The 211,570-nt window shown below is 43.8% G+C and overlaps 6 protein-coding genes across 19 annotated transcripts; 2 read left to right on the forward strand and 4 right to left on the reverse strand.

The window, feature by feature from the left end:
• Positions 1-52,677: 52,677 nt before the first annotated feature.
• Positions 52,678-72,843, reverse strand: ACADSB (acyl-CoA dehydrogenase short/branched chain). Of its 3 annotated transcripts, none has more exons than XM_084845973.1 (11): positions 72,764-72,843; positions 70,359-70,518; positions 69,766-69,866; positions 69,020-69,226; positions 65,983-66,153; positions 64,945-65,070; positions 63,599-63,691; positions 62,415-62,504; positions 61,653-61,790; positions 58,795-58,894; positions 52,678-57,875 (listed from the first exon to the last, which is right to left on the reverse strand). In XM_084845973.1, exons 1-11 carry the CDS (start codon positions 72,806-72,808, stop codon positions 57,805-57,807), a joined length of 1,302 nt encoding a protein of 433 aa, XP_084702099.1. In that variant the 5' UTR covers positions 72,809-72,843; the 3' UTR covers positions 52,678-57,804. The 3 variants fall into 3 exon arrangements, with proteins under 3 accessions (XP_084702099.1, XP_084702102.1, XP_084702101.1); XM_084845975.1 differs by having other exon boundaries at positions 54,669-57,875; positions 58,876-58,894; XM_084845976.1 differs by lacking the exon at positions 63,599-63,691 and having other exon boundaries at positions 53,286-57,875.
• Positions 72,844-76,595: 3,752 nt separating this feature from the next.
• Positions 76,596-91,634, forward strand: IKZF5 (IKAROS family zinc finger 5). Of its 3 annotated transcripts, none has more exons than XM_084845992.1 (7): positions 76,596-77,301; positions 79,072-79,137; positions 80,893-80,990; positions 82,738-82,823; positions 84,334-84,497; positions 84,663-84,845; positions 85,453-91,634. In XM_084845992.1, exons 5-7 carry the CDS (start codon positions 84,365-84,367, stop codon positions 86,394-86,396), a joined length of 1,260 nt encoding a protein of 419 aa, XP_084702118.1. In that variant the 5' UTR covers positions 76,596-77,301; positions 79,072-79,137; positions 80,893-80,990; positions 82,738-82,823; positions 84,334-84,364; the 3' UTR covers positions 86,397-91,634. The 3 variants fall into 3 exon arrangements, with proteins under 3 accessions (XP_084702118.1, XP_084702117.1, XP_084702116.1); XM_084845991.1 differs by having other exon boundaries at positions 76,596-76,665; XM_084845990.1 differs by lacking the exon at positions 79,072-79,137 and having other exon boundaries at positions 76,596-76,665.
• On the reverse strand, positions 88,353-102,708 carry PSTK (phosphoseryl-tRNA kinase). 7 transcript variants are annotated; one of them, XM_084845993.1, is made up of 7 exons: positions 102,511-102,708; positions 99,861-100,079; positions 98,220-98,511; positions 96,186-96,384; positions 94,511-94,586; positions 92,414-92,507; positions 88,353-92,146 (listed from the first exon to the last, which is right to left on the reverse strand). In XM_084845993.1, the coding sequence occupies exons 1-7, from the start codon at positions 102,610-102,612 to the stop codon at positions 91,950-91,952; spliced, it is 1,179 nt and encodes a 392-aa protein (XP_084702119.1). In that variant the 5' UTR covers positions 102,613-102,708; the 3' UTR covers positions 88,353-91,949. The 7 variants fall into 7 exon arrangements, with proteins under 7 accessions (XP_084702119.1, XP_084702122.1, XP_084702121.1 ...); XM_084845996.1 differs by having other exon boundaries at positions 99,861-100,324; positions 102,511-102,599; XM_084845995.1 differs by lacking the exon at positions 102,511-102,708 and adding an exon at positions 102,345-102,421.
• Positions 102,709-108,503: 5,795 nt separating this feature from the next.
• LOC146350935 (disintegrin and metalloproteinase domain-containing protein 9-like) lies at positions 108,504-170,310 on the reverse strand. 3 transcript variants are annotated; one of them, XM_084845983.1, is made up of 25 exons: positions 169,984-170,310; positions 161,781-161,909; positions 152,860-152,947; positions 146,933-147,094; positions 138,909-139,006; positions 138,110-138,186; positions 136,509-136,587; positions 135,424-135,500; positions 134,763-134,976; positions 134,092-134,157; positions 133,938-134,009; positions 130,266-130,438; positions 129,360-129,444; positions 128,029-128,150; positions 125,871-126,042; positions 124,200-124,289; positions 122,520-122,715; positions 121,966-122,071; positions 120,828-121,002; positions 117,021-117,101; positions 115,108-115,213; positions 113,381-113,513; positions 110,344-110,422; positions 109,416-109,468; positions 108,504-108,717 (listed from the first exon to the last, which is right to left on the reverse strand). In XM_084845983.1, the coding sequence occupies exons 4-25, from the start codon at positions 147,000-147,002 to the stop codon at positions 108,615-108,617; spliced, it is 2,427 nt and encodes an 808-aa protein (XP_084702109.1). In that variant the 5' UTR covers positions 147,003-147,094; positions 152,860-152,947; positions 161,781-161,909; positions 169,984-170,310; the 3' UTR covers positions 108,504-108,614. The 3 variants fall into 3 exon arrangements, with proteins under 3 accessions (XP_084702109.1, XP_084702110.1, XP_084702111.1); XM_084845984.1 differs by lacking the exon at positions 169,984-170,310 and having other exon boundaries at positions 161,781-162,054; XM_084845985.1 differs by lacking the exons at positions 152,860-152,947; positions 161,781-161,909; positions 169,984-170,310 and adding an exon at positions 148,572-148,727.
• On the forward strand, positions 170,290-185,130 carry C3H10orf88 (chromosome 3 C10orf88 homolog). Of its 2 annotated transcripts, none has more exons than XM_084845989.1 (6): positions 170,290-170,614; positions 175,371-175,574; positions 177,346-177,418; positions 179,397-179,603; positions 181,388-181,863; positions 182,896-185,130. In XM_084845989.1, exons 1-6 carry the CDS (start codon positions 170,433-170,435, stop codon positions 183,116-183,118), a joined length of 1,365 nt encoding a protein of 454 aa, XP_084702115.1. In that variant the 5' UTR covers positions 170,290-170,432; the 3' UTR covers positions 183,119-185,130. The 2 variants fall into 2 exon arrangements, with proteins under 2 accessions (XP_084702115.1, XP_084702114.1); XM_084845988.1 differs by lacking the exon at positions 170,290-170,614 and adding an exon at positions 170,635-170,858.
• CUZD1 (CUB and zona pellucida like domains 1) lies at positions 183,165-206,908 on the reverse strand. The gene is made up of 9 exons (XM_084845986.1): positions 206,822-206,908; positions 205,689-205,845; positions 198,467-198,681; positions 192,198-192,351; positions 190,906-191,126; positions 188,843-189,015; positions 187,476-187,861; positions 185,992-186,260; positions 183,165-185,389 (listed from the first exon to the last, which is right to left on the reverse strand). Exons 1-9 carry the CDS (start codon positions 206,901-206,903, stop codon positions 185,226-185,228), a joined length of 1,821 nt encoding a protein of 606 aa, XP_084702112.1. The 5' UTR covers positions 206,904-206,908; the 3' UTR covers positions 183,165-185,225.
• Positions 206,909-211,570: the final 4,662 nt, after the last annotated feature.

Consider the following 211,570-nt stretch of genomic DNA (forward strand, 5'->3'; position numbering starts at 1 on the left):
CATCATTCTGGGATCCAAGGTTGGAACCAGTGCTCCGACCTTGGAGCCCATAAACTGCACTCCTCACCCTGCCCTGCCCCCTCATGGTCGGCACTGTTCCCTCCGTGCCAGTTACATCTCCGTGCTCAGAAACAGAGCATGGGGATGGTGAACACAGGGCGGCCCCGGGGGTGGGGAGGGGAGGAGACCACGGAAGCTGCTTTACACAGCTTCCTATTCGCTTCCCGGGCTCTTTCCCGCCCCCTCCCTGAAGCCATGCCTAGACAGGCAAAATTGCCCATCTAGGGAAAATGGAGGGTGGCTGGAGCAGGGAGGTGTGGATCGCCTCAAGTTGTCCTCCAACTTCAGAGGCTGCCAACTATCAAGATAGGATTGTGCCCTTAATCTCAAATGCAATTAACCTCTTAAGTCCTATTAAGTTTTAGATTATGGAACTGGGTGCAAAAATTAAGATCTGATAGTTGATAACAACAGTTCTAACACCAACACTACCAGAATTAACCCGTTAAGTTCCAGAAACGTCTTTATTTAGACTACTGAATTTTCACTTTTAGACTTTGGGGGTTTTTTGCTTTTGCTTTCTCTTTTAACTATATAGGTGTCATGTATAATTCTTCACATGCCTAGAGGAACTTAGCAATGCTTTAGCTTAGCTTTTTACATTCAAGCAGTATGCAGGAGGAAGTCAAGGGGAAGTTGGAAGTTTTTGCATGTTTTAGTTCAGCTTCGAAACACAAATAGAGTGCCAGAGGGTGCTGAGGAGGAGTTGTGTTATCCAAACAACAATGCTAGAAACGCAATTTGCTGTCTTGCTTGCTACATTTGTAGTGCTAGCTTTTCAGCTGCAATTCTTTTAGTTAATCTTAAATTTATGTTACACTCTCTTTCACTGATGATAATGTAATCACAAAGAAGCTTCCAAATTATAACCACACTAATTTTCTTAATTGTTTGTAATCTTCTTAAATAAAGTGCTTCATGTGTCTTAAGTTACTTTTGAGTCTGTGGTGATGTTTGCCTGCTTGGACATGGCTTGGATGCCCACCGGGGTGTCTCGAACCCAATTGCTATAGGTTCTGAAGCTAAATGAGACCAAATTACCAACCTGGTCACAGTCTTCCACACTATGGGGAAATGTACTGTATTATTGTTTAAACTAGAATAATTGTTTCCAGATTTGCACTTATACATATATATTAGCATATGCAAATGTTATGCAAAACACTGCATTCTTTTGTCCTCTTTTGGGGAGATTCATAACAGACCACCCTATGTGTGGCTCTCCAGATGTTGTTGGACTGCAGCCCCCATCAGCTCCAGCCAGGATAGCCAATGGTAAGGGATGATGGGAGATGCAGTCCAATAATATCTGGAGGGCCACACATCACCCATCCCTGATCAGTGGGTGTACAATCAGAGGTTGGAGCCTGTAAGTCTAGCTCCAGCCTAGTTTAGTTCCTATATTATGTCACTTGCTCCTCCCACAGATTTTCTGATGAATCATTTATCATTTATAATTATATCATAAAGGGCATTACCTTTATTGGGACCAATCAAAATATAACAAATTACTGAGCAAGATTTCATAACTTATAAATATAAAGTTCTAAGAAATTCAAAGGAGAAGATAACTATATGACCATCCCAGACCCTTGTGCCTGTACCAGGTGGCAGACCTTGAGATCTAGCCAAGGACTAAGGGTAAATAATAACCTCTCAAGTCATACCATCTTGGACAGATAGCTGACTCTGGGAAATAGTAAACAAAAGAAGCATAGCTGAGTAATGAAAGGAAGTCTAGGCACAAAAGAAGCCACTGCTGTTCACCACTGACTCCTTGAGATGACAATGATCTTTTGCCTTTCCACTACAAGTGACTAACACACAAGATGGAGGAGTCTATGGCAATGGTGGTCCTTGAACCCAAGTCTCCCAGTTCCAGTTCAAATGTTGTCCAATGGACAACACTGTCTGTTAGCAAAGGATGAATATCTAATGAATACACAAGTTCATTGCAATCCAACTGACTGTCTGCCAGCAGAATGGAAACCACTGATGGAATGGTTTCCCTGTGTCCCTACCCCCCGCTGCAGTCCCCCATGTGGCCCCCAAATCTGTGCCAGAGAGTTGGAACAGATTTGAAAGGTGTACAGTGGGGAGGAGAACATGAGGAAGTCTCATCACACAAAGTTGCATTTAAGCCAAAGACTCACCAAACTGTAGAGTTGGAAGGGACCTTGGAAGTCAACTAGTCCAATATCCTGCTCAATGCAGGATCTACAATGAGGGATGCAACTAAGGCATCCTTGACAGATGGCCATCCAGCCTCTGCTTAAATAGCTCCAGCAAAGGAGGGCCTGCCACTGCCAAGGCTCTTACCGTTGGGAAGTTTTCCTAATGTTGAGCCAAAATCTGCTTCCCTCAATGGGAGGGAATTTCCACTCAGTGGTCCTAATCCTGCCCTCAGGAGCAAATCTACTCCATTTTCTGTGTGGCAGCTCTTCATATATTTGAGGACAGCTATCATGTCTCCCCTTACTCTTCTCTTCTCCCACCCACAAAATATTCCCATTGACTTCAGTGGAAGGAGCTGATCCTCAAACCCATTTCTTTGTGTGCACAGATTATTACCTACTATTGAAATGAATGCTTCAGTGAGCAGAACTGTGTGTACATTGCAGTGCACTCAGTGATCTGAATTCAGGAAGCTGTGATTTCGATTACCGAGAATGAATAAAGGAATTGGAAATCCAGCGCATGTCCCCATTTAAAATGACCACTGATCCCAGTTTTATTATATTGTAATTGCACATTGTCCATTTGCAGTTAAAATCATAAAATTTGTAAAATGTCACCTCTAGAAGCGCTGTGGTTCTGTCGTGTTGGTTGTTTCACACTCCTTGATCCATTCTTTGTAGACAGCATTATATTCCCTGTATTACCTTAACTGGAATGTCCATAGAGCAGGCAGCCTTGCTCTCTCTCCTTCCTGTACATTTCCATGATTTATACAAATACTTTTGTAGCTATATTGTATTTTATTTTTATCTTTCACATTTTATTGGCACCAAACTACTCGTGCATTTACAGTGCTCCCATGCGTATTTACCTATTTATTCCATGATTATTTATTGAAAGCTATCTCATGCTCAGTTACTTTCCCACTTTCTTTTGCTTTAAACATTAAACAGATGCTGTATATTTTCAAATCATTTCAACGCAATACCTGATGAGTGAATTCTCTCTCTTTTTGCTGTGTCAGTGGTTTCTTTTTCTAAAGCATTTCTTTCTTTCTTTGCAGTCATTGTAAACAAATTATACACAGTCACAGACATGAACATTAAAAAAAAAAGTCAGTGACTTGTAATAAGCAAACAAAAGCCAGTGGTGTGTTTTTTTCTTTATCAGATAAATGTATTATTTGGGGGTTTCCTAATAGTTTCATTTTTTTCACAGGCCCACATGACTTCTCTAAATAGATTGTTAGATACTGTCCAATGTCATGTTTGCACCATCCCAGTCCTCACTGGTACCTGAGCCTCCCAGGACAGCCATTACGGTATGCTGCATTGATTTACTCTGAAGTAGGCTGTCCTCTGCTGATTTGAAAGCCAAGAGGGTGATTAAGCAAGAGAACATCCTTGAAAAATAGTAACATAGACCCCCTTTGTACATTCTCCATGTGTAAAAGGGGGAAGTGGGACCATGCCACTAACCCCACCCCCTTGATGTACATGCATTGAGTGGAAAGTTTGTGAAAGGGCACCTACATGCATACAGCTGTATGTGAGTAGCATCTGGCGAGTGGCACTTGTGACATTGGGTGTGTGTGCCAGTGGTGTTGTCCTGCTGCCCCCTTCTCCAAATGTGCCCTCCATGTGCAGAGAACATATGAAGAGGGCTATAGTTTAGCGGGGCATATTTTGAACTGTTGACAAACTGTTGTAAGACAGCTATAGCTCTTAGGGTGGCCAGGTGTCCTGCTTTACTGAGGAGAGTCCTTTACTTGAAGGTGTCCTCAGATGGAAGGGCTGTCCAGTCCAAGTAAGGTTTAAGGATAAAGAACCAGAAGGAACCACAAGAAGGGAGAGCAGCAGGGGCCTTGAAGTTGCCCATCAACAGTTAGCACCTGTACAGTAGATTGAGCAAGGCACATAGGCCACTTCCCCACTCTGGTGAGATGTGTTGTATTTCTATTTAAATTATAGTAATTATTTCTAAATTTTCATTTAGACATATACATGGGCATATGCAATTTTGGTGCAACCCTGTGTCTTCTTTTGTCCTCTTTCTTCTCAATGTGTAACTGGCCACCCTATTCTCCACACATAGAAGATGCACCAAGAGCAGGGGGAGAGGATGGCACCACTGGCACAACCCCAAATTTATGAGTGCCACTGTCCTGCCCCCTCAATGTACACTTGAAGCAAAGAAGCCCCTATCTGTGTATAGCTGTACGTAGCGATGTCCGGGTTTTGTGAAATCCGTCCCGTGTGTGTTTCCTGGATGGTGCAGTGTCGTTTGTTCCAGTGTCCGTTCACAGACAGATTTGATCCCCCGCCCCCAGTTATGAGGAAAAATATGAAAATAATTCTGTAGGAGTGTCTACAACCATTTAGTGTATTGTCTCCCATTCTACCCAACTTTTTCCTGTGCATATTTTCCAGAGTGGCATATGTCTCAGCAGCAACCTGTGTATTTTTCTAAGAATAAATTTGTGTACATTTCAAGAAAGTAAAAGAAAAAGAAAAAGAAAAAGAAAGAAAGATCTGAGAGTCGATGGACTCCACGCAGCCAGAGGAGGCCTGTCTGCAGCAGATTCCGCAGGTCAGATTCTTAGAAAGCCGAATTCATTTTAGTCCGTCTCGAATTTCTCCAGCATCCCTAGCTGTACATGAGCAGGTGCTCATTTGCCAAAGTTGCATGAAAACGTGTACATTAAGGAGGTGGGGCTATGGCATGCATGATGGCAGGGGCAGCACAGTGGTCTCACTTCCCTCTTCTCCACATGAACCTTCTGTGCCTTGAGAACATCTGCAGAGGGCTATCGTTATCCTACCGTAGTTTGTCAAATATCACTCACTAGCTGTAGCATGTGAAACAGTCTCATATACATGGTATGGATATGCCTTGGGGGGGGGGGGCGGAGGGAGGGAGCTGAAGCTTAAAAGAATGATAATGCTAGAAAAGCACACTAACAAGGGATCCCCAAAAGGTGAAGTGTGGGATAGTGACTTAGCAGGGACCAGTATCAGAAATATGGACCGTCTTTGGTAAATAGGGACAGGCAGAGTGCATGGAAGCTTGATAGCCATCTCAGAAGAGAAATATGACTCAGCTAAGGTCACCCAGTGAGTGTGCTTATGACTCAGCATGGGCTATGATACCTACATGGCTCTAAGGGAGACATTTGGTCCTCTGCAAAATGTGGAGGGAAGGTTTGACCCAACAGTAATTTTTTCTGCATATCCTCAAGGTATTGCCAAGTTCCTTCAATTCTGGGCCAAGACTGTGTTAAAGTAATCAGTACCTTAACATCACGCACTCACACAACCTGAAAAATTCAGATTATAGAACAGGCAAGAGACTTTAAATGGGATAGTCAATGGATTATCTAGTCCCACACACTCTCACACCACCCAAATACTGAGTCTTATATCTTCCAAGGTATCCCTGGCAGGGGAAGAAAAGAAAAAAAAACCTTGGAGCTATTTACAAAAGGAGACTTATGAGTCAAACACAGCTAATCCTCAGCAGGCTCCTGTCAGCAAAAATACTTTGGGGATTGGACCCTAAATCTCATTGAAATTCACGTTGGCACTTTCAACAATGCTCCCCTTAATATTTTTGAAGGGTTCTTTTGGGAAATATAGCTGTTTGAAACTAAAACTAAAGGTTTCATCTTACTTTATGATACCAATATTTCCCATCAGCAGTCAGGGCAGACTGACAATATTTTATTGTTCACAGGGCACTGTTCCTGAAATGTGACTTTCTCAGTACAAGTCTCCAAAGATCCAAATGTTCTAAAACTGTATTTTTGTTGGGTGGGTGGGTGGAAAGAAGGAAGGCCTTTCTTGAATTTATGTATACACTGTTCTTCCCAAGCACAACACACACATCCTTAAATGATCATCTGAGGAGTAATCCTCAACACAGGTGCAGATACCACTTGCTATAAAAGGACTTAGAAGTATGCCTGAGACTGCACAAATGTACACAATTCAAAAGCGCAACCCTCCCGCTTGCCCACTGCCTCAGACGTGCACTGTAGTCCCACCCAGTGATTCTCATGCCGTGCTGTCAGGCATCGCACAAACTGGGAGAAAAGAGGAAGTGGGATGTTTTTTGCGAATGAAGTGGGATAGTTTCAAAATGGGAGGGGAAAAAGGAAATGAGGTGGTTATAGGTCCACCTGGAAAGAAGTGGGATGGTATCCCCAACTGACTTGAGCGCAACCATCAGAATGCTGAAGAGCTCTCTTATGATTGCACCCTTGATTATTGGAAACTCCCAAACTTGGAGGCTTCTTATCATCCAATGCAGGACAGGAGGAGCAGTGGAGGCGATCTTCACCTCCCTATCCTCCCACCCACCCTGCATATTTTGCTGGACGGGCTTTTTAGTGCTTTGGAGAGAGGGGGAAAGAGGCTGGCAGAGGCTCAAGCTAGCTCATATCCTGCGGAATCCCTGCCTTTGGAGGTTAGGCTGACACCAACATTGTGTTGCTTCCGGCACCTCCTAAAGACTTTGTTATTTTGGGAAGCCTTCCTTGAAAGAACAGTCACTGTTTATTAAATTCGGTCTTATCCGGTATACCAACTACGCCCTTATCTGGACAGAGATAGCCCAGCTACAGTTATCCATGCTCTGATAACTTCTTGGCTGGATTACTGCAATGCGTTATACATGGAGCTGCCTTTGAAAACAGTCCGGAAACTTCAGCGGGTCCAAAATAGGGCAGCAAGATTGTTAACAGGGACTGGCCAGTGAGCTCATATTACACCAGTACTTTTTCAGCTGCACTGGCTGCCAGTCCATTTCTGGGCCCAATTCAAAGTGCTGGTGTTAACAATCAAAGCCCTTAACGGCTTGGGGCCAGGTTACCTGAAGGATCGCCTCCTCCCATATGTGCCTGCCCGGACCTTAAGGTCATCGCCAGTGGCCCTTCTCTGCGAGCCCCTGCCAAAGGAAGTGAGGCGGGTGGCTACTAGAAGGAGGGCTTTTTCTGCTGTGGCACCCCGGCTCTGGAATGAGCTCCCTAGTGAAGTTCGCCTGGCACCTACATTGTATTCCTTTCGGTGCCAGGTGAAGACCTTTTTATTTTCCCAGGCATGTTAGCATTTTAGCTTTCTAGACTTTTAGCTTTGCTGTTTTAAATCTGTATTTTAAACTCCTGCACCGCTGCTAGGTTTTATTGTGGTTGTATTGTTTCCTCCCAGATTGTACTACTGCAGCATGGGGGCAGCCATTTTTTGTGGCATTTCCCTCATAAACATGCCCCCACAAATATGACGTATTGAGACATTCTGCTGCCGCCACCACAGGCAGCACACACTAGGGATGTACGAAAGTCACTTACCTGTTCACGGATTATGTTCATGGTGGGGGGGAGGCGCTCCATCCCTCCCCCGGAATCCTTGCTGGGGGGGGAGGTGCTCCGACATCTGGCCGCTGGCTAGCAGGGACGCAAATGGCAGCGGCCATAGCCGCCACTGTTTGCGTCCCTGCAGTCAGCCGTGATAGGCTACGTAAATGTTTACATAGCCTATCACATCTGACTTAAAAAAAACAACAACAACGCGCATACGCAAATTTGCGTTCCTTATTTTGGCACGTCTTAGTCTACGTCAAGATTTACGTAGACTAAGACAGCGAAAATAAGGGGAACGCAAATAGTGTAGCGGACAGAAAGTGTCCATGGTGGGCCTAGTTCAAAATGGTGCAGGGGAGGGACTTGCAACATCTTGCATCACATGTCACTGGTGCCAATCAATAGGTGATACTAGTGTGATCCCCTTCCCTACATGCTAGAGCCTCAGTTGCCAGAGCCAATGACTTGTTGGAATCCTGGCCTGGCCAATTGTGATTCTGCCCCAAGGGGAGTGCTTGCTGGGGTGACATCATCTGGCTGTTTCAGCCACTGCCCCACAGTTCTCTCCATATTTACATCTGCAAGACCACCCCTAAGCCTTTTTTTTGAAGTCGATGGGATTTAAGCACTTTAGCCCCATTTAACCACAGTGGTACTTAAGCATGCAAAACATCCTCTGGATTGTACATTTCACCTATAAGTCTATTGCTAAGCATGACTCTGTGGTATAAACTTGCTGCAATGTTTCCCCCCTGTACAGCTACGTTTCCCCCCCTGTAAACTGATGTAAACAAGTCCACTAACCATGTTTCAACAAAGAGCAGCCATTGCGCTAAACAGGAGCAGCAGTAAGAAGGAATGCTTAAAAAAGAAACCCTGAACTGAAAACAGTGTTCTGCTCTATACTCTGTCAAATGAGCCAATACATTGTCAAACATTTGTCTAGGGTGAAAAAGGGTTCACCTTTTCAACTCTGTTTTAACACTAGAGCAGGAGAAGGCAACCTTTTGGGGCTCCTGGGCACATTTGGCACTTTGAGAAAATGTCCTGGGTGCCACCACAAAATGGCTGCCATGGAAGGCATAACTAGTCACAAAGTACCCTGCGCAATAGATTGAGTACAAACCAGAGGTGGTGTATGAGACCCAATACATTTTAAAAAGCCCTTTGAACCCACAGAAACCTATTTCATAGAAGGCAAACCCATCTTCCCCCACCCCCAGCCAACCCATTTCCCCTGATCTCTTTTTCTCTCACACTCTGGATCACGCCAGCTAACCACCCACAGACACATGCACACACACACTCTCCCTCTCACACATAAACCCATCCATCCTTCATCCAGAATTTTCATTATGTGAGTTTATCATTTTTGAAGATAGGACCTCATAACATACCAAACGTATCCACAAAGCAGCAAGCATCCCTCATAACACTGAAAAGAAAAGTAAAACTCTCCACAAAACAAGTGTGCCAAGGGCATGACACTAAAGGCTATGCCTTTGTGGCTCTGTCAAACCACTTATTGTCCTAAGTCACACTTGAGGAAAGCCAGAACTAGTATAGAAAGTAGGGGTGTGCATGGGCCCCCTGATCCTACTCGGAGGCTGCTTTGGGGCTTCTGAGGCAGGCCCGATTCGGCTAGGGCTGATTCATTGCCCCCACGCCCAACTCACGTTGGCCTATGAAGCTGAAGTGGGATTCAGACATCTGAATCCCGCTTGGGGGGGTTCCCAACACGCCACTTCGCCTTGGAGGTGGCCTGAAGCGCCCTGCTTCGACTCAGAGCTTTTGGCCAAAGCACTGCCCTGCTGAAATAGAAAGATAACAATAACAGGCCATAATGTTGCTGCTATTGTGGGTTATTCCAGGAGTGCAGTCCAAATCCAGCCCTCTGAGGGTACCAATCATACCCCAAAAGGCCATGTCCCCTTCCCTTGGCCATACGACCTTGGCCAACTACCCAGCCACTGATGGTTGAGTGGTTTCCTCAATTCTGTGCAGTTTTTCCCCCATTCTAAAATGTTGAAAGGCCTCTCCTCAGGTGTAGTTACTGGCAGCAAGAACTTTATGCTAAAATATGCTGGTATTTTTGGCCCCTCACCTTTGCCTCCAACCTACCACTGAAATGCAGCCCCCAAGAGCTTCTTTGAAGTGGAATTTGGCCCTTGGCTGAAAGAGGTCCCTGGTCTGTTTTGTCCACCACTTCCATCATGCAACCAAACCTGCTCATGTTGGTCCCCAGTCACTTGAATCAGGGTAAGCCGGTTGTGAACATTTCCTGACAAACACCATTTTAAGGTTTGGGTATGTCACTGGAAATATAGCTTTTTGAGTGTGTTCTGTAATGTGCCAAAATCCAAATCCTGCACATGTCGGCCAATTCACACATTTGACTCACCACCAGCTGAAGAGAATGGCAGCCGAGCCATGAAAAGTATTTTCCGCAGCTGCAGCATGCTGACAGGACTGGATCTGGAGGCTTGGAGTCTGGATACAATCTTGGGGAGGTTAATCCTGTTGAGTTCTACCAGACTTACATGATTTACTGTGTGCTAAAGCATCATTGATTTCTTTAAGACAAGTCAAGCACACCTCTCATTTCCTCTCAACTGCATTTCCTCTGAAACTCTTTACCCAAACTCTGGGCACATTCACATGGCTTTCGACGAGAATGTTGTGCTTGCTTGTGTTTTGGCGTGCCTAATCTGCCTAGTATGTGCAATGGGACTGCTGAGCCTAAGGACTCCATTTCCCAACAGCCTCTGCTGTGACCTGTGTCTCTGATCTGTGACCTGCGTCTCTGATCAGTTGCCATTCCTGAGGTGAAACAAGGAAAGAGAGGCTGGGAAAAGAAGGGAAAACAAAGACATAGGGCAGTATTCAAGTGAGTCATTGCGCAAGCAGGGACCACCACCAATTCCATCCCACAAGCAGCAATGGGGATTTAGTACTTCCTCTAGGAACCAGAAATGAGCATAAACATTCGTTTCTAGCACAGGGCAGGTCAGCAGAGGTCGCATAAAGGAGTACTGTCGACCTGTCCAGAACCAGAAATGAGTGTTTCCGCTCGTTTCGGTGGCTTCCTAAAGGAAGCGCTAAATCCCTGTTGCAGAAGTGGTGGCCTCTGCTTGCGGAATGGAAGCGGTGGTGGCTCCCTGCTTGCGGAGCAGCCTGCTCAGATCCTGCCCAGAAACTCAGAAAAGCCTGGGAGCAGATAGATGAAGGCTAGTGAAGCAACAGTGAGGAGTGTGAGGGATGGAGCAGAAGTGGAAGATCCTTATTAGCAACCTGAAAACCAGGGCAGCTCTGAGGTTTTTGCCACATAAACGGATTTCACAACTTTGAAGCTTCGAAGATCATGCCTGAATTAGGAAAAAAAAACATCGCGGAGAAGCCCCGATTCTGCGAGGATAACGCCTGAATTTTTTTTAAAAAACATCCAGAGTAGGTAGGGGATGGGGGGGGTAAAACTTAACCTCATTTGAAGGGATAGAACAACCCCCTGCTCAGTGCAGGAAGCCTGATTCCCGGGCGGTCTCCCACCCAAGCACTGACCAGGACCGACCCCACTTGGCTTCCAGGATCAGACAAGCGCACACACATCCAGCCCTTTGCTTGTTGCTGAGGAAATGGGGGCTGCTGAGGAAGCTATGTGATCAGTAGCTGGAAGAAGACATGGGGCCATCAAGAGCTGTGACTGGACAGGAGGGAAATACAAACGCCGCCACATATGGACAGGCGGGGGAGGGGACTATGACAGGATACGGTAGCGAAGGCGGAAAATCAGAGCACATTAAGGGGAAACACCGGGATATCAGGATATTGAAAGCGGGAGCACAGAAGTGGGAAATTCCAGTTCCAATTTGAGGCAGCTACTGCGTAGTATGAAAGGTGGGCGGTGAAACCTCATTGGAAGCGAAAAAAGGCGGTAAGTGTAGATCCAGCCTAAATGCCTGAGAATACAGGCAGGTCTTAACCTGGTGCTGAAAAGGTAATAGTGTTGGTGCCAGGTGGGCCTCGTGGGGGAGATTGTTCCATATTTGGGGGGGGGGACAGCACTGCGAAGGCCCTTTCCCTTGTTGCCACCTTCCGAGCCTCCCTCACAATAAGCCCCACTGAACATAGTATCTAATTTCTGAGCAAACATGCTCAGAAATAAAATAAATAAAACTTATTTTGGATGTTAAGGGCATAGTTGAGCTCTTTGTTTCCAGTGATTTCAGCAACATTTACTGAACTGTCTAACTTCCTCTGAATTGCACCCACTGTCTTCAGCTGTTTCTGCAGACTTCTGAATAATCTCCTCCTGATGATCTGAGATGTCATTTAATTCACAGATTGATTACAGTCTGCTAAAATGTTTCTTGAAAGAACTTTATCACATGAAATATGAAGTAGATGAATTTGGATTAAGTACAGCTAGAGAACTGAGTATGGAGAGAGAGAGAAAAACTACCTGCACTCTTGCTAATGGAGAGTATAAAAAACCCAGAGGGGTTTAATGAGATCTTGATTTTGGAGGTTAAATAATACGCATAGGGTTGTTATTTTTCCCTGCTGGACTTACATTATTCTGCTAAAAATGCAGTGTTTTTGCCTCTTCTGAAGTGTTGAAAGAGAAGTAGCCGGTACATTTGATAGCATCTTATATGAAGTAAAACTCACTAGTTTTAAGGCTTTTGGTATTTAATTCAAGGACAGATGAGACATTTAAATTTTAGTAGCACTCAGTTATATACCTGACATAGAAAAATGGCTGCAATCCTTTTTATCAGATCAGAGAATAGGCATTAAATAACAAAATATTAGTCAGGCCATAGATCCACAAAGCTTATAAGTTCTGAAGCAGCTTCATTAAATCTATTTCTTTTTTAGTGGGGTGGGGGCAGAAGGGGATTGTATGATGTTGCCAGTTATTTGAGGCATGGGAGGTTTTTTTTCTTTTTTGAAGGATCACTGCCAGATACTTTAACCAGCTGTCTATTTTCATATTTATTGTTTTCCCAATCACTTTATTCATCCATCTGTTCATCTGTGTAAACCCATTTTTTAAAATTTTAATTTTTATTTATAGACTGACCTTAATAAACTCTCCTCAAGTACCGTGTGTTTGTCACTGTCATGGATGAAAACATTATTAATGACAGGCGAGTCGAACAGGGAAGATGACTACCCTTTAAATTCCTTTTCAGCTGACTGGGCTGGAGCAACTCAGCTGGTTAGAGGTGGCTCCGATCGATAAGGTCAGAGTTCAGTCACTGTTCCCATCACTTCTATCATCCCCATCATTGCCAGCTAACGATGCCTGCAGGTGGAGCGTTGCAGCTTTCTACATTTATGAATTGCCTGGCTCCATATTGAAGTCTCATCAGCCCTGCAGGACTTAGAATATCTCTTCTATATCTCACACCACATATTGTTATAGATACTTATTTTGAAATGTGTACAAGTAAAGATAGAGAGGTCAATAAAGAGAAAAAGAAATCCAATGCATTAGGAGGAAAGGTGTACTAGTAGCTTGAATCATATTTTTGGAGACAGTAATAAGAGAACTCTGGCTGTGGCATTCAATGGAATTCAGGAGGATTTATTTAAGTTCTTTACAGGATCAGGATATGATTCACAAACATTGTTGCTATGTTTGACTCCAGGCTTTACCCTGACATCATCATTTAAAAGCCAACAGTCCAAAGCACTGGGCATGATTCAAGTCCCCATCCTTGCATGCATAGAGAAGGATGCAAAGGAGAAGAAACCAGAGGGGAAGATGTCGCTGGGATGGAGAAAGCAAACTGGGAGGGAAATAACTTGGCTCTGGTGTGGTGGAGCCAGGGCTCACAGGGATGCCATACTGGTACGTTTTGATTAGCAGGAACTATGACATCATCTGCCCCCACCGCACCCCTCAGCCTTCCCTGTTCCCTATGAGGTTAGCTGCAATCCTATCAGTAGCTGGGGAGAAATGAATTTTCCCAGCAACAATATGCTGTTCCCTGTTGCAGAGGATTTTCCAGTGGAGAGAGCTGGTGATCCAGCCAAGGCCCCAGTCTCACTGTGGAATGGTGAGATGCAGTGGGCCATCAACTTGATTGCACCTGAGTGCCCTCTCTGGCACTCTACAGCCCACTCTACTCCTTAGTATACCAGGGATCTGTGGACAGTGAAACAAGCTGGACGTCAGCTAGAATGCAAATGATGTAAGACTCAAAGTGCAAATGATAGAGCAAGCTCTAGAGCGCATAATCCTGCCTAGCACATGGTGATGCGGGCAACAAAGAAGGCCTATTTTGCTGCCTCCATTGTGTTCTCAAGTAGCCATCTAGCAGAGTTCTTTTGGATGGTTCATGGGATGTTAACATCTTCTCCATTGAATGGAGCCCTGGGCCTCTTGGGCATCTGCTGTGAGCTTTTTGCATCACACTTTGAGGACAAAATCACTCATCTCCACAGTGAACTTAACGCAGTTGTTAGTGCAGCTCCAGTTGAGGTGCCTGACACCACCATCTGCCTAATTTTGTGGGATCAATTTCAGTTGTTGTGGCCTGATGATGTGGAGAAGGTGCTTGCAGCAATGTGACCAACCATGGGTCTGTCAGGAGGTTGCCCCTGCCGCCTTCTGAAATCCTCAGGTAGCCAGAATCAACACGCAGACAATAGGGCTCTTTTCCAAGGCTTTATCCCCATTCAACCTAATGACACTTACAGATGCTAATTGCTTGATCCTACCAGTGAGACTTAAGAGAGCTGCCTACTTGGGGGTTCTAGCCTTAGGAATCAGTTGATCTCCATTTGGAGGGGAAGGCAGAAAACCTCTGTACTTATGGGCTAGGAGGAGAGAGTCCACCCTTTTCCCATGGGGCATCAGGGCGCCGCTGTTGCCATTGCGCCAAGCAGGCTGAGCGCCTCCTCTCAGTGCCCGCCATCTCCTGCTTGATGCTGCGCCAGTGCCGAGCGTCCAGAAACTGCTGTTGCACCTCCCTCTCCCTGCCAGGGTCACTATCACTCTCAGGAATGTGTACCAGGAGGGGCTGTCCCCCTGGCTGCTCCTCTGAACAGCGTGTGGGTTCCTCTCCCACAGTTTCTATCTCTTCCTCAGAATCAGAACTGCTTTGGGGTTCTCTGGGCTCCAATCCAACCCTGACAGTGTCCTCTCAATCCTCACCTTTCCTAGGTAATAAGAGCTAGCTCAGGGTGGGACGAGGGAGCTGTGAATGTGTCTCTATATGAAGGGGTAGTTCCTGCTACCCTTAAGGAGGCAGTAGTATAACCACTGCTGAAGAAACCCTCTCTGGACCCAATGGTATATGACAACTACCGCCCAAATGTGAATACCCCTTTCTTGGGGAAGGTACCTGAGAGAGTCATAGCAGGGCAACTGCAAGCACTCTTGGAGGATTCTGATTATCTAGACTCATTTCAATCTGGGTTTTGCCCTGGTTATGAGACTGAATCAGGCTTGGTCACCTTAATGGATGACCTTTATCGAAAAAGGGTCAAGGGGAGTGCAGCCCTGTTAATTCTACTTGATATTTCATCAGTTTTTGATACCATTGACCATAGTTCCTTCTCAATCAGCTCCATGGGCTGGGCATTGGAGACACTGTGTTACAGTGGTTCCAGTCCTACCTGCATGGTCAATTTCATAGAGAAACACTGGGTTACTATTCGACCCCTTGACAATTTTGCTACGGGGTTTTGCAGGCTACCATCTCGTCCTCAGCATTGTTTAATGTCTATATGAAGCCTCTGGGAGAGGTCATTAGGGGATATGGAGACAAGCGTCATCAGTATGCTGATAACACATTGCTCTATCTCCCTGTGACATTTGAACTAGGTGAGGCTGTGCTAGTCCTGGATCAGTGCCTAGACTCAGTGATGTGCTGGATGAGGGTCAATAAACTGAGGTGGACTCTGTTCTGGATGGGGTTTCACACCCTCTGAAAGATCAGGTTCATAGTCTGGGGGTACTCTTGGATCCATCTTTGTCACTAGAGGCCCATGTGGCCACAGCAGCACCGAGTGCCTTCTACCACCTACGACTGGTATGGCAGCTATGGCCTCTCCTGGACAGGGATAGCTTGGCCACAGTGGAACAGGTACTAGGAACCTCAAGACTGGATTACTGCAACGTGCATGCTCTACCTGGGGCTGCCCTTAAGGCTGGTCCAGGAGCTGCAGCTAGTGCAGAATGCAGCAGCTCAACTGTTGTCGGGAGCTGCCCCCTTTCAGCATGTAACACCTCTGCTGAAAGAACTACACTGGCTGCTTACTTGCTCTTATTGGTGTATAAAGCCCTGAACAATTTGGGGCCAGGATGTCTGAGACAGAGCCTTCTTCCTTAGCAGCCTGCCTGGTCCCTGAGATCATCAGAAGAAGCATTCCTGGTGGTTCCACTTGGATTTCCCCGCCTATGGAAGTCAGGCAGGCACCAACATTGTTTAATTTTTCACGTCTGCTGAAGACATTTCTATTTTAAAAAGCCTTCTCTGACTAATCTGATTTGAAAGGTTTTAATTTTGTATTACTATTATTATTAATAATAATAATAATAATAATAATTTCCCTTTTATTGTTCACCACTCAGATATTTTATTGATGTAGAGTGGTATATAAATTTTGTAGATAAAATAAACACATAAAGTATTTTGAAGTAGCTTGGTCCTGAATGGACAATTAAGACCCATTTGTTTTACGGAAGACCTGCTCCTGGTGGAGATGAAAACTGCTGGAACGCCATGTGTGGATATGGATCAACACAGCAGCCTGGATTTTTGGACTGTCCTTGTGGGCATGGCTATGGGGACCGCCATGATGGCTGCATGCCTGCACTTCAAAATGTACCACTCCACCACTGATGGTAGGAGATTCCTTCCTCCACCCTGCTAGAGATTGCGTGGACCTATAGCAGTGGGAAGGTATATGAGTGTGAGCTCAGGGTGACCGTGGGATGGAGTGATGGCAGGGAGACGGGACTTTCCTGCACTGGAAATAATTTACCTTTTCAGCCTTTTCTTTCTACCTCTGATCACTGCCCTGCTCCATGTCCTCACCTGCTCCATGTGAATAGGGATTCCAGAATGTGCCTCCCATTTTTAATAACTGCTACATTTTTAAATTAAAAAGTAACAACATCCTTGTCCCAAGCTACACAATTTCACAGACTATGTGCCTTAACGTTTTTATTTGAATTTCAATGTTTGTTTGATGAAACTGTCTTAAATAACTCTGGGTTTGGGATTAACGTACAGCAACCGGATGCTATCCAGATGTTTTGGACTTCAGTTTCCATCAGCCCCAGGCAGCGAGGACAAGAGTCATGAATGCTGGGAATCATAGTCCAAAACATCTGGAAGGCACCAGGCTAAGCAAGGCTGACTTACAGCATGACCCTGCCACCCTTACCTGGGAGTAAGCACTGTTGAGCATAGTGGGACTTACATTTATTTATTTATTTATTAAATGTATTTATTTATTGACTTTATTAATCGCCCATCTGGCTGGTCACCCAGCACTCTGGGCAATGTACAACATATAATAAGTTTAAAACAATAAAATCCTACAATAAAATCATTTTCTAAAATACCCTAACCCACCCCAAATGCCTGCCTGGACAACCACATTTTTAATGCACAGCGGAAGCTCATTAAAGAGGGAGCATGGCGGAGTTCCCTAGGGAGGGAGTTCCACAGAGTGGGGGCCACCACAGAAAAGGCCCTCTCCCTTGTCCCCACCAGTCTAGCTGTCCTGGCTGATGGGATGGAGAGAAGGCCATCCAAGGCTGATCTTGTTAAGCAGCCTGTCTGGTGTTGCTAGAGGCGCTTCGCTTCTTAAGATAGGCTGGGCCGGAACCATATAGGGTTTTAAAGGTCAAAACCAACACCTTGAATTTGACCCAGAAAACAACTGGTAACCAGTACAACTCCTTCAGCACTGGAGTGATGTGATCTTGCCGGCGGCTGCCTTTAATCAGGCAAGCCGCCGTGTTCCGTACCAGCTGCAGCTTCCGAACCGTCTTCAAGGGTAACCCCACGTAGAGCGCATTACAGTAGTCTAGACGAGAGGAGACCAGGGCATGTACTACTGATGGGAGCAGATGGTCAGGAAGGAAGGGGCGAAGCCGCTGTATCAGATGGAGTTGATACAGTGCTGTCCGGCTCGCTGACACCTGAGCCTCCATGGACAGCTGGGAGTCCAAAATGACCCCCAGGCTGCGGACCTGGTCTTTCAAGGGTAACCATACCCCATTCAACACCAGGTCAACATCCCCCAGCCTCCTCTCATCTCCCACCAAAAGTACCTCAGTCTTGTCAGGGTTCAGCTTCAGCTTATTCCTCTCCATCCAGCCACTCACCATCTCCAGACATTTGGACAGGGATTCTATGGCCAACCTTGGTGAAGATTTGAACGAGAGGTAGAGCTGCGTGTCATCCGCATACTGATGACACCGCACCCCAAACCTCCTGATGATAGCCCCCAGCGGCTTCACATAGATGTTAAATAGCAGCGGGGAGAGGATGGAACCCTGTGGCACCCCACAAGTGAGTGGCCACGGGTCTGAAACCTCCTCTCCCAGTGCTGCCCTCTGGCACCTGCCAGAGAGGAAGGACCGGAACCACCACAATACAGTGTCTCCAATGCCCAACCCTTCCAGGCGGTCCAAGAGGATACTGAAATGGGTCTAGATAATCGGTTTCTTCCAAGTGTGCCTTCAACTGCATTGCCACCACCCACTCAATCACCTTGCCCCCAGATGGCAGATTTGAGACTGGGCGGAAGTTGTTGAGAACTTGGGGATCCAAGGAGGGCTTCTTTAAGAGCGGTCTTATCACTCCCTCCTTGAGGGCTGATGGCATCACTCCCTCCTCAAGGGAGGCATTCACCACCACCCTGTTCCCCTCACCCAGTCTCTCTCTGCAGCCCATAATGAGCCAAGATGGGCAAGGATCAAGTAAGCAGGTGGTTGGCCTTACAGCTGAAAGCACCTTGTCCACTTCATCAGAAGGAAGAAGCTGGAACCGATCCCACAAAACCAGTTTGCCACAGGCCGCCTCTTGCTCACTAACTGTATCCACAGCGTGCGGAGTAACACTCTTAATCCGATCAATTTTATCTGCAAAGTGCCTTGCCAAGGCCTCACAGGAGGCCTTAGAATGCTCCAGTGGTTCCGGAGCCACAGGACTGACCAGGCTCCGGACCACTTGGAACAGTCTCGTGGGACAGCACTCTGCCGACGCGATAGAGGCAGCATAATATTCCTTTTTTGCTGCCTTCACCGCTGATAGGCTGAAGATACAGCTCTAGCCCGTGTCTGATCATCTTTGGAGCGAGACTTCTGCCACCGGCGCTCTAGCCATCTCACCTCCTGATTCAGAGCTCGTAACTGCGGATTGAACCATGGTGCAGTCCGAGCCCTGTTCAGGGGGAGAGGGCGTTTCCGAGCCACCCGATCTAATGCCCCAGTGATTGCGGCATTCCACCCACCACCAGGGTCTCGACCGAGCGGCCGTTGGCATGCTCCAGAGAATCCCCAAGCGCATTCAGGAATCCATTTGGATCCATAAGACGCCTGGGGTGGACCATTTTAATGGGTCCTCCACCCCTGCGGAGGGGTTGTGGAACCAAGAAGTCCAACATCACCAGATAGTGATCTGACCATGACAAGGGGGGGGTGGATATACCCCCCACTTCCAGATCACTCCCCGCTTCTCCAGAGACAAACACAAGGTCTAGTGCATGACCGGCTACATGGGTGGGCCCAGTTAGAATATGGTGCAGCTCCCAGGAAGCCATGGTCTCCATGAAGTCCCGAGGTGCTCCTGTGAGGATGGCCTCTAAATGTACGTTGAAGTCCCCCAACACCAATAAGTTAGGAGACTGTACACGCACATCAGAGACCACCTCAAGCACCTCTGCCAGGGAGTCAGTCGTGCAGCGGGGTGGACGGTACACGAGCAGAATCCCCAGACTGCTCTTCGGGGCCAACCTCCAGTACATGCACTCAGCAACCTTGGTCTCCCGGAGAGGGGGTCTGGTGAAGACCAAGGACTCTCGGTAGATAACAGCCACTCCCCCTCCCCGATCGCCAGCCCTCGGCTGCTGTGCATACGAAAATCCAGCTGGACACATGGCCGCAAGAGTTGGAGCAGCAGCCTCGGCCAGCCAGGTCTCCATAATACATGCCAGGTCTGCACCCTCGTCCAGGATCAGGTCATGGATGAGGGAGGTTTTCTGGGTAACAGACCTGGCATTGCAGAGCAGCAAATGAAGGCCAGAAGATGGAGTCACGCCTCCCCCAGCCATCCTTTGGCTCTGGACAGGCCCGGAGCAGGGGACAGATACTAGACATCTCTCCCTTGTTCCCCTCACCTGGCATGGCCTGCCCCTAGCGCTCCGCCAGCACCTGCCGCCCAGCCTCGGTATGTTCTGGCCCCCAACAGTCCCCCCACTGCCTCCATCAGGTGGACACATGCCCCCTCGCTCCCGCCTATCAGGTAGGCTACCCACCCCTAAAAACACAACAGAATCCCCCAGAAATTAAAAAACAACAACAACTAAAAAAATCCCCTTAAAAATAATGCCAGGTAGAAGTCCGCGGGCAAGGCCTGGTGGTGGTGGTGGTGGTGGTGGAGGCGGCGGCGGCGGCGGCAGCAGCAGCAGCAGGCCCAGCAGTAGCAGGCACGCCTCTTCCCTGGTGGTGGTAGCCTCTCCTGCAGGCCCTGGCTCTCCCAGGCCACTTCAGCCAGCCAGCTTATGTAGCCCCTCCAGGGAGGGGCAGGTGGAAGCAGCACAGCTGGCTCGATACCTGGGGACCTGGGCCTGCAGGGACTGGCAGTCTGCCAGGCAGAAGTCCACAGGGAAGGCCTGGTGGTGGCGGCAGGCCCAGCAGCAGCAAGCCCAGCAGCAGCAAGCACGCCTCTTCCCCGGTGCAAACCAAGCGGCTTGCAGAGTGGTGCTTTTACATATGAGTAAACATGCACAGAATTGCACCAGTGCAACAGACTGCCTCAGCATGAAGATGATTATGTTCATTTGTCCAAATATTGTCGTTTATGGGGAACACACATTCCATACCGCTACTGGAAGTGACACTGCATACTGCACAACCTTGGTAAGAGAAAACAATTGTTGGAAAAATGCAGAGCTGACAGTTGTTTTCTCTACCACATTTCCCATGAATTTTCAGAAATGACTGTAATGGACGCTGCTTTTTTTGCAGAAAGAAACATCTAGTACAACAGCTGATGCAAAACATTTGTTTCACTTTCCTCGCTGCCAAGAGGGGACTGGTGCGGTGAGATGAAGGCTCCAGAGTCACATTCTGACTGAAGTGGAGGCATTCTTACACCGCAGATAAGCTGTAGAGAGGGGATGTGGTTCTTGGGCTCTTTGAGCTATGGGTAGTGTTGGAGAGATGAAGATGGCCTCTGGCCCAGGGACCCTCCAAGTTCAGAGGCAGTATACCTTGGAATATCAGAAAAACAATAAGGCAAGCCTATTGCCTTCTTGCCCTACTTCTGAACTCAGGCCCTTTCTAAGGGGGACAATCGCTCCAGGCCTCACACGTGTATCGAAGCCACATCCAACACTGACAAATAGTACACTCCGAGTGCTTAAAAACAGATTTTGAATAGAGTGCAATAAGAAGAAAGGAGGCCTTAAAATGAACTTTCAGCCCATGGACCTCTCAGGATCTTAACAAGGGCTATGTAAGCTTCCCATAGGATGCTGTCCTAGATGGAATCCTTGGTCTAATCCAGCAGAGATCTTCTTTTGTTCTTCTCCAGAAGTTGGCCCTGGAAGAGAGCAGACCTAGCTGGGGAAGGGAGCAGATGGGTTTGAGCAGTGTTTTCTCATGTGCCCCATCCTACTCCTCTGTTAAGTAATGCCAGGGTCTTGTGCTAATGTGGTTCTTTTTTCCCCCTCTCTGAAGATAGGCATAGGACCACAGAACCTCTTTCAGCAAAAGAGCTGAATTCCATTTTTGAGAGGCTTTTGGGGGCTGCATTCCAGGGGTCAGTGGGGCCAAAGGCAAAAAGGGTGGGGCTGAAGGCAAAAAAAGGGGGTACCAGCATATTTTAGCTTAAAGCTCTTACTGTCAGGAGCTAAGCTTTAGGAGAGGCACTGCAGCCTTTTAGAATGGGGAGAAAACCTGCACAAAAGCTGGGAAGCCACCAAACAATGATTGGTTGGGGGGAAAGGGGTGGGGCTAGGGGAAGTGGGCGTGACCATCTCATGAAGCCCGAAGGGCTGGATTGGGACCCCAAGAGGGCTAGATTGGGACCCTGGGCCTGAGGTTCTGAACCCTGGCCTGAGCATCACAAATGAGGCAGCATGAGCACAATCCTGGGTTGGTCAAATAACAGCAGAAGGGCAGAGGGGCAAACCGCTGCCCCAATTAATCCACTGCCCCCTGCAGCCATCTCTCTTCCTTCCCACAGCCTCCCAAGCAAAGGTGAGCGGTGCAGCCATGAGGGCTGCCAGAGATGAGTCAAGCGGCAACAGAGAAGGGCTCAGCAGACAGGGGAAAAGACTGCCTGAGGGTGCCATCCTATGCACATTTAGACAGAAACACATTTGGTTGGCTGGGGGATGCTGGGAGTTGTATTTCTGCCTAAATATGCAAGCTTTGTGTGTGTGTGGACAGTTCGCTTTTTTCTGCAAAAAAGTTTAAATGAGGACTCCATTCAATCATGGGATTTCTCCTACTGAATTCTGAAGTGGCACAACCCCTCGAAAACTCTACCGCATATTTCTACTGAATGGATAGCTCAGCTCTTACTTCCAAATAAATGTGTTCTTTGTGGGAACTGTGGGTGCAACTCAGCTAGCTTCAAAAAGAAAAGAGAAAGGATGATGTGTTTGCATGGGAAAGGAATGGATAGAGGACCTCCAACTTTCCTAGAGCGTCCTCTGATCTGTGCTGACCTTCCTTCTAATGCTAGACTGACTTTGCTGACCTCACTTCCTACTTCGTTCTTGTTCAGGCTCTTGCCTCACAGAGAGGATACATCTCTTTGGGTCTCCCTCCGTCTTGAGTTGGAGGGAGACTCCTATACAACATGTATTTCCTGCAATAAAATGCAAGCTTTCTTTGACCCAGAGTCTCCAGTGTGATTTGTCCAGAATAAAGTGTGCTCCTTCAGCTAGGATTCCACACTGCTCGGCCTTTGTCAGGTTCTCGCTGTTCTGCCAACACTCTTTAGGAATAAAAAGTTCACATTCTAAACCTCTCATATAGTTCTCTCTCTCTCTGGAACATGCAGGTTGAGGCATAAAGGAAACATCAGTGGCACTATGCCAAAACAGATGGCAATAATATGCTGGCAGCTGGACCTTACACCAATCCAGCTGTTGCACAACAGTTACCTTCAGTGCTCTTAAGCAATGATTGCTCTGATCTCTGAAAAGGAATGGGGTTGAATGTGGCTCTAATTAGGGCAGCTTTCCCCAACCTACCACCCTCCAGATTTTTGGACTTCAGCTCTCATCAGCTCCAGCCAGCATGGCCAATGGCCAGGAATGCTGGGAACTGTACTCCAAAACATCTGGAGAGCACCAGGTTGGGGAAGGCTGGATTACAGCATGGGCCACCTGTGCAGGATTCGATGGGCCTTTTAGGGCAAACTTGCATAGTTCATGCTGCAAACATGTTTCAGCCATAGTAAGGTAGGGGATAGAACGGTCTCCCCCAGTTTGGTGCCTTCAAGATGTTTTGGACTACAACCCTAGCATTCCTGATCATTGATGGCTTTGGCTGATGGGGTTGAAGTCCACCAGATGGGTGAAGGCCGGCATAAGAGATTTCTGAGCAAGCCATGCGTAGCCAGCTGAGCTTAGAATGCCAAAGATGTAGTGACATATGTCACTGCTTTTATCACAGATCCTTAAACTGCAGCAGGATTAGAATGACAGTCACTGCAGACCTAAGAGCTCATTTATAGGAACCAGAGTTGTTGCCACTTCTTCTCCACCAGTGCTCAGTAATGTCTAAAAATATGATTTTGCACCAACAATGTGATGTGGCTGCAAAAAAGGCAAATGCTATTTTGGGCTGCACTAACAGAAGCATAGCTTCCAAATCCCGGGAAGTCCTAGTTCCCCTCTACTCAGCACTGGTTAGGCCTCATCTGGAGTACTGTGTCCAGTTCTGGGCACTGCACTTTAAGAAGGATGCAGACAAGTTGGAGAGGGTTCAGAAGGGCAACAGAGATGATCAGGGGACTGGAAACAAAGCCCTGTGAAGACAGACTGAAAGAACTGGGCATGTTTAGCCTTGAGAAGAGAAGTCTGAGGGGAGATATCATGCTCTTCAAATACTTGAAAGGTTGTCACAGAGAGGAAGGCCAGCATCTCTTCTCGATCATCCCAGAATGCAGGACACGGCATAATGGGCTCAAGTTACAGGAAGCCAGATTCCGGCTGAACATCAGGAGAATCTTCCTGACTGTTAGAGCAATACTACAATGGAACCAATTACCTAGGGAGGTGGTGGGCTCTCCCACACTGGACGTATTCAAGACGAGGCTGGATAGCCATCTGTCAGGGATGCTCTGACTTGGATTCCTGCATTGAGCAGGGGGTTTGACTCGATGGTCTTATAGGCCCCTTCCAATCCTACTCTTCTATGTTTCTATGTGCCCATACAGGGGAGAGCGGGAGGACATAACAGGCTATTTTCCTAAACTTGAAACCCACTGTGTTCCAAGCAACTGGCTGCCCCCACCACAGCAGAGTGGCCCCATAAGCACTGGGCTGGGAGCAAACCAAGCGGCTTGCAGAGTGGTGCTTGGCTTTACAGTGGTTTAAGAAAAATGCAAACCACTCTTGGAAACACTGAGGAAGACAGGGCTCCCTAATCTCCCTAGCACTGTCGGTCATCCCCTAGAACTGTCCTAAGGGTTGCACTCACCATGCTCTGGAGCAATTGGAATCTGCCGGGGGCTATGTGGCCCCTGAGAGTGCCCAGCCTCTGGCATCAGTGGGCTCTCCCACACTGGAGGCGTTCAAGACGAGGCTGGACAGCCATCCGTCAGGGATGCTCTGATGTGGATTCCTGCATTGAGCAGGGGGTTGGACTCGATGGCCTTGTAGGCCCCTTCCAACCCTACTATTCTATGATTCTATGATGATCACGTTGAGTGGGCGAATCAAGTGAAAAATGATGGTGCTGCTGCTGCTGTTGCACTCCCATGGTGGGATGGCCATGCTGATGTGGTTGTGGCCAGCATGACATGTCCATCCCATACAAGGACAGCATTTAGTAATCACCAGAGAGGTGTAGGAGAGAAGCTGCAGGCTAGTAGCTATCACACTACTCTGGTGACATTTACATCACTTCCAAGGGCTAGTTCACAACTGCATTGACATTCCTTGGTTTCTTGTCACTTGCAGCCTTTCTAGACAAGGCTTTTATTGTGTGCGCATGATTGCTCACTCACAGTAGTTTGCGGGTCCTGTACATGATGCTGATATCCTCCAGAGCCTCTCCTGTGTTTTGCAACCATTATGGCAATTTATTTTTCCTAACGAGGAAAATCCGGTATTATTTAGAACTGGTGGAAAGCGAGTCTCACGTAATTGTGTAATTATACCACAGCACCACCTAGTGGTTGTATAATGGAACATATATAAAGGCAGAGAAAGAAATCCCCCCGAAAGAAACATGTATAAAGGACTCAATCTTAATCCCACAAAGAATCCGGAAGCAGGCATTTCGGTAAAGGTGCAGAATAAAAGCCTCATATAGAAATGCCCTCAATTATGCAACAATAGATGGCCTACAGGTGGATGTGCGAAACGATTCCACCAAAAGAGCATTCTGACTTGAGGTGATGTGAAATGATATGGAAATTCTACCGGTGGTGGTTCATCTGGAAAGGCTCACTGACACATGATGCAGCCATTGAGTGATGAACATCAATGTCTGATCCTGCCCTAAGTCATTAACATTGCCAAGATTGCCCCTTTTCAGCACGTACCTCCTTTGCTGAGGGAACTGCACCGGCTACCTATTTGCTACCAGGCCAGGTTTAAGGTTTTGGTACTAGTGTACAAAGCCCTAAACAACCTGTAGGCCAACACTTCTGGAGGGCCACAAGTGGCCCACCCCTGCTCTATGCCCTGAAAGGCATCGTCTGCTGATTTCTGCAAATCAGATTGCCACTAAAGACCCAGGAGCAGGCCTGGCAAGTATTCTTTTCCTGGCCTGTTGGCAACTTTGTAAACAGGCCAGCTTAAATGGTGAGATGTTTGCTTAAAAGAGAGTTCTGTCAAGGCCTCAGAACGGAAACTCAGTTACCTCACTGATGTTTCCTTTCTCAACTAACAGAAAAGTCAGCCCAGCAACCAGAATTAGAACATTTTCCTAGCCCATGGCACATTTTCCATCTTTGTACCCCTTAACCATCCTGGCCTCCTAATTACACCCAAAGCTGGCCCACAGGAAACTTCTGTAGATCAGCTGACCACCTAGCTGAGTCACACGCAGAATCTGCAACACAGGATGCATGTACAGCACGTACTTCAGTCCTATGTGCTTCCATGAGATTACTTCAGAGTAAGTGGCTTTGTATAGGCTTGTGATGTTTTTCCCACATATTTCCCCTACCCTCTCACCCCTTTGAACTACATGGATTAGTGACAACAGCCGTACTACTTAATTACCAGAGAAAATATATGCTGACAAAATATATCTATGTAGCAGCTTAGGGATTGTAGTAAAAGTCACATTGGTTTCAAAATCATGCATTTCTGGGGGAAGTTGAGTTCAGATTTATGAGAGATAATGGCTAAAAGGTGCCCATAAATGCTTTATGAGTTCAGTAGGTTGACACAAGAGCCAACCTTGCTGCAAAAAAAATAAAAATAAAATAATGAGGTTTTTTTATTCAGGCGGCTTAAAATAGGTTTGACAAATATTTGGCATTGTGTTTTATCTTTGGGTGTTATGGCTGGGACTTTATTTCCCGTTTGTCACACTGTTTGATTATTCAAGATGTAGCGGGGGCGGGGGGTGTATAAGCTTTACATTCGTGGTGTCATTTTAATGCCACAAGGTGGGAGAATCATTAGAACTTTGGGCTGCCCAGCATGGATCTTAATATTGGCAACGGTGACATAAAACTGAGCCGTGGACACATTTAATCTAATACCTATAATTCTGACAGTGAAATAAGCAACACACTTGCATATGATAGTTTGTAACACACAATTTTAACTTCATTCCGTCACTTTGCTTTTGAGACATGGTGACCCGCTGGATAGGGCCATAAAACAAGGATGTACAAGAATGTGTCAAATGTGGGGCTTCCCTAAATTACACTCGGAGGCACAGATTAATACATTTAATACATTCCAGTCATGAGTGAAGTACTTATAGCAGCGCAACGTGCGCCTTCAGTGATATCATTCACGGGAATGAACTACAGCTAACAGTGACAAGCTGGAAAAATGCCCCCACTTTTCAAACTGTACAAATGGCATTTGGACACAGTAACTCAAAACTGGACACTTCATTTCAAGTTTAAAGCTAGTGGCTCAGTCAAAAGCTATTACTCCATCTTCTTTATTTGTAGTCCATGCTTTTGTGCTCTTTAAGAATCAAATAAATACTGGTGTAATGGTTAGCAACTGCCACTTCAACAAAAAATACTGCTAAATTCACCAATAAGTCTTCTTTCTACACACTCAAATTTATGGCACAAGAACTGGAGCCATGCCTATGATGAGGTCTGGATAGGGGTTCCTTTTTTTAATGCACAAGGAGGCGTACTTTAGTGATAAGGGTTTAAACCTGATCTACTTCTCCTTTGTTTCATTATAATACATCTCTTTCTCTCTCTCTCTCTCTCTTTTTGAGGGCTGTGAAGTAAACAATCAATACATGTAAGCAAAGGCATAGAGAGCAGATCCACTCTGCTTCAAGGTTTAGTCAAAAGAACACCATCTCATTGTTGAGGGACTGGCTTCTTTTCCTATCTGTATTGGCGATTATTGAAAAGTGTTCATTATTATCCTGTGCACAGAGCTTTGAATCTTCCCTTGGCTATAATAGCACCCCAGAAGATTGTTGAATAGGAGTAGAGGGTAAGTGTCTATATATAGAGACAGATCTCCCTGTTTGACTGCTTCCACCCCTCCCCCGCCCTCCAAGTTTTTCTTTGGCCTCTCTCCCTACTATAAAGATGATAGATAGATAGATAGATAGATAGATAGATAGATAGATAGATAGATAGATAGATAGATAGATAGATGGAGCTGATGGATCGCCATAGGCAAAATGACCTGTTTTTAAAAATGACCTTGAGTTGGATTCATATTTAGGTGCATGCAACTGGGGTGGTGGAAGCGGATTTCACTGCCTGCTCCTGCCCATGGTAGCCCCTGCAGCCCCCTGAAAATGTTAACAGAGAATTGGGGATCCAGCTGAATGGGGTGAACTGTGATGCTGGGGGAGAGGAATCCCCGAATATTGGGCAGAGGCACCTTCTGTGAGCAGAGCCCTTCTGCCATTGGAAGGCAAATCTTGGATCCAACATCTGCTTTTCACAATATGGAAACAGCAGTTCTGAGCTAAGAATGGCAGCAGTTACCCACGGGAAGAGGCATATAAGTGGAGTTTTGGCATGGTGGACAAAGAGTTGTTTAGGAGTTAGTTCAGCTTTACCCAACCTGGTGCCCTCCAGATGTTTTTTTTTTTTTTTACAACTCTCAGCATTCCTAACCATTGGCCATGCTGGCTGGGGCTGATGGGAGTTGAGGTCCAAAAAATCTGGAGGGCACCAGGTTGGGGAAATCCTAGTTAGTTCAGCTACTGTACCATTTCTGCCCTTTTTCTCATGTCCAGACTCCCATGTGTATTTGAAGCTTTCTTATACTCCCCCACATCATCGGCCCATCGTATTTCCCATCCGATGCTGGACATCCTTGAATTGGAGATGGTGCCCCTGAGATTTTCTTCATACAAAGCATGTGTCTGTGGTGGTGGCATCGGGCAGGGCGCAGGGAAAGAAATCACAAGCAGGCAGAGGGGGAAGAAAAAGAGATGAGCGCGCTGGGCATTGCAGGCGGGAAGAGAAGGTCAGCATGGAAGTGCGGGGAGGAGGAGAGGAGGAGAGCATGGTGGTGGGGAGAAAGAAGAAGAAAAGAGAGGCAATGTGGGAAGGAAATCCCAAGCAAGCAGGGAGAGGAAGGGCAAGCAGAAAAAAGAGAATCCATGGAGGGGAGCAGAAAAGATAGAATCCATGGAGATGGGGGAAGAGAAAATCTATGGGGGGCAGAAAAGAGACTCTCCTGGAGGGGGGAATGGCAAATGTGCCCCCAGGCCCAGGAAAAAATGACAAATGTGCCCACAGACCTGAAAAGACTGCCTGTTGTTGTTGTTTATTCGGTCAGTTGCTTCCGACTCTTCGTGACTTCATGGACCAGCCCATGCCAGAGATTTCTGTCGGCCGTCGCCACCCCCAGCTCCCCCAAGGTCGAGTCTGTCACCTCCAGAATATCATCCATCCATCTTGCCCTTGGCTGGCCCCTCTTCCTTTTGCCTTTCCCTAGCATCAGCATCTTCTCCAGGGTGTCCCGTCTTCTCATTATGTGGCCAAAGTACTTCAGTTTTGCCTTTAATATCCTTCCCTCAAGTGAGCAGTCTGGCTTTATTTCCCGGAGTATGGACTGGTTTGATCTTCTTGCAGTCCAAGGCACTCTCAGAATTTTCCTCCAGCACCACAGTTCAAAAGCATCTATCTTCCTTCGCTCAGCCTTCCTTAGGGTCCAGCTCTCGCAGCCATAGGTTACTACGGGGAATACCATTGCTTCAACTATGCGGACCTTTGGTGTCAGTGTGATGTCTCTGCTCTTAACTATTTTATCAAGATTTGTCATTGCTCTCGTCCCAAGAAGTAAACATCTTCTGATTTCCTGGCTGCAGTCAGCGTCTGCAGTAATCTTTGCGCCTAGAAAAACAAAGTCTGCCACTGCCTCCACGTTTTCTCCCTCTATTTGCCAGTTATCAATCAAGCTGGTTGCCATAATCTTGGTTTTAAAGCCACAAGAAGACTAATTCATGATGGATGCATTGTAGTGTCCTGGGAGCCAGCCTATGACATGCTTCCTTCCTTCCTTCCTTCCCCAGCCTTATGCTCCCAGGGAACACAGCCTAGAACTAAAAGGGCCTCTAGCCATGTTCCCACTGGCGAAAGTGTTGGGAAGGCCTCCCCCCCCACACACACACACACACCTATGCCTGAGACAGTGCAGTGATACAGACAATCAGGGGAGTGGTGGAATGACCAGTGGGTAACTGTCTGATCCCAAGATGCCTTTCATTTTGCCCAGCCTCATTCACCCCTCTCAGTCTTAGATCATAGAAGAGGTTGGAAGGGGCCTACAAGACCAGCGAGTTCAACTCCCTGCTCAATGCAGGAATCCAAGTCAGAGCATCCCCGACAGGTGGGTGTCCAGCCTCAGTCACTCCTCCCCCTGGTCTTTGGGTCGACCAGCAGACTCTGGCAGAGGATTTTAATCTAAATCTGCCCGCCCCTCCACATCATGGCAGCAGCACTCAGTTTGTTATCATCACACCATCAGTAACCAGGGTAGAAGGATCAAGAGAACATCAACCTGGCTGGGACCCTCCCTCTGTCCCTGACAAAATCCTGGTGACGATACAGATCCCTGCCTCTGATGGAGTATTCTGGTATGGGACCCAAGTAGTGTAGGAAGCCCTGCTAGGAACACAGTGGGAATGGGGATGTTGCCCTGTCTCTTCCCACAGCATGCCTGTGATAAGTGCATGACAGGCAGCAGGGCGAGAGGCACAGTTTTTCCCATTCAACCTGCTACATACCTTTCTCTCATGCACCCTGGGATGGCACAAGAGCCCTGGGAAAACAAAGCTGGAAACCCCACAGAAACACAAGTGGCTTCCCACTCATCACTGCTGCTGTAAGCTTTGCTGGTGGCCTACATGAAACTGGGCACGTGTTCCCACACTCTTTCCTCTGTGAGTGTTGCGAGGATGGACTGGTTGCCTGTGGAGAGACAACAAAGACTGTTCTGAGGAAAAGGGTGGCCACTGGTAGAGACAATACCTGTGACTAGGTGTTCATTGACTAAGTCATTGCAAACAACTGCGGCCACCTGACTGCGCCTCCATTCTGTATGCCCCAGTCCAGCTCCCAACTCTACTGGGGATAGTCCCCATGAGGTTTCTGTCTGAGTGAGGATTCACCTGTCACAACCAGCACTTTGAACTGTGCCCGGAAACAGACAGGTAGTCGGCGAAGCTGTTGAAACAGGGGAGTCACTAATCCATTCAACAGTCCGGCTGCTGCATTCTGGACCAGCGGGTCCTGTGTTGTGAGCCACTTTCAGCACATTCATATGGCAAAGTGGCATGTATGCCCCCTGCTCCCTGCGTTGTTTGCCCATTGCACAGGCAGTGCTCAGGGTTTCGGACCAATGGAGGCTGGTGGCTCCTATTGCTGTGGGGTGGTGAATCCACCTTGGGTTTTGGTCAGAACCAGGAAAAACTCTAAAGGAGCTATCCAAATTACTGAACCCCAGCCCCCACACAGGTTCAGCACCTTGGATAGCTCCTCTACAGTTCTGACTGCAACCCAGAGCAGAGTCACTGCCCCTCTAAAATAGGAGCCACCACCCTCCTGGGAGTGTCCAACCAGCACAAGGGTCTCACTATACTAATGTCAATTCCCCCACCCCCACCCCACCCGCCACTGGTGTTATGCTGTTCTCTGCCAGTGCAGAGAGACGCAGAAGCAATCCTATCCCACCTAATGGTCTGTACTGTTCAAGTCTGTACAGTACCCAGCTATTTTAACTGCTTGTAAAAATCTATTTGTTGCTGTAGTAGTAGTAATAGTAGTAGTAGCAGCTGCTACTGCTGCTGCTTCATGATATCTATAAGTGAGGAATTTTTGCTATCATTTTCCCATTATGTAATATGTATGAAAGTGCTCACATTGTTAAAATTAATGCTACAGTATTGTGTTCTTGTTTTTATTAGTACACACCAACAGCGATGAGTCAGAAGCCATGAAATAACATCAGAGTCCATGTCAACATTAATTCAACAAAACAAGTTTGTCCCTACTACTTCCATTTCTCTGTGGTGGTAGATTTGGCCTAGCTAATATACTTTGCCACACAGATGAGAACTAAGGAGACAGTGGTGTTATAATGATTTTGAAGTATTTGTTGATCATAAAAACAGAAGGGCCTTCAGTGGCTTTCATGTACTTGGAATTAATCAAAGACATGGTGTTGTGAAGGAGCAGGTCAATATTCAACTATAAAAAATCTAAATTGAGTGAATAGTTTGGAATAAAGGCACTTTGTCTGAACTCCATGTTGTGAGTTCATTGATTACAGAAGGAGGAGGTGGAAAGGGTGAAAGAATGTTACACAATGCATTGACATTACATGAGTAGCACCTTCCTTTCTCTTATGTTTATGCTTGTTCATTCAAATTTACCTCATTTTGTCCATAAAACAAAGTTTCAGGTTATTTCCCCCTGATTATTCTCCCTGGTAATTTGTAGGATGGAGAATCTGGTGGCTATTTTCTGGCATCCTGCAAGGTGTGACGAAGAATTCCTGTCTTCTCTATTATTTTCTTGTAAAAAGTAAAGTTGGAGACAGGAAGGTAGCTTGCTTGGAAATCCACAGAAATATTCAACCGTTTTTAAAAGAAGAGGCTGGACACCCATTGACTTGAGGCCCTCTGGCACCACGTGTTCTCTAACAAAGGCAAATAACCTAAGCCAACCTGAGCCAGCCAGCTTATCTTGGCCAGCTCAGGCTCAAATGGCAATGGAGGGCTCTTGTGTGCTCAGGAAAATCCTCTTCATTGGGTGGAGGATGATACTGGCTGAACTGATCCAAACTAATGAGACAAGAGCAAAACCCTGCTCATTCAAGCCGTGACTCTGTGCTAGAATTTGTGGCTCCTACATCAAACCCAATATGAATAATGATGGTGGTATGGTAGAGGAAAACACACATACACACATTACAGTTAGCAAAAGATAGCCGCTTGGTAGAGACAGTCCACATTCATCGGGCCACTTGCACCACGAACATTTCTACCAATTTATTTATTTCATTTCTATACCGCCCAAGAGTCAAAGCTCTCTGGGTGGTTCACAACAATACAACAGATGGCACTTTCAGATGCAATAGACCCAGAGAACAAATACCTCTTCATTGCTGCTGCGATCATGGGTTGATCTTCTAAAAAATATATTTTAAGTAATGTTGCTGCCAGGATTTAAAGCCTTAAAAGAATCCTCATTGATTTGGGGCTTTTCTACACAAGGGGCATTTAGCATGTGCTCGTCATTCACTACTCATGGTTGTTTACGGGTTCTGTAGATGACATTGTGACCCTCCAGTTTCGCTTCTGTGTCTATAGAGCACTTTGGGGAGTTTTTTTAGAGCAAGGAAAGTGCGGTATGTAATTGTAAAACTGAAAGAAAATGCTTTTTTAAAATTTGTGTGCTTGCACTATTCTGCTATACCACAGTGCCAAATAGAGGCTATGTAGTGGAAAAGCAGGAAAGGAAATGCTGTAGTGCTTGGATTTCAATTCTGCAATGAAACAGAGCAGATACAGCAGATTAACAGCTTCATGTAGAAAAGCTTGTGTTCTCCAGCATGCAGAGGAGAGAATGGGCCCTTAGCCTGCAGTGAAAATAGTACATTGTTGTACACCAGATCAGACAGATCCGATCTGAATCAAGGCGACGCCGGCTTATACAGAGGTAAAGCATGCATAGCTCCACCATTGTTTGGCCCTAAGTAATAATAAAGTTTTACCTAAAATTTTGCCTTAACAGTTATGATACTTTTCTAATATTTTGAGTTTAAAATAGATTTCTGACACCACAAACACGTTTCTGGTGGTGGGGCATTTTACCTCCCCAGAGTACATTGGAAAATGGCTTGGGATAGTAAAATGTCCCCCAACTACATCTGGGCATATTTTTATGCATGTTGGATGAGGGTTGGCCCACATATCCCCAGCAAAGATCTACTGGCGTTTGTGTACTGCAAACATGAGATATTCCTGAAGCAGAGGGGCTTCTTTGAAAGAGTATATCTGGCTTTCATACCACAAATGAGAAACTATGGTGCATTTGCTGCACTATAAACTGGAAAGGCCTTTAAGACTATAAGAGGACAAAGATAAATCTGAAAAAGGTGAATGCTAAGCCATGCTTCATCAACACATTTTGTAATATTCTTTCCCTCTCCTCTTATGTAAGCACTGCATTCACATCATGGATTTCAGACAAAGTGCCTTTATTCCAAACTATTCACTCAATTTAGGCTTTTGATAGCTGAGTATTGAGCTGCTCCTTCATATCCCCATGTCTGCATGAAAGCCACCCAAGGACCTTCTGTTTTTATGATCAACAAATACTAAAAAAACAAAAAACAAAAATCATTATGACCCCACTGTTTCCTTAGCTTTTCACATGGGTACCAAAGTGAATGAGTTAGGCTGATGTCTACAACTATAGAACGTAATGGGCCAAGCTTGCCTTGAACGATATTATGGACAATGATATTACTTAATACCTTCAGACACATCATCGTAGGTGCAGGCCAGGTAAAGGCAGAAACACATTCTTGTAGTTATACTAATTTAATACTGTGTTTCCATTTTTCATATTAGCAAAAATAAAGATAAAGATTCCTTTCTTATTACGAAGTGACATCACAGGAGGAACTGTGGCCCAGTGGTAGAGCATCTGCTTCATACAATGAAGGTCTGAGGTTCAATCCCCAGCATCTCCAGGTACAGCAGGAAAAACGTATGCCGGAAACCCTGGAGAGCCGCTGCCAGTCAGTTTAAACAATACTGGGCTAGATGGACCAGTGTTCTGACTTGGTATAAGGCAGCTCCCTACGCTCCTCAAACCATATTTGCTTAGACTTGATTCCTTTCAAAGTGCTTCCATTACTTGCATCATCAATACAGCTCTATGAGATTGGTCATTATTTTTGCCCCATTTAACTGATGGGCAAACCCAGGAAGAGAAACTATGATTGATTGTTGGGTTGTGAACTCTGGGTTGTTCATGGTTAACAACCCATTGTTGTTGTTGTTCAGTCGTTCAGTCGTGTCCGACTCTTCGTGACCCCATGGACCACAGCACGCCGGGCCTTCCTGTCCTGCGCTCTCCCCCGGAGCGTGCTCAAGTTCATATTCATTGCATCGGTGATGCTATCTAGCCATCTCATCCTCTGCCGCCCCCTTCTCTTTCTGCCTTCAGTCTTTCCCACCATCAGGGTCTTTTCCAGAGAGTTTTCTCTTCGCATTAGGTGGCCAAAATATTTGAGCTTCAGCTTCAGTATCTGTCCTTCCATCCTTGACCTTCAGCATCCTTGAGCACTCATAGTTAAACCAGAATGCAAGGTTTGCATATAACAACAACCCATGATCCAACAAAAACCCACAATTTAACGACAACCCATTCTCAACCCAAACCATGGGTTTCCATTACATGCAAACCAGGTCAAAGAGTTGGGTCCATATCTGTACTAAGAATCTCTACATTTCTAGTAGAAGTGGGGCCTATTGGTCTTGCATTGCTCATAATGTGAAAAGACTATTTTTATAATCTCATTAACGGTGATCATTTGTGAATGGCACAGATGCTTCTATGCTCTGACCTCTTAGCAGCTTTTAACAGCAGTTAAGGGCATAACACTTTTTAAAAAAATCCTTGAAAACCATAGATCCCTTTTGTCTTCCTCCAAAAAAAGACTGGTTGTCTAAAAGAGCCACTGACTATGAAACAGTATCTGAGCAGCTTTGATCCCAGGCTAGTTGAGGGCAGCAATTTAAAATTACACCATCCTGTCAGATCTTGATGATGCCATCAGAGCCGTTTTCTCCCCGCTTTCACTCTGAATGCCTCCTCTCACCTTCCCTCATTGTCTTCCTCTCTCTTGCCCTGTGGGTTAGGATAGTTATTGTGTAAGGCTGAGCAAAAGAAGTTCTGGTTGAGTGACTGCATTCAGCAGACGAGAAATCAGACGCAAAAGAGATGACTAAGAAAATGAAGAACCGCCTGCATGGCATCACACACACCTTTGGGATGTTGTTATATTGTGAACAAATGCCAAATTTGGACAAATTTGTTATATTACGAGCAAATGCCATACCCAGGGTGCAGCTACACTGAGTTTTATTTTTAAATGTGACTGAATGAAAGGGGAAAACACCTGCAGTCTCCAATTTGGGGAATGAACTAGGCATTTCTAGGCAGATTGGTGTGTGTGTATGTGTGTGTGTGTATACAAAATAAAATTAGGGGAAATAATAGAATTTAACAATCTTTGTTGGATTCCAAACAAAAATGTAGGAAGATTTGGATATCCAAAAGCCAGTTAACTATAGAAGCAATTCAATAAGCCACTACTCTGGGAATAAGCTCCATTGAACTCAGTAGGAGTTAGTTATGAGTAGACATGTATAAGATTGCACTGTAGCTGTTGCTAGTGATTTCTGATTTTCACTGCGAGTTTCTAGAACTATATGGGATTCAATCCAGCACAGTTTTAGGCATGCTTAAGCCTATTGGTTTCAATGGGCTTAAGCATGCCTAACTCAGTGTTGGATTTAGGCTGTAGTCTGAATAAATTAATCAGGATCCCCCCCCCCCCGCCTCTAGTCTGGCATAACAATCAATATAGTCAACATGACTTGATCAACCACAGCATCAATGGATGGTCTTTAATGCATTTTGCCCAGGAATATCCAGAATTGTCTATACAGTATACACAACACTTCTAGAAGAGTTCCCAAAGTTGCTGTCCTGTTCTAGATCCTCATTCAATTTATTAGCTGAAATCAGCTTTCCTGAAGCATTTCTTAGACTATCCACCCAATGAAATGAAAAAGCAGATCAACAAGTTCTGATTGATACCCAGGAATAATCTACTAGAGGGCAGACCTAGAACAGGACATGATAGAGCAGCACTTGAGCATAAGACCAACAATAAAGAATTCTTTAAATATATCAGAAAGAGGAAATTAGCTAGGGAGGCATTGGATGACAGCAGAGTTAAAGGAGTAGTAAAGGAGGATAAGGAGATTGCAGAGAAGCTAAATGAATTCCTCTCATCTGTCTCCACTGCAGAAGATATAGGACAGATACCTGTGCCTGAACTGGTATTTGTAAGAAGAGAGTCTAAGGAACTGAGACAAATAGTGGTGACAAAAGATGAAGTTCTCAACTGTATTGACAGATCAAAAGCTAATAAATCACCAGGCCAATATGGTATCTATCCTAGAGTTCTTAAAGAACTCAGATATGAAATTGTTGATCTTCTGACAAAAATATGTAACATGTCCCTAAGATCAGCCTCTGTGCCAGAAGACTGAAGAATGGCTGATGTAACTCCAATTTTTAAAAAGGGATCTGTGGGGATCCGGGAAAATACAGACTGGTTAGCTAAACATCTGTTCCGGGTTAATTGGTAGAAAGCAGTATTAGATTTAAAATTAGTAAGCTTATAGAAAGGCAAGTCTTGGTGAAAAAGAATTGACACAGCTTTCACAAGGTAAGTCCTGTCTGACTAACCTTTCAGAGTTCTTTGCAAGTGTCGCTGAGCATGTGGATTGGGGTGATCCAGTAGACATTGTTTACTTAGACTTCTAAAGTCCTTGACAAAGTCCTTCACCAAAGACTCCTGAGCAAACTTAGCAGTAATGGAATAAGAGGACATGGAATAAGATGTATCAGTAATGGTTAAAGAACAGAAAACTGTGAATGAATAAATAAATGGTAAATTCTCCCATTAGAAGGTTGTAAACAGTGGGGTCCACAAAGGTCTGTACTGGGACCAATGCTTTTCAACTTGGTCATAAATGATCTAGAATTAGGAGTGAGCAGTGAAGTGGCCAAGTTTGCTTGGCCTACATTATTTAGGGTGGTTAAAGGGTGGGAGGGATTCCAAAGAGCTCCAACAGGTTCTTTCTAACCAGTGGATAAAAGGGTAACTAAAGTGATCAAGGGGCTGCAGCAACTCCCCTATGAGGTCACAACATCTGGGACTGTTTAGGTGAGTGAGTGGAGGAGACATGGTAGAGGTGTACAAAATTATGCACAGTGAAGAAAGTGGATATGGAGACATTTTTCTCCTTTTATCATAATACTAGAACCCAATGTCATCCCATGAAGCTGATTGGTGGGAGATTCAGGACAGATAAAAGGAAGTACTTTTTCACACAGCTCATAGTTAAACCATGGAATTCACTACCAAAATGTAGCAATGGCCACCAAGTTGGGTGGCTTTAAGAGAGGTTTAGACAAATTTTTGGAGGAGAAGGCTATCAGTGGCTTCTAGTCCTGTTGGCTATAGGCTACCTCCAGTATCAGAGCAGAGGCAGTATGCCTATGTATACCAGTTCCTGGGGAATATGACTTGTAGGGTGTTATTGCACTCATGTCCTACATGTGGATTTCCCACAGGCAACTGGTTGGCCACTATGTGAACAGAATGCTGGACACGATGAACCATTGGTCTGACCCAGCACGGTTCTTCTTATGTTCTGATGTTCTTACTCCTTTCCACAGACAGACTTGAAGCCAAAAAATATAATGAGCATAATACAATAGTTCTCCCATGCAGGTTGCATTGAAATGAATAGGAGCTGCACAAGAACATTAATTTGATGTCACAATGTCCCACACCTCTACAGATCTGTCTGCCTTCTCTTTCTGAGCCACTTGAGAGCAGGAGAGGTACCATATGGAAAACCTGCAACCTTTCATCTGGGCTATAGACCTTCCCAAATGTCCCTTCTCCCCACAAACTGCACAGAGGAGTAGTGTTCCTTTTCCCTGTTTAAGGGCAACATCAGTGCCTTTGTGACATCATCACCTGTTACTCCAGTCCCCACTCTCATCTCAGCTCTGTTATATATTTAAGGTTGGATCCAGGATCTGCCTTCTGTTGATGAAAGGGATCTGCTTGCAAGAAGGTTCCTCCATCTAATTTTCAGAGATGCCACAAACACATACCTCAGTACCACAGCTCACCCCATTCTGCAGGGTCTCCTGACCCTCTGTGTAGCATTTTCAAGAGGCTGTAGGGGGGTGGGGTGGGGAAGTCCACTTCCACTAGCCCGGTTGCATGCATCTAAATCTGGATCCAACCCCTAGTAGCTAACTCATACTAAGCAAAGGGGCCATGCTTAGGGACCAGGAAGCAAGGGTTAAAGAATGAATGTGGGCCTATGGGGGTGATTAGCAACCATAACAGCTACTTCCTGGAAACACAACTGACTGACTGTGGAAGACTTGGGGAAGGAGCGAAGAGGCAAGGGCCTCAAGGGATGACAAAGGAAGCACTGGAAAAGAAAGGTGTGACAAAGCCAGTTGGGAAGCTATTGCCCACCCAGTTTCCTGACCACACTTAACAGCTTCCCAGCATTTCACTATTAATAACATGATAGAGTGCAGGGGGCAGGGAGCAGGAACCTCCAGCTTAACTATAAAACCTCTCTCACAGCTAGGGATGGGTGAGAATTTTGTTTGATTTGTTTTCTTCATAACCAGGATGGAAAGAACTTGAGATTCAAAATATTTGAATGTGGGAGAAACCAAAATGGACAGATTTGAGATTTGTCCATCCAGGCCCAGGACCTTGAGTGCTTAGATCTTAAAAGTGTGGGTATGAATCCCAGTGCATTCAGCCATATCTGTGGTGCTGAATTAGGGTTGCCACCCTTTTTTTCTGACAGGCTTTTTGTCTTTAATAGCTGTATATCAGGCAGGTATAACATGGTCCTTGCTATTCTGGGAATAGCTGAATCTATTGAATTTGGACGGTGGAGATGAGTGAGAATTTCATTTTGGATTGTTTTTGATATGAATTTACCAACATTCTCAGATTTCTTCATATTGAGAGAGGGAGTGGTGCCAGCCTCTTTAAAAGTGGCGGTAATCTGGCCAGTCCTGAAGAGCCTAACCTGGACCCAGAGGACGCTAAGAACTATAGGCTGGTGGCCAGCATCCCCTTCCTGGGCAAGGTGCTTGAGCGGGTGGTTGCAGGACAACTCCAGGCACCCTTGAATGAAATGGATTATCTAGATCCATTTCAATTGGGCTTCAGGCCTGGTTTTGGAATGGAAACTGTCTTGGTCACCCTGTGGGATGACCTCTGCCAGGAGAGAGACAGGGGGAGTGCGACCCTGTTGATTCTCCTGGACCTCTCAGCGGCTTTCGATACCTTCAGCCATGGTATCCTTTTGGTTAGGTTGTCTGGGTTGAGAGTTGGAGGCACTGCACTGCAGTGGTTCTGCTCCTATTTGGATGGCTTATTCCAGAAAGTGGTGCTGGGGGATTATTGCTCTTTGCCTTGGCAATTATGCCATGGGGTCCACAGGGCTCTGTTTTATCTCCTATGCTGTTCAATATCTACATGAACCACTGGGGGAGGTTATCTGGAATTGTGGGCTGAGAGTGAGACACCATCAATATGCAGATGACACCTAGCTCTACCTCTCTTTTTCATCAAATCCAGGTGAGGCAGTGGCTGTTCTGAATCAGTGCCTGGGCACGGTAATGGACTGGATGAGGGCCAATAAACTGAAACTCAATCCAGACAAGACGGAGGTACTGTTAGTGGATGGTTCGTCTGCTGACTAGGTGATGTTCAACCTGTTCTGGAGGGCGTTGCGCTCTCCCTAAAGGATCACGTTCATAGTTTGGGGGTGCTCTTGGATCCAGAACTGTCACTTGAGGCACAGCTGAACTCAGTGGCACGGAGCAGTTTTTATCAGCTTAGGCTGGTATACCAACTACGCCCTGGACAGAGATAGCCTAGCTACAGTTATCCATGCTCTGATAACTTCTTGTCTGGATTACTGCAATGTGTTAGATGTGGGGCTGCCTTTGAAAACAGTCCGGAAACTTCAGCTAGTCCAAAGTAGGGCAGCAAGATTGTTAACAGGGACTGGCTGACGAGATCATATTATGCCACTACTTTTCCAATCCCGATTCAAAGTGCTGGTATTAACATTCAAAGCCCTAAACGGTTTGGGGCCAGGTTATTTGAAGGATTGCCTCCTCCCATATGTGCCTGCCCAGACCCTAAGATCATCCTCAGCGGTCATTCTCCATGAGCCCCTGCCAAAGGAAGTGAGGCGGGTGGCTACCAGGAAGCGGGCCTTTTCTGTTGTGGCACCCTGGCTGTGGAATGAACTCCCTAGAGAGGTTCTCCTGGTGCCTACGTTGTACTCCTTCTGGTGCCAGGTGAAGACCTTTTTATTCTCCCAGGCATTTTAGCATTTTAGCTTCCTAATCTTTTAGATCAGGTGTCTTAAATATTATTTTAAATCTCAGCTTTGCTGCTAGGTTTTATTCTGGTTGTACCGTTATACTGTGGTTTTAAGCTTTCATGCTTTTGTGCTGCACTTTGTGGTTTTAGTTTTTGTGAACCGCCCAGAGAGCTTCAGGTATTGGGCGGTATAGAAATGAATGAATAAATAAATAAATAACAAACTTGGGACTGAAAAAACATTGAATGTGGGAGAAAGCAATACCGACAAGCTTCATCCATCCCTATGCAGCTGCGTAGGGATGGACCTCAGTGTAGAGCTCAATGTAGTATATATGGTTCTTCTCTCCCCGACCCTATAACAGACCTATGAAGTATGCTAAACTAAGAAGTACTGACTGGCCCAAGACCACCTAGTGAGCTTCATAGCTGAGTGGGGATTTGAACTGGAGTGTCTAGAGTTCAAGTCAGACTCTCTAACCACTATTCTATGCTCTCTAATTGGTAATAGTCAAAAAATCTGAAAAGGAAACAGTTTTTAAAACACATGGGGATGGTTCTTAGTCATACTTAACTCAGACCCATTGAAATCAATGGGACTTAAGTTAGTCATGACTAACTTAAATCTATTTCAATCAGTCTACTGTAAGGATCCAACCCATGGTTCTCAATGTCAATAACAAAATTGACTGGGCAAATGCATTAATCCTGTTATTGCTACTTGCAGTGCTACACCATTTGTTTGCCTTCGTTTGCCTTGCTATAAGAAAAAAATAAAACAAAAACTAATACTACTGCAGATTTTAATTTGAACTAGGTAATGCTCATAGGGGAATAGAATCACCTCACGCTTTCCACTGGCTACACCTTACAATAAAAGAAACTCAGTCTCGAACTGTGTCACTACTGAGAGACCGTTAGAATACATTTAGAAAGTACTGTACCCACACTGATTGTAGGATCTATATTTGAGAATAAATTGATAAAATAATTGAATTTTATGCAGAGAAATACAGATTTTTGAGATAGTAAAGGTGATTCTTGCCTCCTGATTTCTACAGAGAAGTCAGTTTTTCTTTGTTCGCTATTCCTGAAGAGCTTGTAGTACTTATTTACATATGAAAAGAGAAGTTTATAAAAGAGCTTTCCTCTTTTAAATTATTAACTACTAGACCGGGCTAAAATCTGCAGCCATTATCATCCTATAGATTGACACAAACGGCATATGGATCATTCTGGAGCTGAGGGTTAGTTTCTTTTTAAAGAGAGAATTGTTTTAGTTTTTGCAGGAAATTAATCAGGGGAATGGGCTTTGTGGCGCTTGGAGCACGTCTAATCTGTCCTTTGTTCAAATTTGCCTTGCTCCAATTCCTAGCAATTGTAGACAACATGGTCTTTTGTTCGAGAGCCACTTGTTACATGCATAATTAGAGACCTCAGTAGCTGTGTTTAAAGAAAAACTGTTTTCCAGTGTAATGTGTGATCTTGATAATAGTATTTTCATCAAAGGTAGCAATTACATTCATTAAGCCAGGACTGGCATGGCGGCAAGGAAATTAAGTGGAAGGTGAATAAAAAGCTCTCCCATTTCTTTTTTCTTTCTTTTTTTCCTTTCTCTTTAAAAAAAACCTTTCTCTTTATAAGTTGAAATGCACCACGTTGAGCTGTTACTGGAAAATACATACTGAATATGGTAAAAAAAATAATAATAAAGTCCCCTTAACCTTTCTGAATAATGATCCTGCAGATATCCCAGGGACAGCTACCATAGCTGCACTTTTCAAATGAAAGGGCTTGAGTCTACATTAATTTCTTATGCAAGTTTTAAACGAGCTCAACATACGATGCAGGTCTTTAAAGGCTCCAGGGCTCAGTAGGATTAATTCACTGTTCTTTTCACACATAAATTAATTGTTTTGTGTTCTCAAAAACGGCAAACAGCACATAAATCAACCAGTTGAGGAAGACAGGCAAGGCTTTCATTATCTGTTTAGAAATTATTACAGTGTACTTTTAAAAGGAATGAGAGGGAGAGGAGAGAGGCATTGTGAAATTAGGCCTTACTCCCTATTAATTAAATATATCCTGAATATGTCGCAAAATTCCTGGGAAATTTAGCTCTGTAAAGGAAATGTTCTAGAATGCAAAGGGACAACAACTGGGCTCAGAAAAGAACAGAGGAGCTGAGGTAACTTGTGTTTCCTCCTCCTGTAGGCGCATGGCACATAGTTGTCCAAGGTGCAGGAGCTGAAACAGGAGCAAGTTGCTCAGATTTTAAGAGGATTAATGAACGCCTATTTAGCAGCCAGGAAGCCCAACACCATTAAAAATAAAACAGTAAAGGGGTGGGGGAGACTTTGAGCAGAGAAGCAGCAGGGGAAAGGGCTGTTTAACCCTTTATCCATTGGCCAGTTCTCTGCTCCAGATTTCCCTGCAGACACACATCATTGCCCAGTGGGTTTCAAAATGCACAGTTTACCCATAGTTTGAACCTTGTAAGGGTGGGAGGTGCATGGACTAGGTCATTTATAGCAGAGAAATGGTTGCAAAGCCTAAATTTATCACAAACCAAACTACTCTCTGTGTGTGGATGGGATGTTACGTTATACAGGCTTTCCTTGAGCATGTTGATAAATGCACATAGTGCAAAAAGCGATATAGCAATGTAGTTTGTTTATCTTTCAAATTTATAGCCCACCTTATCACCAAGAATGGCAATCAGGGCAGCTAACAATAATAAAATACAGATAAAAACAAAATCTCAGTTAAAACATAACATAGAAATAAATCAATTAAAAACACAACAATAAAAGACATAGCCAGCACCCAACTAGTTTAACCCCTTTTAACAGCAGGCCATCTAGTTGTCAAGAGGGAAACATTTGATCTAGCTACTTCTTATGAGACAGGGTTCTGCTGAATGCAGCTTGAGGGCGTATCTGTGCTAGGGGTTTATTAGTTATTTCTTCTTCCCCTGGAACCCCAGGAATTGTAGCTCAGGGTGGGAAGGCCAGAGGTCTCAAAGAAGATTCTTAGCACCTCATCACACTACGGCACCTTCCACACTAAGCCCATTAAGAGTTCAATCCTATGCACATTTAGACAAAAAAGAGTCCTACAACCCCCAGCATTCTCCTGCCAGCCTGGCTGGGAAATGCTGGAAGTTGTAGGGCTTTTTTCTGTCTAAACATGCATTGGATTGATCCCAAAGTGTTGCTAAGATATCCTTCTGCAGACAGCTAGAAAAGGGGGAGGGGTGTATCTCTGTGGACTTCATGTTCTCCATGAAATTGCTCCTCTCCACAGCAACAATAGGCTGTTAAAGAGCCAGTGTTGTGTAGTGGTTAGAGTGTTGGACCGGGACTCTGGAGATCCGGGTTCTAGTCCCCTCTCTGCAGTGAAGCTCACTGGGTGACTTTGGGCCAGTCACTGACTCTCAGCCTAGCCTGCCTCACAGGGTGATTGTGAGGATAAAATGGTGATCAGGAGGATGTATGCCACCTTGGGGTTCTTGGAGGAAAGGTGGGATGCAAATGTAACAAACAAAAACATAAAAAAGAATGAGGGGAAGCACCATCACATGACATGTAATAACAGAGATACAAACAGCCAATGCTCCCAATCATCTATTTGTGATAGGGAAGGTCAGTATCTAATCCCTAGTGTTCCAAAAAGCTGATCTGCTCTGCAGATGTGTAGCTTTTGTGAACGGGCTCCATGTGTGCAGGATAAGTAATGGTACCAATGCAATGAGGAAATGCCGGCCAACCCATCATCAACTGCATCCTGAAACACCAGCTGTGTCATTAGTGCTTTTTTCAGGCCTCACATTAAAGCTTGAAACTGGAATTCCACTGAAATTGCATTGACGGGGAGAGAATAAGGAGATCGCTGGAATGCAATGGCTTGACAGCAGCAGCATTCTCTGGAACACCTGAGAAAATGAATGGTGTCAGTTCCAGAAAAAATGGCCAGTGTGGAAGGGCCCTATAACTCTTTTAGCAACACCATGACCCCAAAGTCCAATGCATTTCTGTCCAATGGGCAGAAAACAACAGAATGACATTTAATAGGGACAAACGCCAAGTTCTGCACCTAGGAAAAAGAAACCAAATGCACAGTTACAAGATGGGGGATACGTGGCTCAACCACACTGCAAGCGAGAAGGATCTTGGAATTATTGTCGATCACAAGCTGAATATGAGCCAACAATGTGATGTGGTTGCAAAAAAGGCAAATGCTATTTTGGGCTGCATTCATAGAAGCATCGCTTCCAAATCCCAGGAAGTACTAGTTCCCCTATACTCAGCACTGGTTAGGCCTCATCTGGAGTACTGTGTCCAGTTCTGGGCACCAAACTTTAAGAAGGATGCAGACAAGCTGGAGAGGGTTCAGAGGAGGGCAACGAAGATGATCAGGGGACTGGAAACAAAGCCCTATGAAGAGAGACTGAAAGAACTGGGCATGTTTAGCCTTAAGAAGAGAAGTCTGAGGGGAGATATGATAGCACTCTTCAAGTACTTGAAAGGTTGTCACAGAGAAGAAGGCCAGGATCTCTTCTTGATCATCCCAGAGTGCAGGACACGGAATAATGGGCTCAAGTTACAGGAAGCCAGATTCCGGCTGAACATCAGGAAAAACTTCCTGACTGTAAGAGCAATACGACAATGGAACATATTACCTGGGGAGGTGGTGGGCTCTCCCACACTGGAGGCGTTCAAGAAAAGGCTGGACAGCCATTTGTCAGGGATGCTCTGACTTGGATTCCTGCATTGAGCAGGGGGTTGGACTCGATGGCCTTGTAGGCCCCTTCCAACCCTACTATTCTATGATTCTATGATTTGGAGGGCACAATGTTGGAGAAAACTGATCTGTAATATAGCATCACCAAACAAAGAAATGTTTACCCTTGAATGGTATGAGGGCATCACAAGGACAGGGGAAAGAAGAGACAAGAATGTAAAGGATTCCTGAAAGATCCATTCAGGAGGCAGATTGGCACTGACATTTCAGAATGTGTACAAGGCTGCAATGAAATAAAAGTGTATATGAATTACACATAGAGGTTTACTGCATTTGTTCCTTGCAAGGGGGCTTGTAAAAGAAAGTGTTTACAACACTACTCAATTACATTTTGCAGCAGCGGCAAATTGTGAAGTGCAGGCACTCATCATGACTGTCCCCATAGCCATGTCTCCAAGGCGAGTCCAAATAGTTAGGCCGCTGTGTTGATCAGTATCAACCAACCAGTTCTAGCAGTTTCCATCTCCATGGGGAGCAGGTCTTTTGTATAGCTAATGGGCCTTAATTGCCTTTTCAAGGCCAGGCCACTCGAAAATACTTTGCATTTCAACATGGAACAATTATTATTATTATTATTATTATTATTATTATTAATATTTCTATAGTGCCCCATAGCTGAAGCTCTCTGGATGGTTTACAAAAGTTAAAACATTAAAATATACAAATTTTAAAAAAACCATTTACATAAAACATACGGACAAACAACATATAACCAAAAACAACTTTGAACTAAAAACAATTTGTTTAAAAAATCCAACAATAAAACACAGCTTAAAATAACACTGCTTAAAAATAATGTACAAAAGTAATCAAAAGAAACAAGAGTTCTACAAAGGGAAGGCCTGCTGGAATAACAGTCTTAAATGCCCGCTTAAAAACCTTCACCGAGTTCGGCAGGCACATTTCAACTGGCAGGTCGTTCCACAACTGAGGGGCGGAAAGGAGAAGCTCCTCTTCCGTGTGGCTGCCAGTCTCACATTAGGCAGCCGCAGCAGAGAGCCCTCAGAGGGCCTTAGGTGGCGGACTGGGACGAAGGGGAGATGGCACTACGTACTGTGGATGGGAAAATGCATTTCCCGCCAGCAGTTGTGAGGATTGCGGCTAAGCCCAGGGGGAACAGGGAAGTCTGAGGGAGCGTGGGGTGGTGGAAGATGATGTCAGTGTCCCTGCCAATAAAAAAAGTGCTGGTGCTGCAGCCCTGTGAGCCCTGGTTCCACTACACCACTATTTTGCAGTGACACCAGGAGCAAGATTCAGGTTGTGGGCCGGCCGTCACCTACTCACCCAACTGTAGTACAACTGCTTCAATATTCCTTCTTTATCTCACAATCTCTGGCAAGCCATATTTTTTAAAGAGAAGGCTGTTCAGTAACAGTTCCCAGGGCCAGCTCATTGCTGCCACCGAGAGCAGATAAACCCACGGTTGTCACAACCTGCTGAAGGGCTGTTACACCAACTAAAGGTGAGTTGATCTTTTAGGAATATTTGGGGCAGAGGAGGACCATGCTTTGGTGAAGGGGAGGCTGGCCTTCACATCTTTTCCTGTTCTACATGTTTATGAGATTGCCTAGCTGGAGAGGGCCCACAGCTCTGTGGCAGAGCTCCTGCTTTGCATTCAGAAGGTCGCAGTTAAACCCCCAGCATCTCCAGGTAGGGCTGGAAGAACTCTTGTCTGAAACCCTAGAACACTGTTGTCAGTCAGGGTAGACTAGCCTTCCCCAGCGTGGTGCCCTCCAGATTTTTTGGACAACAATTCTTATCAACCCCAGCCGGCATGGCCATCGCCACCAGGGTGGGGAAGGCTGATCTGGAGACTACTGAGCTAGATAGACCAATGGTCTAACTCAGTATAAGGCAGCTTCCTCTGGGAGAGATGGAGGAGGAGGGAAGCACTCTTGGCTGTCCACACAGGGGCTGGGGGTGAGGGTGTTGCAGGGAAGGCAGCTGCATTTTGGTCCTAATGAAAATCTGAAGCCAAACAGTAAGAAAAAACGTAATGAATGAACACTTCAGTATATGAAAAGTCAGTTCACTCCAGTGCCAAAGAGGACTTATTGTTAACCTTCAGAAAAGTTAACTCTGGAAATGAATACATTTAATTATTCCTAGACTGGCAAGCTTTCTTGGCACACATTCCCATGTCTTATGTCTTTCCTCCCCTCCAGTCTCTTGGATGTGATAGTGAATTAGGCCTTGCCGCCTTTGGGGCTTGTATGGAAGAGCTCCTATGCCCTCTACTGTATAGATCCAGCTATGTTCAGCCGGTTTACTGGGAAATGGATGGCCCTCTAGTGGCTGCTTTGGAGGGAGGGCGGGAGAGCCAGGCAATCTCTGCGGTAGCTGAAAAGCCAGAGTTGATTCCAGTGCAGCATTTCATGTTTATGCCATAACTTTTAGAAATCGTCCCATGAGAAAGAGCATGGAAATGCTACATTGGAATGGGCTATCGATGCAATTTTTCCAGAAATATACATCTTTGGGGTGGGGTGGGGGGGAATGTATTTATTTAAAATATTTTTAATCCCATCTGTCTATAAGCTCAAGGCGACTTACCACCCAATTTTAAAACCAACATAAAATTAACTTAACAGTAAGTCCAAATGACAAAACTGCAATAGGAACATTCCTAACAACCCCACTTCCAGACATCATCATAAGCAGTCCTAAAAACAGCCGGCATTATTTAGAGCCCAAAGGCAAGTTGGGAATAAATTGGCATTATAGAACTGTCTAAAGAGAAGTACAAAATAGATTTAACCTTCTGGTTTTGCCAGCAAAAAACAACAACCCCAAATACCAGTACCAGTTACTCTTACTGTGGGTAACTAAGCCTTAGAAGAGGCATTTCAACTTCTTACGGAGGGGCAATATGCAAAAAAGCCAAGAAACCGCTAAGGTATCAGTGGTCGGGGTTGGGGGGAAGCAGCATGGCCATGTGGAGAACCCCAAAAGGTTGGATCTGGAGATTCTACACCCCTGCATGTAAGAGTTGGTCTCCTATGAAATGAATGTAAAGCAGGGCAGGGTATGGCGCTCTTGAAAGCAAAGCATAGGTGGATGGGATGTGGAGTTCATCCACGCTGAAACTTACTTACTTACACCCAGTAAGGTTCTGAAACTGGAAGTAACTTCCCAGGAAAAGTGCAAGGGGGGGGGGAGCACCGATGCAAAAAGGGTGCAAAAAAGGGTTCCTCCCTCCTGCCTAACCATGCTGTGCTTCAAAATTACCCTCCCTCCCATACTCTACAGAATTTTAGCATAAGTTGAATTGTTCTCTAGTAAAAATGTATAATTTGGTCCTTGGTACCTGATTACCTTGATCTGAAAAGGTTTAGCATTTGGTTTACCATTTCAAACTTGTTTGGTGGCCCAGGACTCTTTCTCCCCAGATTCACTGTGGTCCCAATCAGACAAACAGAATATTATTTCCCATTTTCTTTTCATCTAGTACCTTCATAGAATAGTAGGGTTGGAAGGGGCCTACAAGGCCATCAAGTCCAACCCCCTGCTCAATGCAGGAATCCAAGTCAGAGCATCCCTGACAGATGGCTGTCCAGCCTCGTGTTGAATTCCTCCAGTGTGGGAGAGCCCACCACCTCCCTAGGTAATTGGTCCCATTGTCGTATTGCTCTAAAAGTCAGGAAGTTTTTCCTGATGTTCAGCCGGAATCTGGCTTCCTGTAACTTGAGCCCATTATTCCGTGTCCTGCACTCTGGGATGATCAAGAAGAGATCCTGGCCTTCCTCTCTGTGACAACCTTTCAAGTACTTGAAGAGTGCTATCATATCTCCCCTCAGACTTCTCTTCTCAAGGCTAAACATGCCCAGTTCTTTCAGTCTCTCTTCATAGGGCTTTGTTTCCAGTCTCCTGATCATCTTTGTTGCCCTCCTCTGAACCCTCTCCAGTTTGTCTGCATCCTTCTTAAAGTGTGGTGCCCAGAACTGGACACAGTACTCCAGATGAGGCCTAACCAGTGCTGAGTAGAGGGGAACTAGTACTTCCCGGGATTTGGAAGCGATGCTTCTATGAATGCAGCCCAAAATAGCATTTGCCATTTTTGCAGCCACATCACATTGATGGCTCATATTCAGCTTGTGATCGACAACAATTCCAAGATCCTTCTTGCCTGTAGCGTTGTTGAGCCACGTATCCCCCATCTTGTAACTGTGCATTTGGTTTCTTTTTCCTAGGTGCAGAACTTGGCATTTCTCCCTATTAAATGTCATTCTGTTGTTTTCTGCCCAGCGCTCCAGTCTATCCAGATCACTTTGAATTTTGTTTCTGTCTTCCAAAGTATTAGCTATCCCGCCCACTTTTGTGTCATCTGCAAATTTGATCAGGATTCCCTGCACCTCCTCCTCCAAGTCATTAATAAAAATGTTGAAGGGCACTGGGCCCAGGACTGAGCCCTGCGGTACCCCACTCCTTACCTCTCCCCAATTTGAGAAGGTCCCATTGATAAGCACTCTTTGAGTCCGATTCTGTAGCCAACTGTGGATCCACTGGATCGTTGTTTCATCTAGCCCACTTTGAGCTAGTTTGCTCATCAGGATATCATGGGGCACTTTGTTGAAAGCTTTGCTGAAGTCGAGATATATGATGTCTACAGCATTCCCACGGTCTACAAGGGAGGTTACTTGATCAAAAAATGAGATCAGATTTGTCTGGCGGGACTTGTTTTTGACAAATCCATGTTGGCTTCGAGTAATCACTGCATTGTTGTCAAGGTGCTTCCAGATGGATTCCTTTATCATCTGCTCCAGAATTTTCCCAGGGATTGATGTCAGACTGACTGATCTGTAGTTCCCAGGTTCCTTCTTTTTACCCTTTTTGAAGATAGGGACAACATTAGCCCTCCTCCAGTCATCTGGCACTTCCCCCGTCCTCCATGATTTCTCAAAGAGAATAGACAGCAGTTCTGAGAGTTCTTCTGCCAGTTCCTTTATTACTCTAGGATGCAGTTCATCTGGCCCTGGAGATTTGAACTCATTCAAAGTCATTAGTTGTTCCTTGACCATATGCCTATTAATCTCAAGCTGCAATCCTGCCCCTTCAGCCTGTATTTCGCCTTTGCCAGGGGGGTCATAGATCCTCTTTTGGGAGAAGACTGAGCCAAAGTAGGAATTGAGCACCTCTGCCTTTTCTGTGTCATCTGTTATCATTTTGCCATCCTTATTTAATAGCTGAACAACCATTTCTTTCCTCTGCCTTTTACTATGCACGTAGCTGAAGAAAGCCTTTTTGTTGCTTTTAGCATCCCTCGCTAACCTCAGCTCGTTCTCACCTTTAGCCTTCCTGATGCCATCCCTGCAGTTCTGTGCTACCTGCGTGTACTCTTCCTTTGTTACTTGGCCTTCTTTCCACTTCCTATATGTGTCCTTTTTTGTTTTCAGGTCATCCCTAAGCTTTTTGTGAAGCCACATTGGCTTCTTCTGTTGTCTTCCACCTTTTCTTCTTGTTGGAATTGTTTGTGATTGTGCCTTGAGAATTTCCTTTTTTAAAAGCTCCCACCCATCTTGGACTCCTTTTCTCATTAGCGTTGCTTGCCATGGGACCTTACTGATCATTGTTCTGAGTTTATTAAAATCAGCTTTCCTAAAATCCAGGGTACGCGTTTGACTACACTCGGCTTTTGCTTCCCTTAGAACCAAGAACTCAAGTGCAACATGGTCGCTTTCCCCCAGAGTTCCTGTAACTGCTACTTTATCCACTAAGTCATCTCTGTTGGTTAGGATCAAGTCAAGGATAGCCGATCCTCTAGTTCCTTCCTCTACTTTCTGTAGGAGGAAGTTATCTGCCACACAAGTCAGGAATTTCCTGGAGGGGCCATGTTTTGCAGAATTTGTCTCCCAACAAATATCGGGGAAATTGAAGTCCCCCATTACTACTACATCATGCTTCCTTAAAACATTTGCTATTTGCTTTGACCCCATCTGCCATCTGAGGCCATACAGGTCAGACACAGGTTTACCACCTCTGTGAGAACTTAGTATTAGCTTTGATCAGGAGCTTCTTTCAGACCACGGACCAAATTCAATTTTGGGGAAGTTCTCGAGGGCTGAAGGCAAAGGGGGTGGAGCCCAACATACAAGAACTGCCAGCAGATTTTAGCTTAAACTTCTTCCTGCCAGTAACGAAGCCTTAGGGGAGGCATTCCATTCTTTTAGAATGGGGGAAAACTGCACAGAATCGAGGGAACTACCCAAGCATCAGTGGTTAAGGGAAAGGGGTGGGACCAGGGAAAGTAAGCATGGCCATCTGGGGAACCCCAGAGTGCCAGATTTGGCCTCAGTGCCCTGAGGGACAGAGATACAACCTTGTGGTTACAAAATAAGTCATTTCACCTAGAACGTTTTGTCCAGCCAAATCCTGCCCATATTTATTCCGAAGTCCCACTAAGTTCCGTGGAAATTACTCCCATATAAGTGTGCAGAGACCTTAGAGAGCTGAACAGCTCATGCATACCTGAACAAAAGCCATTCTGAAGGTACTAGGAAATAGAAAAGCAAGAAATATTTGGGGTAGTGGTGGTGGAAAGAGAATAGGGATAGGACCAGCAGTATCCTCCTGCCCCTCTTTTTATCTCTTCTGAGAACATCCTTCCAGAGGAGGGGGTTGGAAGGTCTTTGGGGATCTACAAAGATGCCTAGGAAAAAACTGTCAAGCACGCTCCAAATGTTAAACCCCTTAGACAGCCCTCCCTTTACCAAGCCCAGCTCTGACAGAGGGAAACAGGCAGCTCTGGCAAAAGCATAGAAACTGGAGTACCTTGAGCATAAACTGATGGCTGGAATGTATCTGTATAATTGCTGGTATCTTTCTCTCTCTAATCTTCAATCTTGGACTACCTGGCATAACTAGGGCTGGGAAACCTAGTAAATTCCTCCTCGCTGGCTTTCTCCCGCACAAATTCTCAGCCACCCCACCCCTATCCCACCCCAATCCTTGATTATTATTTTTTTGTAGATATATGCTAGTTTTATTGTATATATTCATTTGTGGATAATACAATTTGATTGCATACTGGTAATTAACAAGGATTTTCAATTTTCAGATGCGTTTTGAAAAAGCAATCATAGTCCTCTGCCCCAAAGTGATCACATATGAGATAGTTCAACTAACATGACTTTGCTCTCAAGTCCAAAGATCACAGCAAAAAGTCCCCTCCCCCTAGTAAAACATGCTTGCATTTTTAAAGGCACAAAAAAGGAATATGGGGCTCTCTCCGTAAAAACTGAATCTTCAGATAATTATCTGCTAGTACGTAGTGTACCATTCTGTAACATTAAAATTAGCACTAAGCAGGCTTTTCTGGGGGTGGGGGGGTTGTTTTCTGTTTTGCTGTTTAGGAAAAAAGCATTTTGCCCCAATTGTTGGCAAGCAGTAAGTAATCATACATTATTTGGGGTCTTTTCTGGAAAGATATTATCTTTTACAAAATATATAATGGTTCCATAAGAATCATATCAGAAACTTAGGTCAGATTATACAAATATTGCTACCAATGCTGTTCTCTCAGCCTATGGCATCTTTATTTTTGCAGTCATTGTTCATATTTATTTTGTTTTTTCATCTAATTTCTTAAGGACAGGAGACAGAGGAAGAGCAGGGGGAAGATGTTCCAACAGATCTGTCATTTCTACTCCTACTGTCTGCCAATTAAAAGATTAATAGGCACACATTTATTTCCCATCTTAGAATTAATGCCACAACTGCTGAAGCAAATGACGTGGTAACACATCATGGTTACTGGACAAATGCTATGAAGGAAATGTAATTGCTAACACCATTTCCATTATCACTGCATAGGTTCTCATTCTGAACCAAGACCACAGACATGTCCAGCTGTTCTGGTATGAAAGTATGGATTACTTGGACTATATATTAGCATTGCTCCCTCTGCCCCTTTTTTAAACCCAACATTTTCTTCTTTTATTGGAGACAATATAAGACTGACTTAAAATCTTGTCTTTGTACTGAAGCTGACAGGTACTTTTTTGCAACTTGTAATGAAAGAAAAAAGGTGGTTCTGCTGAGTTTTTGCTCAGGCTTCATCTACCATCCGCTTCAGGCGCTGGTTGACCTTTCCCATGGCTCAATGGACCATCATATAAAAGAAGATTCTCCACCCCTAGTTTATATTAACAACTTCTAAAGCCTTTAGCAGCAGCTTGATGTGCAAAAAGAACGCAGGAAGAGGGGACAATGCTGACAATCCCAATGTGTGTCATTTTCCATCTACGGAAGGTTACCTTGAGATTGCGAAACGTTGCCACCATCAGCACACATGTCTATGAAAAGGGAAGAGAAACAAGAGAGGAACAAGATCATAGAATCACAGAATAGCAGGGTTGGAAGGGGCCTGTAAGACCATCGAGTCCAACCCCGAGCAGGAGACTGTTTGTGTACTGCAGAAAACAGGAGAGGGAGATAAAGAATAAGAGCAGGAAGATTTTGCAGCAAAAGGGCACCCTAAACCAGATCGTGCCATACACTTCTGCAATCTGATGACCTCCGGTTGTGTCTGACTACAACTTCCACCGTTCCCAGCTAGTGGCCATGCCAGCTGGGCATGATGAGAGTTTTAGTCCAACACATCTAAAGGGCACCAGGTTGGAGAAGTCTGCACTAGGTCATGTTCAAAGCACACACCCCATGGTCAAAGGCATTCTCCTGCAGCCTGCTTATTAGGAAGAGGATGTTATGTGTTCATCAGCCGAAACCTTAGGGTCAAACTGGATGTGACACTTGTTATTGCTATTCGCCCTTGCATAGCTGATTTTTAAATAAGTAGCCAGCTTTTGGAGGGCGGGGGGGGGGGGGAGGAGGCAAATCCGATTAGGACTGGGCTGGCAGGGATGAAGAGGTGGGGAAAGCTTTAATCCTTTACCCCCACTGTGGTTCCAAGTTGCTCCCCGCTGCTGCCTGGACAGTTTCAGTCCACTTTCACATAGTAGATGCCCAGGCATTTAATTAATTTTTCAGTTTCACAGGGTCACTTTGCACAGGAAGTTTACAATCATGATTTGAATATTATGAAATACAAGTCTAAGAACAAAGCATACAGCATGCATGTGAAATATAAAAATACTTCCATTTTAGACGTTCAGTATACAAATAGTTCCTTCAGCTTGAAAAAGTCACCAAAATTCTTTCAAAAGAACTCAAATGTTTCATACGCAAGGAATGCAATTCCAGCGGTTGCACTCTGCTCAAAGGAAACACAGCACACATCCAGTTCAAGGAAATGATAAAATGTGTATGCCTGATGTAAAAACCATTTCAAGTTAGGGTGAATGAGTTGAATCCAGCGTTGGCCCTCTGTGAACTTTAGGGCTCTTTCTGTTGGTGGAGGGAACATGGATCTAGCGGAACCTCCCTGCTGGAGGAAGCAGGCAGGCCAGCAATTTCCACCAGTTCTTCCTTCCCCTTGCAGCCTCCAGCACCACCTCGCACACTATTCTGCAGGATCTAGAGCAGATCCCCCCTTCATTGTCACACAGGAGAGAATGTCTCTTTTTTAGATGGTAGAAACAAACAAATTCAACAGGGGCCAGCTGGATTTCTGTTTGCTTCTGCTGTGTGGTGTTGCTCTTTTAGCATATTCTGTTTCTTCTAAGATATATGCCTCAACTAAGAACAAAGGGTGTTTTTCTTCAGATCTGTTGACTTATTCATATACAAACTTGTAACACGGGCCCCCTTCCACCTCCCAAAATGTTTTGAAAAACTGGAGGCTTGATTGGAGCCCTTTACCTTGTTTGGTTTTAATTTTTGTGAACCGCCCAGAGAGCTTCAGCTATTGGGGGATATAGAAATGAAATAAATAAATAAATAAATAACCTGTTTGAAGCGCCATATTTGTCTTTGGCTGCTTGTTTTGTATTTATAGGCTGACGCAGCAAAAGGGCGTGTAATGGAGCATTTTAACGCTGTTCCCTGTCCCTAGGATCTAGTGTCATTATTCTGAGCACTGTAGGGGCCTAACTAATTTGTTGGTATCAGCAGCGCTGGCTCCCTGGGAGGTCAATGTCCCTGATTATTATGGTGCTTGTCTCACCCTCCTGCTGCTGGACCCCAAAAACAACTCATCCTGCCCATGCATAGGAAATACCAGCAGGAACAAAGCACTCTGGGATGTGTACTTCTTGAGAGAACATGTCACATAGGGAGGGACACATCTGTCTTTCAAATAGGAAGTCCTAGAGTGGCCTTGCTCAACCTGGTGTCCTCCAGATGTTTTAGATTTCAACTCCCATCATCCTCAGGCAGCATGGCCAATGGTCAGGACGTCTGGTAGTTGTCCAAAACATCTGCAGGGCACCAGGTTGGCGAAGGCTGTCCTAGAGTTTCTTGTACAAGCACTTTCTCATACTTGTTCTCTTCTAAAAAAAGGCCTGGGCCAGAATGTTCTATTTTAATTCTACTGCTAACTCCAGCAAATCTCACAAGACCTGGTCACCCCATATAAAAACAGGGAAATATATCTGCATGATTATCTAATCCCTCCCCTGCCCCACCCCCCAGGCATGGTAACGAGCGTAATAGCCAAGTCTGGAACCCCTGCACCTCACTTCTGACTAAATCGTGTTTCCTGTGCTTGTCCCTTGTGTTACAGAGGGGCGCTTCTTAATTGACCATTTTCCTGCACTAATAAAAATGGCCTGTGCAAATGCAGCACGTACAACATCAAGTATGCTGAATACACATGGCAAGAGGCACATGAGCATTCAAGTTTCACATGTGGCACTAATTAAAACAGGCACCAGCACCTCAGGTGTGCAACAGTTCCACCCAATGAGGAAGGGAAAAGGGTTTTCACACTTTACATATCTGAGGATGGGGAGGACTGAGACACGAACATTAAAATTGCCTTAACTGGTTATAGAATGCAAAGGGTTTTTAATCCAAGCTGATATAACCCCATTGACCTCAGTGGAACATGTACCCTTTGTTTACCTAAACATTTACAATGCAAGCAATATTTATGCGCATTGTTTCATGAAACCGTGGTAGCCTAGATGCTGGTATATGCTATTTTACATTTTTATGACCTAGTGCAGCAAATTTAAGTACTGAGTTGTAAATCACCTTGAACACAAATATTCTGAGGGCAAACCTTCCTGGTCACACCCAGTTAAAGTATTTCAGGACATACTGTAACAGCTTATATGCCAAAATTAACAGTCTTATTCAGAAGCAAATACTTAGCGGATCACTGGCTCTGAGAATGCACACACTTACACAGGATGCCCAGGATACAACTTGGAGAACAATTTTTCTGTGGCCTTAGGATACTATCCTAACCATCAGGAACCCTATATGAAAGGCACTTTATCACTAAGTTTCCTCAAGTCTCCATCTTAACCACCATGGGGAAAAAATCTACTCCATTTCCCCTCCAAGTATGGTGTTGGAAATCAAATCAAGGGCCCCCAATTTTGCGGGGCATCATCATCCTATTTAGTTAATATTTTTGAGCGTTGACCATTAGGTTAGGGTAGCCCACTGACATGCAAGTGTTGCAAAGTATTTTAAACACTGCTTCAGTACAGCTTTCTAATGTGTTCAGGGTCATTGCTCACGTGAATCAAATTCTAGAGATTTCTTGGATATCTGATTGGATGTTTACTTATTTATCACAATTTACATTTAAAGTTTTGTGCATTTTTCTTAACAAGGACCCCAAATTAAAGCAGATACAAAGGTTCAAAGAGACCATATGGTAAAGCAAAGCAGCCTTGGTTTGTTCCACCAGCCCAGAATCAACTGAAGTTAGTAGTTCTACAGTCCCCAGCATATGGCTACAAAAGCACCTAAATTTTAAAAAATTAAGGGGAGGGGAGGTAATAACTCCCTGTTCCATTACAGTTGGAAACATTTAAGAAGTGCTATGGTGCATTATTGGTGTATAGCAGTCTAGATGCTTATACTGTAATCTTGTACAAGGATTTAAAATTACTACCATTTGGTCTCTTTTGTCCTAGAACTTGGAAATAAAGAAGTAACCCATGATGCCACCAATAAGGCAAGCCGATTCTAACTTCCTGCGAAGTAATCACTGTAACAGTCATTGAATCTCTTCAATGTCAGTATTCTTGAGCAATGCATTTTGCAATCGTGTTCAACTGGATATTTGAAGTTCCTTCGTATATGGTGCCTGAAACAAACCATCAGGGGGAAAAATGAATCAAGGAAGCATATAAACAGTGATTAAAGCACTTTTCAATAAACGCTCATCCGTGAAGCAAAGATTCAATATGTAATTGAGGCACAGCTAAATATTCTGTAATGTGTCTCGTAATACTACAATGGGAGTAATTTTTGTGATCAGTGCAGCATATTACCCACTGAGTAGGAACTTTTGAGTGTGGTTATGAAGTTTCATCACAAAAAATTTTTAAGAGCAAATTCACAAAAGCACTAACTTGTATGTGTGAAATGACTATCATAAATAGTTTCACATCACCTTGTAATTTATACAATGTAATGTATACATTACTGTTCAATGAAGGCACACATTAGGCTGCGAATCATTGATTGACAAAACAGCAGTTTCATATAGGCATGATAAGCTCTATGTTAGACTATACAAAATGTACTTAAGGTATCACAATGCATTTCCTAACAGATATTTCTATGAATGCACAGGCAATATTTGTTCAGGTCTACTTCCTGATACCTTCACACCCAGTTGCATGGGACCTGCTTTCCTGTGATGCAATCCCATGCAGGTGAATAACACAGCCACATGGGCAAAGCAGATGGCATTGGTTCACCCATGCAGTTGCATGTGAAGGACACAACATTTGATCGATATTGTAATTCCATGCAATTAACAAAATGCAGTATGTAACCAGTTTGCCCATAGCATCATAAGTTGGGAAACAGAAAAGGTCAAGAACAGGACTGACTAAAGGTAGAAATCAAAACTGACAAAAAATGATTATCTGTATCAGAGAGAAGTGAGCAATGTAAAATGACCCTTTGTGATCATTTGCCTGATCATTCAATTCCAAAGCTGAGACAGTAATACATTTTCATGTGCAATGGATGATCCATAAGGAAGTGCTACTTACCAATCTTGCAGTCCCTGTAATATTTTTCAATAGGATAATCTTTTGTGAAGCCAACTCCACCCATCCACTCAATACACTTACTTGTTGTTAGAGTTGCAACCTATAAAATACACAGTAGGCATCTTAGAGTCTGCTATTCCGATCATGAGAAGAAAAGTACCCATATACCCAGCATTTAATTATAATGACTCAGCAGATGCACACAGTGACTGGGTTCACACATGCATGGGTGGTTAATAAGCCATGGAGGCTTATTAAGTACCCCCATGCATGCTGGCCGCATGCCATCTGATTTCCCTAATTACCCTTGCTGGATGTGAGCTGTCATTACATGCAAACCCAGCAAGGGCGAGTGGCTGGGATTGTTAACAAACCACCCCAAAATCATGCTCTGTTGTAGGGGTGTTGGGTGATTTGTTAACCAACCCAGCCACCCACCTTCACTGAGTTTGCATGTAATGACAAGCTGCACCTGGCGAGGGTAATTAGGGAAATAAGCAAGCATGCATGGGGTGGTTAACAAGCTTAGCAACTACCCTTGTGTCATGCCAAGAGATTAAAGCTGGGTTCAGATGATCATTGGGCTGTTGTAGGGCTTATGGGGTGATTTGGAAGCCAACTCCCAGGTTCAGACAACATGGCAACCTGTGCTGCGGCACTGATAATTAGGGAAATGGCGGGCATGTGAGTTGTATGTGAGGGGTAGGGAAAAGAAGCCACAGTTTCTTCTTTTCCTCCACTGACTGCCTGAACCTGGTCTAAGACTGTTGGTCAATTGTTTTTAGTTTACCACCCTATTTCTGTCACCACTGCATTATATAATCAAATTAATTTAAATATAAATATTGCAGGGGACAGAAATAATATTTCAGGACACAAAACATTAACCAAGAAGATGGTAACTTCAAGATGGGCCATTCCATTTGTTCAACAACATAAAGCTCTTCGAACATAACACTAAGTGGAAATTAAGTCTGAGTAAACATGCACAGGATTGTGCTGTACATCAGTGGTGTTCAGACTCTTATAAAAGACACTTAGAGGTATTTAAGAACTGGTTAGGGAAGAGTGTGTAAAGAAAGTCCTGTATTCTGCAAAATGCCTGCATCTTCCTTAAGATGGCCCAGAACTGGATGATGCTCTTTTAAAAGCATTAAGCAATATGCAGGTTTTGCCCATTCCACAAAGCAGCCAATTATTGCTGCTTCATTGATATCAACAAGTAGTTAATTACATTTTATGAATAACTTAAAAAACACATCTAGAGACTTCGGTTGTGTTCTATTTCCTTTTCTCTGCCCACTCCTCAACTTTGGGTAGAAACCAAGGCAACTGTTGATTTAGTATTACATTTCCTTCCCCTATCTGCCCTCTACATCCTTGTCTTCTCAGCGACCTCTCTGCTTCTTTACTCCACCTTCAAAGCCAAATCTAGAACCCCCAGTCCCCAAATCACCATTTCTAATGTTGCCAGAGGACGCAACAGCAATTGTAGGAGCATCTGCCAGGAGGCCTATTTGCAGAAAGACAGCAGCATCCCACTTTTGAGCTACTCCTTTCAGCGGTTTTCACATCAAGATGCTCCTGAGACAATTTTGAGTTAGGCATTAGTCTTAGGGCTGTAGTGGGGAGCTTCCTTGCATGCAGTGGGGCTTCAAACCCCAGGCCCCTCATCCAGACTGCAGTCAACATGCAAGAGCTTAGTGGAAGTGGCTTCAAGCACAACAGCCACCATCTAGACTGAAAAGCTCCACGGCATTCAAATTGACTTAAGCACACTTAGTTCTGCGTTGGACTGGGGCCAGTGAGCACACAGAAGGGCTAGAGGAAGCTGAAGGGGCTTTTTGCATCCTAGCCAGTGGCTGGGAACCAGAGAACCATGCACTCAGTTAGGCACAACCAAGGGGCTTTAGGGCTTGCAGGCATACCCAGCCCCTCATGGCAAGCCACTTTTGAATTATTAGGGAATTAATTAATTCATAATTAGGGAAATGGCGGGCATGTGAGTTGTATGTGAGGGGTAGGGAAAAGAAGCCACAGTTTCTTCTTTTCCTCCACTGACTGCCTGAACCTGGTCTAAGACTGTTGGTCAATTGTTTTTAGTTTACCACCCTATTTCTGTCACCACTGCATTATATAATCAAATTAATTTAAATATAAATATTGCAGGGGACAGAAATAATATTTCAGGACACAAAACATTAACCAAGAAGATGGTAACTTCAAGATGGGCCATTCCATTTGTTCAACAACATAAAGCTCTTCGAACATAACACTAAGTGGAAATTAAGTCTGAGTAAACATGCACAGGATTGTGCTGTACATCAGTGGTGTTCAGACTCTTATAAAAGACACTTAGAGTCTTTCAGTTTTCAATATGACAGGGGTTCTGCAGTTCAAAGTAAAAAACCCACCAGGCATGCTTAAAGTAGCCCTTTAGACCCAAGTCAGTATATACGTTATGTACAGTATATATGTATGCACAATTTTCGACAGTGCTAGGAATCTTATTTTTTTGATGTACGGGGGAAAAATCTGCTTCTTCACTCAAGCAGCAAATTTTGCAGTGACAGCATATTACAACCTAGCTTTGCAATCCAATTTTTATTCTTCAGGATGGGAAATCATTCTTTCCTTCCCTGTTAAATGTTGATCCTAATGAAATTCATTTAATATTTAATATTTTCTCTCAGCTATTGTCTCTCTTTTCTCTGAGAGAGAGAGAGAGAGAGAGAGAGAGAGAGAGAAGCTGAGTACTGGAAGAAATCATGCTTGCAGACTTACAAAGTAAACATCAAAATAAAACCACAGCTTCCCTTCAACTATGCTTCAAAATTAAAAAAATAAACTTAACTTACCTCTGCTGTATAATACTTGGCCATGCTTGCCTCTTTTATAAATGGCTTTCCAGTTTCTGCAAGTCGGGCTGTGTTATAGGTTAGCAATCTTGCAGCTTCTATCTGTACAAGCACGTGAGCGATCTGATGTTGCATTCCCTTGTAAGAAGCAAGCCCCGCATTAAAACAACAACAACAAAACCTTACAAGACAAAGATCAATCTTTGTTCCTTGGCCACCAATATGTTCAGTTTCTGGTCCTACGAGTTAGCATCACCTCAATCTTTTCCATGTTTAATTGGATGGAAATGCAATTGTGTACAATGAGACTCTCTTCGGCATGGCCAGAAGACAGTCATAAATAATTAACAAAAAATGTAAGGAGGATGCATTACAATCATTTTCCTTTATAAACTCATGTTATGGTGGCTGTATTATATATTAAAGTGATTTAAATACATATTATAGTTGTTAGCTACATTATAGCTAAATTATGTAGCAATTCCATCACGATGGATGAAATAACCAAAGGGGAAGCAGCTCTCATTCAAGCTGCAGAATGTTCTTCTTACACAGATATTGAGAAAGATATAAATTCTCAAGATATGTTCTTCAAACCGACTATTCATGGGTAACCCTTCTAACTAGAATTAGCTGTGGGACAGCAGTTGTAATACTGCAGCTTACAATATTGTGGCTATAGTAAAGGATATTATCACCTGTGACTAGCCTTTCTCCTTTATATTTAGACCCATTTCACAGAATGTACTGATCAATCACTACCTGAAAATCGAATAAGCTTTTTCCAAACTGTTTCCTCTCCTTTGTATATCGAATAGTGTGGTCAAAACATCCCTGTGCTAATCCCAGCATCTGTGAAAGAACAACAGCAACACTAACGTTGGTATTATGGTTTATAAAATGTCTCAATCCTCTTAAAGTTAAAGCAAGCTTTACCGCAGGCTCATACACTGAAAATTATTGAGCATTATCTCCACTAGATGCAAAAGAGGCTTCTTGGAACTAGAACAGCAGTGGGGAACCCCCAGCCTGCAGGCCTACCCCAGCCTGCAGAGGTTACACATCTGGCCCGAGGAGGCTCAGGCTCCCTCTGCAGGCCCTGCCCACTCCTGTCATCAAGCCTGGAGGCTGCCCAAGGCTTGGGGAAGAGGTGGGGAGAGGAATCCCCTTGTTATCTCTAATCACAGATCTATTGAAACAGCTGAGCAGTGGGGGGAAAGGGATGGTGCTGCAGTGGGGTGGGGAATGGTTTTTGAAAGCACAGATCCAGCATTCCTCTCTCCCTTGGCTTTAAAAGGGGGTTAGACAAATTCTTGGAGGAGAAGGCTATCAATGGCTACTAGTCCTGATGGCTCTATGCTACCTCCAGTATCAGAGGCAGTATGCCCATGTACACCAGTGGTGGGGGAACAGGGACGGGAGGGCATTGCTGCTCTCATGTCTGGCTGGTGAGTTTCCTGTGGGCAGCCGGGCAGCCACTGTGTGAACGGAATGCTGAACTAGATGGAACCTCGGTCTGATCCAGCATGGCTCTTACGTTCTTATGTTCCTGGGTGGGGAGAGGGTGACTCCCTCCCTGTCCAGGCAGGGAAAGCTTTAAGAAACACCCTTTTCCTTCCTGCTTGGGTGGGGAAGGCTTGGGAAGAACCTGCCACAGGTTCCACGGGCTGAATGAAAGGCAGCCAAGGCTGTATCTGAGCTGCAGCTTGCCTGCTTCTGGCTGAACATCAATACATACAACTGCATTTGAGAAAGGCATGACTGGGGTGTGCGCGCACGCATGTGCAGAGCAATTGCACCATCCAGCTTCGAAGCAGCAGTTATAAAAGATTTCTTGTTACAGTTCTATGAGATCCTTCTGGAGATGCGGTGTTGTGGCAATCAGAACTGTACAGAGTCTATGCGATGCCTGCACCAAACTTAAGTATTTTAACGGTGTTACGCACCTGGGCAGCTATCCCAATTCTTCCTGTGTTGAGCATCTCCATCACATACTTATAGCCCTGTCCAAACTGCCCCAGTATATTGCTCTCAGGAACCTGACAAATTAAAATTAGCCAATTATTCTTTGTCCTTTTTTCCCCTTTCCAAAAGCCAGACATGTATTTAAATTATACTGCATTTAAAAAAAACATAAAGAAAGCAAATATTGTGTTTCTTTCGGGTGAGGAAATATTTTACATGTGTCAGTGGTGAAGGTTTAAAACAGGGGTGGAGAACTGTTTAGCAATGGGGGGCCAGATTGCCCACCAGGCCCACCATGGCTGTGGCTCTGTCCCCTGATGTTACCCCCATTTTTCTTTTCTCTTCATGCTGGAAGAAGGCATGGAACTCTGCCTCCTCCCAGGACAGAGAGAGGGACCCAGGGCACCCCACATCCCACTGCTATCTCCAACTGGAGACAGCAACAGGTATGAGAGGCAGCAGGGGCTGAGACTTGACCACGCCAAGGAGAGTGGCCACTCTTCCCCACGCAGGCACTGGGACTTGTCCGCTCTTCCCCTTGCGGGCAAGTCCCAAGGCCCAGGCTGCTCTCATCTCAGATTAGAGATAGGAGCAGGGGGATGCCCTCTTAGGGGATTCCTCCAGTAAGCAGGCTTGGAACCTAAACCCCGCCCCCTGGAGGAACCCCAAGGGGATGCGTGGGCCAGATTAGGCCTGTGAGCTGGAGGCTTTGCACCCCTGGGGCAGAATCCAACGGGGTGCTTCTCCCCCTCCAATTCTCTTCCACCCCACTGAGTGCAGTGTGCAAGTGGCCCTCACCACTTCCGTAAGGGTGATTTAGCGCTCCTGGGGCAACCCCAAAAAAGCGGAAACACTCCTTTCTGGAAAGAGGCAGGCCAAGCAGAGCTCACATAGGGGAGTTCCGCTGACCTGCCTCCTTCCAGAAACAACCGTTTCCGCTCATTTCAGGCTTCCCCTAGGAGGCATTAAATCTCCCTTGCATAAATGGTGGGTACCGCTTGTACAATGCGATTGGCCAGACCCACCACTTGCAGAAGGAAATTGGTGGAGCAGAAAAGAATTGGTGGGGGCGTAAGCACCCTGTTGGATTCTGCCCCTGGTTTAAAATATAGATCATGTGTGATTTGGCTCCCAGTTAGTGATATATTTAGTAGTCAATAAAAGAAGCCCAAAACAGAACAACAAAACACAAGACCCAAGCCTGCAATATGCCATTTACTTCAATCTCATGCTACCTTATACAACCGTAGCTCACTTAATTGTTCCATAATATTACAATGACACAGCTGAATTCCACAGGGAGCTTTAAAAGGACTACTTATTCTACCTTTACATTTTCAAATGTTACAGGACATGTAGATGTTGCTCTGATTCCCAGCTTATCCTCTTTCTTTCCTACATGTAGGCCCTCTGTGTTACGGTCTACTATGAAGCATGTAATTCCTTTGTAACCCTGAGAAAGGAAAAAATATTGAAAATTAACTGGCCTGGTAAGTGTATATTACTTCCCATTAGGATAAACAAATATATAAAGACTTTAACAAACTACTTCAGTCACCCCATGAAGAAGCATATTCAAGACCCATTCAAATCATGGGACCTTCTTACAACAGGAATTACTGGGGGGTGGATTCCTCCCAAGGCTGTTCAACTGCTGTGTTCTGCTGGCACTCTTGTTTTTCTTCTCCTGTTTACATCTGAGGAGTCTTGCCTCAAATATCAAGATCGGTGAGGACCCTCTCATTCCAGGGTGGGCAACTTGTAGCCCTCCAGATGTTTTGACCTACAACTCCCATCAGCCCTAGCCAGTATAGCCAGTGGTGAGGGATGATGGAAGCTGTGGGCTAAAACATCTGGAGGGCCACAAGTTGCCCATCCCTGCTCTAATCAGACACACCCTGATTAATACAGTAATGGAGCAAGAAACCAAGAGCCAGAGTGCCCCCAAACCCCTCACATCACAGGTTGAAACAGAGGCAGCTCTCACTCTTTCTACTCCCCTAAGAAACAGCCCTCTTGGAGCAACCCTTCTGGTCGTGACTGCCTCTGGTAGCGGCTTCATAGCCCAGCTCAGCCTGCAGCATGCTCCCAAAGCACTGCGGACACAATTCCAGGGCACAGCAGCCTTAGCCACTCACAAGTCTTGATAGTCCAGGGGGTGGGGAGATGACAGCCTCTCACCCTGCTTTTCTGCTGCTGCTAGCAAATTTCCAAACAGGGAAAGAATTTTCATAAATTGAGGGTGTGTGTGGAAGAAGCAAAACAGCCAATATAAGCAAGGCGCAAGCTAGGTTTATATCCTGTCATTAATCTTGATACAATAATACCTTCGTGAAACCAAATAGCAACTGTTGTAGCTACTTACTGCAGAAGGATTGGCATTTGCCATCACCAAAAACACTCCTGCTTGTTCAGCAAAGCTAATCCACATCTTTGATCCACTGATCATATAGTAGTCCTCCTTCTTCTCAGCACGAGTCTTCAAGGAAAATGCATCACTGCCAGATTCCGGCTCTGTAAGGCAGACGCTGCCCATCTACCAGTGAAGAAAACGGCAAGTCACCAGGTATTTTAATTGTATAGTGAATTTTTTGCAAACTGAGGTGCAGCAAAGTAATCAAGGGAATGTTTTTCAACAGTGTTGACATTCTCTGTGTGGTTAATGGTGGACCTTGAAGTGAGTCAAGACAACTTGTAAGATTCAAAGACAAAGGGCTTAAATGCTTTGGCACAATTAACTATCAGTCATCCTAAGGAAGGCTAGACACTTTTGAAAATATTTTGATTAGTTTTTGGAAGAATTATTATTACGTTTATATCCTGCCTTTTTTCCTCTTGCAAGCAACCCAAGCCAACATACATGGCCCTCCTCCTCTCCATTTTATTCTCACAACAACCCTGTGAGGTAGATTAGGCTGAGAGTCAGTAACTGGCCCAAAGTCACCTAGTAAGCTTCACTGCTGAGTGGGAACTAGAACCTGGATCTCCTGAGTCCCAGTCCAACGCTCTAACCACTACACCACGCTGGCTCTCAGTTGTTTTATTCAAACACAACTAGTGATACCATCTTTTCTATATTGCAAATATCTTCACTGTATGTTTTAGTCATACTAAGAGCTAGTAATGTGTACATGTAAACTGGAAAGATTTCTGATTGTTCTTAATAATTTTCCACACTGAACTCTGGGCTACTAATTTTTCCTGTCAACCACATACCACAGAGAGCTAGTGTGGTGTAGTGGCTGGAGTGTTGGACTAGGAGTTAGGAGATCCGGGTTCTAGTCCACACTCGGCCGTGGAAGCTCACTGGGTGACTTTCGGCCAGTCACAGACTCTCAGCCCAACCCACCTCACAGGGTTGTTGTTGTGAGGATAAAATGGAGAAGGAGGATTGTGTAAGCCGCCTTGGGTTCCTTAAGGAGGAAAAAAGGTGGGATATAAATGTAATAAATAAATAAATAAATAAAATACCTGTCAACCACATTCCTGTCAAATTATAATTTTAAACTGGAGAACTCACAGCCAGAATGGAGATCAAGAAGTGTGTGTAAGGGATGATCATATTGTGATAAATACAGAATTTCAGAATTCTAAGAGTTTTCTAAGAGAATTCTGCTACGGATTTTTTTTCTGTTAACAAGTCCTTAAATATGGGTAGTGTTCCCAAATAGGCCAAAAACTAGTGGACTGGAATAGGAGAGTTAATACTCCAGTAAAGAGGCATTAAACTTTCCTGTAATGTTCCTTGAAATGGATGAACAGTTAAACCAAAGGACACTGTTCCCTAAATTTCAAGGTGTGCTACAATGCCTATAGTGAGTACTGGATTAGGAGGGAGAATGAAAGAGAAGTTGAGCCTGTAATCCTGAGCATGCTTGACTGGGAGTAAGTCACAATGAACTCAGTGGGACTTGTTACCAAGTAGATATGCATAGGATAGCATTGTAAGGGCGCAATCCAAACCATGTTTAGACAGAATAAAGTCCTACAACTCCCAGCATGCCCCAGCCAGCTATGTAGAAAGTTGTAGGACTTCTTCTGTCTAAACATGCATAGGACTGTGCCTTAAGTCAATCTTCTATCTTTGGGATATATATGTTGTATAATTATGGTCCAGGAGCAAAACAAAGAGTAAAATAATATTTCATAATGCTTGCTGGCATCTGGCAATTGTTGATTAAAAATTTTGGGTTCAAAGAGGTTCTAAAACATACTCATATATCTCCATTCAATCATGTGAACAGCTTAACATCCTTATCCTTTCCATTTGATAAGACTACATATAATGCATTGTTTTAAATTTCCAAAAAACTTCTGTCAGTCAGGTTTTTATATCGTTACTTAAATGGCATGTTTATTTGTATAATCCAGAAGCCAATTAAGTCCAAATATTTACACAAGATGGTCTCTCAAACTTTGTGTACCACTCCAATTAAAAACAAAACCTTTTGTTGGATGGCACTGGTGTGGTTGGAAAATAAAGAAGGGCTGTGTCTACTTACTGGCTCAGTTTTCTAGAATCCCACATAGACAGAGCTCTCCCATCCCCCCCCAAGCATTAACTGGGTTAACACAACATATTACCTCACACTCAAGGGTTGAGTACGGGTCATGTGTGGGTTGTCATTGAACCGTGGGTTGCTGTTGAAACATGGGTTACCGTGTTGTCTGACCCCAGCAGCGACAACCAACCATGGATTGTTAACCATGAACAACCCACAGTGCACAACCCAGCAATAAACCATGAGTTCTCTTCATGGGTTTATTCATAGTTTGTGGTTAACAAACCATGGCTTGTTATTGTGGCTGGGTTCAGACAGCACAACAACCCACACTCAACCATTACTCAATACCCGAGTGTGGGTTATCGTGTTGTGTGAACCCAGTGTCACATGTCTACCTCTGCTGAGCATTGCGATTGAGGCAAAGGGGAACTATTGCTACAGTAGCAGTGCCACTGCTATGCAGTACAGTTGCAACAGGACATATATAGACGTCTTTGCATCCGACCTTTGATGTAAGCCAATTTGATTTTAATGAAAATGGACAGTTTCACTACAGGAATTTTGGATTAAGCAGATTGGCTTGCTTGGTGTCTAAGGAATTAATAGCTACATAGTACACCCCTATTAAAGTGAAAGAGTTGATTAAATCTAATTTGAGGCCCACAAAAATCATCAAGGTTCAAATATGGCTTAACTCAAATGCCCCAGTATTACTAGGCTGTGGATAGGGCTCTTAGGCTGCAATCCTATGCATGCTTACTTGGGAGTAAGCTTTATTTAACTCACTGGAATTTAGCAAACCGGCACAGGATTATGCAGTGAATTCCTTAACAAGAACAGAATACAGCAAGTTTTGCAAATCTATATTCAACTAACTCACCAGCACACCTCACCTACCATATCTTTTGCCAGCCTGGGTAAATAGTTCCTTTTTTGTTCTTCTGTGCCATATATTGTAAACATTTTATTGATGAATGTATTTTGGAGCTCACACACAAGTGATACAGATGGATCAACCTTGGCTAATTCCTCAACCACCAGAATGGTGGAAAAAAAAGAAGATCCGTTTCCGCCATATTCTGAGTCAAGATCAATACTCATTAACTGAGAAAGAGAGAACAAGTTATTGTTAGGAAGTGGGGAAAAGTCTACAAATTGCGACTTATACTCCAATCCCAAAAATGCAGTTGGAAGCAAGAGCTAGTCCAACAGTGTAACCGTACACATTTGTTTGTGCTGCTATAGGAAACAAATCTTGGAATCAGAGTGACATAATACCGAAAACATTCTTGCTTTATTATTGCTATTATTAATAACATTTAATTAAAGAGTAATCAAAATGCCTGTCAACGTCAGCAAATATTTATCCCTGCTTTCACTGCAGCAACTGCATAAATCATTTAAGTACAAGATAAGCTATGAATATCACAAAACCAGCCAAATAAAACTACCAATCTGCTCTCTATGTCCACTTTGCAATTATATCAGTCATCCTTTGGATTATAATGCATATAATGTATCCACACCTACACATACACACACCTTGAACAGAAAGACTAAGTATCTTCACATGATACTCCATGTATAAAGAGAAAACATTGCATATCCCATTCTTAAAACATTTTAAAAAAAACTGTACAAACCCCTTGTTCAAATAGCTCTTTCAGTAAAGATTCATCCAATTTTGCATCAGCATCCATTTTTTGTACTAGAGGTGCAACTCGTTCCTGGGCAAACTTTTTTACTGTAAGAAAGAAAAAGATATAAATAACTTAATTATTAACCTTATTTATTTATATTCTTATATTCAGGCTGCCTTTTAGCACAGAGCCCTTACAAGATGCATTGGAGCCAGAAACGTAATAGAGGTAAATTTCAGAAGTGTAGGACAGTAGCATTAGTTTGACTTAGGACTTTTGACTAAAATTTGCCATTGAGATTGGCCTGTACTACACAGTGTAGTGGGACAAAGGTTACACTATTGATCCCTTTCTCCTACATTGCAACACAACTGGTATAGATTTTTAATGACATTTAATACCAAAAAAAGTTTTCAAAAATGAAAGAACAATTGCGAAGAAAAACTGAAATTGTTGCTTGCAGAAGTAAACTGTGCTCTTCAATGTATTATTATAAACACTGCTCCTTCACAAACCTTGTTGAAAAAAAAAAGATTTAGTTACAGTGGACTTTGCCCAAAGAATGTAAATAGGTTTAATGACATTGGATACACTACCCATTTCTTTAATTAGTATCTCCTCTTCTGTAAATGTCTGAAGTGGAGCACAAGTCAGTCCATCTTTGGCTAGGTTTGGTAAAGCTTCTGATTTGGAAGATTTAAAGACACAGGGGTGAGTCATCCAAAGGTCTGTATATGGAGGCATATTCCATCTTAGCTGCGGACAAAGAATATTTTAAGAGGGAGAAAGGAACAGTACTAAAGAAAACAACCTTCTCCTGAAAGCTTTAGAAAGAGGACATCTCTGTAGATCAGGGATAGGGAATGCATGGCCCTCCAGTTGTTGCTAGACTGCAACTCCCATCATCCCTCATCACTGGTTATGCTGGCTAGGGCTGATGGGACTTGCAGCCCAACAATATCTGGAGGGCTACATATTCCCACCTCTGCTGCAGACTTTCTGTTGTGCTACAGGGGGTAAGGGCAGACTCAGGTAAGGCTGCCTTCTATACTCACTTATCTGGGAATAACTCACCCAACTCAGCGGGGCTTATTTATGAGTAGACATGTATAGTATTGCATTTTAAAAGTGGTTAACAAACATTTCGTCACTAGGCTTAGGCTGCAAGCAAGGAGGTTTGTTATGATATGGGATGCAGCAGAAGGAGAAGATGCAAAAGAAAACTATGCCCAAGCTTTGGAACTCCCTTCCTAGGAAGGTTCATTTTGCTCCCTCCTTGTTGGCCTTCCATTGGCATGTGAAGACTTTTGTCAACACCTGCCAAGATGTTGATGTTTTAATTCTCCCCAGCTCATTAGCTTCTGAAATTTTTGTCTGTGGCCTTTATTTCTCTTTTGTATTATCTTGTATTATTTTTGATTAATTGGCTGGGGCAGAGTTGGCCTTGGATCTGCCAGTTTAAAAGCCCCTGCTCCCCTGAGGGTCCCAGGATCAGACCCATCACCTCTGCCAGCTCCAGGCTGGTGTATGAATTTCCCCTCCCACTGTAACCAAGAGGAGGGATTAAAAATTTTTTTTAACCACCCTGCTGGGGGGGAACCTCACTCCCCACCTTCTGACTGGCCAGCATCAGCCAGCAGGGCTTCGGAGGAGGCAGTAAATCTGTCACTTCTCCCCACTGTGATTGCATTGCTAGTAATCAGTTGATCAGCATGCATGTGAGCCAGCTCTAGATCTGGCAGAGGGGAAAGCAGCATTTGTCTAGCCTGAGATTTAAACAGTCCGTTTGTCAACACCACAGCTCCAAGACCATGAAACCTAGACACCTGAAACTTGGCATGCATACTAGGAGTCTGCACTCAAAAGTTATTTGGTTGTTAAAATGCATTTTAGGGCACAGGCCTATACATATTTAGACAGGGGCATGCTGGCAATTGTAGGTCCTTTTCTGTCTAAACATGCATAAGAACTGAACCCTTAGTTAATTTAGGGCACAATCCTATGCATGTTTAGACAGAGAAAAGGGGGAGTTGTAGGCCTTTTCTCGGCCTACAACTCCCCCTTTCTATAACTCCCCCTTTTCTCTGTCTAAACATGCATAGGACTGCGCCCTTAATGTGTCTGTGTGTTTGACGCCGGCAGTACCATCTTCAGTCACTAGATAACAGACCTCCATAATCAGTGCATGGCTTTGCAGACCATAGTTTGAAGCCAGGAGAGAGGGATCGGAGGTATGTGGCTGCTTCTCCCCACTGCTGTGGAACAGCCCTTGTCAGGGGAATGGACTGGAGAGACCCCTCCTTCAGGGGGCTATAGGGGTGCAGCCATCTAACCTGGATCACGGCCAGGGGTCATGCCAGTGGGCATGGCTTCACTCAGATAGGGCAAGCACCGTATGTCCAACTCTTAACAGCTTGGCCTGATCATTAGTAACCGTAGAGAAGAAGGAATCTTCGCGGGTGCAGCTTGCACGCCCCACGAAATGCTCCCTTCTTCACAACAGCTGTTAAAGGTGCAGGTGATACCAGGCAGCCCTTCTCCGGGCGTCTCCCACCCCCCTTTCAACAAACCAGGCGCCAGGACTCAAACCCCCCCCCCCCAAGCTACATGATCAGCTGTGCAAACTGCGGCTCCAGATGCATGGAAGCCCCCTGTACGCAGGCCGGGCCCTCTCCAACAAATGCACTTCCCGCGGGCAGGTGAGCGAGGCTCTGTGCTCGGGCACGCTCCACCTGTCGCGGTGACCCAAGAGGCTGCCTCATACCGTTGGCCCGTCGTGCCGACTCCGACCGGCAGCCGCTCTGCACAGTCTCAGGGAAAGGTCGCATCACCTGCTGCTACCTGCGCCTTTTAACGGGAGACGTCCGGGGTCGAACCCGGGGCCTCCCGCGCGCCCAGCGGGCGCACCCTGCCGCTGCGCCAGGGCCCCTTCTCTCGCAGCCGCGGCAGCTGCGGGCACAAGCGCCGGCGGGCTCGGGGAAGCGGGGCCCTGTCTACTCACCTTCCCGCAGCGCCGCAGCGCAGAGCGCGCAGCTGTCGCCGCCATGGCTTCCGCGTGCGGCGCAGGGCAGCTCGTCCTCCCCGTCACGCCCCGGGCTCGACCACAGGCACTCCTCCAGCGAGCGACACAAAGAGATGCAAAAGAACTGAGGAGCCCCCCACGCCACTCACTTCTGGATCCCGTTAGAATCCTCCGCCGGCGGGGTAGGCACGGCGGCGGCGCAAGACACGCTTTCGCTTCTCTCTCTCTCTCTCTCGCAAATTATGTCATCGGAGCAGCGGCTAAACCGTTGCTTTAAATCAGGGGCGGGCCGTTTGTGGCCCTCCAGATGTGTTGGCCTGCAACTCTCTTATCCCTCACCATTGGCTATGCTGGCTGGAGCTATCGGCCAAAACATCTGGAAGGCCACAAGAAGTTGCCCACCCGCAAAACTTGAAATTGTTCCATCTTACGTGGAAGTTCCCCGTCATGGATCGCGGCCTTGCTGTGGCGAAGGGGCTTGCGTAACTCAGTGAAGCCATAAGCTATGCCGTGCAGGGCCACCCGAGATGGACAGGTCATGGCGGAGAGTTCTGACAAAATGTGGTCCACTGGAGAAGGAAATGGCAACTCACTCCAGTATCCTTGCCAAGAAAACCCCATGGAACGTATCACAAGGCTAAAAGAGATGACGCCGGATGATGAGCCCCTCGGGTCGGAAGGTGTCCAATATACTACTGGGGAAGAGCAGAGGGAATTTCCAAGTGGCGCCAGAAAGAGTGAAGCGGCTGAGCCAAAGCCGAAAGGACACTCAGCTGTGCATGTGTCTGGTGGTGAAAAGAAAATCCGATGCTGTAAAGAACAATACTGTTTAGGAACCTGGAATGTAAGATCAATGAATCAAGGTAAGCTGTAGGTGGTCAAACATGAGATGGCAAGATTGAACACTGACATCTTGGGAATCAGCGAACTAAAATGGACAAGCATGGGCAAATTTAATCCAGGTGACCATCATATCTACTACTGTGGGCAAGAATCCCTTAGAAGAAATGGAGTAGCACTCATAGTCAACAAAAGGGTGGGAAAAGCAGTCCTGGGGTACAATCTCAAAAACGATAGAATGATCTCAGTACGAATCCAAGGCAAACCATTCAACATCACAGTAATTCAAGTCTATGCCCCAACCACTGATGCTGAAGAAGCTGAGGTTGATCGGTTCTATGAAGACCTACAACACCTTCTAGAACTAACACCAAAAAAAGATGTCCGCTTCATCACAGGGGATTGGAATGCTAAAGTAGGAAGTCAAGAAATCACCGGGATAACAGGCAAGCATGGCCTTGGTGTACAAAATGAAGCAGGACAAAGGCTAATAGAGTTTTGCCAAGAGAACACGCTGATCATAGCAAACACTCTTTTCCAGCAGCACAAGAGGTGACTCTACACATGGACATCACCAGATGGTCAATATCGAAATCAGATTGATTATGTCCTTTGCAGCCAAAGATGGAGAAGCTCTATACAGTCAATAAAAACAAGACCTGGAGCTGACTGTGGCTCAGATCATGAGCTTCTTGCTTAAATTGAAGAACCTAGGGAAAACCACTAAACCATTCAGGTATGACCTCAATCATATCCCTTATGAATATACAGTGGAGGTGACAAAGAGATTTAAGGGATTAGACCTGATAGACAGAGTGCCTGAGGAACTATGGACGCAGGTCTGTAACATTGTTCAGGAGGCAGCAACTCAATCCATCCCAAAGAAAAAGAAATGCAAGAAAGCAAAGTGGCTGTCTGATGAGGCTTTACAAGTAGCTGAGGAAAGAAGGGAAGTGAAAAGCAAGGGGGAAAGGGGAAGATATATCCAACTGAATGCAGAGTTCCAGAGAATAGCAAGAAGAGACAAGAAGGCCTTTTAAAATGAACAATGCAAAGAAATTGAAGAAAACAACAGAATGGGAAAGACTAGAGATCTCTTCAAGAAAATCGGAGATCTCAAGGGAATATTTTGTGCAAAGACGGGCATGATCAAGGACAAAGAAGGCAGGGACCTAACAGAAGCAGATGAGATTAAGAAGAGGTGGAGAGAATACACAGAAGAACTATACAGGAAAGAGGAAAGATCTTAAAGTCCCTGATAGCCGTGATAGTGCGGTCACTGAACTTGAGCCGGACATCCTCGAGAGTGAAGTCAAGTGGGCCTTAGGAAGCATTACTAACAACAAAGCTAGTGGAGATGACAGTATTCCAGCTGAGCTATTTAAAATCCTAAAAGATGATGCCGTTAAAGTGCTGCACTCAATATGCCAACAAATTTGGAACACTCAACAGTGGCCACAAGACTGGAAAAGGTCAGTTTACATTCCAATTCCAAAGAAGGGCAATGCCAAAGAGTGTTCAAACTACCGCACAATTGCGCTCATTTCACATGCCAGCAAGGTGATGCTCAAAATCCTACAAGCTAGGCTTCAGCAGTATGCGAACCGAGAACTACGGGAAGTATAAGCTGGGTTTCGAAGAGGCAGAGGAACTAGAGATCAAATTGCCAACTTTTGCTGGATCTTGGAGAAAGCAAGAGAATTCCAGAAAAACGTCTATTTCTGCTTCATTGACTATGCTAAAGCCTTTGATTGTGTGGATCACAACAAACTCTGGCAAATTCTGAAAGAGATGGGAGTACCAGACCACCTTACCTGTCTCCTGAGAAACCTGTACGAGGGTCAAGAAGCAACAGTAAGAACCAGACATGGAACAACCGATTGGTTCAAACTTGGGAAAGGAGTATGACAAGGTTGCATATTGTCGCCCTGCTTATTTAACTTATATGCAGAGTACATCATGAGAAACGCCGGGTTGGATGAATCACAGGTCAGAATTAAGATTGCCAGGAGAATTCTCAACAACCTCAGATACGCAGATGATACCACCCTAATGGCAGAAAGCGAAGAGGATCTCAAGAGCCTCTTGTTGAGGGTGAAAGAGGAGAATGCAAAAGCTGGTTTGAAACTCAACAGAAAAAAACTGAAGATCATGGCATCACTTCCTGGCACATGGAAGGGGAAGAAATGGAAGCAGTGACAGATTTTACTTTCTTGGGCTGCAAGATCACAAGACACTTGCTCCTTGGGAGGAAAGCTATGGCAAACCTAGACAGCATAGTAAGAAGCAGAGACATCACCTTGCCGACAAAGTTCCGTCTAATCAAAGCTATGGTTTTCCCATTAGTAACGTATGGCTGTGAGAGCTGGACTATAAGGAAGGCTGAGCGCCGAAGAATTGATGCTTTCGAACTGTGGTGCTGGAGAAGACTCTTACGAGTCCCCTGGACTGCAAGGAGGTCAAATCAGTCAGACCTAAAGGAAATCAACCGTGAGTGCTCATTGGAAGGACAGATACTGAAGCTGAAGCTCAAATATTTTGGCCAGGTAATGCAAAGAGAAAACTCTCTGGAAAAGACCCTGTGCTGGGAAAGACTGAAGGCAAAAGGAGAAGGGGACGGCAGAGGATGAGATGGCTAGATAGCATCACTGATGCAATGAATATGGACTTCAGCACGCTCTGGGAGAGAGCGCAGGACAGGAAGGCCTGGCGTGCTATGGTCCATGGGGTCACGAAGAGTCGGACACGACTGAACAACAACGTGGAAGTTAAAGTCTTCTTATGACTGTATTTCCTCCGCTCTTGCCCCGCACATGTGGGAGCCTGCCGGCTGCAATGGAGAACCGGAAATGTCGCTACAGGACCACTACGACGGCCGTCTCTTTGGCGCAAGCGTTCTCATCTAAGGATGACGGGCTAAGCTCTCGCGGGACTTCGCCAGGGAAGGACGGGGGTTCCGCCTGGGCTCCGGGAGACACAACAAACATGGAGGCGGTCGCGACAGGAGTCGGGGCCGCCGGCGGCTGCCAAGTGCCGCGGAGGTAGGTGAGGGAGGGGCGGAGGCGGCGCTGCTCCGGGGAGGCTCGCCCTTCGCCGGCCGCGGCGGGAGGAGACCCGCTCGGCGCCTCTCCTTTCCCGCGCCTCTTCGCCGCCTGCGGCTGCCCAAGTTCGGCGTGCGGGAGAGGGAGCGCGACACCGGCCGAGCCCGCCTTGCGGAGGCTGGCAGGGCAGGTGCCGTGTCGGGAATGGCGCCGGGGACCAGGGCTCGCGTGCTGCCCGGGAGCGGGCGGGCCGGAGGGTCTCTCGCGGCCGTGGGCAGCCCGTCACCCGCCGCTGTCCCGAGGTGGGTCCGGAGCGTCGCCTGCTGCGGGTCGCGGGGGGAGGAGGAGAAAGGCGGCGGCGGCGGCGGCGGGGGGCGGAATCAGCGGAGGACGAGGCGCCTGCTCAGCTTGCCGTATCTGCAAGAGGGGCTCTCGGCCGCTCATCCCTGCCCTAGGAGCGCGGGCAGCTGAAATCCCCTCTTCCACACCGTGAGCGGCACACCTCTCCTCCGATGCATCTCGTCGCCCTGGTGGCCAGCGAGAAATACTGCACGCCCGTGGACGCTGGCGATCTGTGTGGAGACCGCGAGAGGCCAAAAAAAGTGGTCTCCTGAGCTGTCTTAGGGTCTAGAAGTGGTGCGGCCCTTCCCTGTCCCTTTTGTGATCTGCAGTGAGCGAAACAGGGGTAGGATAGGATAGGATAGGATAGGAGACACCTGACTTGTGGGGCCGTGGTTGTGTCTAGTTAGATGCTGGTGGGCGTGTGGGTATCCTGGGATCTACCGGTTCAAGGAAAGCTGTATCGGAGGAATGGGCTTTAACAGGGAATCGGGAGAGGAGGGAAAGTTGTGCAAGGCATTGGGACTGGGAAGGGAGGTGGACGGACGGCCTGACTGTGGATGAGCTTGTATGGAGTAGGAACGGGGTGTAAAAGGCAATCATGCAGAAGACCCAGGCCCAGGTTTGTCCTAATGTGCATATGAAAAAGAAAACTGTGGCCAATGCCATAACGCGGGCACACTCATCATTTTTAAGCACACACGTAAAATATCTTGTACACATAAGAACGTGACATGTGACGCAGCCCCACAGGGGCTGAGCACTGGAGAACTTTAAGAATGAGGAATAGGACCTTATAGTTGACACATAGTAGGTTGGCAGTTAGTACAGAAGGGAAAGGAAGCTGTGATCATAGTAACCAGAGAAGTAGGAATTTAGCGAAAGCGTTCGAAAGCATTTGGAGAGGAGTGGTATAGTAAGAAGGAAAAACAGCAAGCCAGGAGGCAGTCTTTGCATGGGCTTGAAGAGGTGGAGGCCAGAGGTAGTGGCACACCTACGGATTTCTGTTGAGTGAAAAATCTGTGTTCTATTCCAACTGCCTCCTGAACACTGGTTACCCCTTATCATCTTTGTTCTTATTTAAAGTAAAAGTAAAAGTGAGTGACAGTAAAAGTATTGGATTATATAGGCAAGGTAACTGTGAGCAAGTGTTGAGAGATGAGAAGATGAAGTGATACCATCTGACAGGATTGGGTCTTACTCATATTGCAGTGATCTGAGCCACTGATTAACAGCATTAGGAGTGAACTTTCAGAGAGGGTCTTCTGATTCATATCCCTCCCAGTCTCACTGACCTTGATCTGTAAGGATGAGGAAATGGGTTAGGTGTTGCGAACAAAGACAAGAGTGGTAATATTGGGTGGTAGTTATTGCTTCCACTGCGCGTTACGGTTTGGTGGAGGAGTCTAAGCATTTGCTATGAACTCTGTAATGTGACTTCTTGCATTTTAAGTGCTTTATATTGTTCTGTGTATGTTATCCTGCATCAGTAGAACCAGAGGAATAGTGGCACTTCTTTACCAGATTCAGGGTTGGGTCTGCAGCAGAGATAATGTAGCTTGCTCATGCCTGCTGTTGCATTAGGGATGAAAGTCTGCTAGTGAGAATTAGGCAACAAATACATTGTTAGGGAGGTTTACTGGTAGTTAAAATGTTGATCTTCCTCCCTAAAGCACTTTTGTTCTGGTGCATGCTGGTTCTGTTTTGTTTTAACTAGTTATCTCCATATTCAGTTAAAAAAAAAAAAAAATCCTAATGAACCCCTCCAGGACTGTAGGGGCAGGAAAATGGTAATGTGAGCAGGTTTAAGAAAAATCTCAAATTTCCTAGACGTGGGCATCAAATTTAGATGCCTGCATAGCACAGAGCTTATTTGTAAACACCTACATCAAAACATGTAGAACTCAGCGACTCCAGCACCTAAACTGATTTCTATACGTGAGTGTTGACTGTAGCTAGAATGCCACTGTTCAAGATCTTTACACCAAAATATCAGCTGAGTAAAAAAGGGCACTTCTTCTTTATTTATTTATTGCATTTATATCCCACCTTTTTTCCTCTTGCAAGGAACCCAAGGCAGCTTACATAATCCTCCTCCTCTCCATTTTATCCTCACAACAACAACTCTGCGAGGTAGGTTGGGCTGAGAGTGTGTGACTGGCCCAAAGTCACCCAGTGAGCTTCCATGGCCAAATGGGGACTAGAACCTGGATCTCCCGGCTCCCAGTCCAACACTCTCACCACTATACTACACTGGCTCTTTCGTAGAACAAAAGGATGGGATTATTCATGTTGATACTGTATTTGACAGAAACCAGATTTTCTACATTAAATTTGATAGGGATTTTGGTATTGGAATTATACTACAAACATGAAATTTGACTGATTAAACTAAGTTTTTATGACTTTTCTTCAGTAGTGATGTATTGTGTGTGCTGAACACAGTAGGATCTACTTCTGAGTAATCATGCATAGGATTATGCAGTAAGTGTGCAAAATACTCCCTGCCCCCCGCTGCAATATTCAGCTAACTGAATTCAAGTCAACTTAAACCAGGGGTGGGCAACTTGTGGCCCTCCAGATGTTTTATCCTACAACAACCCTTGCTAGCATAACCAATGGTGAGGGATCATGGGAGTTGTAGGCCAAAACATCTGGAGGGCCACCCCTGACCTATAAGAAGCTGATGATGAGAGAAAGCAAGCAGACAGGCCTGTTCTATAATAGAGAACTTGAAGCATCCATTGTTAAAGAATGACAGCATTCAGCATTAACTCAGAAGGATATGGCTACATAAGCTGTATTAAAATTTATCCCTTTACTCATGAGCTGAACCATACCATTCCCCACTTCACCAATAGAAGGAAAAGGCTATAGCGGCCCTGCATAACTTGTGACCCACATGGATGAACACAGGCCCCAGCCATATATCTTGGCCTGCCAGGTGCTTAACAAGTACACTGTGTGTTTCAATCCCAGGAAGGCAGCCTATGTTTATTGTGCACTTTGTTTCCCACTGTACGTTGGTGACAGTCTGGCCTCTGGTGAGGAATGTCTATAATTGCATGAACCACTTCACAGACTTACATAGAACAACAAATAATTATACAGGAGTCCATGTTTGGAGAGGGGCTCTGTGTGTATGGATGTAGGAGATGAGGCCCTGAGAACGGGACCCTGTGTGTGCCTGTACATGAGAGTGGGTATCCTGGACCAGTCAGAATTCCCGTTTTGTGGAAGAGCTCTCTGTGCATACAAATGTATATGCGTAGAGCCCCGTGTCGCCCTGCAACCCCTTTGGTATTCAAGGAACGTGTGAGAGGAATTGTCTGAACTCCCCTTATCAGATGAGCTAAATGAGGATAATTATGAAGCTTTTTAGGTGATGTTGGACCCTATTTTTATTTTTACTTTTGTAATTAGTGTAAGTATCACACCTCTTGATGATTATCTCTTTGAGCATTATTTAGCAATCGTGGAGTATTGCTTGTACACTCCTCTTTTTGTTTGTTAGGAATGATCTTTTAATATTATACTTCATATATTAAGCCATAAAGCCACGTCTCGGTGGGAAGAACTGTAGGGTAGGAGTTATCTGCTTTGATCCCAAGTGTGTGTGTTGGGGGCAGTAGTATTTCTGAAGAGGGTTTGCTCTTTGTTCTGCTGCCACAGCTAAGGCTGTTACATACACGTTAGGCATAGGGTCTGTTTGTTCTAGAGTAGAAGATGTTGATGTGGAAAGCCTCCCTGCTCTGAAATTGACAACAAATATGTTCATAAGCTACCTTCCACTTAACTGGTAGAAAGGCAGGGTATAAATCTGCTAAAATACATAAAACAAATCCAGCTTTTAATGCAAATATATGTCCTAATTTCATTTCCTTGCAGGCTGATTGGAAAGGCATTAATCAGAAAAGCCTATTTCTATATATGATGGAACGTACTTCTCAAGAGTGGATTTTTAATGTCTGTTTCAGTGATTTAAGGTAAAACTTAAAACTACAGTTCACATGCTTTTAAGGATTTTTTTTCTTTCTTTCTTTCTTTCTTTCTTTCTTTCTTTCTTTCTTTATTTTTTCAGTTTACTGTAATGAACCATGTTTGGGGTCCGTGTTTGGAGGGGATGAGGGAGGAGATTAGTTCAAGTTAATGTGAGTGGGAGGGAGGAGTTGGGGGTGGGGGTGGCATTTTTAACAGTTTACTGTGAACTTGTTCTCATTGTTCCTCAAACACTCTGTGTGCTATTAACCCTGGGTAATTGTCAGTGAAACACACACAATGGGGTTTGAACACCTCAATACCTACACAGTTGTGTTACCACAGTAGCATTTTGCTAATATTTCTAATTGATCGTTCTTAGTTTTAACTGGATTAAACTTTTGATGTGTACTTTGTGCAAACAAATTTGTATTTCAAATGAATGTAAAAGTTATATTTGAATAAGAGGGTAAAAAGCAAGTCCTGCTAGAGGTTTCTAGGTGTTTGCCAAGCATGCTTTCAGAGAACTGGAAGAGAGCTTTGCCTATTGGATGGTATAGAAATGTAAGAAATAAACTTTGGAGATACTAGGAGGTATTATCTTGCAATAGCGATGAGCATTCAAAGTATTTGAGGAAGTATGAAAATGGTATTTTCTAAACACATAATATCTTTCTTAACATAGTTGCCTTTGGCCCCTGGATGTGGGGCCACTATACTTTGATGTATCAAAGGTACTTTGATGGATTTTCTTGCTATTTGCAAATATGTTTGTGAAACATTTCCACCTATTGCAAAACCAGTAGTAAGTGAAATAATTGATGCATCATGATGAGATGCATCACAACAGCATTTATTTTCCTCATATTGCATTGTTTAAAAAATTGGTCTTTCAACAAAAAGGTGACACCTGAAAGGAAGTCTTTAAACATGAGTGGGTGTGGGGGTATGGTAGAGATTTATGAAATTGTGTGGACAAAGTAAATAAAAAAATTCTTTCTCAGAATATTAGAATGTGTTTCTCCAGTGAAACTGATAGGCAGTAGGTTCAAGAAGAAACAAAAGGAAGTACTTAAATAATTAACTGTCACAAGATTTGGTGATGTCAATGGCTTAGATGGCCTTTTAAGCTAAAAATGAAAGTTCTAGAGAGGCATATATCAACTATCCCCAATTTGTGTCCATCTGGTAAATGTTATCATTGCCAGTCCCTGTGTTGTGTGTGTATTTCTGTTGCTCGCCAGAGTATCTGTCCACAGTTTATAAACAAGATGCTTGAATAGATGGGCCTCTGTTATCAGATCTAGCAAAGCAATTTGTCTATCTTCATTGCTTGGAAAATGCTCAATGAAAATTTCCATAAACTAGTTATATTTTGCCATAGTTAAGTCGGTGGGATTAAAACAAGTATGCATGTCAGCAAATTACTCTCTTCAGATGTTTGAGATTTTAAAGCTTAAAGTGGTGAGTTGCCTTACTGTGTGTGAACTTCTGTAGGTTGTTTTGTGTGATGTTAGTGTTTAGAGAGAAAAGACTTTCAGATGTGTTTGTATAGATCGCTGGTGAAGTCTTTATTGAAATAAAGGGGTTTAAAGATTGGGGTGAAAAAGCTGTTCTCAAAAATAAGTCTGTCAAATGAGTAGCTGAAGTGCGTCTGTTACTTTTATACATGGTATTGGATAATCTCTCTTAAACATTAGGTTACCTAAATTAATTAATAAGTAGTTGTTAAATGCTTTTTCTTTTTGCTGTTAGAGCACATTTGTCCCACTTTCCCCTATCTCCTGTCTGATGCCCTGAAGAAGAGTTCAGAATGTTTTCTACATAAAAGAAAAATTCAGGTATGACCTGTGTCTATTCTAGAGATCTTGCCTTTAAAAGCTTACTCGTTGGGCATAGTGTCTGCCTCCTTTCTCTTAGCATAGTCGATAAAACAGAATTGCAGAGATGTTTCATACATGTTAATCGAACTCTTAAAAATCCTTGAGCATTTTTTTTAGTAATCCTATATTAACCCTTTTAAAGTCATAAAAGACAACAACATAATTACAAATCGCACAAAACCAGTAGCAGACTTGGATAGTCTACTCACCTGGTTGTTTTTTTAATAATAGAGAGCTGGGAGGCAGATTGTGGGAGCTAGGAATCTGCTACACTGTGTATACTGTATAAATTGCCTTTTTATTAGGTTAATATATATTAGGCTAATATTAACCTAATGTTTTTTCCTGCTGTGGAGTGTTTTTTGTTAATGTTTTTCCAATGCTGGTTTAAATATGTTTTTGTTCTAAGCTTCTCTGACCATGAGAGCAGATAATTTTTTTTTATAAATAAATCTAGAGACTCAGAACCTGCACCTTTTGCTGTTCTGTGTGCGCACCTGTGTCTTTAAAAAAAGAAGCCACCTCAGCTAGACAGAAATGTACACATTCAGGCATCAAGGGGAACTCTTCAGAGTAAGAAGTATCTTAATGAGGATTCTAGTGACTGGTGGTTTGAGTATTTGTGGATTTTACTGGGAACCTGCTTATCTTCTTTCTTTTCCTTCTAACTGTATTGTAAAACACCAAATTCTAAATGACAAAATACTTTCTTGGAGCTCTGTATTTTATGTTCAGAATCTTTATCAGCCACAGAAATTTAAAACCCTGAAAATGTGTAAAGTGACCGCTGGAAAATAACATTGTTTTTTAAAGACTTTAAAGTGACACAAGTAGGATATGATCCTGATATGAGCTATATAGGAATCAGGGCTTTTCTTAAATACATTGGATATGTTGGCATAAGGTTGGATCCAGACTTAGCTATGCTAAGAGTAGATGTGCTAAAATCAGTGGGACTTAAGTTAGCAATGACTAACTTAAGTCCCACTGATTTCAGGGCATCTACTCTAAGCATGGCTAAGTCTGGATCCAACCCATTCTGATTAGACTTTATATGGGGATCCTGGCTAATTTCCAGTTCAACTTTGAAGTTCACTGGCGGGCCTTAAGAAGTCACTGTGTTAGTTCACATGATCAAACAAGCTTAAGGAAGTCACAGTGCCTTGTTTTAATCAGCGGCGCATGCTGGCTGCCATCTCCCTAATAATTTGCGTGGGCGTAGCATGTGGTGTCATCCAAACCTATGCAGCATGGCTTGTTTTGAGGGTGAAACTACCATCAAATAATCCCACAACAGGCCATTAAGCCATGCTGGCTTAATTTGATTGTGCGAATTGACTGTTTCTCACTCTAACCCACCTCATTGGGTAGCTGCAAAGCTAAAATATGCTCTTTTAGCAACAAATCACTAACAATTTGATATATTGTATCATTTCTGTACGAATCCTAAATTGGTTTTTTGTTTTAGGCCTGCAACATTGTGAAGTCGTAGTGTGAATATGGGTGAAAAGAAACCGGAACCTTTGGATTTTGTAAAAGATTTTCAGGAATATCTGACTCAGCAAACTCACCATGTGAACATGATTTCAGGCTCTGTTAGTGGGGACAAAGAAGCAGAGACTCTTCAAGGAGGTAGGTTAACCATGGCGCAATTTAACTTCCACTTAATTATTTAAATGAGAAGCGGCGTAATGTCTAGGAGATGCGCATTCTACCTTTCCCAACCTGTGGAATAATGGCAAGACACAGCAAGAAATTTTCCATTGCATATATTGATATCACTGTTACTTTTTACAGCAGGGACAGAAGGTGATCAAAATGGACTAGATCATCCTTCGGTTGAAGTTTCACTGGATGAAAATTCAGGAGTGTTAGTAGATGGGTTTGAAAGAACTTTTGATGGAAAATTAAAGTGTCGATATTGTAACTATGCCAGCAAAGGAACTGCACGTCTCATAGAACATATCAGAATTCACACAGGTATGCATCAAACATATGCCTTTTTATTGCATCAAACATGTACTGTGTTTTCCAGTCAGACTCACAGCTGTTTATATCCCTCCCTTTCCCTTTTACTTTTCCAATAATGAAATTTGTAAAACTTAAAATTCAACTGAAAGTGAAACTAGGAAAACCAAACCATATGGCAGTGTTCCCCAACCTTGTGTCCTTCAGATGTATTGGAATATAGTGACTGGCTGGGGGCTGCTGGGACTTGTAACCCAATACATCTGAAGAACACCAGGTTGGGGAAGGCTGCCATATGAAATAGTTTATGTGGCACTGCCTAGGGAAATGGTTTTGTTAGTTCTAGAACAAGAACACTGTCTACACACCTGATCTTGTTGATTCTTGTACTTTCTAAACTTCCTCCCATATGTTTCTACCAGCACTTGCTGAATACAAGATGTGGACTTGAAAGCTCAAGTCCAAGTTTCATTTGACAGTTTTTGTTTGATAAAAACTTTTAAGTATCAGTTTTAGAGATTGCAATGCTTTGTTACAGACAGTGACTCATCCCTAGTCACTGTGTTGCAAAAAGCATCCTAACAAAATGATTAAAAAATCTTGATTTGTATTCTTCCAGGTGAGAAGCCACACAGATGCCACTTATGCCCCTTTGCATCGGCGTATGAACGTCACCTTGAAGCTCATATGCGGTCTCATACTGGTGAAAAACCATATAAATGTGAATTGTGTTCCTTCCGCTGTAGTGACAGAAGCAACTTGTCCCACCATCGCAGGCGCAAACATAAAATGGTGCCTATAAAGGGTACAAGGCCTTCCCTTAGTAGCAAGAAGATGTGGGGCGTCTTGCAGAAGAAGACCAGTAACTTGGGGTACAGCCGAAGAGCACTAATTAACTTGAGTCCACCTTCTATGGTGGTTCAGAAGCCAGACTACCTTAATGACTTCACTCATGAAATCCCAAACATTCAGACTGAAGCATATGAAAGTATGACAAAACCAACAGAGACTGGTGGGTTGCCAAGAGATCCACAAGACCTTATGGTAGATAACCCTTTAAATCAGCTATCTACTCTAGCAGGACAGTTGTCTAGCTTGCCCCCTGAAAACCAAAACCCACCCTCTCCTGACGTTGTACCATGTCAAGATGAAAAGCCTTTTATGATGCAGCAGCCTGCTGCACCAGCTGTTGTTCCAGCTGTATCAAGCAGTATTCCTCAGAGCTCGTCTCCTACGAGCCCCGATCCTCGTCCTGCACATTCTCAAAGGAACTACAGTCCAGTCGCAGGTCCCAGCAGTGACCACAGTGCTCACGCTAGCACCCCAAGCATAAGTAATAGTCAGCCAAGTACTCCAGCACCAACTCTTCCAGTTCAGGATCCTCAGCTTCTGCATCACTGCCAGCACTGTGATATGTATTTTGCTGACAATATCCTTTATACTATTCACATGGGATGCCATGGATTTGAGAACCCATTCCAGTGTAACATATGTGGTTGCAAATGTAAAAACAAATATGACTTTGCTTGCCATTTTGCCAGAGGCCAACATAACCAGCATTGATTGAATACAAGTTACACCATGTTTTCATTTGTGTGTGTTTAAACACATTATTGTCTGTCTCTTACTTGCTAATGGGGAGATTGCTTGTCCACTTTGAGGAATCCAATTAATCAATTTAACAATGGAAGCAAACATCTTTACATACTGTCATAATTTGTGCTGGGGACATGCTTGTTAGTCATGCTGGCATTCCTTATCTGGTTCTTAAAATGAAAATGGGGCTTGTAGTGCAATTACCCATTTAAAGAATGATCATAAGTGCTACAGAACGGGGACTAATATTTGGACCAACACTTGTCCAAGTACAGCTTACAGTCCTTTACATTACGCTGTGCCACAAAGGAACCCACACAACTTAATTCTGCCACATACAATGCACTCAAATATGATAAATATAGAAGCTAAATGATTGTCCTCTATTATGATACAAAATCTTTTATAAGGATTTTTTTATAAGGAGTAAATAAATAATTCATGTCTACAACAAAACCTAAATCTAGCAAAAATGTAGTCACAGTAAAATAAAGCTCCTGTGCTAATGGTAACATGTGGAAAACTAGAAGAGTAATAATGTGAAATAGGGTACAGAGACACCCTTTCCAGTACTACTGACTCGTTTTAAGAAATACAAAGCAACAGTGCCTAGTGTTAAATGTCTGTAACTTTAAATCTGCGCAAAGAAAGTGGTAGAACAAAATGGGTAATATGTGAAAATGATGTACCATAATCTTCATGCCCAGCTTGCAGTGCGTTACAAATAACTTCATTGCCCTTAAATGCTGATGTGTATACTGTTTTTGCCTTTGCCTTTTGGGTACCAATGTCTATTGATGGAAATGAAGCAGCAAGGAGGTTATAAGATTATGCTAATCCGTTCAGATCTACCTACATGGGTCATTTTAAAGATGAATACGTTTCCTTTTGAAGATGGTATTCCAATAGTATAAACAGCAATTGACAGAGAACATTCCATGCTGTTTTGGCTTTTCATAGTTTTGGAGTAGGCAAGGCAAGATGTTAATATGAAGAATCACTGACTAATTGCAGAGGATATAAGATATATGGTAGTCAGCTGTTCTACCTTATTAAAAACAACTATCTAGGAAAACAAATAGGCACTTTAAACAAATTATGCTAGCAAAAACTATGGAGTGCTAGCTTAACAGCACATGAATCCTTAATATACAGGGGAAAACACTTAACTTGAAATGCACTTTTATTGTATATCTTTTTATTTCAAGGGAAACAAGACTTTACACTGCTGTCTCTTACACTACAAGTAAATATGCACATACAAACTTATTTCAGATATGATAGAGTGCATTCATTGATCTGTTTCACATCCCTAACTACTTGCCTTTGTGTGAAAAAGTGTCTGGTATAAAAATTTTCATCTTCAGAACTTTTGATAGATGAGCAGTCCTCTAATAGCGCAAATAGAAGCATGAGTTAGAAAAGCCCGCTTAAGTCATCACTGCTGAGTGCAAGTCACACACCCCCACCCCAATAGCAACCAGTATATAGTTGTATCCCGAAGTTACACAAGTGAAGTGTTCTTTGAACATTGGCCGTTTCCTGCCCCTCCTCCACACTGCAGCCATTGGGAGGTAGGCATAGGGGGTTGTAGTGAGGAGAAAGGGACAGGAAAGCCCTGTTATTCAGAGTGGCTTTCTGCAAGTTTGGATACAAGCCTACGTATAACAGAATTCTTTTGTTCTGAATTCTGATCATAGTATTGTTAAGTGACCAGATTGTGAGTTCTGAGGTTTGGTGCAGATGCCATCAGTGCTGTTCTTTGAAATGCTTGTACTACACAAGAACACCACAAAGACCCTAAAGTTTAATAAAGAGCAGGGGGCTATAGTATATACTCAGATAATCAGCAGAGAATTGGACAAGATAAGCCACTGTTAGCACTACTGTGGCTACGGCAGATAAAGACAAAAGGAGTCCGAGTTCATTTAAGTTTTTAATTACTTTTACAAAGGAAAAGTCTTCTCAAGCAGCTATTTATAAGGTCTTAATTTCATTTTCCATAAGTACTTTTCACAAAGTTAACATTCAATATCTTAAGACAATATTTGCTTTCTGATACAGATGTATTTTAAACAACAACCTTGGAATTGCCTTCTGCTTCTCTAAAATGCCCATACCACCAGATCCAGTTTTGCAGTGCTCCAGTGCCATATATGTTGCACCCACAGTTAGCAACAAAATTCCCATTATTTTTCTTTGATTGGGATTGTATACCATGACACCAAGAGAACCGAAAATATACTATGTATGTTTTAAATACAGACCTGAAGATGCTGAATTGACTAACGCAGCTAAATTAAATCTGTAACGCCCCCCCCCCCCCACCTCATATATATTCTAGCTGGGTCATAATTATTAAATTTCTATAAATGAGCTGTATGTCAATCTGATTTGTATTAAACACTATAGGGTAATAATCAACAGCTGATGAGCATCTCCCCTCCAACCCTGTTCCTACAGTTCCTTTCTTCCCTTGCCAGATACAAATCTACTCTCAGCTAGCTGTGAAAAGGCAGCTATGTTGAGAAGACAGGCAGGCCGATGGACAGCACAGGTAAGGGAGATAGTGGATGTGATAAGGAAGACAGCTTGCCCACAAGACCATCTTGAAGTAAGTGGAGGGAGTTTTATTGGGGACATCTTCACCTTCTCATTATGGTCTCTTGGCAAATGTTAGTTGATGAATGCTGCTGTAGATGGCATTTCCTCTATAGAATGTATTTCAAATTGAGGACTCTAAGTACGCTAGGGTCAACAGCTTCTATTCTGGAAGGGTTACTGTACCCTGATACAGCTATTAGAAGCACAGAATCTGGGGGTGGGCAACTTTTGGCTCTCCAAAGGTTTGGGGCTACAAGTTGGCCATCCCTGCCCTAACCACAATTGATCTAGGGAACATTCAGCTAAAGAGCTAGCAACCACAGAAGAGATGCAAAGGACAACACACCTAATCCAACAGAAAATGGTACCAAAAGGCCTGCGAATAACTTCCATCTAATACAGGGATTGACAATATAAAAAAATGCTCAAGAATTACCAAGTGCTAGTGGACGGTGTACTATTAGCAAGAATTATGGTAGAATACAGCACTCAGTCTTCTGATTCTATAGCTGGTATTTCCGGGCTCATCCATTTAACAAAAGATACAACACTGCGAAAAATATTTTGTCTCAGTGCCAAACAGCACGTAAAACTTAAAACTTGTTCTCAGTTCTAAAATACATTTTACACTGATAAGGACATGTTTGAACATCATGTTAATCCAGAATTGCTATGAACTCTGGCTCACCGTGAACGAACAAACATCCTTGTACACCCTGCTTGATTGCTCCCGCTGGGCTCCTGTAAACAGGAACAGCTAAACAAACCAGGGTACCTCTGTGGTTTGTTTATAGCTATGCCTGAACCAGGATCTCTGGCACGTTTTCCTAACAAGCCACAATTATAAACCAAAGTTTATTCTTGGCTTTATGATTCTGGTGGGTTAGGAGAAGGGAACGCTCAACAATTCTGGCTACTATGGCAGCTGAACTAGGCTAATTACTTTTCCTATCATCTTGTACAGAGGTGTATTTTTTAAAGAAAAAATACAACTCACACCTATACTCATTACTCCAAACACCTTCATTAGTAGGACATTTTGTTTTAATCCAATTATAGATTAGCCACATACACAGACCCAAGATCTGTAAAATCTCAAGAACTCTATGAATAAAAACTTACGTGTTATAAGAAGCTCAGTTTAAGTTGTGTTACCCAAGGGCTTGTGTTAATTTTCTTCAGATAAATTCAGCTTCTTTATTGAGATAACAGCATTGTGCAAGATGTAATATACATACATAACCCATTTATTCTGGAGTTCTCAAGACAGCTTTAGCAGCATTGTGGATTGTTCCATTACTATGTTGTACTTAACATTTTAAAGCCCTGTGCTATTTACAGCACCTCACATAGACTGATAATGGCTGCAAACGACTGTTCACAAGATGTGGAATGCAGATAACCAGAAGTTACATTTTAATTTTTGGCACTGACCACACGAGTAAATAACAAAGAAAAGCCATGGGGAGGAGGCAGCCAAAACTAAACCTTTTTAAAGCCCACTGATCTCAACAGTACAGAGCTAGTATGGTATAGTGGTTAAGAGTGTTGGACTAGGACTCAGGCAAGCCAGGTTCTAGTCTCCAATCAGCCATGAAGTTAGGAGGGTGCTGTTGTGCTCATGCCCCTTTTGTGGGTTCCAGGTCAAGAGCTGGTTGGCTACTGTGTGAATAGAATGCTGGACTAGATGGACCCTTGGTCTGATCCAGCATGGCTCTTCTTATGTTCTTAAATTCACTGGGTGACTTTAGGCCAGTCACTAACTCTCAGCCTAACCTACCTCACGGGGTTGTTGTGGGGATAAAATTACGAGGAGAACCATGTATGCTGCCTCAGACTCCTTGAAGGAAAGGTGGGATATAAATGAAATAAATAAGCCCATGCTTATAAACATCTCTCTAAAATTGGGAAACTTGCAAGCTATAGTTGTAAACATTTAAGAAATTGAAAACCAGCCTCTCAAATCTTTGATAGCCTGAGAAACCATGAGCTTTGAAAAGGACTTTCTGACACTACTGAGTCATGATAAAATGCTACCTAGCAGGATATATACATGTCCTTCAAAAAAAATAAAATAAATCGAGCTATCCTGAGCCCAAGACAGAATCATAGCATAACTGCATGTAGGAAAACATTAATGGGTCACATTTGGGCTTCAGCTGACCTGTGTGGCATATGAGCCCAGCCCCACTGATTAGCAGTGGGAACAGCTGAGGATTGTGCCAAGTGGTGCAGCATGGAGGGAAGAGGCAAACAATGGGACCTCTATGATCCCATCCTGCACCTCCCCCATTCCTGCTGTGTGTCTTGAGGGAGCGGGGGAGAGGAGGAGTCCAGGCCCCACCTGCTGGCATGTAGTCCCCAACCTACCCTTCACTGCTGCATGCAGCTCTAAGGAGTCAAAAGGTTGCCACCCTGCCCTACACTTAACCATGAGCAATCTGTTATGTTTTAAAAACCCAGTACCACTAGCTTGTGCTGTGGATTAAAAACAAACACCTTTGGTCAGAAGCATAGAGAAATTAAGTTTGGCTATATATGAGTCATGGATCCAGGCTTCCTAAATGTTTCAGATTGCAGCTAGCAGTAAAATGTTTCAAATGTACCTCTGCACAGTTGGGGGGTGGATGGCCATTTTAAGAATGAGAAAGTGAGGGAATTTGCCTTTCTCTTTCAGTGAAATTTCAACCATGACGCAGCCTCTTTCAGTTGGCTAGCATGAAAGATGCCCAATCCCAGTTATGGAATATCTTCAAGCAGGAAATAACTTATTTCTCAGATTGAAACAATTTAACACAATAAACACTATTCAGAAGAAGTCTTAATTTCAAAACTCTGTGAAGAAAGCATTAGTCTCCATGCATGGAAACAATGCATTGGTACAGCTTTAAGTCCACCTCAAGAAACAAAACGTTACTATTTAGTTAAATACTTCTTAACAATGTCATCTGTCTGTTGGCTGAATACGCCTGTTACATTTATGCTAAATACATTATTTTCTAGACAGTGATTTTTCTCATTAAACTTGCGTCTTAAATCTTCCAAGAACTGCACTTTCAGCTTGTTTAGTTCTTTTGCCAAGCTCTTCATCTCACTTGGAGTCAGGTTATAGTCTAGGGAAACAAAAACACACACACAAAGTGCTGTGGTTTAGTCTTTATATCCTCTTAATTTAGGGGAGAGAGAACAGTGGCGTGCCTTTTTGGGAGTTGGATCTGCGAAAGAGAAATCTTCAAAGAATGCTCCAGTGGCAAACATAGTCTGTTCCCTGTGCTCCAAATACATGGTTTTGTTACATTACTCAGAAGCACTGCACCTCTGAAATTTAAGTCTGTTCAAAGCTAGCAACAAAATAAAACACTCAGCCTTGCTGAGCATACCTTTAGCATTCTGCATTGTTTGAGAGACTGTTCGCCTGACAGCCTGGTCAGCTTGATGAAGAACACTGGCTGCACAAATAGCACGATCCATTGCCTGGCCAAGATCAAGAAAAGGTGGTATTTTAGTAAAATTGTGTTGCAAATCTTCAGAGGGTGCATCCAGACATGATGCTAACCCATGCTTTGCTGTTATGAGCGTGTACACCAGCAGTGGTGAACTCTGGGGCTCATGTGCTTCCTCCTACCCTTCCCCCTTGCACAAGAAGAGGAGATACAAGCCTCCTGTTCCTGGTAAGTGATTTTTTTGCATTTTCATATTTGTACTCTGCTTTGGATATTTTGTAATATAAAGCAGGAGTGCACAACCTTTTTGGCACCAAGGGCTACACATGTACACAAGCCTGACGTTTCTTTTGCTAGTGCTACCAAGGGAATCCCTGGGGTTTCTAGTGCTAGCAAGGGAATCTCTTATTGCCAATCTCTGATGAAAGATCAGAGATAAGGGATTCCCTTGTTAGCATGGGAAGCCCCAAGCAGTGCCACTGTTTTTTTTTTGGGGGGGGGTAGACACAGGTGCATCTCGCAGGCCACCATAGATAGCTTGGTGGGCTGCACTTTTTGTACTCCTGATATATGGTGATGTAGACATGTTTTAAAGATGCTCCCTCAGCCCACCAGTTGGATCACTTGCATTCCCAGGAAGGAGAGGGGAGAGAAAGGGAAGAAACCATTGCCGATGCCATTCAGATCCAGAGAATAGATCCTACCCCAAAAATCTACTCCAGGTTTCTCTGGCAGCCTAATTTAGCTGCTGTACTACAACCTCCCTCCATAAGCATTCTTGCTGCCTTTCTCCACCCTGCTGTGAGTGAGCTTGTTCAAGGCTGCATATCAGTGGTCTGCTGTGAGTGAGCTTGTTCAAGGCTACATATCAGCCTCAGGCTTGCCATTATGCATGCTTGAAATTAGCCATGGTTTGCCATTATGCCTCAACTGTCAAGAGTTTTTGATCACTGTCTTGATGCATTTAAAATATTTAACCATACTTCTCAATATAGAATTCCAAGAGTGCCCTACAACACATTTTAAAGACAACAACAAAAATAAAAAGCATGTCTCGGCAGCCGCAGAATCCTCAAGAGCTGTTTAAAGTCACAAAGAGCCAATTGAAATCCTGTGAACAGATTTTTTTCCCCTAGTGCCCAGATGTCATCAAATTTGGCCCTAGGTGAGCAGGTAAGGGTAGGGAGTTCAAAAATTTAGGTGCCACTGCTAAAGCCACCCTCTCTCAAGCACCACCCACTCAGAAAACGGGGAGAAGTGGAATCAGGGCTCTGATTATCTCAGTGATTGGGTAGGTTCATATGGGAATAGGTGGTCCTTCAATTACCAATATTAACAGTAAGTCAGGTGGGGGTTAAATATTTTGCTTATTCAGAGTTAACATAGCATTTAGCCATAGTTCTGCACGCCAACTAGCAAGAAACTGCACAGATGATAATTCAGCTGGTATACCTTTTCCTTGAAATCAGTGATGCACTGTATATCCACCCCTGCTATACAGTATGGTCTCTTAGACCAAATGGCAAACCTAGGTCATGGCAGCCTTGAACAAGTCACAGCCAGTCCTCTGTAAGTAGAAGAATACTGGCTTACCAGGAATGCTATGAAACAAACAAAGCTAGCAACCATAAGGCCTCTGTTTGTATGTTCAAAATTACAATTATGATTCAGTAAAATAGCGTGAAAGCAGACAGTGCTTTCCTCTTAGTTACTATGGAACGCGTGTACTTGCTTTGTTTGCATTATGTTTTTGACAATGCGATCTGATGGTGCTGGCAGTTTTCTGGGTTGTAGCCATTGTCTTTATAGTACTATTTAACTTTTGGGGCAAAAACTGCATAGTAAATGAGTCAGATTTCTGTGTAGAAAATATTCCTCTCCTGGGGATATAACTTGGAGCAGGTAACTCTCCAACTCTGGTGGTGGTGTATTCCAAGTGCCAGGTGTCAAACATCCATCCTAAAGTTGTACCTATGGCCTTCTGTCCATTGCAACAGTACTGAATTTACTACTTAAGTAGTGGCTTTCTGTTACCTTTAGTTCTGCATTCTCTTCCAGGGGTTTCACTGGATTTTCCAAAGCAGTAGATAATAAATTAAGTACCTGAAGTCTGAATATTAAAAAAAAATTAAACAGAATGGTTACTTGCTGAAGGATGAAAGATTGGTCTCACTGAGATCAATGGGATCAGGATTTCACCTAGACAATACAGCCTAGACAACAGAATGCTGGACAGTGAGTTCAGAGATCAAAGTTCAAAATGCAATTCAGCCACCAGTGGTTTGGGGTTTTTTGCCTTTGTCAAGCTATTTTACTTGCCCTATCTCCCTCAAAAAGGGTTTAGTAACTTCTCTCAGATGGCTTGTACCAGTATTCCCTGAAAATGGGTTTGTGAAAAGCTGCTGTGCACTCAAGTTCCTTTCTTCTGACTCACTTTATTTCCTTTAGTGCAATTCCTGACCCATCCAATGGGAGAAAGGGGCTTGGTCTGCTAAAGTAATTTCAGGAGCACTTGTTGGTTCCACAACTGAGCTAAGTGTCAAATACAAAGGGTTGGGGAAGAGCAAGGCAATACACTAGCTACTGCAATGGAGGAAAAAGGGCAGGGTGGTGGTGGCAAATACTGATCCCAACTAGACGTATATGCTGATGGGATCTGAGCTAGGTGTGACCGACCAAGAAGATCTTGGGGGTGTGGTGGACAGCTCAATGAAAATGTTGACCCAGTGTGCAGCTGCTGTGAAAAAGGCAAATTCCACGTTAGGCATAATTAGGAAAGGAACCAAAAATAACTGCCAATATTATATTGCCCTTATACAAATCTACTGTGTGACCACACTTAGAATACTGTGTACAGTTCTGATCAATGCACCTAAAAGGGATACTGTAGAGTTGAAAAAGTTCGAAAAAGGGCAATTAAAATGAACAACTCCCTTATCAGGAAAGGTTACAACATCTGGGACTGTTTTATCTTAGAGAAAAGGCATGTAAGGGGAGATATAATAGAGGTGTACAAAATTGGGAGAATGTGGAAAGGTAGACATTTTTCTCCCTTTCTCATAATACTAGAACCCAGGGTCATCCCATGAAGCTGATTGGGAGGAGTGTGGAGAATGTGGAAAGTGTGGAGAATGTGGAAAGGTAGACATTCTTCTCCCTTTCTCATAATACTAGAACCCAGGGTCATCCCATGAAGCTGATTGGGAAGAGATTCAGGACAGATAAAAAGTACATCTGACAGCACACAGTCAGACTATGGAATTCACTTCCCCAGGATATAGTGATAGCCACCAATTTAGATGGCTTTACAAGGGATTGAAACAAATTCATGGAGGATAAGGCTGTCAATGGCCACTAATCTTGATGGTTATATGCTATCTCTAGTATCCAAGGTGGTACGCCTATGTAAACGGGTTGCTGAGGAACATGAGTGGGAAAGCGCTATTGCACTCATGTCCTGATTGTGGGTTTCCCACAGGCAGCTGGTTGGCCACTGTGTGAACAGAATCCTGGACTAGATAGATCCTTGCTCTAATCCAACAGGGCTCTCCCTGTGTTCAAGCAGATACCCTGTGCAACTGTGAACAAGGTAACACGGAAGTGCTGTACAAATCCAGAGTTCCACACTAACTCTCCTACTCACATGGAACTCCAAGTAAACTCCATTAGTTAAATATAAATAATTTATTGCTTCAATTTGACTACATACTTATCTTCAAATGAATATCCTGTGCTCTTCAGAATAAGGCTATTCTGCTCCCATGCATATTTATCTGGATTTGGAACTTCTATTTTCTGTACCATTGTGCAGATGGTTTCCTCAGGTAATGGCTGTTTTCTCCCACAATTTCTCTCCAAACAAACCTCAGCATGACAGTCTAGGAACAACTGACAGAAGCCCAGTGTATCTAGAAAAATATTAAAATTTCAAACTCATCAGCTTCTGAAGACGCTGTGCATAACATACATAGAAACTTTGCGCAAATTAGAAGCCATTTGTAACATCATGGTGTGAAGGTGGAGAAATTTAAATATTTCAGAGTTCGTTACTTAGGGCACAATCCTATGAATGTTTAGACAGAAGAAAGCCTGCAACTCCCAGCATTCCCCAGCCAATAGGACTTCTGTCTAAACATGCATAGAATTATGCCCTTAGTAAGTGTAGCCATGAAGGAACATCTGCTTAGCTACTAAAAAGTCAGTGTCAAATCATTTTCTTCAACTTTACTGTACTCATTATGGTGTGAGCAACAGAATTTTAAAAACTTTTATCTCACACCTCAAAAAGACAGCCTACAACATCAATGAGAATAAAAAAGAACAAAAACATGCAGGGTTGGATCTAGATTTAGGTGTATGTAACTGGGCTGGCTGAAGCTAACTTCCCCATCCTATTCTCCCCGCAGCCCCCTGCAAATGCTGCATGGAGAGTCAAAGGGACCCTCCTGAATAAAGTGAGCTGAGATGGGGGGAGGGGAAAGTCCCTGAAAATCAGGTGGAGACATATTCTGACCAGAGCGCTTCTGTCCCTGGAAGGCAAATCCTAGATCCAACTCACATAGATAGAAACAGTTATCAAGAGAAAACAAACTATTAAGGCCTGGAAAAATAGAAAGGAGTTTACCTGGGCAGGCTGATACGGAGGCAGACAAACAGTTTAGGGCTTTATATGTAACAACCAGCACTTTGAATTGTGCCTGGAAACAGACTGGGATCCAGGGTAGTTAAGCACTGGCAAGATGTGATCACAACATCTGGTCCAAACTAACAGCTATATTTTGAACTGCATTTTCCAAAATGCTTTCAAAAATTAGCCCTGCACACAGCACTTTGCAGTAATCTAACCTGAAAGTTACCAGAGCTTATTAGCTTTGTTATTTATTAAACACAAGTAAAATAAACATGCTCAGTTAAATCTCTCTAAGGCAGGGATGAGCCTTCCAGATGTTTTGGCCTACAATTCCCATCTGCACTAGTCAGCATAGCCAATGATTAGGGATGATAGGGGTTGTAGGTCAAAACATCTGGAGGGCCACAAGTTGCCCACTCCTGTTCCAGGGTAACAGAACATTTTCCAAGCAAATTCAAATTTTTCTTATGCAAATTACCCTATTAAGTTAATTTACACTGGAACATTTTCTGATACAAATGGAGTTTTTCCTATGCAAATGGAAAATCTTTGGAAAATTTTCCAGAAAACCCACATCACTGTCCTGCACAGATGAACCACCAGTACCTCCATCCTGTCACTGAATCCATTACTAAGCTCAGACACCAGTTTAGCACTTTCATGGCCTCACTGGAATTCTACATGAGGAGAGCTGAATGTCATCAGCATACTGGCATAAATCTCCAAAACCCTGAATAACATCACTCAGTGATTCATGACCTTCTCCTGGCAAAGGTCACCAAGGCAGTTTATGAGCCCAAACCATAAGATTCATAGGATCAGGTGGATGGAAACCAACATCTGTACAGAGTACAATCCCAGCTTCACCAACAGTGAACAGATACTGTACACTCACTGGCTGCCCACTAACATTGCTGTGGTACAAGTAGAGCATCATTGATATTTGGGGAAGAAAGGAGCCGTGAAGGATTGCACACATGAGATACAAGCAGAAGGTTCTGCCTTGCTCACCCAGGTTAGAAATTCATTTTAGCCATAACATCTCAAGTCGTGGTTTGCACTGCTGATTCATAAAGGTTGAGCTGCCAGCTTAAAATATAAAATCAAACTTACATTGGCGAGCTAACTGGTACACTTCATATCTCATACTTCGATAATAAAAGTTGTCATCTAAAATAAAATATATTGGTCTGAGAGGGGCAAAATCTATTAAATATTGACAAGATGCAGAGTCTTCTGTTCCTGGAGATATTAATCCTTGCTCTTTCAAACAGCAGACAAAGCTTCTCCATGTTGTTTCAGTTCTGTTTGGAGGAGGAGAATAATGGCATCCTTTAATAAGAGCCTGAAGGAAGTGTTCAAGGTACAACAATAATTCATGCCGGTACAGTCGCCAACGAGACATCTATGAAGTAAAAGAACAATTATTCATGGTTAGATTACAAAGTTCTGGCTGCTGTTATCAACAATGAAGGTTTTGCTATTTGCTTCAGTGTAAAAGGGACAGCATTTGTCGTCTTCTTTTACATCATTGTAATGCTTTCTGAGCATCAGTCACTTTTATATTTTCCCCTCTGTACAGCCCACTCATTCCACTTTAACCAAAAACCCTCTCCCCTTACAAATGTTTTGCTGGAAAACACCCATTTACCAAAAAATATGCTATCGACCTTCCCAAAAGAGCCACATAACTGTAGTTTCTGTTGAAACACACGAACACAACTACTCCCTCTGGAATTCATACCTACAATTAGTGTAACCATAGGAATGAATTCCACAGGATAACCATGTTAGTCTGTTGCATCAAAAAACACCAACAATGTTGTGGCACCTTAAAGACTACCATAGTAATTGTAGCATAAGCGTTCTGGGCTAGAGGAAAAAAAGTCCCATTAAACCTTATACCACAATAACTTTTAAGGTACCACGAGACTCCTGGTCATTTCTCTAGGTGTGAGATTAATATTCCTCTCCTAACCACTGCTGCAACTCCAGATGCCTAGACTGGCCTGTCTGCAGTTGCAAAAGATTATACTTCAGCCCAAACAGCCCCAAACCAGTGAATGGCATATTAAAATACAATAAAACATAATGTCTGCTAGTTAACAGTACAAATATTAGGATCAAAACAGTTTAACTGTTAGATTTACAAGGAGAGCTACTGCCGGTAGGATATTATTATTATTAGCTCCAAAATATGCAAGCTAGTATTGTCTCCATATTATTAAAAATAATTTGTGGTTTTTTAAAGCCCCTTTTCCTGGCATTTTATTTCTGCTGAAAACCAAGTATTTTATTAAACATTCAGTTGGTATAGGACAAACTAATTTTCAAGAAAAAACAGAAATTTTTAGGCTGAAACAAAGGTGACTTATCATTTACGAATACCTTATATTATTTTAATAAACAAAGGATAAGGCAACATGCTTCCATAGTATAAAGATTTATTAACATTAATGAATTTAGACAGCAGCTGATGAAGGCAAGCCTCAGAACTTGTTCTAAAGGAAAAGGCATTGGATTATATACCTAAATTCAGCTGTGAGGCCTCAAACCTGCAATACCAAGGCTGGGAGACAAGCCCACGCTTCATAGACTGCTTGCTAACTACCTGCTGTCAGTCAGGTTACTGTATTAACATAGGAACAACCAGCAGTTAGGCAGAAAACTTTCACTGATAAATGAAAATGGCCAATACGTACTGCCAATCAGAGGCAGAAGAAGTCTGACCAATGACTATTGTCCCAAGCTTGCCTCTATTTGGCTGAATGTCTCCATAGGAATGAGATCGTCGTAGGAGAGAAGAACACACCGCCACCCCTTGCGCTTTCTCAGGGACTGACTCAGCTCTTGCGCTGTCGTCGTTTTACCCGCTGCTGGTAATCCACAAAGTACACACAGTCCCAGCTGGTGACCTCTGGCGTTCTGCAGCTGATGTTCCATGGGTCTTGCACTCTTGTGGAGCTTCCGCTTCTGTGACAGAAAGGAAGTGAAGGCATGAAGTTCTGCATGTGCTCAACGTATTCTGTCCACTAGCACTGTCGTTGTGCATTTAGGAGTGGGGCTACACTTTCCTTTCTAATCACAGATACAGAGCACTGAAGTTATTAGCTTTGTCCAGACAGCACATTTCCTGGAAAGTTCTGATGTCTTTTTAGCTTCTTGTTAGAAGGGTGAAAGTGACAGCTGTTTGTAGAAGCCAATGGAGAAATCCAGGACTTCATTGTTGCAATAATTTGGCAGGAGCGTGACAAAAAATGGAAAGCAAAGATAGATTTGTTAGACTACTATGCATAAAAGCCCTAAATTAAATGCATATCTGTTAAACTAGGACTCCCAAACCTTTTTGGGTTGGTGGACGTATTTGAAATTTTGAGTGCTGTGGGTACTCTCACAAAATGGCGGCAGCGGGGGGCTTCCTCATTCATAAAATGGTTACCATGGTGGGCTTGGCCAATCACAAAATACTCATTTCCCAGAAGGCAAACTGGTGAGACTAAATAAAAGTAACCTGCCCAAGAACCTACATACAAGACCAAAGTGGGGTCTGAGCTCCAAAACACAAAACCACTCTTTTGAACCAAATCAAGATGGGGTTGGAGGACAACATTTTGCAGCATGCCTGTGTCCCAGTTTAAAGAAAGAAAAGTTGTTCATCAAGACAATTAAGGGTTATTCACTGAATAGATGAGATGAGAGAATCTTGTAGGTTCATCCTGCCTCCAACAGTCTCATCACACTTTACAATAACGTAAGGGTTTTTTTTTTAAGGAACCATGCCATTGTGGATTTAAATCTGTAGAAGACAAGCAGTTGAAGAGAAATTCAATGTAACATGCAGAAGGCAAGACCAAGCCAAGCCTCCAACAATGTGTAATGGCGGGGCGGGGGGGAGTAGAATGAAGCTAGAGAGGTAGCTGGAACTTGGCGTGTTGAAAGAAGATTTAGAATTATATTGCTAGACCAATGTTGGAGGCACCATCCGTCTTTCTCAACTGAGAACAGAGATTTGTTAAACGATCCGGCTATCCTAAGGACATAGGAAGATGCACAATATAGGGCAATGCACTGTAATTGTAATCTTGCTGGCCTAATGAGGTAGGAGGCTGCTCATACCAGTGGTACAACTAGATAGTTTCAGACCCTGGTTTTAATGGGCGGCCGGGAGGGGGGGGGGGTTAGATGGCCACGCGTATTACTTCACACAAGTACACACGTAACATTCCTCTCCCTCCCCACCGCCACTCCAACCGTCATTCCATGCTTTAAAGCCGCTTCTACATTCCTGACATGTTGGAACGGCAACAAAGCTATCTGCCAACTCTGATTTAAGGTTCGCCTGGCACCTACATTGTACTCCTTTTGGCGCCAGGTGAAGACCTTTTTATTTTCCCAGGCATTTTAGCTTTCTAAATTTTTATCTTTGCTGTTTTAAATCTGTATTTTAAACTCCTGTACTGCTGCTAGGTTTTATTGTGGTTGTATTGTTATAATGTGGTTTTAATGTTCTATATATTTTAAATTGTTTTATTGTGTGTTGTTTGGTTTTAGTTTTTGTGAACCGCCCAGAGAGCTTCGGCTATTGGGCGGTATAGAAATGAAGTAAATAAATAAATAAACAAACAAACAAACACGCCGAGCATGTGCGGCTTTGCATTTCGCCATCACTTAAACCAAGCGCCATCAAGATTGCAGGGCTGAAAGGGTGCGTGCGTAGGCTGCCCTCATCCCCCGCCGCTCTCTGGCTGGCCGTGGGGTGGGGGGAGAGCGCAGAGCCCGGGCTGCGGGGCCCTGGACCTGGGCTGCACGGCCCCTCGCTGCGCCGCTGCCTCATCCGAAGCCAACCCGAGGGCTCCAGGGAGTGGGCCGAGCACCCCCTGGCCCCGGCTGCGAGAGCCATGGCAGGGGACGCGTCCCGCCGCCGCGGCCGAGCCGAAGCCCACGCCTTCAGCCGAGCCCTGGCAGCGAGGCGCCCCGCGCCTGGGGAGGGATGCTCTCAAGGCGCTGCAGCTCCGCGGGCGGCGCTGCTGCTCGTCGGCGGAGCCTCCGTCCCCTATTAGCCGCCTAGCCAGTCCTCTCACGCCCAGCGCGGCCGGCTGCCCCGCTCCACCCGCACCCACGGCCCTCCCCTGCGCCACGGCCCTCAGGCGAGCCTCCCCCCCGTCACAACCGCCCCCGACCACCTCCCGAGACCGCCCGCACCCGCGCCCCTCTTCGCCCCGGGCCACCAACCGCCACCTGCACGCGCAGCGAGGCCCGCCGCCGGCCCGCGGCCCACTCCGCAAGCCTCCCGCGCCGTCTCCCTCCCGCGAACCGAAGCCGGGCCGGTCTCACCCAGCCACATATCGCGATAGCCTGTAAATCCCGTCCATCGCGGGATTTGCCCGCGCGAGACTCGACGGACCTTCGGCTCTCGCCTTAGGAGGGGGGTTGTGACGCCTCGGAGGAGAAAAGCGTCTTCCAGCCCGTGGAGGCTGGCGGCTCCGACCTCGGTGGGGCTCCACATCCGCTCTGGGCTTCAGCCAGAACCAGCCGGAACTCTCGAGGAGCTATCCAAGGTGCTGGACGTATTTTGGAGCGGGGCTTCAGCACCTTGGATAGCTCCTCTAGAGTTCCGGCTGGTTCTGGCTGAAGCCCAGAACGGATCTACGTCATGCTATGATTTGTATCAGGGCACATGCTTATATAATTGCAAAATGTGCTGCGAAGGGCTCCTGTAATCAGACTTGGAGCGGTGGGTTGAATAATCAGCTTCTGATTAAGGTATCCAAACAACAGTTGTACAGGGCCTGCATTGAGCAGGGGGTTGGACTAGATGATCTCTGAGGCATCGCCAACGCCATGAAGCTACGACTCTATGTAGAGCCCCACCGAAATCGGAGCCGCCAGCCTCCACTGCTTCAAGCAGTTACCTGCGATTTTTAAAAAAAGAAGTTGCTAAGACCTAAGTCCATGTGCCGTTTGTTGCTTTCTAGTTATCTGTTGTCAATGAAGTTACTGAATTTTCATTGAAAGCCCCAGCGGTTCTTGTGACAAATCTTGTGACACCTTAAAGGCTAACACATTTAGGGCGCAATCCTATGCAGGTTTAAACAGAAAAAAAAGTCCAACAACTCCCAGCATTCCCCAACCAGCATATAGGACTTTTTTCTGTCCAAACCTACATAGGATGGCGCCCTTGAGATAATAATTGAAGTTCCATGATTCACAATTACCCTGGTTATCTGCTGAATAATGCCTATGATCTGGATCCAATATGCTTAAGCTTTGGGACATAACCACCAAATGAGGTATAAATCATCTAGATCAACACCAGATTTCCAACACACTAATCTTGCTATCTCTGTGGTTCTACCTGCCTCATTTGTCTGATTGGTTAGATCACATGTTATATGAGCACTACTAACTTTGCTGAGTGAATCGTGACTGACTGGACAGTGTAAAAGCTGGAACAGAACAGAACAGCCTGGAACGTCCCCTTTATTTTTAAAAAAGGGCCAAACACTATGGCATGTGTTAGAGACACCTGAGATCAATTTTTTTTAGGACAGAAACCCTTGGGGTGGAAAATTATATTAACCCCCCCCCCACACACACACACACACACACACAGAGTCAATCAGAATTCTGAGCCCACTAAAATGCCATGGTGAGAGAGCGGCTGGCGGGGTTCTCCAGAGCAGCTGCTGAAGGTGGTGTGCCCTCCTGGCTGCGGCAATAGCAGTAGCACAATTCATTGCTCTTTGCACTGCGCCACCTGAGGCAGGGGTTTACCCCACCGCATGGGAGGGCTGGCCCTGTAAGGATATCAGAATCCTTTATTTCAATTACAGATATCCACTAGATGTCAGTAATGATTACCTTATTGCAGCTTCCTTTTATTTCTCTAAAGTATTTTAATGAAAACTTTACCACACATTATCTATTAAGACATACTGAAAGAAGTGCTATGAAAAAACAAATTACACTTCTGTTACTGACTTCAAGAGCAATTGTTGAAATACGACCAACTTAAATAGCATGATATTTTATTTTTTACAAAATAGTTTATGAGGTTTGCCATTTAAATAGATCATGTAAGCAGCAGATATTTCTACCAGTGATTTATGTCAAACTGCAAATAACGTTGGGATATATCAGAAAATCTAGTGGTAAAACAGTACGGTTCTAAGTTTGATTTCTGCTTGATCCTCTCTATTCCTTAGCATCAGTGTGACATTCCCACCCGAGGTTTCACCTTTCCCAAGCCTCCTCCTTCTCCTCCTCTGAAAGTGAGAACCAAACCCCTCAGGAACACCTGCTTACACTTTGGGACAGCTATACCCACTGTCCCACAAGCTTTAGCCCTTTTACCCTCTCTGGGTCCCAGATAAACTCAATATGTTCAATTGGTTCTTTCAACCCACTACAGGAGAAGTAACAAGAATATAGATATAATAAAGGTAGTGTAAAATCAAACAACGTGGCAATTTGGATTTTAAAAAACAAATAAAGATTTATTTAAAACATGAAAAATTGTAAGTAATTATTAATCAATGCTTGTTCCTAATTTCTCTACCCTCCCCAAAACCCACACACAAACCCCACTACCTTGAAGTTGCTTCATCAATCCCTAAACCTATCTAACTGTCACCTCATCCTTTATATAACCTTAGAATCCTCACAGACACTCAGGCACTGCCAACCATTCACTCACTCTCTGGCATACTATTAACTCTATCTTACCTAGGTTCAATTTAAACAATATAAAAACATATATAGCAAAACAGGCAGATGTTACAGTCGGTCTTAGAAAAACAAGCTAAAATGTAAATATTGAATTTCTCAGACTATGTAAACATTACAATAATTTTGTGCACGGATTATTTTTCATACAAGAAGATTGTATTTTATGAAGCAAACAAATGGAGCAAAAAATACTTTTAGACTTGCAATTGCCTTTCATCTTGTCGGTACCTCTTGTTCCATGAATAAGCAATACAATTAAACTTTTTGAGGACTGCATGGAATGGAAGACAAAAAAAAAAGGATCATTATAGAAACAGCAACATTCAAGCCACATAAAAAATAAAAGTAAATTCTTTAATATATTAACAACGTTAATCTCAAAATAAATCCAGAAGAGAATAAGATATTTTTCCTTCCTTTGCGGAACGTATTTTAAAAGCATACAGCACAGAAGTCATCATTTTAATTTTGCTTAATGCCCAGGTGAAAGTCAGTTCTCTGCTTTTGGTGGAGGGGAATTTTCTTCTTCTTCTTTTTGACACTGGGATCCTAAAGGTGATTCTCTTCAGCAGTTTTTGCTCTACAACAGAGTAGCAAGCAAAATGTGGTTTTCAAAAATAACTGGATGGTTTTCTTCGTGATTCACCTTCTTGCGACCCAAGTCGTCTGCACAAACTGAGGGTTCATAGTGATCTCCTGATTCATGGCTTTCAGTCTCTCATCAAACTCTATACCAGCCTTCCCCATCCAATTGCTCTCAGGGTATTGTGGACTACAATTCCCAGCATTCCTGACTATTGGTCATGGTAGCTGGGGCTGATGGGAGATGAAGTCCAAAACATCTGGAGGGCACCGGGTTAGGGAAGGCTGCTGTCTACATTTCAGCATCTCCTGATGATGTTGTGAAGCATAGCTGGATTGCTGTATTTCTCAGGATTATCATGGAAACAGGCCATACCATCGTTCTGGTTAGTAATGTCCTTTGAATGCAACATTATACTATCCTTTTGTTCCAATACACAGTGATACAAATTAGATTTGGCATTTAAACTTTTCCGAAACCTTTAAATGATCTTTGGATAGAAGATACTGGCATGGGGCGGATCTGTGCCCCTAACTAGTTATGCCTACTGTGTGCATTTCAAAACTGAAATAAAGAAAATCTGTATAATACTTCAACAATCATTTTCCATTTACGGATTTACAAAAATATCCATCTCCTTCACATCATATTACCCGAGCAGTAATTATAATTAGTAGACAATGATTTTGGTTATTTGTTTAAAGGGGATGTGACACTGTAAAGACACAAACCCCTTTTGGCTCACCACAATGTAAATATTCTTCCATCAGTTCTTTGATGAAACAGTAGGAAATAGTCCCACTACATACGCTACATACTGCCAAACCTGCCTTGAGGAGTGCTAGCAATGTGTCAGCTTTATAGTTTAATGAACGATGTGTGCTACATAAGGGTGCTACCCTTATGATCCTGAAATGTTGTTAGATTAGGTATAAACATATATTGCTGCATTTTATCCAATGTAACTTAGGCTGCAATCCTATACAAACCTGCTTGGGAGTAAGCCCATTTAACACAGTGGGACTTACTTCTTGGTAAACATATATAGGATTGCCCAGGCAGAGTGAGAGAAATACAGTTACTGATTCAGATGAATGCCCTCACAAATGCTTTCCTGATTCTAAAGGTATTACATTAACAGCAGTCAAGCTATACAGTCTTTCACTTGAAAAATAAAGACACTATGGGAGGGGCACGTAGAGGTACAATTTTGGGCCAAACTACACAATACCTTAACTCAATAGCATGTAACTGCCCCTCTACTTTTAACTCACTGACATGTAAGCATGTGGTGCCCTGATCCAAATCAGGCCCACCATGCGAAGGGAGGTTTAAAGCTGTCCTCAAGTTGCTTCCTCCTGATATTTGCCCTCCTGCCACATACAGTTTTTTTAAAAGTCTCCAAACCCAGGTTAAAACTTCCATTGGCCCTTTAAAAATTCTTGGGCGGGAAGAGGCTGAGTGGGGAAGTTTATTCCTTCCCTCCCCATATTCAGTGGTCTTGATCTGGATTGGAGCCCTGCATGCTTACTTGTGAGTATGTAAAAGCAGAGGCAGCAGCTATATACTACAGATTTAATATAACGTATAGTTTGGCCCTTTGTCTGCCTCATCTTAGTACAATATTGCCACTAAGATCTAAACTACTATATATTTAAAATAATTAATGGGAATGCATAAGTTTTCACAGGTTTAAAATATAGGAATGGAAGACACCAGGTCATCCATCTATAAGTGCTTTGCCCATTTCAGTGTAAATAAGGCATCAAAAATATTATCTGTTTGTCTTAGAACTTGAAAGAAGTTCTAGAAATATGCTACCGACAGAGATACAAAAACACTTGCAAATTAATCACTCAAAAGTACAGGTGGCCCCAGTCCTCAAATCCTTCCATGGAGTGGGTGGGCTGTGCACCTGCTGATCTGCACTAGCATACAGATGGCTGACACACCTGTGAACTTGGGCATTGCTAATCAGCTACTGAGAAAGAAGGGGGTCGGAACTGGCTCCCTTCCACAACCACACTGGCAACATTAAAGCTGACATTGCCAACCATGTAATGAATGATACATGCAGGGTGTGTGAAAATATTCCCACCAACCCCATGCAGTTCCTTTTTCTTTGCATGCTTCAGATACAGAAGAGCAATCTATCTATGGGTACCTTTTTCAATCCATTGACCACCCCTTGTTGAAATTCCATTGGAAAACTGCTAATACATCCATTGCCTCCTGATTTATTTTTATAAAGCCTTTGCCCTCCCCACCACCTTCACATTTTTTGTATATATTTAGAGCAGCTGAATTCAAAAGAACAATTATTTATTTAAAAAAACAGAGTGACTGTGGGCCACACTAGACATAATGCTAAGCAAGTCAATAGAAACCATGTTAGATTTTAACAGCAGGTGTGCACCCCTCCCCCACCATTTTCATGGAGCTCACAGTGTGTGTGTGTGTGGGGGGGGGGCAGGTTTAACCCTTCCTTCCTCAACCATGATTCTAACAAACATCACCCCCACCGGTGGTTATTAGCCTTGGTGGGGGAATTCCCATTAGCATAAATGGAAGCTTTTTTCCAAGGCTAGTATTTATTTTATTGATTTGATTTATACCCCACCTTTCCACCAAGGAAATGGTGCTCAAAGCAGATAATAGTTCCACATGCTGGGGTGGGGGGGGAGAGGGGCTCTTTTCCTTGGAATCATGGCTGGGGAGAAAAGGGTCAAACCTCTCCTCACGTGCTGCATTCCCAATGAAAATCTCTCTCTCTCTCTCTCTCTCTCTCTCTCTCTCTCTCTCTCTCTTTCTCTCTCTCTCACTCACACACACACACACACACATACCATGCCTGCTATGAATTTTTTAAAACCTGACAGGGTTTCCTAATGGCATGTTTAGTGTCACACCTAGTTTAACCCTGTGTTGTGGGCGGAAGGCCTTATCCATTGTTCTTATCCATAGACAATACGGCTAACACAAGCAGTATTCTTTCGTCGAATAATTAAGGCAGTCTTAACTTACCAATCTACTGAGATTTTGAAACAAAATTCAAGTTATCCTTTAGTTAAAATTTTAGCAGTCTATTAGAAATTAAAATGAGGTATTTACTTGTAGAGTGATAAAAATAATACTTTAAAAACATTTCACTGATTTAGCATAGTAATATTTTTTCTTAGTACACTCAAGGCGTCAGTCTAAATCTTTGATAATTCATTTGAGAACACAGGTCTGCTTGGAATTGGTGGCCGTAAAGGAGGTCTTCGTGCAGGTGGTCCAAGCTGACTTTGTGCAGGTGGCCTAAGGGAGATAAAAATTATATTAGTGCCTTGCAATAGTCCCTCTAGAAATATGCTTACTATTTACTTTAACCCAAGCCCCACAACTTGATTTCAAATAGTATATACTTCTGAGAAATACATTCTTCACTTAAATTTAAAATAATTTCTAAATAGCCTTAAAACATAGAATAGCGAATTAGTTATGAAGCACTACAAAGGCTCTGGGGTATCCTTATTTGTACTTCTCAACAGTCACAGCCCATAAGCAAACTGATATAAAGTTTTACTCTGCAGAGCTTTGGAAAGATACATCATTAGCACAGCCACTGCTTGCACTGCTAGACAAGTAGAGTAGTGCCTCTGTCCATATCTGCTTTGGCTGTACTTCAGGTAATTTTAAAACACTGCCAATTCTCACAATATCAGGGCCATGCTAAATAATTTTGTTTTCTTATTCAGAATGCTGGTTGAAACCATCTAAACCAGGGAGGAGTAGGCAACACAATGCCTAGACGTATGTGCCCTAGGGTGCCCTAGCCCTCCCACTTCTTCTTGAATTAACACATTTTCTTAGTGGCAGCTGGGATTGCTTCAAGGCAAAGTGCTGCCTCTAGCTGTTGCCATCTCATTTCCCCTGAATGCCTTTGGGCCACACCACACATGGGCTCAAAGACATTCTTAGGACATGTAAAACTGAAAAGACTGAAAAGTGCAAACCTTGGAGCAGGAAAGTGAGATATCGTAAACATTCCAGAATTTAACGTTGCAGGCTGAGGAGGGGGAAAAAAATACACAAGAAGGAATCATGTTCACTATGCAGTGAAGCCTCTCCATTTTTACATTCTAGCAAAATACCATGCATTGTTCATTGCGACTGATCTAGAGTTCTTCCAGACTTTTATTGCCTTTTACTGACTCAAACACTGGATTTTATAGGGGGTCCAGGCATTGTCACTTTCCATTGGTAACCCTCCCATGTTTTCTCACTGCTTTTTCCATCTCTTTTCTTACCACAAAAACATCTATTAGGGTTCAATCCTATGGGAATAGTTGGCAGCCTCTGAAATTGGAGGCTGCCAAGTATCCAATGCAGGACATCTGGAGCATGGAGGCAAGCCTCGCCTCTGTGCGCTAGCCACCCTGTATTCTTTTGCCCATCTAGCCAAGGAGGCTGGGCTGAGCATAGGAAGCTGTGTAATGCAGCTTCCCCAGTCCCTCCCTGGTCCCTTCCCTCCCTGGTCCCTTTTCTCCCTGCCCCTGGGACCACCCCCATTCCCCCATCTCCATGCTCAGGCTTCTGAGTGCAGAGAGGTGGCCAGTGTGGCTACGAGGGGGAGGAAACACAGTTTACTGGCCCTGACTCTGGAGCCAGTAAACCAAACAATCCTATGGCCCCTCATACACTGTCTAGGTGACACAGGATTGCTCTCTTAAGGAGGGAAGATGGAATCATTGCACCATGCCTTTTGACTGATAGTGCTAGAAGCTGGCCATCTGGAAGCACTCTTAATGTTCTACAAAACTATATTTCTGAATGGAAGATAAATGACTAAAAGAAAAAATGCACAGGGATCTAGAACTCCTTCTTTAGTGGCAGTTTCTCAAAGGGAGATATTGTGATCATCAAACAAAGAAACACTCTTACCCGCCTATTATTTACTTCATTAGGCTGATTTGGTCTGTTTGCAGCATTATTCTGTCTTGCTAGCTGTGCCTCTCTGGCCCTTTGAATATAATTCAAACAAGGAGATAAAGATAATAACATCAACACTGACTTTCTGCATTAGATTCATTGGATTTATGCATTATGATCTTGATCATTACTTCCTTTCTTAGTATCTTACTACTGACCAGCTTTCACTTTTGTCTTACACTTGGGTGCATTTTTTTTTAAGACAAGTGTTTCCCATGTGGTGATGGACATGGGCCATCTTGCTGACCCACCCACCAACTCTCATTCACAGAGACCTGGGCTCCTCTAAGAGACCCCACCCATGTACTACCTAAAGGGATGTACACATCTCTATAGAAAGGTATCAGGAGAGGCGAAACAATGAGCAACTCAAATAGCTACACCATATGATACCCATTTACTACCCCAAAACCCCACACACCAATGCATCAACAAACATGGGAATGGCCATATGTTAGACAAGAAATTACACATGGAGAGGGAACGTTGGTTTGTATCTGAGAGAAAATGTAGTCCAGGTGGGCAAAATCAAGATCTGAGAGAGGCTGGGCACTCTCAGGGGCTGCATAGCCCCCGGCAGATTCCAATTGCTCCAGAGCATGGTGAGTACAACCCTTAGGACAGTTCTAGGGGATGACCGACAGTGCTAGGGAGATTAGGGTGCCCTGTCTTCCTCAGTGTTTCCAAGAGTGGTTTGCACTTCTCTTAAACCACTATAAAGCCAAAGCACCACTCTGCAAGCCGCTTGGTTTTCTCCCAGCCCAGTGCTTATGGGGCCACTCTGCTGTGGTGGGGGCAGCCAGTTGCTTGGAACACAGTGAGTTTCAAGTTTAGGAAAATAGCCTGTTATGTCCTCCAGCTCTCCCCTGTATGGGCACATAGAAACACAGAAGAGTAGGATTGGAAGGGGCCTATAAGACCATCGAGTCCAACCCCCTGCTCAATGCAGGAATCCAAGTCAGAGCATCCCTGACAGATGGCTGTCCAGCCTCGTCTTGAATGCCTCCAGTGTGGGAGAGCCCACTACCTCCCTGGACAATTGGTTCCATTGTCATATTATTCTAACAGTCAGGAAGATTCTCCTGATGTTCAGCTGGAATATGGCTTCCTGTAACTTGAGCCCATTATTCTGTGTCCTTCACTCTGGGATGATCGAGAAGAGATCCTGGCCTTCCTCTCTGTGACAACCTTTCAAGACCTTGAAGAGCACTATCATATCTCCCTTCAGTCTTCTCTTCTCAAGGCTAAACCTGCCCAGTTCTTTCAGTCTCTCCTCATAGGGCTTTGTTTCCAATCCCCTGATCATCTTTGTTGCCCTCCTGTGAACCCTCTCTAGCTTGTCTGCATCCTTCTTAAAGTGTGGTGCCCAGAACTGGACACAGTACTCCAGATGAGGCCTAACCAGTGCTAAGAAGAGGGGAACTAGTACTTCCCGGGATTTGGAAGCTATGCTTCTATGAATGCAGCCCAAAAGAGCATTTCCCTTTTTTGCAGCCACATCACATTGTTGGCTCATATTCAGTTTGTGATCGACAACAATTCCAAGATCCTTCTCGCTTGTAGTGTTGTTGAGCCAAGTATCCCCCATCTTGTAACTGTTCATTTGGTTTCTTTTTCCTAGGTGCAGAACTTGGCATTTATCCCTCTTAAATATCATTCTGTTGTTTTCTGCCCAGCACTCCAGTCTATCAAGATCACTTTGAATTTTGTTTCTGTCTTCAGTGTGTCATCTGCAAATCTGATCAGCATTCCCTGCACCTCCTCCTCCAAGTCATTAATAAAAATGTTGAAGAGCACTGGGCCCAGGACTGAGCCCTGCGGTACCCCACTCGTTACCTCTCCCCAGTTTGAGAAGATCCCATTGATAAGCACTCTTTGAGTCTGATTCTGTAGCCAACTGTGGATCCTTCAGATCGTTGTTTCATCTAGCCCACTTTGAGCTAGTTTGCTCATCAGGATATCATGGGGCACTTCGTTGAAAGCTTTGCTGAAGTTGAAGTATATTATGTCCACAGCATTCCCACAGTCCACAAGGGAGGTGACCTCATCCAAAAATGAGATCTGATTCGTCTGCTAGGATTTGTTCTTGACAAATCCATGTTGGCCTCGAGTAATCACTGCATTGTTTTCAAGGTGCTTCCAGATGGATTGCTTTATGATCTGCTCCAGAATTTTCCCCGGGATTGATGTCAGACTGACTGGTCTGTAGTTCCCAGGTTCCTCCTTTTTACCCTTTTTGAAGATAGGGACAACATTAGCCCTCCTCCAGTCATCTGGCACTTCCCCCGTCCTCCATGATTTCTCAAAGAGAATAGACAGCGGTTCTGAGAGTTCTTCTGCCAGCTCCTTTATTACTCTAGGATGCAGTTCATCTGGCCCTGGAGATTTGAACTCATTCAAAGTAATTAGGTGCTTATTTAGGTGTGCCAATAAAACCAGTATAAACATCACCACAAGGATTCCCTTTCCCCCCAAAGCTGAGGGAGATAGACCCAGATCTCCATCTGCTTCTCAATGATCCAGTCCAAATCCAGCCCTTAATGTTCTTACCAATTTTACTCCTATTGTCATCCATGGCTGATCATGTAAGGGTATCAACTGGAGGGGCTTAGGTTTGGATTCAGCTTGTTAATACTTTCAAATGCTGTAAATCTAGACCACATTAGACATCTGAATTTTAACTAGTTAGTTTAAAAGTAATCTATGCAGCTTTTCATAAGAAATTCCGAAGCTGTGTACAAAGATAAAACATTTTAACATGTAAGAACAATTAAAAAATATATCATCTGTACAGAAAACAATTCAAAGGCTCTTTGGAAGAGAAAGGTTTGACGGGATGGAGAGGGCATTCCAAAGCACTGGAGCTGCAACTGATATTTCCATTTTAGAGACAAATCTTAGCAGCTGTCAATTGTTTTAACACTGCCCATCTTCACCTTGTCATAGATGGGGCCCATTCTGTTAATCATTAATTCTATTTATTTCATACCTGCGGCGTCTTCTCCTTTCTCTGCAGAGACGCCACATAATTGCATCCCTTTTGACAACTGCAACCACAACTAGAATTAGCACAGGCAATACAAGCAGAAAAAACACAAGCAGCCCATCTCGAAGCGATGTATCTAAGGGAGGGGAGAAATCAAAATTACTTATTTTGCTTTTAATTGAGGATTAGGATTGTGGATCTGGAAGAGGGATTAACCCCCACCATTTCCCCAATCCATTTCCTCCACCCCATTTTGTCTGTTAAGTTTATACAAATTAACACACATGTGCATTTTCCTCATCCCTGGGCTAATTCTCCACCCCATTCCCTGCAACTGCTTTAAAAAAAAAAAAAGATGAGAAATTAATTTCTTTCTTAAAAAAAATTAAGATGGATTCCTTGTTGGAGTAAAAGTAGCAGAAATGATGTGCATTGTTTCCAGCATGCAACCTGATCCTATACATGGTTACGCAGAACTATTCATGAGATTACGTCTTATTTTTTTCAGTGGGATTTACTTCTAAGAAGGTGTAAATAGGGACGTAACCATGAAGCCTGATCCTATGCATGTTCACTTAGAAGTAAGAATATAACATAAGGAGAGCCATGCTAGATCAGACCAAGGGTCCATCTAGTTCAGCATTCTATTCACACAGTGGCCAAACAGCTGCCCACGGAAAACCCACAAGGAGGACATGAGTGTAACAGCACCTTCCCACCCATGTTCCCCAGCAACTGGTGTACATCGGCTCACTGCCTCTGGTACTGGAGTAGCATATAGACATCAGGACTAGTAGCTGTTGATAGCCTTCTCCTCCAGTAATTTGTCCAATCCCCTTTTAAAGCCATCACTACATCTTGTGGAAGTGAATTCCATAGTTGAACTATGCACTGTGTGAAGAAATACTTCTTTTTATCTGCCCTGAATCTGCCACCAATCAGCTTCATGGAATGACCCCAGGTTTTAGTATTATGAGAGGGAGAAAAATGTCTCCCTGTCCACTTTCTCCATACCATGCATAATTTTGTACACTTCTATTGCTAAGTAAGTCTAACAGCTAAATGGAGCTTACTCCCAGAAACGTTAACATAGGATTGCAGCCTCAGTCAAACAAAATAAAATACCCAGATTCTGTAATATCTATACTTAAAATAAAACTTAAACCATTTAAGTTTTTCTTATTAGTAATAGATGATAGAGACATGAATTGACTGGATATGACACATAGGGTTGGAAGGGGCCTACAAGACCATCGAGTCTGTAGTAATCAAGAGGAATAATAATTACATAGAAGCCATAGCATGGCCTCTTATGCATTGTCAAAAGGAAGAAATGCATAATCAAAAAAAGAGGACGCTGATTTGTATACAGTGTGCTTATGTTAATTTATAGGTATAGATGCAAACTTGGAAATAATTACTATATTTGAAATGGAAATACGATACATCTCACCATAGTGGGAAAGACTCTGACCAGGTGACTTATGTGCCTGCTTAGTTTGCTATCTAGGTGCTAACTGTTGATGGACAACTTCAAAGCTCCTGGTCAACCTTCTTATGGTTCTTTATCTTTAAACTGGGCATAGACCGGACAACCCTTCAAATAGAGGAATATCCTCTGTAAAGCAGGACACATGGCCATCCAAAGAAGGTGTTAAATAAACTACATTTTCCAGAAATAAATGACTTATTGCATCTGGTAGAATGAAACAAAGATGTATGATTCTTACCTATATGAGTTGGGCCACTGTCTATGCTGCCACCATAACCAGATTTGTCACAAAAAGGAGGTGCCCATCCGGGATCACAATGGCAATTGCCATTGTTGTTACATACCTACCCCCCAAAAAGGGAACAAAGGGAAGGAAGATGGAATTAGAACTTTTGAAGGGGTTATAGAAGCTGGGGGGGGGGGATTAGACCTCTCTTTTCCCATTTTTTCTCAAATTGGCATGCTCCAACTTCATTGAAATATTTTTGTCTTTGAGAGAAAAGACAATATATTTATTTATTATTATATTTATATCCCACCTTTTTCCTCTGCAAGGAATCCAAGGCAACATACATAATCCTCCTCCTCTCCATTTTATCCTCACAACAACAACCCTGTGAGGTGGGTCGGGCTGAGAGTCTGTGACTGGCCCAGAGTCACCCAGCAAGCTTCAATGGCCAAATGGGGACTAGAACCCAGATCTCCCAAGTCCCAGTCCAACACTCTAGCCACTCCACCACACTGGCTCTCTGTTTGACAGTTTAATCTCAAGAGAGATTGTGTAGAAGGAGTACTAATCAAAATGTAGGCGACAATCTGATGAAAATGGATTCATCTCAGAATGAACCGTACAGAGACCACTGTATAAATATTTCAGATGAAGTTTGTCCTTGGCTGTGGTATAATGGACAAACTCCAACATAAGTCCTTCTCAGAGTAGTCCCATTAGGCATGACTAACTTAAATCCCATTCATGTCGCTGGGTCTATTCTAAGTTGGGCTTATGTTGTATTTTATCCACAATCCCCAAAATTGGGATGTATAAATATTACAGAGAACTAGCAGAATACTGCTGGTACCTCACTCCATCTAGGTTAATAAAAGATAAAGATAAACAAGTTGGAACATAATTAATCTTGGAGATGCAATCATTAGGGAGCAGACATAATTTAGAACTAAAAATTTGTAATGTTGGGCATCAATTTTACTTTTAACCTTTGTACAAAATTTATTTTATTGAAATACAGATGAAAACGTATGTGTTTCATGGCTTAAAATGCTATGAGAGAAGGATTATACTAATCTATACGGAGAAAAGGTTTATACTCAGGTATCAACAGGACTGGATACTGGACCAAGAAGGTTTTCTATCATACATTGCCTCACTGGACTCCATACTTCACAAATTGTTTTGTAGTTAAGAGCTCTTTGGGGCATCAATTTTACAATGAGAAATGAAAGGCCATCATGTGCCAGCACAACCACTGTGTGTTTTGTTTGAATGGTTACACCAGCTATTAGAGGGATGAAATCTTGAAATGATTATCCATCTCCTGACGCAGCCAGAATGGCTTTAGGTAAGGCATGGAGAAAATGAGTACCACCAGTAGACTGGCTTTATAAAGTTAGAGCACTATCTCAATGGTTAAATTAATTAGTGACATACAGTCACTAGAAGGAAGGTCAATAAATGAGTAAAGCCTGCTCGGTTGGCTTGTGATATTCTTGTCACCCAGAGTTCCATACCAATAGTGCATTCGTGAAGAAGCAGGAACAGACTTGAGATTCCGACTACTTGGAAAATAAGTAGGTGATGTATTTCTCCATGGCCTGAGGAACAGGCACTTCTCTTTCTCCAACCACCACAGGCTTGCTCTGTCCTGGAATCTTTCCACCCCTTTTTTGGTACCTTCTATTCTGTTATGAGAGCCTGTTGTGAAGTGGACTTCACAAAAAGCATGGAAGTGTGCAGGAAGTAGCTGTTCATACCACATATTACCTACTCCTTCCTAGCAATTGGTTCTTGTGGCCATAGAGATTACATGAAAATCCTCTCAGGAGCTGAATTGCCATAGGGTATTTGGATAGTATATAATCTCTTTCTGCTCTACCACTGGAATTACTATTCACCACAATCATCTTCTTACTTACTGCACGGTCATTACATTTTCCTTTTACATCACAGCTGTAGCCAAGCAGGGTTGCATTCACACACTTGGAATTGACACAGGCCTGATAAAACATGAAACAAGTTTTAAAATAAAATTTGAAAGTATAAAACATCTTTAAACATACAAAAGTGCAATACAGAGGCAGTGAGCAGGTTCAGATTTAACACTAAACATAGTTTAGCATTATATTCTTGATCCCCAGCAAGCCTTGGGCTCATGCATTCCTCCCTACCCTCCTTTTGCACTGGAGAATAGGAGATCAAAAGTATCCCCTTTCCATTTTAAACTAACCAGAGTTCCCTGTTTTATCCAAACTCATGGAATTCTGGTTAGCATAAACTCTAGGTAGTTGAAATAGACCACAATCAAACCATTGTTTATGATTCTGATTTGTTCACTAACTAGTTTAAAAAGGTTTCCCCAACCAGTCGTCTCCGACTCGAGGGTGTGGTGCTCATCTCCATTTCTAAGCCGACGACCCAGTGCTGTCCGAAGACGCTTCCGTGGTCATGTGGCCGGCATGACTGAACACCCAGGTGCACGGAACGCTGTTACCTTCCCCGCCGAAGCGGTACCTATTTATCTACTTGCAATTTCTTGCTTTCAAACTGCTAGGTTGGCAGGAGCTGGGACTGAAGACGGGAGCTCACTCCGTCACGCAGCACTCGGGTCTCGAACTGCTGTCCTGCCTGTCAGGGTGGACACTGAGCCCATAGAATCCCAGAGTAGTTCTGATTCGGAGGAAGAGCAGTCTCTCCTGGGAGAGGAGCACGCCCCTTTTTCCCAGGGCCCGCAGCTGACAGAGATTCCTTCCACCCACATTCCTAGATTAGAAAGCAGTCCAGGGAGTGACCCAGCACCGATAGCAGACTGGTTGGATGCGCAGCGCAGACGCAGAGAGCGGCGCCAAATGGAGAGTGCAGAAAGGAGGCGTAGCACCCGGTTGGTGCTCAAAGAATGGTTGCGCCCAGAGGATCCAAGGGAAAAGGGGAGGGATTCTCCCTAGTCCTTATATTCAGGGGTCTGCCAGTAATTGCTTTTCAAACGGGGACCAACTGTTCTAACTTAGGGCATAGGGATGCTGCTGCTCAGATCTAGTTGCTACCTGTAGAGCTGTTAAGTTGTAAAAGAAGAATAAAGCTTTGAAAAGAATCCCTTTGTCTGTGTCTGGACTTGGCTACTGGATTAGACTGAGAGCCCTCCAAGGAGCCCTTGACACTGCCGACCTTCCAGTCTGCAGTTCAGCGTCTTAACCACTAAGCCACCGCGGCCCTAACTAGTTTAAACTAAGTAGAATTTTGACATAACAGAGAACACTGGTTAGTTTAAAACTGCAAGTGGATTCTTCTGATCTTATCCTCTGGTGTGTGCCAAAGGGTGGAGGGAAGCATGTTAGAACATAAGAAGAGCCATGCAGGATCAGACCAAGAGTCCATCTAGTCCAGCATACTGTTCATACAGTGGCCGACCAGCTTCCCACAGGAAACCCACCAGCAGGACATGAGTGTAACAGCACCCTCTCACCCATGTTCCCCAGCAACTGGTGTACATAGGCTCACTGCCTCTGGTACTGGAGGTAGCACATAGCCATCAGGACTAGTAGCCATTGATCACCTTTTTCCTCCAGAAATTTGTCTAACCTCCCTTTCAAAGCCATCCAAATTGTTGGCCATCACTACATCCTTTCATAGCAAATTCCATAGTTTAACTCTGTGCTGTGTGAAGAAGAACTTTTCCTGAATCTCCCACCAATCAGCTTCATGGGATGACCCCGGGTTCTAGTATTTTGAGAGAGGGAGAAAAATGTCTCTCTATCCATATTCTACACACCATGATAATTTTGTACACCTCTAGCATATCTCCCATTACCCTCCTTTTTTCCAAGCTAAACAATCCCAGCTGTTGTAACCTTCCCTCATAGGGGAGTTGCTCCAGCCCCTTGATCATTTTAGTTGCCCTTTTCTGCACTTTTTCCAGTTCTACAATATCTTTTTTTCGGTACAGTGACCGGAACCATACACAGTATTCTACATGTGGTCTCACCATAGACTTGTATAAAGGCGGTATGCTATTGGTAGTTTTATTCTCAAATCCTTTTCTAATTATGCCTAACACGGAGTTTGCCTTTTTACAGCAGCTGTGTACTGGGTTGACATTTCCATCGAGCTGTCTACCACAACCCCAAGATCTCTTTCTTGGTTGGTCACCGCTAGCTCAGATCTCATCGGGTTATACTCAAAGTTGGGATTTTTTGCTCCAAAGTGCATCACTTACATTTGCTTTACATTGAACCACATTTGCCATTTAGATGCTCTTTCTCCCAGTTTGGAGAGATCCTTTTAGAGCTCCTCACAATCCGTTTTTGTTTTAACCACCCAAAATAATTTGGTGTCATCAGCAAACTTGGCCACTTCACTGCTCACTCCTAATTCCAGATCAAGTTGAAAAGCATTGGTTCCAACCCAATACAGATCCCTGTGGGACCCCACTATTTACTTCCCTCCATTGGGAGAATTTACCATTTATTCCTACTCTCTGCTTTCTGTTCTTTCACCAGTTACTGATCCATAAGAGAACCTGTCCTCTTATTCCATGACTGCTAAGTTTGCTCCGGAGTCTTTGGTGAGGGACTTCATCCAAAGCCTTTTGGAAGTCCAAGTAAACAATGTCTACCGGATCACCCCTGTCTACATGTTTATTGACACTCAAAAAGAACTCTAAAAAGTGAGTGAGGCAGGACTTACCTTTGCAGGATCCACGCTGAGTCTTTTTCAGCAGGGCTTGTCTTTCTATATGCTTACTAATTTTATCTTTCATAATGCCTTCAACCAATTTACATGGAACGGACGTTAAGCTAACCAGCCTGTAATTTCCTGGATCCCCCTGGATCCCTTTTAAAAAATTGGTGTTACATTGGCCATCTTCCAGTCATCTGGTACAGAGGCTGATCTTAGGGACCTGTTACATATTTTGGTCAGAAGATCAGCAATTTCATATTTGAGTTCTTTGAGAACTCTAGGATAGATACGATCTGGGCCCAGTGATTTATTTGCTTTCAATTTATCAGTACATTGAAATTTATCAATTTATCTATGTGAACCTGAAGCACGTAACAGCTCATGCACATAACACTAAACCATGGTTTAGCCTTACATCTGAACTAGCCCAGTGTGTTTCCATCCCATTGAACCAAATGAAACTGAAGGACACAGTTAATAGGCATGGGGTTCTTCTAGACGAGGCTTTTATTGTGAAACTGCCCTGTCTCATGCATGGAATTTTACAGGGGGTCCCGATGATGACATCTTCAATTTATGACTCTCCTGTGTTTTCCCACTGCTTCTTCCATCCTTTTTCTTACCAGACAAAAAATCTGCTAAGAAGATTTAAGGAGGAAAAGACGGAATAGCTGCCCAGTGCCTTTCGATTGGTAGCACTAGGAACTGTCCATCTGGAAGCACCCAGAGTTTCTATGTATTACATTAAAGATCAGCAGTGTAAATCATAGTGCAGGATGTGGTTTCATTAACATGGGGTTATTGAAAGGCCTGAATAAGATTTTTTTTTTTTTCTGGCAGGGCTTCTGTGCCTTTAAAAGTAAGACAGGTAGAAACTGAACCCCCAAACTGTTGCCTGTTAAGAAAAGTAGTCAGAAAGAAATGCTGGCAACCCTAAATACAAAATGGCAGTGCTGGAAACAAAGGCATACAGAGGCTGCATGGAAGAAATCTGAATCCTGTCTACAGCTCTGACACTGAGATTAGCAAAGTGCAGGAGACTCTCTTACCTTCCCTTCTTCACAAGCTGTGCCTCTGTTAACCAGAGCTGGATCAGGAAAATCCGATCCTTGGTTAAATTCAGCAGTCACACATCTAATACCATCGTGAGTCTGGATGTAAAACTGGGAAGGAAGGTTCTCTTGACTGACAGATGTACAGTGAATTGTGCCACACAGACTGTTGCTGTAAAAAATGAGTCAAGTACAAAAGAAACAATGTGGAAAGCACTAGGGTAAATATCAAGATTCTTCCCATGTTCTAATATTTATACAAACATACATGCTTTGGTCTGCACCAGTGTTGAATATACTGCCAGCCACATGTTTGTACAAACTGGTTGGCACATTAGCAATGAGCGATGTTCCTCTTGGTTAAAATTACAGTTTTCTAGAACAACTTTCTCGTCAGTTAGAAGCTGTTTCTTTAAATCACCAATAAACTTAATGAAATCAATCTAGTTCCCCAAGCAAAGAAGCTTTTTGTAGTGCAGGCTTGCACTACAATATTGTGGTCAAATCCTATGCAGGTTTAATCAGAAGTATTGGCTGCATTTGGATGATCATCAGTGGCTTCATAAACCACAGTTTATGAAGCTGTGGACATGTGCCATGGACACATGTTTCTCCTCCTCTCCTCCTCACGTGCCAGCTTCAATGCCAACATCCTAGCTTACATTAAGCCAGAATTCTCCATTATTTTTATTTATTTACTTATTTATTTATTTATTATTAAATTTATTAATCGCCCATCTGGCTGGTCACCCAGCCACTCTGGGCGATGTACAACATACAATAAAAACAGTTTAAAACAATAAAATTCTACAATCTGGTAAACAAACCAGGATGATATATTAGCTTATTATCCTGGGTTGCTAGCCAACATATTAAGTCAAGGTTCCATAAAGGGGAACTCTGGCTTAATGCCAACCAGGATCTCAGTGTCAAAATCAGCATGCAGCAGGAGGGGAGGGAGGGAGGGGAGAACACATGGCCAGAGTGCTCAGCTACCGCTTCATAAACTATGGTTTATGAAGATGGTGACTACTGTCTAAATGCAGAGCAATAGGAGGTAAACCCTAAATACATATGCATAGATTGCAACCTTAATATGACTACAGAGTACAAATATAGCTTCCTGATTACTTACGCTTGGGTACATTTAACAAAACCTCCTCCTGACATTCCACAATTGCCCAAACGGTCTCCTTTACTATTGGCTTTTTCGAAACAAATGTTTGGTCCTTTTTTTGCTCCTATAAAAACCAAAACAAATAAATGGAAAAAAAATAATCTTTTTGCTCAATATGTAAGCATTTTCTACAAGGCCATTGTTGCCAACAGAATGGGCCGGTTGGCATGACACAACAGCGCATCATGGGTTATTTAACCCCACAGCTGCCATTTTGAATATGCAATCCCCAATTGGGGATTTGTTGTGTCATCTGAACCTGGTCATTGGGGGTTAAGTGAGGGTTATAAACCCTCACCTAAGCCTATCTTTGTTGTAGAGTTGCACAAGGGTTGTTTAACCCTCACATAACCCCCAATGGCTGGTTTTGCATGACATGGCAACCTCCAATCTTGGGCTGCATATTCAAATTCACAGCTCACCATGGCTTAAATAACCCACAGTGAGCCCCAGCGCGTTATGTGAAGCAGGTCAATATTTTGTTACATGGGCCATAAATTGTTTAAAAATACCTTTTCCAAAGAGGGATTCACACTGAGAATCATAATTCTGACAAACTCCATTATAGCAATACTCTGCCATATTGTTACATGGGTAGCCATCCATGATATACACATCTTCTGGGCAGTCAGGATATTTCCCATTGCAATATTCAGGGAGATCACAGACATTCCTTTTTGGCCTGCACTCCATTCCTGCTACTTTGAACTAGAAAACAGAATTGTATTTGGTTTATAGCCAACAAAAATGTTATGGCATTAATACATGAAGTGACATGGCAGAAAGAGGAGAAAAATATCCCTGGAACGACAGCTTGTGAAAAGGTACAATTGCTGGTGCCCAGTTTCAACAAAGGGCTCAACTGCTAGGGTTTTAGTTGTACTGAAGGCAAAACTACAGAGTGCGCTGCTTTTCCAACCATATAATAATACAAGGAGCCATTTGCAACATGTGTTGATTTTACATCTCTCTTAAAAGCAGAGAGGGCCTCTCCTACACTGAATATGGCAACACTGACTCTCCCCTCACCAGTGCCAGTAGGTCCCTCCTCTCAGCAAGGATTTTTAGGACAAGGAGGAAAGAAAGACTTGTAGCATGAACCGTCCAAACTACACAACCTATGTGAAAGAGGGAAGGCTGAAAGCCCTCTAGAATATGCCTGTTTCAAAGACAGAAAAGTCAAGGAAAAGAGGACAGACATGAAGGTACAGTGGGGGGGGGGGCACAGTGGGGAATTGGAAGGATGGCTCAGGAAGATATGATATCGTATAACAGCCAAGTTCCAGAAGCATTTTGTGCATACAAAGAGATCTCCATCTGCACTTGGAATTTTCTTCTGCATGTTCCCTGAAGCAGGTCCTAGTGATAAATTGCTAAATAATAAAATAGACGCTTGGTGATTCAGAGGAAGAGCTACAATGGGCGGGCGGGGTGAACATCACAGATGAAAAGCCACTGCTGAACGTGTAAGCAGATAATTTTGCATTCATACCTTTCTGAATTGCTTCCCATGTATGTGAGCTAGAGAAGCCCTTCCAGCCCTTCCTTCCTTCCTTCCTTCCTTCCTTCCAAGAATGGAGCGGGGTGGGGGGAATGCACAGTTTTATTAAAACTGTGGAGTGCCAATGCTTGGGAATTACTACAATGCTCATGAATGATGGAGAATTCAGTTCAAAACCAAGGGCTCCTTCACACAGAGCTTTTATCCTGCAATTGAGATTGCTGCTTCACGGAAGTTTGTGGGCTCTTTACATGACTCCGTCACCCTGCTGTGATCCTCCAGGGTGTTTTCTGCACTAAATGCCCTTTGTTCTATTTTAAAATAGATCACAGATAATGAGCTATCAAATTAAGGAAAAGCAAGAAGAGGAGCAATGAGATCAATGAAAGGTAATGGAAGACTCAGATATAGGGACAAGGAGGGGGGAAGGGGAGGGGGGGAAGGAAACACTTATAAAGGGAGTCATTGTGGTCCTGCATTTAAAACTGAAGCAGAAAGCCCTGTTTTAAATGCAGGATTTTAGGCTGGTGTAGAAATGCCCCAAACTGAGCATTGAAGTGAAACACTTGCGTCTGTAATCCTATGCATCCTTAACCCTGAGCGTAAGCCCCATCGAACATAATGGGGCTTACTTCTGAGTAAACATGCTCAGATTGTGCTACACATGTACAGAAAGGGTAATCTAGCTCACCCGACACTTTTCACAGCACTGTCCTTCAGCACACTCTGATCCAGCTTTTAGCCTGCAGGTGGCAGCGTCACAGCAAGGGTTGGCACACTCCTGTCAAGAAAATGAGTTTATTTATTTGGGCATCCAGTGCCAAATTCTCACAAAGAATGTACATTAGTGAGGCTGTGGGTGCTTCCAGACTAGGCTTTTATTGTGCAACCACACCGCCTCATTCATGGAGTTTTATAGAGAATCCAGATGACGACATATTCCATTTGTAGGCAGCCCTCCTGTGTTTTCCCACTGCTTCTTCAGTCTTTTTTTCTTACCGGAGAACTTTTTGGTTAAGGAAGGAAAGACGGAAGGGCAGCACAATGTTGTTGTTTTGAATTGGCAGCACTAGGAGCTCTCTGGAAGCTCTCTCAGCCTAATGTGAATAAAATATTTTTAAATGTATCTCTACAATGACTTTTCAATTTAATCAATAATTTTTAAAGTATACTTTTCTAACGACGTAAGGGGAAATACATACATTTTTATAAATGCCAGGAGCAAGTCCTGATAGATTATGATTCCCCCCTCCTGGTATAATTACTGAGATTCTAACTTGTATTAGAGAGCAGTCCTATGTCCCCTAGACAGCGGCTGGGGGAGATAGGATTTTTCAGCTTCCAAGTCCCGAGCTCGTAGATAGTGCATAGCTGGGAAACCGTGCTCCCCTCCCCCTCGTAGCTGGGGTGGAGAGAACCGCAGCAGCTGCCCCTACATGCCTCTCTGTGCTCGTAACACGGAGCATGGAGAGGGTGAAAATAGGGCGTTCCCAGGGGCGGGGACCATGGAAGCTGTTTTAGACAGCTTCCTATGTGGTTTCCAGCCCCATTCCCACCCACTCCCTGAAGCTGTGCTTAGACACCCAAAATCAGCCATCTAAGGCAAACTGCAGGGCCGCCGGAGTATGGAGGGAATCCTCTCCTCTGTGCTTCAGCCACTCTGCATTGGATAGGCAGTTGCCTCTGACTTCAGAGGAGGTCGGAGGCAACTTACTATCTCAATAGGAGTGTGCCCTTAGTTGCATATCCATCATCTCCCTAAGCCTAATAAGATAGATGTGAAGGAGGGGAAAAGAAAGTGGTGGCCCAGAGCAGTAGCAGCCTTCACATTTATCAGAGCAGTGCCCAAGCAAGGTATGGGCCCTTCCCAGAGCCAGCTCCTCCACTCAGCCGGGAACACCAGTGGGCTGAAAACTTAGCTAAGAGCATTTCTACACTAGCTTTTACTGCACGCTCATGATTGGCCACTCACGGAAGGTTGGGGGTCCATTACATGACGTTGTCAATCTCCAGAGTGTGTCCCGCACTTTTTGAGCTTAATCCCACTTTTAAAAGATCAGAGATAAGACAAAATAAAATGAAACCCGAAATATCAGCAGCTCCTAGATGGCACTGTTTCATTGAACACTATACAGCATTGCTGAGAAGGAACGTTTTCAATTTCCAATCACATGCTCCCTGTCTAATGAGCCCATCCTGATCCTGGGAAGAAAATGTAAGCAAAAGCTGCGGTAACACTGCGGGACATTTCCTTAATGTAGAGACGCCCTAAGTTGCTGCCGCAGGAGGCCAATGCAGGGGTGAAGAGAGGAGAAGAAATTAATGCACTGAATGCTAAATCAAAATGTTAAAAATTACCTACTTTTGGAGTGCCACAATCACATTCTTCATTCTTATCCACAATGTTATTGCCACAGACAGGTTCTGTGAAAATATCATTTGGCTTGGGGGCATTTCCAAGACAGGTTCCTCTGCCTTTCAAGATGAGATTCTCAAAATCATTAGCACTGCAGCTGCTGAAGTTCTTGGACCCACTAAAAAGCAAAAGATTGGGCAAATACATATGCCAAATAAAAGCCATCTGCAAAGTAGCATGTTCCCTGTTTTATGCCTACAAACCATTATCTTATAAAGATCAAGTACTTTCCATTTTAAGGAAAAAGAGATGTAAGAGCATTGGGCTTTTTTAAGAAGAAAGAAAAGAAAAAGAAAGGCTAGAGATGTTAAACAGAGAGGGACAGAGATTACTTTAGGTCAGGAGTCCTCAATGTGGTGCCTATGGGCACCCGAAATATTTTTAAATATTATTATTTTTACAATATTATTACAATAATTATAATTACAATATTATTTTTAAATATTGTTTTTCCATTTTTTTAATATGCATACCTGGATTTGTATGAAATGCATACAGCTTTCTAGCAATTTTACATGGGCTGCAACAATAGTGGACCATCAAATATTGAAAGTATTGGAAGGTCCGCAATCCATTGCATTATAGGAGGTGAGTCTTTATCCTTCCAGTGTTGTAATATTAGTCCTTAGCTCTCAAAAATGTTCAGAGAATCCATTTACACTGACAGTTTGTTAATTTCCACGAAGCAGGTAAATAATTTAAAAGAGCATGTACATCAGTGAATATTAAAGACTCTTGAAGTACAAACATTTTCTGTGGAATACCCTCCCTGCAAAAAGAAGCAACTACCAGACATTGCCAAAACGTATGTTTAAAAGAAGCATTAGCTGTATTGCACTGCCAGCAATTAGCTGAAACAGACAATTCTTTACTAAAGAGACTTTGTGGTGTCCAGTAGACACAAAGCACAATTTTTTGCTCAATGAGATGCAGCCTGAGAGCTATGGATGTGAAAGGCAGACACCAAAACACCGACCCACTGATTAGGCATTTTGTGGTGGTGCCCATAGCAGTATCTCAAATGCCCAATTGCGCCAGAAAGGTTGAGGATTCCTGGGTCCAGAAAGGATGGGGACCCCTGCTGCAGGTTGTTACTGAGGAGCTCAGCCTCACAAACCTTGACTCCAGAATCTCCATGTTATTCCGGAGGCAGGGGTCAGAATCAGCCAGGGGAAGAAAGTTGCAATTTACATTTGCTGACCTCTAGCCTAGTTAAACTGACAGGAGCAAGCCTCACTGGTGTACAAAGCATGGGAACCTCAGCACCTGCAGCTTGGATAGTTTGGTTAGTGACTCAGCAAAGTACATACTGAACTGGCTATTCCAGAGCCCTGAAGAGAAAAACACTCCACTCTTGAAGCACCACCACTGCCAGTCAACACACCAGCAGTCATTAACAGCCCTTAAGGATAGCAACCTCCGCCCAATGTCTGCACTCAAAATCCATGGTGAATGTAAAGTTCAACCTAGAACGCCTTTGGTCTAAGCTCAATTGTGTTAATCTAATCAGATCTCCCATTCTGTATGAAAGTTGTGCATTAATTAATCTCTATATTCTGTAATAAAACACACACACACACACACTTTTCATTTAAAGCTAGGCTGTATACAATCACAAATTTCCCTTGAGTATAGGTGCAAAGTGTGACCTCCTTGTGGTGTACCCCGACTATAGATGGACAAGTGTTCCCCTGCAGATGTTGCTGCATGCGTGGTCGAAGACAAGCAGTAACAAGGCATTGCTGAAAATATTCTGCTAGTTCAGAAAGTAAAAGTTTGAAAGTGGAAACTGGTATGAGAGTGTAACTGTGAAAGCTACAATTTCCAAAGTAAAGTGGAACCTAGCAATTAAAGTAGTTTGGAGTGACAAATGTTTATTCAAGGCCAGTATCTATGGGTAGTCTGTCTCAGCACCAGTTTAGGAAATGGGTCACGTTACTGAGGTATGCTAAAATACTGTTGCAGCACTACACCAGTTTAGGATGGTAATCCCTGATCCTAAGCACTCTGACGGATCAGTCACCAAGAGACAATTAGCATATTGGACCACAATCTATACATCCAAAATAAATAGAATGTTAAAAAGAAAATAATGTACACTTACTTAGCAATACTGTGCATAATGTAGCTACCTGGGCAATTTTTATCATCGTGGTTCATTCCCAGATTATGTCCCAGCTCATGTGCAACAATTGTAGCTTGATATAGCACAGAATTCCTATCAAACTGGCAAAGAGATCAGCATGGTTAACAGGATGTGAAATGATAAAACCTTTGGAACAACAATAGCTCCTAGCTTATTTGAATGGGAAAATGTCTTACATTTATATCTGATCTCTCTATATCTTCCCTTCCCAAGTTTTGTTGCCTTCCCCACTGTCAAAAATTAAATTACAAACTACCTAGAGACCTGTTTGCTACCTGGAATAGCAGAATTTAGCTTATCAGGAAAATCCTGTAAGCAGAACCCAATCCTGCACCCCACCCCGGATCTTGGGAGAATGTAATTTATGCTTATGGGAACAACTGAGTTATCCATCACCATTCTGCAGACTGCAATCTATTTTCCTTCAGTCCATTAAAGTGAAGGCAGAAAAAAATCATTTGCATTCCTTCCATTTGCTTGTATGGAACACCGAAATACCATTGACCAATCCTTCTCCTCATATCCTGGGGGTGGGGTAGGAGGAGGAGAGAATTAATTTTTACCTAAGCCAGTAAGCTGGCCCTGCTTATGTGACTTTGTTAACTACCATGCACAACTATGACACTGTACATAAACAATGAAATAAATAAATAATGCAAATTTTAAAGATAGCAACATAAAGATAATGTTAAACTACTGTCTTATGCTCATTACTCATCTCATCATCTAGGTCCAGGTTCTACAACCTTTCATGATGTCATAAACAACCCTACATTTGCTTTCTCCAACTCAAAGCCCTCCAGATGACTTTTTGATGTAGAATTTGGGTTGCTATAGTATAAAATTAGGATTCTCACACACACACACACACACACACCCCTCTGCAGTGTTCAGATACCTTACACAGAAACCAATCCATCTACTTAGTATGAACCTATTCAGTTACTGAACCTGTTCATTTTATTTTTTTTTAATTACTATAAAAGTAAATGTTTCATCAAGGCAAACATTTCCCACTTCCACTCCTAAACATACTGGGTGAAGCTCTTATCATCAAGAACTGGGCCAACAGTGTATGGTGTAGATGTTTCTTTGCTAAGACCCCTTAAGACAAAACTATTTTTGTTGGACTGAAACATGAAAGTGATTATAGGCTACATATATAATAACCACACTCCAGAGCAAATTTCCAAGATCCTATGGACTTTCCAGAATGCAGTAGCATAGGTATAAGTATTTTTGACTTGATAGACTAATATGTTCACAAAAGAGAGAATTAGTATACTTACAGCGCTGATTGACCCGCCATAATCCGGACTACAGACTGTCCCAACAAAAGCCATTCCAACTGCTGAACCATAGGCTCCTCTTCCTCTGCAATGCAGGAAAAGAATGTGAACAACATGTTTGAAATTCGGGACTGTGTTCACCCCTGTAATTGCGCTGTGGAGTGCCATCTATGGCATCTAATGTGGAATCTAGCAGATGGAGCAGAACCTAAAGGAATTTCAACTTTCATACAAAAAAGAGCACTGAATCCTCATCATTGCAGAAATTAGCATGGAAACACATTTGCTAAAAAACCTATTTACTTTCAGCTAAAATATCTAGGACATAAAGAATCTGGGTTTGGATTCAAATGGCAAACACCAGTCAGTCCCCATATTACCAAAACAAACCCCACAGCCCCCTTCAAAACAATCTGCCACCTCCAATTATCTGAACATAAAATTCCAAATTCTGAATCTTCCCCCCGCTACAACTTTACAATGTGGCATTTAGCCATATTTTCCTAAATTGCACTGTTGCTGGGCAGAATCCCAGCTGCATATTTTTTTTAAAGCTTGGGATTCCAGTGTCCCTGACTATAACCAGTGATTGGTTTCTGTAGAGCAGGGGTGGGCAACTTGTGGCCCTCCAGATGTTTTTAACCTACAATTGCCATCATCACTCACCACTGGCTATGCTGGCTAGAGCTGATGGGAGTTGTAGGCCAAAACACCTGGAAGGCCACATGTTGCTCACCCGTGATGTAGATTAGGGGTGGGCAGAAGGTAGATCTCCAGATGTTTTGGGCTTCAACTCCCAGAAGCCCCTGCCAGCATGAGCTATGGTCAGGAATGCTGGGAATTGATGTCTAAAACATCTAGAGATCTACTGTCTGCCCACCCCTGATGCAGAGGAACAATACTTACATGATGAGGTGGCTAACATCGTTTCTTTTTCTCCCCATAAGATTTTTCCGTCTCCAATCCACAAATCTGCCCACCACATCTCCAGCTGAACCATTGTCCACGTCTATCGGGTTTTCATTTGTCCATATTTCCACCCCAACTAGGACAATTTGTATGTTTAAGGGATGAAACATCTGCAAATACATAGTTATTATTACTATGTAGGTTTTAGGTGCCATGCCCCCAAACCTTTGGTATTTGTTCCACTTCTGGCACCAAATTGGGGGGGGGGGGCATCATGCCATAGGAAGGTAACAGGACCACCTCAGTTTCATCTGCTGCCCTTGGATAGGCATTCATCACACTGAAGACCACATATTTTTGTATAGATGGTGCTCCCCAGTGTGCATACAAATGCAGATCTGAAGCCCTTGTATCATACAATTCCTGATTATACATAGAATACACATCCCACTCACATGTAATACACATCCCAACCTTTAAGAATTTCACCCAAAAACACCACTCTCAGTGTAAGTTGCATATGTGTTGGACTGCAGTACAATTTGGGGGGAAAACAAATCATGGTATGCAGTGTAATAAACACACATCCCCATCCAAAGCTGCCTTATTTACATATTTATTTGATTTGTATCCCTTGTTCCTACCCAGAAAAAAATCACACTCACAGCGACCTTAAAGTACTAGGACTCCCAAAATTGTCTAACTAGATCAGGGACGGGCAAGCTATTGCCCTCCAGATGTTTGGGCCTACAACTACCATCAGCCCTAGCTACCATAGCAATGATGAGGGATCATGGGAGTTGAAGGCCAAAACATCTAGAGGGCCACAAGTTGCCCACCCCTGAACAAGGTTGTTAGAACCACACAAGGCTGCAGAGGGGTACTCCTCATAGCAGCAAGGAATCTTTGAGCAATAGTGGCATTTGGACCAAAAATACAAAACCACAGTACGCCCAGTGCAATAAGGCAAAAGCATCAATTGGCATTAGTGCAAGAGGAATATGTGGCTCAGCAATGCCATTCGAGAAGCAGGGAGTTGGTGGGATGGGATGGAGCGGGTGTTACAGGACAGGGGTTGACATCTGCAATGGGATGCTATGTCCCGTACAAGTGGTTGCATCTACTACCATTGGCAAAATGGTGTAGTTAAGGGAGCTGACAGTGTATTAGGAAGCAAATAGGGCAGAACTCTCCATCTGATAATTTGCCACTTTAAGCTGTGTATTTATTGTTACATTTATATCCCATCTTTTTTCCTCTTGCAAGGAACCCAGTGAGGCTTACTTAGTCCTCCTCCTCCTCTCCATTTTATCCTCACAACAACCCTGTGAGGTAAGTTAAGCTGAGATTCAGTGACTGGCCCAAAGCCACCTAGTGAGCTTCATGACTGAGCATGGACTAGAACCCAGATCTCCCTAGTCCCAATCCAACACCCTAATCACTACACCATGCTGGCAAAGGCTGTCTAACAAGTGAGATATTAGAATTCAAACAGCAGACATTAACAACGTTTTTGCTATCATTGGCTATACCACTAACTGCCAAAGTAATGCTGGATCGGATCCAAGATCTGCCTTATGTTAACAGAAGGTCTTTGCTCACAGAAAGTGCATCTACCTGATTTTCAGAGACACCCCTCTCCCACACTCCACAGTTCACCCAAGGACCCTCAAACCTCTGCATAGCATTTTCAGGGGGCTGGAGATGGTGCCAAGGGGAGGAGGGGGCAAGGAAGTGTGCTTAGTTCTATGTGCCTAAATGTGGATCCAACCCAATATTCAAAATGTGGATCCAACCCAATATTCAAAATGTGGATCCATCCAACCCAATATACTAACTAACTAACTAACTAACTAACTAAATAAAGTGTTTTGTGCTACTGGGAGGGGAGTCGGGGCCAAAAAAAGACTCAGGCTGCAAATCCTAAACTTACTAGGAAGTCATAATGAACTACATGTTATGACAAATGCGTAGCGTGTAACTGATCCAATTTTTTTTTTTACTTTTGTTTAACGGTGCAGGGGCCCAGTCCAGACTGGAATCACCATGCATGGGAGGAGAGGGTTACAACTTCCTGCACAACCACAATCTCCTCCCCCAATTCACCCACCTTGCACAGGGCTAAAAGGTAAAAAAAAACATTGGTGCCAATGGAGTATTTTTTTCCTTTCTTTAGTCCCTTTGTGAGGGGGAAGTGCAAATTTAGGAGGAAAGTGGCTGGGTGGAAAGGTTTAACCCTCCCCCCATCTGCAGTATTTCTGATCTGGATTGCCCCCCACCCCCGCAATTAAATTAAAGAAAAAGTTAGGCTCAGCTACATGCTACGCATTTAACATAGTGTGTAGTTTAGCTCTCAACGGGGCCTCCTTCAGAGCAAACTTACTTAAGAATAGCAGCTTTTAACCTTTCTTCTGTGCATAAACATTATCACAAAGATAATGAGAAACACTTTCTGTCAGCCCCAGGCCACAGGAGCATGGCTGTTTATCTGTCAACATTGTACCGAAGACCTGTCTTCACACTAGATGGCCTGAAAGACATTTTCCAGTCTCAAAGCTCTCTTTAAACTGATAGGACGTACAAACCAACACACAGTTGACTGGACGGAATAATGAAATTCATCAGTGGAACTTAAGTGTATCAGTGGGATTATAGAGGGATGGATCAGTGTCAGGGCTGGTGACACTTCAACTGCAGTCCTTGTAGGAGCTACCCTGACTTACAGGACAAGTGTCAAGGGTAGGCATGGTTGGGCACCTGCCAAGGGACCACACCCCAGCAGGGGCCCTGACAACAGCCTCATGGAGTTGCCCCTCCTCTTCAGTATTGTAACCTGCTTGTTTGTGTGCCTCTTACTCTGGCCCAGACAGTGGTGGCAGAGAGAGGGAGAAGTAAAAATTGCCACCAACTACTTCCTCACTGGCTCAGGCATGAGAAAAAGGATGATGAGCAATAGCAGCTAGTAACAGTGGTGGTGAGTAGGTGGACTCACTGAAGGAGAGAGCCCTTTGAGAGTGTCTTGCCCAAGGGCCCTCAAAAACCTGGAGCTGGCACTGCTGATTTGTCAAATCTAATATATTTGAGGGCCATGTGTCCTGGCATTAGACCTTTATCCAGCTCCATACCAAGCTTTGTGTTTGGGTTCTCTTGGATCCCTGATGTCTGCATATTATAACTTATATGACATTTCCAAATGCTAATGTTTGTAAACCACCCAGAGAGCTTCAGGTATGGGAAGGTATAGAAATGCAATAAATAATGATAATAATAATGTGATCATTTAAATAGAGGACACTAGTGCCAAATCATTTTTTCCATGAGACATCTTAACCAGACTCATTTTCACCTATTTTCAATATTGGCACACACTCTTACATAAAACATTCCAGAAGATCACAAACCTTAAACCTACAGTTGTGTGTTCTTTGGTCAGGCACCTTTTTGGCAAAATCAATAGTAGTCAAAGCCAGGAAATAAACAACATGAACATAAGAAGAGACTGATTTTGCTGAGGCAGACCACAAAGCTAGTCTCTACACATACATTTGATCAGTGATGCCATCCAGCTACAGCAGTAATGAAAATATTATTGTACTGTCTTTACATTTTCTACAAAACAGTGTAATAAATCACTAACAAATGTCTAACGTATTGTCTACAGTGACTTACCCCATCCACATAATTAGCCATTTCAACCGTTTCCTTTTCTACAGCTTCAACATCAGATTTTTTCAGCAAATACTGAAAGAATTCAAAACATAAGATGTTCTAGGGCAGGAAATTCAAATACCATAGCAAAATGTATTAGGTTGAAAGAAATTACCCTGTTTTTATCAACAACCATATACAGTTCGACATATCTTTTGTCCGGCAGCACGGCTCGTCTTCTCTAGAAAATGAAAAGTAGACCACATTACTTATATTTGTTTCATTTTGAATTACTTCAAATAGATAAGCTCAATGAAAAATGTCAAACTATGTTTTAAGAGGTACCAGACAGGCATCCATGGAAGAAGCCAATTTACCAGCTGAACTTGTATTACAGGATTTACAACTCACGTACATTGAATTGTTTGGAAATAGGTAACCCCATTAAGGTTGAGAAAACAACTGTTCTCAAAAGACTGAATGGTCCTCTGTACAAAAAAAAGAAAGAAAGATAAATCCCTACCTTAAATCCCATTCACATCAAATAACTTGATTAAACTGCGGTTTGCAAGGCTGTAATGTAAATTTCCTGAGCTGAAGCTGACTTCAGGCAGGACAGATCAAGATGAGCAAGTCATTTTTGTAATCTGATCATTAGCATCTTTTTCTTGGCATTATTTTAACTACAGAAGTAACGGAGAGAGAACTACAGAAGTAATGGAGAGAGAACCCTATTTGGAAATAAATTACAAATCTTTGTTAAAAACCAGAGGGATCATAAAAGGTAAAATAAATAGCTTAATAAAGGTATATAATTTTTGAAAAATAAGACAGAAATACATTTACCCTTAGAAGTGTATCTTTACTAAAGGGACTATGTGATATATTTGTGTATTTGAAAAAATCCACACTCTGCTCATGGTACAGGTCGTTGGTTGGCACGCCACATATAAAGGGTTGTTGGTGAGAATTTTCTAATGCATAGAAGAAGTGTTCAAATTTATCTGATCCACTGACTGGTTCCATGCCAAACTGTTTGCCACCAATATGGATGATTCCCCTAAAACCATAAAAGCATGAAATGTTATCTGATCAAGCCCCACCCACATAAATAAAGATAACCCTGGGTAATTCCTGCTAAATAATTCATAGCAATAGCATTTAGTAAAACTACATGTTTAAACTGCTGGTTTCTCAACAGGCTAATAAGAAAATGTATTTTTAAATACATGGTGACCTCTGAGCATGAATTAATATCACATTCATGTCTGATATAAATACCTACATGCACACACATTTTGAATCACCAGTTACCCTGGTGTTTCAAAATCCCCAAAATCTAAACTATGCTTTTGTACATATGAAGGACACTCAAAATAACAAGCCAGTATAAAGTTCTGTCTTGTTTGGCCAAACTCGGCTTCTACAGCCCTCAGTCCATCCCTTTAGGTCACAATGCTGTACAAGTCAACTAAGTCAAAGATAGAATGAAAAGGAAAGATCGTACCTAAGCCCATCACAGATACTGAGGGCGAGCAGAGAGTCCGCAACTCCTTCAACAACGCCATGGTAATAACAGTGGCTCTGAAACCAAATAATTAATAATGGCTTTCTTGTGCAAATGGCTGTAATTTAACAGGAGAAACTATGCCATGCGTACTCAGATTGACACCTCATTCCTAAACACACTTACTATGAAAGTCTCTGGATTCTGCTACAAACTTATTTCTAAGTCATTGTATTTAGCACTGATAATCAATCCATAAAACAGTAAAGTATCTCTCACCAGATGGGTTATGTCTGGCCCACCACCTATATTGAAAGCCTCATCTATATTGAAAACTATATTGAAAGAATGTCAAAAGAACACTCTGGGGGATGGAACTTTGCTCTGGGAGACCTAGCCAATCCAGTACCAGAGGCAGTATGCTTATGTGCACCAGCAGCTGCGGAACACGGGCAGGAGGGTGCTGATGCACTCACGTCCTGCTTGTGGGTTCCTGGTTGACAGCTGGTCGGCCACTGTGTGAACAGAATGCTGGACTAGATGGACCCTTGGTCTGAACCAGCATGGCTCTTCTTATGTTCTTATGGCCTAAGGGGGTTAGATTCATATGCCAACTTAGGACTGGCCAATGGAAGATATCCTTGAAAGTGGCCCTTGTAAATTATATGGTAATTACATGAAAAGGAAAGGAATTATTTGTCAAGACAAACATGTTCCTTGACTATCACAGCTAACTGGGTATAAATCATTCTGGCTTAGGAGGAGGTATAGTGTATTTCCTGAGTGTGAGACAACGCCCTGCAGCATTGTGACTTCCTGGAATGGGATGATGTCAGCATCCTCTCAGCCTTCGCCAACCTGGTGCCCTCTAGATGCATTGGAGGACACCAGCTTGGCCATGCTGTCCATGCTCCAATTAGCTATGCTGGCTGCAGATGATGGGAGTTGTCATCCAACCCATCTAGAGAGCACCAGGTTGGAGAAGACTCCTCTAAAGCAACCAGTTTGCAATGTACAGCTATGTAGTTTCTAAAATAACACAAGGGATCCCTCCATCAGAAAGGAGTCTTTCACTGACACCATACCTTAGTTTCAAAGGGAGTGGTTTCCAATTTACCATCTTTGCTGTAGGTATATGTTCTGAAATTTTCACCAAAAAGGTTTCTGAAAGAAAAAAAATGCATTTCATTGGGCATGGACTAAAAATTTACCTCAACCAGTGAATTATTTGGCAATTCATATGACAGCACATTTCCAATAAATATTCTAGACAGCAGCGAAGTCATATCCTGTTACACCAGGGGTGGGCCACACAGCCCCCAGCCTTTGTGCAGCCCCCCATCCCCAGAGTGTCACTGCTATGCCATCACCGTGATGACAAACTTCAGCAGGGCAGTGACAACAAAAAGATGCATTTCCTCTTTAAAACAAAGAGTGCGGTCAGCCTTATTTCAATAACAAATCACACTCTTCCTGTTCTTCCTGGAGCACTGCACACCGTGTTTTAAAGCAGCAATGTGGCTTTTTTACTGCCACTGAAATTCAGTGGCAATGAGGCAGCAGCCATTTCGCCGATGGTGTGTGCGTTCAGCCCCCACTGAGGTTCAGGGGGCAAAAATTCTGGAACAGCTCCTCGCTCCTCAGGGGTTGCTACTCCGGGGGTGGGACAATCAAGGGAAAGGCTTATCAAGAGCACTGGAGGCTGTTTCTGGAAGGAAACCCTCCTTTCTATGTACTTAACATCATGATGGCACTTTGGATCCTGGACACAATTTACATACTATTCATTATTTTTGTTTTGACACTCTTAGCTACAGATACATTGGTTGGATTGTTTAATACTGGCCGAAAGAGTAAGTATATATACAATATACCAATTAAGAGCATACATGAGCATCTGCTCAGCCTTCCCCAACCTGGTGCTTCAGAGCCCTCCATTTATCCAACAGCCTGCCGGCAACAGCCAGGCAGGGCGGGAGGAGGACAGACGCTTTTACAACCTCCGGTTCCTCCAGTTTTGTTATTTTCACCTAGACAGGCCTGTGAGCCTGTGTAACTGACTTACCTCTTGGTGGGCAGGAATCAGAATGGAGAGGCTTGAGGATGCAGTGGATCCATGTCTCTTCTTCCCGTCTCCTCCCCTCGCATCACCCCGCCCCCTTTTCTCCCCCCTTGACCTTCTTCTGAGGTCACTGTTGCTACCTTGGAAGAGGAATTACTATGGTACTTTCCAGTTGCAAGGGGTTATGGGGGCTTAGATTTTCCCCTCCCAAGGTCATGGCTGTGACTTCGTGTGTGTGTGTGTGTGTGTGTGTAGAATCTGCAACAACCTATGGTTCCTGGGATGTCCTCCCAGCAACCATAGGATTGCTCTGTAAAGGATCATCTTAAAAGGGTTAATTAAAAATAAGAGTAAGACATTCCATATGACATATCCATCAGTAAGAACATTACTGTTATTCTTACAAATATAAATAACATTTTCTCAGCTGCTACTCCTTGTCTCTCATTCAGAATAAGATATTAGTACATCCCTCCTCCCCGTTTCAGTAAATGCTATTCCTTAAACCTTCTCCTCACTTGTATTCCATCATTCAGAGTGCTTGTTCCAATCAGATTTTAATACAACTCAATTGGATCAACTCAAATAAAAACTGAAAAGATCTTTGAACAGTATATAACATACTTATTTTTCCTTAACTTCAGAATATGTGTTCTATTTCCAGTTTGAATCAAATAAGACAGTTGGTTATCTGAATGTTCCTGAAAAATAAATCATATACATCATATGGCATGCAGTTTTCTAATCCATCATAAAATCAGTGGTGTTTCTTATCAAAAACATATTGCTACAACTTTGATCAGACTTCGAAACAGAGAACAAATCGACAGACCTCAATCCAACTAGCTGTTTCACACTCTTCCAGAATTCCTACCAAATAGTTTTTCAGCTTTATACATAACAATAGATCCTCTGCATTTAAAAAAAGGGGGGGATTTTACACCCCAAACCTTCATTGCTGTGACTGGTGCACAGTCTGGCTTGTGCTGACACAGCTACAATAGCATCTTACAAGGGACAGGGCATTTCAGCTTAGCTGGTTGTCAGCTAAAATTCTATTATGGGATATGTAGCTGGCTCCATAAACCCATCAGAATAGTACACAGAGCATTCACCAATCATTTTTCACTCATTGAAGCTACTTATCATGACCAGAGCACCATATCTGGCAAAAAGGGCAATTGTTTTATTATAATACGTTGCTGTGCTACATAATGTCCCAGATTAGCTGGCAACACCAACAAAATGCTTTGGACAATAATATGCAGCCATACTTTTATCCAATCTTGTGTTTTGCCAGCGCAGTTAGCCACAGATTAGATCTCTAATCAAAAATGCCTGCCTTGTTTATTTGTAGACTTTGTTGGGTATGGTAGGATATCACATTAAGAGCATCAAAGAGAAATCTGAGACAGAAACAAACCTCATGAAAATGCGTCCAGCGCTTCTCCCTGTCTATCAGTCTTCGCGGAATTATAATCTCATGTGTGGAATGCCCTGACATCTGATGAGCATACCCTCCTAAAAATAAAGGGGTTTTTAAATGTTTGTAGAAAGTTTTTCCAACAATGTCATAATGAAATTTATTTTATACAGTTCCAAAGTGTCTGGAATCTTCCTTTAAAGACATTATAGAAAACAACATTGGATTTACTGAAAACCCACAAAATGTTTACATGCTTACCAGGTAAGTGGGAATTTTCTTCAAACTCCTGGCCTGGAATCAAACATCAGCAAAGTTTGGCATCTGTCAAGGCTCATGCACTGGTAGGGGGCACAAAACCAATGGGAGACTCCAAAATTGCCTTACGGGGCAATTCTATCGATTGTATCCTCACTGCTCAGAAGCCTCCGAGCTCGGAGGCTTCCAAACTTCGTATGCCCTGCAGGACTGAAGTCAGCAGGGAGGGAGGAGTGGTGGAGGTGATCTTTGCCTCCTATCCTCAGCCTTTGGCAATTCTTTGGGTGCCTCGGAGCAGGAGGGAAGGTGGCTGATGGAGGCTCAGGATATCTCATATCCTGGCCTCTCCGGTATTCTCCCCTTCCTCCTTGATGGAATGCCCCCTTTCCCCCCTCTCCAAGGTCGCTTTTCCGACCTCAGAGGGCAGCCAGCACAGTTCTTTCTGTGCCGGCTGCGAGGGGGTGGAGGAGGGGGCATATCTCCAAGTCCCCCTTCTGAGGTTGGAACGCTGTCTCCAACCTCAGAAGGGTTTTCCAAGCCATCTTGTGGTCCCTGGGACTCTTGCCCAGGGACCATAGAATTGTTCTCTTAATGTTTTAAGAACTCCTTGAGGGGAGGGGAGGAAGAGGAGTGGAGCAGAAGGATGGATAGACAGATGGAAGGGGCAGATCATGAGCTCAAGCCCAGCTAGTGGTGAAGCTACGGCTGGACCTCAGGTCCCCAAATGACCACTCAAAGAGCAGCAATTGACGAAGGTAGTGGCAAACAGGCCAGGCATCAGCACCTGGCCAGCATGGACCTGCCAGAGCCCACTAGGGCTGACCCTGGGTGCGGCAGCATCCTTTCTTCCTTCTTGTCTCTAAAAACATTTTATAGCTAAGGGGTGGCTGGCATGTACATGGTTACAGATGTTTATTTTGCTATTTTTACTTTAGAAATATATTCTCACTTCCGACAACAAAATGGTGCTTACTCCCAAGTGAATGTTTTTAGCACCAGGACAACAGAAGCAAACACAGTTGTATTCCTGCAGTCATGATGGTGTCATGATGAGTTAAGTGAGTTTAAAACATGGAATTCTATGCATGCTCAGAACCCTTCTTTTGATCTGTTGCCAAAATTTTTTGGCCATCTAAAGTGGCGGGGGCTCATAAGACCACTAAGTCCGGGGTCTGAAATTACTTAACAGTACCACTGGCTGCTGCTTAGGCCCAATCTCCAGCAGCAGCCACCTGGGAGGAGGAAGAGAAGGAGGTGGGGGAGTTTGGTTGTTTGTGACATCTTGCTGGCTTCCCAGCCTACCAGGCAAACTGAGTCCTTCTCCTGTCTCCTGTAGCATGCAGAGGCGGCACCTCTGCATCGTGCAAAGTGCAACGCTAGGTGCATGCTTAGCTTCACACTTGGAGATGCACGCAGGAGTGCACAGTGGGATCCCCCCACCCCACCCCACCTTGGAAGATGCAGGTACAACAGCAAAAACCACAGCAGGAACATCCCCTCCTGGAGGGCGGTATTGCCACCTAACCTCCTCTGGGGTGACGATCTGTAATACGGGAGAGCAACATCAGCTAACCATAGCCTGGAATGTGGTTTTAGCGGGCCCAAATGTGTTTACCGGTGGAGGAAGTTGGGGCCACTATAGATGTAGTGCTGGGCAGAGGGTGTTACAGTGGTGGGAGGCGACAACATCGGGAGAGGGGAAGGCGATTGAGACACTTGAGTGCTCTATCCCCTTCCAGTCTGCCTTCCAACCTCAGTGATTTTGGTGGCTTGCCTGCAGTCCCCTCTAGCCTGAAGGTGCTGCTGATGACTGCCAGGTCGGCGACTCAAATAGGCAGTATCATTTCTGAGCATATAGCTGAAGAACATGCTGACCTGGCTGTGTTATCGAAACCTGGTTGGATGAACACGGAGGAATCAGTCTCTCCCAACTGTGTCCACCAGGGTTTTTCGTGCAGCACCAAGCTTGACTAGAGCGGCGGGGGAGGGGGGTAGCCTTGGTGTATAGGGACTCTGTCCCCCTGGTCAGATTCCCTATCCAACAGTCAGCCAGTTTTAAGTGTCTGTACCTGGTGTTGGGCACTCGAGACAGGATAGGGATTCTGTTGGTGTACCGCCCAGTCTGCTACTCAACAGTCTCCCTGCCTGAGCTGACTGAGGTGGTCTCAAACATGATGTTGAGGCCCCCAAGGCTTATGGTCTTGGTAGGTTTCAATATTCATGCCGAAGTATTTTGTTAGGAGTGGTTCAGGATTTCATGGCTGCAGTGTCAACTATGCACCTGTCTCAAATAATACCTTTCCCAATGCATGTGGCAGGACACACTTTGCACCTGGTTTTCTGTGCTGGATTAGGAGAAAATGACCTGCGGGTGGGGGAGCCAGTAGTGACTGCTTTGACATAGAAAGATCATTATCTGATCAGTTTTGACCTTCAGGCCACCTGTAACCTCTTGCAGGGCTGGGGCACCAAATCTGATGGTCCGTCCCCAGAGGCTGATGAATCCAGATGGATTTTTGAGGTCACTTGGGGATATTCCTGCAAGCTTGGCCAGCAGTCCTACTGAGGTCCTGGTCACCGCTTGGAATGAGGAGATGACCCGGGCTACCGATATGATCGCTCCCAAACGTCCTCAACCTAGTCGTAGAACCATGTCAGCTCCTTGGTATTCCGAGGAGCTGAGGGCAATGAAATGACTGTGTCAACGATTAGAACACAAATAGTGGAAGACTCGGGATGGATACGATAGAACACAGGTAGGAATCCATTTGCGATCTTATTCTGTGGATGTGATGGCAGCGAAGAAATACTACTTCGCCATCATTGCATCTGCTCAGTGTTGTCCAGCAGCACTCTTTTATGTGGTTAAGGGCTTCTTGGGTGTAGGCCTTAGAACACAACAACTCAAACCCTCAAAGGCCCGCTGTGAACAATTTGCCAGACACTTTGCAGATAAAATCCCTCGTATTCGAGCTGATTTGGATGCCATTGTTTTGACAGAGTCTGATATGGACGGGGCTGGTCCACTATTTAGTCACGTTATGGATACTTTTTGGCTTGTGCGACCTGAGGGTGTGGACAAACTGCTTGGAGGACTGAGGCCAACTACTTGCCCTTTAGACCCTTGTCCATCCTGGCTTGTGAAATCTGCCAGAGCTGGGCTAGATATCTGGACCTCCAAGGTAGAAAATGCCTCCTTGAGGGACGGTGAGGTCCCTGCAGCTTTGAAAGAAACTGTGGTGAGGCCCTTGCTGAAGAAACCAAATGTAGATCCTATAGTTTCGGAGAACTACCACCCTGTGTCAAATTTGCCATTCTTGGGCAAGGTGCTGGACTGTGTGGTGGCCTCACAACTCCAAGCTGTTCTGGATGAAACTGATTACCTAGATGCATTCCAATCAGGTTTCAGGCCTGGTTATGGGATGGAAACAGCCTTGGTTGCCCTGGTTGATGACTTGCACTGGGGAATGGATGAGGGGAGTGCAACCCTGCTGGTTCTTCTGGACCTCTCAGCAGCTTTCGATACCATCGACCATGGTACCCTTCTGGATCATTTATCTGGATTGGGCTTGGGAGGCACAGTTTTAAAGTGGGTCCGGTCCTTTTTGGAGGAGCGCTCTCAGAAGGTGGTGCTGGGGGACTTCTGTTCCACTCCATGGCCATTAGCCTGTGGGGTGCTGCAAGGTTCTATCTTGTCCCCCCATGCTTTTAAACATCTACATGAAACCGCTGGGGGAAGTCATCAGGAGGTTCGGGCTGAAATGACATCTATATGTGGATGATACTCAGCTCTACCTCTCATTTTCATCTGCAACCCCAGGAAGGCTGTGGAACTCTTGAACCAGTATCTGGAGGCTGTTTTGGAATGGATGAGGCTGAACAAGCTGAAACTTAATCCAGACAAGACGGAGATAATGTGGGTTGGGAAACCAACTACTTCGGATGGAGGTTTACAGCTGGTCTTAGATGGGGTTGCACTCCCCCTAAAAGACCAAGCACACGGTCTGGGAGTCCTCCTGGACTCTGAGCTAACTGGAGAAGCCCAGGTGGCTGCAGTGTCCAGGAGTGCATTTTACCAGCCTAGGCTGGTATGCCAGCTACGGCCCTATCTGGAGAGGACGGACCTTGCCTCAGTTATTGATAAACTAGTCATGTCCCATCTGGACTACTGTAATACGTGGGGCTGCCTTTGAAGATGGTTCAGAAACTTCAGCTGGTGCAGAATGCAGCCACATGAGTATTGGTGGGGGTGAGGCGATTCTATCACATAATGCCTATACTGCACCAGCTGCACTGGTTACTGGTGTGTTTCCGAGCCCAATTTAAAGTGCTGGTTTTGACCTTTAAAGCCCTAAACGATTTGGGACCAAGTTACTTGAAGGACTGCCTTCACCACATCAGCCTGCCTGCACTTTAAGATCAGAAAGCGAGGCCCTTCTCATCTACCCACCTATGAGAGCAGATAGATGGGTGACCACACATGAGAGGGCCTCCTCTGCAATGGTCCCACACCTTTGGCACAAGTTGCCATCAGAGGTCCGCCATGCTCCATCATTGCATGCTTTTAAGAAGGACTTGAAAATGTATTACTTTACCGTGACCTTCTCTTGAGAAGATTGCTGTTTTCGCTGCTGTTGTTGGTTGTATTGCCAGCCTTTATTGTTGCTTTTATTGCTATTTTATTGTGTTTTTGTTTTTATCATTTTTAATATTTTAACTGTTTTATGTATTTTATTGCTGTGAGCCACCTTGGGAGGGCTTCTGCCCTGAAAGGTGGACAAGAAATTTTTGAAATAAAGTAAATAAATAAATCTCATTAGTTTCCCTCCCTCATTTGGTGAGTGAACAGGACAGAGTGCGAGCTCAGCCTGATGATGGCTGTGCAGCGAAAGAAGTAGGAACATCTGTTTCCTCTGGTGGGAAAAAGGGATCTTAGGCTGTGATGGAAAAGCACACGAGGGCAGCCTCTATGGGCAGGCAGGCAGGCAGCCAGTGGTTGGTTACTGATTTATCAGGTAAAGACATCATTAATCTTCTGCCAGTGCAACCTAGCCCTTGACCATTGTGGGATACAAGTGAGCTGAGCTGAGCTGAGCATCTCATCAGTTCCTTCATCTACCCACTGGTCCATCACAGGCCATTGCAGGTGGGGCAGAGGGTTGTGCATGGTCAGGCAACAGCAGGTCTGTTGCCTGGAACCTATGAAACCCTGGTTCTGATGCTGAACCTCATCTCTCTTCCATTTAAGACTTTCTTGCCATTATGGTTTGTGTAGAATCCACGCAAAAATGAAAGGTGAACATAAATTGATTCAGCAAAGCTTGTCAAAGGTCTCTTGGAAATCTTTAGCTTTAATATGGTTTACAAGATAAATGGGATGAAGTGAGCAAATGGGCAAAAAGATGACACTAGTCAAAGAATTGTTAGGGGCTTTAAAAAAAAACACCCTGTTAAATAGATGTCCAGAGGCCATCCAACGCTGTCACTTTTTCTGTAGTAGACACCTTGGGACTGAGTTTTCCCTTAATGTAATTTCAGTTTGTGTTTTTAGCTGCCTTGAAGGGCCTTAGCGTACAAAGCAGGTGTTTTAAAATATAAAGCAAGCAAACATTAGTCCTTTTAATATCTTTATTAAGGTGGAATCCTATGAACTGTGCCTTCGCCACTCAGAAGCCCCTGAAACCGGGGGCTTTTGAGATTCCTATGCCCTACTAAGCTGAATCCAGCAGGGTGGGAGGAGAAGTGGAGAAGACCTTCAACTCCCTGCCCTCCAATCTCTTTTCAGCCCATCTAGCGAGGGTGCTTCAGAGGGGGAGAGAAGGAGGCTAGAGGGGGATCAGAATAACTCCCATCCTGGCCTCTCTGGTCTCCTTCCCGCCCACTGGAAGGCCCTCTTTCTTCCTCCTCCTCCAAGACCTCGGAGAAACTGTCAGCACAGTAGTTTCTGCATTGGCTGCCAGAGGGAGGGCTGTGGAGTTGGATCTCCGACTCCCCCTTACGAGATCAGAGCACTGTCTCCGACCTCAAGGGGTTTCCCAAACCATCCCATGGTCCCTGGGATGCTCACACAGGGAGCACCAGATTACTCTCTTATTGTATTAAAAATCATTTTGTATTTATTAAAATTCATTATTATTTTAAAGTATGTATTATTTTATGTTGTTTTTATATTGGCTTTTATATTGTATTTTATGTATTTCTCATGTAAACCACTTAGAGACCCTATGATATGAAGCAATGTATAAGTAGTATGAATGAATGAACGAACGAACGAACGAAACCTCTTCCCTATGTTTATGTAACAATCCCAGGCGGCCCCTTTGTCTGTTACTGCAAGACTTGTCAAAACAACCTCAGTGGTTCTGAATTTATTCAGGCCTCTGAAAACACTGCAGTGAAGATCACACTGCTGTTCAGGATTCCAGCCACTGCATTATTTTTGGCCCGCCCCTGCCCTCTTGTGCGTGGGTGGCCTGCTGACAAAAGGAAGGATGTTGTAACTGAATTACAGATCTGACTCACTGGCCTCTGTTCTTGCTAAAGTATCAGGCAACATCACTTGAAGAATTCTTCCCCCTTTTACAGTGCTGTATAAAGCCTGCTCATCAGCATTCCAGAAAAGAAAAGGAAAGGAAAGGAAAAAAAAGAAAAGAAAAAGGCTCCCACTGAGTAAATAACATGTAAAAAAAAAAACTTCTTACACATCTTCTTGAACTGACCTCCAAAATACATAGCAATGTCCTTCCCTAAAACCCTAAATTTGATACAAAACCTATCTCCTGTATTGTCTGCACTGGTTATGCTCATGAAAGAAGATATCTCCCCCTTAACAATGTACCAGCTTCCCACATTGTCACTTTAGGCTTCAGAACATACACTAATTAATCAGGTTCATTTAAACACACACACACACACACACACACACACACACACAGCTACTAATTTATAGCTGAATACTGATATAACAAAAACATAAATATTTTTTTAAATACAACCTACTGTAATTTAGGTACACATATTCTCTTGTACGTAATAATTTTTATGTCATTTTGAAACTATTCTGAAAGCCAGCCTAAATTACCAAATTACCAAAATGTCCTAATATTTTAAGCTAAGATACCTGTCATTGGAGGCCCAATGTGGTTTTTTCAGGAGAAGCATGGCCAATAACAGAATTATAATCATGGAATTGATCCTGTTTCACCTTGATTATTGCCAGATTTGAATAAAGTGTTCCTTTAGAATCTACTATTCAGTACATATTACAGAAATTGATCAGGATCAGTATGTTCAACATTCTGTTTCATCCTAGGAATTTTACCACCCATACTGCTTAGTGTTGAACAGATGAAAACATTTGCCACCTAGAGAATATATAGAGGGAGGGAGAATTTAAATTGCTGTGTCTTTCCCCTCTTTTTGACTATGACAATTTCAATTTGGAAAGCTAAATCAGCGATCCTAAGGTGGCAATCCTATACCCACTTACCTGGGAGTAAATCTCATTGAACTCAATGGGACTTGCTTTGAGCAGAGATGCATAGGATTGTGCTGTAAATGTCTAATTCACAACTCCATTTGAGTCACGCAGAGAAAGAAAAGCATTTGCATCTAAACTTTTAATACTCTGATCTGAAACAAGCTTATTTAGAAGCAAGTGCCACTTCCTGAACTTTCTTTCATGTAAGAGTGCATAAGATTGTTTCTGAGTACTTTGGCTTGATTGAGTTGGGCTTTCTAAACAGACAAGGAAAAAAAAAACTCACCCTCTGTCAGCATTTGTTTTCCAGTGCAGGTTAGTCCCAGTGTGACTAAATATAGGTAAAGTTGTAACATGGTGCATTCCTCCACCTTCACTGGCAAAGGTGTTCCAACGGGGAATGCCACAGCAAGTTCAGCAAATGGCTAGAAAACAGCAACATTGAATCCTAGGAAGGCAAATAATAGACATAGCAACAAAAGAATTCAGATAACACTGCCAAGGAAAGGGGAAGTGCTATTTGTGCCAACCCTGCAAAAACCGGTTAGACAACTTACAGAAACAGCTAGTCCTCTGGAAATTACCACGTACAAGCATTGTGATTGGAGAAAGACAGCCGTCAGTTGACCTCTTTACAGAGAAGACAGGGCAAAAATGAGATCCCTCAACCCTTTACAAACCCTGGGGGTGTTTTCACACCTGAAGCTCAACCACCTGCCTTTTAGTCTGACATGTGTCACTTGTGACTGCTGTAAATACAGGTCAGCAGGCCAAAAAGAGCCATTGATACGTTCAATAATCAAAAAACCTTCCAGTTTAAAAGATCAGACGATGAGGTTATCTCACATTGGTCCAAACTCCACAAAGCCAGGAGACTGGATGCTAAGGCTGATGTGTTATCTGATGTGCCCCATGATCAGTCATGATGTTGTGCAATGTCACAAATGGTGCTTGCTGTCAGGTTTCCCGATTCCCCCAGCGCACATGCTCAGGCAATCTGACACCAGACACCCAAATCAGTGAGATTTCTTTATTGCAGGAAATCCCACAGCAAAAGCTTAATGGTTACACTCCTCAAAAATCATATAGCTGATGGTCAGTAGCTATAGGCTCTATGTAATTCCAGAACAGTCCAAAGCTAAACACTACTACCGTGACTGAGATGCTCATCAATATGGTTTCCCTGTTGCTGTCTCCACAGTTCTGAACACAAGGGAAGGGACTCAGAATTCCTGGCGTATCTAACCCAGGCAATCCATATACAGGGTTCCAACCTTGTACCAGGAATGGGAATGATTTTTGGAATGACCCCATCATCAGGCAATCAAGGGATACATTCTTGAAAGGCCTAAACAAAACCACACCCATAGAGGGTCCAACTTTGAATCTTTTGTTGATAACTCCAGGCTACATGGTCGAAGACTACCAAAATCAAGGGAAGACACACAAGGAGTTCCATGCCACCGCTTTCGCATTGGTAACTCCACACTGCTTGTGTCCAGGGAGAGGAAAGTCCAAAAGTTGTAGATCAAACCCAGCCTGCCAGTACGCGGAGCTGAAGACAAGCAAAGACACATAATCCACAGCAAACGAGAGTTGAAGGCTATGAAAAGCCTCACAATACTTCTCATGGCAAGTCTTTAGCAATCCAAAATTCCAATTAAGGGAGAGTCCATGTGCAGAGTTCCTCCAAAAGCCCAGACGATGATGGATCCAACCAGAGAAGGCCTCTGGCAATAAGGACAAGATGTTCTCAGCAAAAGCCCTTCGCCCTTGCCTCAGCTTAAAAGGGAAGGCGTGTCTGTACGACACCCCCTCTGGATCCGTTGACAGACAAGGGCCTTTAGCCTCCAGCAGTGACGCTTCAACCTGGGTGACTCTTCTGCAAACCCCACCCCACCTAGGGATGTACGAAAGTCACTTACCTTCTCGCAGGGGTGATTCGCGGTGGGGGGAGGCGCTCCGCACCTCCCCCCGAAATCCTAACCCAGCCGGCTCCGCTCTGCAGCAACTCCGCAAAGCCCATGGCTGAGTGCATTCGCAGGCGTGTGGAGCCTGCGGTCGCAAATGGCAGCGGCTATGGCGGCCCCCATTTGCGTTCCTGTTTTTTACCATGATAGGCTACGTAAATATTTACATAGCCTATCACGGCCTCCACAGGGACGCAAATGGCATCCCTGCGTTAGCCGTGATAGGCTACCTAAGTATTTACATAGCCTATCACAGCCAAAATGGGGAAGCGAATGGCTGCCGCAGACACGGCTGCCATTCACAAAGCAGCACGAATTTGATTAGAAGTAGCCTGGAAGGGCTTGGACCTATTCAGCCTCTGGAATGTCAGTCTGTGTGAGCTTCTCTCTGTCAGCGTTCTCAGAGCAGAGCCAGGGGGAGTCACCCAACTCTCTGTCCACCTGCTGGTCTGGCTTTGGCAGCCAGGGAGGCTGGAAGCTGTCCATGAGAACCTGACAGAGGTGAGGTTAGGGATGCCAGGTAAGTGCTCCATTTCATGCGCCTTTCACAGGGGGCGGGGGCTTCGTTCCTCCACAGATTTCGGGAGGGCCGAATTAGGGATGTACGAAAGTGACTTACCTGTTCATGGATTATGTTTATGCTGGGGGGGAGGCGTTCCGTCCCTACCCCCAGAATTCTCACCGGGGGGGGAGGCGCTCCGTTCCTCCCCCCGGAATCCTCGAACGGCCGGCTGTGCTCTGCGGCAGCTCCGCGGAGCAGCCGGCCAGGCCCAGCCAGGCCAGAGCTGTCCGCAGCCGGATTTCCGGCTGCGGAGGGCTCTGGGGGGGGGGAACCGCGTACGTAGGGCTCTGGGGGGGGGGAACCAGTGCATTCGGCCCTCCGAACTCTGTGGCGGAATGGCCTGCCCCCCCGGGGATCCCCCCCCCCGGGACGAGACTTACCTGGGGCGGATCTTCTGGGCGGCGGCAGCTGGTCTTCCGACCAGCTGCCGCCGCCGCCATTTGCAGGTTTGTGTAAAAAAAAAAAGACGTGATAGACTAAGTAAATCTTTACATAGCCTATCATGGTTGGGTGGGTTTAAAAAACAACAACAACCACATACGCAAATGGCGGCGGCTATGGCCGCCGCCATTTGCATTCCTTCTTTTTGGCCGTCTTAATCTACGTAAATATTTACATAGAATATGACGGCGAAAATAAAGGGGAACGCAAATAGCCTAGCGGGCGCGATTTGCGTCCCTTTTTCATTCACTGTTTTAGCCTACGTAAATATTTACGTAGGCTAAAACAGTGAATCAAAATGGGACGCAAATAGCGCCCGCTACTCTATTTGCTTTCCCCTTTATTTTCGCCGTCATAGGCTACGAAAATATTTACGTAGATTAAGACGGTAAAAAAAGGAACGCAAATGGTGGCGGCCATAGCCGCCGCCATTTGCGTATGTGGTTGTTGTTGTTTTTTAAACCCACCCAACCATGATAGGCTATGTAAAGATTTACTTAGTCTATCACGTCTTTTTTTTTTTACACAAGCCTGCAAATGGCGGCGGCGGCAGCTGGTCGGAAGACCAGCTGCCGCCGCCCAGAAGATCCGCCCCAGGTAAGTCTCGTCCCGGGGGGGGATCCCCGGGGGGGCAGGCCATTCCGCCACGGAGTTCGGAGGGCCGAATGCACTGGCATTCGGCCTCACCGAGATCCATGGCGGAATTCTCTGACATCCCTAGGCCGAATGCACTGGCATTCGGCCTCACTGAGATCCGTGGCAGAATTCTCTGACATCCCTAACTTCACCTCTGTCAGGTTCTCATGGACAGCTTCCAGCCTCCCTGGCTGCCAAAGCCAGACCAGCAGGTGGACAGAGAGTTGGGTGACTCCCCCTGGCTCTGCTCTGAGAACGCTGACAGAGAGAAGCTCACACAGACTGACATTCCAGAGGCTGAATAGGTCCAAGCCCTTCCAGGCTACTTCTAATCAAATCCTGGTTATAACCTACAAGGCCCACTGCAGTACTGAAGCTGGGCCCTCACACTTGCTTACAACTTACCCTCCATGCACCCACACTTTTACTGGGTCTTTCAGTCCCAAATCCAGATTGGGAGGATGGAGTGCCTGGGACCAGCAAAGATGCTCCACATTGTCCTGGTCCTGTATTGCCTTATGAAGCATCTGAGCCCCACTTTTTGCTATACAAAAAAAAATCATTCCAGTAGGGTGTGCTGAGGGAGAGGAGAGGGAGAAGCAGCACCATTCCTACTGAAAGGCTGGCTAGGGAATGCTGGGACTTGTACACCCTATTTCTGCCTAAGCATGCCTAGGATTGCATCCTTCCCCCTCCCCCATCCCTACCTATTCTTTTTCCCTTGTGTGTCATGTCTTTTTAGATTGTAAGCCTGCAGGCAGAAATTGTTTTCATATACTATTTATTTGGGTTCAGCGTGCATATGGTTTGTTGGGCTGTAAACTTGATTTGTCCAAAGCCTTTATAGCATGTTTGATTTGATGATCCTCCTTTTGCACTGTGTCTGGTATGCACCATGCAATGTGTAATGAGAAACAGCTACGCCACATGGCTTCTCCATCTTGGCTCTGTGTTTCCTCCTCCCTCCCCATCCCCTTTCCTTTTGTGTTATGTCTTTTAGAATGTAAGCCTGTGGACAGGGGCTGTCTTATTTCCTGTCTTTGTAAGTTGCCTTGGGAGACTTTTGAGCTAAAAGGCAGAATAAAATGCAATAAATAAATAAATAAATAAATAAATAAGGTCGCATACAATTTCAATCTATATCTCTCACTCAAAAGTGGTTTTGAAAAAGTGACTGGCAGTGTGGAAGCTTCTGTGATAAAAATTAATGAAAATTTCTGTACACATGATATGGCATCCTTCTGATTCTATTGCACAAAGAACCCTGTGTAACTGGGAAGTTCGCACTTTTCTTTTTGTTTGAATCTGCAGAAATTGCCCTGAGACTATGTGAAATGACTGTCCTTATACAGTATTTGCCTGACTTGAACCAGAAAGTCATTGACTGCGGGCAGGGGGGGACTCTGTGTTGAAACATCAGTGCCTTGCAGCATTTTCCCATCCCCTCAGCCAAGTCGATTCCTTTCTTAATTATGCCTTGGAATACATGGCATGTGCCTTTTTTCACAGCAGCCGCACACTGGGTTGACATTGTCATCAAACTGTCAATCATAAGTCCAAGATCTCTGTCTTGGTCAGGTGCAAGTGAAGTTGGGATTCCCCACCCCCCCATGTGCATCACTTTACACTTGCTTACATAGAACTGCATTTGTCATTTTGATGTCCATTTTTCCACGATGGAGTAATCCTTTTGGAGCTCTTCACAATCCGTCTTTGTTTTAGCTGCCCTAAACAATTTGGTGTAATCAGCAAACTTGGCCACCTTCCTGCTTAGTCCTACTTCCAGATCATTTATTATTATTATCACTACTAGTAGTACTACTATTATTATTATTACATTTGTTATTATTACATTTATATCCTGCCATTTTTCCTCTTGCAAGCAACACAAGGCAGCTTCCATAGGCATCCTCCTCCTCCATTTCATCCTCACAACAACCATGTGAGGTAGGTTAGGCTCCGAATCAGTGACTGGTCAAAGCCACCTCATGAGCTTTATGGCCGAGTGGGGACAAGAACCCAGATTTCCCAGGTTCCAGTCCGACACTCTAACCACTGCACCACACTGTCTTAATGAACAAGTTGAAAAGCATTGGTCCCAATACAGATCCCTGCTACCTAAAAGTTCAATATGTTTGAAAATATATTTTAAAACTTAAGCAGGAAAACAGTGAATAACCTTTTAAGTTGATAAACAAATGAAATCATATCACAGGAGAAGCCTTAAGATTTGAATGGTTTATAAAGAAAAGTAAATGCAGAAGAACACCACATACAGAAGTAGAATATGAAACATTCAATGTTTACAAAGAAAACACATGTGTACACTATGCAAAATACGCTACAGTTTAACTCTTGCTAAGGCCTATTAAAGACAACAACAATTTTAGTATGCCCAATGTTAGTAGGCCCAAAACATTGTTAGTAGGCCCAGAAGCAGTTTTAATTGTACTTAGCTGTACTCAAGCTTCCACCAATCCAAACTAGGTAAATGCAGTGTTTCAAGCTTTCAGCTAAATAGCAGGATGGTCCAAACTTTTTGAGAAAAGGAAGAGGGGAGGGGAGGGGAGGGGCAGGGCAGAATTAAAAGGAATGTATACCTACCTATCCCAAACAAAGATCTGAAGACCAGGCTTCTGTGGACCCAGAGCAAGGTTGAAAGAGACCTCTCTTCGAATCCAGAGTGTAGAAACTGGCAAAGTCCAGGTAGGGAAAATTAATCCAGGTAGAGAGTGAAGACAATATTTTAAATTGAGACGTGTTGTAAAGCAAATGCTTCACCAGTGAGTGAAATAAAATAGCAGGCAAAAACTACGGTGAGCTGCTCAGGTGCCAGGTACCTGGCTCAGAGAAATTGGGTTGGGGAAGGATAGCCCAAAATAGTCTCAAAGCCAAGAGAAAACATATTCAAAAAGCTCTCAAAACAATTCAAAATCTGGAGGTAAAATCAAGCAAGCCAGGTTGAAACAAATGTGATTCTTGTTTTTTTCACGGGGCGCTGTTGCTTTCTTTAATCCCCTGACAGCCCTCAATTGTCTGCTTTTTGATTGGCTCTTTTCTGCAGTTGCTAACTGGAAAATTTGGTTCTGAATGACATATTGCAAGGGGAGGGGGGGAGAAACCTGTAGGGATAGTTTCTCATTGTTTAGGCAGCTGATGTTATTCTAGGCCTTATTAGGGAACACTCCAGACTCGTGGGAACACTCCGGACTCGTGGAGCTGCTAGCTGCAGGCAATAACAAATGTAACCTTTTCTCATACTGCTCCATTGCTCCATGGCTTGACCACAGCTTTGTCAACACGATTGCCTGCTTCTCAAATGCTACGCAGCAAAACTTTCTGCCCTCAAGGAAAGGCAGGCCTGCATATGAAGCAAAGTTTCACTCCTATTCCATAGCTTCCTTCTAAGCCCTCTGTTCCTAGCACTTGAATCCAAAAAGGGAACTTAGTAACACAAACAATTAAGGGGAAAGGGGGGGGGGAGCAGAGGAAGAAGGGGAATGGGTGGGAGCACAGACCAGTAAACAGAAGTGGTGGGGTCTGGTCATACTGAGGGGATTGCTTGTACACACACACACACACACACACACACACACAGGTCCCAGAAACTCAGCTGCTGCTTCTGCTTTTTCTCCACACAGCAGTTATTCTCCTCCCCCCACTCAACATTCCAAGTACCATGTTATAAAATCTCATTGGGATACATTATACCAGTAAAAATTATTTAAAATTAAGTAAAATTAATTTTTAAAAAGAAATCCCATTCCACCAACTACAATAGAAAGGGAATAGGAAAACATATATGGTTTTCATATATAGCCTCCAGCTTTTTGGCAGATGATGGGCACAAACAGTTGCCAACACATGTTCTCAGTGTCAACACTGCGTGACTGAGTATGTATTTTCTTTTTTCTGTTAACTGCCCTTTCTCCCTCAATCTTTAACCAATCTTCCTGAATTTTTCAGGTTATGTAAAATAGACATTTCTGCCTGGCATGTGTGATTGAGATTGGTGAAACCCTTTCAATTTTATTAAGGTTGGAATAACCCACCTCCCTGATTTAACATTGCAGAACCCTTTTTTGACTGACTGCCTGATCTATTGGAGGCACAACTGTGCCTCCAATAATAAACACAGTACATCCAGCCAATATATATTTCAAAACTAAATCACAGAAATGGGACATTGTTTTGGGGGGAGGGCGTTTGTTGAAAGACCGTAATTCCAGACCCTGCAGCCTTAATTTTAATATGACATAAGTAAACAAGATATTGCAGCAGTACTATTGTTCCAATCACTGTAAAAGGTACAATAGTGCCTAACTGAGCACAAATTTCACCAGAGTGATTTCATTTGTGTGCGATTTCCTCCACCCCATTACTTATTAAATATGTTTTGCTTCTTTTTAAAAGCAAGATTAGATATTGGAAGTTATATATCTGCAACACAGAGATAAGTGGCCAAGGGAAGGTTGAGGGTTATTATTAATACTATTTTGCATTATATTTTAGATATATCATTGTTTCTAAGGTTTCTTGCCTGCTCTGGAACTTCAGTGACACAGGTGGACTAAGGGAGCAATCCTATGGCTGCTAGACAGTGGCTAGGCAGCCAAAGGATATGGTGTTTTCTGGGAACCGACCTCAGAGCCCATGATTCGAGGTTGGTTCCCAGAGAACTGACCTCCCCCCATTTCCGCACTGCCTCGGAGGCAGCACGGGAACAGCCCCGTCCTCTGTGTTAACAAGAGGAGTGCGGAGTGGCCAAAAAGGGGTGTGGCTGTGGGCATTCCGGGGCGGGGAGGGCAGAAATGCCTGTATGACACATGTCATACAGTAGCCTCCTTCCCCACTCCATCCTCCCACGGCTAGACAGCCGCAATCGGCTGTCTAGCTGAAAAAGCAGGGCAGGAGAAGCGCGGAGGGAACAATCCCCTCCGGGCTTCTCCTGCCCTGCTTTGGATAGGCGGTCGCCTCTGAGTTCAGAGGCGGCCACCTATCTGGATATCCGGATAGGATCACTCCCTAAAAGTCTAAATTAATATATGCAGAAAATCACTTGAACACAATAGCAATTTTCAACCTGTGTTTCTAAGAAACCTGGCTTATCTTGGAAGCTTCTCAAAGTTTACTTTATGAGGGCCCCGCTAAAGGCTGATATGAGGGGCTGAGGAAGGGGCTGCCCATCATTACTGAATTTTACCTGCAATGCATAAGCAGAAGGAAGTGTCAAGTGCAGTATATGGTGTATTGTCATTTCACATAAGGCAACAGTTTGCCCAGCGACCTGACAGGAAACCCCGTTGCCTGCAAACTGAGGTCCCTCCCCACAATTTCCCCCAGATGCCTCAGCTGACAAATCAATGTGGAATAGTTTCCCTGAGGGTAGGAAGTTTGAAACTGGTTGACATGTTAACTGTACTAATGCACCAACTGACAATAACATTGAACTACTTTTGGATGGGAAAGAGGCAACAGCAGTGTTCCCTAGGGGCCAGAGTAGAATCTGATGTCTATCAACAGGTTCTTAAATTAGTTTGGTACAGCAGTAAGCTATGCATGGGCTGCCTCGGTGGCTTTCGATACCATCAGCCATGGTATCCTTTTGGATGGGCTGTCTGGTTGGGGCTTGAGGGTACTATATTGCAGGGGTGGGCAGACTTCAGGTTTGCAGGATCAACATTTTTTTTTCTAGAGCTCTGAAATCTACTAACCAGAGCGTGGTGCAAAAGAAATACATCTAGAATTAAAGACTTCTGAGCCCAGTAATTCATTCTGAGTACCAGAACTGAACAGATCTCACAGCCCTTTCACACAAAAATCCAGTCCTTTCTTCATTTCAGCAATACAATTTAGGGTCACAGGATGGTGGCGAGGGAGGGAGAGTTATTTTATTGGTGCTATTGTTAAAATTGGGAGCCATAAATCCTTGCTGATCCACCGCAAATCACCCAGAGATCCAGATTTACCTTCATCCCATCCCTGTTGTATTGCAGTGGTTCTGCTTCTACTTGGATGGTCAATTCTAGAAGGTCATGCTGGGGGATTATTGCTGTGTGCCTTGGCAGTTATGCCCCAGGATACTTCAAGCTACTTTTATCCACCATGCTTTTCAACATTCATATGAAACTGCTCGGAGAGGTTATCTGGGGATGTGAACTGCAGTGTAGGGTAGGTGCGGAAGTATCACCAATATGCAAATGACATCTAGTTCTTCCTCTCCTTTTTATCTAAGTCAGGTGAGGTAGCGGGTGTTCCCAATCAGCGCCTCAGTGCAGTAATGGACTGGATGAGGGCCAATAAATTGAGACTCACTCTGGACAAGATAGAGATAACTTTAGTGGGTGGTTACTCTGCCCAATTGTGTTCAACCTGTTCTGGAGCGGGGTGCACAGTCTTTTCGGCCCCAAGGGCCACATCTAATGGGAGGGAGGAGCTGCACACACAAGCACATACAGAAACACTCATACTCTCTTCCCACACATGAACACACTCCCCCCCACATACACACACACTTCTTCCACATGTATTAGCACATACCACCTCTCTCTCTCTCTCTCACACACACACACACACTCTTTCACACACTTCCCACACATACTCTCCAACCCTCCCCTGCACACACACATCCCTCAGCATACAGGGGAGAGATGGCTTAAACCTCCCTTCCCTGCCTGCAGAAATCTAGGGACCGCTGGGGGCTGAGAGAGGCTTTTGCCTCTCCCAACCCCCAGCAATCTCCACCGAGATAACTTTCTCCACTGTTACTAGCGGTGGGGAAGCAACATGTCACAGGCGAGGCAACTGGGTGTCCAAACAGACAAAAGCCTCTCCCAGCCCCCAGCAATTTCCAGTGAGATCGCTGTCCAAGCACTGCTAAAGTTTGTGCTGGAACAACACCCTCCACCCCACCCCCCAGTCCATCTGATCTGCAGGGGAAAGTAGGTGTAGTCACCACATCACTGTGGGCCGCACAAGGAATGGCCAAGGGTCGCTTGTGGCCTATGGGCTGCAGGTTGTGTAGCCTTGCCCTAAAGGTTTAGGTTTGCAGTTTAGCAGTGCTCTTGTATCCAGCATTGTCATCCAAGGTTCAGGTGGCCTCTGTGACACAAGAGTGCCATTTATCAGCTTAGGGCACAATCCTATGGGGATAGGCAGCCGCCTCCGATCTCAGAGGCGACCGCCTATCCAGTGCAGGGCAGGAGATGCATGGAGGGGATCGTCTCCTCCACGCTTCTCCTGCCCTGCCTTCGCGGCTAGACAGCTGATTTTGGCTGTCTAGCTGCGGGAAGTCGGAGAGGGGGTGGCAGCGGCAAGACAACGCATCGGATGTGTCGGACTGTCATTTCCGCCCTCCCTGCCCTGGCCCGCGCACTTTTACGCCCCTCCACACTGCTGTTCGTATCACAAGGCTAAAAGATATGACGCCGGAAGATGAGCCCCTCAGGTCGGAAGGTGTCCAATATGCTACTGGGGAAGAGCAGAGGGTATTTCCAAGTAGCGCCAGAAAGAGTGAAGCGGCTGGGCCAAACCCGAAAGGACACTCAGCTGTGGATGTGTCTGGCGGTGAAAAGAAAATCCGATGCTGTAAAGAACAATATTGTTTAGGAACCTGGAATGTCAGATCAATGAATCAAGGTAAGCTGGAGGTGGTCAAACATGAGATGGCAAGATTGAACATCGACATCTTGGGAATCAGCGAACTAAAATGGACAGGCATGGGCGAATTTAATTCAGGTGACCATCATATCTACTATTGTGGGCAAGAATCCCTTAGAAGAAATGGAGTAGCACTCATAGTCAACAAAAGAGTGGGAAAAGCAGTACTGGGGTACAATCTTAAAAATGATAGAATTATCTCAGTACGAATCCAAGGCAAACCATTCAGCATCAGAGTAATTCAAGTCTATGCCCCAACCACTGAGGCCGAAGAAGCTGAGGTTGATCGGTTCTATGAAGACCTACAACACCTTCTAGAACGAACACCAAAAAAATATGTCCTCTTCATCATAGGGGATTGGAATGCTAAAGTAGGAAGTCAAGAAATCACCGGGATAACAGGCAAGCATGGCCTTGGTGTACAAAATGAAGCAGGACAAAAGCTAATAGAGTTTTGCCAAGAGAACATGCTGATCATAGCAAACACTCTTTTCCAACAGCACAAGAGGCGACTCTACACATGGACGTCACCAGATGGTCAATATCGAAATCAGATTGATTATGTCCTTTGCAGCCAAAGATGGAGAAGCTCTATACAGTCAGTAAAAACAAGACCTGGAGCTGACTGTGGCTCAGATCATGAGCTTCTTATTGCAAAATTTCAGCTTAAATTGAAGAACGTCGGGAAAACCACTAAACCGTTCAGGTATGACCTAAATCATATCCCTGATGAATATACAGTGGAGGTGAGGAATAGATTTCAGGGATTAGACCTGATAGTCAGAGTGCCTGAGGAACTATGGACGGAGGTCCGTAACATTGTTCAGGAGGCAGTAATGAAATCCGTCCCAAAGAAAAAGAAATGCAAGAAAGCCAAGTGGCTGTCTGATGAGGCTTTACAAGTAGCTGAGGAAAGAAGGGAAGCGAAAAGCAAGGGAGAAAGGGGAAGATATACCCAACTGAATGCAGAGTTCCAGAGAATAGCAAGGAGAGACAAGAAGGCCTTCTTAAATAAACAATGCAAAGAAATCGAGGAAAACAACAGAATGGGAAAGACTAGAGATCTCTTCAAGAAAATTGGAGATCTCAAGGGAACGTTTTGTGCAAAGACGGGCATGATAAAGGACAAAGGCAGGGACCTAACAGAAGCAGATGAGATTAAGAAGAGGTGGAAAGAATACACAGAAGAACTATACAGGAAAGATTTGAATGTCCCTGATAGCCATGATAGTGCGGTCACTGAATTTGAGCCGGACATCCTAGAGAGTGAAGTCAAGTGGGCCTTAGGAAGCATTAGTAACAACAAAGCTAGCGGAGATGACAGTATTCCAGCCGAGCTATTTAAAATCCTAAAAGATGATGCTGTTAAAGTGCTGCATTCAATATGCCAACAAATCTGGAACACTCAACAGTGGCCACAATACTGGAAAAGGTCAGTTTACATTCCAATTCCAAAGAAGGGCAACGCCAAAGAGTGTTCAAACTACCACACCATTGCGCTCATTTCACATGCCAGCAAGGTTATGCTCAAAATCCTACAAGCTAGGCTTCAGCACCATGTGAACCGAGAACTACCGGAAGTACAAGCTGGGTTTCGAAGAGGCAGAGGAACTAGAGATCAAATCGCCAACATTCGCTGCATCATGGAGAAAGCAAGAGAATTCCAGAAAAACGTCTATTTCTGCTTCATTGACTACGCTAAAGCCTTTGATTGTGTGGATCACAACAAACTGTGGCAAATTCTTAAAGTGATGGGAGTACCAGACCACCTTACCTGTCCCCTGAGAAACCTGTACGAGGGTCAAGAAGCAACAGTAAGAACCAGAGATGGAACAACCGATTGGTTCAAAATTGGGAAAGGAGTACGACAAGGCTGCATATTGTCACCCTGCTTATTTAACTTATATGCAGAGTACATCATGAGAAATGCCGGGTTGGATGAATCAGAGATCGGAATTAAGATTGCCGGGAGAATTATCAACAACCTCCGATATGCAGACGATACCACCCTAATGGCAGAAAGCGAAGAGGATCTCAAGAGCCTCTTGTTGAGGGTGAAAGAGGAGAGTGCAAAAGCTGGTTTGAAACTCAACATTAAAAAAACTAAGATCATGGCATCTGGCCCTATCACTTCCTGGCATATAGAAGGGGAAGAAATGGAAGCAGTGACAGATTTTACTTTCTTGGGCTCCAAGATCACTGCAGACGGTGACTGTAGCCATGAAATTAAAAGACGCTTGCTTCTTGGGAGGAAAGCTATGGCCAACCTAGACAGCATAGTAAGAAGCAGAGACATCACCTTGCCGACAAAGGTCCGTCTAATCAAAGCTATGGTTTTCCCATTAGTAATGTATGGCTGTGAGAGCTGGACTATAAGGAAGGCTGAGCGCCGAAGAATTGATGCTTTCGAACTGTGGTGCTGGAGAAGACTCTTACGAGTCCCCTGGACTGCAAGGAGGTCCAATCAGTCCATCCTGAAGGAAATCAACCCTGACTGCTCATTGGAAGGACAGATAATGAAGCTGAAGCTCCAATATTTTGGCCACCTAATGCGAAGAGAAAACTCCCTGGAAAAGACCCTGATGCTGGGAAAGACTGAAGGCAAAAGGAGAAGGGGACGGCAGAGGATGAGATGGCTAGATAGCATCACGGATGCAATGAATATGAACTTGAGCACGCTCCGGGAGAGAGCGCAGGACAGGAAGGCCTGGCGTGCTATGGTCCATGGGGTCACGAAGAGTCGGACACGACTGAACGACTGAACAACAACAACAACAACGCTGCTCTAATGAGCACAGAGTGCAGGGCCGTTCCACACGGCCCATGAGGTCATGCAGGGGTGGGGTGGGGAGGTCAGTTCTCAGAAAACTGACCTCAGAGCATGGGCTCCAAGGTCAGTCCCTGGAAACCGATGTATCCTATGGCCATCTAGCCACTGATTAGCAGCCATAGGATTGCTCCCTCCAGCTGATATATTAACTACCACCTTATCTGAATGACACAGATAGCCTTGGTTATTTCATGCTTTGATAAAGTCCTATCTGGATTATTGCAGTGCATTATACATAGGGCTGCCTTTGAAAGTAGTGTGGAAAACTTCATCGTCTTGCTGTTTTATGATGGAAACAGAGACTTTTACCCAATGGCTACAGCAATATGGAACTGAATAGTTCTGCTTCTCTTTTTGCTAACCACAAATTGGAAGAAAATCACATTGATATTACTCAGAAATAGATTAATTATTGATGCCATGTTTTCTAGTATTCGGGGGTTTTAGTTGAGGAATAAAAAAGACGCACAGTGACATTTTGCGCATTTACATGTTTACGTGCACTAGACTCAAAATACATCTGTATTCACACTTGGAAATTTAAATGCTAGAGACCCCATATCTTCCCCATAGGTACAATAAGGACAACATGCAGAAAATAGCTGGGTTCAGATGATCAGCAGGGAAAAGAAGCCACCGTGGCATCTTTTCCCTATGCTGCTCTCACGCCCATCATTTCTCTCACTGCGGCGTGGGTTGTCATGTTGTCTGAACCTGGCGAGATGTGTGGCGGAGGTGTCTTCCAAACCACCCTGCAACCCATGGCTTGTTGTAGGGGTTATGGGTGGTTTGGAAGCCACCACTGCTGTGTACCTCGCCAGGTTTGGACAACCCATGCCACAGTGGGGGTAATTAGGGAAATGGCAGGCATGAGAACAGCATGCAGGAGGTGGGGAAAAGAAGAAGCTTCTTTTCCTCCTCTGATAGCACGGACCCAATCAGTGTTTTGCCAGGAACATATGTATACACCTAGTGAAATATATTTGGCAAACTAGAGTATATTTAAGGCAATTTTAGTCCAAGTACTTCATCTTACCTGGTTTCCAAATTGCAGCCACGTCGTACCAACAGCAGAAGCTGGTGCAGCAAAAGAATTAGTGGCATCAACTCATCCACTTTCACTGTGATTCACAAACCAGCCGTATTCATGTACTCAGCATTTCATCTGGCATTTTATGATGCAAACAGAGATGTTTACCCAATAGCTCAAAAGCAGTATGGAGATACCTACTTCTCTTTTTGCTAACCACAAGTTAGACAGAAATAACATTTCAGTTACTCAGAAATAGATGAACCTTTGATCTCACAACAATTTTCCAAAATAATGCCAAACTTTCAAAATGTAACTTTTTTTTAGAGCAAAAACATTTGTCTAAAAATGCTTTTCTTTTTGTTTATTTGTAAGTATAGTTCAGCTAACCAGTTGGGAAGGGGAAATATAACAATTAATTTCAGAACAAAAGATACGTAGTCTCCGTAGCACAAAGCATCTTATGTAGCTTTATTCAAAAATCTACTAAGAACATTTTTTTAATGGATTCCCTGATTATACTGAGTTTGGGGAACGTAACTCACATTTCAAAAAAGAAAAGAAAAAGGTACATTTGTACTCATATTATATTTATCTGAAGCTTTCTGCTTCCCTATTTTATCTGCACAGCAACCTTGAGCGGTAGGTTAGGCTGAGAGAGAGAGAATGACTGGCCCAGGGTCACTCATAAAGAGAGCTTTATGGCTGAGTAGGGATAAAATGCATAATCACGTATTTATGCCTAGAATTAAAACACACATACTTTTAAAATAAGATGTATACTCTGATATAAGCAGAGCAGAAGAAGCAACACAGCAAAAGACATCCTCACCCAAACCTACAGCATTTACAAGAATACGATATGGGAGAAGCAAAACTGTAAGGCAGCCATAAGACCTTCCAATGGAATAGTACAATCCTATGCATTCCACTCGGAAGGAAGTCCTACCATCTTCAATGGGGCTTACTCCTTAGTAAGTGTGTTTAAGATTGCAGCCCAACATTTCAAAGATGAAAATAGGGATACATAACCCCCTTGCTGAATAGCTGATACCTTTTCCCGCTTATCATACATGAGGAGGGCAATCTTATGGTCCCTAGACCACTGGGAGACCATAGGATAATTCAGATTCCTGGCTCTGAGGTTGGAGACAGCACTCCAGCCTCAGAGCCAGGAGTCCAAGCTCCCTTCCCCCTCACAGCTGGTGCAGAGAGAACTGTGCCTGCTGTCAGCCTGAGCTTGCAAAAGTGCCCTCAGAAAGGAGGGAAAGGGGGCAATTCTGTGTGGGGGGGATGTGGGAAGCAGGAATATGACCAGCTTCTCCCCCTCCCCCTCCCCCTCCCCCTCCCCCTCGCTAGACAGGCTAAACTAACCATCTAGCAAAAATGCAGAGCAGGAGAAGCTTGGAGGCAGCAATCACCTTCATGCTCCTTCCACTTTGGACATGTTTAGGGAGAAAAAACTTCCTACAACTTCCTGCATTCCCCAGCCAGCCATTGACTTTTTTCTGTCTAAATACTCTTAGGACTGCACCCTCAACTGACCCAAACTGCTTCAGAACAACAACTCTATGAATATTTTAACAGAATTATTTGTTTGTTTATTGCAGGTCTATCCTGCCCTTCAGCCAACCTCCCTCCCTCCCAGAGCAGCTTAGAAACATAAGAAATTAGAATATTTAATGTAACAATGCATCTAGTTATAAAACAGCTGCAGCTCCAGAGTCAGCATTATTTACTAGCTAGGTAATTGGTTATTGGGGGTGGGGAATGAGCTCCAGCTATCAGGCGTTATAGAAATGTAATAAATAAGTAAATTAAAAAAATGGAAGGCAAGCCATGCATTGACATTTTGTGCATTCACATGTTCATGTGCACTCAACTCAAAATGCATCTGTATTTGCACTCAGAAACTTAACTTTTAGAGGCCCACCCTTTATTCAGGCAGAGAGCTCCTAGCTCTACCTATCAAAAGACATTGTGTAGGTATCCTGCCTTTCCTTCCTTAACAGATTTTATCTAGTAAGAAAAAGGATCGAAGCAGGGGTGGGGGAACATGGGATGGTTACAAATGGAAGATGTCATCATCTGGGCTTTCTGTAAAATTATGTGAATGAGATAGGGTGATTACACAATAAAAGCCTGGAAGGACCCCTAGACAATCTCATTGCTAGCATTAGCAACAACAGCTCAATCCAATTGAAATGCAAGCTCATTAAATTTCAGTGGAATGCAGCATGCATAGCCTTCCACTTTAAATACAGACTACAGCTCTGCTTCCTACATCATAGGATAAGTTAGTGCCATCGTAGAAGCTAGCCCACTGAAAACAACGTCCCACTTCAGAGGTGACATCTTTCATATTCAGGTATGCACAAGTGTAGGAAAAGGCATACATTTGTCCTTGTGCAAATATTAGGCAAGTGCCTATTTTTCTATGTATACTTATGTTTGGAAGTGGTTGTGTGGTGCACACAATAATGATACTTTGTTCCTATACCCTTATGGGAACAATGTGTAAAGAGGGCATCCAAATTAAATTCATGAAGCGCTGGGAGTTTGAGCTGTGGACTGGTACAGCCCACAAACCTCGAATGCTATGGTGCTTCTGGACAAGATTTTTATTGTGCAATGCCTCATTCATGGAATTTTACAGGGGAGTCTTCAATTTGTAACACTCCCATGCTTCCCCACTTCTTCCACCTTTTTTCTTACCAGAAGAAAAATCTGTTAATGAGGGAAAGATGGCATAGCTGTGCAATGCCTTTTGATTTGTAGTGCTGGGAGTTGTCTGTCTGGAAGCACCCTAACTCTCTCCACAACAGAGTGCAGGCTGGGGAGCCGGATGGGAAGGATCAAGTGTAAACTTAGGGAAAGCAGTAGGTCATGGATAGGGAACCTTTTTTGTCCTGAATGCTGAATTCCAATTTGGGAAAGGTCTCCGTGTCTGCACTTCATCTGTGAGATTGGCCAAAGGCAGAGTGGACAGGGCCAAAATGTGATTATTACCAATTTTAAGCCTACTCAGAAGTACACAGGACAAGGCTTCTGCATGTCTAGTCATAAGTAGGGCTGAATCACTCAGCAACACTTTCAAATAGCACCCCAGGCGCCAAGCCTCTGCAAGTCTACTCAGAAACAAGCAGGACTGAATTACCCAGCAGCTTCAATGTCAGGCCCACCTGCTCTTCTCTGCAGGGAAAAGCTCTCATCTCCAATCAGCAGCTGATAAATCCTCCCATTCTTAGTGCACAGCAGGGAAAACTCTTATTCTGATCAGCTGCTGCTAAGAGAAAACAACTTTTCTGAGGAAGGGTCAGATGGGAGATGTCTGTGGGCCAAAGGTTCCCCATTGCTGCACTAGGTAGATGTGCAAATCTTGTCAACACGAACCTGGGGATTGGGGACACAATGTTTAAAACCTCACCAGAGACTGCTGTGTAACAATGTACTCAGATCTCCAGGCATTCAAACTAAATGAACAGCCCTCGAGCGCCTTAGTCAAGATATGTTTGGCAGTTTAGTTAGATTTAAATTTACTAAAATTGGAATAATGTTTCTGTAGAAGATCTGTTATTATAGGATGTTTTCCAAGTGACCTTGTGATGACTCTAAGTGATTCATATAGCATAATCCTTTGCGTGTGTACTCAGTCAAAGTAAGTCCACTTGAGTTCATTGGGACTTCCAGGGAAGGCTTCTACTGCACAATTCTGATTCACAGAATTTTACTGTGGTTGTCCAGGTGACATTGTTTTCTGCTAGCAACTCTTCCACATTTTCCACAGCTTCTTCCATTTTTTTCTTAGCACAGAAAATCCATTAAAGAGAAAAAGATGGAAGAGCTGTAGAATGCTTCCTGTTAGCACTAGGGCCCCTCTGCCTGGAAGCACCCTTATTCCCAGGTATGTGTGCATGGGATTGCAGTCTTTGGCACTATTAGCAAAATGAGTTAACTTAAAATACCTGTATATCCTATATAATTGCTCTGTTGTCTCCATTATAACATGTGTACTGTATAGTACCGCAGTGCAGACATGTATCAGTGACAATGTATTTTACTAAAAAAATCATGTGGATGAGTTTTTAAAGCTTTTATTAGAGAGTTCTTAAGCCACCATCTATCAACCTTGACCATCTCTACACCAGCCTAAAATCCCGCATTTAAAAAAGGGCTTTCTGCTTCCGTTTTAAATGCAGGATCACGATGGATTCCCTTTACACTCACTTCCTTCCCTGCCTTTCCCCCTTCTTTCCCCCCTTATGAGTCTTCCATATATTTCATTATACAGCCACTAGATGGTGCTGTGTTCTAGCTCCTCTTATTGCAGCTTTTCCGCTTTCAAGTGCAAACTCAAGCCCAACTCAAACACTGTAATTTTATAGCTCATTATCTCCGATCTTTAAAAAAAAATGGAATAAAGGACGACGTCACCTAAAGGACCCGCAAACTTCTGTGAGTAACCAATTTCAATAGCAGGATAAAAGCTCCGTGTGAAGAAGCCACTTGTCTCATCTGAAATCTGGAGATCATAATACAGAGTTGTTGTGACCCTCACTTCTATCTACAATAGAGTTGTTTAACAGTGGACTACATTACAGGGTTGCCCTAACAGTTGCCCTTCTCCAACCTGGTGCTCTCCAAATGCTTTGGACTACAACTTCCAGCATTCCTGACCATTGACCATGTTGGCTGGGGCTGATGGAAATTGAAGTCCAAAACATTTGGAGGGCACTAGGGTTGCAGGAGGCTATTCCTATTCTCTCTGTCACCTGCAAGTCTTCACCACTCCCCAACCTGTAAGGGGGGGAGGGGTAATAAAACTGGACTACACTGCCTTGTTGTGGCGAAGGGGCTTGCATAACTCAGTGAAGCCATAAGCTACGCCCTGCAGGGCCACCCAAGACAGACAGGTCATGGTGGAGAGTTCTGACAAAATGTGGTCCACTGGAGAAGGAAATGGCAACCCACTCCAGTATTCTTGCCAAGAAAACCCCATGAAACGTATCACAAGGCTACAGGAGATGACGCCGGAAGGTGAGCCCCTCAGGTCGGAAGGTGTCCAATATACTACTGGGGAAGAGCAGAGGGAATTTCCAAGTAGCACCAGAAAGAGTGAAGCGGCTGGGCCAAAGCCGAAAGGACACTCAGCTGTGGATGTGTCTGGTGGTGAAAAGAAAATCCGATGCTGTAAAGAACAATATTGTTTAGGAACCTGGAATGTAAGATCAACGAATCAAGGTAAGCTGGAGGTGGTCAAACATGAGATGGCAAGATTGAACACTGACATCTTGGGAATCAGCGAACTAAAATGGACAGGCATGGGCGAATTTAATTCAGGTGACCATTATATCTACTACTGTGGGCAAGAATCCCTTAGAAGAAATGGAGTAGCACTCATTGTCAACAAAAGGGTGGGAAAAGCAGTACTGGGGTACAATCTCAAAAACGATAGAATGATCTCAGTACGAATCCAAGGCAAACCATTCAACATCACAGTAATTCAAGTCTATGCCCCAACCACTGAGGCCGAAGAAGCTGAGGTTGATCGGTTCTATGAAGACCTACAACACCTTATAGAACGAACACCAAAAAAAGATGTCTTCTTCATCATAGGGGATTGGAATGCTAAAGTAGGAAGTCAAGAAATCACCGGGATAACAGGCAAGCATGGCCTTGGTGTACAAAATGAAGCAGGACAAAGGCTAACAGAGTTTTGCCAAGAGAACACGCTGATCATAGCAAACACTCTTTTCCAACAGCACAAGAGGCGACTCTACACATGGACATCACCAGATGGTCAATATCGAAATCAGATTGATTATGTCCTTTGCAGCCAAAGATGGAGAAGCTCTATACAGTCAGTAAAAACAAGAGCTGGAGCTGACTCTGGCTCAGAGCATGAGCTTCTTATTGCAAAATTTCGGCTTAAATTGAAGAACGTAGGGAAAACCACTAAACCATTCAGGTATGACCTAAATCATATTCCTTAGGAATATACAGTGGAGGTGAGGAATAGATTTCAGGGATTAGACCTGATAGACAGAGTGCCTGAGGAACTATGGACGCAGGTCCGTAACATTGTTCAGGAGGCAGCAACTCAATCCATCCCGAAGAAAAAGAAATGCAAGAAAGCAAAGTGGCTGTCTGATGAGGCTTTACAAGTAGCTGAGGAAAGAAGGGAAGCGAAAAGCAAGGGGGAAAGGGGAAGATATATCCAACTGAATGCAGAGTTCCAGAGTATAGCAAGGAGAGACAAGAAGGCCTTCTTAAATGAACAATGCAAAGAAATTGAGGAAAACAATAGAATGGGAAAGACTAGAGATCTCTTCAAGAAAATCGGAGATATCAAGGGAACGTTTTGTGCAAAGACGGGCATGATCAAGGACAAAGGCAGGGACCTAACAGAAGCAGATGAGATTAAGAAGAGGTGGAAAGAATACACAGAAGAACTATACAGGGAAGATTTGAATGTCCCTGATAGCCATGATAATGCGGTCACTGAACTTGAGCCGGACATCCTCGAGAGTGAAGTCAAGTGGGCCTTAGGAAGCATTACTAACAACAAAGCTAGCGGAGGTGACAGTATTCCAGCTAGGCTATTTAAAATCCTAAAAGATGATGCTGTTAAAGTGTTGCACTCAATATGCCAACAAATTTGGAACACTCAACAGTGGCCACAAGACTGGAAAAGGTCAGTTTACATTCCAATTGCAAAGAAGGGCAATGCCAAAGAGTGTTCAAACTACAGCACAATTGCGCTCATTTCACATGCCAGCAAGGTTATGCTCAAAATCCTACAAGCTAGGCTTCAGCAGCATGTGAACCGAGAACTACCGGAAGTACAAGCTGGGTTTCGAAGAGGCAGAGGGACTAGAGATCAAATCGCCAGCATTCGCTGGATCATGGAGAAAACAAGAGAATTCCAGAAAAACATCTATTTCTGCTTCATTGACTACACTAAAGCCTTTGATTGTGTGGATCACAACAAACTCTGGCAAATTCTTAAAGTGATGGGAGTACCAGACCACCTTACCTGTCTCCTGAGAAACCTGTACAAGGGACAAGAAGCAACAGTGAGAACCGGACATGGAACAACCGAGTGGTTCAAAATTGGGAAAGAAGTACGACAAGGCTGTAAATTGTCGCCCTGCTTATTTAACTTGTAAGCAGAGTGCATCATGAGAAACACTGGATTGGATGAATCACAGATCGGAATTAAGATTGCCGGGAGAATTATCAACAACCTCAGATACGCAGATGATACCACCCTAATGGCAGAAAGCGAAGAGGATCTCAAGAGCCTCTTGTTGAGGGTGAAAGTGGAGAGTGCAAAAGCTGGTTTGAAACTCAACATTACAAAAACTAAGATCATGGCATCTGGCCCCATCACTTCCTGGCATATGGAAGGGGAAGAAATGGAAGCAGTGACAGATTTTACTTTCTTGGGCTCCAAGATCACCGCAGACGGTGACTGTAGCCATGAAATTAAAAGACGCTTGCTTCTTGGGAGGAAAGCTATGGCAAACCTAGACAGCATAGTCAGAAGCAGAGACATCACCTTGCCAACAAAGGTTCGTATAATCAAAGCTATGGTTTTCCCAGTAGTAATGTATGGCTGTGAGAGCTGGACTATAAGGAAAGCTGAGCGCCGAAGAATTGATGCTTTCGAACTGTGGTGCTGGAGAAGACTCCTACGAGTCCCCTGGACTGCAAGGAGGTCCAATCAGTCCATCCTAAAGGAAATCAACCCTGACTGCTCATTGGAAGGACAGATACTGAAGCTGAAGCTCAAATATTTTGGCCACCTAATGCGAAGAGAAAAGTCCCTGGAAAAGACCCTGATGCTGGGAAAGATGACTGAAGGCAAAAGGAGGAGGAGACGGCAGAGGATGAGATGGCTGGATAGCATCACCGATGCAATGAATATGAACTTGAGCACGCTCCGGGAGAGAGCGCAGGACAGGAAGGCCTGGTGTGCTATGGTCCATGGGGTCACGAAGAGTCGGACACGACTGAACGACTGAACAACAACAACAACCTCATAGGGCTGTTATAAAGCACTTTCCGCCCCCTTCCCCATGTGGGGACAGTACTCTTGAACAGTATTTCTCCCCTCCTAGCGCAGGAAGCATTTGGTGCGCATTTAAAAACAACACCCAACTCTAAAAATAAAACCACGAATCACACTTTCCCCACGCAAGAAGACCTGAGTTGGAAAGGGCATGAAGTTCTGTCTTTGCTTCTACTTTTGGGAGTGGGAATACGACGCTGCCAAATCACTGCAACGATCCAGTCCTAGCGCCGTCACAGCTTCCCCACTCTAACGAGGGAGCGCGCGGCAACTAGAGCATCCGGGAAATCCAGGCTACAGCCCTGGCGAAGAACCTGGCATTCTCTCGGTGGCGAGTCAGATACGTTCCTATGTCTCTGACAGAGAGCTAGACAGACCTTGCACAGAGGAACGAAAATCTATGGTCGAAGCCGTGGAAGGGCGGAAGTTCCAGTTGGGAATAGCGTCCGGCGAGAAACGCGTTCTCTCGAAGGTAAGTTCCACCTGCAAGGACGCTCCCACCTTCCGCAAAGGCCCTAGTTTCCGAGGCTTGGTCCAGGCCAGCGGCTGCTGCACGCCGAGGGTCGGGGCTGCTCTGACTCGCGATGGCGAGCAGTAGCAGCCTGACGGCGACCCCTGAGGGCGAAGAGGCTCCCGTCGCTGGCAGCCCCCGGATCTCAGCCGCCTGCTCCTGGGAGTGTCGGACGGAGCTGGCGAGCGCCGTGCGCCGCGTCTCGGAGGGGGAACTCGGCGCCGCCTGGGAGCTTGGGGGACCCCCGCCGAGCGGGTGAGGAAGGAAGGCGCCCTGGAGCGGGGCGGGGAAGAAGTGGGGGGATGGGAGCGGGGCCTACGTTTCTTTGGAAGCCCCGGCGAGGGGGCGCGCAGGTGGCTGGGGAGGAGGCCACGGTGTGGGCGCTCCGTAGATGGCTGAGGTGCTGTACCAAGGAGCGGGTCGAGATGCCCCCGGCTGCCTTGGCGGATGGAAGTCAGGTGAAGGGCCCTGTGCCCACGGCGAGGCTGCACGGCCAAAGGTCCGTACTTTCCCCCCGCCTGTCCCTTCGACCTGAGCAAACGCAAAGCGTTTGTGTGCGCTAGACTCAAAATACGTTTGTATTCACACACTCAGAAATTTAAATTCTAGAGACCCAATACGTTCCCAGAGATTAAATAACGACAGTGGCTGGGTTCAGACAATCAGCAGGGAAAAGAAACCACCATGGCTTCTTTCCCGCCCACTATTTCTCTAATTACCCATGCCATGGCATGGGTTGTCTGAACCTGGTGAGGTGTGGTGGGGGTGGCTTCCAAACCACCCTGCAACCCATGACTTGTTGTAAGGGTTATGGGGTGGTTTGGAAGCTACCTCTGCCACACACCTTGCTGGGTCTAGACACGGCAACCGACGCCACAGCGAGGGTAATTACGGAAATGGCAAGCATGCGAGCAGCACGCACAGGGTGGGTAAGAGAAGCCATGGTGGCTTCTTTTCCTCCAATGATCACATGAACCCAATCAGTGTTTTACCAGGAATAGTTGCTAGAAAGCAAAGGCCATCCACGGTAAATAAAGATGACTAGAACATACGTATGCACGTAGTGCAATATATTTGGCAAACTAGACTACGTTTAAGCTAATTTTAGTCCAAATACTCCATCTTACCTGGTTTGCAAATTGTAGCCACATAGTACCAACAGCAGAAGGTGGTGCAGCTAAAGAACTGGTGGTATCAACTCATCCACTTTCACTGTGATTCACAAACTAAACATATTAATGTACTTAGTATTTCATCTTGTGTTTTATGATGCAAACAGAGACCTTTACCCAATAGCTCAACAGCATGTAACATTCCTTCTTAAATTTTTGCCAACCACAAGTTAGGAAGAAATAACATTTTGATTACTCAGAAGTAGATGAACTTTTGACCGCATATTTTCTAAAATAATGACAGCCAATTGTTTTTTAAAGTAGAGGAATAAAAGGAAGCTACATACTGACATCTTGTGCATTTACATGTTTACGTGCACTCGGCTCAAAATACATCTGTATTCACACTTGGAAATTTAAATTCCGTAGACCATATATATATATATATATATACACACACACACACACACACACACACTGGTTGTACTGATCCATTTAGTTTTCATGGCATTCAACCTGTACGCAGAACACATCATGCGACGTGCTGGACTTGATGAAGCCAAGGCTGGAGTTAAAATCGCTGGAAGAAACATTAACAAGCTCAGATATGCAGATGATACCACTTTGATGGCTGAAAGTGAGGAGGAGCTGAGGAACCTCATGACGAGGGTGAAAGAAGAAAGTGCAAAAGCTGGGTTGCAGTTAAACCTCAAAAAAAACAAGATTATGGCAACCAGCTTGATTGATAACTGGCAAATAGAGGGAGAAAACGTGGAGGCAGTGGCAGACTTTGTCTTTCTAGGCGCAAAGATTACTGCAGACACTGACTGCAGCCAGGAAATCAGAAGACATTTACTTCTTGGGAGGAGAGCAATGACAAATCTTGATAAAATAGTTAAGAGCAGAGTCATCACACTGACGACAAAAGTCTGCATAGTGAAAGCAATGGTATTCCCCATAGTAACCTAAGCGAAGGAAGATAGATGCTTTTGAACTGTGGTGCTGGAGGAAAATTCTGAGAGTGCCTTGGACTGCAAGAAGATCAAACCAGTCCATACTCCGGGAAATAAAGCCAGACTGCTCATTTGAGGGAAGGATATTAAAGGCAAAACTGAAGTACTTTGGCCACATAATGAGAAGACAGAATACCCTGGAGAAGATGCTGATGCTAGGGAAAGTGGAAGGGAAAAGGAAGAGGGGCCGACCAAGGGCAAGATGGATGGATGATATTCTGGAGGTGACGGACTCGACCTTAGGGGAGCTGGGGGTGGCGACGGCCAACAGGAAGCTCTGGCGTGGGCTGGTCCATGAAGTCACGAAGAGTCGGAAGTGACTGAACGAATAAACAACAACAAAATACACACACACAGCATTATAGGGGTATAACATTATGCCTGATAATGCTAATTTTTTAAAAATCATTTTTAAAAGACCTTTCTGGTCATTGCCATTAGTCATCTTGCTAAAATGGTGGTGAATTAATTAATTAATTAAAATTATTTTTATACTGGCTTTCAGGGTGGAATGGAAAGGGTGCCTCCCATCATTTTAAATATATGAGGGTGGGGATGTGTGTATTATATGGGTCTAGCGCCATCACATTTCTTCATTTAAGTGGTATTTTGCTATTTTAATATTTATATATACAACCAGAAAAGTATTTTAGTGCTACTTAAAATATCAATTAGAAAAATCAAGAAGCAGTTGATAAAAATGGCACCAACTGCAAAGGTGTGCTCAGCTATGATAGGTTTGCCCATGTCAAAACCTCACCACTTAAAAAAAGAAAAGAAAGAAAGATGAAAGAGTAGCACTAAGGGCTTCGACACCTGTGGAGATTGCATTACTCTTCTATCCTTCTCAGAAAAAAATTGTTCTTTGGGTGCTTCCAGACGAGACTTTTATCACCTAGTTGCACTGCCTCGTTCACCGAATTTTATGGGGGTCCAGAAAACAACATCATGGATTCCCCATTTTCCCACTGCTTCTCCATCTTTCTTTAGCCAGAAAAAATCTCTTAAGGAAGAAAATACAGACTAGCTTCACAATGCCTTTTGAATGTTAGTCATGGGCGTCCTGTCTGGAAGCACCCTTTCAGAGGTAAGAAAAAGGATGAAGCAGCACTGGGAAAACACAGGAGGATTACAAATGGATGACATTATGTGGACCACCATAAACCATGAGTAAACAAACCATGGCAATTCCACAATAAATGCCTCTTCTATAAGAAGCAATTCTTGCTGTCCATAAATTTTGATTTGGCTACCAAGGCCAACTAAAACTTACAGAGTTTAGGCCATCACTTCCAAAGGTATGTACAGGCATGTATTTAGCCACTTTAAGCCACTTGCTTCCATAGTTCAGACTCCCAGTCATGCACTGAGGTATCTTCAGACTCTTTTTATGTGAGCCTGATTGTAGGTCTGACTGTCTTCAGCTGCATATAAACATGTACACACAGCAATAATAGATTATCCATCCCAACAATGGACTGATGCGATCGTATTTATTTATTTATTTATTTATTGCATTTATATCCTGCCTTTTTCCTCTTGCAAGGAACCCAAGGCGGCTTACATGATCCTCCTCCTCTCCATTTTATCCTCACAACAACAACCCTGTGAGGTAGGTTGGGCTGAGAGTCTATGGCCCAAAGTCACCCAGTGAGCTTCCATGGCTGAGTGGGGACTAGAACCTGGATCTCCCGGCTTCCAATCCAACACTCTCACCACTACACTAGCTCTCAAGATGATCCATTGGGGTATGTGAGCCACCTGATAATTGAGCAGTCCAGCACTGCCCTGATGAGTTGCAATGATGGCAGTGGTGGAGGCAGCAGGTTGGGACGAGAGCAGAGAGGGAAGCTCCCTGGCATTTCTCTTGGCTCCAGTCCTATCCTGCCTCTGCTGCGGCCGCCGAGAGCAACTGCGCCAGTCTCTGCCAGGCACGGCAGAGGAATCTGCAGCACCGGAGCAGCTGCCATCCTGCCATAGGAGAGCAGGAAGGAGATGAACCCTTCCCACTCTCCTTTGGCAGAACGAAGCCGAGAAGGAAGCGAGTGCTGTGGCAGCTATGACAGCCATTAAAACCTGGTATCGAAATAAACTGAACTTAGAACCAGACCTTTGAATCGCTACATCACAAAGTGTTAAACCAAGATTTTCTAAAATAACGAAGCATGTTCAATCACAGTGCTCTCAGTAAATATTATTATTAATAATTTTTAGTGAGAGCAAAAAGGGGGGTTGCACTGTTAATAAATAAAATATTTTTAAAATATTGTTTATTTCATCTTTATCTCATCCTTTTTAATGTTTTTGTGTGTTTTATAATGTACATAATAAGCGCAGTAGTACATACATATAATTTATAAATAAATATGCAAATAATGGAGTGCATGCTAAAAAATTTTTACTGATAAAGGTGCGCGATCAAAAAAGTTTGGAGACCACTGTTCTATCCTATAAATAAACTCTTTTTGTACAATAAGCAATGACAGGGACAGATCTAGTTCTATGAAATGTATCACCATTCTCTATTTTATAGATGTAAAGTTTAATGTGTAAAAGTGACTTCTCACATACACCACAATCATATGTGTGTTTTCTTAGAAGTAAGTCGTACTGATTTCAGTGGGGCTTATTCCCTAGTACAAGCCCATAGTCGAGTTGGGTACAAACAGATTCAGATCTCAGTTTAAAATTCAACGCTGTTCACTAATCAACGCTTGGAAGGTGTATAATTTAAAACGTGTAAACATTTAGCTGTGGGTGAAATATTTTCAGTCTGTTGTTATATAGAGTCTGTTTCTCGTGAATTAGAATTAACTTTACTATCCCGGAATTATTGGTGCTTTAAAGTGCATAATGTAAATTGACCTTTCCCCCCACCTCATCTAGTGAGAATGTTGTGCTTCTTGAAGGACAATTAAACAATGACTGTGTCGCTCCATGTTTGCTGTACTTGCACTGTGACCCCCATGGATCTGAAGAAATTGTTGGTCTTGGCATTGTGAGTGAGGCACGGAACATGGAAGTCTACATAGGAGAGGAGTACTGTGCAACTGGGAGGGGAGAGAAAGTCTTTACCATTGAACATGGCAGGTCAGTAGTTTTGTCCTTTTACATTATTGAATCAGTCTACAAACTAGCGATGGGCTATTCAGCCTTGTAAATAAGTCTCCAAATATTACTAGCTCACAAACATTTTTACTAACCTGCCCATATGTTCATCATCTGTGGCACACTGATAGCCTCAAAAAAAAAAAAAGGCGGGGCGACGGGGAAGAACTATGTGTAGCCAGTTCACACAAATTTCCCTTTCTGGTCATCTGGAGGCAATTTCTGTGCATCACAAGCCTGACATATTACTTTTTGAAGGAGAAGATTATTTTTAAAGTCAGGTCTCAAGTTATTATTTAAAGACATATGGGAGCCAGATTCAAGAAACAATATTTATTATATTTCTATACTGCCCAATAGCTGAAGCAATTTGAAGGTACAGAAGTCTCTAAATTTAGCTAATGAGAGAGCAACCATCAGTTTAAAAAAGGGTGGTGGTGAGAGGGAAGGTTGGATATTGACTAAAGTATTGTCATGTGGTCAGTTACTGAACATTACACAGTGTTGCTGGGTTTTGCTTTTCTTATTAACCTATGCATTTAGCATTGATGTGTAGACTGCTTTCTGCAAGTGCAGTTAAAGTCAAAGCTGGGTGCTGGTTGGGAACCTTCCTCATTCTGCCCTCCAATAGAAAAAGAGGCTGGTTCTGCCTCACCGGGGGTGGGAGGGTCACAACAGTTCAGAGGTTAGTAATCCGAGTCTCTGTGGATTTTGTTAAGGGCAACAAAACAAAGAAAGAGTTACTGGTAGTTAACATGGTAGATAGAGTGGACAAAGTAGCCCAGTTCGCATGTAACAACAACCCATGGGTTGTTGGGGCTGCATCGGAGCGACTGTGCTGCCTCCTGCCTGCCCATTGCTTCCACATTGCATCCAGTTTTTCAAACAACCCAGGAATTTCCTGTTCCTGGGTTGTTTGATGCAACATCCAAACCCAGAACTCTGGGTTGTTGAGGGTCAAACAGTGCAGCGTTTGAACCCATGGTTTATTATTAGGTTTGTTGCTTGTTTGCTCCCACGCAGCCCTGACAGTTCATGGATAAGCAATGCATGGGTTTCCTTTACGCGGGAACCAGGTCAGCTTGTCCTGCTACCAGGTGAGTTTTCAGAGTTTGGTATGTAGATGACATTGGGACCCGAGCTGTTATTATACCTGGGTGACTGATTCCCCTAGCCTAGAGGCAACTGTTTAAACTTCCTGTCAAATATGCCTTCATTAGTTGTTGTTGTTTTACCTTGTTTTGAATAATGTTTCTGAAAATGTTTCTGACATAAGGTGAATTTCAGTTGTATTTCAACATTGTAAGCAAAGGCTGGGATCCAAAATATTGTGTGGCTTACTGGGGGTTTACCCTCCTTTTCGTAGTAGTTGTTAGTGGCCTTCTTGCCCCCAAATTGCTCCTGAAGGTCAGCGGCGCACTACTCCACATGGTGTGATGGGATGCCACTGGAAGGGGAAATGGGCAACTTCCACCTTGTAGAAGTGCTTTCCACATGCACAGGGCCTAGATACATAATTTTTTTCTACAGTGTTTACATCCCATCTGGCCTAATGCAAATCACTGAGAACTTGTTGAATTTTTTAGGCATTTGTAAATGTTGCCTTTTATTGAGCATTAGACAAGTGTCTTGAAAACTAGAGCAGTGGACTTACCTGTGTTGTGCTTCTTGTGAAAAACTTCTTGTGAAAAACATTAAGTGTATGTAATGTTGTTATATGGAATTTTCACAGCTCCCCTACTTTATTTTCTAGCAAAGATGACCAAGTTACTTTATACAAAAAATACCTTAGATTGGAGTGTTCCACAGCCTCTTGTAAGATTAAGGTAGGAAGTCAAAGAAATTATTTTTAAAATTCTAGTTGTTGTTGTTTTTAAGAAAGGTGGTGATAAAGGAAAACTCTGTGCCTTGCTCTGCATTCAAGTATGAATACTGGAAAAAAAAATAAAAGGAGGAAATGTAATAAGGAGATGCAGTTTGCAATGGGATTCTTATTCGTGCTGATACAATAAATGGGGTTTTGTGTCTGTATAAAAGACTGTATTTTAATGATGTTTTTCTCTTATAAACTAGAAGTTTTAGATAGGACAAAAAGTTCTGTTAGTAAAATACAACCAACAAGATAGCATAACCAAGCCATGTTGCAGGGAAAGGCAGGTATCTTCAGAACAGCCAAGCAGTCTGCTCTGAGGGAATATTCCTTCCTGATTCCAAACATGGGTTACAGCAAGCACAGGTTCTCAACTTGGTGTTCTCCTAAAGAAAGTAAATGCAGGGAAATTTACTTTATTTACCCCTCTCCAACGTTTACTCCACAGCCCCATTTAGCCCCCATCTTTGGGCTCTGAGACCAGATCAACCTAGTGGGGTAAAACTGGCCTGGAGAGAGATTGTGGGGGGATGGGTTCAGCAGCCTGTTCCCAGATTCCCATTATTCAGCAGATACAGTGTTGGAGGCCCATGTTTGCTGACATAGTGTATACTTCCATGCTGTGTCACAGAATACTTGGAAAACCATGCTAGTGCTACATTAACAGTTATTAAAATGATGGATCCAGTATTTTTATTTATTGATTTAATACATTTCTTAGCTACCTTTCAAAGCTGAAGTCTTCCTAGCAACGTCTTCTCAGACTAATTTTTATCTCAGACTAATTTTTAACATAGCACTTACGTGCCTGCATATCTGTCGTTGTGCCAGACCTGGTGTCGGTAACTGATGTGGTCAGGAATTTGCCAGTCCCTGTCCACTGACAAGGGGGCCAACTATTGACCAGAGCTGACCACTGAGGATAGGCCTGAAACAAGGGGCTGACAGCAGAAACCTCATGGCACTGAGGCTCCTAAGCAGAAAGGAGACTGCAGGGACTGGTGTTAAAAGAAAAAAGGCTTCTGAACTCCCCATGGACAGATTTCTTTCTTTCCTGCACGGGTTGGGGGAAAAAATTAGGAACATAGGAAGCAGCCTTATACTGAATCAGACCAAGGTCCATCTAGCCTTGTATTGTCAACACAGACTGGCAGTGGCTTTCCAGGGTTCCAAGCAGAATTCTTTCCCCACCCTACCTGGAGATGCTAGGGATTGAACAGGGCACCTTCTGCATGCAAAGCATGTGCTCTACCTCTGAGCTACAGCCCTTTCTCAGTTGTATGCGTGTGTCTCCCTAAAGGAATGCCACATAGGGACATAGGAAACTGCCTTATATTGAAACTCGCCCATCATGCTAGACCATCTTTTAGCGCATCACGCACAAGTGGGAATGAGCTAGAGTGAGCCTCAGTCTCATATGCTCCCCCTCCCCTCCGTTTGTCCCACACCGCCAGGGGAAGGCGTTTGGATGTTTTTCTTTCTGCTTTTTCTTAACCGTGGTTTGTCATGTCATCCAGACTGACAGACTGTAATTAACATTAACTGTGGTTAGTTTCAAACAAGCTAATTTCCAATCATAATTACTAAAGCTGAGTTGTTAAAGTAATCACAGTTAAAATTAACCCCAGTTCCAGGTCTGGACAGCATGGCAATCTGTGCTTAATCAAAAGCGCACAGTTCCAGATTTCTCCCCCATCTTGCACAGGAGGAGGAGAGTGGAGGGAGCACATGAGCCTAAGGTTCGCTGTGGTTAATTCCTAGTTGCTCATGTTGCACTAAATTATGTCTTAGCCAACATACGAATGCAGCTCCATAATAATCATCTTACAAAAAGAGCTTTTCTAGACCAAGTCTCCTACTTAGAATTCATATTATTTTGCCAAAGTAATTAACAAATTATTGTAACCTAAATATCATCTTTTTCTTTTCACTAGCTACTGTCCATCAGTCAAAAACAAAGAGTACTCATCAGTAAAATCATAGTACAAGTCAAATCAGTTTGTACAAAATCTATGCCAGCCTTTGCTGGACTAGGATCAGGAATAGACCTAGACAAAGTACAAACTATAATGGAATCTATGGGATCAAAATTATCACCTGGGGCTCAACAGCTCCTGGATATGGTTCGTTTTCAGCAGAAGGTGAGTTACTGTGTATAAAACACTATTTATGAAATGTCCATTCTTATGGTGTATAATGGGGTGTTGAGCCCCTTTCAGCTCAAGGGCCAAATCCCATTTCAGAGAAGCTCTTGGAGGCCTCATTCCAGTGGTGGGCTGGGCCAAAGTCAAAGGGGTGGGGCCAGAGATACCAGCATATTTTAGCTTTAAGCTCTTACTACAAGTAACTAAGACTTAGGAAAGGAATGTCAACCTTTTAGAATGGGGAGAAAACTCAGGAAACTACCACGTGATATGGGAATAGGGGAAAGGGGGGTAGGTGGTTGTTGTTGGTTGTCAGGAATGAATCTGAGCATGTGGAGATGTCTGGCTGCTCAGATTCGGAATCAGAATAGGAACAGCCAGAACAGAGGGAGGCACCCTCCTTAATGAGCCCAGATATGGCGAGACTTTCTTCCCAAGACCTTGACACACAGATGGCCCAGCCTGAACGGCTCCCCCATTCCTCCACCATGAGAACCCAGGTTTCGGAGGAGAAGGAGAGCGAGGAGTATGACTTGAGGGATGCTAGGGTCCGTTGCAGAGCGAAGTAGGAAAAGGTAGAGGCTGTGCTCAGACGCTTCAACAAGCTGGCCACTCATGGAAGCTAACATAGGAGGGAGCTGCCGTAAGGGAGGGGCATCCCTGCGAAGCAAGTCTGGCCGAGAAGGTTATGCCCAGACTGCTGGCAACTTCTCTAACTTCCACTTTGAATCCTTTATTGGTGTTTGTAGATATGTGGAGTAGCTGGTTCTATGCAGTCTTAAGAGTTTCCTAGAATCTGCATTTGCAAAGAAGCTAGTCACTTAATAATAAAGTAGTGTTGGCTTGAAGCTTTGTATCGGGGAGTGTGTTGATTGTGAAGGGAGAGGACGAAGGAACCTGACAGTGGTTAGGGGCAAGGGTATAGGGCAGGGGAAGGGGATGTGATCTTTTGGGGAACCCCAAAGGGCCGGCTTTGGCCCCCAGGCCTGAGCGTCTACACCTTGGGGTATAAAGTGGTGAAGGGAGGACCTGTATTGTGGGGTCTGTGTGTAGCATTTCTGTGTGCTCAGCCCACACCAACAAATTGTATGCATCCACACAGTGTCCAGCCACTGAGGGCTGACATACCCAGTGTCTTCCAGGCAAAATTGACCCCCTGTCAAATGTCAGCCAGATTTTGGTCCACTGTACTGCAGTTGACAACCTAGACAGCCCCTATCTGTATAGCCCATCTTCCCAGATGAATGAATTGTGGCACAATTAAGAGAGACCCACTTTGTTAGCTCTTTAAAACATCTTTAAGATCCTGGATCAAGTAGACAATGAGTAAAATAACTTGTGAAAATACTATATATTCTTCTGTTCCCTAGCTATCTCCTCTTCTTTTGCTTTGGTCAATCCCACATTTAGAGCAATTTTTTTCATCATTGCTACGTTTATTCTACTTCCATAGAAGCTCCTAACATAGCTGGTTGTCTCCGTGAGATTATGTTGAGAATAAAACCATGTTCAATAAAGTCTACATTTCTGTAAACAGTAATAATAGGTAGCCAGGAACCAATGAGTAGAGCATGTTGGGGCTCAGTAGAATGTAGCTAAGTGAGCAGAGCATTCAGCAAATGGTCTGATAAGGTGCTACAGCAGCAAAGGAAATCAACCCCAAGTTGCCAGTTGAAGTTGGGCAAGTCCAAGGAGGTACTTATTGACTGTTGGGGCTTCATATATTTACTGGGGCTACATATATAACTTGTTAATGTATCCATACATTTTATTTCCATTAGAATGGACTTCCTTTTGGAGGCAAACTACAAAATATATTCGGGAGAAATGGATTTGTATCTGAAAACAACCATGCCATTGATGGATTGAAAATGGCACCTGATATGGGGAGACTAGACCATTTGCCCAACAGGCCCTCTTTTCTAAAAGCTAAGTCAGCAGCTGGAATGGCTATGGAAGACTTAAAGATACACACCAATATGAACAAACAGGTTCCTGGTACAGAGAACATGTTTGAGCCTCCAGGGCTTCAAACTCCACAACCCAGTGCTGTGGTTTCTCAAAACAACTTTAAAGGTTTGGTGTCGTCTTTTTTACAAGAGCAAGGAAAAGAAAACCCAGATATGCCCAACTCCACACTGCTGCTTCCATTTCTTCAGACGGTATGTGGTCAAGTCAATCGTCTACGAATAGATGAAAGGAGTAAACAGTGTCAGGACAATTCTGTATCTGAGGATGAGGGTATTCAAACTGTTAGGTAAGTTCCGGCTGGGTAATTTTATAAACTTCTTTTACCCTTAACAACAGTTTTCTTGGGAAAATATGACTGGCATCACCAGGCAATTGGACTAGATAACTAAAAAGTTGAACCCCCTCCTCCTGACAATTGAATTTTGTTCAACTCTTGTACATGTTGGAACTAAGGACACTCACTTGGTTGATCAGACTCTGAAAATGGTGACATGTCCAGCTCACAGGAATCATTCCAGTAAGTTCATCTGTGTCTGATGGCAAGAACTTCAGGAAATACTAACCCTTGGAGCTTAGGTCTGTACTATGGCCATAGTTAAAGGTATCCTTTAAGGACAGTAGCAAGGAGGTTGTTCTTGATAGTCTAAGGACTGGACATATCTCATACCTGTACTTAGTGAAGGTGGAAGCGCACCATTGTGCAGGCTTTATAAGTTTTCATTTTAACATTTAAACACCTAATTGTATAAGTATCTACTACTTTCTCTTATTTATATTTGCACCTTAATCCTACTGATCAGTGTTGCCATGTTTTATGTGACACGGGCATGAAACAATGGTGGATAAGGCTACTGATACATCATGACAGGTATATATTACTTCCATTATCAAAGGCAGTATGCTTCTGAATACCAGATGCTGGAATACACAAGCAGGAGGTGCTTTTGCGTTTATGTCCTGCTTATGAGCTTGCCAGAGGCATTTGGTTGGGCGCTGTGGGAACAGCATGCTGGACTAGATAGACCTCTGGTCTGTCCTAGCATAGCTCTTCTTACGTTTTTACGGGTTGCTTCCAGTGTGCGTTAATGGAACCTGTGCTTAATTGATGCTGAGACTGAAAAGATGGATAGTTATGATTTCTAACTTAGCATTAACTGTACTATTAAGCAACATTGGGTTTTTCACAACATACTTCTTAAACTTATTGATTCTTCAGTGCTGAACCTTCTGTTGAGGCATTTTTAAACTCATGCTAATTAAAGTGCACAATTATGTTTTGGCCAGCTTAGCTTATTTCTTATGTGTTCATTTCTTGCAGTGTAGAACAGCAGCCTGTTTGCCTGTACTTGGAAAAGTTCATCTCCAAAAACGTGGAACTGATGGAGAAGAGATTAATGGAGAATATTGATGTGCGTATGCAGGAACTTCAAGAACACATAGATAATAAAATTGCTGCAATAATGGATTTGGTTCGGAATTCCAGTAATGTTTCACAAGAACACAATCCTTTGAGAGAAGAACCCTCAAATGGGAAGAGGTAGGCAATTGTTGAAAAGTGGAAAACCTCAACATACATGTTTTCCAAGGGCAAGTATTTATTTTACAAGCTTTTGAAAGCTGTATGCTTATAAGCTTATAAATATTTAAAACCTCAGATTATATACTTGTTACTGTAATTTCCCCAGTATTGTACACTAATGTTAGTGTTTATATATCTGTAACTTGCAAAAATACCAAACCAATATTTTTTTACAGTTCATATAATTTTTTACATCTGTATATGACTTATTTATTCATAAACATTTAAAAATGTTCCCTTTATGGATGTTATTCTCATATTTAATTATGGAGAAGTGTTCTAAATAAAGCAGTTTGCAGCTTTATTAATATCTGAATAGTTATGTTTTAATGTAGGGTAATATAACAGAAGAATTAAATTCCATCATTTTGGGAGGGGGGGTTCTTATATAAAGAGTATGGGCAGTATCCAACGGAACACTTATCCCCGCTGCCGATTCCCTTCCACAAGCAGTTGGTCATGCCAATTCCATTGCACAACTGCGACCCACTGCTTATGCAAGGGAGCTTTAGCATGTCCTAGAGGAAGCCCCAAAACGAACAGAAACACTCATTTCTGGAAGGAGGCAGGTCAGGTCAGTGGAGCTCTCCCATGTAAGCTCCGCCAACCTGCCTCCTTCCAGAAACGAGTGTTTCCACTCTTTTTGGGATGCCCCCAGAAGCACAACATAATTATTGGGACACAAGAGAATCAGTGGGGGCATAAGTGCCCCACTGGATACTGGCCTATATTCTTTGAAGAAAGGCAGATGTATTAGGGAAAGGGAAGAATGGATTTCAGTTATAGGTACATTCCTGTTTAGCTTAGTTTGTCCACCACACAGAGTTTTTATATATTTCCACAGAAGTCTGCCCCAGTTCTTGTTCTGTATCCAGTCATCCTTTATCCCAGAGCTGCAGTATGCCCTATATGTTTGAGGACACTGTTCTAGAGTTAGTATTACATGTAAGTTGATATGAGTTCCTGCAAAATAGTAACAGGTACCACCAGAGTTTGTCAGAGTAAAATACTTAGTTCTTCTGTATTTCGATAGGTACATTAACTCACACTGTATTTAGAGGTTTAGAAGATCAGGCACTCATACATCAGTGCACAAGATAAAGGTTTTAGATCAGGGGTGCAGAGGCCCAGGCCCAGGGGTCCAAATGCAGCCTTCTGGGGTTCTTCAGAGAACCATGCCCCTTCCCCTGGCCTCAACCCCTTTTCTCCAACATCCTATGATGTGGTGGCTTCCTGGCTCTTGTGCAGTTCTTCCTGTTCTAAAAGGTTGAAATGCCTCTCCTAAGGCTGAGTTATCAGAAGTAAGAACTTCAAGCTACAATAAGCTGGTATTTTTGGCCCCGCCCCTTCTTACCTTCAGTCCCACCCACCTTTGAAATGCAGCTTCTCCTAAATAGAATTCAGCCCTCAAGGCGAAGGAGGTTCAACACCCCTGACTTAGCTCCTAAGATGAGTGTAACAGAAGGAAGTTCGTGGAAGAAAGTTCCCTATCCTGTCCTTCCCCTTGCAGCCACCTGTATTTTATTTATGTATTATTACCAGGGATGTCGGAGAAATCTGTGATGGAATCAAATGAGTTCAGATTTCTATGAATCCGACCAGCAGATTCCTGGTCTCTCTGGTGTCTTCCCCTCCCTGCCTACCAGAACACCCCCTTTCCTCCCCTTCAGAGGTTGCTGTTCCAGCCTCAGAGGACACCCAGTGTGGTTCTTTCCGTGCTGGCTGTGAGGGAGTGGGGGAGGGGAGTTGGAACTCCAAGAAGTGTTTTTACAAGCAATCCTATGGTCCCTGGGACACTCTCCCAGGGAGTTTAGGATTGCTCTTACTATCCAAGCCAAAGTCTTTTTGTAGTTTCTGGCCCAACTACCCTTCCAGATACCTTCAATTTCCCTGAAACCTGCTGGCAGGCAATATCACTGTGATGTTGTTGTATATTTCAGTTTACCTGTTTTATTTGAAATAAGTAATACTTAAAGGAAAGATTTATGAAAGCATGCTCTTCCAGTGCATGTCTGCATAAGCTTGGGGTTCAAACTGAAACAGCTTGCTGGAGATCCTCGTTAAGAGCTCTACAGTTTCTGGTATCTGTATCCTGCTTCTCGACGGATGAGATGCTTTGCTGCCAGACCAGCCAGGAGGACAGCATTCGTGACCAACACAACGAATGTAAGGATGTACAGGCGGTTCGATTGTGTGTTCTGGCTTTCTTCAGGATAAACCTGAATGGAAGAGTCTGAACACGGAAAGCAGAAGATAAATGGAGGGTTAAAGTGTAGGTCACAAATTCCACGGCCATGCACAAACACTTAATTTTAAAAAATTTGAATAATCATTGGCAATACATCCCTTTCACTTTCATCGGCTTGTTAGGATTGATTGGGAGAGTGTGGAGGAGAAGTAACACTGGTTACCTGATATTGACCCAGGTCACATGATAGGTGCTGGCCACCATTGCAAATATTCAAGCAAGCACTGTGGTTTATTGTTATGTGCGAACCCAGGCAGGGTGGCTTGTTGCCATGATTAACAAGCCACCCCAGAACCCAAGAATAGCCCATGGGTTCTGGGTAGCTTGTTAACCACAGAAATAAACCACCTTGCCCAGGCTCTCAAATCATAATAAGCCATAGCGCTCCCCCACCATGGCTTGAATATTCACAGTGCCGGCCGGCACATGCTGGTGCTGATTGTGTGAACTGTCCCATTGTCCCATCGGTTAGACTACCATATTTTTTCTTTCTAAATAATTTTAATTGTTATTAGAATCAGTGAAGTCTGTATATGTAACCTCACCGAAAGTAACATAAGAAAGTGGTCTTTTTGCACTCTACCCACCTGAGCGATCCATAGAACTAGCGTCTCTTTTCAAGCGGAGAGGTCCCACCATAGCATCTCCTTTCCATTTGTAGGAAGAAATTTCTCTCTTGTTCCGAGTGATGCAGCCTTTAGTGCAGCGTGAGTTAGGATCGGTGCTGTCACAAATCAGAACCTCACAGTGGAGGTAAACAGATGCCTCACTGTGCAGGAATTTGAAGGAATTGAACCTGAACCTCCCATAATGTTTAAGGACTGGATAGGCCATATAAGTGTCATCTTTAGCACAGCTGTAATAGAATGTTGAGGTTGCTTTACATGATGAACAGTAGCTTGAGTCTGTGCACAGTAGTAATAGATGTTTACCAGAAATGAAGTTGCAACACAGAGGTTCAAGAACTGATGTTTTAAGTGAAGGACATGTGTAAAACAAATTTACTGTGTGATACTGCTACTGGAGCACACTGCTGCTGGTGTACATAAATAACTCTTCTGGGCCAGAGCTGTCAGGTTAGCCTAGTAGTTTAATTTACAGCAGCATGTCAAAAAGCATGGGTGGGCAACTTGAGGCCTTCCAGATGTTCTGTGCAACAACTCGCATTATCCCTCACCATTAGCTATGTTGGCTGGGGCTGATAGAAGTTGTAGGCCAAAAATCTGAAGAGCCACAAATTGCCCACCCCTGTTATAAAGGAATCTGCTACGAGAACACAGACCACAGTGGACTTCTAATTCTCTATTTTATGAAGCTCAAATATTTTGGCCACCTAATGCGAAGAGAAAACTCTCTGAAAAAGACCCTGAAGATGGGAAAGACTGAAGGCAAAAGGAGAAGGGAACGGCAGAGGATGAGATGGCTAGATAGCATCACCGATGCAATGAATATGAACTTGAGCATGCTCCAGGAGAGAGCACAGGACAGGAAGGCCTGGCATGCTATGGTCCATGGGGTCACGAAGAGTCGGACACGACTGAACGACTGAACAACAAAATGGTTCTCAACGCAATTCATCCCAATTATTCATAATTGTGAACACTTCTAATGAATAACCCCAGAGTAGTACATTCAGAATAATTCTTCAGTACCTCCACCAAACTGGTGGTACAGTAGGGGAGGGGGGTGCAGCCCCCAATGGGTGCTTGACCCACTGAAGTTGCCCCCTCATCTAGAGTCGGCCCCATTTGTACCCTTGTCCAACCCATATCTTCTACGTGCCTTTTGATATGGTGCTGTCTATAGTCAAAGTGGCCGTACCGCCTGTATTCATCAAGCCCTTTCTCTCTTCCATGACTCTTCAAAACGATTTGTGTAACAAAGTCTTTTTTGGACCACCCTACTTTTACTTTGCTTGCTCCTCTTTGGTCAAATTGCTATCCCCGCTATTTCTTTATCCATCTCTCCTCTCTTTCTCTGTGGGTACAAATTCTGTCAATTCTGTTTTATATTCTACCTACAATTATATTAAAACGAAAAGATAATGATACTGAATAGTTAGATTACTCACCCATGTCTTACTAAATCGTATTTTGGTGATCCAAAATCAGAGTTTGGTGATGCTGTGCAGGTATCCACAAACACTAACAGATTGACATCAGTGGAATGTAGGCTGACTTGTGCATAGAGAGTTTGGTTCAAATCTACATAGTATGGATACTCAACTATTGGTCTGGAGAAAGAACTGGATTCGTAGAAGGACATGCTCAGGTTGTATCTACCTATGGCACTTGTGTTATCCACAGTGTCACTTTCTGTTACATACATGACTTCTACAGTTGAATTGTTTTCCATTATACACTTTACAAAAATTTCAACGTGTTTTTGACGGGTGATCACATCGCCCCTTGGGGATGCAGTGATGGTGTTACTGTAGGTGATGGTGTTATCTTCACTCTGCACAAGACAGGAGTAAAACACATTTATATTGTAGTGTCTTCCACTTTGGAAGAAGAAAATACGTTGTAAAAATTAAAAGTATATAATGGGCCTTAGCTTAAGTTTGAGAATCTCACAGTTAAATGAACAACAGCACCAAGTCCTCAAACACAAGTGTTATTTAGACACGTTTCGTTACACGATTAAAGAATAGCCCATCCTTTTTAGTTTGGCCTCTTTGATGTTTAGCCATTTCTACATTTGAAGACATTTTCAAGAGATGCCTAAATTGGCATTTGAATATTATAAAAACACATTATTCATTGAAGCAGGCTGTCGCCAGCAATGAAAGCTCTATCATAGTAAACCAGTTACAGTGTAAGCTAAAGGACCACACCCTTCATCTCTAACATCAGAAACCTAAGCATATGGACTTAGAACTTAAGTCCCATAATTTCAGTGAATATTACAGTAAATATCCGTGGGTGTACATCTTAAGGATCATCAATATCTTTTCTATACTGAAGAAAAGAAAGGAGTAGTTTTTAGCCATCTCTTCTGTGACATTCATGTTTCCTAAGTATCTTCATAGTGTTCCTCATGAGATACTTATTACCTATCCACATGTCTGATGGTACTGATCTTTTCCAAGCAGCCATGACTGAGTGTGCAGAGAGAGCACGCGTGCGCGTGTGTGTGTGTGAGAGAGAGAGAGAGAGAGAGACGTGGGAAGAGAACTTGAAAACATGTCTGACTAGTTTGAGTATGATTGTCATTGGCAGATTTGGCATAAGTAGACAAATCTTGGCAGGATCCAGTCAAGGAATCAGGCAATAGGGGGAATGAGCTGGGCAAGATAGGTTCAGATCTAAGGATAGTAGACTAAACTGGCAGAAGACAGACAAGATAGGAAACAAGATTTCAGGCAGACTGGGGTCTTGAAGGAAAGGTTCACAGTACTCTGGTTTGGATTGGTTTCAGTTTTGGGTTGCTTATTACCTGTTTATGTGTTCCGCAGCTGTTGAGTGGAAAATAAAATGTCACTGGGTTTAATTCAGTAGGTCTGCAAGTTGGGTCATTTAGTGACAAGTCATTTCCATTATAGCCAAGTGAATCCAGGAAAGACTTGCTGAGAGTAACTGTCATCATGTCTGAAGAACAGCTGAGGGATGCTAGCAATAAAAAGAACAGGGGAAAGCAAGGAATAACCATGCAAACAATACAGAACTGTGTCTTCCCCACACACACACACACACCCCGCACCCCAGGTAATGTCCTATCTATTCTTTGTGTCATTTTTCAGTGACAAGCATCTGTTGCTAGGACCTCAGTGCATGATCAAAGCCTATTCCTTGAAAAAAGAAGTAAATACTTTGTTGTCATCTGTTAAATAAGGCTGAGGAGGTGTGTGTGTGTGTGTGTGTGTGTGTGTGTGTGTGGATTACCTAAATGCATACAATGTGTTTTCTGTGTATTAAAATATGACATCCAAAAAGGAGATTGTAGAGCTGGAAAAGGTAAAAAGGTCAAACAAAATGATCGAGGGCCTAGAACAACTCCCCTAGGAGGATGTTTTTTTGTTTTTTTACGTTCAGGCCCTTTTCGTTGAGAAAAAAGGCTAATAGGGAACATTATAGAGGTTTATAAAATTATGCATGCTGTGAAAAAAGTGGATAGAGAGAACTTTCTCTCCATCTCATAATACTCGGTCTCATAATACTAATACATAAAGCTGTGGCAGTCATGTCCTGCTTGTGGGCGTCCCAGGGCCATCTCGTTTGCCACTGTGGGGAACAGGATGCTGTTCTAGGCAGGCCTTTGGCCTGATCAAGCAGGGCTCTTCTTATGCTCCTGGTAAATCAATAGAACAAGCAACTGTGCAAACGAGTGAACTGTTCAGAGGTTGCACAAAAGTTCTGCAGTTATAAACTGATTTCAGCACTGCTCCACTGTTCAAATCTGCAGTGTGGGAACCATCAGCTAATTGGGAACTTTTCTGCAACTTTTGAACAGCTTTCTCATTTGCACACTTGCTTATTTTTAATTATTTGTATGTTATCCTTTTAATACACAGACATCAGAATATTTATTGTTTGTGTCCAATTTATTTCTCCTCTCTTTCTTTTGTGTCTCTTGTCCCTTCCTATTGACCTGTTAAAATAAGCCACACTGGATAGAATGCAATCCTTCAGTGACAGAATTCTGTTTGTTGACTGACAATTCTAAGGGTGGCTTTGCTTAGTGTGAAAACTGCAGTCTTTTTTTAAATGAATATCTTCTATGTGAAAAATGTCCCTAGTCAGAGCTGTGTGTATTTCATAGTTTCACAATTGCTCCCTGCAACCACAGAAAATGATAGCTCAACTGAGCGCCTGAAGAATCCAAGATACGGTGTACAAGTTACTCTTCCCATAGGGATGCCATTGACAAAGCGACCTACTTTATACAAGTCATAAAATCATCATAGCAGACACTCTATCTTCACTATAGTTGGACTATAAGTACAGCTGAAATGAAAATCTGGCACAAACTGTGGGTGTAATCCTTCCCCACATGGGGCAATAGTGCCTTCATGCAGAGGGCTTCCCATAGGGTACAATACCTGTGAGAAATGTTCCTGCCAACCTGTCTCAGTCAACAGCGTAAGAGCTGTATCTTAAACTAACTGTAGATCTGGGACAGTTTTCAAATGCAGCCCCACATACAAAGCATTACTATAGTCAATCCCAGAAGTTTCCAGAGCACAGATAACTGTGGCCAGGCTACAGTTGTGCAACTGGTAGCAAAAGGATAAGTAACCCCTAGCTGTGCATGGGGTATCCATGTGTGTGCACATAGCTTTGTAGCAGTTTAGTCTTGGGGAATATGAAAGAGAAAATCTGGATGGACTGCCTGCCATTTTTCAGAGGCCAGCAAAGACGCAGCAAGCAACTTCCTCTGTGTACATTTGTACATCTTGCACCATCGAAAAGGCTGGCTCTTCTTCCATGTAATTAATCTTCAGCCTTTCAACAAACAGACATAAAACAATCAAATATCACATTAAGAGAAATGAGACTTACTGTTGCGTTCTGGTACCGGTATTGGTATACTTCTGTAGCGAGCAGAAAAGCCCCTGTATGAATTGGCATAGTCTGTAGACAGCACAACAGTCATAACGTTGGAAGAAGACTGGAACGTTGGGGTCACACGACCACACACTTGTTTGATTAAGCCAGAGTCCGTTGTTGGGCCATCATAGATGGCAAGAAAATCAAATCTACAATTCTCATCTATTTCTAGACTAGAGATGCAGAGAAAAAGAATAATTTTGGTGGCCAATTTTTAAATTACTAGGTTTCTCCATCCTTCCTCCAATTACAAAACAATTATAAGTTTGCAAGTGAGTATACACTTGTAGGTAATTATTTCCACCCACCCACTTTTGTCCTCACAACAACCCTAGGAAATACTTTAAGCTGAGAAAGAGTGACTGGCCCAGGGTCACCCAGTAAGATTCCTGACTGAGGAGGGATTTGAACCTGGATCTCTCCAGTTCAAATCTTGCATTCTAACCACTACATCACACTAGCCCTGTCCAGGCATTCTACTTATGAGCAGAATCAATGAGTGTGTGCAGGAGAGCAGGGATGATGAGTGTGTTAGCTTTGTTCCTCCTTTGCTGTCCTTGTCACCTTCTACAAGTTGGAGGCAAGCGTCTGCAGTGGGATGACTTCTGTACTCATGGAGGCTCCCTGTGCAATTTAGATGCCTGGAAAATAAGAGGTCTAAATCACTTGGGGAGATATCTAGATATATAGATATATAGTGTCTCCACTGCAGACGTTTGCCCACCAACTCATGTTCTTCCCCCTTCATGTGTTGATTCTCCAAACAAGTAGAATGCCTGAATAGGGCTGCTGGCTCTCAAAGATGTGGCCCCTCCTTCACCCAGTGGGAGGCATATACCAAATGCTGGGACAAAGAACATGGGTTGGCCATCACCTTCATGGCCTTCTTGCAAGTTGTCAGAAACATCTGGCCACGCTGGAATCGGCAGCTAGACTAGAATGATTCACCAAGGTATTTCTGAGGCAAGAGAGGCAGAAATGTGTAGCTCCACCCTTCGTCCTACCCATTTTTAAACCCCCTCCAAATCATTGGGATCCCAGTGGCTAAAATTCTACTTCGCATCTATTCACCTTTAGTATTTTGGAATGTCATTGTAAAAGCCTCTTTTTTTTTTTTTTTAACAGAAAGCTTAATAACACGCCCCCCCTTTTTTTTGCTTGCTTGTTTACCTATATAATTTTATACAGGGGCTAAGTGTATCTGAAATGTAAAAAAATATATACATAAACTCAAATGTACTTACAATATTTCACTGAAGGTTAAATTTATCATGGAATTTGCTTCTGTTTCTATGTGCCAGACACAATAGGCAAATTTTGGGTGTGGCCGGGGGTAGTTGGGGCTGGTGAATGCTCCATCTAATCCATTAAGGTAGCCCCCGCAGTTTGGAATGGCAGCTTAAAAAGAAAGTCATTTTCTTTTTAAAAGGCTGTATCAATGAGCAGAAAGAGCATTAGTAATCAACACTTTTTGCAAAATAGTTTTTGCAATCCTCCCCATCCCCATCTTTGGCCAGTGCAGGAACGCAAGCCTTCCTGGAGGCCATGCCATCTACCTGCAGCGCCCTGCTCCTTAATCCTAAGGCTGCAGACTCCTGTAGCAAATGTGAAGACGGAAAGGCTAGACCTCAGAGACACTCGTTTAAGTTCTTTCAGCTGGGAACCACCTGCTCTGCATGTCACAAACACAGCATTCAAACTAATGATTATGGTATAATCAGCACAGAACAACAACAAAACTCGTGCCACCCACACCCCAGCAGCCTCTACAAAAGGAACTGTAAAGTATTACTCGTATTCAGGATAAGGTCTCCACACTTATCTGACACCGAGACTAGTCTTAACCTTTCTGCTAAGTCCAAAGTGGACTAAGGCCACCTTCCAATATAACCTTGTAGGGTGGCCAGGTGTCTTACATTACAGAGGATAGTCCTCTGTTTTGGAGACCTGGCAGAGGACAGTCTTCTATTCTATGGGCTGTCCTGGCCAAGTCTGGTTTAAAGATAAAGAACCATTAGGAGGGAGCGCAGGGGCCTTGAAGTTGCCCATCAAGACTCAGCACCTGGAGAGCAGACTGAGCAAGCATACAGGTCACCTGACCACAGCCTTCCCAACTATGGTGAGATGTATTCCTACTTAAATTCCAGTAATTATTTCTAAAGTTTGACTATACATCTAAATTGTTGTTGTTGTTCAGTCATTAAGTTGTGTCCGACTCTTTGTGACCCCATGGACCATAGCACACCAGGCCTTCCTGTCCTCCGCTCTCTCCCGGAGTGTGCTCAAGTTCATATTCATTGCATCGGTGATGCTGTCTAGCCATCCCATCCTCTGCTATCCCCTTCTCCTTTTGCCTCCAGTCTTTCCCAGCATCAGGGTCTTTTCCTGGGAGTTTTCTCTTCGCATTAGGTGGCCAAAATATTTGAGCTTCAATTTCAGTATCTGTCCTTCCAATGAGCAGTCATGGTTGATTTCCTTTATGATTGACTGATTTGACCTCCTTGCAGTCCAGGGGACTCCTAAGAGTCTTCTCCAGCACCACAGTTCGAAAGCATCAATTCTTTGGCACTCAGCCTTCCTTATAGTCCAGCTCTCACAGCCATATGTTACTACTGGGAAAACCATAGCTTTGATTATACGGACCTTTGTTGGCAAGGTAATATGTCTCTGTTTCTTACGATGCTGTCTAGGTTTGCCATAGCTTTCCTCCCAAGGAGCAAGCATCTTTTAATTTCATGGCTACAGTCACTGTCTTCAGTGATCTTGGAGCCCAAGAAAATAAAATCTGTCACTGCTTCCATTTCTTCCCCTTCTATATGCCAGGAAATGATGGGGCCAGATGCCATGATCTTAGTTTTTGTAATGTTGAGTTTCAAACCAGCTTTTGCACTCTCCAATTTCTCCCTCAACAAGAGGCTCTTTAGATCTTTTTCGCTTTCTGCCGTTAGAGTGGTGTCATCTGCATATCTGAGGTTGTTGATAATTCTCCCGGCAATCTTAATTCCAACCTATGATTCATCCAACCCGGCGTTTCTCATGATGCACTCTGCATACAAGTTAAATAAGCAGGGCGACAATATGCAGCCTTGTCGTACTCCTTTCCCCATTTTGAACCAATTGGTTGTTCCATGTCTGGTTCTTACTGTTGCTTCTTGTCCCTCGTACAGGTTTCTCAGGAGAAAGGTAAGGTGGTCTGGTACTCCCATCTCTTTCAGAATTTGCCAGAGTTTGTTGTGATCCACACAATCAAAGGCTTTAGCATAGTCAATGAAGCAGAAATAGACATTTTTCTGGCATTCTCTTGCTTTCTCCATGATCCAGCAAATGTTGGCGATTTGATCTCTAGTTCCTCTGCCTCTTTGAAACCCAGCTTGTACTTCTGGTAGTTCTCGGTTCACATGCTGCTGAAGCCTAGCTTGTAGGATTTTGAGCATAACCTTGCTGGCATAGAAAATGAGCGCAATTGTACGGTAGTTTGAACACTCTTTGGCATTGCCCTTCTTTGGAATTGGAATGTAAACTGACCTTTTCCAGTCTCATGGCCACTGTTGCGTGTTCCAAATTTGTTGGCAAATTTGTTGATGCACTTTAACAGCATCATCTTTTAGGATTTTAAATAGCTCAGCTGGAATACTGTCATCTCCACTAGCTTTGTTGTTAGTAATGCTTCCTAAGGCCCTCTTGACTTCACTCTCGAGGATGTCTGGCTCAAGTTCAGTGACCGCACCATCATGGCTATCAGGGACATTAAGATCTTCCCTGTTTAGTTCTTCTGTGTATTCTTTCCACCTCTTCTTGATCTCATCTGCTTCTGTTAGGTCCCTGCCTTCTTTGTCCTTGATCATGCCCGTCTTTGCACAAAACGTTCCCTTGAGATCTCCGATTTTCTTGAAGAGATCTCTAGTCTTTCCCATTCTGTTGTTTTCTTCGATTTCTTTGCATTGTTCATTTAAGAAGGCCGTCTTGTCTCTCCTTGCTATACTCTGGAACTCTGCATTCAGTTGGATATATCTTCCCCTTCCTCCTTTGCTTTTCGCTTCCGTTCTTTCCTGAGCTGCTTGTAAAGCCTCATCAGACAGCCGCTTTGCTTTCTTGCATTTCTTTTTCTTTGGGAAGGATTGAGTTGCTGCCTCCTGAACAATGTTACGGACCTCCGTCCACAGTTCCTCAGGCACTCTGTCTATCAGGTCTAATCCTTTAAATCTCTTCGTCACCTCCACTGTATATTCATAAGGGATATGATTTAGGTCATACCTGAATGGTTTAGTGGTTTTCCCTAGGTTCTTCAATTTAAGCCGAAATTTTGCAACAAGAAGCTCATGATCTGAGCCACAGTCAGCTCCAGGTCTTGTTTTTACTGACTGTATAGAGCTTCTCCATCTTTGGTTGCAAAGTACATAATCAATCTGGTTTCGATATTGACCATCTGGTGATGTCCATGTGTAGAGTCGCCTCTTGTACTGTTGGAAAAGAGTGTTTGCTATGATCAGCGTGTTCTCTTGGCAAAACTCTATTAGCCTTTGTCCTGCTTCATTTTGTACACCAAGGCCATGCTTGCCTGTTATCCTGGTGATTTCTTGACTTCCTACTTTAGCATTCCAATCCCCTATGATGAAGAGGACATCTTTTTTTGGTGTTAGTTCTAGAAGGTGTTGTAGGTCTTCATAGAACCGTTCAACCTCAGCTTCTTCGGCATCAGTGGTTGGGTCATAGACTTGAATTACTCTGATGCTGAATGGTTTGCCTTGGATTCGTACTGAGATCATTCTATCGTTTTTGAGATTGTACCCCAGGACTGCTTTTCCCACCCTTTTATTGACTATGAGTGCTACTCCATTTCTTCTAAGGGATTCTTGCCCATAGTAGTAGATATAATGGTCACCTGAATTAAATTCACCCATGCTTGTCCATTTTAGTTCGCTGATTCCCAAGATGTCGATGTTCAATCTTGCCATCTCATGTTTGACCACCTCCAGTTTACCTTGATTCATTGATCTGACATTCCAGGTTCCGAAACAATATTGTTCTTTACAGCATCGGACTTTCTTTTCACCACCAGACACATCCACAGCTGAATGTCCTTTCGGCTTTGGCCCAGCCGCTTCACTCTTTCTGGCGCTACTTGGAAATACCCTCTGCTCTTCCGCAGTAGTATATTGGACACCTTCCGACCTGAGGGGCTCATCTTCTGGCATCATATCTTTTAGCCTTGTGATACGTTCCATGGGGGTTTCTTGGCAAGAATACTGGAGTGGGTTGCCATTTCCTTCTCCAGTGGACCACATTTTGTCAGAACTCTCCGCCATGACATCTTGGGTGGCCCTGCACAGCATAGCTTATGGCTTCACTGAGTTACACAAGCCCCTTCGCCACAACAAGGCAGTGATCCGTGAAGGGGTTACTTCTAAATTAGCATATGCAATTTCAAAAATGCAAATCAGTGCTCTCTTTGGTCCTCTTGTTATGCATTTCCTCTTTTGGGGTGATGTCTAAGTGGCCACCCTACCTTAGTGGCATGGGAGCTCCTGGCTGCTTCCCACACCATTTCAGTAAAATGGGAACTACCAGGTTACATGGTGGAGTGATGCTAGCACTGCCATTGAATATTCAGTGCCATGTAACCTAGAGGCAATGTGGGAAGCAACAGTGATGCAGCCATGGTTCTTGTGCCACTGAAATAACATAGGGACTGGCTCTAAACTAGCTGATTCCACCATCACCTGTATATATGTAATTGGTTGGTACTCAGCAGCAATGGGATGGGCATACATATTGCGTGGAGGCTTCCTGGAATGGATGCTCCAGGTTGGAACCATCTTGGATAACCTGCTGTAGGGAGGCTATGTGCAATGTAAGTGCCAGGGACCCTCTTGGGGGTGTTTTCTGACAGCTGTCACCACCAGCACCACCACAGAAGTCAGTAAGTTTAAGGTCCAGGAACAACATATTTTGGGCAATATTTGGAACACTTTACCAACTGACATTAGACAGGAGCCCACTGTTCTGATGTTTAGATGCCTTCTTAAAACCCATCTCTCCACACAGCCTTTCCCTGAGGTGTGACCCAGTCAGCTATAGTTTGTACCACATGGCAGAGTCTGCAGCTTTATTGCTGATTAATTTTGTATGATGTTGTTGTTACATGTTATTGTTCTGATGCTATTGCATCTTATGTTCACTGCTTTGATACCTCTGTGAAAGCAGTATGTAAATTTGAGTAATTCAAATAAAATGAATATTTATTTATTTATTTATTCATTTCTATACTGCCCAGTAGCTGAAGTTCTCTGGACAGTTCACAAAAATTAAAACCACAAAGTGCAGCATCAAGCAATATAAAATATAAAAGCTTAAACCACAATATAACAGTGCAACCAGAATAAAACCTCTCCCTCTCTCTCTCCCCCAAAGTTGGCACTTCTAATTTGTGTTCTGACATTGCCCACTGAGGCAGAGTTTTTAGAAAGCCCCATAAGCAGGTTAGATTTGTCTATAGTTTAAAATGGGGTAGACTGAGGTAGTTGATCTACATTAACCTGTTTTGTAGATTCATATGCAGAGAAGTTCTCATAGCATCTCTGCATATGTTATTTTGTTACCATGTACAAAACAAAACAGCTCTGTTCAGAAGCAGGCTATTCTCCTGCATTTCTGTGACCCACAGATATCTGACATTATAGTTACTATTGTTAAACTTGCCTCAACATTCTGCATTAGCATATCATCATAACGCCCCCTTAAACTCCTTAATACTTGACATATATGTGATGTGTCACTTGAAAAGTACAAATTTCAGAGGGGTGGCTGTGTTCATCTATTACAACAAACATGACAAATTAGACTCTTGTGGTATCTTCAGTGGTATGTGAGTAGGGCCAGCCCAAGACATTTTGCTGCCTGAGGCAACAGACAAGATGGTGCCTCCTCTCCATATACTGTACAGAAGCCAGCTGGACTGGTAGCTGAATCTTAATTCAACACTGGCAATGGGACAGTGTTCTCCACCACTCCGGAGGCAGCAGGCTAGTTTCGGGGGCCCAGGACAGGCTGTGCAGCATACACAGCTCCGTCCTCAGACAGAGAAGAACAGCTGAGGAGTTCAGGAGGAACAGCTGGGAGGCTGCTACCAGTGCCTCACTATCTGCTGCCTGAGGCAACTGCTTCCCTCTGCCTGATGGTATGGCTGGCCCTGTATGTGAGTGTAGAATACACTGGTAGGACAATAATGATAGTCAGGGGCCTGGCTAAATTCTGGCTCAGTGGGTCAGTTTCCAGTATGGGGCTACTTTATCCTCAAGAAATGAATAAATGCTAGACAAAATTCACCAACCACTGTGAACATATTTAGGTTTTTACACTTCCCACTGCTCCAAATTATTTTTTTAAAAAACAGAACACCAGAGCATTAAAAAAAAATAAATCTAAATCTGATTAATTTTGTAAGTTTCATTCGTTCCCAGAACAGTGACCGATGAGCAATTCCCTGAGGGAGGTTTGTCTGATGATGACTTACATGACTCTGGTGAAATGAAGTAATAAAATGCAAAGATGTTTCGTTCGAAATTTGTGGAGTCTGTTGATATGCGAAATGTTAAAGTCCTAGAGGATGAGTGAAATACTGGAACAGAGTCATGTTTATTGCATACTCGCCCCAGGAAAGGTGCAGTAGTTGAAGGACCATCATATACTTCAATATTTTCTCTGTCACATGTAGATGAGGGATTAAATCTAGGAAGAAAAATACCTTACTAGTTATTATATGTACAACTATGGCAACAGTTCTGACTTGCATTTATAAAGTTAAGTATTACAGTGCAATCCTATACATGTCTACTCAAAAGTAAGCCTCGTTGAGTTCAACAGCCCCAGGCAAATGTGTATAGGATTGCAATCTTTGTAATTAAAATGATCAAAGACACAGATTAAGGTCCTAGGAAACTGGGTCTTCTACTTCTAGTATCTTATTAGTATTGAACAGCACACCTCAGTGTTATATTGCAAGCCACTTTTGAAAGTCCATTCAGTTTCAAATGTGGTTATCTAGGTGGCATGGAGAACCACTGTTTGAGAAACATAAATCCAAACATTAACACAGAAAGACTGAAGTCATACACACGTTTTTATTTCTAGTAAAAATGGAAAGCTGCCATTGGTCATGATTCTCTGTGGACACAGAGTGGTTTTGATCTATCCTTTGACATATTTATGGTGAAACCCCTATATTTTGCATTGGAAATTAGAGTGAAAAAGCAATTTTAGACAGAAGTGGCAATAAGGGCATCAAGGCGACCATACTCTCTTGAATCTAAAAACAACCATGTGCAATGTAAAACTAGTTGTGCAGTTTCTTCTTGGGAACCCAGCTATATCTTTCTGGATTTCTCATCTGTTCTTTCCTATGCCTAAGCTCAGGACAAATAATATACTGGAAGCCCGCGTGGCGATTCCACATGTACAATGTGTAAATAGTAAAGGTTTGTATATATGTATGGTGGCTGGTATGTATCTGGAATGACTAGCAGGTGAGTGTGAGGCAGGGCTTGGCAGAGCGTGGGCAAGAATGACAGTCTGGCAAGTGGAAGAAAGGGGGGAGTGGCTGAGTGAGAATGGAATGCAGCGTGATTGGAGGAGAGCTTGTGTATAAAAGGTGAAGTGATTGCTTCTGTGAGTCAGATAAGTCTGGGAGTAAGATAAGTCTTGGATTAGATTGGAAGATAAGAGTGGGAACATCTAGTGAGATAGTCTGTGGGTTAGAGAGTGTGTCAGATAGTGTGAGAGAGGGGGTGAGAGGTTTTGAATATAGAACTAAAAAGCAAGAGTTACATTGTGCAGTTTATAGTGTTGCCCAATTTTAATAATCATTCCTGATATCCTTTCCTCATCCCAATCCAGTTCCTATTTCCAATCCTGTTGTACCAAATAAACCTTCTTTGTTTTCAGTTTTAAAAGACAGTTTCCTCTGTATTTATTAAGAAGGGTTTTGTGGAATGACCCCCACATGCTGGCTGCTTGGTCTGTGCTACCAAAAAGCAAGAAAGCAGCTCTAAAAGGGTTATTGGTGGCAGCAATTGAGAGAGTGGTGAAGCATCACAATACACCAACAGAGAGAGGGTTGTGGGTGAGAGCCTAAAGGTGGCAGTGTGAGAAGAGACACTGTCTAATGCACCTGACCTGGTGACTAGGAAAGGCAGACCCAGTGGCAAGGAGTTCTGTAGTCATCCAGGGGTTTGTGGAAAAGAGGGATTTTTGGGAGAACCTCATCAGTGCAGGAGCATAGGTACTGGTTAGAAGAAGGAGGACAGAGACGCCCCCCCTCCGGTAAAGGGACCCCCACAAGTGGTGACTACAAGTGGGATCGTGAGGTGGTCAAAAAAGGCCTCAAGATCTTACACCCCCACCCTAAGAGATTGGTAACTGAAAACAGTTCTGGATTTAAATAACACAAATATTCATCATCATCCACTACTTAGATGGCCACCTAGATGGGCTTTAAAAGGGAATTAGAAAAAAATAATAATGGAGGAAATAGCTGTCAAGGCTAGTAGTCATTATGGCTATATAGTGCCTCCAGGATCAGAGGTGCTATTCCTCTGAATATCAGTTGCTGGGGAACACAAGTGGGAGGATGTTATTGTGCTCATGTCCTGCTTGTGGGCTTCCAACATCTGATAGACCACTGTTAGAAACTGGAAGTCAAGAAATAACCAGTAGGAAGTCAAGAAATCACCGGGATAACAGGCAAGCGTGGCCTTGGTGTACAAAATGAAGCAGGACAAAGGCTAATAGAGTTTTGCCAAGAGAACACGCTGATCATAGCAAACACCCTTTTCCAACAGCACAAGAGACGACTCTACACATGGACATCACCAGATGGTCAGTATCGAAACCAGATTGATTATGTACTTTGCAACCAAAGATGGAGAAGCTCTATACAGTCAGTAAAAACAAGACCTGGAGCTGACTGTGGCTCAGATCATGAGCTTCTTGTTGCAAAATTTCGGCTTAAATTGAAGAACCTAGGGAAAACCACTAAACCATTCAGGTATGACCTAAATCATATCCCTTATGAATATACAGTGGAGGTGACGAAGAGATTTAAGAGATTAGACCTGATAGACAGAGTGCCTGAGGAACTATGGACAGAGGTCCGTAACATTGTTCAGGAGGCAGCAACTCAATCCATCCCAAAGAAAAAGAAATGCAAGAAAGCCAAGTGGCTGTCTGATGAGGCTTTACAAGTAGCTGAGGAAAGAAGGGAAGCGAAAAACAAAGGAGGAAGGGGAAGATATACCCAACTGAATGCAGAGTTCCAGAGAATAGCAAGGAGAGACAAGACGGCCTTCTTAAATGAACAATGCAAAGAAATCGAAGAAAACAATGGAACGGGAAAGACTAGAGATCTCTTCAAGAAAATCGGAGATCTCAAGGGAACGTTTTGTGCAAAGACGGGCATGATCAAGGACAAAGAAGGCAGGGACCTAACAGAAGCAGATGAGATTAAGAAGAGGTGGAAAGAATACACAGAAGAACTATACAGGAAAGATCTGAATGTCCCTGATAGCCATGAGAGTGCGGTCACTGAACTTGAGCTGGACATCCTCGAGAGTGAAGTCAAGTGGGCCTTAGGAAGCATTACTAACAACAAAGCTAGTGGAGATGACAGTATTCCAGCTGAGCTATATAAAATCCTAAAAGATGATGCTGTTAAAGTGCTGCACTCAATATGCCAACAACACTCAGCAGTGGCCACAAGACTGGAAAAGGTCAGTTTACATTCCAATTCCAAAGAAGGGCAATGCCAAAGAGTGTTCAAACTACCGTACAATTGCGCTCATTTCACATGCCAGCAAGGTGACGCTCAAAATCCTACAAGCTAGGCTTCAGCAGCATGTGAACCGAGAACTACCAGAAGTACAAGCTGGGTTTCGAAGAGGCAGAGGAACTAGAGATCAAATTGCCAACATTCGCTGGATCATGGAGAAAACAAGAGAATTCCAGAAAAACATCTATTTCTGCTTCATTGACTACACTAAAGTCTTTGATTGCGTGGATCACAACAAACTCTGGCAAATTCTGAAAGAGATGGGAGTACCAGACCACCTTACCTGTCTCCTGAGAAACATGTACGAGGGTCAAGAAGCAAGAGTAAGAACCGGACATGGAACAACCGATTGGTTCAAAATGGGGAAAGGAGTACGACAAGGCTGCATATTGTCGCCCTGCTTATTTAACTTGTATGCAGAGTACATCATGAGAAACGCCAGGTTGGATGAATCACAGGTCGGAATTAAGATTGCCGGGAGAATTATCAACAACCTCAGATACGCAGACGATACCACCCTAATGGCAGAAAGCGAAGAGGAAAGAGCCTCTTGTTGAGGGTGAAAGTGGAGAGTGCAAAAGCTGGTTTGAAACTCAACATTAAAAAAACTAAGATCATGGCATCTGGCCCCATCACTTCCTGGCATATAGAAGGGGAAGAAATGGAAGCAGTGCCAGATTTTATTTTCTTGTGCTCCAAGATCACCGCAGATGGTGACTGTAGCCATAAAATTAAAAGATGCTTGCGCCTTGGGCGGAAAGCTATGGCACACCTAGACAGCATAGTAAGAAGCAGAGACATCACCTTGCCGACAAAGGTTCGTATAATCAAAGCTATGGTTTTCCCAGTAGTAACATATGGCTGTGAGAGCTGGACTATAAGGAAGGCTGAGCGCCGAAGAATCGATGCTTTCGAACTGTGGTGCTGGAGAAGACTCTTAGGAGTCCCCTGGACTGCAAGGAGGTCAAATCAGTCAATCGTAAAGGAAATCAGCCCTGACTGCTCATTGGAAGGACAGATACTGAAGCTGAAGCTCAAATATTTTGGCCACCTAATGCGAAGAGAAAACTCCCAGGAAAAGACCCTGTCGCTGGGAAAGATTGAAGGCAAAAGGAGAAGGGGACGGCAGAGGATGAGATGGCTAGACAGCATCACCGATGCAATGAATATGGACTTGAGCACACTCCAAGAGAGAGCACAGGACAGGAAGGCCTGGCGTGCTATGGTCCACGAAGAGTCGGACATGACTGAACAACTGAACAACAAGAAACTGGAGGCTCTCCGTGTGAGCAAGAATGCTGGAAAAGCTGTGTTCTGGCTCATATGGAGAGCCTCGGCAGGTAGAGGAGGCTCTCCTCTTCACACAGCCACCCTCCACAATAGAGGGAGACAACTGTGATGATGGATGGGAGCAGGGCTAGAGTGCTCTCCCTCCTCGCCTGTTTGATGTACCCAGTAAGTGAATGCATGAACAGGGCTTCAATATTTCTGCTACGTGATGCAAGTGTGGATTATGGAAACCTCAGAAATGGAGGTTTCATTATGAAATGGTCATAAGTGCCACGTGAACATCTCAGTGAGTGGCTGAAATACGCAGCCTCAATTGCTCAGTACATTGGCATCATGTCTAACACACATCTCTGCAGTGAACATTGCAATGTTTGAAGGACAGGTGTATGTCTATTTGTACGTACTAAATATATTCCTTGGATAATCACAATTTCTAGGCACGTGTTTGCCAGTGTGTTGTAGAGTCACATCTTCCATAAAATGTTATGATGTACACCACTGTGGACATGGTATCTATTGTTGCAGCTCTGAGTGAATGAGATGTTGTTTGGTGGGATAAAAATTCTGGAGTTTTCTTGAATAAAGGGAAGAGTGAAAAGAGATGGGGGGTGCTAGATCCAGATTTAAGCTGGACCAACGGTGCTGGTGAAAGTGGGCATCCTTGTCCTTTCCTTTCTATGGCAGCACCTTCAGCCCCCTGAAAATACTACACAGACAATCAGGATACCCTGCTGAACAGGGTAGGGGGATCCCCCAAAATTGGCCAGAGGGACCTTCCATGAACAGAACTCTTCCTCTCAAGGAAAGCAGATCCTGGATCCAACCCAGGAAGTGACAAAGAGCAATTCCCCTGTTGTCAGCCTGCTTTCTTGTACAATATAGCAAGCAATAAAGGGGTCATGCACACATTTTACAGACATATTTCAAAGTTTCATTTCCTACCAACCTGCTTAGAAGAGCTTTACCTTGTTGATTCACAGTCAAATTAGAAATAAGGTTGTAAACAAAGGCCGGCTGTCTTATTTTTCCATGGAGAGAAGCAGGAATAGATGGATCTGTCAGTCTCAGTCTTGCCTGAGATAGTTTTTTGAGGTTAAGCTCAGTCAGTCCCAATTCTGCATGAGCTTGCCATTTATTTATTTTTAAAATCAGTACTGAAATATACTGCATTTTTTATAATATCCACATTAATGTACACAATTGTTGAGTGCATTTTTAAATGTACACATCTTTGGACACATGTACCCATTGACAAAAGTGTGTTCGTGTACATTTTGGAAATGTATACATTTTTCATTAGAGCTGTGTACAGATGGTCTCTTGAAATTTTACACCATACTTGTTAGCAGAAACATTTGGGAGATAATTTCACCATATTTCTCCAGGGAAGGAGAAATTCTCAGCAGTTTCTCACAGGTAGGGCTCCCCACTGGCAGGGCTTGTAGCACAGCTTCTTTCTTTTTTTGATAAGGGTTTTTGTGTTTTTCATGCTGCAGCAGCATCAACTATGTTGGCAGGCTGGCCTCCATTTTGCATCCACCACAATGCAGGTGTGAGGTATTGTGTCAAGCTCCAGAGATGAGGTGAAGTTAGTGCTCTGCCAAAATCTGTCCTCCAATTTCCAGAAAGTTTTCTTCCCCATGAAAGGAGCATCTATTGTTCTGCCTCATTCTCAGGACAGTCTAATTTATGTTGAATTTCTTCTGGTGGTGTTCTTGAGCTTACCTAATCACAGCTAGCCTCCCAGGCTGCCTGCACTTCCTAATCTAAAAAAGCCCTAAGGGAGGAATTACCTCATGTTGCCTTCCATTGGGCTTCAATGGAAGGGTAGGAAGCTGAGGAGGTTACTGGCTGCCAGAGAGATGATTGTAGAATGAAAAACAGGACAGCCTTGCTCACTCCTCGGTCATCTCCTAAGTAAGCTAAGCTCAAGAAATCCAAACCCAACCCATGAGAATTTCTCCGAAATTTATTCACCATTGGATTTCTTTTTGGAAGCAATTTCCTCTTCTATCAAACTGAATGAGAATAGTCAAAAAAAAGTGGGAGACATTTTCGGCACAGCACTATTTTTCATTGCCCAATCTTCAAATGTGTGTATATTGTTGAACACATTTTGTTTTTGTTTTGTGGAAAGCATTGCAAGCTCAGAAATGTACAGATTTCCATCTGCAAATTGCATTTGGGTCCAGGAGGTATGAATTTGATAAACTGTAAAAAAAAAAAAAAAAGCACAAAAAACCCAAGCAAACACAACAACAGAGCGAATTTCTCACATATCCTTAGAGATAAGTTTCCATCAGCAACTATAGTAATATATAACAACTATTGAAAACCCCTGTTTGTACATTAATAAAATCTAGCGAAATTTAAGTAGACTAATTTTCTTTGTCATTTCCACCTTCTTCCTCTTTTGCTTGTTCATTTGTGGATGGACCACTAAACTAGTCTATTCCAAGCGTACCTGTCCAAATCTATCTCCACGTCAACATAATCTTCTTACACACAATCTTCGCTATGTATCTTGGGCTGCCCTTCAAGGCTTTCCTTGATAATAAACCCCAGATACCTATTTTATGATTTCACTGCTACATTGTCCAAAGCCCATTTAAAGAATACTCACTGGAAATAAGAGAAGATCAGTCGGATTGCTTGGCTCTCGTTATTCGCAGTTGCATTCAGGTCTCTCTCTATTTGCCAGATACAATTCTGATTTGCACTGAGTTGAAGTGGCAGTGCTTTATAGTCGTTCACCAGTTTTGCACCACATTTAGCATCCCCTGTTTTTAGAAAATCAGCAATAATGTATTAAAAGGGCTTTACCTAAAACATCTAGAGACCAATCACTAATAACAGCACAACACGTAGATCTCCCAGATCTTTCAACGGTCCATTTAACTATTTGTTTTGAATACATTCTAATATGTCTCAGACTAGAGAACAAAACAGTACTACTTGTATCCTTGTGGCTTTCACCTCTAAACAAAAATCATAGAATTACAGAATAGTAGGGTTGGAAGGGGCCTACAAGGCCATCGAGTCCAACCCCCTGCTCAATGCAGGAATCCAAGTCAGAGCATCCCTGACAAATGGCTGTCCAGCCTCGTCTTGAAGGCCTCCAGTGTGGGAGATCTTTATCGACTATTGCAACCAAGCATAATTTAAGCTGCTTTTCCTGTTCCTGGGTATAGCTGCTTAACCCTCCAAATTGGCAATTTACTTTAGATTTTTTAAGTGCTTTCTGAAACATGGAAACACATATGACCAAGCATGAATATTTAAAATGAGGCTTCTATCTTCAAAGATGGCCTAAAATAATTTTAAATACAAATCAATCAATCATAATATTTTAATTGCCAAGGGGTATCCATGTAAGTCTGTTGCAACAAAAACAGTCTTGTGTCACATTAAAGACTAATAAATGTATTATGCCATAAGCTTTCAGGCCAAAGTAAAGTATTAAGTTTTAACATACATAAGATATAAACAGTTGAATATTATTTCCCAAGCTACCCTTTTTACAACATCTTAGGATCCAGCTGAACTTAAGTAATTTTAGGTCCCATTGATATCAGTGGGAAAGTTCATCACATGCTTAAATTACTCCCAGTGAAATCAGTTGGATTAAAGTACTTAAGCTGTAGGTGCATGCCTTTATAGTTTAATATTTTAAGCATTTATTGTGATTTAAAAGCAGCTGCATATTAATGATACATAGTTTTAAATTGTTAACAAAATGTGTTCTAGTCTTCGTACCTTGGAATTCTACCAGGTTATTTCCAGCGAGGGTCAAACCAAAGAAAAGTACCAAGCAAACACATTTACTGAATGCCTTCATTTTGATGAAGTAAATTGCCACACTGTCAAGTCCTTTTATACCTCTACACATTCTATAATCATCCCAGTCCACATGATTTTATGACAGTTTGTGTAATCTTCAGGAAGGTCTCCAGTGCTTTGAGCTTAAGTGGGAGATAGACATGAGAAAGCCACAGGTGTTGCATGCTATACTGACTGTGCTATATTTTTATTCAGTTAGTAGCATAAGCAGCTCATAGTTACCATTCAAAAACCATGCTGCCAGTTTGTTAAATGCTTGTCCCGACAGACCAAAGTCTACAGAACTTGGGCAGAATCCAGTGAGGTGCTTATGCCCCACCTATCCTTTTCTGCCCCCCAATTCCCTTTCGCAAGTGGTGGGTCCTGCTTGTTTAAGCAGGACCCACTGCTTATGTAAAGGAGATGGAGGGAGCAATCCTACGGCCACTAGACAATGGCTAGATGGCCATAGGATACGCTGTTTTCCAGGAACCAACCTCCCCCCACTTCCACGCTGTCTTGGAGGCAGCGCAGAACAACCCTGTCCTCTGCGCTTGCAAGAGGAGCATGGAGCGGCTGGAAAGGGGCGTAGCTGGGGGTGTTCTGGGGCGGGGAGATCGTAACTGCCTGTACAACACATCCTATGTGTCCTACAGCAGCCTCCTCCCCCGCTCCATCCTCCCCCGCTCCATCCTCCCGTAGCTAGACAGCCACAACTGGCTGTCTAGCCGAAAAAGCAGGGCAGGAGAAGCACAGAGGGAACGATCCCCTCCGTCCTTCTCCTACAGCAGTTGAAGGATATAACTTGTTCAAAAAGAACAGGAGGAACAGAAAGGGAGGCGGGGTTGCACTGTATGTGAAAAATACATATCTCTGCACAGAAATACAGGAGGAGGAGCTTGGTAGCCCCATCGAGAGCATCTGGGTTGAAATAAATGGAGCAAAGAATAAAAGGAACCTGGTGGTCAGAGTCTACTACCGGCCACCCAATCAAGGAGAAGCCAAGGATGAAACTTTTGAAAAGCAAATAGCCAATGTTTTAAGGAAGCATGATGTAGTAGTAATGGGGGACTTCAATTTCCCCGATATTTGTTGGGAGACAAATTCTGCAAAACATGGCCCCTCCAGGAAATTCCTGACTTGTGTGGCGGATCACTTCCTCCTACAGAAAGTAGAGGAAGGAACTAGAGGATCGGCTATCCTTGACTTGATCCTAACCAACAGAGATGACTTAGTGGATAAAGTAGCAGTTACAGGAACTCTGGGGGAAAGCGACCATGTTGTACTTGAGTTCTTGGTTCTAAGGGAAGCAAAAGCCGAGTGTACTCAAACGCGTACCCTGGATTTTAGGAAAGCTGATTTTAATAAACTCAGAACAATGATCAGTAAGGTCCCATGGCAAACAATGCTAGCGAGAAAAGGAGTCCAAGATGGGTGGGAACTTTTAAAAAAGGAAATTCTCAAGGCACAATCACAAACAATTCCAACAAGAAGAAAAGGTGGAAGACAACAGAAGAAGCCAATGTGGCTTCACAAAAAGCTTAGGGATGACCTGAAAACAAAAAAGGACACATATAGGAAGTGGAAAGAAGGCCAAGTAACAAAGGAAGAGTACAGGCAGGTAGCACAGAATTGCAGGGATGGCGTCAGGAAGGCTAAAGCGGAGAACGAGGTGAGGTTAGCGAGGGATGCTAAAAACAACAAAAAGGCTTTCTTCAGCTACGTGCATAGTAAAAGGCAGAGGAAAGAAATGGTTGTTCAGCTATTAAATAAGGATGGCAAAATGATAACAGATGACAAAGAAAAGGCAGAGGTGCTCAATTCCTACTTTGGCTCAGTCTTCTCCCAAAAGAGGGTCTATGACCCCCCTGGCAAAGGCGAAGTACAGGCTGAAGGGGCAGGATTGCAGCTTGAGATCGACAGGCATATGGTCAAGGAACACCTCATTACTTTGAATGAGTTCAAATCTCCAGGGCCAGATGAACTGCATCCTAGAGTAATAAAGGAACTGGCAGAAGAACTCTCAGAACCGCTGTCTATTCTCTTTGAGAAATCATGGAGGACCGGGGAAGTGCCAGATGACTGGAGGAGGGCTAACGTTGTCCCTATCTTCAAAAAGGGTAAAAAGGAGGAACCTGGGAACTACAGACCAGTCAGTCTGACATCAATCCCTGGGAAAATTCTGGAGCAGATCATAAAGCAATCCATCTGGAAGCACCTTGACATCAATGCCGTGATTACTCGAAGCCAACATGGATTTGTCAAAAACAAGTCCTGCCAGACAAATCTGATCTCATTTTTTGATCAAGTCACCTCCCTTGTAGACCGTGGGAATGCTGTAGACATCATATACCTCGACTTCAGCAAAGCTTTCGACAAAGTGCCCCATGATATCCTGATGAGCAAACTTGCTCGAAGTGGGCTAGATGAAACAACGATCATGTGGATCCACAGTTGGCTACAGAATCGGACTCAAAGAGTGCTTATCAATGGGACCTTCTCAAGCTGGGGAGAGGTAACGAGTGGGGTACCGCAGGGCTCAGTCCTGGGCCCAGTGCTCTTCAACATTTTTATTAATGACTTGGAGGAGGAGGTGCAGGGAATGCTGATCAAATTTGCAGATGACACAAAATTGGGAGGGATAGCTAATACTTTGGAAGACAGAAACAAAATTCAAAGTGATCTGGATAGACTGGAGTGCTGGGCAGAAAACAACAGAATGGCATTTAATAGGGACAAATGCCAAGTTCTGCACCTAGGAAAAAGAAACCAAATGCACAGTTACAAGATGGGGGATACGTGGCTCAACCACACTACGAGCGAGAAGGATCTTGGAATTGTCGTCGATCACAAGCTGAATATGAGCCAACAATGTGATGTGGCTGCAAAAAAGGCAAATGCTATTTTGGGCTGCATTAATAGAAGCATCGCTTCCAAATCCCGGGAAGTACTAGTTCCCCTCTACTCAGCACTGGTTAGGCCTCATCTGGAGTACTGTGTCCAGTTCTGGGCACCACACTTTAAGAAGGATGCAGACAAGCTGGAGAGGGTTCAAAGGAGGGCAACAAAGATGATCAGGGGACTGGAAACAAAGCCCTATGAAGAGAGACTGAAAGAACTGGGCATGTTTAGCTTTGAGAAGAGAAGACTGAGGGGAGATATGATAGCACTCTTCAAGTACTTGAAAGGTTGTCACAGAGAAGAAGGCCAGGATCTCTTCTTGATCATCCCAGAGTGCAGGACACAGAATAATGGGCTCAAGTTACAGGAAGCCAGATTCCGGCTGAACATCAGGAAAAACTTCCTGAGTGTCAGAGCAATACGGCAATGGAACCAATTACCTGGGGAGGTGGTGGGCTCTCCCACACTGGAGGCCTTTAAGACGAGGCTGGACAGCCATTTGTCAGGGATGCTCTGACTTGGATTCCTGCATTGAGCAGGGGGTTGGACTCGATGGCCTTGTAGGCCCCTTCCAACCCTACTATTCTATGATTCTATGATTCTATGATTCTATGATTCTATGATTCTATGATTCTATGATTCTATGCCCTGCTTTGGATAGGTGGTTGCCTCCAAGTTTGAAGGCGGCCACCTATCTAGATAGGATTGCTCTCTTAGTGCTTCCTAGGGGAAGCCCTGAAATGAGGAAACACTTATTTCTGGAAGGAGGCAGGTCACCAGAGCTCCCTCATGTGTGCTGTGCTGACCTGCTTCCTTCCAGAAATGAACATTTCCACTCATTTTGGGTTGCCCTGGAAGCGCTAAATCACCGTTGCAGAAGCAATGGGGTCTGCTTGCACAACACAATAAGTGGGGCAGAAGAGAATCGGCAGGGGCATAAGCACCCCTTTGGATTCTGTCCCTTGAATTTCATGGCTGGACAAATAACCCAAATCCTCAGGACCAAGCACTTGAGGAGTGGACCACCTTCTCCCATATGAAACCACCTGTCTGCGCAGAAAACCACCTGTTCCTGGTGCCCCTACCTTGAGGCCTTTTCTGTCATAGCATCCCAATTATGGAATTCCCTCACCAGATAGATCGGCCTGGTACTGACATTGTAATATTTCCAGTGTCAAGCTAAAACTATCCTGATGTTCTCCTGAGCCTTGGAAGGCTAATAGTACTTGTTTGCTTGTTATATGAATTGCTGTTTACCACTATTGTTCTCCATATTTTAGATTTTAGGTTGCATTGTCTGAAATGGATTTTAATATTGTTTTTACACAAATTCCTTCAAATGAACAGAAATAAACTTGTGAGTGATGGGAGCTCCATGTGCATACTGAAGCTCATGTGCCCCCAAGGCATTAAAGGACTGATGTAATTGACTCTCATTCCCCACCCCTCATTAGTTATAAAGGAAATAGTCCCTCATCACTGCCGCCACCACCACCTACTGTTCATGTAGCATTTAGTCTTGTAAGTGTTGCACATGATTTGAAATTCTGCCCACAAGGTAACAACAGATTTAATTGCCATAAAAGCCCTGGGGAGGGTTCCACTCTGCTTCTCCCCTGAAAGGCTCCTCCCCTGAAAGGCGGCCAATAAATATTTATAATAATAATAGCAATTATTATTGTTGTTATTATTATTGTAGGGCCCTCTTCCCATGTACCACTTCCATCATGTGAAGAATCTTCATGGCACCACTCACATCACTTATGGCCACTGACAAGTGTGGCA

This window comes from Heloderma suspectum, chromosome 3, assembly GCF_057233095.1.
Source record: "Heloderma suspectum isolate Gila_16-S chromosome 3, 16-S_ref, whole genome shotgun sequence".
Lineage (NCBI taxonomy): Eukaryota > Metazoa > Chordata > Lepidosauria > Squamata > Helodermatidae > Heloderma > Heloderma suspectum.

Coding starts and splice junctions, on each gene's coding strand:
- LOC146350935 (XM_084845983.1), bottom strand. CDS start 147,002: ATGTTACAACTTTACCTATATTTAGTCACACTGGGACTAACCTGCACT. Junction 113,514..115,107: donor CAGTGGCCCAACTCATATAG/GTAAGAATCATA, acceptor CCCCTCCCTTAG/ATACATCGCTTCGAGATGGG. Junction 109,469..110,343: donor ATGAAGTAAATAATAGGCGG/GTAAGAGTGTTT, acceptor CCCCCTCCTCAG/CCTGCAACGTTAAATTCTGG.
- C3H10orf88 (XM_084845988.1), top strand. CDS start 170,662: ATGGGAGCGGGGCCTACGTTTCTTTGGAAGCCCCGGCGAGGGGGCGCG. Junction 170,859..175,370: donor GCGAGGCTGCACGGCCAAAG/GTCCGTACTTTC, acceptor CACCTCATCTAG/TGAGAATGTTGTGCTTCTTG. Junction 175,575..177,345: donor TTTACCATTGAACATGGCAG/GTCAGTAGTTTT, acceptor TTTATTTTCTAG/CAAAGATGACCAAGTTACTT.
- PSTK (XM_084845993.1), bottom strand. CDS start 102,612: ATGTGGAGCCCCACCGAGGTCGGAGCCGCCAGCCTCCACGGGCTGGAA. Junction 100,080..102,510: donor TCCTAAGGCGAGAGCCGAAG/GTCCGTCGAGTC, acceptor TTTCTGTCACAG/AAGCGGAAGCTCCACAAGAG. Junction 96,385..98,219: donor GTACCAGTTAGCTCGCCAAT/GTAAGTTTGATT, acceptor ATATTTTTCTAG/ATACACTGGGCTTCTGTCAG.
- IKZF5 (XM_084845992.1), top strand. CDS start 84,365: ATGGGTGAAAAGAAACCGGAACCTTTGGATTTTGTAAAAGATTTTCAG. Junction 84,498..84,662: donor AGCAGAGACTCTTCAAGGAG/GTAGGTTAACCA, acceptor TACTTTTTACAG/CAGGGACAGAAGGTGATCAA. Junction 84,846..85,452: donor ACATATCAGAATTCACACAG/GTATGCATCAAA, acceptor GTATTCTTCCAG/GTGAGAAGCCACACAGATGC.
- ACADSB (XM_084845973.1), bottom strand. CDS start 72,808: ATGGCGGCGACAGCTGCGCGCTCTGCGCTGCGGCGCTGCGGGAAG. Junction 69,867..70,358: donor GATACTAATTAAAGAAATGG/GTAGTGTATCCA, acceptor TCTTTCTTACAG/TAAAAAAGTTTGCCCAGGAA. Junction 69,227..69,765: donor AAGAGCTATTTGAACAAGGG/GTTTGTACAGTT, acceptor TCTCTTTCTCAG/TTAATGAGTATTGATCTTGA.
- CUZD1 (XM_084845986.1), bottom strand. CDS start 206,903: ATGAAGGCATTCAGTAAATGTGTTTGCTTGGTACTTTTCTTTGGTTTG. Junction 187,862..188,842: donor GCTGCGGAACACATAAACAG/GTAATAAGCAAC, acceptor TGTCTTGTGCAG/AGTGAAGATAACACCATCAC. Junction 185,390..185,991: donor TAGTTCTATGGATCGCTCAG/GTGGGTAGAGTG, acceptor TTCCGTGTTCAG/ACTCTTCCATTCAGGTTTAT.